Source organism: Coccinella septempunctata, chromosome 1 (assembly GCF_907165205.1).
Source record: "Coccinella septempunctata chromosome 1, icCocSept1.1, whole genome shotgun sequence".
Classification (NCBI taxonomy): Eukaryota; Metazoa; Arthropoda; class Insecta; order Coleoptera; family Coccinellidae; genus Coccinella; species Coccinella septempunctata.
The window spans coordinates 5,738,473-5,967,948 of record NC_058189.1 but is presented as its reverse complement, the minus strand read 5'-3'; the positions used below and the strand labels follow the sequence as shown (position 1 = coordinate 5,967,948).

Below are 229,476 nucleotides of genomic sequence, written 5' to 3'. Positions count from 1 at the left end.
ACTGCCTTAGTGTCGCGCTAGACAGAGAAGCAATGTATTTATGTTCCAGCGATTGCAGTGAAATTCCGATACTTACCAAGCGAAGGGTAAACTAAACTTTATCATCAAGATAGTTTTCACAGGTATTATCAGGACTTTCTAAAACCTGTGAAAAATATCTTGATATGGAGTGAAACTATTTGAACTAAAGTTACTGAACAGAATGATATACTTACCTACATAGATGACGCGCTAGACAAGGAAGAACTGAGGCTTGTCCCCAACGATATGCAGGATATGCTGCTGAAGTGAGACCGACTTACGCATGGTTACGGGGGATGTGAAAAATGGTAAACCTCCGAAGTCCGATAGAAAGCCAAGGCTTCATATTATTGTTGTATGATGAGGTGAAATTATGCTATGGATGCATGTGTGTGGATACCAATGATGAGGGAAACACTGGCTTGAGCTACGTATGAAAATTGCCATGAAGCTCTTGCCTTGGTTGAATGAATACTCTAGGCTAGAATGTCTAGATAATGGTGAATACCATGCAAGTTTCTTCTGAATATAACCTAGGATTCATTTGGTCTCCTGAAGGCAGACAAATGTATCCTTTGATTTCACCCAGCGTTTTCAATCTTAATGATAGGGTCTTTTTGTAATCAACAATAATATCTGGGCATAAAACCTGATACAAGCAAAAACAACGATTTCAGCGAGTTTGTCTGAATCACCAACATCATTCTGTTTTATGACGAAATTGCTGGTTCGGCACATATCACGAAAAAATCAAAGCGCAAGCGGCTAGTAAAAAGCAAAAAAAAAGCTCTGGAACTGGATGGTTGCAGGCGTGGCTTAGAAATAAAGCACCTCCCACAATGTTCCAGAATTGTGGGCTGCAATCCAGTATTTTGTGGCCGTTCCCACCCCTCTCTCTACAACGTTTCGATTGCTGGTCCGCAACTCACCATCATCAAGCAGTCGTTTGCGCACGTTGGTTGTGTGAGTGGTTGTCGAGTGACGGCTGTGGTGAACTTGAGAACAATCACTTTCAGCTGTCAACAATCCGGGATTCTCGGTATTTTTGTTGTTACGATTTAGTGATGCGTTCTGGCTAAACTCAGTGCTTACTGTAGCTTCCGTTACCTGGGCTAGTTACATGAAACTGCAGTGCAATATTTGGTCCTACAGTGAGGGGAACTTCCAAGGTGATAGCCTGGATGATAAGAAGTTTGGAGCATTAGAGATGAAGGTGAGTGAGAACTTGTAGAACAGCTACATGAGAATCTGTTGCTCATAGTTAAGAGCTCTTGGGGTAGCAGACCTTCCACCATTAGGGTGGCAGAATCAGTTCCTGTAGCTTTTATCCTTTCAAGAGATTAGATTTGTTCCAGCTCTTATATCCTATTGATTGATCTGCTGAAATGAGTTTGTCAGAAATACATAAAGCACCTTGAAACTGACAAGCTAGTATTGATACCTTGGTTTAAGTCAAAAGTCACTGAATACTTTCCCAAAATAAAAGCAGTTTCGATGGCTATTTTGACAAAACTTCTTCGTTGAATTTTCAAATCATTCTAAACAGTCTAAACCATTTCTTATCTTTGAATTACAAGGATTCTATGGTACTCTCTAATGAAGACCCTAGTTACCTCAAATTACAGATAGAGTAGTCAAGTACCTACCAATATATACTTGAGCTTGAAGGTTGAAGGCTTGAATTAGTGAGAACTTTGATAATAGTAAAATATTGAATAAAACTGTCCTCTGCGTGCACTTTTCAATTATCAGAGGAAAAATACAACAACTGTGTAAATTGTCAAAAAATATATCACCATATATCTATCTACTTACATGCTAAGGGAAATCAAAATCTATCCAGTCGCGCCATGTTTTTTTTTGTATCTATTTCAGTAATAGTTTAGCTTAATTTACACATGAAAGCATTATAATAATTGATTCCTTTGTTAAGGATAACATGAAAAACAAAAACATTGATGAAGAAAATTTGAGTAATGTAGATATACAGGGATGCAGAGTGAGTTTTTGACTCGTATAAGTATTTTAAAAGTAGATTCTTGAGAGTAAAAGCAGCTGTACCGTTTTTTCCTATTCTGCCCTGATAAAAAGATATAGCCATTTTGAATTTTCATAATCAGAAAACTGTAAGACGTGGGTGATATCTTGAGTTCGAAAAAGATTAATCAAATCGATGAAAAACTATATTCCGAAATTCATTTCATTCGATAAAACCGTTTGTGAGATTTTGTAAATAATGGTTTTTCAACAGCCTGCTGAAAAACAAAAAGTGTTTCTTTTGACCTCAAGAAAATCTACGAGTCAAAGACTGAAAATGAAATCAAATTTCGAACGATCTGCCATAACTTATGATTTGAAGGTGTACATAGAGGAAATTTCATGTATCTCTGCGTGATTGAACTCAAAATAAATTGGAGAAAGATCACTACCAATAGATTTGTTGCTATCTACTGATGATTGGGAATCTAGAAACAACAAAGTCACACAAAAATATAACTTATTCACCCTGATCAAAATGACATTTCAATATGAACGGAAACCTGTCAATCCTCAAGTATATAGGATATACCATTTCACCTCATAAAATATTTGTTTTGGACACACCGAATAGAAGGAAAGAGAATGTTGAGACCTTGACGTGTTTTGTATAAGACTCGAAAGAGTTAAAACATACAATGCACCAACCCGAATTCACATGTCAGGTTTTGATTGAGGACCGAACGTTATAGTGATGTCCTTCATGTGTAAAAGCGTCAACGCCAATCTCTCAGGACAGTTATATGTATTTTATTGTTATACATACTCAATCGGAGGGCATTCAGTTTTTTGCTTTTTCATCAAAATCGAGATCGAAAGAAAATTATAATTTTGCAGTATAAGTATTAACAGAAATACCTAAGTTCCAAAAAAGATTTTTGAGGTTAAAAAAAAACACCTTCATATTTCTATTTTAAGGTTTCATAATGAGCTCAACCACCCCTGGAAAAACAAAATTTCCTTCAGAATAACTATAGCTAAATACACTGCGCAAAAAAATTGACGCACATTTTGAAAATCTTAATTTTAATGAAAGTTAACTCTACATTGACTTTATAACTTATTTTTTATGTTCGCTTGGGAAGGTTTTTAACGAAACAAGACACATTACTTCTCAGCCTTCTATTGAGGTTGCCCAAACCTGCACAATCGGATTGAGATCTGGACTTCTTGCTGGCCATTCCATTCGAGAGACTTCAACCTCTTCAAGGTACTCCTGAACGATGCGCGCACGATGGCATTATCGTCCATAAAAATGAAATTTTCACCAATGTATGGGGCAAATGGCACTACATGCTCTTCAGGAATGTTCCTTATATACTTATCAGCATTCATAGCTCCATTATCAACGACCACTAGGTCTGTGCGAGCAGTCAAAGATATTCCACCCCATACCATAATCGATCCTCCCCCGAAACCAGTAGTATTTAGGAAATTGCACTGAGTATGTGGACGTCTGTATACAAGGGAACGTCGATCACAGTGGTAGAGGCAGAATCTAGACTAATCTGTGAAGAGAACTCTTTCCCAATCGGCCTCTTCCCAATGGATATGCTCTCTCGCAAAATCCAAACGCGCCCTTCGATGGGCTGGGGTAAGAGCTGGGCCTCTTGTCGCGACACGAGGCCTTAATTCATATTCTCTGAGGCGATTTCTTATTGTCTGAGTGCTAATTTGCACCTCATGAGTTTGCTCAAGCTGAATTTGAAGGAGGCTAGCGGTTGCAAACCGTTGTCTCAACGAAGAAACTCTCAAGTAACGTTCTTGAATGGCAGTTGTTACCCGTGGTCTACCCTGTCCTGGTCTTCGGACATTCATACCTGTCTCCCTGAATCGCTGCGACATTCTGGACACACTTGTATGGGAAACTCCAAACCTTTCTGCAATTCTTGTGTATGTCCACCCTTCTTCTCGCAAAACTACCGCTTGAGCACATTCCTCTTGGGTCAAATTGCGTGTTTCGCTTTGCATAGCGATCGAGTGTAGAAAATCAAACGAAAGAAAAACTATTGATCACTAGAATTGATCGAGAACAACTGATTTTAGAATGGAGCCAATACATTCAAAATCTGATAATATCATCTTTTTTTATTCCTGCTGGAAAAAACATCTTTATTGAAGAAAACCGTTGAAAGTGGATAACATATGCATGCATAATTCTGATAAAAATAATTATCATTGAGAACACCTTCAGTTGTAGAATGAATTTGAGATTTCCATAATGTGCGTTAATTTTTTTGCGCAGTGTAGTACCCAATTTTTCGAATTTAACAGATACTTTTTAATTTTTGAACTTCACATTACTCGAAAACGGCGCATTATACGAGAAAATATGAAGAATACTTTCATTTTTCGAAACGTTCAAATATTTATTAGATATGTATAAATATAGCTTCCAACTTAGTTTCAAGAGTTGGATTCTTTGAATTTTTGGTGTTTTTATGGTACGTAATGATCATAATGAGAAAACGGAAAGACGTGGCTGATATATTGTGTTCGAAAAAGATTCATCAAATAATTGAACTAAAAATATTTTTTTAGAGTATTAACACAGTAACAAATGTAACACATTCTACAGGATATTTCATAAAGCCATTGCCCTCGTATTACTATTGGAGAATTCATTAATCCTAATTCCATAGAAAATTTTGCTATAAGCAGATATTGGTGAATCCCAAATCTATGAGGATTACTGGTTAAAGTAGGGATGAGAGATTTTTTCTGCTAAAAAAATGCTTTAACATTCTAACATCATTCTAATCCGGATAAACATCAAACTGATTTCTTATAAATATAAATCGAAACAAATCGGTGTAGAATGTAAAAGACGTTGCTATGATGGAATACATTGATGAATTTGTCAAAACTCCGTAATTTATAGCTATTTACTTATGGATATCCTCCATTCAATCAAAGTGATTCAGTTCCTGAAAGCGACGCAATAATACTGTATATTCTTGTGAGTGGAAGACCTACAGCTCTCCTGATTTGCATATATATTAGAGAAGATGCACAGTAAATAACACGTTGAAAAATATCAGTCATTCATCTTGATACCAGGGAGGAAGGTGTTCCATGTATAAATGGTGGTCCAGCATTCACAAATAAAGTTATTAATCTGAGCTATTATCAGAACCATCTTCGGTAATGGCGTCAGTGATAGGGATTTATCGACGTCATCCGTCATGTTATACCTCACAATCATCCATGGGAAACCTAAACAATTTCAATTTTTCGAAGTGACCATCGTCATGTTTGAATGCCAGTTGTTTTCTTTTGTTTTATTCGACTACAAATTTTTGGCATCTCGACACCAAGTACAGTATTTTCGTTGATGTTTTTAGATCTTGTTAATTCGAATTGGTACCTACAGAATGAGCTCATAAAATAGAATATACATTAGACGAGAATACAACAACAAGTGTGACGATCTTAATGGAAGAGAACTAGCGACAAAAACCATCACTGAAAGTATTAGCAGAAATACCATTCCGCCGAGAAAGATCTGTTCTCATCAGACGTCAGACCAACACAACTGAAACCTCGACGAAAATGAATTGAATTGATGGCACCTTTTTTCGGTGTCAGCAGCCAGTATGGTGAAGGAATACACCCTAGCGCCATCTGTCAGAAAACGAAGCCCAGCTTAATTTACTTTCCTAACTCTTAGAAGTGAAGATGCTGGGATAAATGTTTTTCGTCCTGCAGTTCTCATAAGCCGATCTGGCTACGGTTGTAGTTCTTGCTCTTCGACCCCGATGAGTATATGCAGAACCTCCTTTAGTATGATGGCGATTCCTCGCTCTACTAAGTACTAACTACAATTTGCGAAACTCGTAGTCAGTTAGCAGCTGCTTGTTGAGTTGAACCTTCATTAAACAAACGCATGTTGAACTCGTGACAATTAATCCACAATTGATACTACAAAACACCAGATTTAGGTGCTATACATACAGACCAAAAAAATATCATACATCAACAAGAAACGAGTTTCTTGTATTTTTTTAATATAGGCCGTATGCACCGTTTCAACGAGATCTAATTTTCAAACTGTCATTGTTTCATAGAAACTACATTACACATGAGGACCATATTTTGTGTTTGTGTGTTTAATACGCAAATATAGCCTCTCCACATATGGTATGTAAGCACAGCAATACACAAAATTTGATTCAACTGCAAAAAGTGACTTCTCTCTCGAATAAACACTTCAATTTCTGTTCCTTCTCAGAGGAACAGAAAAAAAAACTGAACGATAGATGTGTCCCTGAAGCTTCGAGTTGAATTTGGTGACAGTTGCAAGAACTAAGTGACAAGAGGAATTTCGTTAATCCTTTTGAAATAATCGATTCCGAATATATTTCTCCCCCAATTAGTTCTGATAATTCAAATTCTACTCTACAGGGTGAGTCTTTGACTCAATATTTCAAACGAAAATTCTTGAGGTCAAAAGAAACATCATTTTCCTTCAACATTTTTTCCGAATCGGCCTCAGTTTGAAATATACAGGCTGTTGAAAAACATAAAAAAAATTTATTTTTAGTTCTATCTCACAAACTTTTTTATAGAATGAAATGAATTTAGGGTTATATTTTTTGATTTATTCGATGAATCTTTTTCGAACACAAGATATCACCCACGTCAGCTTTCTCATTATGACCATTACGTACCATAAAAATACCAAAAATTCAAAGAACCCAACTCTTGAAACTAAGTTGGACGCTATCTAATGAATATTTGAACGTTTTGTAAAATAAAAGTACACATTCTTCATATTTTCTCGAATAACGCTCCGTTTTCGAGTAATTAAAAAGTACCTATATATTTCCGAAATTTTAAAAATTGCTAACTTATTTGGCTGAATACAACTCTATTAAGATCCACAGATGTGTAGTGTCACAGATTTAGCTAGATATTCTGAAGATAATTTTGTTTTTTAAGTGGTGGCACAGCTCATTATGAAAACTCAAAAAGGCTATAACTTTTTATCAGTATAGTTATCATTATAGTATAGTAAAAAAGCGTTTCTTTTGAACTTCAAGAATCTACTGAAATATTCGTACGGGTCAAAGATTCACCCTATATAAACTTAGTTTCTACAGGGTGTTTCATGAGCGGTTGGCCATAGCCATTCAAGTTGAAAGAGGGTCATCTAGGCTTTTTAGAAAAGTTGATCCTTTTGTACCCAAAGGCCATTAGATTCAGAGATACAGGGTGATTTATGGACTTCGGCTTGAATTTTCGATATCCATCCATAACTTGAGAACGAGTAGTCCAATTTTGATGAAAATTTCTGGGCTTGTTTACTTCCAATATCCTTTCGAAATGACAAAGGCAATTCGCAGCTCTTTTCAATCAAATTCAATTTTCTTCCTAAAGAGAAACGAACGAACAAAATCATATTTCAGTTTCATTTTTGATAATTTGGTTTTCAATTATTTAGTTGTAATTTTAAATGTAACCTGCCCAGATTTTATTAATAAAATCTCTCTTTTCAATTATTCATCAGTCAGAATCAACAACACACACCAAGTATATGTTCAAGTGTTCAAGTAGGTATACGCTGTCTAAAATTTATATTTGAAAATTGTATTATTGAACTATGAATTATTTCGAAATGATACATTTTTCGAATATATTTTTTAGGCAACGTGCAACTTGGGATATGTTGATGATTCAAAATGATGGATAATTGAAAAAAGAGCTTTTATCATTCAAAATATCGGCAGGTAGCTATGAAAATTAAAATTAAATAATTGAAACAAGTGTGCCATGCGAAGTGAGAATGGAATTTGATTCACAAAAATGCCCTTTTTTAATTCTGAAAACAAAAGTTTTTCAACTGATCCAGAAAATATAGATTTTGATATTCGAAAGATGAATCTCAATATTCTGATTATCTGAAATTACATCTTCCATCTTGAAGGGTACTTGGAAGTCAACGAGCCCACAAAATTTCTTTGAAATTCGACCACTCGTTCTCACTTTATATTATAGATTTCGCAAATTAAGGCCAAAATCCATAATTTACCCCGCCTAGAGGAGCTGCATTCACCACTAGCCTATGGCCAACGACTCGTGAAACACCCTGTAAAAATACTGAGTGATTTTTTCGTGCAACCTTCGTAGTCACGACCTGAAGTCATGGTGCCAATTCATACATCACATGTAAATACTACAAAAACCCAAGAAACTTGTAGCATCACTGATGGTCGGCACAAATAAACAATAAATTTATTTATAAACAGTAATGCTAACATATATAATGCGGATAATCCTCTTAGTGTTCCATACGAATTTGACGGAAAGAAAAAGACGCGAGAAGAAGAAGAAAAGAAGGCAGTACATTAAAGGGGATAAGCTACGATCTGCCGACACATTTTTCACGCTTTCCGCTGTCTTGCGGTCAGTAAGTGTAATAATTTATTGAGAGTGAGAGGCGACCTGCGGGGGGCGGCACCTCAGGGGGTCAGGCCGGATAGAGTAGCATCAGATGACCCCCAGGGGCATATGGCGATTATGGCCATATTACATCTTGTTTCAACACTTTATCCACAAACTACTTAAACAATTTATGCGAATCGGAAAAAATTAACGACCAGTTTGAAATGGACTGTGATGGCTAACATCGCATATGCGATTATATTCCATCGGATTATTCTTTGTAAACGAAAAAACTGCGAAGCATGTATAATAGTGCATTATACAGACTTCATTCATCACCATTCTTATTCGCTCCAAAATTGTACCAAGAGGGTATATGTCAGGAAATGTAGTTTAGCGTGATTCTCGAACAAATATTTTAACAGTAGATTCTTGAAGTCAATAGAAACACTTTTTCCTATAGATATACTATGTCTTTGGATTCGGCCCTGATAAAAATATATAGCCATTTTAAGTTTTCATAATGAGCTGTGCCACCCCTGGAAAATCAAAATTACCTTCAGAATAACTAGCTAAATCTGTCACTTAAACAGAGCTCTATTCAGTCCAAGTATCAAACATTTTAAATTTCACAGAAATTTTTTATTTTTAAATATCGAATTACTCGAAAACGGCGCATTATACGAGGATATGTTGAAAAATTCTTAGTCTACTATAGAACCCAACAAAATTTCAATGTCAAAATATTTTATTACTCAACATATTCTCCTCAATTGGATACATTTATTACAGCGAACCTGCAACGTCTCTAGACCCTAGACCTTTCAAAAAAATGTTTCGTCTTGCTCTGCAAACCAGACCTCCACCAGCTTTTATAGCCTCCTCGTTGGAAGAAAATTTACGACCTTTTAAACTTTTTTTAGTTGAGGAAAGAGATGATAGTCGGATGGAGCCAAATCTAGTAAATATGGGGGGCGTTCTAGTGATTCAAACCCTACATCACGAATTTTCCACATGGTAACATGAGATTTGTGTGCAGAAGCGTTGTCCTGTAAAAACAAAACACCTTTGGATAGCTTTCCGCGTCTTTTCTCTTTAATTTTTTCTCGAAGAGTGGTCAGTAATGTCGAATAATAATCTCCGGTTTTTGTTCTACCCTTATACAAAAAATCAATCATGATTACTCCCTGGCAATCCCAAAAAACTGAAGCAAGAACTTTTCCAGCAGATTTTTGGACACGAAACATCTTAGGTCTTGGAAAACCAAAGTGTCGCCATTCCATCGATTGTTGCTTTGTTTCTGGATCATTGAAATGTACCCAAGTCTCATCCAAAGTAACAATTTGGTTTAAGAAGGTTACATCGTTTTTAAATCGAGCACAGATCGAACGCGATGCTTCTACCCTTGCACGCTTTTGGTCAACATTCAAACATTTGGGGATCCATTTTGGAGCAACTTTTCTCATGTCCAAATTGACGTGAACTATATGATGAACGCGTTCGTATGAAATATTCACATAGACATATAGACATGGACTGTGCCTTCCCTTTCTATCTATGTATGAAATACGGTCAAAAAAAGTGACAGAGAGAAACGCACGTCGGCAATGCAGTTGTCTCTTTCTAGAATATTGATTGGTCCACACTCACCTCTATGTGAACAAAAAAGAAGGTAAATGCCCGACCATCATTTCTCTCTTTCTATAAAAAAAGCCAATTTCATGCTGACATTGCACAGTCCATGTCTCTATGTCTATGAATATTCAGTGCTTCAGATATCCGTTTTAGCCCAATTCGACGGTCTTATAAAATCAAGTCATGAACTGCATCGATATTTCCGGGGACTGACACAGAAACTGGCCTTATCGATCGGTCATCATCTTCAATGGAAAATTTATCTCTTTTGAAGTTTGCAGTCCAATTTTTCACGGTCTCATACGAAGGACATTGATCACCAAAGTTATATTAAGCATATCTTCGTAAATCTGCTCACCTTTTAACCCTTTTAAATACAGGTAGGTACTTGATGATGGCTCGATACTCCAATTTTTCGATTTTCACAATTTCGGCGGACATCTTCCTTCTTTTAATTTATTGCGCAACTCTGGTTTACTTTTTCGACCTCAAACTTCACACTGACACTTCTAATGAGTTATTGTTCGTTGTTATGGTAACGCGATATTTTTTTTATGCATGGAACTGCATGGAACGAGGATATCAATACATTCTCGTAGGTAAGAGAAAATATGTAGAATACTTTTTTTACAGAACGTTCAAATATTCATAAAAAAATTTTTTTTATGGTTTCTCAATTGCCTGTATCTTTTAAACCGAGCCGATTCGGAAAAAATTGGAAAAGGAAAAAAATTGTTTCTTTTGACCTCATGAATCTACTGTTGAAATATTTGTACGAGCCAAAGACTCACCCTGTATTAGCACAATAGGAAAATCTGCAATGAAATATTCGGAATAGGTATAAAAACTTTAAAATACACACACTCAAATTTTCATTGCTCAGTGACGGCAAGCTGATACGTTAATACTTATTTATTAATATTGAACATTATTATAGCAATGATATACCTACAGATTTTCAGAATGAGAGGCTTATTCTTAAGGGTGTGAGCAGATTTCAAGAATAATTTAACCACTAATGACTTTTGAGCTTCAAATGAAAAAACGTTTATAGCACACGTGTTGTATATACAAAATTTTATTCTATTTTGATTAGGATTCAAATGATAACATCTTCCAGAGAATATAATCTACATAATTTATGAAATGACATGAATAGTGCTGCTTCGAATAACTGTTGCTATAGATAGGGAATTATTCAGCAACAATATATAGCAATAGCATATAGCAATAATATACAGGGAGAGTCTTTGACTCGTACAAATATTTTAACAGTAGATTGTTTTGAGGTTAGGTTAGGTTAGGTTAGGTTAGTAGATTCTTTTGAGGTTAGTTTAGGTTAGTAGATTATTTTGAGGTTAAAAGAAATACTTCTTTCCCTTACCATTTTTTTCCGAATAGGCTCAGTTAAAAAGATACAGGCTGTTGAAAAACCATAAAAAATTCTTATTTATAATTCTCACAAACGGTTTCATCGAATGAAATGAATTTCGGAATGTAGTTTTTCATTCATTTGATGAATCTTTTTCGAACACAAGATATCACTCACGTCTTCCAGTTTCCTCATTATAACCATTACGTACCATAAAAATACAAAAAATTCAAAGAACCCAAATCTTGAAAGTAAGTTGGGCGCTATATCTAATGAATATTTGAACGTTTTGTGAAATAAAAGTTTCATATTTCTGTATAATACGCCATTTGCGAGTGATTTAATGTTCAAAAATATAAACTGTGATATTCGAAAAATTATGTACTTTGGCTGAATACAACTCAGTTTAAAAGATCCACAGATGTGGAGTGCCATAGATTCAGCCTTAGTTATTCTGGAAGTTTTTTTGTTTTTCAAGGGGTGGCACAGCTCATTATTGAAACTAAAAATGGCTATATCTTTTTATCAGGACCAAATCGGAAAGAATGTCATGGGAAAAAAGTGTTTCCTTTGACCTCCAGAATGTACTGTTAAAATATTCTTATGAGACAAAGACTCACCCTTGGGGATTTGAGTACCCTAGCTCTTTCGGGTTGAAAAATATTCCCTTTTTCTATTTCGATTGGAATTTGGAATATTTCGAATTTTTTACATATCTGTGCGATAGAAACACCCTGTGTGAATGTGTTAAAGTCTCATCTCATCCGCCTCTTGAAAAGTTTTTCATATCCTTCGCTCCCGAAGCAGATGGGATGTAAAAATCGACCAAAAAAAAAACGAATATCATCTTCGACATTCGAATAAATATGAAATAAAAATAACCCGATATCAGACAAGTGTTTGAGGGTCTCCCGGACACAAAGAAGAGGAATCCACGTGGAATTTCTGGGACCATTTATCATATTTCCTGGGGTCCGGCCGCGGTGAACAGAGAACGCGTTTATCTCTTGTTGGTTTCGAGCCCGATTTTGGCCCCGCATTATTTAAAGTTAGCTTTCCGCCTGAATAAATCTCACACTCACATTCAGAATAATAAATAATATTCCTCTATTCAACCACGTCTTTTGATTTGGCGAAATCATGGTCTTGTTGCTGGCGGTGGACTGTTAAGAAGAAGGCGTTATTGATGATAATATCAATGGCATGATGCAACAAGGTTTTCATATAGTCACTGTTTGATCATTGATTTCTTTCAACTGAGCTTTATCATTAGTTGATAACCAGTCGGAAAACTATTCAGTCGCGGTATAGTAAACTTTAATATCCATTCTAATAACTGAAACACATGAAAAAAATGAACATTTTTTTGTAGAAATTTCTCCAGCTTTAAAAGTCATTCTGCCTACAGTAGGTATTTGTAGGAAGCAATTTATTGAAACAATGTTTCCTAACGAATAATATTTAAACAATACGAATACAAATAAATCGTTTCGCAGCCTACCGTAGATTCGGGTGACTTGGCACGATTTTGAAATTCAACTTGCTATATTTCAAAAACGGTGACCTATTTTTATGTGAGAAAGAGGTTCAAATATGCTTAATGACTCAGACTATTGATTAGGATATATACCATGCTTCAGAATTCGAATATAAATTGTAACAAAAATAAAATATACTTGTCCCAAGTCACCCACCGCTTTGGGTGGCTTGGGACACAAGTTAAAATGTATTAATTTCTCAACTCTCAAATGAAATAGGTGACTTGAGACGGTGTATAGTTTTGAAAAATTAGAATTTGTGATTATATAGTTGAAATTCGTTAAGGAAATTAAATGATAAAACCCTATTACAGCGAAAGTAAATATATTGCAACTCAAATATAGAAAAACTAAACAAAACAAGAGAAATTTGATTTCTTTCATTCTTTGGTGATTTCTTTGTGGAAATAACGTAAATAATAATATCCTGCGACAAATCGGCATATTTCCTGCTGCCAATGTGCCGCTTGTATCTATTCGGCATTGTCCCAAGTCACCCTATGAAACAACAAAATAAATTAATGAGATCCGTGTTGACGTTTGATTTGTAAACAACCTTGTTTCATGACATATCTAATATCCCAATATCCCACGTATCCAGAAAAAAAATTACACATGCACAAAGTGAAACACATGTACAGGACACTAGAAAGTATAAGGGCCATAAAAAACGCTCTTTTACTCTCCTGAATTCGGTAATTTTTCCTGTCAATTCAAACGCTCTGGTCACGGCAAGCTCAACAGGAATTAATTGTTAAACTAACCGAAAAGACGCTACACAATCTTATAAGTTTGTCCTTTCACTCATAAATGGTAAGAAACAGAGAAATCTGCAAGTGGGGTAATTGTCCCAAGTAACAGGACTGCCCCAAGTCACCCGAATCTACCGGTATACAGGGTGACTGGTGACTATATTTACTGATTCTGCCAGCTACTGCATTTGTCAATGCAATAAATTCTGCTTCTGCTGAACTTTGAGCTATCGTAGCTTGAAGCTTCGAGTACCAAAAATAAAAATCACAAAGCCAGTAGTAAGTAGTTGATTTTTGACTTGTTTTGTCACCATCAGGTATAACAGTATAATGTGCCGTTTTCGAGTAATGTGATGTTCAAAAATGAAAATTATCTGGGAAATTCGAAAAATTGGGTACTTTGGTTGAATACAATTCTTTTTAGGAAATCCGCAGATGTGTAGCACCACAGATTCAGATAGTTATTCCGAATGAAATGGCTATTTTTTTCATCATTGCCGAATCGGAAAAAATGGTATACGAAAAAAGTGTTTCTTTTGACCCTCAAAATCTACTGTTAAAATATTGGTACGAGACAAAGATCCGCCCTGTATAGTGAGGGAAAGTGACACTTCGGAGAATAAGTGCGGAAAAACGTATGTATAAACAAACGCAAAGGAGTAGAAAGAAGCTTTATTTTCCTCTACTGAATTTCGACCCAGTTTCCCCATTCAAAATATTCGATGAACTCGAATATTTTTCATTTATTTCGCAAACTGAAGCAGTCGTCTAAAACTTATCGAATTGAATAGAACTGTAGATTTGATAAGAATAAAATAAACGCGCAAAAATCCACCCTTCATAACTCTTTAATAGTTAGTTCGCTATTACTCTTTAATATTTAGCTTCCTTTGAAAGAACAGACATTATGTTTAATGCCTGGTTACATCAGGCAGATTATAGAATGATAGACATTTATGCGTAAGTTCTTAGGAAGCTTTTTGAATCCACCATTTCACGAAATATCAACCTTGATTTTAACGTAGTTACAAATAAATGAGTTTCTCTGAAGGATTATATAACTGCACATTGAATAAACGGCAGACCCAACAAAAAAATGATGGTAAACTATAGAGAACACTGTTATGTCGAGAAGTCCTACCCACTGTGACTCTGTGACCTCGAATACATAACTGTAGATCGGGTGGTATAGGTATAATAGCCCCCGAAAATATCAACTCACACCCTTGTAACAGCAATATGCTCGAAACATTGGTGGTAGCTTTATACAATGGTTGTCACTTCTCCCTATGGATCTCCATTGTATAGTACGATGCTTCGGGTGTTCAATCAAATACATATAACATTTTAGTGGTTATGGTTGGTGATTTTCCACCTTTGACTTGGACGCAAAACTATTCGTACTTCTGCCATGCATCATTACACTTCAACGGATTTAGAGGCTTGACTTCTGACAGACATTTGTATCCCTATTCGAGTACAGATTAGAGTTGGAGAATTATGAAACTGTTTGATAGTTCTGTCGATGGAAATGTTTAACACGAACGTGAATATGACACTGATAGGTTGGTCAAGGAAATGTTTCTTTTAAATTTGTATTCATTCTTCTATTTATTTTATTCATTTATAACAAATTTATTTTTTTCGGAATATGATTAAAGAGGACTGGTATATTACTAACAGAAACATTTAATCATTTTTTAATGATATAAATATAACTATTTTTACACTCACACTTCACACTCAATAATAATATATAGGGTGTGCAAATTATCTCTGGCCAAATTTCATAGAATGAATTTTCAGGCAGTTTGCAACAAAAATTTTCCCATGATATTTTTAACGTTTCAGTCTATCGCAAATTCTTAGGAACGTTACAAGGTTACAAGTGTGTCAAAGCAATTGTGAATTTGTATCTGCTGTTTAAGTTGTGCAACTGGTTGCCAAATTTGAAACTACTGGTTCAGTCGGCAACACAAAGAGAGTGCATGAAAGAGACGAAGCGAGGGACGTGGCTGTCTTAGGTCATGTAGCGATGAATCCGACCTTTAGTACTAGAAAATTGTCCGATGTATCTGGTGTTTCACGCACGACAATACTGAGAATCCTTAAACAATATAAATTCAATTCTTATAAGATACGATTGGTTCAGGATCTGAATGAGGATGATCGCGATAGTCGACTCCAGTTCTGTGAAGTGGTCAGTGATTAACGGTAATCAAAACTACATGTTCGATATCTGTTTTTTGGACGTGGGTTCATGTTACCTTAACGACATAAACCGGCAGAACTGTCGGTATTGGTCAGATGAAAATCCAAGATTATTTTGTGAGATGCATACTCAGCTTCCCAAAAATTAAATGTTTTGGCGAGTATTTAGGGAAATTACATAATCGGCCTTTTTTTCATATCCGGTAATCACACTGGCTAAATTTATTTTGATTTATTGGACTATTTATCTAGTCCTCGTGCAAGTATTGGAGAATGCAGAAGACCATCAAACGATCATTTTCCTTGCTCAGTTCTTCGATGAAAATTTTCCTTACGCCTAGATTGGAAGAAGGGGACATATTGATTGGCCACCCAGATCACCTGATATGGCTCTACTGGTCTTTTTCCCATGGGGTCACCTGAAGATTTACGCTACCCAGCCTGAGTCACTGAATGATTTGCGAACTCGGATGGATGCTGTAAAATTACACCAGAAATTTTGAGTAATGTACTTGAACGTTTTCAGCAAGTAGTCGTACTTTTCCAAGAGTTACCTTGAATTTTTGGAAATTGAGCTTCAAATGTGGGAGCAGTATATAGCCCAGTCATAAGCTGAATGAAGGGATTAACCTCGGAATGAAAGATAATATGCTGTAAATTGGTACAAACCTTTGTTTTTACGTCCTTGAGATGGTCTCAAAAGTCACAAATGCTATAATGTCCCCGTCTTAAGATATTGAAGGTCAAAGGTGAGAAAAATGGTTTTTCGCGAATATCTCGGTTCCTATTGCTTAAATGAGATTTGTCGTCATTATGAAAGTTGTAGAATATAAAATTGTCTACAACTTTTGTTCGAACATTTTTTCCATACGATCAACTGTCATATATGAATGCATTGAATGCCGTCATCATAAGAGAAGATATTTATTTGCTCGTTATTTCAATTGGATGTTCTCAAACACATCAACAGATAATCTCCCTAAAAAAAGTTGGCAAAGACAATGTCAAGACACAAATATATTCTTTTAAAAGTTTTGATCAATACTGCCGTACTAAAAAGCACATTTTATTTTTACACGCATTCAGTGGCTGTGACTTCTGCGCTTTTTAAAAAAGGAAAAAAGACCGTTACTAGAGCATTGGAAAAAAATTCCCAATTTGGATGAACTGGTGGAAGTATTTCAAAAAGAAAATTACCCCAATTTGAAAAAATGGAGTGCACATCTTGTTGGCACTATATAATGCTACAAAATCTGAGGACAACATAGATCATTTCCGCTACAGGCAATTCGTCAAATTAACGAAACGAAATAAACCTGTACAATTGTCAACAAGTGTAGCAGCTCATCAACATATAAATCGTGTGTACTACCAGATGCAAACTTGGTAAGGCAAAAACTTAGAACATCAAGAATGGGGCTGGATTCTTTAGAATGAAATCCTGGAGCCCATAAGAACTGTATTACCTCCAGCACCAGCCGAACTACTGAACCTAATTTTTTGCAATTGCAAAAATGGTTGTGGTTCCCGCTGTAGATGTAGAAAATCAGCACTACAATGTTCTTCAGCTTGTGGCCAGTGCAATGGACAAGTTTGTCTCAACACTCCAACATGTACAAGTAATCCCGATGGAAGCAAAGAGGATCCTGAGATTCTGGAAGGTTTGGAGATTAATCTGACCGGTAATGAGGATGATGACAATGAATTCAATATTTTTGAGCGACAAGAAGAATAAGAAGAAGGAGATGACTAACATCCATTCACAATTCTATTATAAATAAAAATCAACAAAACTTAATAATATAGTATAGTTAAATAGTTAATTATAAATAATTAATAGTTAGTACATATTGTTCAATAATTACCTATACTTTTTCAGTAAATAATTGACTTTATGCAACGTACTAAAAACCGTATCTCCCCCTCCACCTTGCACTAAGCCCATATATAAGTGTACGCTACGCACTCTTCGCGCTCTACCCCAAACACGGTTGATCGTATGAAAAAAATGATCGAACAAAAGTTGTAGAGAATTTTATACTCTATATTTTTGTAATGGGTGCAAATCTCATTCAAGCAATAGGAACCGAGATATTCGCCTTTGATCTTAAGACGCGGACACGATTAGCATTGGTGACTTTTGAGACAATATTCAGGACGACAAAACAAAATGTTATACCAATTTACAGCTTATTATCAATCATTCCGAGGTGAAACCCTAATATGACTGGGCTAGTATTCAACCCCTAGTCGGAAATGCTTCTTGTAATCCTTGTATATCCTTTAAAAGGATATCCCAGCTTTACGTATGCAAAAGGTCTTTTGGTGTTCCACAACAGACTTAACCAATTTTTCTTCTGCGTGTGATACTCGAATGAAAAGCTTTTGATGGTCTATAATCTGCGCGTTCTACCTCGAAATTCTCGAATGATTGTGAGCCATTCTTATCCTTGAAGCTTGAAGCCATCTATTCTATCGAACCGATGCTGCTCGGACCTCGTCTTAATGTCTTCATCGCTCCAACAGAGTACTATCATCATCAAGATTTCCATACTACAGATCGTAATTCCTTATCTCGCATACATAATTGGATTTACCTTTTGTTTCACGTGATCGCTAACCTACACCACGGCGAATACAGCAGGATGTCCGATATTACCGCGACGTTGAGATAAAGGCGGCACACTTGTCTCCCCCCGAGAAAAATTGATTCAATCTCCCAAGTCGTAGAAACAAAAGTAAATCTGTTTAAGCCGGGCTTTATTCTTCCCGGCGGGTGTCTGATTACGTGGACGAGGTGGAAGAACGTTGGTGTTACACACCGGATCGATTTGTTTCTACCACCTTCGTATGCGGCGTGGACCACGTAGATTGATCTCCTGGTTCGATGTCTACCATTCATCAAATTTTGTCTTAATGTTTTGAATTACATCAATAGTAAGCTTGGAAATATGAGCATGGTATATCAGTTCTGTAGCGCATTATTAAAATATACAAATATCCTAAAAACCCTTTCAGGCCCAAATTAGAAAATTTCATTCAAAATAAACTTATATTTTGAGGTCGAGAATGCATAAAATTCGATATATTTCATTGAATATCTATTTGATATTTTTTTAAAGTGGTGGTTTCTACATGTAACTACCAGGAATCAACTGATAATACAAGTAATATTTTTATTTCTTGTGGAATGCAAGAAAACAGTTTTTTTTTGTCACCTAAGCAATGACCAACTTTACACGCTGTACAGCGCCATTTTGCAGAACAATTGCAACCCAACCCGACAGGAAGTCTTTGAGTTACCACTGTTGTGGCTGTTTTGAGATGAAACCATAGGGACGCATGGAATAAATATTATTAGAGGTGGTTTCATAGTGAAACCACTAGGAATGAAAGGGCTAATCGAACCTATGGATAGAATTGTTAAAAATGAGGACTCAACGAATTGGGTAAAAAAACCAGCAGTGGTACCACGATCGATCGACAACTTATCGATGCCGAATTCGATGAGGCGTTGTCGGCAATCTAATTACACCCGACAGTTTTCGTGTTAACAATATGTTCATACAGAGAATACTGATCATCTTTGGTACAAATTTTCAATTATTCGACTTAGATAAAGCAGGAAAAAATGGGAAAAACGGGATTATTGTCGAGTCGTGCGCTTGTCGTGAGCTTTTGGTACGTGGGCAGGTCTGCTTTTAGTCTGGGTTCCAGGTTCTAGGTCACTCGGGAATCAAAGCAGAAAAGACCTGCAGAAAAAATTTCAGGAGAAGGAAAAAACCGAAAGCGAAAAACTCTGGCTCTAATTCCCCTGGGTTGGATAATTTCAAAAAGTTTCTTTGAGACTTCAATATTGGGTGATCCAGTAAGTATTTATAATCGAGATCTTAGCCGGAATATGCTGGATGGAAGAAGATAGACCTATAAGGTTGAAGTACAATGAAAGCCTCCACATTTCCAATACTTTCTAGGGGGTGCTAGCAATTAATCTGTGGTCAGGAAATTCAATATCTATGTCCATAGTGGTTGCGGCAGTTACTGCCTTGCTAACAACAAAGGTCCTATCTGCAAAATGCGATGAATGTAATATAATATAATAAAATATCTACTAACCAGAAAGAGATGTATAAAAGTTATGTTTTACAATCAAATTCTATTCTTCGATAAATTTTGCAGATAGGACCTTTCATGTTAGAACGGCAGATTATGTTCACCAAGCGTGTGAAGTTGGCCCAGAACTTCTCGAATTTCGAAAAAAAAAAATTTTTCAACTTAATACGGTTCTCCAAGATATTCCACAAAATGTTTGGAATGGATCTGCCCAGCACTTTCAGAAAAAATGGGTTTTTATGATTGAAATGGATTGTGCTATACGTGAACTGAGTTGCCGCTCGAATTTTTGAGAAATTTCCTCTTATTTCCCGGAAAAACGAAAATGAGGAAAAAAGTTATCCCAGCACTTTTGTTTTTTGTTCCTAAAAATGAGTGAAATAATTTGGGCTACATTTGTGCCTTAAAAATTTTCTCGAAAATCCATAGAATTCTCCGAGAAATCGCGAAATTGAAAAAAAAGCTAACCTAGCACTTTCGTTTCTTCTTCTTTCTCTATACGTGTACTAACTTGAGCCATTGAACTTTTCACGCGAGCTGACGCGTGAAACTTTTGTTTTTTTATGCAAACTTTTATTGAATTTGTAATTTTTTTATTGGAAAAAATCCCTTGTCAGGATTTTTTTCCAATTCTACGCATAAGAGTGTCTAACAGGGTTCAAGCTTCAGATCTGTAACTTCAAAGAATATTAGAACTTTTCAAATCGTCAGAATCTCATTTTTTTTGCTAATAACTCAAAAACGAAGAATCGTAGGAGGCTACGGTTTTCACCATTCTTCGTTCCTCTGTAAAAGAGCTTGGACATGTGTCATCCGTTTTCTTCTAGCTCTTTTATTTCGCGAGATTCCCTCAGTGGACATCGAATTTTCCACCCTGTACACTGATCTCCAAAATATTGATTTTTTCTGATAGCTTATTTGAAGAAAATACTGGGAGCCTTTTCCGAAAATCAGCACAAATGTAGCACAACTAAAAATTTCAACGAAGAAACATGAAAGTGCTGCATGGGCTAACTTCTTCCAAAGTTCTCATTTTTCGAGAAACTAGAAAAATGTTCGTGAAAATTTCGATGGCACGAGTTAGTACAGGTGAAGCACAATTTTTTTCATGTTTTCCTCAATAGAAAACGAAAGTGCTGCTTTTTTTCAAATTCGCGGTAATTTCGAGGACATATTCACGGCACAAGTCAGCACAAATTATTCCACTCATTTTAAGTAACAAAAAAACAAGTGCTGGGATAACGTTTCTTTTTATTTTCGATTTTTTGGGAAATAAGAGGAAATTTCTCAAAAATTCGAATGGCACAACTCAGTACATATATAGCACATCTATTTTAGCCATAGCTCTTATAGTTCTCGAGATACCCTCAGTGGACATCGAATTTTGCTTACCCTGTACACGGATTTCCAAAATATTGATTTTTTCTAATATCTTATTTGAAGAAAATACTGAGAGCCTTTTCCGAAAATCAGCACAAATGTTCTTATTTTTCGAGAAACTAGAAAAATGTTTGTGTAAATTTCAATGGCACGAGTTAGTACAGGTGAAGCACAATTTTTTCCATGTTTTCCTCAATAGAAAACGAAAGTGCTGCTTTTTTTCAAATTCGCGGTAATTTCGAGGACATATTCACGGCACAAGTCAGCACAAATTATTCCACTCATTTTAAGTAACAAAAAAACAAGTGCTGGGATAACGTTTCTTTTTATTTTCGATTTTTTGGGAAATAAGAGGAAATTTCTCAAAAATTCGAATGGCACAACTCGGTACATATATAGCACATCTATTTTAGCCATAGCTCTTATAGTTCTCGAGATACCCTCAGTGGACATCGAATTTTGCTTACCCTGTACACGGATTTCCAAAATATTGATTTTTTCTAATATCTTATTTGAAGAAAATACTGAGAGCCTTTTCCGAAAATCAGCACAAATGTTCTTATTTTTCGAGAAACTAGAAAAATGTTTGTGTAAATTTCAATGGCACGAGTTAGTACAGGTGAAGCACAATTTTTTCCATGTTTTCCTCAATAGAAAACCAAAATGATGTTTTTTTTCAAATTCGCGGAAATTTCAAGGACATATTCACGGCACAAGTCAGCACAAATGCAGCACAAATTATTCCACTCATTTTAAGGAACAAAAAACAAGTGCCGGGATAACGTTTCTCTTTATTTTCGATTTTCTGGGAAATAAGAGGAAATTTCTCAAAAATGCGAATGCACCACTCAGTACATATGTAGCACATCTATTTCAGCCATAAAAATCTATTTGTTGTAGAAATGCTGGGCTGGCCCATTCCATACATTTTGTGTAATAACTTGAAAACCGTTTGGAATTGAAACAAAATCTTCACGGCACAAAACAGCACAAACCTAACACAATTCAGCACAAAAATTTTTTCTTAATTTCATAGAAATGCTCTATGAAATAAACTTGGTTTAGTGAAAAAGTGAAATGGTGCATACGGTCAAGAAGGTATTATGTATTTTCTTTCTGAGGAATTTCATGTAGCATTGTTATGAAATTTTTAAATATTCGAAGGAAACGCACCTCCGAACCTTGAAAGTTTCGGAATTCCCTCGCCATTCTAGCAGGATTGAGTGTAGCGGGCGGCTCACTTGACGCCCGATTACCACAAAAGTATTGCGCGTTCCGCAGACAGCGACGATATAAAACACATTAAGGCTGCGATAATCTGCGGATTTATAACAGTATCAACAGATTCTAGACAGCGAAAGCGGTCGATAAAGCACCTTTAGTGGCAAGCTGTCCCTGGCTGATGTCCTCCAGACCGATAAATCCAACCGGACACGAGTCCGGCCACTATTGTGTTCTAGGCCATTTGTTCACCCTCGTATTGCCTTATTACGCCCACCGTTTGAAGAAGGCTGGAGGAATGCCCATTCTTGGGTATTCCCGGCGAGTTAGCACGTGCGACGATCGCATTGTTAGGATAGGCTATGGTCGTATGATGAACGGTGTATTGTCTTGTCCGGCGATGTTTTTCTCTACTCGCGGACGAAATGCATTCGTAGACATTTATTGTGGCATGATTGAGGCAAAAAAATAATTTCAAGGATTCGACTCTTGACCGATAAAATTCTAATTTTAAAGGCTGTACTGTACCTAGCAACTTTTGAATCTGCCACCATTTCTCAAAAGCCCTGTTCCTATCATTTCTACTATCTAAAGCCCGTTTGCAACAGCCGAGAATTCTCTTGGGAATTTACTCGAGAATTAATGCGCCGTGAGTTCTTTACCGTTACATACCCACTTTCCGTAGAATTCTCTGTTCAGTTGTATACAAAATAATCTCTGCCGTTTTCTTACCAAAATTTGGTAGAGAATTCTCCAGAGATTTCTCCGCTGTTACAAACCGGCTTAATATACGAGGATGTATTGGTATATAGTTAGCCTAGACCAGTTCCATGCATAAAAAAAATATTGATTTTCCTATTGTGCCAATACAGGGTGAGTCTTTGACTCTTACAAATATTGCAACAGTAGATTCTTGAAGCCAAAAGAAACAATTTTTTCCTTTACCATTTTTTCCGAATCGGCTCGGTTTAGAAGATACAGGCTATTGAAAAACCATAAAAAAATGGTTCTCATGAAAATTTGAACGTTCTGTGAAGAAAGTATTCTTAATATTTTCTCGTACCTACGAGGATGTATTGATATCTAGTTAGCCTAAACCAGTTCCATGCATAAAAAAATATTGCGTTACCATAGCAACGAACAATAACTCATTAGAAGTGTCAGTGTGAAGTTTGAGGTCAAAAAAGTAAACCAGAGTTACGTAATCAATTAAAAGAAAGAAGGTGTCCACCGAAATTGTGAAAATCGAAAAATTGGAGTATCGACCCATCATCAAGGACCTGTATTTAAAAGGGTTAAGAGGTAAGCAGATTTACGATGATATGCTTAATACCCTTGGTGATCAATGTCCTCCGTATGCGACCGTAAAAAATTGGACTGCAAGCTTCAAAAGAGGTAAATTTTCCATTGAAGATTATGACCGATCGGGAAGGCCAGTTTATGTGTCAGTCCCCGAAAATATCGATGCAGTCCATGACATGATTTTATCAGACCGTCGAATTGGACTTAAACGGATATCTGAAGCACTGAATATTTCATAAGAACGCGTTCATCATATAGCTCACGTCAATTTGGACATGAGAAAAATTGCTGCAAAATGGACCTTCAAAATGTTTTAATGCTGACCAAAAGCGTACAACGGTAGAAGCTTCGCGTTCGAACTGTGCTCGATTTGAAAAAGATGTAGATTTCTTAAACCGAATTGTTACTATGGATGAGACTTGGGTATATTTCTACGAACCAGAAACAAAGCAACAATCGATGGAATGGCGACACTCTGGTTCTCCAAGACCTAAGAAGTTTCGTGTCCAAAAATCTGCTGGAAAAGTTCTTGCTTCAGTTTTTTGGGATTGCCATGGAGTTATCATGATTTTGGATAAAGGTAGAAAAATAACCGGAGATTACTATTCGACATTACCGACCACTCTAAGGAAAAGAATTAAAGAGAAAAGACGCGGGAAGCTATCCAAAGTTGTTTTGTTTTTGCAGGACAACGCCCCTGCACATAAATCTCATGTTGCTATGCAAAAAATTCGTGATTTAGGGTTTGAATTACTAGAACACCCTCCTTATTCACCAGATTTGGCTCCATCCGATCATCTCTTTCCTCAACTGAAAATGAGTTTAAAAAAAGGTAGTAAATTTTCTTCCAACGAGGAGGTAATAAAATCTGTGGAGGTCTGGGTTGCAGAGCAAGAAGAAACATTTTTTTTGAAAGGTTTAGAGACGTTGCGGATACGCTGTAATAAATGTATCCAATTAAGAGGAGAATATGTTGAGTAATAAAATATTTTGACATTGAAATTTTGTTTGGTTCTATAATAGGCTAAGAATTTTTCAATATATTCTCGTATATGGCCTGTTTCCTCTTCATGTTATACCATTGAAAAATAATTTTTGATAGCTTCATTCATTTTGAACAAATAAGGTCTTTTGCAATTCGTTTCATAAAGTAACGGCTTTCGAGAAACAAAACAAAAATTATCAGCAGTAGCGTGGGTATTACAGGCTTGAATTATCTTTTAAATGTAGAGTCATTCGGGGTAAGTGTGCGCAGTGCTGATTTTCTTGGTTGAAACTCGACCAATATTTTCCTATTTGTACAGAAAAATATGAAGAGCTACCAACAGAGAAATGTATCCAGTGTTGTGTTTACCAGAAAAGTTGTAAAAAGGCGCTTCTGTATTGACAATAGACAGCATTTCTCTAATATTGTAACATTTTGATGACATTATTTTGTAATTTGTTTTGATTGTGTGGTTCATTAAGCACTGCGTTCACTTACCCCGTGAGAGTGCGCACGCCTTCATGCAATACGGGGCATGTGAACGCATTCTGACTATCACTATTAATTTTTTTTTGCAGAAAAAAAAAACGTTTTGTTTGCTCTCTTTCCGATGTTTTTTTAAAGATTAGAGAATGCTCTATCTTATGAAAATGTTTTAATTTTCCTAGCTTCAACATTTGAAACAGGGTATGCTTTGAAAGGCAAAAGTGCGCACAGTTGCCCCGAATGACTCTACATGACATTATAGAGGAACGCTACCAAAATTTGGTTTTATTGTGTTTATCGCTCCCTTTGAATGTCTTATGCTCAAATTTTTTTGGCATTTTGCTGGTTTCTAAGAAAAAAGTTAAAAATTGCTTTTCCGGTGGCATCTTTAGAAGGCTTTATCTAAGCAGCCTATATTTTGTTCAATCCTTCAATGCTCGGAGGAATTGAAGGAAAAGAATATTATAATGTGCAAAATCGATAAATTCAAAACGTCCAAAAAATTCATGAAATCCCAAACCCACATAGGGTGAAGTTACGGAACTTTTGTTATCAATATCTGATCTTCGAAAAAATCCTCCCTTTCCGTTCATTAAGTTCGAGAGTCAACAACAGTTTTCTTCCCCCAAACATACCACGGACAAAGCCAGTTTCACAACAACTAAATAGAAAATAATATCTGGTGTCAAGTGGGAAAACCTACTCTGAATAGACAAAACGTTACAATGATTCATGGTGGCATAGAACAGCTAACATATGTACATAGGTATGAGCGTGTCCCGCCCCAAAACGGCCCTGCCCCTACAGTTAACATACAAAGGGGATTCCTGCGGCCAATCTGGGGCTGAAGGGGCGACCAGCTGACTGTCACTTCGCACTTTGATCGTGTAGATTTACAAGATACATGAATATCGTTTATCACCTTCCCGCTTCGAAGGCTTCCACTCTGGCTCTGTCTTTTCCACGTCTGTTGTTCATGGTACGCGTAATTTTTATGCATATATGCTAAATAGCTCGTAAAGCCTATTATGTGATTGGTTGAAGGGTGCAGTGCAGCGATGATTATGCTACTTATTCATGTAAATGTCAAATATTCGTAGTATTTGAATTTTTAGGGGGAACAAACCTTTCAAACACACTCAGTTCAACATCATGTTCTTTTCTTTCGATAGCACCAATGGAAAACTTCAAAACTAATGCAAAACTTACTTTCGAAGATGTACATTTTCAAAGCTACCTTTGACGCCCCTCATGCCATCTTTTTCTAAGGAAATAAATCTCACCAACTCTAGCGATCGGCAATGATACGAGATAGAGGAGAAATTTCATTACTGGTTATTATGAAAACTTAAGCTACATATACTCCATTCACATTTATTTTAGCAGTCGGTGGGCCATGAAATAATTTTCTCAAGTTTTTGTAACTAGAACGGAGTAAGGTTGGCACTCATGAAATGTCGTTAATGTCATAACGCCGTTGCTACAACTAATAGGGTACTCTAACGATTTGTCAAAATCAGCTGAACCTTCATTGCCGTGAGGCACACAAAGCTTTTTATTATCAGTGTAAAGAGGCATTTCTTAGAAAGTTATAGTCTAATCACTCTAATCTAACGTAGGGAAGAACATTTTTTCCAAAAACATGCACAAAACACAATACTCGACCAAAACAGCATGCGAATCAATGGAGGGAAAAGCTTGTGTGCCCCACGACGGCGAATGCTCAGCTGATTTTGACAAATCGTTAGAGTTCCCTATATCAATTTTTATCACGAAAATGCCGAAAGTGATTGAAAAAAAGAGACAGGGTTTCAGGAAGTGCTATTTAGAATTCAGGTCCGCTCATTCAAATATAGTTATACCCTGATATTCTAAAATCCACAATACGTCAGACGGTAGGGAACATATTCAATGTAAGAGAATTTATATAATGTTTCATCTGAATCCAAACGACTTATATTTCAGCTGAATATTTCCACAATCAGAAAGATTGTCAATGAAGAGGATGACAAAGAATTTCCTTCTATTGGAGGACCCAAAAAATTAGTGACATTTGAGAATGTTATGGTTGAGTGAATTAATTTGACTTGTCCTATACATTGTAAATGTCTTAAGGTACCAATAAATACCCAATTATTATTATTATATCAATGTATTAAGATGAACAGCCACAAATATGTGCCAGTTGTCCTGTTAATTCATGTGAAATTTTTGTTCAAAGGTGAAGTTCCTCTTGACTTGAAACTTCCTTTTATTCCTTTTACTTATATTGATGCAAGATGATTTTTGTTGAAGAATTTAACATTCTTGTAATTATCTGTTAATTCCTTCGGGAGATACCCATTCCCAACCACTGCATCATATGTATTTCATCTTCGGTTTGATATTTTTGAAATCTACAACTGGTGTAACGTATTCAAACTTTAGCCAAAGAAGATAACGAACATTAACTCTCCTCAAGCTATTGCATATTATGATATTATACTGATCTCTTGTATTTTACATGCAAATAACTGGATTTGGTATGCCTTCAATCAGTTTGTATAAACTTCAATTATGTCGTCACATATTTTCAGAAGAGATTCGACATTGTTATAAAATACGTAATAATAGAAACTTTTACGTAAAACGGGCAACATAGCGTTGATTTAAAACCCAAAAATGTTTTGACAAGCTTCATAACCCCACATTTTCGTACTATATAGAGTGAAATGTGTCAGATTTCCATGGCCAACCGAATGCTAAAATAAAAGTGAATGGTGTATAGTTTCGTCAATTAATTATAGCATATCAAACCTCCAATTAATGTAGAACCCATTGTCAACTCGGTACTGAATGTATCAACAAAAAAACTATTTTGATTGCTGGTATTATACTGATGAATCTCAGAATCATATATTATCCCCTCAGATAAATAATCTGGTCCTGGTCACATTTTATGTTGAATTTTGTATATGAGATCCAACGTTTTGAAATAGATTAATTATGTGACAGTCATCAAATTAAGTGATTCCAACATGGTTAATGTTGGAATGGTGAATCGGAAAAAATTGTAAAAGAAAAAAGTGTTTCTTTTGACCTCAAGAATCTACTGTAAAAATAGTTGTAAGAGTCAAAGACTCACCCCAAACAGGGTTAAGTGGGCAATGGCAAGTTTAGACCCTTTTGCACCAAACGCACTTAGTGTTAAGTGTCCCTTAAAATGAATCCTTAACTTAAATTACGTTGCACCAACGTTCAACTAACCTTAAATTTAAGTGCTCCTGTAATGACCACTTAAATATTTGAGGGCGGGATTCTAACCTATAATAATTTGTTGAACTGGCTGCAGAACTTCCCATTTTTTATGGATTTTGAAAATTGAATGAATTCATTACTGAATACGAAGCCTTTTCTTTTGCCTTTATTGTTATGCCATCAGTCTTTCAATTTTCAATTTTGTGTCACATATCATACTATAGTTAGCAACAAACTCTTTTCTTCTGTTGAGAAGTTGAGTGCTCTTTGTAGATTACCTCCACCGGCTTGGCAATCATTCACCGTATTCTTACTAACAAGGACAATAAGGACATTTTCTTCATGTTTCTGTTCAACATTTATAAAACAAATTCACTCTAGACCTTACAAAGAAAGTGTTGTACTTATATAAACTTAGGTACCTTTTATTTGACAATCCATATCATTATCAATAATAATGCTAATTCTACAACAAAAAGTTGTCACTCTTTGATAATCATATAATAATTTACTTGAAATTGACTGACAGGATAATAAAGTTATGTTAATGAAATGACAACGATCATCGGCAAGCGGCCAACCAATGAAATGGCTTTACTGGACTAGGATGAAGTTGCACCAAAATAAAAAACAGAAATATCACTAGATATAAAAACTTAAGGGACACTTACTTAAGTACTCGTTTTAAAGGGTATTGGTGCAAACGGGCCTTAACAAAATAAAAAGCTTGATCGGGAAGTCAACACTGGATTGACCAATAGACGTCAATTTGTCGCGAGAATGTCATTCTCGCATTCTTCAATATCTTTATTCAAAAATGAAAAGGGTTCAGTGATTTCGTAACAATCAAATCGTTGATCGGACAATCAAAGTTTTATGAAACCCGCCGCTTGTATAATGAATTGTAATAAAAACGTAAAAAATTGTAGTATGCTTCCGGTTTTAGCAGGGTAATTTAGCTAACCTAGCCCGTTTGCACCAATCCCCCTTAAAATGAGTACTCAACTAAGCGTAGTTTAAAGTTAATGGACGCTTAATTTTATTGTCAATTGCACGACTGCGGCTTAACAGAATCTTAAGTAAGGGGCACTTAAGTTTCCATATCTAGTGATATTTCAGTTTTTTATTTTGGTGCAACTTCATTCTAGTCTAATAAAGCCTTTTCTTTAGTTGGCCGGTTTCCGATGATCGTTGTCATTTCATTAACCTAACTTTATTTTCCTGTCAGTCAGTGTCAAGTAAACTATTATTATCAAAGAGTGACAACTGTTTGTTGCTGAATTAGCATTATTATTGATTATGAAATGGATTGTCAAATAAAAGGTACTTGACGTTATTAGAAAAACCTTAATTTAAGTTAAGGGTTCATTTTAAGGGACACTAAGTGCGTTTGGTGCAAACGAGTCTTAGTCACTAAAAAAATATAAAATCCCAAAGTGATTCTGCTAATTTCACTTGGGTGCAAAATTATGAAATTGATAAATCTGGGTCTCCCAACTACTGTTACCTCGTTGGATCTTCTTATATAAAAAGGGTTGAATATCTGAAACATCGATACGCTATAGCGCTAGATCATCGTCAACCGGTAGTAATCATCAGCGTCCTGACGCCAGGACCCGTCTATTGCGACACGTCCCTATTTACATATGTCACGTCGGCTGTATGCATATCGCCCGAATATTGATTGATACCGCATCCACATCTGTTCCTGCCCTTTGTACCAGACGGATCTACGCTGTTTATTGACGGGGTGTGGCCTCGGTATTTATCCTCCTAGCTGTTCATCATTCAACCCCCGTCGTTCGGGTCAGATTTCAATTTGTCACAGTGGTCGGGATTTCTGACTGATCGCGACAAGAAGTGGTGATCTATCACGGCGAAAGTGATAAGCGTGCTAAGCGATGAAACTGTTACTATGCATCAAATTTAAACTACCCAAGAAACGGTTTGTTTGGGACTTCGACACATCTATCACATTCCCATGGAAAAAATTACAGCTTATGATTAATATCCGTCGACGTATACAGGGTATCCCGAAAGTGAACCGCCATATGTAAACCATGGATTCAAAATCGAATAACCTGATTTTTCAATAAACTGTAGTCTGACCCCATCTTTTCGGGAACTTTTCGAAAGTCATCTTTAGACACGCGTACATCCCAAAAACTTCATCGTAGTAGATCCAAATGTGATACATACAAGGATATATTGAAATATTCTTAACCCACTATAGAACCAAATAAAATTTCAATGTCAAAATATTTTATTACTCAAAATATTCTCCTCTTAATTGGATACATACCTTTCAGAAAAAATGTTTTTTCTTGCTCTGCAAACCAGACCTCCACAGCTTTCATTACCTCCTCGTTGGAAGAAAATTTACGACCTTTTAAACTTGTTTTCAGTTGAGGAAAGAGGTGATAGTCGGATGGAGCCAAATCTGGTGAATAAGAGGGGTGTTCTAGTAATTCAAACCCTGAATCACGAATTTTTTGCATGGCGACATGAGATTTGTGTGCAGGGGCGTTGTCCTGCAAAAACAAAACACCTTTGGATAGCTTTCCGCGTCTTTTCTCTTCAATTTTTTCCCGTAGAGTGGTCAGTGTTCTACCCTTATCCAACAAATCAATCATGATTACTCCATGGCAATCCAAAAAAACTGAAGCAAGAACTTTTCCAGCAGAGTTTTTGGACACGAACCTTAGGTCTTGGAGAACCAGAGTATCGCCATTCCATCGATTGTTGCTTTGTTTCTGGATCGTAGAAATGTACCCAAGTCTCATCCATAGAAACAATTCGGTTTAAGAAGTCTACATCGGTTTCAAATCGAGCACAGATCGAACGCTATGCTTCTACCCTTGCACGCTTCTGGTCAACATTCAAACATTTGGGGATCCATTTTGCAGCAATTCTTCTCATGTCCAAATTGACCTGAACTATATGATGAACGCGTTCTTATGAAATACTCAGTGCTTCAGATATATATAATTCTACGGTCTAATAAAATTATGTCATGAACTGCATCGATATTTTCGGGGACTGACACAGAAACTGGCCTTCCCGATCGGTCATCATATTCAATGGAAAATTTACCTCTTTTAAAGCTTATTGCAGTCCAATTTTCCACGGTGTCATACGAAGAACATTGATCACCAAAAGGGTATTAAGCATATCTTCGTAAATCTGCTTACCCTTTTAAATACAGCTACTTGATGATGGTTGGATACTCCAATTTTACGATTTTCACAATTTCGGTGGACATCTTCTTTCTTTTAATTTATTACGTAACTCTGGTTTACTTTTTTGACCTCAAACTTCACACTGACACTTCTAGTGAATTATTGTTCGTTGTTATGTAACGCAAAAGCGTACCAGTATATCCCATTTTGGGTACTTTTGGGGGAGTATCTCCTTTATCTTTGAATAAGATAGAGGAATGCGGTTTTCGCGATAGGGTACTACACATTAATTGAATTAAAAATGAGGCATGCAGAATTTTGATAACTCTTTGGGCTCATGAGATACAGTGTGAAATTGAAAAGTAAAAGTTCCACTTTTCAGGCACCCCTCGCATCTCAGTTATCTTTTAACATATAGAAGAAATGACAAATTCTGAATGAATTTTTGTTGTTGAATCCAGTGGCGTACTTAGTTTTTTCCCTAACACCTGTTGTTTTTCAGTTATGAAGCAAAAATGTTTTTTTAAGGATCACCTGTATATTATTTTTTATATTTATTAGGCATGAAATGGGCTTTCCAAAAATATATTACTGTATATTCAATTATTTTTGAAATCAAGCTAAAGATATTTTCAAATTTTTCTCTTTTTTGACTAATTTTAATACTCAGGTATGCCATGGCTAGTTTATTTGGAATAGAAAGCAAAATGTCAAAAACTTGACGCGCTCTTGTCAGTTTCTGATTATAAGTGAAATATTTTGGGTGTTTCGGTACTTCTGGTTCACAATATCATAATATAAAACATTTAATCAATTTATAACTAGGAGGGTTTATGAAAATAATGAAGGGTATAATATGATGGTTTATTTCATACAGTCTAACAAATATCCGCAAGAAGCTTCGGAATTTAATCAACAAAGGTAACAAAAAATTTAAGAAAATCTTTAATTCTGCGCTTGTTTTTAAAAATAATTCAATAGAACTATAGTCATGCATTTTGGAAAGCCTACTTTATGTCTTATGATTATAGAAAATAATATATATGTATATCTATAATGTAATTCCCGCTAAATATATAGAGTTATTTTCCTAACTCAAAGAGTCACTTTTCGGCATGGAAAAACTTAAAGGCACAATGCTAAGTGGAGTTCGCATAAGTTTTTGCGTGTTTGCAAATTCTGACTGACAGAAACTGAGTTGAAATACTTAAGATATTTGTTTGTTTGTTTTGAGTATTCAATTTTTCCACATGGCGTTCATACTCGTTTTACGCGACATAAGATTAATATCAAAATTCACATTATTTATTACAGTGTACAATTAAAAACAATTTATTCACTGTTGATAGACAATGACGTCAGAGAAAATGAGCCAAAATAGAATATAAACCACTGTTTAATCTTATGCCAAATGAGAACATTCATATTTATATGTGAATATGATCGACATACATATAAATAAATTACCTATTTGTTATTTGTTTGTTGATGCTTTCTGCGAATCAAGCGCAGATAATTAAAAAAAAATTCTATTGAAAAGAAGCGAATCTTTCAATGCGGTCCTTTCATGTATAAGATTATTAATTATCAGAAGAAAACCAAAAGTGCACGAAATTTATTTGCTGCGCACTCAGATTCTTATCTTCTATTGAATAAAAACAAAATTTTATATGCCCTTTGCACTCAATCTGATATGATTCGATAAAAAGCACACTTCGTTGAGTTCACAACATCTCGGAAATGGTCAATATGCACATATGGTTGAGAAGACATTATTCATTTGTTTTTGGGAATAGAATCAAAATTCGATTAAAAAAAAATGGGTTTCGAACATGGCAACATAAATTCAAAAAGTGATGATTTATTGGGTATTTGGAAAATATTCATTCCGTATTATTATTTCATGAAAATATTTTGAGTAGTTCCCTGCAAATTTTTTGTGAGGTTACTACCCTACACTAACCACATCTCATCTACTTAATGATATGAATATACTACGAAGAGCTAATAATATATGCTGAACTATAGGGACATGCTAAGTGTAGGTATATATTATATTCAAGTCATTCAAGAATTATAAATATAATATCTTAAAATTTCTATGGCAAACTTTTTAGAATCAGTAAAATCTAGTTCTTCCCAAGTGAGTCTTCGACTCGTTCAAATATTTTAACAGTCAAGTCTTGAGGTCAAAAGAAACACTTTTTTCTTTAACATTTTTTCCGAGTCGGCCCTGATAATAAGATATAGCCATTTTTAAGTTTTCATAATGAGCTATGCCACCCCTGGAGAAACAAAATTACCTTCAAAATAACAAGCTAAATCTATGACACTAAACATCTATGATGGATATTTTGAAGAGAGTTGCATTCAGCCAAAGTATCCAAATTACCGAAAATCACAGATATTTTTTATTTTTGAAAATCGTTACTCGAAAACGAAGCATTTAACGAGAAAATATGAAGAATACTTTCATTTTACAAAACGTTCAAATATTTTTTAGATAGCGTCCAACTTAGTTTAAAGAGTTGGGTTCTTTGAATTTTTGGTATTTTTATGGTACGTAATGGTCATAATGAAAGTGATATCTTGTGTTATCAAAAGAGAAGCTGTATTTCGAAATACATTACATTTGATAAAAACGTTTGTAAGAATAACATTTTGTTATTTGTAAAAATCTCATTTTTTATGGTTTTCCAACAGCCTGTATCCTTTAAACCGAGCCGATTAGGAATATGATGAAAAAACAAAACACCATGTCATTTTGTTCCTACTTCCCCTAAATGAAATAAGTTTTTTTCTACCCCAAGAGTCTACTGTTAAAATATTTGTACGAGTCAAAGACTCGCCCTGTATACAAGCAGTATACGAAGGTCTATGAGTCAGAGAGTTGATATATGTATTTTGGCGGGAGGTATAATAGTCATTCTATGGAACACTTATACGATGAAATGGAATGAACCGTGATCAGAACTGCCTATAAGTTTTTATTTATTCCGAGAAAAGTATCGACTGTATCGAAATTTTGCAAGAGACTTTTTTTCTTCAGAATTGAATGGGAAACCATAAGAGAATTTTATTTTTCTATAATCTATTCCACGAAAACAATTTTTGAAGGAAAATCATAAGGGGTTGTTATTTTCAACCCCTAATAATAAAGTTATGAAATCTGAAAAAATTTTGTGAGTAACATCTACTTAGTGCTTCATATTATGTATAGTTTTATGACTCAGTGTTTCTTAGAACCCGTAAAAAAAATTAAAAACTGTCAACCTGCCATCGCCTTGCAAAGGCTGTATCTTGGAAGGGAGGTCGATTTCGAAAAAAATTTATGGGAACTACCCCTGCTTATTTTCATCGAGGAATCATCTCCCTAAGTACTTCGCATTTGCTTACAAACACCCTGTATAGATAATTTCAATGAGAACATTTCGTATTTTTGAGAAATTCTCATAATAAACGGAGTCTCGATTATTTTATATACAGTCAATATTTAGAATTGAATAAGGTTTCATAAATACGACCGAAAACCGATCTGATTACTTCAAACATATATTTATTGCACTTTCTAAGGGCTTTCGGTACCTCAAAGCCTGCATAACAATTCACAGATCCGTTGAGAACGTAATCGATATTCCGAAATCCCAGAAAGAAGATTAACTTCCCAAGATCTCGAGTGTTAGGTCTGGAAGCCACTTAAAATATGATTACAACAATCCAGAAGGCACGAGCATAACAAAAGAACAAACAGTTGACAATCGGCTTTCACGCCTTGCACCTTTTACGGGAACCATGAAGCGTGTCCCAAAACCTTGTGAATTTGTGAAAAATAACCGACATTTGTAGTTCGAGAGGCTTTTGCCCATTGTTACAATGCGCTCGATGGCTTTTATTGTGTTTTCGACTCTCCATTCTTGTATTTTCCAAACTCATAATATATTCTTGGTTGTCAAGATTTACACTGTGTTATTTCGAGAAGGTTGAACCGATTGTTGTGTACCTTTCGGGCTTTTATGTGGCGCTTTCCAAGCTGGATCGTTTGATAGTTTCATTTGCTTCAAGATGCGGTCGAAAAGGGTTTCTCCCAGAGAACTACTACCTCCATTACTGTGCACGTGAAGAAGATATCCTGTGAATGAAATGTTCATAACAGGGAAGAAAGGATTCGAATAATTGTTAATTCCTACTACATATCTACCTATATTTTGCGCATATTGGTATATTTGTTGAAGTAGAGAAGTGCCTATGCGACAAAAGTAGATATCATAAAATTGCTTTCAATTGCTATCAGAAAAATTTTTGGTATGGGTAGCATTTTATTCAAGAGTAATTGTAAGAATTCTGCATTAGTTGATTAATAAAATTGAATGCATTGACCTGCAAGAAAATGGAAAGTATAAATTGGGGTGAACTTTTTAATAGCTTTAAATTTCCAGTCTAACAGAAAGACTTTGAAAGTAGTAATGAAACACCCTGTACAATATTTTAATTTCGAAAAACTATTTCATCGCGAGTACAGAAAAGAGATATTTTGCTTTCAAATGAGAGATATTTGTACAAAAAGTATCCAAATGAAGTAGAAAATTAATCATATAATTGAGCATTAATTACCAATATTAGTCGTTGATGATATCTACTAGTCTATCAACTGAAACTTAGTGAATTACTAACTGTGTTATAAAATAGTACCTACTGTATAAAACGAACATAAACTTCTAACATTTTGAATGATCAAATTGAACTTCACAATTTAATAGTCAAGCTAGATGCTATTTTGTTAATTTTCTGGTTGAAATAAAGATATCGAACCTTAACTTTTAGCTCGCAGTTAAATGTTCTATGCTGTGTACTAGGAACTGAAATAATGTACAGGGGTTTTCATTAGAAATTTCAAAATTTACAAAACTAATGGAAAATGTGAGAACAAATACAATTTACTGTTTTACCCATATTCTTTTCGGTTTTCATTTCGATATACCTACAGGGCGAGTCTTTGACTCGCAAAAATATTTTAGCAATAGATTCTTGAGGTAAAAAGAAATACTTTTTTTCTTGACTTTAATCATTTTTTTCCGAATTGGCTCGCTTTAAAATATTCAGGCTGTTGAAAAATCATAAAAAATGTGTTCGGTTTCATCGAATGCTATGAATTTGGGAATATAGTTGTTCATTTATTTGATGAATCTTTTTCGCACACAAGATATCACCCACGTCTTCCAGTGTTCTCATTATGACCGTTTCGTACCATAAACATCAAAAATTTAAAGAACCCACTCTTGAAACTAAGTTGGATATCTAATGAATATTTGAACTATTGATAAATAAAAGTATTCTTCATATTTTCTCGTATAATGCGCCGTTTTCGAGTAATTGTTCAAAAATAAAAATATCTGTGAAATTCGAAAACTTGGGTACTTTGACCGAATGCATTTCTTTTTAAAAGATCCAGTGATGTGTAATGTCACATATTCAGCTAATCATACTGAGGATAATTTTGTTTTTTCAGTGGTGGCACACAGCTCATTATGAATATTTAAAGTGGTTATATCTTTTGCCATTCATTGTTTGGATGGCTACCATGAGCGAAATACCAAAAAATTCTTGGAGGAAAGGATAGTCTCTTCCTAAAAACTTGCATATATAAATAATCCAAAATACCTGCATTGCATGTAGGACCACGTATGGTGTGGCATTCAGTTCAACATACTACTCGGCGAATATAGTATGTTACAGTGGCTGATGGTATTTCTCCACAGTCTTCACAAAGCGAAGTCCATAAGTCATGGGTAGTATAGGAAATGACAGGTGTCATATACGAGATTCTCAGTGTGATAATTTTATGAAGAGTTATGATAAATGGTTCTTCTCCTGACTTGGGATGACGAGATTCTCTTAGTAGGTTTTGTATCGATTTTCATTCTCACAGCTGAACAACTATTTTTTTTAGTTTTAAGGACGAAGGGTGCATCTCCACTTCCCAGTAAATCTCTAGAAAAAGCATGATGATTCATTCCTTTCTTCTTGAAATCTACATTTCACAAAACGTGAACTGTTAACATTTCAGGGAATAAAAATTACTTAAACCCAAAACCCTTCAATTTCAAGAATCAGAAAAATCTTTAATAACAGTATAAATTTTTGGTTGAAGGAACTCAAAGAAGAAAAATAACTTTCTTAGCAACTGAATTGAGTTTCTGCTGCCAGTTCCCATTCTTTGTTTGAATATAATTCTGATTTGTTTCTGTCAGTTGGTGTTTATATGAGACGACGTTTCCAAGGAAGTTGGTTTTTTTCTGTAAGTTCATTTAACCAAGAATTTACTCAGTATAAATTATTATTATTATTATTATTATTATTATTATTATTATGAAGGAAACAGAGAAATGTTAGAACATTCTTACGAGTCAAAGGCTCACCCTGTATACATACTTCATTCGAATTTATTACAGCTTGAGTTCATCTTAGTTATTTAAATAACAATTTTATATTGCGGTACACCAGATTTTTAGCTCAGCGATAGTTCAACGACTAAAGAAATTATAAACCTTTATGTGAAGTTGTTGAAACCTTTTTGTGGTTATGAATATTACGAGGATGTATTGATATTCAGTTAGCCTAGACCAGTTCCATGCATAACAAAATATTGCGTTACCATAGCAACGAACAATAACTCATTAAAAGTGTCAGTGTGGAGTTTGAGGTCAAAAAAGTAAACCACAGTTACGCAATAAATTAAAAGAAAGAAGATGTCAACCGAAATTGTGAAAATCGAAAAATTGGATTATCCAGCCATTATCAAGCACCTGTATTTAAAAGCGTTAAGAGGTAAGCAGATTTACGAAGATATGCTTAATACCCTTGGTGATCAATGTCCTTCGTATGCGACCGTGAAAAATTGGACTGCAAGCTTCAAAAGAGGTAAATTTTCCATTGAAGATGATGAACGATCGAGAAGGCCAGTTTCTGTGTCAGTCCATGAAAATATCGATGCAGTTCATGACATGATTTTATCTGACCGTCGAATTGGGCTAAATCGGATATCTGAAGCACTGAATAATTCATACAAACGCGGTCATCATATAGTTCACGTCAGTTTGAACATGAGAAAAATTGCTGCAAAATGGATCCCCAAATGCTTGAATGTTGACCAAAAGCGTGCAAGGGTAGAAGCATCGCGTTCGATCGGTGTTCGATTTGAAAACGATGTAGACTTCTTAAACCGAATTGTTACCATGGATGAGACTTGGGTGCATTTCTACGATCCAGATACAAAGCAACAATCGATGGAATGGCGACACTCTGGTTCTCCAAGACTTAAATCGTCCAAAAATCTGCTATAGAGGTTCTTGCTTAAGTTTTTTGATTGCCATGGAGTAATCATGATTGATTTTTTGGATAAGGGTAGAACAATAATCGAATATTACCTACTATTCGACATTACTGACCACTCTACGGGAAAGAATTAAAGAGAAAAGACGCGGAAAGCTATCCATACCTGTTTTGTTTTTGCAGGACAACGCCCCTGCACACAAATCTCATGTTGCCATGCAAAAAATTCGTTATTTAAGGTTTGAATTACTAGAACACCCCCCTTATTCATCAGATTTGGCTCCATCCGACTATCATCTCTTAGAGGAGGTTATAAAAGCTGTCGAGGTTTGGTTTGCAGAGGAAACATTTTTTTTTGAAAGGTTTAGAGACGTTGCAGGTTCGCTGTAATAAATATATCCAATTAAGAGGAGTAATAAAATATTTTGACATTGAAATTTTGTTTGGTTCTATAGTAGGCTAAGAATTTTTCAGTATATCCTCGTATATTAGGTCTTTGCTCTTTGCTCATTTTTATTATGATACATATGTATCAAATAATACTTAACCCTTTCTTTATTTGATACGAAGTAAGTGTCACCATTAGAAAGTTCCATACCAGGTGACCCAGATTTTTCAATTTTCACGGGGGCTTCACAGATCTAATCCATCAGGCGATAAAGCTAGGTTGGCAACAAACGTAATTCAGCGTTGCCGAAGGCAACTTCATATCGATCGATAACCATCAAAGCCGTTTATCGGTGTCCTACCATTCGGAAACAAATTCTTCCAATTGAAGACGGCGGCAAGGCACGTAGCAAAAAGGAACGTAGCGATCTGAGAAAGGTGAAGGGTCGCATCGTGGGTGGCTGTGCACAGTGTGCTCTTTGTACTGAGATAGCCGGTCTTGTTCTTGCGTCATCTACACCCGATCGGACAACCATTGTGAATATTTTGATTGATTCTTATTTTCCGTCTGTGATGCCGCTATCACAATATTTAAATTTGGTGCGATATACTATAGGACTTTTGAGTATGGCGGGTGTGGTTTCTATGAGTCTACTTGTGGCTATGCACAAAGGTACAAGGAAATACAAGGTGTTTACTTTCAATGGTTAGGGTTTTTTGACAGAAGGTACAACTTATTGAAAATCGTAGATAAACAAAGTCTTTGACTCGTACAAATAAATATGTTAACAGTAGCTCCTTCAGGTCAAAAGAAACACTTATTTCCTATACCATTTTTTTATCGGCTCTATTAAAAATATACAGGCTGTAGAAATAGGGGAACTATTTGCGCTGTTTGTAGAAAGCTAGAGCGAGAAATAGTGAAGAAAATAAAATTAAAGTAGTGAATACACGAGAAAACCTCAATAAGGAAAAGGGAATACTCCTTCTGAAGAAAATAATGTATTTTTTATGAAATATCTCTGAAACGTCCAATTTTGAAATAACTATTTCAACCGTTTCCCGAAAAAAAATATTTTAAGCACTTAAAAATGAAAAATAAAAATGGGTATTTAAAATTCAAAGCGTTTCAATTCAATTGCAAGTTGGCCACATCGACTGAAATATGCCTTGACAAGAAAGGACAACAAATGTATTATCTTGATGAGATAGACAAAGATGGCTGTCTATGAAATCTGCGACGAACTAGGAAGGTCGTAAAATTTTATGGGATTTTTATGGCGTTGAGGCTCGCGCCAGTAAGTACGCGCCTGTAAATCAACAGCTGTTATTTTATAAACAACCTGATCGGACATCGTTCTCTTTATTGTCTAGTAGGCGCTGTTGCAAAATCGTAAACTTGAAACCAAGCGATTCAAATTTTAAAACCCCATATTTGAAGAATGATTTTGAATAGTTTCCGCGGTGCATTTGAAAAAATCAAGAATGAAACTAATAATTATTCAGTTTGAACATGCATATGCAGTGATAACCCAAATTGAGGGAATTCCCCATTATGCCTCATTCCAATTTAAATGATATTTTGAAAGTTTAATCTCTCGGCACTTGTTCTATCAAATTAATCTGTGCGTTTATTTTGCAGACTGAATTTAGGAGTTGCTCAGCATGTGGTGAACCAATTTGTGACAAGTTCCTCTTGGAAGTGAGCGGAAGTACTTGGCATGCTCGTTGCTTAAGGTGCTGTGTTTGCCAGTTGCAATTAGATAGGCAGCCGTCGTGTTTTATAAGAGACAGAGCGATATATTGCAAGCAAGATTACGCTAAGTGAGTATTCATCTATTTATTATAATGTAATACATATCAGCCGATGCGAGATGGTTGAAGTTCAAAGTTTAGGTTTTTCTTCAAAAAATTGAATAACTACTGTTTGTTACACTGTCTGAAAATTTGAATAGATGCGTGGTATTATATAGTTTAATTGCTTTCATTGATTCATATTGTTTTACAAACGATGAGCCTTTTTAATAATAGTTGAAAAAGTTTCAAGAAAACATCTGTTGAATAGACTAAAAGGGAGTGCTAGAGACTTGACCCAGGCTATGGTCAGGAGACATAATCAGTGGTCCAAGCTTCCCGCACTGAGCTTATATAATAGTTTGCTTCAAAAAAACAAAATTGAATAATATAAATAAATATACAAAATATACAAAGATTCAAAAAAGTTAGAAACATTTCTGAAATAAGTGAGAGTGACTCCGAAATAGAAAATATGTATTTCATACGCTGATACATCTGATGATGAAAACCTTGACAATCGTTGGTCATTGGAAATTGGTTTCTTTCAATGTTTTTCCTGATAAACAAACTCGCCCCCTGTTCAACTCTTCCATGTGTTAGGGAGACATGAGTCTATTTTCTGTTCCTTAAAAAAGAATTTCTGTACTCAGAAGTCAGAATGTTCATCTCACCATCACTCTACTTTTATCTATTGTTACCTATTTAGGCATGATGTTTTCACGCAAAAAATGACTTACTACCATTTACAAATACAACTTAAGTGGCTTCAGAGTGAAAAGGGGTTCAACTCTCCCGAACTCCCCTTATTCTGAATAGAAATTAAAACCTCGTAAATTACCTTAAACATTGAATTTTCTTTATCTGGAGCTTTTTGGATGAATTTTTCGATTTCTTCCTTCGCTAAAATCTTAGATTTCCTTGCCCTATAACCTTGAGCTTGCGGTTTCAATAAATAACGAAGTTTTGAATATGTATATACATATATCTACATTGTGTTCAACTGCAAAGGTTGATTTCAACATTGAATAATTGGCCCACAGGTCCACAATGTTGAAGATTTCATGTTAAAAAGAAAGGTATAGGAAATATGCCATTACAACATTTTCCGAAAAAGGACTCGTGTTTTTACTCTTGGGATAGTACATAAAACGTTTATATTTATGAATAGTCGTACTCTCTTGATTTCTTTGGCAATAATTCTAATGAAGCAGTATTCACTTCTTCAACCAGCTCTGGAGGATTCCCAGTAATGGAAAATTCATCATCGTACGTAACTAGTTTCATTACACCATTTATTTATAAATAAAAAATAAATAAAATCAAAATTAATTTATCTGTGGAATTTCAAACGATTTGCGAAAAAATAGTATGTTTACCTCTTAGGAAAAGCCACATTCCGTGACTCTGCGTTGCTAAGACTCGCGGCTTACGCCTCGACTGAAGATGCTATTGAGATAGCGAAACACGTGTCGTGGTTTAAAAACACATTTTGTGAAAATAGTATAATCTGTTTCAAGTTCAAATATGAATATCTTGAATTACCTACAACTGTTGACCTATAGAAATTAAAAATGAAGATCGGCCTAGCTGTATTAGTACCTATATATAGGTAGGTATATAAGCATGTATAAGCGATTGTACAAATCATTTTGAATTGGAAAAATAGACATGTTGGAATGTTCAAGACGATGTTCCCCTGGAGGTCTTCCTAGACCTGCAGTGTGACTCTTTGTTTCTGAATAAACGCTGAGTCATGTTGATCTGCGAGAAGGTTTTCTGAGATGATATCGATAGCATTGTCTCTGACCGACCATTGAGATTGGATCTCACCTGGCACGTGTCAATTCGGAACGAATTCTGTTGATGTAGTGGGATGGAGGGTATACCTAGGATGAGAGTATTGTATTGTATTCCAGGTCTAGAAAACTTTCCAGGAGCTTTGGAAGTGGTAATGAAAACTTCAGAATTTCACTTCATATGAAATGAGTTCATAAATTAAAAAGTTATATCATATTTCCGCTAGCTTATAGATAGCTGCATCTCCATTCAACCAACACAATCTCATGAATTTTTGCCAAAAATAAAAGATAATTCTCGAATAAATAATGTAAAACAATGGTACCAACTTTTGGATTTTGTTGAAACGAATTTATAACTACAATTAGATGATCAAATCGGATAATTTTTTTTCAAATACAGAAATTACAATCTTTAGAAACTGTCATTATATAAGACAAGTTATCAGCCAAATTGAATTTCTTATTCCATCATTTTGGAGACATAAAAAAACTTTTAACATGAATGAAAAAAGATCCTTTCAACCTTTGATGTTAACTCAACGCTCAAAATTCCCCAATTAATATGATTTATTTATGATATAAATGATTTTAAATTCAAATCCTCCAACGCTTTCGAGATACAATAGAATAGAATGTTCATCCTGTTTCTGCATTTTGATGTTTCCATTACTATTCTCCGAATTTCTTTATCTCTGACTGAGAAAAAATTCAGTCATAAGTCATCAAATTATTTTTAAGGAAAGATGATCATTAAATAAAATTTCTCGATATAGATAATTAGAAATCCTTCGTGCATGTTGTTAGAAGTAAAATATTTGACCGGCGTATACGCCATTTTGCAATATACAACGTACCAAAAAGGTAACGTCATTCAATAATTCTTGTACGAAGAATTATTAAGGAAAATCCTGACACCTGTCGATTTTTAATTTCAATAGAAATTTATAGTATGCTTTTTTAATTTTGATATTTCTCACCCCCTACGCCCTGCTCCCCTTTATTTTATTTTTTCAAATGGAAATACATACATTTATATGGATTGTGATACATCAAATGAAAGGTAATTGATTTCCTATTCGGAGATGTGGCTAAGAGTAGAATTGGTTGTGCAGTTTTTTTCATTAAAAAATTACGATATACACTGCGCAAAAAAATTAACGCACATTATGGAAATCTCAAATTCATTCTACAACTGAAGGTGTTCTCGATGATAATTATTTTTATCAGAATTATGCATGCATATGTTATCCACTTCCAACGGTTTTCTTCAATACAGATGTTTTTTCCCAGCAGGAATAAAAAAAGATGATATTATCAGATTTTGAATGTATTGGCTCCATTCTAAAATCAGTTGGTCTCGATCAATTTTAGTGATCGAAAGGCGCGTTTGGCGTTTGGGAAAGAGTTCTCTTCACAGATGAGTCTAGATTCTGCCTCTACCATTGTGATCGACGTTCCCTTGTATACAGACGTCCACATGAAAGATATGCTCAGTGCAATTTCCTGAATACTACTGGTTTCGGGGGAGGATCGATTATGGTATGGGGTGGAATAGCTTTGACTGCTCGCACAGTCCTAGTGGTCGTCGATAATGGAGCTATGAATGCTGATAAGTATATAAGGAACATTCTTGAAGAGCATGTAGTGCCATTTGCCCCATACATTGGTGAAAATTTCATTTTTATGGACGATAATGCCAGACCCCATCGTGCGCGCATCGTTCAGGAGTACCTTGAAGAGGTTGAAGTCTCTCGAATGGAATGGCCAGCAAGAAGTCCAGATCTCAATCCGATTGAGCAGGTTTGGGACAACCTCAATAGAAGGCTGAGAAGTTCAGAAAATCATCCATCTACTCTTAATGACTTAGGGATCCAACTCGGAGAAATCTGGGAAGGATTAGATCAGAACATTTTAAGATCACTCATTTTGAGTATGAACCGTCGTCGCCGAGCTGTAATTAACGCAAGGGGTGGAAATACCAAGTATTAAATCACTTAGAAGCATTTCAGTATTTTGGAAATTGTTCATTTCTCTTCTTTCACATAAGATTCGGTCAAATCCTGAATTTTTCTTCCATTTAATGTGTCTTGTTTCGTTCAAAACCTTCCCGAGAGAACATAAAAAATAAGGTATAAAGTCAATGTAGAGTTAACTTTCATTAAAATTGAGATTTTCAGAATGTGCGTTAATTTTTTTGAGCAGTGTATGATTGGAGAGTTCTGCAATCCTACCATTTTTCTTGAACTAATTATTATTATATATTATAATATAAAAGGAAATTCACGAATCCATGGATGTGTAATTTCGAAAGCAGGTCCGCTTATGCTTTTATGAATTTGAATTCTCCCACCCTTTACGTTCCACACCCCTCTATTTTTTTTTCTAAATAGGAATATATGGATTGTGATATACAGCGTGCCGGAAAATCAACATTTCTCTTTGGAAAAAAAACACCTTTTGATAGCTTTCCACGTCTTTTCCCTTCAATTTTTTCCCGTAGATTGGTCAGTAAGGTCGAATAGTAATATCCGGTTATTGTTCTACCCTCATCCAAAAAATCAATCATGATTACTCCATAGCAATCCCAAAAAACTGAAGCAAGAACATTTCCAGCAGATTTTTGGACACGAAACTTCTTAGGTCTTCCAGAGTTTCGCCATTCCATCGATTGTTGCTTTGTTTATGGATCGTAGAAATGTACCCAAGTCTCATCCACAGTAACAATTCGGTTTAAGAAGTCTACATCGTTTTCAAATGGAGCATAGATCGAACGCGATGCTTCTACCAAATTGACGTGAACATGATGAATGCATTCGTATGAAATATTAAGTGCTTCAGATATCCGTTTTAGCCCAATTCGGCGGTCTGATAAAATCATGTCATGAACTGCATCGATATTTTTGAGGACTGACACACAAAATGGCCTTCCCGATCGGTCATCATCTCCAATGAAAAATTTACCTCTTTTGAAGCTTGCAGTATAATGTCTAATTTTTCACGGTCGCATACGAAGAACATTGATCACCAAGGGTATCAAGCATATTTTCGTAAATCTTGCTTACCTCTTAACCCTTTTAAATACAGGTTTATGCATGGAACTGGCCTAGGCTAACTAGATATCAATACATCCATAGCAACTCACATAGAACTCATTTGAAATGTCAGTGTGAAGTTTGAAGTCAAAAAAGTAAACCAGACTTACGCAATAAATTAAAAGAAAGAAAAAAAAAACGATTTAGACTACTTAAACCGAACTGTTACTATGGACGAGACTTGGGTACATTTCTACGATCCAAAAACAAAGCAACAATCGATGGAATGGCGACACTCTGGTTCTCCAAGACCTAAGAAGTTTCGTGTCCATAAATCTGCTAGAAATGTTATTGGTTCAGTTTTTTGGCATCACCATGGAGTAATCATGGTGATGCCAAAAAACTCATCATTTTTTGGAAAAGTCTAGAACAATAACCGGAGATTACCATTCGACATTACTGACCACTCTACGTGAAAAAATTAAAGAGAAAAGACGCGGAAAGCTATCTAAAGGAGTTTTGTTATTGCAGGACAACGCCATTGCACACAAATCTCATGTTGCCATGCAAAATATTTGTGATTTAGGGTTCGAATTACTAGAACACCCCCCCTTATTCACCAAATTTGGCTCGATCCAACTATCACCTTTTTCCTTAACTGAAAAAAAGTTTAAAAAGTCGAAAATTTTCTTCCAACGAGGAGGTAATAAAAGCTGTCGAGGTCTGGTTTACAGAGCAAGAAGAAACATTTTTTTTTTGAATGGTCTAGTGACGTTGAAGGTTCGCTGTAATAAATGTATCCAGTCAAGAGTAGAATACGTTGAGTAATAAAATATTTTGACATTGAAATTTTGTTTGGTTCTATAGTAGGCTTAGAATTTTTCAATATATCCTCGTATAACATGATTGAATGTTGAAAGTTGCTCATTCGTACCTAAAAATTTTCAGAATCTTACAACTTTTAAGTCCTATGAAATAGATCGCTGAGGATGAAGGAAGATAGAATATCCCGTATCTCAAGCTCTTAATTTGCCCATTTGAATTCAAAGACGGATCCGACCGATATCCTTCGCCGTTGATTTGTGACGGCTCGGCAGCGTGTCCGCGTGTGTGTCGCCCGTCACGGCCGACATTAAACTTCAATTTGGAATGTTTTAAACACTTGTCGTCCGCCGACCACCGGCCACTCGTCCGGCCGTAAACAATGTACGGGCTTCCACATTTTTCACCGGTTCGTCGATAATTGTTTCATTAACATTTTACACAAATTTCGGTGGGCGTTTTATCGATTTTAATTGCCAGCGGCCCGGACGGCCACGGCATTTTTAGAGGGTTTTCGTGTTCGACGGACGGACAGCTCCGGCACTCCGGTCGGTCAAAAAATAAGAAAAACCGTTTATATGGTACGCGTAAATCCGGGAGGTCTGTAAGACGTGTTTTCTCGAAACGTGGAAGATACCGAAAATGTGTCAACGTACGGACGGGTTTCGAGATCTTTTATTTTCGTTTTGTTCATTTGCATCCGAGGGCACTCTCAATTTTCAATCCACACACAACAAGAATGGGGAATTCTCCTCGATTTGGGTTATCACAGCATATTCAAGTTTAAACTGAATAATTATGAGTTTCATTCATGAATTTTTCAAATGCACCGCGGAAACTATTCAAAATCATTCTTCAAATATGAGGTTTTAAAATTTAAATCGCTTCGTTTCTAGTTTACGATTTGGCAACAGCTCCTACTAGAAATTAAAAAGAACAATCGCTTGTTTATAAAATAACAGCTGTTGATTTACAGCCATCATAAGGCGCGTACTCACTGGCGAGCCTCAACAGCAACCGGCCATAAAAATCACATAAAATTTTACGACGTTCCTCGTTCATAGCAGACTTCATAGACAGCCATCTTTGTCTATCTCATCAAGATAGTGTATTTGTAACTTTATTACCAACGCATATTTCAGTCGATGTTGCCAACTTGTACAATAGAAACGAAAAACGAAACGTTTTAAATTTTAAATACAGTGGAACTTACCTAACTCGAATCTCCAAGGGCCAGTACTTTGACTTCGAGTTATGGAAAATTCGAATTACAGAAAAATTCATTGAATTGGTTTTTGAATTAAACATAATGCGTACGTATATATAAATGTATATGTATTAAAGATGTATTACAATTTCAAGTTTTCCTTTAGCGTTGAACAGTAAGTTTCGGCTTCAATGCTATTTTTGTTCACCACTGATATCACCCAACACAAAGCCTTTCTCAAATTTCAAAAAGTTGGCTAATTAGAACTGATATTATTCAATAGAGCGCGTGCGCGATGCGACGTATGTAAGGAAACTAAGAAAAACATAAAAACAAGTTTGGATCTGTCCACGGTTTTCCGCTCGGTAATTCCCAGAAGTTGCAGTGTGTGTTGCTCCGAAAAATTCGAGTTTTGCTTGGTTGCCGCCTCGTTTACTGCCGAATATCAATTCGAGTTTTAGAAATATTCGAGTTATGGAAATTCGACTTATAGAGAAAAAAATACGTGGTGATGTTGCAAAAACGTTTTTGTATCTGTAGAAAATTCGACTTGTAGAATTCTTCGAGATAGGGAAGTTCGAGTTAGGAGAGTTCCACTGTACCCATTTTTATTTTTCATCCAAGTACTTAAAATAAGCTTTTTTGGGAAACGGTTGAAATGGTTATTTCAAAATGTGACGTTTCAAAGATATTCCATAAAAAATACATAATTTTCGTCAGAAGGAGTATTCCCTTTTGTAAAGAATCAAATCGCCATCACTTCAAAGAAAAAGAGAATTCGCTATGAAAATTTACCCAAAAATTCATCATTCTCCAGATCCATTCCATAAAAAAAAATGAAAAATAAGATCTCGCAGTATTACATCCTTCACTATTCCAAAATAAAATTGAAAAGAGCTTGCTCTAACCTATATCACTATAAAACCAGTAAATTTGGGTACCTGAGATAAGAATGTGTAGAATAAATGGAGCACATTTTTATTTCAATGCAACTGGAATCAGGGGCAGTTCCAGGAGCGGGGGGCATGCACCCCACCTTTGAGAACTTGAGAGAAATATTTTCTTCAAAAATCGAGGAAAGATTTTATTTTCCTCTTCAAATAATAATGAGATTCGAAGAAGTTTTCCTTCAAACATACAAGGTGTTTTCAAAGGTGAGGCTTTTTTTTAAGAATGTAGAACTCGTCAAAATAAGTCGTTTAACCAAAAACTGTCTATATAAATATCCAAGATGGCTGATAAACAACCCCTAGAAGTTCGACAAAATTTCATTGAATTTGAAGTACGGGACTGTGACTCCGGCATAGCAAAAACGAAACAAAACATAAACATATGGCTGGACAATGAATGGTTCAGAACCAAGTTAATCGGATTTGATGTATCAGGGGTCACTTCAGAAAGAATCATAATTGTTGTATCGTGCAATTTAGAGTGAAAAAAAATGTAGAAAATCGAGGCAGTTTCTTGCTTATGTTAGTTATGTTGAAAAAGTGCTATGATATTTCCCCATTTCATCCCATTTTAACGACGATTGTTGGAATATTGGAATGAGAAAATTGTGATGCCCATTGTGAAAAAATTCGTGAATAATTTAGACGAATTTTATCGATGAGATTTTGAAGTATTACTCTATTTTTTATACTTGTGTCTTAAGTCTCTTCTGTCAGTTGGTATCGAAATGAGTCATTTCATAAAATAGTGTAAGTTACTAAAAAATAATGAAAACAATTCGGCAATCCTAGGTTTTCATTTTCATTACCACGTAAATATCGAAAATATCCTAAACCAAATCACATGGTAGGATCAGGAGATCCCATTGCTTTGCGATGATTTAGCTAACAAACGGTCTAGGGTCGTATTAGGATCTATTTCAGTAATCATTAGCAATTTTTTTTCAATTGTGTCATTTTGAAATTTTTTTATAGGTGATTTTGGTGAAACGCTTCATTTTGACCAGTTCTACCTTCTGTTGAAAAAAAAAGCCTCACCTGTATAACATATATGCAATTATAAAGATATACCTTTTTATTTCATATCAAATATCACCTTACAGAATTTCAAATAAAAAATTATGCCCTCACCCCAACATAACTCCTGGAACCGCCACTACATCATCCTCCAAAAAAGATGGGATCAGTCTTCATTTTGTTCTTATTTTCTTTATCCAAGTTCCGAATACCAAGAATGAAAAAATTTGATACCAAAAACACAATACATCTTTAGAATGAAACATTTTGTATGTTTATCTAGTTTTTTTTGTTACTATACCTTAAAGATTGTATATAGGGTGAACGAAATACACATAGAAATAGCACATTCATTAACTTGATTGATTTTCAATTGAGAATTATTTGTCACGAAAAAATTATATACCTATCCAATAAACAATACAAATAGATCGGAGATTCATATCGACAATTTTTTCTTCTTTAGGGTATTCTTTCAAATTCAAAATGCCCTTCTTAAAAAAGGTTTTCTTCAGTTTTTCTTCTCTTGATCGAAGTTTGACGATATGGTATTTCCTCTGTCGCAACCGAAATTGGTGGGAATAAAATCATGGCTAGGAATTCGTGCCACACACATCCATACGGACAATGGTCATAACTCATCCGATGCACATTTCGTATCGAAGATGACTGGCAGTTTTCAAATTTCCATTTGTCATCCACAAGAACGACACCAGTGACATCTAACTGACTCGTCATCTTTCATGGTTCCCAGCATTCCCTTGATATTATTTCCTTTTTGTATCATATACGTCCAAGAATCGTTGTTTGTTTTGAAAGTTGTCTGCTGGATTGAATAGAATATTTTTTCAAGCTTGCATCTACACCTCGAGGTTTTTTAAGGTGGCCATTGATTCTCACCTTTCATCCTCCCTCCTGATATTTTCTTGATGTGGTTCCATAATCATCCTACAAACAGAGTCATCAGATAACCATACACCTTCCTAGACGTTGTTCTACAAGAACATAAAGCTAATCTGACAGCTCGTGTGTCTCAAAATTAAGTTTGCCAATCCACCATCCACATCTTACCATGCAAAGATATCCTTTTCTTGTGCAATTGAATCGTATAACCAAAGAGTATCAACTCTTTGGTATAACCAAACTCAGTGTCGAATTTTTCCTGTTGTTCAGCTTGGGCAAAATTCGATGGGATTGAATGGCAGCTCTGTAACCTGTAACCATAGGAGCTAGGAAAAAATGGATGAATGCCGCATCCCTCTATGTTCTTTTGTTTTCAAGTTATAAGTGAAAATTCATTTATCGGTTCTTTGAGTTGATGCCTTTATTTCGTAAAGTTTCAGTGATATCGAAAAACAAATGATGACACTAGACTAGGCACATTCTGAGTCTAGTAAGGGCAATAAAAAAACTCAAAAACTAGTTCTGTCAAGTTGGCAGTTTATTTTCATATGATAACATGATAACGAACTTTATGCTTCCATATTTTGTCAGGTTTATGAGAGGCTTTGAAGATCAATTTCACTCCGGATATTTGTAAACATGCTCGGAAAATGAGGAAAATACGAGAATTTCCATGACTATTTCATATTTACCTATACTAGTACTAAAACAGGCGTCTTTATTTGTGAAGGTGTTTGAAAAGGCTGTGGTACTAGTATAGGTATACTATAGTACTAGTAGTTAATCTTATCTACTATTTGGAAAGGTTTCGGAACAAATTCATTTGAATTCAGCTTTACAACATTTCCTGAAAGTTATGCATTCCATATTGGAAAATTTTTCATCTTTTCAAACATGTACCTATCTGGAATTAAAGTGATTAAAGTCTGCCAACTTGACCAAACTACTTCTTGAGTGTTTTATTGACACAACAATTAGAGATACGATGTATATTACACAGGCTGAGGATATGACTCGTACAAATATTTCAACAGTAGATTCCTGAGGTCAAAAGAAACACTTTTTTCCTTTACCATTTTTTCCGAATCGGCTCGGTTTAAGAGATACAGGCTGATGAAAAACTATAAAAAAAATTATTTTTATATCTCTCTCACAAACGGTTTTATCGAATGAAATGAATTTATGGTTTTTCATTTATTTGATGAATCTTTTTCGAACACAACATATCACCCACATCTTCCAGTTCTCTCATTATGATAATTACGTACCAAAAATTGAAAGAACCCAACTCTTGTAGCTAAGTTGGACGCTATCAAATAAATATTTGAACGTTTTGAAAAATAAAAATATTCTTCATATTTTCTCGTATAATGCGTCGTTTTCGAGTAATTTGATGTTCAAAAATGAAAAATATCACTGATATTAGGATAATTCTGTATTTTGGCTGAATACACCTCTGTTTCAAAGGTCCACAGATGCGTAGTGTCACTGATTCAGCTATAGTTATTCTGGAAGTAATTTTGTTTTTCCAGAGGTCGCACAGTTCATTATGAAAACTGAAATTGGCCATATCTTTTATCAGGGCCGAATCGGAAATATTGGGAAAGGAGATAAGGTTAGGTGCGGATGCAAATTACTCTGCAAGTTCTTGAAATGGACGAAACATATTGGTGTCCATAGTCTATATACTTCCATTGATATTTGTAGTGTATCGACCAAAACACGTATAGATGTACGCAATATATTATACCAGTCCCTTTCCTTTCTAAAGCGGCTGTCCAAACCATGCATGCATTACCACTCATACTCTTCACCAAATCATGCGCTATGTTTGTTTCAGAAGTTTCGGCGCCAAGTGCTCCATTTGCTCGCGTGGAATCTCATCCAGTGATTGGGTACGAAAGGCTCGTGATCACGTGTACCACCTAGCATGTTTTGCATGCGCAGCATGCCATAGGCAGCTTTCCACTGGTGAAGAGTTTGCTCTACATGAAGACAGGGTCCTGTGCAAGGCGCACTATTTAGAAACCTTAGACGGTGGTACAACCTCTTCAGATGGTAAGTTTAGATATTGACTTACAACCATGAGCATCTCAATTTGAAAAATATGTTGCTCTATTCCGAATAAAAGGGATAAATGTTGGACCCAAGCAAGCCTCGTTAAACCCTTACCCTCAACAGCTAGCTATTCAAAGCGAATGAATTGTAAAGTACCATGATAAATGAATAGTTGAGCTGATCCTGAGACTATAATATCAACACACAAGTATTTATTTTTATTCATATGTATTTCATCTTCTTCTCCTTCTTCTTTATAATACGAATTTCTGGATTTTTCTGGTATCCATTTTTATGCAGCCTTAGTGGCTTATCTACTTTTAAGAATTTCGTACATATTGATTCGACCAGTTTGAAGTTATCATATCATGAACTATCAGACTATAAGGCATCAGATAAGCTTATAAAAGAGAAATAGCTACATCCATGTTAACTTGTGAACAAGGCGTGACATCAACTGTTCATACCTGATTAGCTGTATTGAAATATAAGGAACATTATCCTGATCTGAAAATCATGTCCAGCATTGGTAGTGAAGTTTTTCGATGCACGTATATTGAGAAATAGCTTAGGATAAACCTTTATAAGTGCATAAACCATTTGCAACATTGAGTTGTGTCCTTTATTTACTAATTGATAGTGCTCATTATTATTCATAATACCATTGAGTATAAGTATCGAGTTTAAAACTCAATGATAACACCTAATATTTTCACAATTTTCAACCTACAGAATATACAGGGTGAGCCTTTGACACGTATAAATATTTTAACAGTAGATTCGTGAGGTCAAAAGAAACCTATACATTTTTTTTCCAATTCGGCCCTGACAAAAAGATATAGCCATTTTAAGTTTTCATAATGAGCTGTGCCACCCCTGGAAAAACATTTTACCTTCAGAATAACTATAGCTAAATCTGTGACACTACGCATCTGTGGATCTTTTAAACATAGTTGTATTCAGACAAATAAGTACACAATTTTTCAAATTTCACAGATAACTTTTAATTTTTGAACATCAAATAACTCAAAAAAGGCGCATTATACGAGATAATATGAAGAATACTTTTATTTTACAAAAGTTCAAATATTCTTCAGATAATGCGTAACTTAGTTTCAAAAGCTGGGTTCTTTGAATTTTTGGTATTTTTATGGTACGTAATGGTCATAATGAGAAAACTGGAAGACGTGGGTGATATCTTGTATCCGAAAAAGATTAATCAAATAAATTAAAAACTATATTTCGAAATTCATTTCATTCGATAAAACCGTTTGTGACATTTTTATGGTTTTTCAACAGTCTGTATATTTTAAACCGAGCCGATCCAGAGAAAAAGGTGAAGGAAAAAAGTGTTTCTTTTGACCTCAAAAATCTACTGTTAAAATATTTGTACGAGACAAAGACTCACCCTGTATAGAATGGAATCTTGAACTGGGGAAACATCATCAAGTTTTATTTTATTTTGACACCAAACTTTGTCGAGTTATACACCTAAGAAACTGGAGAAATTGGTTTCTCATCATACCTGCATCATTATTCTTATTCAATAAACTAAAAATCTTGCGAAATATTAAGATCAATTATAAAATCAAATACTATAGACTATAGACTCCTGAAGGAATTTTTAATCTAGATATTAAATTTAAAATAATAGCTTAGAAAACATGTGTATAACTTGCAGAGTAATTAACTTGCTTGGCTCACTCATACACTTGTGTCATAATACACTATTATTTCAATTTGGATTATTTTGAATTTCTTATTTTTCAATTTAGTTTCTAAAATTTCGTCAAAATTAACCGTCTTGTAAGATTCCCATCATTATCACTCAGTTCACCATTTGGAAATTATGATCCGATTCTAATTTCTATTCCAGACGGATGCGACGCAGAAGGCTACCACAAAAACAAAGCGAAAAGAGTGCGAACTACTTTCACGGAGGAGCAGTTACAGGTACTTCAGGCGAATTTTCAGCTGGACTCTAATCCAGATGGCCAGGACTTGGAAAGGATCGCACAAATCACAGGACTCAGTAAACGAGTCACCCAAGTCTGGTTTCAAAACTCGAGGGCAAGGCAGAAAAAACATATGCATACAGGAAAAGTCAAAACGCAATGTAAGTTGTGCATCATTTATAATATTTCTCATTTCAACAGCACATTTGCATTGCAGCAACAATGAACTCAGTAAAACTGTGTATCTTTCCAGGAAAGGCTAGCTACTCCAGCCAGTTACTTATTTGAGTTTATTGAAGAGGTTTTATAGGACTCAAGTTGATAAGAGACACTATATGCAGAAGTTTATGTCTAAAATTATTATTACAAAAAATATCACTTCTTGTTATACAGTGGTTTCGTTAAGGATATTGGCTCGTTCGATATTTACGTGGTAATGAAAATGGAAACTTAGGATTGCCGAATTGTTTTCATTATTTTTTTAGTAACTTACATGATTTTATGAAATTGCTCATTTCGATACCAACTGACAGAAGAGACTTAGGACACAAGTGTAAAAAATAGAATAATACTTCAAAATGTCACCAATAAAATTCGTCTAAATTACTCACGAATTTTTTCACAATGGGCATCACAATCTTCTTGTTCGAACATTCCAGCAATCGTCTTAAAAATGGGATGAAATGGGGAAACATCATAGCACTTTTTCAACTTAACTAACATGAGCACTTTCAAGAAACTGCCTCGATTTTCTACAATATTTTTTCACCCTAAATTGTACGATACAACAATTATGATTCTCTCAAAAGTCAAAAACGACCTAATGCATCTAATCCGATGAACTTGGTACTGAACCATTCATTGTCCAGCCATATGTTTATGTTTTGTTTCGTTTTTGCGATGCCGGAGTCACCTTCCACAGTCCCGTACTTGAAATTCAATGAAATTTTGTCGAACTTCTAGGGGTTGTATCTCAGAGCCATCTTGGATATTTTATATAGATAATTTTTGATTAAACGACTTATTTTGATGAGTTCTACCTTTTGTCAAAAAAAGCCTCACCTTTGAAAACACCCCGTATATATAAAGAGTCAGTTCGTCAGTTATTTGTTGAATATCGAAACAATACTTCAATGCTACATTTAATGTTTGTTGTTCTTCTTTACAGTACACAACCCCAGGGACGACAATTCTTTTGGGAGGCATATAAATCTTCATCTCACATATTCACTTCAGCATCAAAATAACAACACCAAAACAAGCTTGTTCTCTCAATCTGGTAAGTTTCAACTACGTATTATATGTTAGCTTTTTACTATAACAAAAATCTTTTATCCTTGTGTCGTACTCACTATACCTATTAATACTTATTTATTTTTCAGAATCATCTTTGGACGAGCTTTCTCAAGAATCTACAATGCACTGTATGCAAAGTGAGGTCTAACTTGAGATCGATAAAATAGTTGATTTGAGTCGAGAAATAAGAGTTCTGATATATTTTGTGATCACTAAATGTATTTTTAGTATTATTATATTGATTATATAATATATTGTTAATAAGTGGTATTTATTTATTTCGTTATGTATATAAGATCGCCACATTCTGTGCTAAAATAATGTAGTAGCGTATATGTTATTATACTCAGTTATGATTACTGTATACAGTTGTAAGTGAAAAAGTTAATAAAATATTGAAAACTATGTATATCATTTTACTTGATACCTACTTGTGATTTCAAAACTGAAATTTAATCATGGCGTCATTATATAAATTAATAAATTTTGAACTGATATCATACAGAGCATAGGTAGAGCTATGCTTATTTTTCATACAGGGTGTTTCGACATAAGAGCAAAAAATGTAAGGGGGTAAGTTCTTGTCCGATATCAGGGGGGTTAAATAATGTAGGTATACAAATGCTCTTAGGTCTTTTTTTGAAAAGTAAAACACCTCCAAAAATCAAATAATTTTTTTCTGAAATTCCTTGCGGGACTTCAAGTTGTCGTATGCAGTTTGGGGACAATTTTACGATCTACAATCTTTCTCTCGTTCATTTTCTAGTAGCTCTAACCATTTCAGAGAACTAAGCGGAAACCAATATTTGTTACCATCGACCTGGGATATAAAACAAGCGAAAGGGACTTTTGACGTACTATTTTTAATAAAATATTGAAATCTTTACTCCAAACTTCTGAAATATAGGATGATTAAGTTTTTGATACAGATTGAAAGTCCTTTTTCTAATTTTTTAAGGGGAAACCATGCCTAGGTCGAAATAAAATCAAAATATCTAATTTGCTCAGAAAATCAGTTGATTTATACTTGATTTTATCATCAATAAGATTCAAGAAGTTCAAATTATCATTGATTGCCGAATTCTTTCAAACTGTATTGTACTGAAGATGGTATGCATTTGGAGATCTCAACTCAATAATAATTGATACACGACATACCAATGGCGCATCATGAGTCCGAATTTGGGGGTACCTACTTAGCAAGTTTTAGGGGACTGACTTATATACCTAATTATCTAGACTATGATTCTAGCTCACCTAGGTCCAGTGAGAAAAACTCTTTTCTGAGGGGGGTAATTATCCACAGTACCACCCGTGTATGCGCTCTGCAACATACTACAAGTTTTTTATTCTAACAGTACCTACTCCTTCTCGGTCAAAATATGGTGGATGCGCCATGTTTTAGTCCTGAATCTCCCAAAGTAACGAAAATCCTTATCATACTCAAAAATTGAACCAGCACAAAATTTCGGATATATTTTTGTTAAATGTGAATATTAAAAGAAGGATCATCTCAACTTTTAAATTATAATCCTTTTTCTGTATTGTCGGTTGCCTAACACTTTACGAATAATAAAAATGATTATATGGAATGCAGATATTTCAAAAATTCAATACTACAAATTTATATCACAATAATCAAAAACCAAAATTGACTTGCATCATGCAACATATATTTTTTGAGAAAAAACACTTCCCATCAAGAAAGATAAAGATGAAAGACAAGAAGATCTGATAATCTATGCCACCAAATATTCATGCGTAATGGCTCCATCTACTTCGTGAGTTCTTTATGATCGATGGCCGCCTTTCGCTAATGTCGCCCGTCGTGCTTAACTTCGTATAATTCATAATTTGGTGTAAACAAAGATAAATAAACAGGTATGTACATAATTTCATGAATCTTTAGTTGTACTGTAAACGATAATTTAAGTCAGCATCACCATTTTTCGAAAATCTCTCACTTAACCTATTTCATTAAAACGTGCATGAACACGTTGGCGTTAAATTGTTATAAAAATTTAATTAATTATTACTCCTTCTATTTTAGGCTAAAACAAAATGAAGCTGAACATCGCGTTTCCCGCAACGGGAAGCCAAAAGCTTTTCGAGATCGTTGATGACCATAAGATCCGTATCTTTTTCGATAAGCGTATGGGATCCGAAGTAGCGGCTGACCCTCTAGGAGATGATTGGAAAGGTTATGTCTTCAAAATCACTGGAGGAAACGACAAACAAGGTTTCCCCATGAAACAGGGTGTGCTCACCAATGGCAGAGTACGTTTGTTGTTGTCCAAGGGACACTCTTGTTATCGCCCAAGACGTGATGGTGAACGTAGAAGGAAATCTGTCCGTGGTTGCATCGTTGATGCTAACTTGAGTGTATTATCCTTGGTCATTGTAAGGAAAGGAGAAAAGGAAATCCCTGGATTGACAGACACAAATGTTCCCCGTCGTTTGGGACCTAAGAGGGCCAACAAAATCCGTAAGTTATTCAACTTATCTAAACAAGATGACGTACGCCAATATGTTGTGAAACGTCCTCTTCCTGAGAAGGAAGGAAAGAAACAGCGCTTCAGGGCGCCTAAAATCCAACGTTTGATTACACCCATCGTCTTACAACGTAAGAGACATCGTCTTGCACTCAAGAAGAAGCGTTGTCTGAACCGTAAAGAAGAGATGAACAACTACAAGAAATTGCTAGCTCAAAGGCAAAAAGAATTCAAAAAAGAAAGAGAAGCTAAACGTAGGAGATCAGCCAGTCTGCGTGAAAGTAAGAGCAGTGTCAGCAGTTCATAATTTAGTTAGTTTTGTGAGTTAGAGTGGAATTGCAATATTTTTAAATCTTGATTTTACTCTGAATCACTGATGACAATTGTGGAGATCAATAAAGGTCTTTAATGAACGTGTGCATTTTTCTTATTCCTTTTATTTCAATAGTTATAGTGTAGTTACTTCACTGTAACTCCATTCTTCTCTGAAGAAGTGGTATCAAAAACGTTTTAATTTCAAGGAAATGAATTAAAAAAGTCAAATTAATCTTATCTTGCTATATTGCAGAGTTAGAAATAAGAGTAGTAATTACTTCTTGTTTGGGCACTTCAGTTGAAACTTCAAATTTTAACGTATTCGGCCAACCCAAAAATGATTTCTCGAAAATTTGCATCTCATATTTCAATATGCAAATATAAAATATACAGTGCTTTATGGTTTATTTCAGAAGTAAATACAAGTTGAATGAATATCACATCTAGTGGATTTTAAATATACTTTTCTAAAATGTATGTGCATTTCTGCAAACTCCACAACCTAATGCAAATTCTTCTCCTGTTGGAGGATGTTTTATATGAAGAGGGCATTCGTCTCCTTCTAGTTGCTTGGCTTTAGGCCCTGAAAAATTGAAAAAATTTGAGAATATTCTTATTGCTCACTAAAATACATATAATTATTTTTGAAATCTCTGTTACCTGCTGGACAACTGGGCAATTCCGATTTGGCCAAGTTAGTAACTCTTTGGAAATCATCGTGACAGGGATTGCAGAAATGAGTAGTGCCAAAGCAGAAGAAAACTGCCACTGAACAACAGTAACGACACTTGTATTCTAGAAAATCTGTGCCATGTTTTGGGCACATTTGTGCCCTAGCCACATCAGAGCAGGCCCCGCAAACAAGCTCAGTTGGATCATAGTTCTCCCCAACTTCAGCATCACATCTAGCCTCGCCTCCATAATAAGCCTACAAGTCAATTACATATGACAATTATAATTTTTTTCCATGAAAACAAATTTAACTTATACCTTATTGCATTTGAAGCACACATAGTAAGCATATCTATCCATAGCGTATGAAGCTGGATCGTTATAGAATCTTGCACCAGGGGTCACCACTGCTTCCGCTTTGTGGAGTCCTTCATACTCCAGCCGCATCAAAGCCTTTCTTTGTACATCCTTCAACAGTTTCTTAATTGGTTCTAACAATTCATCTAGATTAGGGTGCTCCATATCTTTCTGTAGAAGTGAAATAAAAGGTCATTAAGGAGAATGTGTGGAGTGGAGTTAGAACTGAGCAGCCTCCTCTGTTTTGACAATGAGTCTTTGGATTAATATTACTAATGAGGGGTTTTCACAAGGAACATGTTTAGAACCAAAAATATGTAAAAATTAATTGAATCATTTGAAAACATTTTCCATAATTACAACATATGGTAATCGGTGCTCCTCATTCAATCTGATGATAGGTTTCAGATTTGCAATGATATAACTTAACTTGGGGGCTCAGATTCAAACCAATTGTTGGGTATCAACCAGTTTAATGAATGAACATGACTACATATTAAACCTATAAAGTAAGTAAGGTTGAGTGATGTCTTTTTGGGTCAAATTTACATACCACATACCCTAACTCTCAAGCTTTATTTGGTTCTTTGACTCAACAAAAGAAGAGTTGAATTGTTGCTGTACAGAATGTGTCTTTGACTCGTACAAATATTTCAAAAGTAGATTATTGAGGTCAAAGGAAACACTTTTTTTCCATACCAATTTTTTCCGATTCGGCCCTGATAAAAATAATCTCGCCTCTGAAAAAACAAAATTCCCTTAAAAAATGGGTAAATCTGTGACACTACACATACAATTGAACAGAGTTGTATTCAGCCAAATAGTATCCAATTTTTCAAATTTCACAGATACCTTTTGATTCTTGAACATCAAATAACACGAAAACGTTGCATTATACGACAAAATATGTAAAAAAACTTCTATTTCACAAAACCTTCAAATATTCATCAAATATCGTCCAACTCACGAGGATATAGTGAAAAATTCTTAGCCTACTATAGAACCAAACAAAATTTCAATGTTAAAATATTTTATTACTCAATATATTCTCCTCTCAATTGGATACATTACAGCGAACCTGCAACGTCTCTAGACCTTTCAAAAAAAATGTTTCTTCTTGCTCTGCAAACCAGACCCCCTCAGCTTTTTTAACCTCCTCGTTGAAAGAAAATTTACGACCTTTTAAACTTTTTTTCCGCTGAGGAAAGAGATGATAGTCGGATGGAGCCAAATCTTGTGAATAAGGGGGGTGTTCTAGTAATTCAAACCCTAAATCACGAATTTTTTGCATGGCAACATGAGATTTGTGTGCAGGGCGGCGTTGTCCTGAAAAAACAAAACACCTTTGGATAGCTTTCCGCGTCTTTTCCCTTAATTTTTTTCCCGTAGAGTGGTCAGTAAGGTCGAATAGTAATCTCCGGTTATTGTTCTACCCTTATCCAAAAAATCAATCACGATTACTCCATGGCAATCCCAAAAAACTGAAGCAAGAACTTTTTCTGCAGATTTTTGGACACGAAACTTCTTAGGTCTTGGAGAACTAGAGTGTCGCCATTCCATCGATTGTTACTTTGTTTGTGGATCGTAGAAGTCTCATCCATAGTAACAACTCGGTTCAAGAAGTCTACATCGTTTTCAATCGAGCACAGATCGAACGCGATGCTTCATTGCAAACATTTGGGGATTCATTTTGCAGCAATTTTCCATGTCCAAATTGACCTGAACTATATAATGAACGCGTTCGTATGAAATATTCAGTGCTTCAGATATCCGTTTTAGCCCAATACGACGGTCTGAAGTCTTGGCTAACATCCTCGTAGTTTCAAGAGTTGGGTTCTTTGAATTTTTGGTATTTTTATGGTTCATAATGGTCATAACGAGAAAACTGGAAGACGTGGGTGATATCTTTGTTCGAAAAAGATTAATCAAATAAATGAAAAACTATATTCCGAAATTCATTCCATTGGATAAAACCGTTTGTGAGATACACACAGCCTGTATCTTTTAAACCGTGCCGATTCGGAAAAATGGTGAAGAAAAAAAAGTGTTTCTTCTGACCTCAAGAATCTACTGTTAAAATATTTGTATAGATATATCAGCTGGACCTCGAATTAAGATTGGGAATAAAACTGAAAGCAGTCTTCAAATTTGCTTTTTGAGAAGTGCAGGAAGAGAAGAAGGAATATTCCACAAACCTTGCAAATTGGACAGTGCGAAAAGGAAAACGTTATCCTAGGTCCCGTCCATTTTTTCATCAATACCGTTTTGCAACAATGGAGATGAAAGACGTGACCACACTGGAGTTGTATAGCGGGCGCGCATGAAAGCGCCTCCGTGAAACAAATCATGCACATGTCGTCCGCATCTTGTCTCAGATTGGGCTCGTTGGAACAACCGTGAAGGCATGGCAGACATTTTTCCTCGTCCAAAATTCCGCCACACATGTGGCCGCAGTTCAGCAGTTTAGTGCAGGCAGTCTTTGAATATTCCTGCGAAAGGTGAAGAATTAAAGAAAAAAGGTATTATGATTCATTATCCGATTAATTTTGCATACTTGGCATTCTTGATCAGCACAGACGTTTCCTATTGCAAGCAAGCCAGAAGTTCCGGTGGCACCACAAAATCTGCAAACACCACTTGTTCCTGCACCTCTGGTCCTCGTACCGCCTTCTCTATACTCGATTAACGCTTTAAGCGTTCTGGCGTCTGCAAGGGCCAGCAACCAGAAGAGCTTGATACGTCCACATCCTTCGTGCAGTTCAACTTTGATAGCTTCTTCTTCCTCTTTGCACACCTAGGTTACATGATAATTCATACAGTAACGTGTATTGAGATAATTTGATTTCTAGAAAGGTTACATTCGAAACAAAAAAAAAATTTGTGTTTTGAAGAAACTTGTTGATATTTCGTCAATATGGTTTGGAGGTATTGATGCAGTGTGTTTTTGTTAATAGATTTCCTCACAAATTTAAGCTAAGTGTCAATAAATTGATTCATATCACTCAAAATACCTGACGTTGATGATGTCTAGTTTTTCGGTGAAGATGAAGAAATCTATCACAATCAGCACATAAGTTTCCGCAAGCACTGCATTGAATTACTGCATTAGTTTCTCCATCATCGTGATTAGTACAAGTTGGTCTTGGAGGTGCTGGTTGTCCTTCCGGATTGGTCCATTGACCTAGAAATATAATATAATTATGCAATAGAATATAATGCTCCCAAAAAGAAAGCATTCAACATTCTTCAGTAACATCACTGCCCATTTTAATGAGTCACCTTCATTATTATTATTATTTGAACCGGGATCGTTGTGGCTCGCTTAGCCTTCCGGGTACTGCGACCATGTAGGTTTCTTGTTCTCTACCTTATTCATTCATAGGAACCCAAGGAGGTCGTCAATGATGTTGATAAAACCAACAACATCCTTAGGGGCCTTGGACGTTACCTCGTGAGTATCCAGGACCGGTTTCCTCATATGAATGGTTCTTATGCCAGCCTGCTCTGGACACTTGCATACCATGTGTACAGACGTTTCTGCTTATGATCCACAGAGTCTACAAATCTCATCTGCTGACTTTCCTCCGATACGGTGCAAATGATATTTGTACAGACAGTGCCCTGTCAGCAGTCCCACCATCACCCGAAGCTCAGCTCGTGACAGCTTCAGCAGCTTTCTGGTGTATGTCGGTGAAATCATCACGATTTTTTTTGATTGAGTAAGTCCAGGAGTGTTACTCCAGGTCTTTGCCAAGCCCACAGAAAGGCTCAGGTCCAGCAGGTGTTAACCTTAATGCTATTTTTGCAAGTTCATCTGCTTTTTCATTTCCTTCAACACCACAATGCCCTGATAGCCATAGTAGAGTCACTTTATTGCCTCTCGGCACTCATGGGAGTGCCGTAATAACATAAAGCAACTCTGCTCTCTTGCTCTCTCTGCTGACATGGGTCAGCAGAGATCCCTGGCAGTGTGATTCCAGGGATCTGAGCGTGGCCCGGCTACCCGCAGTGATATGCGCCCCTTTGAGGTTCATTTTGAGACATTCTTGAGAGCATACATAAACAGCCAGTGGTCTCAGTGTGTAAAATAGAGGGTTCACTTCCTAGGGCTTTAGAGACACTCAGTTTAGGTCCATATACGTCAATGCGTGGATGACTTTTTGTCCGGACGATTTGCGAAACTAAAGGCGTTTCGAAGTCGAAGATGATTGGCATAACATCCGATGGTTTTTGCCAAGAGGTTGAGTCCAGTTGATTCAATTTATAATTGTGGGTAACAATTATAAAGTTTCAATAATAATAATAACTGTTCTTCAATGGCCATCGACCGAAGTCCTTCAGCCTAGTGAATTATATGAATACAAAAAAAAAAATCATTCTATTTCTATGTGGTTTTTTCACTGCAGCTCAGATAGTCTGTCCATCACACTTCGAGTTGGAAATTTTCTGGGTGGGTTAGTTACCGCGGGGTCCTTGTGAAACGTGATTTCGACATCATCTATTTCTTTCAATCTTTGTGCAAATCTTCTATTCAGTTTCTCTAGTCTGTCCTTGATTGGCTGTATGTTGACTTTTTCATATACATAAAAGTTCATTTGATGGGTTTTGGAGTTTATTAAGTGAGTGTCTCAGTCGAGTTATGATACTTAGTGCTGATCTTTCTCGTACTTCTATATTTCTCAGTACCGAGTCCGCAACGTTTGTATATAATGGATGTCCATATTCTAAAATTGGTCTACAGATGGTTTTGTAGATTTTGATGGAATTTTCCACACTTATTCCTTGGTCGTTATATGTGAGGCATCTGAAATGTTTAGCTCTTGCTATTTTTTTTTTTGGCGATGTTAGAATTCGATTTCATATTGGCCTTGTTGTCTACTTGTATGCCTAGGTATTTTATTGATGGAGATGGTGATATGATGTTGTTTTCAATCTGGATTGTTGGTGAATTTGGACGGTTTAAGTCGCCATTTGTGAAACCAAGAAACTAGACTGTTTGTGTAGAGTTGTAGGCCTTTCAGGCATTTTTGTTCTGTTTTTTCGTGTGAAATAACTATTGTGTCGTCAGCATACTGTAGAAGGTACTGTGATTGGGTGCATTATATATGTCGCTGCAATATATGTTATAGAGGAACGGGGATAGTGGTGAACCTTGTGGTGTGCCCTGCTCTGAGGAGAACCAGGAAGAGGTCGTCTCATTTATCTTAACTGTCAGTTTTCTTTCTTCCAAGAATTCCTTGATTATTTTTATGAGATATAGTGAGGAGTGTCGAGTTGGTATAATTTAAACAGTAGTCCTCTGTGCCAAATGCTGTCAAAGGCTTTGTTGATGTCTAGGCAAATCGCAGCTGTTTTCTTCCGATTTAGTTGAGCATATGGTAATTGGCAGAGTACTTGATTTTTTGGGCCGAAATCCAAATTGATGTTCAGGTATGACATTTTCCAGTTGTCCCTCAAGTCTACTTCTTATGATCTTCTCCAGCAGTTTACCCAGCGCAGGGAGCAGTGTTATTGGCCTATAGTTTTGTACCTTTTGATGATCGGTGTTATGTTTCGGTATGGTTTTATTATAGTGCCTACTTTCCAAATATTAGGGAATAATCCAGTACTTAAGCATATATTTTATAGAGTTTCATATTTCGAGTTATTATACTTTTCAATGAAGAAAGTAACAAAAATCATTCATATTCAAGTAATCTCACTTCTGTTTCATAATCTGTTTAAATTTTTTTTTTTAATTCAGGTGACTGTGGAATACTTTCTCGAAAAGTTTGTCCTAGAAGTAATCAACGAAGCAGGGAAATAATATAGAATCAGAGAAAATCTCAATATTTTTGATAAAATAAGCCACATAGCATACAGCAATATGTTTATGAATATACTCACCAGAAGAAAGTCTTTCAACGTGGTCTTTGTCAAGTACACAAAGAGAAGCCAAAGCTAGCCACAGCGTTGGTGTTTTTAAACATACAGTAGGTGCTCTTTGTTCTTCGCTGAGATGTGTGAGGTTCAGTATATTTTCTGCTATTGCTCCCTTTGCGATCCTGGCCCAAGTATCTGATAGCTTTCCCTGAAAATTAACAGATCGAATCAATTCGAGATTGTTTTGGAATCACTTCAACTTACAGCTGCCATGTCCTTGATGAGATTTACAAGTACCTCGGCCAGTTTTCTATTAACAAAACCTTTCAACCACCATCTACTCTCTAAGTTTTCTTTAGGATGTACCGATGTAGCTAGAGTAACTGTGTTTATTTCTTTGACAGCATTTCCACTTCCAGTTTTTCCTTTCAGTTTAACTTGAACAGTCAAAGCTTTTGCTATTATACTGAGGAAAACGTCTAGTATTCCAGACCTGCAACAACAAATAATTATATAAAATAGCCACAAGTTCACCTTTCCTTGGAAGGAAAGCACCTGAACTAAACTGAAAAATTAATTCTCTTTCTTGAAGAGAAAACAAATCATTATCAAGTTCAGACGAGCAGATTTTATTTTATCAACTTACCTATGTATATCGAATTCATTTGAACCTATAGCTTTATTATTCACTAAAACAACGTTGAAGTCTTTTGGAGGCAAATTAGAAACCCCCATTACTTTGGCCAAAGTATCAGGTGTGATTTCTGGTAGCATTCTCCTGAGTAATGATGTGACCTGAAAGAAAAAATCAAAGCCTATAACGTACGAGTATTTCCAGAAAAAATCAAACTCTTACCTGTCGTTGAACTCTTGCACTTCCTGTGTGAAGAAGACTGAGGAGATCACCTAAGAGACCACCCTGGTGTGAAAGATAGGCTCTACCCACTGAACTTCCAGACAAAGCTAAAACCATGGAGAGCATCTCAAAGCAGTAGGTGTCGGAATTTTTCATGATATCCTGACTTTGACCGCTGCTACTCAATCTACCACTGGAACATATTGACAGCTCCCACTCGTCCCTTACCCTCAGCGTTTCCTTTCGTATTGCCTGGACTATATGCACAATCACCTGAAAGAGAATTTCAGTGTAATTTTGCACTTAGGTAAGTGAATTAAAATGTTCATAATTTCCATACCTGTTTCTGGAGATGTGTGAGCTTGCTCCTACTGAACAATATCCCTACCATGTGTTCTCTCAAGTCGTTACTTTCCTCCAGAGGCTCCAAGCTCTCACTGCCAGAACCACCGGTGTTTTCTATGATGTTTTTATTTTGTCCTTCTTCCCCCTGAATCAGTTTTCCGAAAACCTGGGAAGTTATGAGTCTGAAAACTCTGAGAGTCTCCGCCTCGCAATTTTTCTGCTGTATCGTATACGAATTGAATTGCTTTCCAACCCTCAGAGATTCGGAATCTACTTTGCCTAACACTCTTATTTGTCTGACTCGAACGGAATTGTCAGGGCCCTTAAGATCCACTTTTATCACATTATTATTAATTTCTGAAAAAAATTAGATTGAGTTTTGATTTGATTTCGATATACGAGGATGTATTGATATCTAGTTAGCCTAGACCAGTTCCATGCATAAAAAAATATTGCGTTACCATATAGCAACGAACAATAACTCATTAGAAGTGTCAATGTGAAGTTTGAGGTCAAAAAAGTAAACCAGAGCTACGCAATAAATTAAAAGAAAGGTGATGTCCACCGAAATTGTGAAAATCGAAAAATTGGTGTACCGAGCCAACATCAAGTACCAGTATTTAAAAGGGTTAAGAGGTAAGCAGATTAACGAAGATATGTTCAATACCCTTGGTGATCCATGTCCTTCGTATGCGACCGTGAAAAATAGGACTGCAAGCTTCAAAAGAGGTATATTTTCCATTGAAGACGATGACCGATCGAGAAGGCCAATTTCTGTGTCAGTCTCCGAAAATATCGATGCAGTTCATGACATGATTTTATCAGACCGTCGAATTGGGCTAAAACGGATATCTGAAGCACTGAATATTTCATACGAACGCGTTCATCATATAGTTCACGTCAATTTGGATATGAGAAAAATTGCTAAATGGATCCCCAAATGTTTGAATGTTGACCAAAAGCATGCAATGGTAGAAGGATCGCGTTCGATCTGTGCTCGATTTGAAAACGGTGTAGACTTCTTAAACCGAATTGTTACTATGGATGAGACTTGGGTACATTTCTACGATCCAGAAACAAAGCAACAATCGATGGAATGGCGACACTCTGGTTCTCCAAGACCTAAGAAGTTTCGTGTTCAAAAATATGCTGGATAAGTTCTTGCTTCAGTTTTTTGGGATTGCCATGATAAGAGTGGAACAATAACCGGAGATTACTATTCGACATTACTGACCACTATACGGGAAAAAATGAAAGAGAAAACACGCTATCCAAAGGCAAAAAATTCATAATTTAGGCCCGTTTGCACCAATACCCCTTAAAACGAGTACTTAACTAAATGTCGTTTAAAGTTAAGGGACGCTTAATTTTATTCCCAGTTGCACGACTGTGAAACAACTTTATCCTTATCCAATGAAGCCATTTCATTGGTTGGCCGGTTGCCGATGAACATTTGTCATTTCATTAACCTAACTTTATTGTCCTGGCTGTCAGTTTCAAGTAAATTATTATATTCAAAGATTATAGAGTTAACTCTATAGGTTACTTAGATTCCTAAGTTTATATAGGTACAACACTCTCTCTGTAAGTTCTTGTGTGAATTTGTTTTACTAACGTTGAAGAGGAACGTGAAGAAAAATGTCCTTATTGCCCTTGTTAGTACTAATACGGTGAATGATTGCCAAGCAGGTGGTGGTAATCTACAATGAGCACTCAACTTCTCAACAGAAGAAAAGAGTTTATTGCTAACTACACAGTATGATTTGTGACACAAAATTGAAAATAAAATGACCGATGGCAATACAATAAAGACAAAAGAAGAGGCTTCGTATTCAGTATTTAATTCGTTCAATTTTCAAAATCCATTAAAAATGGTAAGTTCGAAGTTCTGCAGACAGTTCAACAAATTATTTTAGGTTAGAGTCCCACCCTCAAAAATATAAGCGGTCATTACAGGAACACTTAAATTTAAGGTTAGCTTTTTACTTTTAAATGTCAGTAAACAGTTGGTGCAACGTAATTTAAGTTAAGGTTTCATTTTAAGGGACACTTAGCACTAAGAGTGTTTGATGCAAACGGGTCTTAAACATCTTTTTTTTCTATGGAGGTTCTATGCTTAAATGTCGTTTTAGATCTTGAACTTCGTTTGATCAAGCGGTACATACGGCCATTAATTACAAGATTCTCACCTGGTATAGGGCAATTTACCCATCCACCTAATAATCTAGTCTCCAGCTCGACACTTCCTAACTTCACCAATTCATCACTATTTGGACCAGAATAAAATGTGACATTTGAAACTTTATTCTGTAATACAAAGTTTTCATTTGAATTCATTTCTTCACCCAGCAATGAAATCTTCATAATCAGCAGCAAAAATTTGAGATAATCTTACCGCTAAATCCCTACAGTTATCTATATGGACACAAATCAGGGCAGGGTGATGTCCTTGAGGGGAGACCAGAACCAAACTCTTGGTTTTATTTCTATCTTCATCTCCAGATTCCCAGAAGGTTTCTGTTGAACCGTCAGTCAGACTACCCACCATAGCTTGGCGACTAGAGGACTTTATCTCCACAGCGAAAGTGAGGTCTCTGAGCGATTCTATCGCACATAAGTATTGATATGCCGAGCTGTGGTGACTGTCATGCATCGAAATAGTGCAATCCTCTAATTCTTCGCTACGTGATAATATTTTGCTTATATTGCTGAATACCTAATGGGACGAAAACACATGTACTAATGTTTATGGAAGACTGGCTGAAATTTTAAGTTCATTCTTTCGCATAAGTTCATTTTTCTCACCTGGGATCGATGAAGGAAGGAATGATCACTGGTTGCAAACCGTAAACCCCAACACCTAACAGCCATTTGTTGAATCGGGGATCCCATGGGTAGAAGCACCATAAGGTCAGCAATGGTTTGTAACAGTGCGTGAAAAGTACTGGGTAAAGGATGGACAGCATCACCAGCTATCACGATATCGGACAATGGATGCTCGCAAACATTGAAATCCTTTAAAATATTTCGAAATATTAAGAGCTACAATATAATGAAGTATTCTCACCTGTTCATCAAGTTTCTTCGCTGGTCTATTGTCATCCTCAGATTCCATTTCAATGTCGGATGGTGTTAACGAGGTGACAAACCACCACAGTAAATCATGCAGACATAAGGGCTGAGTTACAGATTTCAGTAACCAATTGAGGGCTTGCATAGCGTAGACTCGGCACATTGCTTTCCTGTAAGCCGAAAATCAAGCAATTAAAATTATATTCCTCCTACTACCGTTTGAACATTTGATTCACAGAACATGTATGTAATACATAAAATGATATTATTTTCTATTTCGTATCACTTGGCGAAATGATTAGGAAATTCCGTTCCTAAGATCAACAATGCATAATTGTGCATAAGAATGGTGAGTGTTACAGTCTGACAGCAGGGTTGCTATTTCTGAATTGAGAGGAGAATGAACAAATTATCGCATTTTACTAGAAATGCTAGATGTGAGACGGTTCGGGTTTGGGGTGTACTTCTGGGGTGGATAGGCCTTTCTCAGTGGAAGGTAGTTTTTTGTTCGAGTTCCTGAGACTGTTTCTGCTACCAAACCTGTGACAAGTGGGGTGTCGCAGGGATCGGTTCTGGGACCATTGTGGTTTCTTCTCTACACATCTGATATGCCCTCAGGTCTCAAAATTTCTTGTTCAATGTATGTGGATGATACTAAACACTATTCCGCTGACACTAATTACAAAATACTACAGGAGCACTTAAACACTGTACCAAAAGGGTGTAAAGACTGGCTACTGCTTTTAAACTTGGAAAAATGTGTCGTTCTACATATTGGACGGAATAATCCTCGTCCTCGCTACAATTTAGATGGCCACCATCTGGCTCAGACTTCCTCTCATAACGATCTTTGTTTACGATCAATAACAACAACCTAAGAGGACATAAACTAAAACTCCGAAAGAAGTTCCTGACATCACCTAGCATTTCCTGACAGAGATTTCAAAGGCTGGAACTCATTACAAGCGGAAGTTATAATTCACCCAGCGTCAATTAATTCAAAAATCGTTTAGATCTGTAATGTTGAATAATGTTTGATTTGTTCTAACTTTACATACACGTAGATTAATTCTTGTTTTGTTTTATATCTGATTCTTTGCTTTCATACTTTGTGTTCTTCATAAAGAATTTTTTATGAGTTTATTTTATTATTGTGTGTTTCGTATTCATTTTTGTTCATTAAATTCTGAGTCTCATAGGTTCCCTTCCGCGACTCTTTTATATTTATATATATTCTTTTGAAATAGAGTGTTACAAACTTTTACAATCTGAAAACAATGAAGCGGTAAATGGCAACAAGAGACAGATCTTAAAACTTTTTCGTCGTTCCAGATCTCAGTGTAAGCAGAGGAAAAATTTCCACGAGGTACCATACATATCTTTGTATGATACATGAAAACCTTAGAAAAAACTCTCTTATGTAAATAAATAAATAAATATTTATGTTGCTTTTTAAAACATTCGTCTAAGATTCCCTGGCTTTATATTGGACGTGTATGGAAAACTGATGACAGTTTCGTGCTGAAAATTTGCATGTTTTGGGATTTTCTACAATGAACTTTCTTCCAAAACTATTTCAAGACCACTGCAACTTCCGCTTATACCGAAAACAGCCTACTACATTTTTATTTCAAATGGCACACCCAGTATATTTGCGAGATTGCTGATTTGATAGCAATTTCAACAGTTTGTTATAACTTGGGTAAAAACTCAATGGTTTATAAGTTACTGGAATTTTAATGGAAAAAATGGTGAAAACAGGAGGTCACGCATTTTGGAAAATTCCTGCAAAAAATTTTTTTTTATCATTTTTAATATTTGTATTATGTTTTATTGTAACACTGTTTTCCTCTTTTGCATAAAATATACAGATGTTTATAAGATCAAATCGAATTCATCAAAACTCAAGATTTTCAAATAAACCTTTATTTTTTATTATTTCAGTCGATTCTACGTTGGAAAAGAGGGAAGTTAACCTGAATAAACTCTATGTCTAAAATGGAATCTTTCAGAGTTATCGAAGAAAAACTGTGTGAATAATAGGATATACATATTTAAACAGTAGATTCTTGAGGTCAAAAGAAATACTTTTTTCCTATACCATTTTCTCCGATTCGGCCCTGATAAAAATATACAGTCATTTCAAGTTTTCATAATGGGCTGTGTCACCCCTGGAAAAACAAAACTACCTTCAGAATGACTAGCTAAATCTGTTACACTACACATCTGTGGATCTTTTGGAAAGAGTTGCATTCATTCATTCAAAGTAGGTACCCAATATTTCGAATTGCACTGATATTTTTTATTTTTGAACATCAAATTACTCGAAAATGGCGAATTATACGAGAAAATATGAAGAATACTGTTATTTTACAAAATGCCCAAATATTCATTAGATAGCGTCCAACATAGTTTCAAGAGCTGGGTTCTTCGAATTTTCGCTATTCCTATGGGACGTAATGGCCATAATGAGAAAACTGGAAGACGTGGGTGATATCTTATGTTCTAAAAACATCCATCAAATAATATAACTATATTCCGAAATTCACTTCATTCGATAAAAACGTTTGTGAGATAAAATAACATTTTTTATGGTTTTTCTACAGCCTGTATCTTTCAAACCGAGCCGATACGGAAAAAATGGTAAAGGAAAATCGTGTTTCTTTTGACCTCAAGAATCTACTGTTGAAATATTTGTACGAGTCGGAGACTAACCCTATATAATAGAAAATTTAAAATGGGAAAGATTTATTGAAAAAAACCTCCTCAGAACAAATATTCCAACCATTTTTTTCATAAGAATTCCAATAAACCGTTGAGTTTTTACCCAAGTTATGGCATTCTGCGTTGAAATTGCCATCAAATCAGTTATCTAACGATCTAACGATATACTGGGTGTGCCATTTCAATTAAGAAAGTAGTACTTGTTTCCGGTGTAACTGGATGTTGCAGAGGTATGAAAATAGTTAAGGGACAAAGTTCATTATTGAAAACCATCCATTCAGCACATAATTGCGATTAGTTTTTCATAAACGTCTGATATGGAATATACTGCACGAGTATATATTGTAGTATATATAGTACTACGAGTACGAGTATATACTGTAGTACGTGTATAAAAATGTTAACCTTTAAAATGGGAATGGCAGATTTCCCTTATCACTACCCACTACTCCAATACCACCCTGTCGCCGATTCTCAATAGAAAATTAGCAATCCTAGTAAGAAGGGGTACGTTGTTATCGGTAAAGTATCCGCTTTTCTCCGATATCACATGAATATTATTGGTTGAACTTGCCTTAATGCTTGTCGCATAGATAACTTGAGGGATTGAAGATCGTGCTGTTGCAATAAAAACTGCATCACCGGTCTCTGTAATAAAATCAAGCCACCTTCTCCGTCTGATCCGTTCATCTCATCTTTGACAACGTTCGACGAATGATCGACTTTCGGTATTAGCTGCTGTAACGCACTAGAAGGGTTGCACAGGAGGGAAGATCCACCTTCTGAAATTTTGTAGTATTATACCTAATGGGAGAGTACAAAAGATTATTTCAGCACAAACCTATCAGAGATTCACTGCTACTATTATTCCTTCGCCTCGCCATGATCATGCGTCCATCTAAGCCTGATTTCGACCAAGGAATGCCGTTGGTACCCATAGATATGGATCGATGGAATCTTGAACCTTTAGAGCTGTCGCCATCATCAGACACAGATATTTCAGACAGAGGCTGAAAAATGCATTTGGTAAATTTCAAGAAAAACACACAAGTTCTTTGTGACGCCAAGTAGCAGTTTTGAGGTTTTGGAAGGATGAGAAAACTATTATGGAATCACAAGATTTTATCTGTGGGCCTGGCCAACCACACCAGAAATCAATACCACCGTTGAAGTAATATCTAATTCTTTATCCAACTCACTCTTTGTGAACCACCAACGCCAAATCCGTCTCGCATATTGTGTTCACGAAACATCACTTCATAAATGTTGGTCTCGTCCTTAACCAAACTGGCGCCCAAAGACTGAAGACATTGAAATGGGGGCATGGGGCTGAAGGGTCCCGAACAGTCTGGTGGTGAATTGTTTTCGGATAATGATGGCATATAGCCCATCGAAGATCTCCTCTGCGGAGCCATATTCGTATCGGCGGAACTAGCAAGGTCTAGTAGGAACATTGCGTTGTTCTTCATGATGATGTGAGGTTCCAGAATAGGCGATAAAGATGGAGATACGGCAGGTTTGGTGTAGACTCTTCTTTGGAGATTCCTGACTCGATTGGTGAACTGTTTGGCGCTCCGGAAAGCTTTCACGTATTTTTCTCGGCAGTTTTCACACATCAGATACCATGAGCTGCCAGCTGAAAAACAAGTAGGTGTTGAAATCTACTAAAATTGATATCGAAATCCTAATCAACAAGCACTATTTTGAAATATGTTTGTTGAAGAAAATACCATTGGATTACCTAAACCTTTAAAAAATGCTATATATAGTTATGTTCAAAATCCAAGAAAGCTTGAAGGGTTTGTTGACATATGTTTACGAGGATATATTGAAAAATTCTTAGCCTACTATAAAACCAAACAAAATTTCAATATCAAAATATTTTATTACTCAACATATTTTCCTCTTAATTGGATACATTTATTACAGCGAACCTGCAACCTCTCTAGACCTTTCAAAACAAATTTTCTCTTGCTCTGCAAACCAGACTTCCACAACTTTTATTACCTCTTCGTTGGAAGAAAATTTACGGCTTTTTAAACTTTTTTTCAGTTGAGGAAAGAGATGATAGTCGGATGGAGCCAAATCTGGTGAATAAGGGGGGTGTTCTAGTAATTCAAACCCTAAATCACGAATTTTTTGCATGGCAACATGAGATTTGTGTGCAGGGGCGTTGTCCTGCAAAAACAAAACAGCTTTGGATAGCTTTCCGCGTCTTTTCTCCCAATTTTTTTCCAGTAGAGTGGTCACTAATGTCGAATAGTAATCTGCGGTTATTTTTCTACCCTTATCCAAAAAATCATTCATGATTACTCCATGGCAATCTCAAAAAACTGAAGCAAGAACTTTTTCAGCAGATTTTTGGACACGAAACTTCTTAGGTCTTGGAGAACCAGAGTGTCGCCATTCCATCGATTGTTGCTTTGTTTCTGGATCGTAGAAATGTACCCAAGTCTCATCCATAGTAACAATTCGGTTTAAGAAGTCTACATCGCGATGCTTCTACCCTTGCACGCTTTTGGTCAACATTTGGGGATCCATTTTCAAGCAATTTTTCTCATGTCCAAATTGAGGTGAACTATATGATGAACGCGTTCTTATGAAATATTCAGTGCTTCAGATATCCGTTTTAGCCCAATTCGACGGTCTGATAAAATCATGTCATGAACTGCATCGATATTTTCGGGGACTGACACAGATACTGGCCTTCCCGATCGGTCTTCAACGGAAAATTTACCTCTTTTGAAGCTTGCAGTCCAATTTTTCAAGGTCGCATACGAAGGACAATGATCACCAAGGGTATTGCATATTTTCGTAAATCTGTTTATCTCATAACCCTTTTAAATACAAGTTCGTGATGGCTCGTACTCCAATTTTTCGATTTTCCCAATTTCGGTGGACATCTTCTTTCTTTTAATTTATTGCGTAACTCTGGTTTACTTTTTTGACCTCAAACTTCACACTGACCCTTCTAATGAGTTATTGTTCGTTGCTATGGTAAAGCAATATTTTTTTTATTCATGGAACTGGTCTAGGCTAACTAGATATCAATACATCCTCGTACACGGTGTCACAACGGAAACATCCTTTGTTCGAATTTTTGACCTCAGACATTTTTTAACCCACTGAATTCTTGTTACAGTAATGGCCTATGGCCTAATAAAAATGAGGTATAATTGTATACTATACTCACGAACGCCACCGTCTCCGCAGCTTCCAGCCCAACCGAGACAATAGTTACCTCTAGAATTGTAACCTTTTCCACCTGCATGTTGCCCGCAGCCTGGATGCGCTTGGTGCATGTGATATGTGACAGGGTGTGAATAACTTTCGCCACACAGTTCGCAGACGGTTTCAGATTCGTCCGATGCAACATTGGTAGGTATTCCGATGTCTTCTAGCAGTGAAATATTTGATTTATTAGAAGTGTGTTTATATTTAATGAGAGCAATAGGTTTCAAAGACTTGAATAGTTAAAATGGGCATAGATTCAATTTGCTAGGGCTCATGAGATCTATTAAGGTGTATCAACATATGAATATTCACCTAAATAATTTCTAGAAGTCGCCTTTTTCTTACGATTCCTTCTGCTATCCCTTTCCAGGGTAGAATTTTTATCTCGGCAATCATTCTTCGTATTATTAGTTATCTTTTCTTTTCTTCTTATATTATTCTGGATGGGGCTTTGCAGTATCATTTGCTGGGAGATGGCTTGAAAGCAGCTTGTTGAAAGTTCCTCCCATAAGTAAACAAGGGATTTCAATGCTGGGGGAAGTACTGAAACCGTATGCAGCCCATATCCAGATCTATAAAGTTAAAAGAAATTCAAATCAATTTTTTCATTCATTTAAGAAATGTAAGTAGAAACGTAGACCTAGTCAAGTTTTATCAATACAGCAATTACATCATACTTTGAGCTAAGGGCAGTCTTCAGTATATTTCTGTTGAATACAGTTCATTGCTGTACTTAATGTTTTATGTCAATTTTCAAAGGGTTAGGCAGGCGGTACACGCAGAGGAAAGTAACAAAGATGCCTTGTAACTTGTAACGTGGTTTCCTCGGAGAAAATTATCTCGAGCGCCAGCTATTCTTTTCACTAGGAAGAATAGCAAACCTACCAGAGTAGCTGCTAGTCAGAGACAGAGTTCGCTGTTATCTAGGGTGGTAGCGATAACGAAGTAGCCAAAAATTAAATTATGTACCAGTTTAAACCTTCGGAAACTGATTATATAAACAACAGAAATATGTGTAGGTATGAAATATGAGCGAATCGATCAGTAAACATACATTCTGGAAATTCTATCCGATCACGAGCACTTTATAAAGTTTATACCGGGTACAGTGAAAAATCAAAGGTTGTTCAATAAAATGCGCCAACCAGAACTGACGAAATGGATACTAAGGATGACCTCGCGAAGTGAAATGACTTGCTATACGGTATCGGGATGTAATTAAATAAAAGAAACACAACCAGGGCGGATCTGCTCGAGATCTTTATTCACTACCCCAAGGGCTACGCTCCATGACTGATGGCGAAGAAAAGGTCTATTTTGAGCGCAACTACAGGATTTCACTGACGACGAGCGGTATCTCTTATTCTCTACCCCAAGGGCTTACGCACCATGACTGATAGAAAGGAAGGGATTTCTATTTCAACACTTATGACGCGGGAACGCGAACAGGGGGTTGATGGGACTTCCTCTTCACTACCCCAAGGGCTTACGCACCATGACTGATAGCGAAGGGAAAAGTCAGACTCGCGAAACAGGTAAAGTACAGCAAAAGATAACCGAAAGCGATACAGTACAGCAGTGTCAAAGAAGTAACGGGTGTAGGTCTAATAAAGAAACTGAACGGTATGGACGGGGACCTACCTCCTTTATTTCAAGGCACTCGCGGAAAACGAAAAGATCTGCTTTTATAGGCAAATCCTGAACACGTTAAAAATCTGAAAATTCCAGAATGCGACAAGAGTAAAAAACATCGTCAGCTTCGGTTTATCGCATATCAACATCAGAAAAACGTCGAAATCTTCAACGGCACGCAAGAAAAACAAAGTTTAACACAGATAAACGGTTTTTTACTTTTACTCTCCCTATCGGAATGAATGCACTGAATATTTGAGAATTAAATATTTTTAATGGCGGAAATGTGAAATGAAAGGAATGCACTAAGATGAATTCCAATTTTCTCAGAAAATTCGGATTCATCACAGCCTCCAACATGGATCACGTCTACTTTCTAAATAGCACAACAATGGTTGAATAATAGAGGTCTCAAGGTAGTATTTAGCTAATCGTCGATATAACCAGTTACTTGCTTCAGTAATGTATCTGCCCTTTTCCAAGAGGCAGCAAAAAGTTTTGGGCATTGGTGGCAGCTTCAAATCCGACCCTGACTTTCAATTTCCTCTAATACGATGTGTAAAACTTACCTTTCATTTGAAGATCCCTTGGATGTGGCTGCTTCATCTTTGATTGCCTGATTGGGAATCTTCTTAGATCTGTTCCTATTAGCATTAGCGTTAGCTGCAGATCTTGTTAGGGATTCTAAAGTAGCTGGCTGAATATGTAGATAGCTCCCAGCATTTGTTGTCACTTCGACAGAGTGCCTTTGTCTGGCGCGTTCTTCCTTCGTTAAATCCTGCCTTCTTTTGTCAACTGGAGGTTCTAAGTGTCTCGTGACCACTAACGCTCCTTGTTTCGGTAAGGTGGGGTGGAATTTGAGGAAAGAAGCACATGCCATAGCATCATGGACGATTCCTGAAACAGAGAATTTCATTTGATAGTTATTTACTCTATGGTATAATGAAAGATTATTGAGCTTGCTTGGTTTAAATATAAAATCTAAAGTGTATATGACTCTAAAAACTGAAACTAGGTTAAGAGATTGACCATTTGAGAGTCAAAAACAAAGAAATGTCGATAGTGAGTGTCTTCTATTTTTGAACACCACAAGGTGTATGAAGTTATTTACCTTCATGCCAGAGAAACGACGCAAATACTGCCCGCAAGGCCTCGGCCATAGTTGGACTCATGGCAATTTTGGCCTCTTCCGTTCCATTCATCGACATTTTGGAGTTTGTCTGCTGGACACTCGTAGGAGAAATGGATCTCCTCTGACGAGCCTTTCCTAAACCTCTTTCTTTTCTTCCTAGTGTTTCTTCTTTGTTTGTCGATCCGATTGAGAAATGGCCTTTCACTGATGCGTTGGTCAAGTTTTCGGGCGATGTCTGGGTGCCAGTTTGCGTCAACTTTTTCGAACTACCGTCGGAATCCTATAAGTGGAATTTTCATATGAAATTTCATCAATCAACTTACCTACAATTCGAAAAAAAAGGTCTGATCCAATCCATTTCGCTAGTCCTTGCCAGAGACTTTATGGTGATAGATAATTCAGATTCAGACGCACTTCGAGAAACAAAAATACGATTTTAGTTCTTCAAATCTTGTCATCAAAAACCAAAGAAGTGAAAATAACTGATAAGATTATCCTAAAAAACAAACAAATAAGCTGATCAACTAAGTACGTCTCTGTCACTTCAGAAATACTCGAGAACCCCTGAATTCTAATGAATTGTTATTGCTCAATCACTCAGTAATAAGGGACACTGGACTTCACGACAAAATTGTTGGAAACAATTATACAGGGTGTCTGTAAACAAATGCGAAGGACTTGGGGATATGACTCCTCGATGAAAATAAGCAGGGGTAATTTCTATAAATTTTTTTCGAAATCGACCTCCCTTCCAAGATACAGACTTTGGAAGCCGATGACGAGTTGACAGCTTTTAATTTTTTTACGGGTTTTTAAAAAACACTGAGTCATAAAACTATACATATTATGAAAACACTAAGTATAGATGTTACTTACACAATATTAGTTGAGTTGTTATTTTCAACCCCTAATAATAAAGTTATGAGATCTAAGAAAATTGAGTGAGTAACATCTACTTAGTGCTTCATATTATGTGTAGTTTTATGAGTCACTGTTTTTTAGAACCCGTAAAAAAAATTGAAAACTAGTCATCGTCTTCCAAAGGCTGAATCTTGGAAGTTATGTCGATTTAGAAAAAAATTTATAGGAACTACCCCTGCTTATTTTCATCGAGGAATCATCTCCCTAATGCCCGTTTGCACCAATCCCCCTTAAAAGGAGTACTTAACTAAGCGTCGTTTAAAGTTAATGGACGCTTAGTTGCATGACTGTGGCTCAACAGAATCTTAAGTAAGGGGCCCTTAAGTTTTTATATCTAGTGATATTTCTGTTTTTTATTTTGGTGCAACTTCATCCTAGTCCAATAAAGCCATTTCATTGGTTGGCCGGTTGCCGATGATCGTTGTCATTTCATTAACCTAACTTTATTGTCCTGTCAGTCAGTTTCAAGTTAACTATTATATTATTAGATATCAAAGAGTGACAACTTTTTGTTGCTGAATTAGCATTATTATCGATAATGGAATGGATTGTCAAATAAAAGGTACCTAAGTTTATATAAGTACAACACATTTTTTGTAAGGTCTTGTGTGAATTTGTTTTATTAATGTTGAACAGGAAAATGTCCTTATTGTCCTTGTTAGTACGAATATGGTGAATGATTGCCAAGCAGGTGGTTGTAATCTACAAAGAGCACTCTACTTCTCAACAGAAGAAAAGAGTTTGTTACTAACTGTAGTGTGATTTGTGACACAAAATTGAAAATAAAAAGACCGATGGCATTACAATAAAGGCAAAAGAAGAGGCTAGGTATTCAGTAATGAATTCATTCAATTTTCGAAATCTATCAAAAATGGGAAGTTCTGCATCCAGTTCAACAAATTATTTTAGGTTAGAATTCCGGCCTTGAATACCTAAGTGGTCATTACAGAATCGCTAAAATTTAAGGCTAGCTTTAGCCATTTAAATGTCACTTAACAGTTGGTGCAACGTACTTCAAGTTAAGGGTTCATTTTAAGGGTCACTTAACACTAAGTGCGTTTGGTGCAAACGCCTTCGCATTTGTGCACAGACACCGTGTACATTAAGAATATAATGTTGGTACTTACGCAGTATTCTTCTTTCCTGCAAGGCGTTGAAGGCGGACTGTTATCAGATCTGGTTTGTATCGAGCTGCCACTGGGACTAGAAGTTAGATCCTTGTAAGGAGTTGCCTGGCTTGGAGATTGACTATCCCGTGTTAAGCTACTGACAAAAGCACTACTGTCAGATTGCGTTGAATCCCTTCTCTGATGCTCAGGAAAACCGCTAGACACTAAAGAAAGATGAATAAGAAAATGTCTCGTATTTCAAAAAGGAATTTATGTGTATACCTAAGGGTGACAGTCCTATACTTTTTGGTGATCCGAATACCTGATTGCTGCTAACTGAGCTGTCCACCAAAGCATTTCCTCGAGCTGCAAAATCATCAACTTTAAGCAAAAATAACATGGATTAGTGGAATTGAAGAAATAGAGAAGCTGATGTGAGAATAATGCTGCAGCTTCGAAAAGTTTTTCAACTTCATGTATCGAAGAAAATAGAGATAATACTTGATTTATAAAACGATAGGTAGAAAGCTAGAATGAAGAATTTTTTTGCTCTTTCCATATCGAAATATGTTCTTACGTGGAACAGCAACAGGACTGGAACTTCTGCTGAGTATTTTAGGCGAGAAGGGACCTCGATTAGGACTGTTTGATCTTTTTGGCGTTTCTGGAGGTGTTCCATTGCCATTTGCTCTACTCTCTGGAGGCGGTTTAATTGGTTCCTGTCTCGGGCAATTCGGCATATCTGGAGATTCACTGCAACATAACACAGGTAGGTACAATCAACCATCTACTTATCAGTACATTTCAATAGCTCCAGTAAATTGAGTTACCTCTTCTCATCGTCACTTTTCAACCATTTCGGCAAGACGCTGATCTTGCCATCTTTCCTCTCTCTTCTGGGAACCTGAGGAGACATGTCCTTCGAGCACTCTCCGAATATGAAAGGATTTGTCGATGGCATTTCAGCAATCATGGTGTTGGAATCGCTCTGTTTGAGCTGTCCTCCGAAGAAGAAATGAGGATCTGCAGACGTCGGTCCGAAGGTTTGCGCGAAGTCGAAACCTTTCTTCGTGGAATCATCTGAATGCTTGTCGCCTATCGCTCCTATTAAAAAGTGACTGTTGACTAAGTATAACTGACAAAACACTGGATAATAAGTGTCTTGTATTTTTGGATTTGCTTCAACTAAAATGAAAGTACAAGTAGGTATACAAAAGTAATTTCGCGCAATAATAAGAACTGTTCGATTCAATATCATACAGATGTTTACGGAGAAATTAAAAAGATTAAGAAAGTATTGAGTAAAAATTATTATTATAACGTAGATTCGAGTAACTTGGGACGATTTTGAAATTCAACTTGTCATATTTCAAAAACGGTGACCTATTTTCATGTGAGAAAGCGGTTCAAATATGCATAATGACTCAGACTATTGATTAGGATATATACCATGCTTCAGAATTCGGATATAACTTAAAAAAAAAATTAAATATACTTGTTCCAAGTCACCCACCGAGTTGGGAGGCTTGGGACACAAGTTAAAATGTATTGATTTCTCAACTCTCAAATGAATAGGTGACTTGGGACGGTGTATAGATTTGAAAAATGAGAATTTGTGATTATATAGTTGAAATTCGGTAATGAAATTAAATGATAAACGATAAACCCCTATCACAGCGAAAGTAAATATATTGCAACTCACTCATATATTGCTGTACACAGTTATCAATTTCTGAATAGCTCACAGTTTATGTTGAGTTTATTGACTGTTTTTTTTTGTCTAATAAACTCTTTATTATTATTATTATTATTATTATAAATGTAAAAACCCTAAACAAAACAAGGGAACTTTGATTTCTTTCATTCTTTGGTGATTTCTTTGTGGGAATAAAGTAAATAATAATATCCTGCGACAAATCGGCATATTTCCTGCTGCCAATGCGCCGCTTGTATCTATTCGGCATTGTCCCTAGTCACCCTATGAAACAACAAAATAAATGAATGATATCCGTATTGCCGTTTGATTTGTAAACAATCTTGTTTCATGACATATCTTATATCCCAATATCCCACGTATCCAGAAAAAAATTACATATGCACAAAGTGAATCACATGTACAGGACAGTAGAAAGTATAAGAGCCATAAAAAACCGCGGTTTTACTCTCCTGAATTCGTTAATTCTTCAGGTCAATTCAAACGCTCTGGTCACGGCAAACTCAACAGGAATTAATTGTTAGACTAACCGAAAAGACGGTACACAATCTTATAAGGTTGTCCCTTCACTCATAAATGGTAAGAAACAAAGAAATCTGCAAGTAATTGTCCCAAGTTACAGGACTGTCCCAAGTCACCCGAATCTAACGGTACCTGAATTATTTTTTATTTTACTTTTTCTTCAAAAGTCCATAACTTCTTTATTTTAGAAAATAACTTAAAACGATGAAAAACTTTCTACAGGCGTTTTTTCACAGGGAATACTACACTATATTAGTTTTTTTTTAATCGTTTGTACTAAGGGTGGAAAAAGCTCCTTATTTCAAATACGATCTCATATCATACAAAAAAATTTTAATAATAAGATTTTCAAAAACACATGCAGGGTGAATCTTTTACTCGCACAAATATTTCAACAGTATAGATTCTTGAGGTTGAAAGAAACACTTTTTTCTCATACTATTTTTTCCGAATAGGTTCTGTTTAAAAGATACAGGCTGTTGAAAAACCATAAAATAATGTTATTTTTAGTTCTCTCTCACAAACGGTTTTAATCGAATGGAATGAATTTCGGAATATAGTTTTTCATTTATTTGATGAATCTTCTTCGAAAACAAGATATCACCAAAGTCTTCCAGTTTTCTCATAATGACCATTACGTACCATAAAAATACCAAAAATTCAAAGAATCCAACTTTTCAAAGTAAGTTGGACGCTCTCTAATGAATATTTGAACGTTTTGTAAAATAAAAGTACATATTATAGCCGTTTTCGAGTAGTTTGATGTTCAAAAATTAAATGCTATCTGTTAAATTCGAAAAATTGGGTACTTTGGCTGAATACAACTCTGTCTAAAAGAAAAACAGATGTGTAGTGTCATAGATTTAACTTGTTTTTCTGAAGGGTGGCATAGCGCATTATGAAAACTGAAAATGGCTATATCGTTTTATCAGGGCCGAATCGAGAAATAATGGTATAGAGAAAAAGTGTTTCTTTTGAAGTCAAAAATCTGCTCTTAAAATATTCGTACGATTCAAAGACTCACGCTGTATAACACTTCAATATATGCTCTGTGCCTTTTTGACGTAGGTCACTTTTTTTGAAAAATTTCATCTATAGATTCTCCATCGTTAAAATGGTTATATATCTTGAAAACCTCTCGAGATAAATGAGGGGTTCAGAGCTGAAGTGAACAAAGTTCATTCAGCCTAGTTTTGAAATGAATGGCTTAGAAGTTGTTTATCTCCAATTAATTCAAAAGTGACTTCTTTAGGTTTTAAAAGATTAGAATGTAAGCACAGGCTTACATAAGAATAATAATAAATAAAGAAGTCACTTTTGAAATAATTGGAGATAAACAACTTTTAAGCCTGTCATCTCAAAACTAGGCTGAATGGACTTGGTTCACTTCAGTTCTGAGCCCCTCGAATGTAAGATTTTTTTTTGTTCAATTCGCGAAGAGTTTTCAAGTCTCCATTCTACAGTTGGTCCGAAAAATACTGCAATTTTTCGAAAATGACCATCAAAAGATGTCAATTAAGTCCTTCCCCCACAGGTTTTGCTTGAGGACTCTATAACTTCATCTAATAAAATCGCATTTGTCAGATAAGCACTACTTATGCTTAATACTGATCAGAGATAACTATATCTGATGTAACGTGGTTACCTCGGAGAAAACTTATCTCGAGCGCCAGCTATTCTTTTCACTAGGAAGAATAGCAAACCTACCAGAGTAGCTGCTAGTCGGAGACAGAGTTCGCTGTTATCTAGGGTGGTAGCGATAACGAAGTAGTCAAAATCAAATTATGCACTAGTTTATTCACACCTTCGGAAACTGATTATATGTACAACGGAGACATGTGTAGGTATGAAATATGAGCGAATCTATCAGCAAACATACATTCGGGAAATTCGATCCGATCACGAGCACTTTATAAAGTTTATACCGGGTACAGTGAAAAATCAAAGGTTGTTGAGTAAAATGCGCAAACCAGAACTGACGAAATGAATACTAAGGATGACCTAGCGAAGTGAAATGACTTGCTATACGGTATCGGGATGTAATTGTATTTCTTCAGAAATGAAACACAACCAGGGCGGGTCTATTTGAGACTTTTATTCGCTACCCCAAGGGCTATAACGCTCCATGACTGATAGCGAAGAAAAGGTCTATATTGAGCGCAACTACGGGATTTCACTGATGACGAGCGGTATCTCTTATCCTCTACCCCAAGGGCTTACGCGCCATGACTGATAGAAAAGAAGAGATTTCGGATTCAACACTTATGACGCGGAACGCGGACAGGGGGGTTGACGGGACCTTCCCTTCAGTACCCCAAGGGCTTACGCGCCATGACTGATAGCGAAGGGAAAAGTCAGACTCGCGAAACAGGGTAAAGTACGATAAAATATAACAGAAAGCGATACAGTACAGCAGTGTCAAAGAAGTAACCGGTGTAGGTCTAATTAAGAAACTGAACGGTAAAGACAGGGACCTACCTCCTTTATTTCAGGCACTCGCGGAAGACAAACGAAAACTAAAAATTAATTCCTAAGAGCACTAATACTCGCAACACTAAATATTTTTTTTTTAAATTGTTGAATGGCTTGTCGTGTACACAATTAAAATCGAATCGCAGAAAAGTACGGAGCGTAAACTAACTAAAGAGACTGAAGTAAAAGAGCAGAAATCGAAAAGTAAAAGAGACTGAAGTAACAGAGAATCAAATGTCAAAAGTGACCGTCGCGGGGGAAAATCTGCTTTTATAGGCAAATCCTGAACGCGTTAAAAATCTGAAAATTCCAGAATGCGACAAGAATGAAAAACGTCGTCAGCTCCGGTTTATCGCATATCAACATCAGAAAAACGTCGAAATCTTCAACGGCATGCAAGAAAAACAACGTTAAACACAGATAAACGGTTTTTTACATTTACTCTGTCTATCGGCATGAATGTACTGAATATTTGAGAATTAAATATTTTCAAAGGCGGAAATATGAAATGAAAGGAAAGCACTAAAATGAACTCCAATTTTCCTCAGAAAACTGGGATTCATTACTCTGATTAATTCATTTATATGAAAGACATTTGTCAGAATATTTGGCAAAGACCTCGAAATCTTTTCATATCTACAAATGATATAGCAGAAATCATCAGGAACCTGCTTCTAAGATGTAGCGGTTCGCACTGTTCGCAGAGTCGGAGAGTCGTCATAAACCGAGCGGCACGTTGTGACTAGGATCAAATTAGTTTTGTGGTTCTATTCGCAGATTTTGAGTCACCCTGTGTCGCCTAACAATCCTGCGACTCATTAGATGAGTCGTGCATTAAATTTCCAGATATTCCTAGACCCCTAATAATCTAGTAAGATTATAACATTTATCAAACAAGCTTCGGAATATAACTTGCTCGGTTAACGGCAAAAACAGTTTTCTTGTTGCAGCTTACATCATTTATCTCAAGTATATATCCTTCAATAAGAATCAAGAAATTTCGGGGAAAATATGTATCGCAGTTTCTCATTTATTTGATAACTAGTATGTACAAGAGAAAAGATGTTATGATATTTACCTAAATAGAGAGTGTTATTGTGACCCATCGCCAAAGACCACGCCTCTTCATCCGTGTTGAAACAGTATTTTTCCCTGGTGGGTTGATCCAGAAGCACCCAACATCCATCAGAGTTCACTATATATTCGGAAACTCCAACTCTGTTACCAAGGACCAACATGCCAACCCTAGGTGCTTTGAGATTGGGCTTACTGCGTACATTGTGACCAGAAGCCCCGCATTTAATCACGATGTAATCTCCTGCTGCATTCGTAGGAATCTTTCGCCTGTAAAGAAGAAAAAAGGTTAAAAAAGCCTCAAAGAGTACCTAACCAGGATTTTTACCTGTCGTGAATTTCTGGTAACTTTTTTCGAATAGTTTCGCTTATTACTTGATCCAAGGTTGTCTTTGGTTCCTCGACTGGTAGCAGAAGGGTTTTGCCCAGATGCTGATTGTATTGCAAACACCAAGCTTCGATGATACCACCGCTGCAATACTGTTTGATAGTGTCCATTGAGAGCCTCAACCAAACGCCATCGTCGTTATGGATCTGCACATTTGAAATTATTTGAATGATTCTATAATAATATTCAATTTCCAATAAAATATAATGTGGGATGAGTTATTTAACCACCATTAGTGTTTCGCTATAACGATAGCATCTTCAGTAGGGTAAAGGTACACTAAGATAACTTCATCATATATCCAATATTCACGGATATACGAGGATGTATTGATATCTAGTTAGCCTAGACCAGTTCCATGCATAAAAAAAATATTGCGTTACCATAGCAACGAACAATAACTCATTAGAAGTGTCAGTGTGAAGTTTGATGTCAAAAAAGTAAACCAGAGTTAGGCAATAAATTAAAAGAAAGAAGATGTCCGCCGAAATTGTGAAAATCAAAAAATTGGAGTATCGAGCCATCATCAAGTAACTCTATTTAAAAGGGTTAAGAGATAAGCAGATTTACGAAGATATGCTTAATACCGTTGGTGATCAATGTCCTTCGTATGGGACCGTGAAAAATTGGACTGCAAGCTTCAAAAGAGGTAAATTTTCCATTGAAGATGATGACCCATCGGGAAGGCCAGTTTCTGTGTCAGTCCCCGAAAATATCGATACAGTTCATGACATGATTTTATAAGACCGTCGAATTGGTCTGAAACGGATATCTGAAGCACTGAATATTTCATACGAACGCGTTCATCATATAGTTCACGTCAATTTGGACATGAGAAAAATTTCTGCAAAATGGATCCCCAAATGTTTGAATGTTGACCAAAAAAAAAGCGTGCAAAGGTAGAAGCATCGCGTTCGATCTTTGCTCAATTTGAAAACGATGTAGACTTCTTAAACCGAACTGTTACTATGGATGAGACTTGGGTACATTTCTACGATCCAGAAACAAAGCAACAATCGATGGAATGGCGACATTTTGGTTCTCCAAGACCTAAGAAGTTTCGTGTCCAAAAATCTGCTGGAAAAAATCTTGCTTCAGTTTTTTGGGATTGCCATGGAGTAATCATGATTGATTTTTTGGATAAGGGTAGAACAATAACCGGAGATTACTATTCGACATTACTGACCACTCTACGGGAAAAAATTAAAGAGAAAAGACGCGGAAAGCTATCCAAAGGTGTTTTGTTTTTGCAGGACAATGCCCCTGCACACAAATCTCATGTTGCCATGCAAAAAATTCGTGATTTAGGGTTAGAATTACTAGAACACGCCCCTTATTCCCCAGATTTGGCCCCATCCGACTATCATCCCTTTCCTCAACTGAAAAAAAGTTTAAAAGGTCGGAAATTGTCTTCCAAAGAGGAGGTAACAAAATCTGTGGAGGTCTGGTTTGCAGAGCAAGAAGACACTTTTTTTTTAAAGGTCTAGGGACGTTGCAGGTTCGCTGTAATGAATGTATCCAATTAAGAGGAGAATATGTTGAGTAATAAAACATTTTGACATTGAAATTTTGTTTGGTTCTTATTAGGCTAAGAATTTTTCAATATATCCTCGTATCTGTCTGTCTTTGTGACTTTTAACATAATATAGGTGGTCATTTTGTTATTCATACCTCATCTATGAACGCGATGGTCCCGTTCACATGAACTACACCTATCTGTTCACTCTGCAAAGAAGGATGTGCCCTTATTCTCAATCCCGCCGAGTTTTTAGCAACGAACTTCCTCAACTTATTCGGCTGATAGTTATTCTTCTTGGCTGTCTGTTGAGAAGGTGGTGTCATACCTTGCGGCGGTTCTTTCACTTCCACCCTGAATACCTGAACAAAAGGGGAATTTTCCGAATTAATCATTAGTCTGTGACCCAATGTATTCCGCTCTAATATTACCTCCTCCATGTCGTATCCGTCAATGTTAACAACAATGGAGTAGCAACCGATGGAAGCTGGTGTCCAAGTTGCACTGTAAGTACCGTCTAAATTCGGCCTCACCAACATGCTTTCACTTGATCTTTTCACAGGAGGCGACACGAATCTCAGTTCTTCGAATGAATAGTTTTGGTACGGCTGAAAAAAAATTGGAAAAACTTCAAAATGAACTGAGAACTTTCTATAGAAATGTAAAATTGATTGAAAATTCAATCGAGCATATTACACTCAGTGATTAGATTAGAGGTGGGGCAAAAGGTCATCCAACCTCGCATGCACATATACTCAGTGTTCCTAAAACGCTTTCTGCTCTCTTAATTCGAGATACACGAAATATTTAGACCTGTTCAGAATTTCAAATAGCTCATACAGATATACAGGGCCCTGCAACAATCGCCTTCGGCCCATAAGAAGCAAAACAGAGCATCAAAAGCATTGAGGATTGATAATTTTTGGAGACAGAGTGTGGAGGAGATCATTCTTGATTTACCTATCTGCTGAATTTAATCTCGAACCCAGCAGTCAGAGCTGAATTTCCATTGAAATTTGCAATCATTTTGTAAATCAGAAATGAGCAAAAAAAGAAATAAGACGAGAATATGATAAAAGCTTTTAAACATTTAAGCGAACATACCTTCATTACCGTTATAGAATGGAAGTACATTTTGTCTCTGACGGTAGGTTCGTAAGGATATTCCACAGGCGGAGGAGGAAGACCACCAAACGTCATAGCGTCTGGCTGACTTACCCTCCTCAACTTTCTTCCAGCGTCGCCGTCTCCAAGTTCATTCTTATCGATTGGAATCGCCTTTATATCCACCTGCAAATAATAGATTTTCATCAAATACATGAAAACATAATTGAACGAATAGAAGTTTGATATATTTCAGAGGACCTATTGTAGACATATTGATTTTTACAACTCTACTCTCAGTTATGGAAATCACAGTGCCTAGAAGAGGGTAGACATAAGAGAACCGGTAGATTCCGGTGACTTGGAACAGTCCTGTAACTTGGGACAATTACCCGCTTGCAGATTTCTCTGTTTCTTACCATTTATGAGTGAAGGGACAAACTTATAAGATTGTGTAGCGTCTTTTCGGTTAGTTTAACAATTAATTCCTGTTGAGTTTGCCGTGACCAGAGCGTTTGAATTGACAGGAAAAATTAACGAATTCAGGAGAGCAAAAGCGCGTTTTTTTATGGCCCTTATATTTTCTATTGTCCTGTACATGTGTTTCACTCTGTGCATGTGTAATTTTTTTCTGGATACGTAGGATATTGGGATATTAGATATGTCATAAAACAAGGTTGTTTACAAGTCAAACGGCAACATGGATCTCATTCATTTATTTTGTTGTTTCATAGGTTGACTTGGGACAATGCCGAATAGATACAAGCGGCGCATTGGCAGCAGGAAATATGCCGATTGTTCGCAGGAATTTATTATTTACGTTATTTCCACAAAGAAATCACCAAAGAATGAAAAAATTAAAGTGCTCTTGTTTTGTTTAGTTTTTTTACGTTTGAGTTGCAGTATATTTACTTTCTCTGTAATAAGGGTTTATCATTTAATTTCCTTACCGAATTTCAACTATATGTGTAATCACAAATTCTAATTTTTCAAAACTATACACCGTCCCAAGTTACCTATTTCATTTGAGAGCTGAGAAATCAATGGATTTTAATTGGTGTCCCAAGCCTTCCAACTCGGTAGGTGACTTTTTTAAATGTATATCCAAATTCTGAAGCATGGTAAATATCCTAATCACTAGTCTGAGTCATTAAGCATATTTGAACCTCTTTCTCACATGAAAATAGGACACCGTTTTTGAAATATGACAAGTTGAATTTCAAAATCGTCCCAAGTCACCCGAACTCTCTTGTGTCGACATCACTAGATCTCTGAATTCATTTGATTCGCAGCAATTTCTACTTCGGTGTACTCAAGGCATTGTACATAGATGAAATGTGGTCTTTTAAATTGAAAGAGAACGATAAGTTCGGAAAAAATACATCTTATGTCCAAGGGCGGATTTAGGGGGGGGGCACGGGGGCACGTGCCCCCCCCCCAGACGGACGGATCTTTCTATGCATACTTGAACTCTTGAAAATAAACTTGAAGTTCATTTCTCACAGATACTGTTGATTTTCTTGCTCGTCTGCCCGTTGTGCCCCCCCCCAGAAAAGAATCCTGGATCCGCCCTTGCTTATGTCTGTGGCTAAAAACTAACGTTTTAGCAGTGCGAGTTTATGTGGCAAGGGTTTTCATTTGTTTGGTTGGTTCTTGAACCCTCAATCCACAAAATATTGTGTTCTCTATGGCTGTATGTGGTATTTCATTAAGTGGCCAATGGATATACCGGTTGATTTAGCATTTCGGAAACGGCAAAGAAGTTTTGTGATGAATTGTAATGAAAGAAGCTGCTTAGTTCATGCAGCGATGCTATCTAAACAATAATTTCTTTGCTATTTATCAGCTAGTAGGGACAATGTCATTCCAACCGTTGGAATCGGTCTGATGAATGTTTTACAACATTTCACTCAATGCCTTGGTAAGCATCTCACCAGGCAACAGACGAAACTAAGCTATGCATCTTGCTCTAAACCAGTAGTTCTCTTAAGCAAAAGAGAAAAGAATGAAGAGCATAATAAAATGACCATTAATCGCTCTTGATCCGATTTTTTCTGAATGGATTCTTGCTACAAAGTTTAATGGAATAATTCCTACTATCCTGCTGACGAGATTTTCATGTACTCTACCTACTTTCATCGTTGGCACATGCACAATGTCCGAGTATTGGTCTCTAGTGATGACGGTTATCATTGCTGGCCAGCCGCATCTCAACTCTTCTTTGGAGTAAAGAACTTGACACTTGGAAGGGTCGACACGACTTCCTGGTTGCAGCCATTGTGCAAGACGTCCGCCACTGGTTCCGGCCACGCAGCCCACGAAATCTCGCAGGAAAAGCCTCTCGTTGGAATTAACACTGAAATAAAGAAATTGTGTTTGTCATTGCTGTCTATGATACGATTTCAGTTATGTTTTTAAAAAGGAAACTATGCAGAATTTTTCATCGCAAATACAAATGTAATAATACATATTCTGAAGGAACAACTTTGCTAAGTAATAAATCCTGAAATTTTATCGACCTCGAAGCAACCGTTCGGTTTTGAAAAAATCTCTGACTATGCCATTGCATTCTATATAAAAAAGTGTCTAATACTCCATTCACTTTTATTTTAGCACTCGGTTGGCCATGAAATAATTTTCTTTAGGTCCTTTCGTTTGCATAAAAAGTGTAGTACTTTTCTACACTCGATTTTAGTATTCGTTTGCTAATTGAATTTACATCAGTAAACTACACTTCCTCTACACTGGTGTAAATTCAATCAGCAAACGAATACTAAAATCGAGTGTAGAGAAGGTGTAGTTCCCTAATAGCACACAACGTCCATGGGACGTACAATTCATGTCCATTTAACGTCGGAACGTCCATGGACTTGATTTGTATGTCCTTTGGATGTCCGTTTCTGGACAGTTTTAGGATGTCCAAGATGGATATCCATTGTTAGTCCAATTTATGTACAATGTCCGTATCGGATATCCATTGGCCATGACCGTGATGGACATAATACTACTATATGACATATGTCCGTATCATATAGTTCCAAAATAGTCCCTGACCGACTTAATACAGGCAATGTCAAAAATATGTCCTTACTGGATATCCATTAGGTGTCCGTGATGAACATAGTACGGACCATATAACTTCTACATATATATTACATGGTCCGTATAACGTCCATCACGTACACCTAGTGGATATCCGGTAGGGACATCTTTTGAATGTCCTCACCTGATATTCACTAGGAGTCCGTAATGGACGTAATATGGACCAAATAACACGTATATATTACATGGTCCGTATAACGTCCATGACGGACACCTATTGGATATCCGGGTTCAAAGTTGTGACATTTGTACGTCCCTCGGATGTCCATAGAACGTCCATTGTACCAGAAATGGACGTCCCATGGATGTCCGTAATGTCCGAAGAGGACGTCCTATGGATGTCCATAGGACTACTTTGTGCTATTAGGGTTTATCTACATCTCTTTTTGACTATGTATAGATAAACTACACTTCCTCTACACTCGTGTAAATCAAATCGAGTATAGAAAAGTGCTACACTTTTTAGGCAAACAAAAGGACCTTTCATCAATTAATATTACAAAAATACCGAAAGTGATTGAAAAGGAGTGAAGAGGTTTCAGGAAGTGCTATTTAGAATTCAGGTCCACTCATTCAGATAGTAGGTACCCCTGATATTCTTATATCTACAATATATCAGACGGTAGCGAACATATTCAATGTAAGTGAATTTATATGATGTGTCATCTTAATCTAAACGACTTATATTTTAGCTGAATGTTTCCACAATCAGATAGATTGTGAATGAAGAGGATGAAGATGAAGAGAATTTACCAAAAAAGTGTAAGCATTTGAGAATTTTATTTTAGGGTGAACGAATGCGAAAAGTTACTACAGGATTTTCGATTAATGTCATCGAAGAATAAGTTCCAGAATTAATTTTTCCATTTTCCATTTGACTTTTCCTATACATTGTAAATGTCTTAAGGGATCAATAAATCTATAATTATTATTATAATATTATATCAATGTATTAAAAATAAACTGCCATAAATACGAGCCAGTTGTTCTATTGTAAATTCATGTGAAATTTTCGTTTAAAGATGAAGTTGCTTGCTTTGAAACTTCCCTCAATTCTTTTGACTTCCACTGATACAAGATGATTTTTGTTGAAGAATTTAACATTCTTGTAATTATCCGTTAATTCCTTAGAGAGATACCCATTCCCAACCACTGCATAAAATGCATTTCATCTTCGGGTTGATTTTTTTGAAATTTATATAACTGATGTAACGTATTCAACCTTTAGCCAAAGAAGATAAGCAACATTAACTCTCCTCAAGCTACTGCATATTATGTGGCAATAATTCAATTCTCCTAAATAGCAAAATTAAATATATTCAAAAACTGATCTCTTGTATTTTCCATGCAAATAACTAGATCTAGTATGCCTTAAATCAGTTTGTATAAACGCCAAGTATGTTCATCACATATTTTCGACTTCATATTTTCCGAAGTGATTCGACCTTGTGATAAAATACGTAATTACTGATACTTTCACGTAGAACGGACAACACAGCGCTGATTTAAAACACAAAAATGTTTTGACAAGCGTCCTCATTTTAGTACTATACAGAGTGAGATTTGTCAAATGGCAAACTGAGTGCTAAAATAAAAGTGAACGTTTTTCGATCACCTAAACTTTACGAAAATCGGGGCCAAAAACATGTCATCCATTTTTTACTAGATCTTACGGTTACAGAACTGCCATTCAATGCCATCGAATTTTGCCCACTCTGTACAATACAAGATTTGGAAAGTCTGTAGTTTTGTGAATGTTTCGAATGGCTATTTCTAGTACTGTTTGTTGAACGATTTGCTACGCTGATTGCTCCACCATGACGGCATTACCTAGAAATGAAGACAGGGGCATTGTATAAAGGCCACATTTTGGTCTTTGGGGTATGTTTGAATTATGGAAAAACCATTATGAATTATCATATAATGTCTTATCATTTTTGAGTTTTAACTTTATTTTCCGGTAATTAAGATCGTTAATTCCCACGATGAAGGTGTGCTTCAAGATTCGATTATTCAGAAAGTAAAAAAAAATTAATCTATCCTGCTATTGAACTCGAGCTTGAACGAAACGGATGACGAATGATGCTGCGTGCAGCCATCCGTTGCATTGAGAGGGCAACGGAGGAAACTCCGATCGGTACCAACAAATTAACATATAAATAAGATCAAAAAGATCTCTAGAATAACCAGTTTCGCGTCAGGTTGCCCCGTTCAATGAAACACGCAGAAAAGGAAGTTACTTCTTTTCATATTGGGATATACCTGTTAACCTGTTACTTCAGGTGGTCAAGAGACTCATCAGACAGTTCTTTCAGCCTCCTCTTTGCGTCTCAGTTCGTTAATGAGGCGAAACGAAGGATGACTAAGAATACTCAGTTATACAGGGTGTTTCTAAATTGATGAAGAGGTTATTGGAGGACGCGGTTCTTCAACGAAGACATAGAGGGTCTTTCATATAAGGCATTTAGCTAAAGCTGATTAAAAGTCACTTTTCGACACTATTTTCTGTAATTCCAGAACTGAATAAAAGAAGAAATGAACTATTTTTACATATGCAAAATCGAAGATATTTATACCTACTCCCATAAGAAGCTTTCGAATGCCTAAAATATTTAGATACAAAAATAACTATAAGAGTACGGTTGTAGGTATATAAACACATTAATAAAACATTTAGATGGTCTTTATACAATGTCATTACTATACAGGATGAGTCTTTTACCCGTACAAATATTTTAACAGTAGATTCTTGAGGTCGAAAGAAACACTTTTTTCCTTTACCATTTTTTCCGAATCGGCTCGGTTTAAAAGATACAGGCTATTGAAAAACTATAAAAAAATGTTATTTTGATCTCATAAACGGTTTGATCGAATGAAATGAATTTCGGAATATAGTTTTTCATTTATTTGATCAATCTTTTTCGAAATATCACCCACATCTTCCAGTTTTCTCATTATGACCATTACGTACCATAAAAATACCAAAAATTCAAATAACCCAACTCTTGAAACTGAGTTGTACGCTGAATAATAATTTTTAACCGTTTTGTAAAATAAAAGTATTCCTCATATTTTCTTCTATTATGAGTCCAAAATGTCCAAAAATAAAAAATTGGGAACTTTGGCTGAATTCAACTCCAACTCTGTTTAAAAAATCCACAGATGTGAAGTGGCTTCAGCTTGTTATTCTGAAGATAATTTTGTTTTTCCAGGGGTGGCATAGCTCATTATGAAAACTCAAAATGGCTATATCTTTTTATCAGGGCCGAATCGGAAAAAATAGTATGATAAAAAAGTGTTTCTTTTGACCACAAGAATCTACTGTTTAAATATTCCTACGAGTCAAAGACTCACCCTGTATAAAATAGGACAAACTTTCCCCATCCAAACTGTTTTGTACCTCTCCTCACAAAGGAACCTTGTTAGTCGAATGGCCATAATAAGTGTAAGAATGCTGTAGGTATTGCAGGATTTTTGACAACAATGACGTACTTCAATTATTTACGTATTTCTTACTACCCACAATAAGCAAGAAAAAAAGATATGCACCCTTGAGAATCTCCCTTGAGGCGTTGGTGGAGGATTATTGTTTCATTAATCTTTTTTTTTTGTAGAAAGTTTCAGGTTAGATCGCTTCAGGAATACGGTTTTAGGAAAAATCTTACTCTAGTCTAGTTCCTAGTTCATTACAAAATTTCCATTTGTATGTGTTGATACTGTTGTTATGCCGATTCTATGATCGACTTAAGCAGAATTTTACCAGGTGGTTTTCCTACACTTGATTTCGAAGTTTTAGTAATAGATCTTCAGAAAAAAGAAGGGTTCACATTGAGGATTCAGTGAAATTTAAAAAGTGATAAGATGACACCAAAAAGATACCGAAATTCTTGAATTTTTGCAGAGAACCCTATGGAAATTTTGTGAAAACTATACTGTGTCCAATGTAAATATTTGCAACATTCGACACATATTGTAAGGTCAAGCTGTTAATATAAGCTGTTTTCTTTCCTGAGCTAAAGAAGAATATGATGATTGTAGTACATCATTTCATCTTGAAGGGATGTATTCGAAAATTTGTCATAATAAAACTCTCATACCTCCAGGTTAACCACCATTAAGAAGCAGTTTTGAAGAGAATTCGAACGATTTATGGAAAGGGTTTAAATTATCACATTTGTACGAAGGCGTAGAAGGGCCACATAATATTTTAAAAATATTTTTCCTTAAATTCCGACTTTGAACTCGGAATTTAACTAAATTCCGAGTTCAAAGTCGGAATTTAACTAAATTCCGACTTCAAAGTCGGAATTTAACAAAATTCCGAGTTCAAAGTCGGAATTTAGTAAAATACCGACTTTGAAGTCGGAATTTAATTTACTTCGAAACCGATACAGGCTAGATGCACAGGGTGTTGTTCTACGACGACATAGATTATTTCTCCATATATACAGAGGGGGGGACTGGGAGCTCAATGTTATTTTATGGTTACTATTTCAGTACTGGAGTGGGGGGAGGTTGTGCCCAACCTTACCTCTACCTGTCTACGACCATAATTTCATAATTATTCAAAAACATGGACCTAATGACAATTATCTCCAATAAAATACATCAAGTTCGATATTTATTAAAGAATCCTCTCATGAAATCTCAGCATATTCGGAAATGAACCAATTCGTCATAGAGCTGCCTATGTGAGGTTTTCTTACCGTTGTAATGACCTCTTCATGTAAGAAATATCAAAGCACACCGGGTGTACCTCGGGGTGTACTGATTTCTTGTACATTGAGATAGCCTCACGAGTACATATGAGAATTAAATTTTTTCATAAAATATCCGGAATATACCTAAAAAACAGTTATGTCTAAAAAAATATTCATGTCATGTTATGTCTGTAAAAGGTTATCATATCATTGTTATGACCTCTCATAGAAGAAAACTCAAATAATAATGTACACCCTGTGTACATAATTATTCATTCATCATAAATGTGGGAACACTTTGTATTATACGAATTTGAATATTTGTAGAAAAGCAAACTGTAATACAGGAACAAATATACGTCGTCGTAGAACACCCTGTAGAAGTTCGGAACTGAATAAAATTCCGAGTTTGAAGTCGGAATTTAGTAAATTCCGACTTTGAACTCGGAATTTTGTTAAATTCCGACTTTGAACTCGGAATTTAACTAAATTCCGACTTCAAAGTCGGAATTTAAGGAAAAATATTTTTAAAATATTATGTGGCCCTTCTACGCCTTCGTACATTTGGTTAGATATATGTATTTTGAAAATCCAATAAAAATCTGGCTGACCTAAGCACAAGATTTCTCTCGAAACAACTAGAGAAACGTTGACGAAAAATATGTCGTTTAGCAGCTAGGTTTGGAACTGTCTCAGCTAATGGAGCTGAATCAGAATCTGTAGAATACTGATTACGGTCGAGTAATACACCAATTTTCAACTTTTTATATTTTCCAGAAGATAAATCACAATTTAACACCCAGTATGCATTAATATTTTGTTTCACAAACTACTACTACGGGGGGAGGAAAATCTAAGATCATTGGTAAAGAATTTTATTAATACCAAAGATGTTTTCAGGTCCATCCCCCAAGGGACCCAAGGTTAACAAAATCCCTAGCACAGAACACACCGATATGACTTACTTTATGATCCCTAGATCTAAAGATCTTGGGTAAGATTTAAGTGCACACCGGCTGCATGACATTAAAGGGGGGTGCCCATTATAGGTTTTCTAAGCTTTATTCAGGTTTACTCAATTGAAATATCTCCTATTTTTATATTAGGGCGGTATTTTTAAGATCCTTGTAACCAAAAAAATCGAATATGTGATTTGATCGTATATGGACCAATAAATTAGTGTGGGGCATTCCTACTTTCCCTTTCAATGAATGATTTAACTCAAAACTAGATAGTATTGAAATATCATTTCTTCATTGTTGAGAACACTGTGTTGCAAATTGTAGATACACTTAGTAATTTCAGGCTTTCTGGAGACAATCCGCGGTTACAGCTAAACGCATATTATACAGGGTGAGCCTTTGACTCGTACAAATATTTCAACAATAGGTACTTGGATTCAGAAGAAACAAGTTTTTCCTTAACCATTTTTTCCCAGTCAGCTTGGTTTAAAAGATACAGGCAGTTGAAAAACTGAATATTTGAACGTTTTCGAGTAATTTGATGTTCAAAAATAAAAAATAACTGTGAAATTTGAATAATTGGGTATTTTGGCTGAGAAAAACTCTATTTCAAAGATCTACAGATGTGTAATGACACACAATTAGCTAGTTATTCTGAAGGTAATATTGTTTTTCCAGGAGTGGCACAGCTCATTATGAAAACTTCAAATAATCATATCTTTTTATCAGGACCGCAAAAAATGGTACATGAAAAAGATGCAATCTCAAGAATCTACTGTTAAAATATTTGTACGAGTTGAAGACTTACCCTGTATAGTCAGATACGTTATACAGAAAATGAAGACAATTTTTTTGAATTATTAGGAATGGAGAATATGTGGGAATAAATGGTTGAAATTCATCGTTTTCTCGAAGTGCTTTCTTCAAATAAAGTCGATTCGTTTTTTTGTTAGGAAAAAATATGTAAGAATAATTCACTTGCTCATTTCTTGGAGTCTTCACAATATGTATGTAGTGTATTTACCTCTGATTTCTGTCCTTCCTTTGGTTGCTGAACAACTACTGTTCAAATAAAATGGTGATTTTGCCTTGGAGATGTAAGTCGTAACTTATATATCGTATACAGGGTGGTCCATATCGTAACCTGGAAATTTTGACCACGTATTCTACATCAAAAATAAGTTCTAGTTTGTCATATAAACATATGTCGAGAAATGTTTCCTCTGCGAGATACGGGGTGTTAAAATTATAGAAAAAAAAAATGTTTTTCATCAATAACTCTCACACTGCTTGAAATATTTTTATGAAATTTGAGAAATAGGTTTTGAGCGTCAAGGAGCACTTTCTGCATAATATCATTTCTTTTTTATTCTACCAGTGGCGTCCGTACTGCAGCGAGAATGAATATTTTAAGATTGAAAAAAAATGATACGTCACTGATTTTTCCATAATAAAAATTACTATTTAAATCCTTATTTAATTTGGAGCAAGATCTGTCTCTTGACTTTTTGTTGTACGAGGCACCGTTTCCGGTTAAAAAAATAAAACACATTCTCATGCATGAAGAAATCACCAAAATTTGATATGGTAGGTACATAATAATAATAAGACTATTTTTGGTGTATCGAATTGTGGCGATTTCTTTATGCATGAGAATGTGTTTTATTTTTTTAACCGGAAACGGTGCCTCGTACAGCAAAAAGTCAAGAGACCGAATTTGTTCCACAAAAAAAAGGATTCAAATAGTAATTTTTATTGTCGGAAATATCTGAAAATATTCATTCCCGCTGCAGTACGGACGCCACTGGTAGAATAAAAAGGAATGATATTATGCAAAAAGTGCTCCTTGACGCTCAAAACCTATTTCTCAAATTTCATAAAAATATTTCAAGCAGTGTGAAAGATATCAATAAAAAACATTTTTTTTTCTATAATTTCAACAACATTTCTCGACATATGTTTATATGACAAACTAGGGCTTATTTTTGATGTAGAATACGTGGTTAATATTTCTTGGTTACGATCTGGACCACCCTGTTTATCTATATATTTTTTAAAAGCTAATTTTGTTTGTATGATATGAAATCAAAAAAGGATGCATTCGTATATATAAAATCACGAAGTTGTTTTTTCCACCATAAATAAAGTGTAGTATTCCCTATGAAAAAGTGCCTGTAGAAAGGTTTTATCCTTCTTATATATTTTCGCAACTAAAGAAGTTATGGCACATTTTCGAAATCGACGAAATATCAAAATTTGTTTATATCTTCAAGACTAATGAAGACATCGTGAAGTGGTTTCCACTGATGGACTTTCCACGAAAATCGTGTCCAGGACTCCTTTCAACGTTTTTAGCAATCTGGTCTAGAAGTACCAGAAACAGCCAAAAACAGGCAATTTGGTAAAATGACATCACATATGGTATGGTATCTTCGTGATGTACTATTAGGAATCGATATCAGTTAGAGTAAGTGGTGGTTTTCCACAGTTTTTTGTCAATAATTAAGCGTTTAATATCAAGGATATACTTTAATTTTTTGAGGGTCTTTGGACCGACGAAGAAGAACATGCTGTTAATATTGTTGCTTATCCTTCAAGACGAAGAATGTTCTGATAGGCTGATCTTAATCTTTACTGAAACCGTTTAGACAATTTTAGCTTGTGGAACGAACGAACGAAACATAATTCAAAAGCTCATTTTTATTGCCAAGCCAAGACAGTCTGCACTTATTGATGGGGCACATTGAAGCAAATTTACAAAGACCAACTAAAAGGCCAGCATTTATAGTACCTGATTGGATTACTGTGATAATAAACTTATTATATCTTGACCTCGGTATTGATGTTGAAGTTATAATACTGCGGTCCTTACACGCATGTTTAAAAATCGAACGTAGCGTCGTATCGGGTATTTTTGCGCATGCTATCTACCTATGCTTCCTATGGAGTGGGTATGATGGTAACGTTATGCGTATTGCGCTTGTCTTGCTTATTACGGAACGCGAGAAATCATTGTGTTGTAATTTAAGGACGTCATAATTGCTATTTTTAGGAATGCTCTTTAGGTTATTAGTAACCTCAATTGTTGTACGTGTAAGAATCAACGACTATATTCTATGATCACCTTTAGCATCCATGTTGCGTTGGTCACGATCACAACGATGGTCACCACACCCCCCTTCGAATCAAAACCAAAACTTGGTACACTGCACAACGGAAAAATAGGGTCTATCCACCGAACGGTACTCGGGTGCTATCTCCTGGCACCCGAACATTCACGAACAGGCCGATCTCGCAGCAGCAAACCATCGACAAAGCAATAAAACCAGTTGCGCTCAGTAGTTCGTGCGTGAAGTAAGCCAATTTCGATGCGCTAAGGCAGTTGGCGAGGTAAACAAAACAAACGCGAACCGTATGATGCTGCGGTAAGGCCCGCTTTGATCCCATTTCGAAACGTAAACCTATCGACCCGATTCGGACGTGTCCCGACAGGAATTTCGAGCGACACATTCAGGCGAAAAAAAAAGAGCATGTTGGCGGGCGGAAAAGTATGAGTGCACGTCGAAAATGGATCGACGTCGGGGCGCCTTTTCGTCTGTCGTGTTTTGGTGGCTGTTTTGCGTTGTGCTCAATGCCAACAACGATGTGGCTGACGGTCAGTCTGGAATATGTGACATGAAAGGATGCAAATGTGTCGAGAGATTCGGAGGCTGGAAGGTGGTCAACTGCTCTTTCACCATGGACCAGGCAAGTCATTTTGCGACAGAATCGCAGATTACAGATTCTCTCTGGAATCTGTGGACAGAATCTGCCAAAAGAGAAACATCTCTTCCAGTAGACTAACATCACCAGAATCAAAAATGTTTTCATGCCGTTTTGAAATCCGCGATTCTCACGATCAACTCACTATTGCTGGAAGTCGAAGAATTCTGGGAAAATACTCGAAAATTGTCGACACAGCGGTTTGCGAATATTATAAAACAATCGCGCAATAAATCTCATAATCTCATTCATATACTACATATTCATTATTGCCTATTATTTTTAGAATCTATAATCCATTGAATTGCCAAAAAGGCTAATTTTAATTGAAATTGAAAGTCACTCTATTAGTCGCCATACCTACCATGCCGAGTACTATTATGCTATTGCCTAGGGCATTGCTTATTTTTCATAAACTTTCATCATGATTTTGAATCGGATTTTGAGGATTCAAAGTTGTGATTATGTGATTTCAGAGTTGGTATTTTAGGTGGATACGAGGGTAGATAAAACTCTTCTACCTTCCCCATAGAATCATTTCGGCACATGTTATTTTCAATTTCTTGTTGGAAGGTAATTTCACGAACATGAAATCTGAAAATGTCTTCTCGTTGTATAGAATTTGCAATGTGTTCCTGATTATGTTTCAGAAAATGATTTTCCATATTGTTTTTTCCAAGTGAGACAAATTAGTTCCAAAGTACGTCGTACTTATTTTTGATTCCACTTTTTTGAGTACATAGGGTATAACCCTCGACTTTTATTGTATGTCGTATAATTATACATAATTATGAATTATGACTGAAAATCATATGACCATTGCGTTCTACATAATGAGTCCACAATATATTGTACCATGTGCCCATTGAACATATAATATTTTTTTGCTCGTTTTTTTGTATATGCCCGAGTATATGCCTCACTCAAAGTACAGGGTGGGCAAAATTCGTTGTCTCGAGGGGATCTCGAGAACCATAACAGCTAGAAGACAACGGATGACACATTTTCCAGTTTTTTTCAGAGAAACAAAGAACCGTAGCCCCCTACGATTCTTCGTTCCTGAGTAATTAGCAAAAAATGAGATTTTGACAATTTTGAAATCTGAAACTTGAACCTTCTACAGTCACTTTTTTACACGTAGAATTCACTGACGAGCTCTGAATATTTTTTCACTTCGAATCGAGTTTCGAATCATTAGGCGAACTTTTTTTTAATGCAAAATTTTATTGAATTTATTATTTTTGAATTGGAAAAAATCTTTCGTCCATAGGTCATACGTATAAAAATGCCTAAGAAGGTTCAAGTTTCAGATCTGTATCTTCAAAGACAAAAAAGTTATGAGAACTTTTCGAAATCGTCAAAATCTCATTTTTTGCTAATAGCTCAAAAACGTAATATTTATGAAACACCCTGTATATCATGGTTGCAAGGCCCGATGTAATAGGTATTTTCTCTGATATTTTAATAGGTTTTTTCTGGAAATATTCAGAGTCGTAGGAAATCCTATAAATAATTCAGGGGCTGCATTTGAAATTTCAAAAATTGCTACCACTTTCTCTGATACAGATGGCAACACTGCATTGTCGAAACTAAAGCCACATTGTTGCTCACCATCATATTTCCTGTGTGAAGTACTCCCAGTTTCTCCAAACTCTCCCATCCATCTTCAATCACCCTCTATGTAACCTTTCCAACAGTCGATTAAATAAAAAAGTAAGTAAATAGGGTGACGTTTTTTTCGATTGTAATATAAAAATTCGTCGCGAATGTTGTTGACATAACATTCATAACAAAACTCGCAGCTCACCTCTCTACTCGAGGATGAAAAACTGTCTCCGAGTTATTTCTAGTTTCACTATTTATTCTTGTGCTGTCTGCTGACCGGTTGGATGGCAGTTGGTATTTCCGTTGTTTTGATTTGAAGAATGTGAGCATTCCAGAAGGTTATGAGCATGAGCGCGGAGAAGGTAACTGTCATTTTTCTACAAGTAACAGATTGTTTCGACAATTCAAAATCTCTAGGATAATACCTACTCGACATCGAGCTCGACATGTAATGTGTACATGAGATATACAGGGTGTGAATCGAGGTGTAAATGAATAGTTTCGAAAAATCCTCGGAAAAATCTTAAGGGGTGTGGGTCTTTCATATAAGTTTTTTAGCAGCTGCTGTTCAAATGATGCTCTCTAAAGATGGCAGCTGAAGAGCCATTTTTAATTTTTCCCTGGAAACCAGAAAATGGACACAACTGAAATTTGGAAAACATTCTATGTGAGCGGGAAGGCAATCAAATAAAATTTTGGTGACGTTCCCACACAGGAGTAGAAAAAGCAACCTCCCCTAAAATTTGTTTCGCGTAAAACTTTTTCTTTATTCATATTGCCATTGAAAATTAATTTATGATAACTTCTTCATTTTCAACAAATAAGGTAATTTCGAGGTTAATTTCTTTCTTAAAAGGCGTTTTTCATTCGAATTTACACAACACAAAACATTAACTACTAGTGCTACTAGCGAGGCTACTAGTCAATAGTCTTCTTCAACCTCGTCTTCAACACAACGAAAAAAAAGCGGAGGCAGGAAACCATCGAATTGAACTACATACATAAATGTAAAGGAGTCTTCTGGAGAATATTTCAAGATTATGGAAAATCGAGTGAAAACCATATCTAATGACTTACTCCTGTGTTCAGAGACCAATTATTTTTGGTACTCCGTAGTGGAAAAACATGTTGTCAATAATATTTCAAGCTATAAACAATCCAGGAATATCTCCCAGGAAAGAGGATAGGTATATTTTAACGGCATTTATGCTGTTTATACTTTCATGTGCAGTAAACAAAGATTGATGTTATTCGTCTATTTTGTATGTAGGTTGATATATTAAAATACTCGTTTACTCCGAAAGTGAATTTTTGGCGCGACCTTGTAAAAGTTGCTTCGAAATTGATAGTGATATGGACGCATTTTACTGCGATTTGCCAATTAATATAATAAAGGTGAAAGTGTTCTAAATGAACGCTGACCTGGTTGAAAAAACTGGAGAAAAAACTTTAAATGGTGTTTTGAGAGAGATTGAAGAATGGCTTCAAGATATTGTGGATTGCATGGCCATACCGAGCGCGGGACTCTTTAAGTTTTTAGCAGGGGTAAAGAAGTTTTGTATGTATTCGATTAACTAATACTCAAATGATAATAATCTTGAAAATCCTCAGAATAATAGTTGTCATAAAATAAATCTGACTAGTTTCTAAGAATTTTGTTTTAATCCCCAGCTGAAAATTTCAACGCATTATATTTATTTTTGCGCTGGATTTATTGCTGAAAAATGTGGATATGTTCCAAATAGCCTAAGTCGAGGCCTAAGTACTCAAATTATGTATTGTTCGAATAATACCTAAAATTATCCAATCTGTTTGTGAATAAGGTTTTTATACATGCAGTATATCTATACTCCATTCACATTTATTTTAGTAGTCGGTTGGCCATGAAATAATTTTCTCAAGTTTTTGTAACTAGAACGGAGTATGGTTGGCATTCCTGAAATGTCATAACGCCGTTGCCACACACGTCAGAAGGTAGTGAACATATTCAATGTAAGAGAATTTATATAAATGTTTCATCTGAATCCAAACGACTTATATTTCAGCTGAATATTTCCACAATCAGAAAGATTGTGAATGAAGAGGATGACAAAAGAATTTCCTTCTATTGGGAGACCCAAAAAAGTGGTGGCATTTGAGAATTCTATGTTTGAGTGAATTAATGCGAAAAGTTTACTACAGGATTTTCGATGAATGCCATCTTAGAATAAGTTCCCGAAAATTGATTTTTCTATTTTCCATTTGACTTGTCCTATACATTGTAAATATCTTAAGGTACCAATAAATACCTAATTATTATAATTATATCAATGTATTAAGATGAACAGCCACAAATACGCGCCAGTTGTTCTGTTTATTGTTTATTCATGTGAAATTTTTGTTCAAAGCTGAAGTTTGACTTGAAACTTCCTTTATTTCCATTTACTTATATTGATGCAAGATGATTTTTGTTGAAGAATTTAACATTCTTGTTCATTCCTTCGGGAGGTACCCATTTCCAACCACTGCATCATATGCATTTCATCTTCGGGTTGATATTTTTGAAATCGACAACTGATGTAACGTATTCAAACTTTAGCCAAAGAAGATAACGAACATTAACTCTCCTCAAGCTAGTGCATATTATGATATAATACTGATAATTCGTATTTTCCATGCAAATAACTGTATTAGGTATGCCTTCAATCACATTGTATAAACTTCAATTATGTTCGTCACATATTTTCCGAAGAGATTCGACATTGTGATAAAATACGTAATAACAAAAACTTTTATGTAGAACGGGCAACATAGCGTTAATTTAAAACCCAAAAATGTTTTGACAAGCTTCATAAACTCACCTTTTCATACTATGCAGAGTGAAATGTGTCAAATTTCCATGGCCCAACCGAGTGCTCAAATAAAAGTGAATGTAGTATAATGTACTCCATTCACATTTATAAAAGCTGTCAGCTGCCATTGGAAATTCGACACATCCCACACTATAGAGTACGAAAATATGAGGTTATGACGCTTGTCAAATATTTTTGAGTTTTAAATCAGCGCTGTGTTGCCCATTCTATGTAAAAGTATCAATAATTACGAATTTTGTCATAATGTGAATTTGCTTCGGTAAATGTGAATTAGAAAATATGTCATGAACGTAATTAACGTTTATATAAACTGATTGAAGGAATGCCTTATCTAGTTATTTGCCACGTGTCAGTCAATCCTGAGGTCAATCCATTACTTAGAACTTAAGACATGAATTCATCGTTGAAATCTGGGTTTGATGCTCGGTTTAATGATCTCTGAAAACTTGGCCAGGAAATGATTTGTCTTATAATATAATTCACGGTTTCTCGAACAATAACTTATTTGCAACGCAAATGAGCGAAGTCTTGATACGGTGGCAAACTTTCTCAATGAACTACTAATGTTGTTATCTATGCTATACTAATATCCGTAAGAAACGGTCACGTTGACTACGACAGCTAGGAGGGCATGTTATTTACCGCAACTCTGACCGTAAGTGGCAAATTACAATTTCAAATTGTCTATCAGGAGTAAAAGTTGTTTCCGAGCAGCTTCCCTGTACTGGTAGTACCCGACGCACTGCACCATGAATTTAATAATGAATAAGAACAGGTGTGTGTTAATTGACTAGGTGACGATAAAACGTTTGCTTAATCACTTGGAATTCGCTTCCTTGAGTAACAAGTTGCAGAATATACAACAAAAAAAATATTTAAATTTATCTCTCTCAATTTCTCATTGAGAAATAGAATATGAGCGAAGTTTTCATTCGCTTTGCATTTGGTTCTGCAAATACTTTGTTGTGATTTCATGTTGAGACTGTGCAAGTGTTCGAGAATGATGTCATGTCGTACTCTATTCATGTTACACTTTAATCGGTGAATTCGTTAGTGCACCTGAAAGTTTTTATCGCACTAAGCTAGCCTAATCATTTTTGCACAATCGACTAAATGCTAAAATTATGTAGTTACTAAGATTTTCGTGCCCTATCAAGAATTATCACTTCTTAATTATTTGTTTATTTTCTGTTAAGCAAGCATCAGAATTCCTTTGACCTATATCAGCCTATATCTCTTTTGAGTCATTCAAATTCGTGACAGCGTGAAGGAATGCGCTTTTTTACAAATTTATCGTGATAAATTTTTCGGACAAATTCCCTTAAAGACACAGGACATTAACCTTTGAAATTCTACCATATTCTTTTAAATAAATTATAAAAAGACGATATTCGTCCAATGAATTTTTTATGTCATATGTCAAATGGGATATTGACGCAAGCTTGTACTGTATGTTCCCTCAAAGCGTAAAAGTTGCAAATTATTATCTATATTTTAAGGACATGATTTTATGACTGTGACTAGACATTTTAAACTCAGACTAAATACTCCAATTGCTTCGAGGTTGACGAGTAGGTTCAATTTGATTTTATGATTATGCTCGTGATTATGCCAGTGACAGGGATGAATATTATACAGGGCGAGTCTTTGACTCGTACAAATATTTTAACAGTAGATTTCTCAAGTCAAAGGAAACACACCATTTTTTCCGATTCGGCTCTGATAAAAAGTTATAGCCATTTTAAGTTTTCATAATGAGCTATGCCACCCCTTGAGAAACAAAATTCTCTTCAGAATAACAAGCTTAATCCGAGACTTGATCTATGATACTACACATCCGAGTACACATCTGTGTATCTCAAGCAGAGTTGCATTCAGTCAATGTATCCAATTTTCTGAATATCACAAATATTTTTTATTTTTGAACATGAAATTACCTGAAAACGGCGCATTATACAAGAAAATATGAAGGCATACTTTTTCAAAACTTTCAAATATTCAATAGATAGCATGCAACCGAGCATGCAACTTAGTTTCAAGAGTTGCGTTCTTTGAATTTTTTGTATTTTTGTGGTACGTAACGGTCATAATCAGAAAACTGGAAGACGCGGGTGATATCTTGTGTTCGAAAAGATTCATCAAATAAATAAAAAACTATATATTGAAATAAATCTTATTCGATAAAACCGAGGATAAAACCGTTTGTGAGATGGAACTAAAATATTATTTTCTTTAATATACCGAGTAATATACCTTGTACATCTCCATTCGAGAAATGCTATCCTAATTCTCATTCACTCTTGAAATTATATTAATACTCAAACATCAGATTTTTATATTGATATCACTCCGCCTTGTTTTTTCAATTAAGAAAAATATGTCGAACTTTGGCGTCTATAAAACATGAATATATAATTATTCTTCAACAGTTTCTCATCATATTTCGTTGAAATTCTCGATGCAGTAACAACTGTGGTTCAATTTTCCATATACTGCAGAAATTGAAATACTGAAAAATATTCAGTCTCAAATCACTCCCTCGATAATTTCTTTTTTTCATCTGACGCTTTTGGTAAGAGATTGCCATGTTTCTGTAGCTCAAGAAGAATCCGTAGTCCTCGATAATATTTTGAACACAAGGAAGGTATCGAGAAAGGTATACAGGGTGAGGGTTTGACTCGTACAAATATTTTAACAATAGATTCTTGGGGTCAAAAGAAACACTTTTTTGCAATACAATTTTTTCCGAATCGGTTCAGGTTCAGGCTGTTGAAAAAGAAAAACCATAAAAAAATGTTTTTCCAAGACAAGATATCACCGAGGATATCACGCACGTCTTCCAGTTTTCTCATTATGACCATTAAGTTCCATAAACATTCCAAATTTTCAATGAACCCAACTCTTGAAACTAAGTTGGACGCTATCTATTAAATATTCGAACGTTTTGTGAAAGTATTCCTTCATATTTCCTCGTGTAATGCGCCGTTTTCCAGTAATTTGATGTTCAAAAATTAAAAAGTACCTGTGAAATTTGAAAAATCGGGTAATTTGGCTGAATACAGCTCTGTTTAAAAGAACCACAGATGTGTAGTATTACAGATATTTTGTTTTTCCAGAGGTGACACAGCTCACTATGAAAACTTTTAAAATTGCTATATCTTTTTATCAGGGCCGAATCGGGGAAAATGGTACAGGAAAAAAGTTTCTCTTTCAACCTCAAGAATCTACTTGTACGCGTCCAAGACTCACCTAGTATGTTACCCGAGATGTTACCTTTCCAATGATTCGTCTGCGATTTTTAAATTTTTTCACTGCCCCATAGAACAAGTAGCGAAACAGGAACTTGGCATAGTAAATTGAATGGAAATATTTTCAATATCATGTTATATTCAAATATTATTTTAGTTTGCTCTGGCTTGGGTACGTTCAAAAATGAATTCAATTCACATATTCCTAGAGACAGAGTTCTCTCGAACGCTTTCCTGGAACACTTGTCACGAGAAATAAATCATGACAGAAACACCCGGATTCGTCAACCCTGCAAGGGGTCCCCCTTTTGATTTGAGAAATTAATGAGCGTCGAAAGGCAAGTAGGTAAAATAACAACGCATCGTAGCCAGACTGCAACTGGAGAGTTCAACAACTATCATCTGAAGAGAAATCTGGTTCGGTTCAAAATGATAAAGGTCGCGTACAACGAGAGATAATGAGTGCTGCTTTGAACGACTGGTAGCATTACGGCTGCTAAACGCGCTGGATCATTCCTTGATCACCGCAGGAAATAGATAATTATAATTCATAATGAGCTATGGTAGTTTGTTCGCTTCCATATAATCGAGAAACTCTGTTGAATGGACGAGGCTATATAACGCTATTAGTTATTTTTACGTGGGATTGAGTTTATTGCAGGTTGCCGTCATCTGGCCAATTGAGAATACCTTCGTCTTTTGCCCACCTAGCACCAATTAAATGCATTTCTTGAGAAAATAGAAATGGAAGGGAAAGGTGCAATTATATATCCAAGTCTGGTCCGCACTATACGTTAGTAGTTTAGTCGAATAGAAATATACTCCATTCTCTTTTATTTTAGCACTCGGTTCGCCATGAAATATTTTTCTCGAATTTTTGTGACCAGAAAGGAGTAATGTTAGCACTTATGAAATGTCCGTTAATGTCATAACGCCGTTGCCACAACTAATACCAAATTATTACTAAAATGCGGAAAGTGATTGAAAAAGAGGGAAAACCTGGTTTCTTGACATATGTTTACGAGGATATATTGAACAATTCTTAGCCTACTATGGAACCAAACAAAATTTCAATGTCAAAATATGTTATTACTCTACATATTCTCCTCTTAATTGGATACATTTATTACAGCGAACCTGCAACGTCTTTAGACCTTTAAAAAAATGTTTCTTCTTGCTCTGCAAACCAGACGTCCACAGCTTTTTAATTACCTCCTCGTTGGAAGAAAGTTCACGACCTTTTAAACTTTTTTTCAGTTGAGGAAAGAGATGATAGTCAAATGGAGCCAAATCTGGTGAATAAGGGGGGTGTTCTAGTAATTCACACCCTAAATCACGAATATTTTGCAAGGCAACATGAGATTTGTGTGCAGGGGCGTTGTCCTGCAAAAACAAAACACCTTTGGATAGCTTTCTGCGTATTTTCTCTTTAATTTTCTCCTGTAGAGTGGTCAGTTATGTCGAATAGTAATCTCCTGTTATTGTTCTACCCTTATCCAAAAAAATCAATCATGATTACTCCATGGCAATCTCAAAAAACTGAAGCTAGAACTTTTCCAGCAGATTTTTGGATACGAAACTTCTTAGGTCTTGGAGAACCAGAGTGTCGATATTCCATCGATTGTTGCTTTGTTTCTGGATCGTAGAAATGTACCCAAGTCTCATCCATAGTAACAATTCGTATTAAGAAGTCTACATCGTTTTCAAATCGAGCACAGATCGAACGCGATGCTTCTATCCTTGCACGCTTTTGGTCAAATTCAAACATTTGGGGATCCATTGTGCAGCAATATTTCAAAAGTCCAAATTGTCGTGAACTATGTGATGAACGCGTTCGTATTCAGTGCTTCAGATATCCGTTTCAGCCCAATTCGACGGTCTGATAAAATCGAGGATAAAATCATGTCATGAACTGCATCGATATTTTCGGGGACTGACAGAAACTGGTCTTCCCGATCAGTCATCATCTTCAATAGAAAATTTACCTCTATTGAAGCTTGCAGTCCAATTTTTCACGGTCGCATATGAAGGACATTGATCACCAAGGGTATTAAGCATATCTTCCTAAATCTGCCTACCTCTTAAGCCTTTTGATTGAATGCAGGTACTTGATGATGGCTCGATACTCCAATTTTTCGATTTTCACAATTTCGGTGGACATCTTCTTTCTTTTAATTTATTGCGTAACTCTGGTTTACTTTTTTGACCTCAAACTTCACACTGACACTTCTAATGAGTTATTGTTCGTTGCTATGGTAACGCCTCGGGTAACGCAATATTTTTTCTATGCATGGAACTGGTTTAGTTAGGCTAACTAGATATCAATACATCCTCGTATATGACAAACAAGGGCTTATTTTTGAAGTAGAATACGTGGTTGAAATTTGTTGGCTAATATCTGGACCACCCTGACCCTATCAGCATGAAATTTTGTATCAGGTGAGAAAAATATAAACTGTGTAACTTGAATATCATGAAATATGATGAAGATATATTATATCATTCCACTGATATTCAATAATTCAATGTGTTTGGATAAATCTTTCAGGATATTCAAGAAAAATTTTTATTTCAATCTGCGAACGACGTCAGAAGAAACGATTAGCGACAATGGTGTTTCATTCGATAAGGGAAGTCCTCCATTGAAATTTATGTATCCTATACGTGATGATGCGTCATCTCTTCATATTTAAAAAATTGTCCACAATTACGTATTTTATTTTAGGTGTCTGAATGCCTAATTTCATACTACGAAATACGATCCGTTTTGCCTAGTTGAAAGACCTCCTGTTTCCAAGCTCAATTTGCTGCGAATTAACAGTCTCATTGTTTCTGTGAAGCCGACCTCAAATTTTGACCCATATCAATTTCGTTCCTCACACCGTGCCTCATTCAATGATACTCATATAAATATATGGCGTTTAATATGGTCAAGGTCGTTGGAAGGCACATCTCGCAAAACCCAGGATGATGCCTTCCTCAGTTCAACCAGTCAGGACTAGAATAACTCCAGAAAATTACACCTTTTCACAGAGTTGAGTGGAAGGAAATGGGTGTGCAAGAATTATTCGTCAAGTATAAGAATTCCATATGAACGTGTTTGATGCAGTCAACGTCAATCTTCAACAATAGGTCGGCAAAATGAGAGGAAAGAAAATGTTTCGATTAGCTGTATTCGGGTTTATCTCTCCTTTATTGCAAACTGGCATTGAAGTGCTCAGACGCAAAAAATAAGGATGGGCAATTGCAATGCAATGTTGCATGCGAATTACTCTCTGCATGAATGACATCTTTCGCCATAATCGGCTATGGGTTTGGGCGAGTATATATAATGAAAGGTGTGTCGTCCTGTTTTACTGATATAAGTAACATGCTTTTCCGAAAAAAAAAAATTTGGTCCTTCGAAATCTGCGTTGCTGCTGATATGAATATTTCTTTTATGGAAATACTTGATGGGAATTCATGAGGAACAAATTTTGTAAAGAACCATTGAGAAGAGTCTTCGGATATCGATTTTCAACTAGAGTTTATAGTTCAGAAAGTTGCTGTGGCTAATCTGGAGTTTGCTGTTTGTCTATTCGAAACTCATTGTGGAGTTTAGGACTCGGTTTAGGCATCCAGAATTTCCGCTTTTATCTATATAGGGTGTGAATCTCGGTGTAAATGAATAGTTGCAAAAAGTTCATCCGAGGGTTCATCCTTGTCAAAACAGTATGGGTCTTTCGAATAATTTTTTTAGCAACCCCTGCTAAAAAGAAGAAGAGAAACATCTGCTCGTCTTCGGTGGAACATAGACATATTTTTTGAATTGAACACCCGGTATATTTTTTCAGCTTTTTATAATCTATAAAATTACAAATACAACCGTGAAGACCGCATAATTCTAACCTTATTTATTCTAGAGTTATCGACAAATAATTAACGATGACGTTTTTATTACCAAAATAATCTACAGCAACGAATAATATCAATCTAATTTAATTAGATGTTCAAATTGTCTTCCTTCTTCTAATTGACAATATTATTTAAAAAAACTATTCAATATTTTTTTATGTGAACCCAATAGAAATCGAAATATCAGCAAGTTACGTTATTTTATATGTACACACTATAATATGAATATAAGGAATAAAATAATGAGGATAAATTCAGATGCATACCACCCGACGATACGAATATCGACAAGTGTTACGATCTGAATTGAGCTAGCCAATTTATTTATTAATTTATCCTCATTATTTTATTCATTGCCATTTAGGCGTTATCACTCTTCTACAAGGAATAAAGTTCCTTGCGAACAAATTTCGAGGGTTTTATTTCAACCCCTTGCAAAAAGGGGAACAAAATTGAATAATTTCAAAATTGCTTTTCACATGCCATTTCGGAGAGCTGAAAGGGGGCTGCTCAAAAAATATACTTAATTAAATGAAAGCGCCACACTATTTTTTGGCAATAAAGCAACCACCAAAATTTTCAGAGAGAGTTTTTCGAAATGATTAACCCTAATATTTTTTTTTGCCATTTGATCAAAACTAACGCTCTGATTGGTTTCTTACACGGGTAGCATTTGAATTTACCTCCATGATATTTTTTAATATTTACTGTTAACTGAATAACCTCATGAGTAACATAATGATTTAAAATTTTCCGAATTCACCGACATGCCGAAGACTTATAATCGAATACAATGAAGCAAAATGAACTCTCCATCACTGTTTGATACCTCCACTATTATCTTTTTTACTGCCAAGTTTATATTATAACACGTGAAATTTCAATGTTTATCTCTCGGTTTACCTTTTCCGAAATAGCTCTCGTGTCTCTTACACACCAATCACCTATAGCGGAAGTCTTACCATATCCTTGTGGAATCACAATAAAAAAACTTCCATAACCGTTTCAAAAATAAACGTGAAAGTGTTACAACAACATTATTAAAAAACAATTCACGCGTGAATATGCCGGATGCATCGCTTATCAGGCCCCCAAAACTTTCGGCAACTTTTCCCATAATATTAAACGGTTCTGTTGCTGTTTGTTGCCTCTTATAAATACGAATTTTAGTTTATAAGCAGACGCAGAACTGATTTCACCATGTCGCAGGAAGATATAAAGCAGAGGAGAAACCTTCGTTTGATGTATTTGGTCGATTTATTTTTAGTTCTGATCTGCAATCTAACAGGAAAAAAATTTAACCCCACCAAATTTTCGCGGTCAATGTTTTGGGAGACTGAAGATTTCACAAAGAGGTTCATTATTTCGGAAGTATTTTTGAAACCAAAATGGCCAAAATAACAGAATTATTTGTTCCTTAGTTCGAGTTACAACTCTGAAGTCTAGATTAAAATTTAGTTTTTCATAACAAATATTATAGGGTTATCACCTGAGCTTTGGGAGAAGGATCTTGAAGGAGAATATAAGCAGTTTGAAGCACGTAAAAAAGATATACCTAGGGAAATGTTTGAAACAGCCATTTTTCAGAAACACACTATAACTCAAAAACGCATCAAGATATACATGATCTGCTTTCGAAAAAAGTAGTCGGGTGTCCTTTAAGATTAAGTCCTAAGTTTTCGAGATGCTCTCAGTGACCTGTACAGTGTGGGCAAATTTCGATGTTTTAGCACTACAGCTTTCAAACCAGTGGAGATAGACAAAATCTGATACCCCATTCTCGTTCTCTTCTTCTATGAGAAACTAACTAGAGTAGTAGTCATTTTTGGCCACCTTCTTTTGTTTTCGAGTTCTAGGCGAAAATTGGAAAAATGGCGATTTCGAAATAAATTTATATCTCCGCTAATACTGATGATAGAGCTCTGAAATGAAAACATTATACAGGCACTTTTTTAAGTAGAATCCAGTGGCGTGCTTGCCTTTTTAGCAGGATTTTTAATTATGAAGTTGACCCAAAGTTATGTTATTTTCAATGGGAACACTAGATTTGTATGCAATTTTTTCAAAGCTTAATTTTCACTGATTTCAAAAATATGTAACATCATATGGTTTGTATCAATATAAATAATAGAAAATGGTCAAATACCTATTTTCTCAATATTTCAACTTTTGACGAACACAGAAATATAGAACTTCCCATTACAAGAGCAGTCTCCTTCCGGCAATGTCATTCTTTCTATGCTTCTTACCAATTTCCAGAAAATTTGAATTTTGGAGAAATTGAGTAAGAAGCATAGAAATGAAAGAACTAATAGAAGGAGACTGTGGTAATCATAAGATGCTACATTTTTCTATTCTCATCAAAAGTAGAAACCATAGAAATATTGAGAAAATGAGTTTTTGACCATTTTCTATTATTTATATCGATAGAAACCATATGATGTTATATATTTTTGGAATCAGTAAAAATTAAGCTTTCAAAATATTGCACAGAAATCTAGTGTTGTCCTTCAAAAAAACATAACTTTGGGTCATAGCTTCGTAATTAAAAATCCTGCTTGAAAGGCAAGATTGCCACTGGATTCTACTTAAAAAGTGCCTGTATAATGTTTTCATTTCAGAGCTCTATCATCAGTATCAGCGGAGATATAAATTTATTTCGAAATCGCTATTTTTCCAATTTTCGCTTATAACTCGAAAACAAAAGAAGGTGACCAAAAATGACTACTACTCTTGTTAGTTTCTCAGAAAAAAAGAAAAAGAATGAGGTATCAGATTTTGTCTATCTCCTCTGGTTTGAAAGCTGTAGTGCTAAAACATCGAAATTTTCCCACCCTGTACAGGGTGTCAAAAATTCGATGTCCAGTGAAGAAATCTGGGAAACTAAAAGAGCTAGAGCAAAACCGATGCAAGTTTACGAGCTGTTTTTCAGAGAAACGAAGAATGGTGAAAACCGTAGCCTTCTAAGATCCTTCGTTTTTGAGTTATTAGCAAAAATTGAGATTTTGACAATTTCGAAAAGTTCTCATCATTTTTTGTCTTTGAAGATACACATCTGAAACTTTGAACCTTCTTAGGCACCTTATACGTGGAATCTACTAACAGAAGATTTTCTCCAATTCAAAAATAAGAAATTCGATAAAAGTTTGCATTTGAAAAAACGAATGTTCGCCTAATGATTCGAAATGAAAAAATATTTTGAGCTCGTGAGTGGATTCTACGTTGAAAATTGCCTGTAAACGCTCAAGTTTCTGTTCTGTGACCTCAAAGACAAAAAAGTTATGAGAACTTTCCGAAATCGTCAGAATCTCATTTTTTTTACTAATAACTCAAAAACGAAGAATCGTAGGAGTCTACGGTTTTCTCTGATATAGAGCTCGGAAATGTGTCATCGGTTTTGCTCCTTTTATTCTAGTCTCCGAGATCTCCTCACTAGAAATCGAATTTGGGACACCCTGTACATACATGAATAGTAGCTATCGAGTTTCGATGATACTTCAACGAGTCATTAAACCGATGTATCAGTCAATCTGGCAAACAAGAGGCTATAAAATGGTACAGACTTATGTACAGGAAACATTTTTACGATCTATCATCGATAACGCTTTAATACATGAATTTTATGGTTATCGTGCCTTCCATCGCAACCTCGCCACTGCTCGAATGGCGATAGCCAATAATGGTATCAAGGTATTAATAGGTCGGGGAACCCTTACACTCTCGGAGAATACGAAAATAGGAATGAAAGCGTATGCGGGTTCCGTTGTTGGGTGGCAAGTAACTTAGGGTGAGTCAGCCAATATCACCCGGGCCTCCAACACATGAGATTCAGGTTCCGATTACTTTTATGTCTTTGTTGATAGATTCATAAGATCGAATCATGCTTACAGTGATTTATTTTATCAACAGTTTTGCAAATGTTTTCTTTTCAAAGTAATGGCAGAAGGTAGTAAGAAAGAGTAGTTTTTCAATCGTTGATATTACGAGAGCCAAAATTGATAGGTATATATAGGTGAGTACAAATACACTGCGCAAAAAAATTAACGCACATTCTGAAAATCTCAATTTTAATGAAAGTTAACTCTACATTGACTTTATAACTTATTTTTTATGTTCTCTCGGGAAGGTTTTGAACGAAACAAGACACATTAAATGGAAAATAAATTCAGTATTTCACCGAATCTTATGTGAAAGAAGAGAAATGAACAATTTTCAAAATACTGAAATGCTGATAAGTGATTTAATACTTGGTATTTCCACCTCTTGCGTTAATTACAGCTCGGCAACGACGGTTCATACTCAAAATGAGTGATCTTAAAATGTTCTGATCTAATCCTTCCCAGATTTCTCCGAGTTGGATTCCTAAGTCATTAAGAGTAGCTGGATGATTTTCTGAACTTCTCAGCCTTCTATTGAGGTTGTCCCAAACCTGCTCAATCGGATTGAGATCTGGACTTCTTGCTGGCCATTCCATTCGAGAGACTTCAACCTCTTCAAGGTACTCCTGAACGATACGCGCACGATGGGGTCTGGCATTATCGTCCAAAAAAATGAAATTTTCACCAATGTATGGGGCAATGGCACTACATACTCTTCAAGAATGTTCCTTATATACTTATCAGCATTTATAGCTCCATTATCAACGACAACTAAGTCTGTGCGAGCAGTCAAAGATATTCCACCCCATACTATAATCGATACTCCCCCGAAACCAGTAGTATTGAGGAAATTGCACTGAGCATATCTTTCACATCTGTATACAAAGGAACGTCGATCACAATGGTAGACGCAGAATCTAGACTCATCTGTGAAGAGAACTCTTTCCCAATCGGCCTCTTCCCAATGGATATGCTTTCTCGCAAAATCCAAACGCGCCCTTCGATGGGCTGGGGTAAAAGCTGGGCCTCTTGCCGCGACACGAGGCCTTAAATCATATTCTCTGAGGCGATTTCTTATTGTCTGAGTGCTAATTTGCACCTCATGAGTTTGCTCAAGCTGAATTTGAAGGAAACGAGCGGTTGCAAACCGTTGTCTCGACGAAGAAACTCTCAAGTAACGTTCTTGAATGGCAGTTGTTATCCGTGGTCTACCCTGTCCTGGTCTTCGGACATTCATACCTGTCTCCCTGAATCGCTGCAACATTCTGGACACACTTGAATGGGAAACTCCAAACCTTTCTGCAATTCTTGTGTATGTCCACCCTTCTTCTCGCAAAACTACCGCTTGGGCACATTCCTCTTGGGTCAAATTACGTGTTTCGCGTTGCATAGCGATCGAGTGTAGAAAATCAAACGAAAGAAAAACTATTGATCACTAGAATTGATCGAGAACAACTAATTTTAGAATGGAGCCAATACATTCAAAATCTGATAATATCATCTTTTTTTATTCCTGCTGGGAAAAAACATCTGTATTGAAGAAAACCGTTGAAAGTGGATAACATATGCATGCATAATTCTGATAAAAATAATTATCATTGAGAACACCTTCAGTTGTAGAATAAATTTGAGATTTCCATAATGTGCGTTAATTTTTTTGCGCAGTGTATTTCAACAGTAGAGTTCAAAAGAAACACTGTTTTCCTATACCATTTTTTTCGATTCGGCCCTGATAAAGAGCTATAGCCATTTTAAGTTTTCATAATGAGCTGTGCCAGCCCTGGAAAAACAAATTTACCTTCAGAATAAATCGCTTTATCTGTGACACTACACGCATCTGTGGATCTTTTACAAAGTTGTATTCAGCTAAAGTACCCAATTTTCCACATTTCACAAATTTTTTTTACTTATTGAACATCAAATTACTCGTACGGCGTATTATATGAAAAAATATAAAGAATAATTTTATTTTACAAAACGTTCAAATATTCATAAGGTAGCGTCCAACTCAGTTTCAAGAATTGGGTTCTTTGAATTTTATTACTCAATATTAATTTCAACAGGAACATACGATAATCGTGAAAGATACAAATTAAGTATGTAGAAGAACAACAAAAAAGAGAACATTCAGAGAAAATGAAACAAAACCAAAATAAATATGCACAACACTATGAAAAAAAAAGATGAAGAGTAAGGGTAAAAGAAGGCCTCTATCACCTACTTGTCTTATTTGACATTTTGCTCTTGCTAAACCGATGACACATTTCCGAGCTCGTTTTCAGAGAAACGAAGAATGGTGAAAACCGTAGGCTCCCACGATTCTTCGTTTTTGAGTTATTAGCAAAAAAATGAGCTTTTGACGTATTCGACAAGTTCTCATAACTTTTTTGTCTTTGAAGTTACAGATGTGCAACTTAAACCTTCTACAGGCAGTTTTTTACGTTGAATCCACTGACGAGCTCAAAATATTTTTTCATTTCGAATCAGGCGTTTTTTTGAATGCCAACTTTAATTGCATTTGTTATTTTTGAATTGGAAAAAACCTTTCGTCAGATTCTACGTATAACAGTCCCTAAGAAGGTTCAAGTTTCAGATCTGTATCTTAAAAGACAAAAAAGTTATGAGAACTTTTCGAAATCGACAAAATCTGAATTTTTGCTAATAACTCAAAAACGAAAGATCGTTGGAGGCTACGGTTTTCACCATTCTATTTATCTCTGAAAAAGAGCTCGGAAACGTGTCATCGGATTCGCTCAGCTCTTCTAGTTTCCGAGATTCCCGCACTGGACATCGAATTTGGGACACCATGTATATGTATCGAATCCATTACTGTATTAAGATTCCCAAAACCTTTCACACTAATTCGAGAACGCTTTGTTCTTCCGTGAGAGAAAATATCGAGTTTGACAATCCGAGAATCGTCACAAGGGGGTTAAAAATAATGGCTTGGGAGAACGAACTCCCTCACATCTCTGGGAAGATGCAACAATTCACGTCGGACGGTTCAATAAACCCTAAATGTGGTAAAACGGCTGGGTCGATCGACCGGAAACGGTGTCAACTTCCTCTTTAATTGATTGTTGGTTAAAATGGGTTTGTTTGCGTGTTTCTGTTGGGGTAGGTCTGGCTGCGAACAATCCCCATGTCACGGAATCAGCGTAAATTATTCTAAATGAGGGGGCAGATATATCCTGCTGTGTACGGTTCTTGCATACTTTAGCTGGCGCTCAAAGTCGTTATATTGAGCTTTCGGTCATTTTTTCCAATAATGAACCTTTGACATTTGAAATAAAAAAAATTAGTCCCTGTCCTGGAATTTTCAAAGTTCATTTTTTTAAAAGCACTCCAAAGCTTGGAGGTACAACTATGGAATTTGGTAATGACATCGAGTACCTTACCTATGGTAATGGTCCTACTAGAGCTTGGCCTCAATTCACTCATTTTGAGGGAGAAAATTCCAGAAATGAAACATTTCGAAAAACGGAAATCAATCAAACCAAATACATACACACGTACCTATTTATTGATAATGGACCTCTATCAAGTAAGGACCGAATCAATCGAAAAATTTCATTATTCATCTATTATACGAAGATATATTGAAAAATTCTTAGCCTACTATAGAACCAAACAAAATTTCAATGTCAAAATATTTATTACTCAACATATTGTCCTCTTAATTGGATACATTTATTACAGCGAACCTGTAGTCTCTAGACCTTTCAAAAAAATTTTTTCTTCTTGCTTTGCAAACCAGACTTCCACAGCTTTTATTACCTCCTCGTTGGAAGAAAATTTACGATCTTTTTTCAGTTGAGGAAAGAGATGATAGTCGGATGGAGCCAAATCTAGTGAATAACATGGGATTTGTGTGCAGGGACAAAACAGTTTTGGATAGCTTTCCGCGTTTTTTCTCTTTAATTTTTTTCCGTAGAGTGTCAGTAATGTCGAATAGTAATCTCGGGTTATTGTTCTACCCTTATACAAAAAATCAATCATGATTACTCCATGGCAATCCCAAAAAACTGAAGCAAGAACTTTTCCAGCAGATTTTTGTACACGAAACTTTTTAGGTCTTGGAGAACCAGAGTGTCGCCATTCCATCGATTGTTACTTTGTTTTTGGATCGTAGAAATGTACCCAAGTCTCATCCATAGCAACAATTCGGTTTAAGAAGTCTACGTCGTTTTCAAATCGAGCACAGATCGAACGCGATGCTTTTACCCTTGCACGCTTTTGGTCAACATTCAAACATTTGGGGATCTATTTTGCAGCAATTTTTCTCATGTCCAAATTGACGTGAACTATATGATGAACGCGTTCGTATGAAATATTCAGTGCTCCAGATATCCGTTTTAGCCCAATTCGACGGTCTGATAAAATCATGTTATGAACTGCATCGATATTTTCGGGCACTGACACAGAAACTGGCCTACCCGATCGGTCATCATCTTCAATGGAAAATGTACCTCTTTTGAAGCTTGCAGTCCAATTTTTCACGGTCGCATACGAAGGACATTGATCACCAAGGGTATTAAGCATATCTTCGTAAATCTGCATACCTCTTAACCCTTTTAAATACAGGTACTTGATGATGGTTCGATACTCCGATTTTTCGATTTTCACAATTTGGGTGGACATCTTCTTTCTTTTAATTTATTGCGTAACTCTGGTTTACTTTTTCGACATCAAACTTCACACTGACACTTCTAGTGACTTATTGTTCGTTGCTATGGTAACGCAATGTTTTTTTTACGCATGGAACTGGTTTAGGCTAACTGGGTATCAATACATCCTCAACCTATTGCATTCAATTCTAATAAATAATTCTCCTAATCTAAAATTCGATAACAAGACAATAATTAGGAACTGTGCACTTTCTATCCACCTTTTTATCATTGAGATAAACCGTGAGTAAGGAATCAATCAGGGCGGAAACAAAGCCATGATTAGAGTCGGGTCTTAATCTTTTCACCGGATACGGTTTCGACACCAGTTTATTTAATATAGGACCCCTTAAATGTTACGGGGTAATCAAATAAACGAAAATTTAATGTCCGGTCGGTTCTCACAGTCTTGACGTCTTGGATGGCTAACACGTAGAATAACCAAACATCGGGGAAAAGTCAGATAGATGGGGAGGTTAATCCCTCGGTTAATCCATTGTGTACTCGAAACCTCCTGAATTATTTGACACGGTTTTAAATGTACAGGCGGTTGAAAACCATAAAAAATCTTATTTCATCAAGTATCGTTTAGTTGATTTTATAATTCCATTATTAAGACCAAGATCGAATAGCGCGTAGGCTGAAACAATACACGCATTATATACAGGATGAGTACATTTTATTCATATTTCAAAGCTGCAAAATATGGTTGAGAAGACTTTGTTACGAACAAAAGAAAGATATCCCAAAATTATATATGTCCAATTACTCATCTCGAATGACGAGTTTATCTTTCGTGATTCTAAACAAAGTCGTGATTCACCAAAGGAACTGTGACTTATCAGGCGCTTCTGAAATAGATTATATCGTTCCCGAAAAGAGGTACCTAGGCCACGTTTTTGAGGAAAAAATCAAAGCGATAGTGATTACTCATCGATAACCGGAACGGTATCAATGGAACAGGCGGAAACGCATGTTTCAGCCGTATTGAATATCGCCCTCTCAACAGGCCTATTGTTAGTTTTATCGTCTTCCAAGGTCGCAGCTGAGATAAACTATCGTGAATTGCCGATATAACCTGAACGAATGGATATCTTCACCGAAGAAACTCATTTGGAGAACAATCGAAAAGGAGAATTTGGAAAAAATATACTTAACTATACAGGGTGAGTCTTTGAGATGTTCAAATATTTCAACAGTAGATTCTTGAGGTCAAAAGAAACACCTTTTTCCTTTACCATTTTTTCGGAATCGGCTCGGTTTGGAAGCTAGAGGCTGTTGAAAAACCATCAAAAAATGTTATTTTTAGTTCTCACAAAGGGTTTTATCGAATGAAATGAATTTCGGAATGTAGTTTTTCAATTATTTGCTGAATCATTTTCGAACACACGTTTTCTAATTATGACCCTAACGTACCATAAAAATACCACAAATTCAAAGAACCCAACACTGAAACTAAGTTGGACGCTATCTAATGAAGTTTTGAACATTTTGTAAAATAAAAGTATTCTGCATATTTTCTCGTAGTATAAGCCATTTTCGAGTAATTTGATTCAAAAATAAAAAATATCTCCGATATTCAGAACATTGGGTACTTAATGCAACTCTGTATAAAAGATCTACAGATGTGTAGTGTCATTGGTTTAGCTAGTTACTCTGAAGGGAATTTTGTTTCTCGGGAGTGGCATTACTCATTATGAAAACTTAAAATGGCTACATCAGGGCTGAATCAGAAAAAATGGTATGGGAAAAAATTGTTTCTTTTGGCCTTAAGAATCTACTGTTGAAATATTTGTAAGAGTTAAAGACTCACCCTGTATATTCCGAATCAGAAGTATGGGACTGTAATAAGTAAAAAACATAGGGTTCATATACACAGGATTTAAAGTGAAAAAAAATTAAGTTACTATTTCATCACTGGAGTGGCTTACTGACAAAAATTTTCCACTACACTACTGAATTCCTACACAAAAGTGACTGAAAAATTTGTTTTTCGATATTACTGAAACTTTACGGAATTGGAGCAAATTCAAAGAGCCGAAAAATAATTTCTCGCACATAACTTGAAAACAAAAGAAGACGACAGAGAGTGGCGGTTTTGGGTGTTACCATCTTTTGGAAATCGAGGTCAAAAAACGTGGCCCCATTTTTTCCCAGAGCTGCCATTCAATGCTATCGAATTTTTCCCGCCTTGTACATTATTTTTCATATTTTGACGACCATGAAAAATGTCTCGAAAAAAGTTTTCCATAATAGGAATGTACTGTTGAAAAATGTATATGCCGCCTAGAGAAGAAATAATGTAACTCCAATTATCGGAGACTTTATCTTTCACACATGAATGATATTGATTGTTTTATTCTGTTGTCAGTTTTACTACAAATAAACCAATTAACTCTTCTCTTTTATCGATTGTCGATAAGGGTGGTTCGATGAACTTCCTTCTGAAAAAATGAATGGAACTCTAAAATAAAGCAAGAAAAAAATTCTTTGAGTTCAACATGGTTACCTGTAATTTGCCATGTTTAGGATGTGGAAAGTCTGTCATGTCCAATTGGATTCGATATTGATTAACTCTATTTAAATTTGCTAAGCTTCTGAAATTGGTGATGATGAATCTTCACTAACATCTTACAGCTGAAGAGATATTGTATCATAGATTTCAACGCTATAATTTTATCAACCATATTTCTGGATATAATTATATTTTACGCTGGCCTTTTCTGTTGTGTAATAATTATATTAATTTTTTTTAACGGTAAACACTAATAGTCTTCACATTCTCCCATTTTCAGAAAATCGTATGCATTATTTCTCGAAACCCTATTTTACGATCCCTTTCAAATTGTCCTCTCATTCATTAAAAGATCTGTAAGAAGTTATTCCTCTTCAATTTATCCCCATTAATTAGTTGTTTTTAACTACAGGTCGTCCCTGGGGTCGAATGACGTGTTGTTAACGAGCTAATGTAACCTATTGACTCATCGGTGTTCGAAGCTAACATTATTTAATGCTTTTTATACGCGGCCTTTCAGTGAGTAGATGAATTCATTCCGTCCATAACTTTGCCCAAGAGAGTTTATTCGGAGTCAGGTGTCTGGTGTAGTCCACTATTTGGAATAATACACGCTTTGACTAGAGCATGAACAAAAACTTCACAGTTTATGCTTCTGGGCATATTAGTTCGGCAAAACGAATAAAAAAATCCTAGAAAAAATCTGTTCTTCAACTATACTTTTGTCTGAAATCTCTCAACTAGAAAATGAACCAGAAACAGGTTTATTTTACACCAAAACGAATTTTTTTGTCGTACATAGGTACTAACTAATCGGTTTTTATCGAATAGCAGTAATCACATAGGATGATTATAATATTTACCGGTGTGAACTTAGCAGCCACTTTCCAGCAGCCACTTCATATCTAGCGGCCGTTTGACCAGTGGCGTCGGGTACTTTTTTTTTCGCGTACTGTGCTTTTACTGAAATCGGTATTAGGTCTCGGAAATGAATGAATTCTTTTAAAACTAGAGTGTTTATTCATAAGAAGATGATGAATACTATTTAAAAGATTTTTTATTCCAAGAATGTTGAAGTGTCAGTACCAGCCATAAAATGGATATTCGAAATATAATCGAAAATAGGTCTAAAAAATGAATAAAGGGTTTGAAATTCGGTGTATGTATTTATAAACCCTCAAGGAACGATATTCCAAGAGCTTTTTCATTTGCAGGACTTGGAAGGGTGAATTTCACCCCCTCTCCTCAGAGTCCACAAAATAATTCGAAAATAGGTCTTGAAAATGAGAAAAGGGTTTGAAATTCGGTGTATGTATTTATGAACGCTCAAGGAACGATATTCCGAGAGCTTTTTCATTTGCAGGACTTGAAAGGGTGAATTTCACCCTCTCTACTCAGAGTCCACAGAATAAATCGAAAATAGGTCTTAAAAATGAATAAAGGGTTTGCAATTCGGTGTATGTATTTATGAACCCTCAAGGAACGATATTCCGAGAGCTTTTTCATTTGCAGGACTTGAAAGGGTGAATTTCACCCCCTTTCCTCAGAGTCCACAGAATAATTCGAAAATAGGTCTTGAAAATGAATAAAGGGTTTGCAATTCGGTGTATGTATTTATGAACCCTCAAGGAACGATATTCCAAGAGCTTTTTCATTTGCAGGACTTGGAAGGGTGAATTTCACCCCTATTTCTAATAATAAAAAAAACATCGAAAATACGTCTCAAAAATGAATAAAGGGTTTGACATTCGGTGTATGTATTTATAAACCCTCAACGAACGATATTCTGAGAGCTTTTTCATTTGCAGGACTTGGAAGGGTGAATTTCACCCCCTCTCCTCAGAGTCCACAGAATAAATCAAAAATAGGTCTTAAAAATGAATAAAGGGTTTGAAATTTGGTGTATGTATTTATAAACCCTCAACGAACGATATTCCAAGAGCTTTTTCATTTGCAGGACTTGGAAGGGTGAATTTCACCCCCTATCCTCAGAGTCCACAAAATAATTCGAAAATAGGTCTTAAAAATGAATAAAGGGTTTGAAATTCGGTATATGTATTTATAAACCCTCAAGGAACGATATTCTAAGAGCGTTTTCATTTGCAGGACTTGAAAGGGTGAATTTCACCCTCTCTACTCAGAGTCCACAGAATAAATCGAAAATAGGTCTTAAAAATGAATAAAGGGTTTGCAATTCGGTGTATGTATTTATGAACCCTCAAGGAACGATATTCCGAGAGCTTTTTCATTTGCAGGACTTGAAAGGGTGAATTTCACCCCCTTTCCTCAGAGTCCACAGAATAATTCGAAAATAGGTCTTGAAAATGAATAAAGGGTTTGAAATTCGGTGTATGTATTTATGAACCCTCAAGGAACGATATTCCAAGAGCTTTTTCATTTGCAGGACTTGGAAGGGTGAATTTCACCCCCTATCCTCAGAGTCCACAAAATAATTCGAAAATAGGTCTTAAAAATGAATAAAGGGTTTGAAATTCGGTATATGTATTTATAAACCCTCAAGGAACGATATTCTAAGAGCGTTTTCATTTGCAGGACTTGAAAGGGTGAATTTCACCCTCTCTACTCAGAGTCCACAGAATAAATCGAAAATAGGTCTTAAAAATGAATAAAGGGTTTGCAATTCGGTGTATGTATTTATGAACCCTCAAGGAACGATATTCCGAGAGCTTTTTCATTTGCAGGACTTGAAAGGGTGAATTTCACCCCCTTTCCTCAGAGTCCACAGAATAATTCGAAAATAGGTCTTGAAAATGAATAAAGGGTTTGAAATTCGGTGTATGTATTTATGAACGCTCAAGGAACGATATTCCGAGAGCTTTTTCATTTGCAGGACTTGAAAGGGTGAATTTCACCCTCTCTACTCAGAGTCCACAGAATAAATCGAAAATAGGTCTTAAAAATGAATAAAGGGTTTGCAATTCGGTGTATGTATTTATGAACCCTCAAGGAACGATATTCCGAGAGCTTTTTCATTTGCAGGACTTGAAAGGGTGAATTTCACCCCCTTTCCTCAGAGTCCACAGAATAATTCGAAAATAGGTCTTGAAAATGAATAAAGGGTTTGCAACTCGGTGTATGTATTTATGAACCCTCAAGGAACGATATTCCAAGAGCTTTTTCATTTGCAGGACTTGGAAGGGTGAATTTCACCCCTATTTCTAATAATAAAAAAAACATCGAAAATACGTCTCAAAAATGAATAAAGGGTTTGACATTCGGTGTATGTATTTATAAACCCTCAACGAACGATATTCTGAGAGCTTTTTCATTTGCAGGACTTGGAAGGGTGAATTTCACCCCCTCTCCTCAGAGTCCACAGAATAAATCAAAAATAGGTCTTAAAAATGAATAAAGGGTTTGAAATTTGGTGTATGTATTTATAAACCCTCAACGAACGATATTCCAAGAGCTTTTTCATTTGCAGGACTTGGAAGGGTGAATTTCACCCCCTATCCTCAGAGTCCACAAAATAATTCGAAAATAGGTCTTAAAAATGAATAAAGGGTTTGAAATTCGGTATATGTATTTATAAACCCTCAAGGAACGATATTCTAAGAGCGTTTTCATTTGCAGGACTTGAAAGGGTGAATTTCACCCTCTCTACTCAGAGTCCACAGAATAAATCGAAAATAGGTCTTAAAAATGAATAAAGGGTTTGCAATTCGGTGTATGTATTTATGAACCCTCAAGGAACGATATTCCGAGAGCTTTTTCATTTGCAGGACTTGAAAGGGTGAATTTCACCCCCTTTCCTCAGAGTCCACAGAATAATTCGAAAATAGGTCTTGAAAATGAATAAAGGGTTTGAAATTCGGTGTATGTATTTATGAACCCTCAAGGAACGATATTCCAAGAGCTTTTTCATTTGCAGGACTTGGAAGGGTGAATTTCACCCCCTATCCTCAGAGTCCACAAAATAATTCGAAAATAGGTCTTAAAAATGAATAAAGGGTTTGAAATTCGGTATATGTATTTATAAACCCTCAAGGAACGATATTCTAAGAGCGTTTTCATTTGCAGGACTTGAAAGGGTGAATTTCACCCTCTCTACTCAGAGTCCACAGAATAAATCGAAAATAGGTCTTAAAAATGAATAAAGGGTTTGCAATTCGGTGTATGTATTTATGAACCCTCAAGGAACGATATTCCGAGAGCTTTTTCATTTGCAGGACTTGAAAGGGTGAATTTCACCCCCTTTCCTCAGAGTCCACAGAATAATTCGAAAATAGGTCTTGAAAATGAATAAAGGGTTTGAAATTCGGTGTATGTATTTATGAACGCTCAAGGAACGATATTCCGAGAGCTTTTTCATTTGCAGGACTTGAAAGGGTGAATTTCACCCTCTCTACTCAGAGTCCACAGAATAAATCGAAAATAGGTCTTAAAAATGAATAAAGGGTTTGCAATTCGGTGTATGTATTTATGAACCCTCAAGGAACGATATTCCGAGAGCTTTTTCATTTGCAGGACTTGAAAGGGTGAATTTCACCCCCTTTCCTCAGAGTCCACAGAATAATTCGAAAATAGGTCTTGAAAATGAATAAAGGGTTTGCAACTCGGTGTATGTATTTATGAACCCTCAAGGAACGATATTCCAAGAGCTTTTTCATTTGCAGGACTTGGAAGGGTGAATTTCACCCCTATTTCTAATAATAAAAAAAACATCGAAAATACGTCTCAAAAATGAATAAAGGGTTTGACATTCGGTGTATGTATTTATAAACCCTCAACGAACGATATTCTGAGAGCTTTTTCATTTGCAGGACTTGGAAGGGTGAATTTCACCCCCTCTCCTCAGAGTCCACAGAATAAATCAAAAATAGGTCTTAAAAATGAATAAAGGGTTTGAAATTTGGTGTATGTATTTATAAACCCTCAACGAACGATATTCCTAGAGCTTTTTCATTTGCAGGACTTGGAAGGGTGAATTTCACCCCCTCTACTCAGAGTCCACAGAATAATTCGAAAATATGTCTTAAAAATGAATAAAGGGTTTGACATTCGGTGTATGTATTTATAAACCCTCAAAGAACGATATTCTGAGAGCTTTTTCATTTGCAGGACTTGGAAGGGTGAATTTCACCCCTATTTCTAATAATAAAAAAAATATCGAAAATACGTCTCAAAAATGAATAAAGGGTTTGACATTCGGTGTATGTATTTATAAACCCTCAACGAACGATATTCTGAGAGCTTTTTCATTTGCAGGACTTGGAAGGGTGAATTTCACCCCCTCTCCTCAGAGTCCACAGAATAAATCAAAAATAGGTCTTAAAAATGGATAAAGGGTTTGAAATTTGGTGTATGTATTTATAAACCCTCAACGAACGATATTCCTAGAGCTTTTTCATTTGCAGGACTTGGAAGGGTGAATTTCACCCCCTCTCCTCACAGTCCACAGAATAAATCGAAAATAGGTCTTAAAAATGAATAAAGGGTTTGAAATTTGGTGTATGTATTTATAAACCCTCAAGGAACGATATTCCCAGAGCTTTTTCATTTGCAGGACTTGGAAGGGTGAATTTCACCCCTATTTCTAATAATAAAAAAAACATCGAAAATACGTCTCAAAAATGAATAAAGGGTTTGAAATTCGGTGTATGTATTTATAAACCCTCAAGGAACGATATTCCAAGAGCTTTTTCATTTGAAGGAAGTGGAAGGGTGAATTTCATCCCCTCTCCTCAGAGTCCACAGAATAAATCGAAAATAGGTCTTAAAAATGAATAAAGGGTTTGAAATTCGGTGTATGTATTTATAAACCCTCAACGAACGATATTCCAAGAGCTTTTTCATTTGCAGGACTTGAAAGGGTGAATTTCACCCCCTCTCCTCAGAGTCCACAGAATAATTCGAAAATAGGTCTTAAAAATGAATAAAGGGTTTATAAATACATACACCGAATTTCAAACTCTTTATTCGTTTCTGAGACGTATTTTCGATGGTTTTTTCATTATTAGAAATAGGGGTGAAATTCACCCTTCCAAGTCCTGCAAATGAAAAAGTTCTTGGAATATCGTTCCTTGAGCGTTCATAAATACATACACCGAATTTCAAACCCTTTATTCATTTTTAAGACCTATTTTCGAATTATTCTGTGGACTCTGAGGAGAGGGGGTGAAATTCACCCTTCCAAGTCCTGCAAATGAAAAAGCTCTCGGAATATCGTTCCTTGAGGGTTCATAAATACATACACCGAATTGCAAACCCTTTATTCATTTTTAAGACCTATTTTCGATTTATTCTGTGGACTCTGAGTAGAGAGGGTGAAATTCACCCTTTCAAGTCCTGCAAATGAAAACGCTCTTAGAATATCGTTCCTTGATGGTTCATAAATACATACACCGAATTTCAAACCCTTTATTCATTTTTGAGACGTATTTTCGATGTTTTTTTTATTATTAGAAATAGGGGTGAAATTCACCCTTCCAAGTCCTGCAAATGAAAAAGCTCTTGGAATATCGTTCCTTGAGGGTTTATAAATACATACACCGAATTTCAAACCCTTTATTCATTTTTTAGACCTATTTTCGATTATATTTCGAATATCCATTTTATGGCTGGTACTGACACTTCAACATTCTTGGAATAAAAAATCTTTCAAATAGTATTCATCATCTTCTTATGAATAAACACTCTAGTTTTAAAAGAATTCATTCATTTTCGAGACCTAATACCGATTTCAGTAAGCACAGTACGCGAAAAAAAAAGTACCCGACGCCACTGGTCAAACGGCCGCTAGATATGAAGTGGCTGCTGGAAAGTGGCTGCTAAGTTCACACCGGTATAATATTTCAGGTTTTATACCCAACAAATGTAAAGTGTAGAAATTTGTTATGATTCTGACTAAAATAACGTTTTATGAAATCTTTTTTAAACACTATATTCAAAAGTCCACGTTGCATTCTCATCAGTTGTCTATAATGAATGAAGAGGATATAAGAATATAGGGACAGAAAACAACTCTGCTGTTGGTATAATGAAAACTCGAATGAAAATAACAGCTCATGAGGCTCATAAAACTGAAAGAACAATAAGGAAATAATAGAAAAAAAGAAAACTGTCATAGCAGGATTGAATTTGTTTTTTTATCTTTCCGTATTTCTCTAACATCGCAATTGCTCATCCTGAATAATGTTAGGTCTAACACTTATTCAAGTTAATTTAGGTATAAGATTCTTCAATGGATGTTCACAATCTGTAAAATTGTTGTTCTACCTGAAGGGAGATGATCGCATAGTCGTGAAATCCTCATTCGTTTCGCTTCACTGGATTCTTTGAAAAACCGAAAACGTTGCAAGTTTTACATTTTCGAAGTTTCTTGTAACGATTGTCCTCTAAGCTAAGCCTAAGACTTCATTAAAAAAAATGACCTCAGTGAGTTTCTATTCTGCAACCTGAAAACAGTTTATCTACTACTATACAGGGTGAGTCTTTGACTCGTACAAATATTTTAACAGTAGATTTTTTCCTATACCATTTTTTTCGATTCGGCTCGGTTTAAAAGATACAGGGTGTTGGAAAACCATAAAAAATGTTATTTTTAGATCTATCTGAATGAATTTCGAAATATAGTTTTTAATTTTTTGATGAATCTTCTTCGAACACAAGATATCACCCTCGTTTTCTCATTATGACCATTACGTACCATAAAAATACCAAAAATCCAAAGAACTCAACTCTCGAAACTAAGTTGGATGCTCGGTTGGACGCTATCTAATGAATATTTGGACCTTTTGTAAAATAAAAGTATTCTTCATATTTCCTCGTATAATGCGCCGTTTTCGAGTAATTTAATGTTCAAAAATCAAAAAGTAGGTATCTGTGAAATTTGAAAATTGGGTACTTTGGCTGAATACAACTCTGTTGAAAAGATCCACAGATGTATAGTGCCACAGATTCAGCTAATTATTCTGAAGGTAATTTTTTTTTTACAGTTTACATTCCAAAGACTGGACTGAGATAGTTGCTTAGTGTCGCCAATCACAATTGAGTTGAATCTGACATCATTGTCACGTCAATTTTCAGTAAGAATAGATAGGTAGTATATAAATTTTTCAATATAACGCCTTAGTTTCACGCTGGACAGAGAAACATCGAATGTGTGTACTAAAAAACATTCATTTGTAGTACTGAATGTCCATTCCATGTATCTATGTTCTAAGGGTGACACCTCTACAGCTCATCATGAAAATTTAAAATGGCTATATCTTTTTATCAGGGTCGAATCGGAAAAATAGTATAGGAAAAAAGTGTTTCTTTTGACCTCAAGAATCTACTGTTTAAATATTGGCCAGAGTCAAAGACTCACCCTGTATATATGAATATATCCTATTGGATATACTGATCTCCCATTATTATGAGAGATCAAAAATTGTATTGCTCAATTACTCAATAGTTCAAGTCAAGTTTTTGTTTAATAAATATTCATAATTGGGCAATATTACTAATTTCATGTTTGCAAATACATATGATTGTTTTATGTTTCATTTCTCTAGGTTCATAGGTTTATTATTGGAAATATAAATTAATGCATCCGGAAGAAAAGTACCTAATAAGATTAATCGTTTCTAATATTGTGGGCATCCTAAAATTGAGACAGCACTTTATTTTATCGCTGTTATTGAAGGATAGCATTATTGGGCTACAATTCTTACTCTTTCTGTGTCGTGCAGTAAATAATCTGTTCGAATCGAAACAATCACAGTCATTTTGAGATGCTTTAATTCCCGAAATCGAAATTTTGATTGAGTATCACCGGGGTATCAGGTAGAGCCTACAGAAGATCCCCAAAATGTGCTTCTGCTGGATATCCATTAAATTCAGCCGAGTGATCGAGTTTGGTGAAATGAAGCGCTAAACACGTTGCAAGAGACAAGTGCATCGCCTCGTCAATTCCTCTATGTATCTGATAAACCGGCTCTAAATTACGTATGTGTTCGTCCTTGTCAATTTACATGGGCGTAGATAGAGCACGAAAAATGACATCCGCTCCCTGCAATGGATCTTGTTGCATAACGAACATAATCGAAATCTGAATAATTTTAATCGACAAAGTAAATTAAACAGCAACTTGGAAGGCAAATAAGCTCCATGAGTTGTTGTTTTACTTCGTCATCGTGGACTACTTTCGATTTTAGTTCATTAATTCAGTCAATGGAAGGTCGGAATGGCATACCTAATGAAAGTATATTCCGATTGCTAGTATTTTTCAAGAATAATGTTTACAAAATTGAATGATCAAAAACCTTAAATTTTTTTTATACTGTGATTGCCTCGGTCATCATTAATAGTTTGATCCAAGAGGCCCAACCGAAACATATCATCTCTTATATTTATTACAGCGAACCTTCAACGTCACTAGACCTTTCAAAAAAAATGTTTCTTCTTGCTCTGCAAACCATACCTCCACAGCTTTTATTACCTATTCGTTGGAAGAAAATTTACGACCTTCTAAACTTTGTTTCAGTTGAGGAAAGACATGATAGTCGGATGGAGCCAAATCTGGTGAATAAGGGGGGTGTTCTAGTAATTCAAACCCTAAATCACGAATTTTTTGCATGGCAACATGAAATTTGTATGCAGGGACGTTGTCCTGCAAAAAAAAACCACCTTTTGATAGCTTTCCGCCTCTTTTCTCTTTAATTTTTTCCCGTAGAGTGGTCAGTAATGTCGAATAGTAATCTCCGGTTATTGTTCTACCCTTATCCAAAAATCAATCATGATTACTCCATGGCAATCCCAAAAAACAGAAGCAAGAACTTTTCGAACAGATTTTTGGACACGAAACTTCTTAGCTCTTAGAGAACCAGAGTGTCGCCTTTCCATCGATTGTTGCTTTGTTTCTGGATCGTAGAAATGTACCCAATTCTCATCCATAGTAACAATTCGGTTTGAAAAGTCTATATCGTTTTCAAATCGAGCACAGATCGAACGCGATGCTTCTAACCTTGCACGCTTTTGGACAACATTCAAACATTTGGGGATCCATTTTGCAGAAATTTTTCTCATGTCCGAATTGACGTGACAGATATCCGACATTGATCACCACAGGTATTAAGCATATTTTCTTAAATCTGCTTACTTCTTAACCCTTTTAAATACAGGTACTTGATGATGGCTCGATATTCCAATTTTTCGATTTTCACAATTTTGGTGGACATCTTCTTTCTTTTAATTTATTGCGTAACACTGGTGTACTTTTTTGACCTCAAACTTCACACTGACACTTCTAATGAGTTCGCAATCTTTTTTTTATGCATGGAACTGGTCTAGGCTAACTAGCTCGCTAACTAGATGTCAATATATCCTCGTGCCTATTATTTTCAAACAATAATATTTCAAAACTGCATGCCTATCGTCTATCATATAAAAATATTTCTTCACTGACAGGAGTCAAAGTACGTGAGCGTCGTGAGCAATATTTTTACGTATTAGGCTACATTAATCCCCAACGTTACTCATATAATATTATGTATTTCAAAGCTTGCCCAAGCTTTCCTTTCATTGGAATTGACACTTCTATTCGTAACCAGATATTTAATTTCGCAAAAGGGAACAGGTTTCCTTCAGGAACTTCGAGGTACTTGATACCGTCTGCGGAAATAGGTACCCCTATTGTTCTAATCATAAAAGAGGAGACCTCCCAGCTAGCAGAGATTTTAACACTTCAACAGGATCGACTTTCAGCAACGTATATTTTGGTGACGTGATTTCATCACGTTAATGAGCGGATTTCGTTTGTTTTTAATAATTTCAATGGAGAATGCTAAACAACCCGACAGGAAGTCTTTTCTAGGAAACCAAGAATCGTCCGTTCTCCTTCAAAATGTCAATATTGTTGTAAGAGATCCACGATAATCAGGCTACTGACTTCAGAGATTCCTGGTGGCAATAATTATTCAGATATTTATACGAATGTAATGAATGGTACATATTATCATGAAGTATAACACCTAGTTGAATGTTGAATACACGTTGATATTATAGCGTCATGTAGAAAAGGACACAGCTCGGGAAACAGGGTTCTTTTCAAAATAGAATTTCGAAAAGTTACAAATTTTTTTATTTTCGGATTTTGGTTTTGATATCGAGTCATAATTTCAGTATATTTCATCACCCTATCCAATTTTTTTCTGCTCTTCAATCGTTAGTGAAACAGCTAACAGAACTCAATTTACCACTGATTACTTCTTATGCATCTAAATCATTCATCGGAAAAGAAACCCAAGACCCATAATAATTATTAGTCTTGGTTATTAGGGGCATGTGTAGGTATATTTTTGCATTATATTGGATATATGGGATGATTCCTCGATGAAAATTAGCAGGGGTAGTTCGTATAAAATTTTTTCGAAATCGACCTCCCTTCCAAGATACAGCCTTTGGAAGGCCATGACGAGTTGACAGTTTTTAATTTTTTAAACGGGTTCTAAAAATACTGAGTCGTAAAACAATACATAATATGAAGCACTAAGTAGATGTTACTTATACAATTTTTAGATTTCATAACTTTATTATTAGGGGTTGAAAATAACAACCCCTTATGATTTTCGTTCAAAAATTGTTTTCGTGGGATAGATTTTCGAATAATAAAATACTCTTATGGTTCCCCATTCAATTCTGGAAAAAAAAGTTGCAAAATTTCGGTATAGTCGATACTTTTCTCGGAATAAATAAACACTTACAAGCAGTATACGAAGGTTTATGATGCAGAGAGTTGATGCCTGTATTTTAGCGGGAGGTAATCATTCTATAGAACACTTATACGATGAAATGGAATGTTCAGTGATCAGAACTGGTTGTAAATTTTTATTTATTCCGACTGTATCGAAATTTTGCAAGAGACTTTTTTGCTCTAGAATTGAATGGAAAACCATAATAGAATTTTTTTTTTCGAAAATCTATCCCCCGAAAACAATTTTCGAAGGAGAATCATAAATGGTTGTTATTTTCAACCCCTAATAATAAAGTTATGAGATCTAAAAAAATTGTGTTAGTAACATTTACTTAGTGTTTCATATTATGTATAGTTATATGACTCAGTGTTTTTAAGAACCCGTAAAAAAAATTTAAAAACTGTCAACTTGACATCGCCTTCCAAAGGCTGTATCTTAGAAGGGAGGTCGATTTCGATAAAAATTTATAGGAACTACCCCTGCTTATTCTCTTCGCGGAATCATCTCCCTAAGTCCTTCGCATTTGTTTACAGACATCCTGTATATCACTCTATTTTAGCAAAATACATACTTCTGAAGTATGCAATTGTTATTTTTTTTCACTAAAATTCTTTCTACTTCATGCTCAATTCTCAAAGTATTCGAAAAACTTTCTCAGCAAAAATGTTAGGCCCATTTCTGGCTAATTTACTAGTCCATTTAGTCCACTAGTTGGACTAGTTTACTAGACTAGAAATTTATTATTTCCCATTGATTTATTGCTGCGATGTTGCATGGATTGTAATATAAGTTATAAGTTTGAAAAAAAACTGCTTTCAAACTTTTTTAAGTGGGAAGTAAAATCATTCCCAAAGGGCAATTCTTCTAGTAATAAATCTAGAAATTTCATCGAGCTTGGTCTTGCTTAATTTTAAACTAACACCACCTTCTTGGGAATTTTTCGAACTTCAATTTTCGACTCGCGTATCTCCCAGAAAAATTATCGTAGATCTGAATTTCATACATATTCTAAAAAAGCAACTCTTCTAGTGACAAATTTTGAAAGTTCATCGAGCTCGTTGCAACCGTTCGGTTTTGTCGAATTTTCAATTGTCCTCATCTGGTCCCCCCACTGGAGCCGCTATTGTGTGATCATTACAAACCAAATTTATTGGCCCACCTCTATTGCAATCTGCAATTTCTATTAAAAATTCCGATAAATCGTGTTATGAGTTTCAACTGCAGACGGTTAAAATCATACTCATCAGCCACTTCATATCGCCCAATCTCAAATGCTTCTTTCAATGTATTTGAATGTTTTCTTTTCCTCTGTAGACGAAAGGCATTCGAACCAAAACTCACTTCCTGTCAGATCTTACCGAAAATGCGATACGCCGTTATCGTGCCCGGTTATTTCTGTCTTCTGGTGCACTTCTTTTTGTTCCGCCACTAGCATAACTATAGAGTTTCTGGTCTTCTTTCCGTCCATTATGTTTGTATCATACCGAAAATGAATTCATTCATTAATTTTCTCTTGTCTGCAGACACATTCGATCCCGTCGGCTGAAATATTTCGGCCGTGTTGCCAGATTAATTTTTCGAATTATCTTGAGAATTTGGTATCCAAAAAGATTTTTTTCGTGGCATAAATTCTACTTAATTTCCTTCCCCAATAATTCACACGTTGGCTGAATTTGCAGACGGGAAATGATATATTGTTTAACAAACAAGTTTAACAGCATTTTCTTCCGTCGCCAAAATTTTTGAATTCGACAGCTACTTTCTGTCAAACCGAATTGGCTCATCAATTCGGTTTGACAGCCTTCTTGCCTTCTTGACATTCAATGAATTTTGAAAAAATTCAAAGAACCCAACTCTTGAAACTAAGTTGGACGATATCTAATGAATATTTGAACTTTCAGTAAAATTTATTATTTAGTGTTTCCTACCTTTCCAAGAACAACTGACTAAAAGTAAATATGAAATCTACCAAAAACATCAGACCCAATAGGAAAGATTTATACTGATTTGAAAGGTTAACTTGAGAACCAGAATAAGAAAAGGTTAAAAGTGGTATAGAAAATTAACTGTACTAATTATGACGAATGTTATATAGGCCAAAGAACAACAAAATTAAAACAAAGAATTGCATGACATGAAAATAATATAAGTAATTAGAAAGATTTCAATATTGTATAGAAATTCTTGATTCGGAAAGAGATCTAAAAATAAGTCCATTTTTAAAGTTAGGTATAGTGGGCCAGTCTTTGACTAGACCAAATATTTTAACAGCAGATTATTCTTGAGGTAAAAAAAAACACTTTTTTCCTTTACCATTATTTCTGAATCGGCTCTGCCCTGAAGATACAGGCTGTTGAAAAACCTTAAAAAAATGTTATGTTTAGTTCTCACTAATGGTTTCATTGAATGAATTTTGGACTATAGTTTTTCATTTATTTGTTGAATTTTTTTCGAACACAAGATATCACCCACGTTTTCCAGTTTTCTTATTAGGACCATTACGTAGATACCATAAAAATACCAAAAACTCAAAGATCCCAACTCTTGAAACTAAGTTGGACGCTATCTAATGAATATTTGACCATTTTGTAAAATAAGAATATGTATTCCTCATATTTTTTCGTATAATGCGCGAGTAATTTGATGTTCAAAAATAAAAAATAGCTGAAATTCGAAAAATTGGGTACTTTGGCTGAATACAACTCTGTTTAAAAAAACAACAGATGTGTAGTGTCAAAAATTTAGCTAGTTATTCTGAAGGTAATTTTGTTTTTCCAGGGATGGCACAGCTCATTATGAAAAGTTAAAATAGCTGTATCTTTTTATCAAGATCGAATCGAAAAAAAAAGTATAGGAAAAAAGCTCGCAAAAAGTGTTTCTTGTGATTTCTACGAGTCGAAGACTCACCCTGTATAAGCTTCATTCAATGATTCTCAATTGCTACTTCTTCGATTCATTCAGAAATGAAAAATTTTAAGTGATTTCGTCTTTGAAATCGAGAGACTGTCAAATCCTAGGTCAAATCTTTGATCCAATCAAAATTTCGTGAAACTCGTTCTGAGATGTAAGTGCACCCAATTCCTGAAGAAAATATTCGAAGTTTGGCGACGTCGCATCTGGATGAAAGCTTATACTTTCATAATGAGATATTCAGAAAGACGACTCTCCGTGTGGGCGGTATCCACTGTCATTTTCGGGGAACTATTGACCCAGAGTAAATTAATGAACTCCTTAATTGAGACTAATTGATTCGAAAATCATCGGGTCCTGCGAAATCGAACGTGAAATTGTCTGTCTAGATACCGTGGACGTAGGTAACTCAATATTTGTAGTTTTAGAGTAGAAAGTTTCACGAAAGAGCTATTACATCCGAACGAACTGATTTTGAATTTTATCTGAATTCACAGATGTATTGAAAGAAGAATGACAGAAGAATTTCCGTTCCTCTTGATTTTCATTCATTACAGATAAATGATAATGGAAATAATTAATCTAAGCACTCAATGCTTTCAATGGGGTTTTCTTTAACTGAATTGAAACCCTTGTGATCGAATCAAAAATGTTCGAAAACTTTTTTTCCTGCTTTATATTCTAGGAATTGAGAGACAATTAGGCACTTCTAGATATTGTATTATCTATTGTTTTATCTATTATTTATATTTTTTTAATTCTAAACTGAATTCTATTGGGAATGTATGAATTTCATGATATATTATCTCTAATGAATTCATTTATTTAATGAATGTGAAGTTATTGCTTCTTCTTTATGGAAACTCATTCGATCAATGGGGTAGATTCAATTGAATCATTAACCCATTTTTTCATCATGAGCTTCCTGGAATGTGTTTTGATCAATTGCATCTCATAAAGAAAAGCTTTTTCCATTATAATGTGAGTTATAAAATTTTCACAAACACTTTTACAACAGAAGAATTGAGTTTTTTTTTGTATTTTCTTCGCTTTGTCTGATACTTGGTGCTAACTTCTGATACTTACAACTTATTCTTACTCCTTTTTTGAACATTTTAAATGAATTTATGATGAAAACTATTGTGCTGAAGGGACCATATTAGTTTTGATAAAACGTAAATAAAATAGCCTTAAATAATTTTTTATTTATACTAGACCTCCACGGATCAAAATGAACTATTCAGTCTACGATGAAGAGAATATTCCTCATTTTTCAAGTTCAAAATGGTCGACCAAGAAAATTGACGGATAGAAGAATGTATCAGATGTACTCAGAAAAATTTTGTTTCATTCTGACAGCCCTAGAACCCCACCTCCAACGATAAAAATGAACCAATATTATGTTTACGATGGAGCGCATGTTACTCCTTTTTTTTCGAAAATTCAAAATGGCTAACCAAGAAAATTGATGGAGTGGGTGCAAGGGGAAATAACTTATCTTGGCCATTTTACATTTTCAAAAGAAAAAATAGCAACATGCTCTTGATCGAACACAGAATACCAGTTTGTTTTGATCCTTGAAGTTAGAGCTCTAGGGCTGTCAGAAAGAAATAGAAATTTGTCTGAGTGAATCTGATACATTCCTCTATCAATTTTATTTGCCAGACGATTTACACATTCGGAAAAATATGAGGAGCATGCTCCCCATCGTTGACAGAATAGTGGTGATTCAGTTTAATTCTTGGAGCTGGGGCTCCAGGGCTTTCAGTATGAAAAAAAGGTTAGGATATTTTATTCATCCCTCTATTTACTCTATCCATTAATTTCCCTGATCGATACCTCATTTAAAAGGTCTCCGAACTTCTTATACATATTTATGAAATAGAATATGAAAAAGTAATTTTCACTACCCCTTCTACCCAAAAATTTCATTTCGTTTCAAGAACTGTTACAGTTTTGGCTCAACTCAGTACTAACCAAAATGAGTTTTGGTGTTGCAGTCGACCGAATATATTGTGGCCTCCCCTCAATATTTTTTCTGATCAGCTGATCCCGACGTCTGTTAGTCTACCATCGATCGATTACCCCTGAATAAAGCGTTGAATTCCAGGCACGGGGTTCTTTCATAAATAATGGCATATGTTCGAAAACAATTTCTGTATTCTGCATTGTCAGACAGAACAACGATCTGGCAGGAAAAGGAAACACACACCCCACATTTCATGCGATTTTGTCATTACCTTTGACGCCCTCGAACGTTATAAAGGAGTATATACCGATCAGCTGTTTCTATTAGTTTGCAGGGTAGATAGCTATAGCATCTGCATGCACAAGCCGCTGGTACTGATTCAAAATAAGATGACTCATTGCGTTACTTATTTTTAAATGAAAATTAATCTTTGGTGGCCATCTCGTTATAATTGAGTTTTAAGATCATTTCCCACACTGTAAAAAAAACGGAAAAAATATAATCTGACAGTTTCAGCAAGCCGAAACAATAAAAATTGACCATAAAGTTCGCGAAAATCAGTTTTTTTGAATTATCTCCTCTTCTGGGCTTCGAATTGTTTTTGCATTCATTATAAAAATTGTAAAGCTCAACATTTTCTACAAATTTTGTCCGAAGCAATTTTTTTCTACCTTTGAACGTTTTTGAGATATATGGCGATGAATATACATTATAGTGGGTTTCTACATTGTGATTGGCCTTTCGCATGTGTGGCTCGTATTTATCGCCCTCTAACTCGAAAACGGTTAAGAGTATGTGAAATTGCTCAAGACAAATCTTGTGAAGAATTTTAAATTTCATTATCTACAACTTTCATAATGAATAGAAAAACGATTAGAGGTACATGAAGGGAGACATTTAAAAAAAATGCCTTGGTATCATCTTCAAACTGTCAGATTGAGAAAACCCCCATGATTTGTGTAAGATTAATGGGTCAACACGTCTGCAACAGCCAGATTTATCATATGTTTAAAAATCTGACACGCGAGTATGTACAAGAAACGACTTTTTTTTGCATTTTCAAATAATTTCAAATAATCTTGCGTCACGTCCGAACTGTCAGTCTCTTTAAAAGTAGCTTCCTTTGGGTCCAATTAACATATCCTCAAAAAATCTGACATTTTTTTTAACCATTTTCAACGGCCAGATTAACATGAATTTATTAGAAGGGACACGTAGGGCATATACAGTATCTTAATCTGACACGCTCGAGTATGTACACTTGACGATTTTTTTTACATCTTTGAAAACCTGCAGACGCTTTCCCCACCGCTGAAGATAAGTAAAGTAAAGATGGTAATCATGAACTCATTCACACTTTCGAATAAATAAGAACCACTTGAATTCATATAAAAGGAACTTGACTTTATAATTAAATATTGAATAATTGAGTGCGTCTTACACAATTTTAGAAATAGAAAACTGCCTCTTTATTGGATAGCCATTTTATTTTTTTTTTATTCTTTCCGTATGGAAATATTGAATATAAATTTCTCCCCTTATTTTTCAGAAGACCGGAATGAAAGGCACCCTGCTGTCATGAAATTTCCATCTGTTCAACTCTTGATGAAGTTATGGAAACGTTTTTAAACACTATACATATTATACAAAAAAGAGAATAACGACAAATTCTAATTCTGACTTTTCTCATTCTTGCCATCTTCAATCGAATGAAAAATCATCCGCTTTAATGAGTAGAGGTTCTATTAAGTGTTTCAAATTAACGTCATTTCGAGTTTTTCGCAATAATGCGAGTTGTTGTAAACGAGGTTCGAGTAATGCCACCATTCTCCCGACTTTCTCTGATTTGACAAAGCTGGACCACGCGATCTAATAATAGAACCGCACTAGCAAGACTGTAAATTACATACTTTGGTGATGTTTGTACTATTTTTGCACTCCATATTGAGGAGGCGAATTTGGGCGTTGAGAAATACGGCAAAATGCTAATCGATTATATTATCTCAGTGTTTTAACCTCGGTTTTAACTCAGAAATCCATTTATTCGACTACATAAAATATTTGTTCTGATGGTGGGTTGCTCACAATTTTGTTCCAGATAATGCCGAAATGCATTTCGAATTGTTTATTTTCAGAATTTTTTCTTCACGCTCCAAAAATCATAATCTTGTTTATATTATAGTGGAGAAACAATATTTATAGATTGCTTCTTCTTTTTCAGGATTTGATATTCGAGAGCGACAGCATCCACAAAGAACTGTTGGAGATTTTCATCGTTGGCGGCAACTCTCTGGTCTTCCAGGAAAAATCTTTCAACGCTCTACAGGGATTGTCCATCCTGTATATCGGAAGTGCCAACAATATCATTGTCAAGACACACGCCTTCTTCAATTCTAGCTCGGCCAGTCTAAGATTCGATGTTGAAAACTGTGATAAACTCCTTGTCGGATCAGAAGCATTCATAAATTCCAATGTAAGTATTGCGGAAAAATATTAGCAACTGCATTACTAAGCAGAAATTTCTGAAAAAACCGCAAAGAAATTTGAGGATTTTCAATTTGCTCAAAAATTTAAGAAATGTCGATAAAACATTTTGACACATTCTTATGCAATTAATAAACCAATAAAAATCTTCACAAATTTTGTTCCACATATTTTTGAAGTCGCTCAATTTGTAGTTGATCACAAAAAAGAAAAAAAATTGTTTTTGATATAATATTTCCAAAATTACCATACCTAGTTCAAGCGAATTCAATAATGAAAAATAAAACTAAGAAAAGGATTGTTATAGAAAAAAATAAACAATGTTTTCATCACATAACTCATTTTTATATATGTATCTATTGTTACGATTCGTTTAAATCTTTAATTTATATATTATACATAAAATTGTTATTTAAATCAACGAAATCGCAACTTATCAAAAACTATTCGATTCTTTACTAACTTTTGTAAAATATCAATGACAATGTTCTGTTTTTCTCCGTTATCATCACATCATAAATTTCAAAATATGTACTTATAATCATCTATGATTCCTAACTAAATAATTCATATTATAAATTCGAAATTTATCTAAAATCTAACACTCATTGAATAAACTACCTAACTGAATCATATACATAAATAAAATTCAAACCATAACAGTATGTGTATTTTCAGAGCACCGTCATAACTGACTTCAACAAGGTGGAATACTGCATGGTACAGTCAGCAGCGTTCAGCAAATTAGTTAACGCAACGTTCCAAAATATAAGTAAACTAGATTTAGTAGAAAGATCATTCGAAATTACTAAGAAGGATGGAATTGTTCGTCATGGTCCAGCGACAAAGGTAAGCGACAACTCTTGATATCTTTATATTTTCATTCCCCAACATTCGATATATATTAATATGTAGACGTTTTCATTCAGAGCTTGGATAACTTGCTATTGAAACATTTTTGAAAAATAAAATTGTATGTGTAAAGAATAATAATAATCATCAAGAGGGGTCTACACCGTTTTAGGGGTCAGTTCAAAAAGAGAAAGTTAATATCTTACGTCAGAAACCACTAATTCATATAGGGTGAAATGTCTTAAAAATAGTATTATTATTGTAATGGCTATTATTCACTTGTGTTATTTACCAAACGTCACTCGCTTGAATACTAGCCATGATATGCAAGACTGTACTTCATCCACCATAGTGAAAATTCTATTTATAAAACATCTCAACTAATTTTCAATATATGTATTCAATTCGACACTCAATAATTGCTACGGTAACTTATGACATTTCAAAATTGCTATACAGGGTGAGTCTGAGGACAAAAGTAACACATTTTTCCCTTAACATTTTTTCCAATTCGGCTCTGATTGAAAATTTACATAATTAAATGATTTTCGGAATATAGTTTTTCATTTGTGTATCAAATCTTTCCCAAACACAAAATTCCACCCACATCGTCCAGTTTTTTCATACCAGAAATTCAATCCAACTCTCTTAAGAGTAAGTTGGATACTCAGAAATGAATATTTGACCATTTTGGAAGATAAAAGTATTCTTCACATTCTCGTATAGTTCAATTTAATATTCAAAAATAAAAATTATCTGTGAAATTCTAAAAATGGGTACTACCAAGGCATAATGCTTAATGCTGTTTAAAGCATCCAAGTTCGAATCAGGTAACTCCTGTATGAAATGAAATAAACAAGGATAATAAATGATTACATTAGAGTCATTAGAAATGAAAAGCAGAGCTGATATAGGTGGTTGCAGGCTGCATTCGTATTCTGAATTCAAATGGTATTCTGAATACTACTTCCTTCACCTAGTGGAATGGAAAAAGTTAAGATATGTCTTATTTTCTAATACAGTAGCTTATTTTCAAGGTAAAAGTGGTATATGTAAGGTTTCAGGTTTCCAGGGGTAGCATAGCTCATTATGAAAACTTACAATGGCTATACCTCTTTATCTAGGCTGAATCAGAAAAAAAGGTAAAGGAAAAATCTGTTCCTTTTGACGTCAAGAATTTACTGCTGAAATATACAAGGTAGATAACCGTAGATTCTTGAGGTCGAAAGAAACACTTTTCTCTTATGCCATTTTTTCCGATTCAGCCCTGTTAAAAAGATATAGCAATTTTAAGTTTTCATAATGAGCTGTGCCATCCCTGGCAAAATTATCTCCAGAATAATAAGCTAAATCTATGACACTACACATTTGTGGATCTTTTAAACACAGTTGTATTCAGCCAAAGTAACCAATTTTTCAAAATACTTTTTTATCTTTGAACATGAAATTACCCGAAAACGACGAATTATACGAGAAAATGTGAGGAATACTTTTATTTTACAATTTACAATACTTTCAAACATTCATTAGATAGCGCCCAACTTAGTTTCAAGAGTTGAGTTCTTTGAACTTTTGGTATTTCTATGGAAAGTATTGGTCATAATGAGAAAACTGGAAGAAGTGGGTGATATCTTGTGTTCGAAAAAGTTTCACAATTGATGAAAAAATAAATAAATAAATTCATTTCATTCGATGAAACCGTTTTTGGGAACTGTAAATATAACATTTTTTCAATAACCTGTATCTTTCAAACCGAGCCGATTCGAAAAAAATGGTAAAGGAAGAAAGTATTTCTTTTGACCTCAAGAATCTACTGTTAAAATATTTGTAAGAGTCGAAGACTCACCCTGTATAGTAATATAATTGTGTTCAGAGCCTCTGTCTCAAAACTCCCAAAGAAGTAGAAAGGAATAACGAGTGTGCAACAAAACCCCGATTTCCACTTCTTTGGATCGATGACTACCTAAGCAGGAATTATTTACATTTTTGTGGCAACACTAGGCAGTAATTGGCAATTCTTTGAATGATATGTCCAGAAGTTTCTCAAGCAAGAATAAAATTAATAATAATAATGTCACAAAAACTGATTATTTCTTAAGGAAAATTGTTCGGGTGTATTAACTTTGTCTAGTTTCAGATCACTTTCAACAACGTACGTATTTCCACAATTCCATCCAGAACGTTCTTCTCTCCATTGGCCGAAATCAGTATCCTGAATAGTGAAATCAACGAAATTCACTCGGACGCTTTCTCTGCCACCCAGATAACCATGATTTACATGCAGAATTCAACGATCAACACCATAAAATCAGAAGCTTGTCCCTCCATCTCGCTCATCGAAAATTTCAAGATCAGCAAGTGCAACATTTCCCGTCTGGAATCCAGAGCTGTTTTATGTGCCATCTCGAAACTTAGTATATTGAACTCAAGGTACGTAAATCATCATCATCATTGCTGTGTCCCGTTACCGAGAATAAATCTACAAAAAGACTCAAAAACAAAACTAACGGTGCGATCAAACTTACAATTCCTTCCTATTTGCGACTGTGACTGTTACTGAAGAGACCCAACCGTGACCTACAGATCCATCCACACACCGGGCATGGATAGTCACCAACCAGATTTGGCGGCCGCTGTATTCTTCTCGAGTCTCCATTATTACTGTGGACCAAAGACCTCCACTGTGATCTGTCTAAAGCTAGTTGTTCCCAGTTAAGATTGGCATGAATTGATTTTAGGGATTGATGCAGCATATCCTTAAACCGCTTATACTGGCCTCCTGGTTTCCGAGCTCCCTCTGTGAATTCGCCATACAAAGCTATTTTCGGGAGTCTTGTCTTGCATCCTCAGAATGTGGCCGCTCCATCTGAGTCAGGCCCTCATTACCTGAGTTTCAATTGTTGTACAACTCGCACGTTGCAAGACTTTTGCATTTTAAACTTTGTGGAACTATCTGATGTGCATTATTTGTCTCAGATGATGTTGTTGCGTTTGTTCAAGCTGTTTAATGTGTTGCCTGTAGGGAGTCCAGCTTTAGCTTCCTTGAAGAAGTGTTGGGAGGACCGCTGCTTTGTAAACAGCTGTCTTGGTCCTCAGATTGAGGTCGTGATTTTGAAATTATCTGTCCTTTAGCTTCCAGAATGCCCGTGATGCTGAATTGATACGGTTGTGTATATGTGTCCAGGGTAGCCCTAGTATTTATGAAGCTTCCCAAGTATTTGAACTGATCGACCTGTTCTAGAGTTTCATCCTCCAGGCTCATATCTGTTTGAAGGGTTTCTGGCAGTCTTACCAGGATTTTGGTTTTGTCAATATTGAATCTAAGGCCTCAATTTTCGTATATATGTTTATAGGGATCCAACATTATCTGTAGATCCTCTGAACTGCTAGCGATAAGTGCGCAGTCGTCTGCATATTGAAGTTCAGTGATAAACTTTGTACGGATTTCTGCTCTGAGGCACTTCAGGTTAAACAGGCCCCCATCAAATCTGAATCTTAATCCAACACCTTTTACAGGCATACTCATGTCAGCCATTATCGACACATCTATGGCGAAAATATTGAACAGTAAAGGCGCTAATACGCAGCCTTGTTTTATTCCAGAGTTGGTTGAGAAATGGTCGGTTGTAGAGCCATTATGATGTATTCGAGCGGTGTTTTTGGTATGAAGGTTTTTACACACTTCTAAGAATTTTTCGGGTACTCCAAGGCGTCCCATGTTTTTCCATAGCGCATCCGATTCAACGAGTCGAAGGCCTTACTTAAATCGATATAGGCTGTATAGATCCTTGATTATTGTTCAAGGGTTGTCGCAGTGTAAAAATTAGCCAGATTCAGGTAATAGCTTTTCTAAGAGTGGGATCAGACGATTAGCCATAATCTTCGAGAGAATTTTACCGGCCACACTAATCAACGATATGCCCCTGTAATTGTTTCAACTTGACGTATCGCCTTTGTTCTTATAGAGGTTGATAACTGAAGCATCTCTGAAGTGTTGTGGCACATCTCCTTGTTCCCAGATCTTGCCGAATAGTGCTAGGACACTATTGACAATGTCTTCATCCAGAACTCTGAATATCTCCGCTGGAACGCCATCTTGACCTGGTGACTTATTATTTTTCATATTATTTATCGCACTTAGAATTTCCGACATTGATATTTCGTCATCAAGCGATGTCATCGGACTATACTCGGGGAGCCGGTCTGAGATGGATGAATACGAATCGTTATTTTGATTCAAGAGCTTAGAGGAATGCTCCTTCCATCTTTCGAGAATTTTTCTATCATCAGTTAGAATAACTCTATGACCATCTCTTATAGGAAAGTTAGCTTTTCTGCTTGGACCATAAACAGTTCTAATAGCTTCGAAAAAACGCCTGTAGTCATGGTTATCGGCGTAAGCTTGTATTTCCCTAGCATATTCTCTCCTCCAGCTATCCTTGAGTTTTCTTATTTCTTGACGGACCTCGCGTTTTATGTTTATAGGACTGATTTGGGCTGCTTGTTAATTGCTGTACGTTAATATTTTTCACGGAGAAGAAGTTTTTTTCCTTCAATTTAATTAAGTGAAGGTTCGAATATTTCGAAAATTTCCATTTCATCATTTTTGAAGTTTTTATCAGTTTCTTTTATCGAACATTTCAAATCTTGCTACAGTTAACAGAGTTTTTTCTGAATTACTTATTTTCGTTCCAGGATACAGACGATCGAAACTGGCGCGATAAATACCACTTCCGCCATCATTAATCTAGTTGGCAACGAAATCGTAGAATTCAAATCGTCCGCTCTAGGCTTCAACAGTTGGTGGAACAAGATCCTCGTCGAGCAGAACATGATCAAGCACTTGGGTGCGGACTCCATCTACATTTACGGGGAAACGACTTCCCAAGAAAATCCCCAGTTTTCCTTCATCAATAACGACATTTTCAATCTGGATGTGAACTCCTTGAGTTTTGTGGCCAATTTAGACGACATCTCTGTGGTGTTTGAAGAGAACTATTTCAACGTGAAATGTAACTGTTTCTTGGATACCTGGCTCAGCAAACTTTTAAAGACAAACAAGACCGTCGATAACGTGATGAATTCCAGTTTTTGCACTGTTGACGACTTACTCGCTAGATGTTACGAATTGAAGACTGGTTTGATAAATATGATGAATTTCACAGAACTGGTATGTGCTCCGGGTAACACAATTAATTGCGAACCCTACAAAGGCGAGGAAAAAATTGTAAATATCACAAATCCAGTTTTTCTAGACGCCCCACAGGCAGATCACAGTAGGCTAGTTCTATTTCTGACAGTTGCAGGACTGGTCATCATAGCCATCGTAGCAACCTTCATATTTTTATTGATTGTTGGCGGTCGTTGGGTGAAGAGAAATTGGTATCTGCGAAATATGCACTATAGTCCCAACGAAACTAGCAACGATGAAGAAAATACTATAGTAACTATAGATCAAGAAAGTGAAGAACCCAAATTAGAACTCCCGGAGGAACTGACTCTGGAATACCTGGAATACCTCAAGAAGCGTTTAGACGATCCCGAAACCCACCAAGAGACTACTGAAATGATCGAAAAACTTTACGAAATGTTTGTGATAGAAGATAACTACGAAAACAATAACAAACAGGATGAAGAAGCGCATTTGTACGAAGAACTAGCGAACATGCAAGCACAACCAGCGGACCGTAAAAGTACCGACAATATCCAAAACGGTCCCTTAAGTATTTTAAGAATGATGGAGGAACGATTCAACCTTCAATTCATCGATACCGAAGAAGACAGATCGAAATCCTCCCCTTTTTTGAACGACTATTCCGAGCCATCTGATGCTGCAGTCCATTTGTACTCAGAACTGAAGCAGAATCAGATGCAGAACGAGAAAAACGAGAAGAAAGACTCTTTAAAATCTAGGGGCTCTGGTAGTATGGCTGCCAGGCCTCTGCCAAATAAGCCTGATGACTTATATAACAGAGCCGGGCCTTCTTCAGTTGATTGATTGATCTCACTAGATACTCTTACCGGCAAAACCTGTGAAATATTGATATTTGTCATTCGTGTCAGGGGTCTCTCGAAATAACAAGATATAATGGAAAATAGCCATCACAGTACTTCATTTCCACGTTATACTTAAATGAAAGCAACTTAAGTAACGAAAATTTCCAAGTACTCTTGATAACATTATTGTAGCAATTGCAATTGGCAAAAAAAAGTTGCCACTTCTTTTCTGGTTTACGTCGGATATGTGGCTGCACGCTGATGATGATACCAATCAATGGATTTTGCTCACTCCAAAATTAAGTCTTCTGTAGATACAACTGAGCTATACATCGATGTTATGTGGAACAAACCGTTATAAAATCATTTTAGATATTCATACCTCTCACAAACTCTGTACAAACATGATAATAATTCAGCTTTATTGATGTTTTCCGAAATCTTAATTTTTTGTGTTGATGCCACATTCGTCAACATTAAAATTCTAGTCCTTCTTTGTAAGTTCGGCGAATTTATTGTCAGATAACTTTGCAACTAAAACATCTGAAATATTTCCAATTTATAGGAATAATAACGATTATCACAATTAAGTCCAAGAAAGAGTTACCTCGAACAAAAACGAGAACACACACATTTTTATGTGACATCTTGCCGTGCTGTGATACTGTACAGATATAATAGAAGACTAATTATCTTTTGTAAAATTTAGATCTAAGGACACTGTTGTTATGAATATGTATATTTTGTATTATTATAGTGTAATTATAATTTCAAATATTATCTTATATTATCTGAATAAATTTATACCTCAACAAATTTTCATTTAATTGTGAATTCAGTTACATAATTTCTCTCTTTTCAATACTAAAGGATTTGGTTTCAGTTATATTTTTTGCAGTCATAGGATTGTTAAATGATTGTAAACATCTCTATATACTTTCTGGTACAGAGTGTAATAAGAGTATTATTGAGTTTCTCGAGATCACTTTTCTTCAATTGTGAGAAAATATACAGGATAATTGTTTCTTAAATGTGGATTGCGAACATGTTAAACAAATACTAGTGTAAAAAATTGCGTTAAAGAAACTATATTCCTCTCGTAGAAGACGAATGTACTCTTTGATTGGGAGCTTAATTTGAACTCCCATGTGGATAATATGGACTTTTTTATTTAATACCAAAAGCAAATTCGCAAAACCTCAAAGAACGGCATGATATTGGAACTATCATTACGAGGATGTTCTGATATCTAGTTAACCTAGACCAGTTCCATGCATAAAAAAAAATATCGCGTTACCACAATAACTTATTAGAAGTGTCAGTGTGAAGTTTGAAGTCAAAAAAGTAAACCCCAGAGTTACGCAATAAATTAAAAGAAAGAAGATGTCCACCGAAATTGTGAAAAACTAAAAATTGGAGTATCGAGCCATCATCAATTACCTGCATTAAAAAGGATTAAGAGGTAAGCAGATTTACGAAGATATGCTAAATACCCTTGGTGATGAATGTCCTTCATATGCGACCATGAAAAATTGGAGTTCAAAAGAGGTATCCAATTAGGAGGAGAATATGTTGAGTAAAAAAATATTTTGCTACTGGAGACCATGGAGATGCAATTAGTCCTCGCTCGCCTTATACTATGAGAGGAGAAGCAAAATCTCAACTTCACAGCTCTGAACGCCAAAACAGCAAAAATTCCGAAAAAGATTAAAAATTCGTCAAGACCAAACGTTTGCACCAAGCTCGATGAAATTTCGACATTTGTTACTAGACTAGAAGAGTTGATCTTTTAGAATGTGTATCACATTTAGATCTGCGATGATTTTCCTGAGAAATACACGTTTCGAAGGTTGGCCTTCAAAAAATTGTTGCACATTTAAAACTACTCCTTATTAATAGAAGAGTTGCTCTTTTAGAATTTAGATCACATGTACGATGATTTTTCTGAGATATACTTTTGGTCCCTGTTTTCTCAAAGATTTTCGAGCAGGACGAAACACCACAGATGCAGTAGAGCACTTGATTAATTAAGCAAATGACTGCTTTGAACACAGAAAGTACTGCCTATTATCATTCGTGTATTTAACCAAAGGTTTGACTGCGTTTCTCGTGACAAGCTACTCTAGAAGCTTAGGATTTACAGATTTTATCACATATTCACTAAACTGATTGAATCTTTCATCTTTCTTGGGGAATAGGCCACAGATAACCCTTGCGAATCGTTCGTGCTTGGGGGTGATGCCAATGGAGATCGGTGTGGGTCAGGGATATAATCTTGGACCAGTACTTTTTCTTATATCCATCAACGACCTTCTGGAATATGTACCTGAAGCAGATACCATACTTTTCGTTGATGATACTACATTTTTGCTTCAGAATTCCGACTTGGGTGACTTGTTAGAGATGTCTGGTCGAGGTTTTTCGAGAGGTTCTCTGCGAATGGACTCAGAGGATTAATTTAAGGAGCTCCTGATTAATCAGAGAAGGGTTGATGATGATCTAGATATCATGAATTCAGGTAGATTCTTGGGCGTTCGTCTGGATTCCCCGTTGACCTGAATTCCTCATATCGACGAACTTGCCTCAAGACTGAGCAGCAATATATTCGCTCTGAGAGCTCTTTCTCTAATAATAAAGGCAAATTCAATATACGGTCGAATATTCATAATCATAATAGACGAGGAAACTTACTTATTCGAAAAGACTTCCTTAAACTCAGCAGATCACAGCGAGGTCCAATCTACAGCTCTGCAAACCTGTACCAGAGGACAGTTTGAAAGAAGGCTTACCTACATAATTTTGAAGATCTACATTCGCAGTTAGAAACATAATGAATTACTGAAAACGATACACCTATCGTCCTTTATTGCTGCCTACGTACACTAGTCCGCCTTTTCATGCTTGAATTGACTTAATTGGGATAAAAGATGAAATCTTTAATTACATACTGAGAAAAATGAAAATTCAGGTCTGAAAGGGTTAATTTGAGCAATAACATTCAATTGGGCCAATACCAGAGACAAGACAAATCCTGCTTGTGGCCCCTAGTCCTTCAGGGATAGTTTGTCATTCGGCAGACCGATTACTACCGAATTAAAGACTGATGATTTGTTGGATGTTCGTTCTTCTTTATGTTACTGTAGGTGTTCTTCATCCGGAAGGTTTATTTTTTTAAATTTTACATTTATTCTTTTTTTAGTTTCAATTCAGATAAGCTGTCTACCGCTTTTTCCTATATATATATATATATATATTTTCTATATTTATTTTTTGGTGTTTGACGATGGGGACCAGGGACCATCACTATTATCAAACTACAAATTGTGATGGAATTTGTGGAAAAGATCAATGCAGTGTTCTCTCATGATGTTCATTTTTCTCGTTGGCCACACAAGAATCAAAATACAGTGGTAGGCAAAATAAGCTTTTTTTTGCAAGGGGCTATTTTTCATAAGAATATACTTCATTTCAATCATGATTTTCTTCGAATACCTACCTACAACGCTCCGAAGTTCAGCTTTTGAACTTATCGTTTAAGTCTCTACGTCCCATTTATGGTAGATACTTCAATTCAATTGATTACTACCGTATTAGGGTAAAATTTTCTCCAATGAAGACATTTGCTACCACTTTCTGCATCGCATTAGTTCTGCGAATAATGTCTTCGAGAGAAAACTTCTATTCGAACTCATTCTATAAGGAGTCTGTAAGTTTCAATAGCATTATTATTCAACGCTCTCTGATCGGGAACTGAAAAAATTATCAGATAACGCACATATATTGTAATATCAAAATACGTAGGTAGGTATAAGTAGGTAGATCGAAGGAGTGTTCTGACGGTTATACTCATTTTAATGGATACGTGAAACAGATGCAATAATCAGAAAGAGGGTGTAGTAGTTATTGTAGAAGAATGCATGCAGAAAATAGATTCATAATAGATTATTGTTACAGTTCTGATTTTATACTTGAGAAAGGTGGATGAATGTTGATGTCATTCTCCTGATAATGAGAAAAATTAATTTTTGAATCTCTTCAATGGCGTTCAGCACAAATCAAGGAAAAATCACAATCCAATTTGTTGCAGAGTAACGGTTGATTAAAAAAAAATCTGATAGGTTTGAACTAGAAAATGAATGAAAGATTAATGATGATAATATGTAACACTTTCAGGGGGTGATCATTTTAGGTGCCTATTTGTGATGAATAGTGTATAGTCACTGATGATACAGTATTCTGAATATGACCTTCGAGATAAAAAACAGTACCTACAAAGAAATATTCGTTAGAGATATAGTATTCTCCAAATTAAAAATAGATTTATATTCTATTTTACGATTTTCTTATATGAGATAGAGATGTGATATACTCGACCATGAGACTTGATATTTCATTGACGAGACTAGACTTTATTTCAGTTGAAGAAAGTCGGATGGAGCAAAATCTGGTGAATAAGGGAGGTGTTAGTAATTCAAACCCTAAATCATGAATTTTTTGCATGGCAACATGATATTTTTGTGCAGGGGCGTTGTCCTGCAAAAACAAAACACTTTTGGATAGCTTTCCGGGTCTTTTTTCTTTGATTTTTTCCCGTAGAGTGGTCAGTAATGTCGAATAGTAATCTCCGGTTATTGTTCTACCCTTATCCAAAAAATTACTCATGATTATACTCCATGGCAATCCCAAAAAATTGAAGCAAGAACTTTTCCAGCAGATTTTTGGATACGAAATTTCTTAGGTCTTGGATAACCAGAGTGTCGCCATTCCATCTATTGTTGCTTCGTTTCTGGATCGTAGAAATGTACCCAAGTCTCATTCATAGTATCAATTCGGTTTAAGAAGTCTACATCGTTTTCAAATCGAGCACAGATCGAACGCGATGCTTTTACCCTTGCACGCTTTTGGTCAACATTCAAACATTTGGGGATCCATTTTGCAGCAATTTTTCTCATGTCCAAATTGACGTGAACTATGTGATGAACGCGTTCGTATGAAATATTCAGTGCTTCAGATATTCGTTTTGGCCCAATTCGACGGTCTGATAAAATCATATCATGAACTGGATATTTTCGGGGACTGGCACAGAAACTGGCCTTCCTGATCGGTCATCATCTTCAATGGAAAATTTACCTCTTTTGAAGCTTGCAGTCCAATTTTTCACGGTCGCATACGAAGGACATTGATCACCAAGGGTATAAGGCATATCTTCGTAAATCTGATGCTTACCTCTTAACCCTTTGAAATACAGGTACTTGATGATGGCTCGATACTCCAATTTTTCGATTTTCACAATTTCGGTGGACATCTTTTTTCTTTTAATTTATTGCGTAACTCTGGTTTAGTTTTTTGCCCTCAAACCCCAAACTTCACACTGACACTTCTAATGAGTTATTGTTCGTTGCTATGGTAACGCAATATTTTTTTTATACATGGAACTGGTCTAGGCTAACTAGATATCAATACATCCCCGTATAATACTTGGATGTGACCATCATTTACATGCATGAGTTACTCATTAATCTTTGATAGTCAGGAAATTCCGTATCTCTTCTTATTGAGGTGGAAGTTTTGTTGCTCTGGAGAGATCAAATAAGATAACATCTACTCTTCCTCAATTAGACAGTCTCTATTTGTGCACCCTGATTGATCAAGATCGTAACATTCCTGTTGTTATGCATCTGAATATCATTATTTTCATACTTATATTTGGGAACTAGAGAGTGAATCCTATAGGAACTTTGATTTGTAGCATGTGTGCCATCTGATGCATGGCCTCCAGAGGTAGATAACAATATTTCAAATTCAATGGCAAACTTTTTAATACACTGCAATAAGTGCAATATACGAATGGATGGGAAATTAAAACTTCTTCCAAAGAAGACTAGTCATACTCTCTTTTGTTTGAGAGAACTATACATTGGTGTTCAATTTTACTGTGAAGTTACGCAAGCTATAATAAAATAATGAAACACCACCAAGTGTGTGATGTCAACAATGCCGTACAGCAAATATAAGATATTATCTTCGAATATTTTTTCCAGACCCATAACTCCCCAAGTTATGTCAGTACTGGGATGTTGAGATATATAATTAGCATTGCGAAACAGTAAAATAAATCTTTAGCCTCGCCGACACGACCCATAAAATCGACAAGAACAATAGGGAAAACTGCTCTGGTCAAAAAAGGAACATAATGTTGGACGGAACGGGTTGATGAAACCATTTATTTCTGCGAGCTAGCCTGGGATCGATACGTTCTAGTCGTTGACCGTGCAAGAATATGGGTCAGTGGTTTTGTGGTCGAAAGTTGTTCGAATTTCCAAAAAATTAAAAAGCAATGTTAAGGCACGTTTTTTGTTAGTCGATGTCATGAAGTTTGGCAGATAGATATACGCTTTAGAGGAGGTGTCTTTTATCAATTGGAATGCAAATGTGGCGTCTAGACGTTGCTATGGTGATAGGAAAACATGCAATGTGGGAGAGCTGGGTTGCCACTTGGAACCGTTTATCATAAGAAGCAATAATGTTATTTCCCAATTTTCTTCTTAGGTAACCCATAGCGGAATTTTCATTCCTCGTAATCAGTTGATCGGTAAAGTTATTCCACCTCATAAGGGAATAACTATTCTTGAACCAGGAGAAAAAGTCCTTTTGACCTACAATCTTTACTAGGTGTTGTAGTTGGGTATGCTAAATCGGAATTTACTCGAGCGTCGTGGAGACCTAGTGGATTTTGAAGGTTAGATGGTAGAAGGTTTTATGATGTATGCCCTTTCAGTGGTGGGGAAAGCGTCTGCAGGTTCTCAAAGATGTACAAAAAATCGTCAGGTGTACATACTCGAGCGTGTCAGCATACACTAATTCCTCCCTGGTACGAAATTTCTCGACCAATCAGGAAACAGCACTGTATACCACTAATTTCCTCCCCACGTCGACGATTAGGTCGTCGACGTGTAGGAAATCCAAAGGGCACCATAAACAACATAACCTGTATTCCGATAGTGACAGAGTGACAACGACATGATCAAAACAAAAATGTTTTGATTGTAGCAGGTGGAATGTGCTATTCTTTCTCATATTTGCGTGTTATTTTAAGGCCTAAATTTAATTACTTTTGTGGAGAGCAAAGATGTTTGCGTGTTGTTTGTTCGTGTGCATATATTTTGTTCTAAATTTTCGAAGACTCGCGGATTATCAAATGAATTTAAAGTTAGAATATATAGATTTGTCATCAATTTTGTAATAAAAAACAAGCAGAAATATTGTAGTAATTCATTTGGGCATTACGATTACGAGTTCAACTTTTCGCAAATTACATACAGTTCGAGTACAATTCAAAAACTCTGAAGTGAAAATTAAGAAATTTTAATTACAGCAATTCGATAGCGAGTTACGAATAAGCATGATCCATTATTTGTGAAGCAGTGAAAATAATGCCACAAATAATATTGTCTTTTTTTGTATATTTCATTTGATCATCTCTAAAAAATTATGATTCGTACATACCGACAGTAAGTCACTTTGTATTATAATTGGAAAGGCTCAAAAAATCTGAAATTAATTTCCTACTGAGGAGTAAAAGAAAAAATGTCTCGCTATTGATAAATGTGCTTCATTATTGTTATGTTAGTATTTAGCTAAGATTTGATCATCTCTCTCTGATTAGTACAGAACATACTTATATTTTGTATTATGATTTGGAAAAACTTAAATCAGTTTCATTCTAAGGAGTAAAGGAAAAAAAAGTCTTGCTTTGATTAACATGCTTCTTTATTCATGTTAATATTTAGCTGAGGTTAGTGCAACGGGGAACCATACAATTCTGCGTATGATACAAGAGCTCAGGGAAAAACCTCAGAAGAAAAAACCCTGCCTCCCCGTGTTTACAAAAAAAAACCAAACGAAATTAACAGGAGATATTCAATACTGAAGGACATCTTATCTTGATTCTTCCATAAAGGGAAATTAGAGTCTTCTCCGAGGTGGTTGAAATTCAAAGTCTGAAATAGAAAGCTGTACAAGATTGAAAATTAATTATGTGTCAAATCAATTAAAAATTGACCAACCTCTTTCAAGTATGGCCTTAAAACCATCCTTATACCAACATGTTGCAATAGAAAAATACATAAGGACTCTTTCAATTCCAATTTTCCTCTTCTAACATTATTTAATTATCTCATTTAGATCTAGAATACTCAAAAAATAAAATTCAAATGTACATCAAGCTTCTATAAATTATAGAAAAAATACTTCCTTTTTGAAATTTTTTTTATTACCACTACCTTGAATCGTACTTTTATTTGGTGTTAAAAAACATGCTTTATTTGTCGATAACCTTACAACCTTCCATTATATCACCTGTTAGTTAGTAGATTTGAGTAAATGACATGCAGTATTTCAAAAGAAACTGAAAAGGCAAAGAGTCTTCTTCATATTGATCTGGAATAATCAAAATAAGCTACATTTACACATCATACCAAGCCCCAATACATTAGAAAACATACATTTATTCCATAGACAATAAACCTTTTGACTCCACCAACATGATGTGCAACTTGACTACTTCTTACTTGGGAAATACAACTGTTTCTCTATTTTTCTTTTTCTGCTGGTAGAAGCATTATTGCATTGCAAGTTATAAGCGTCTCTAATAATTTTTGCAATGTTACGAAGGGTACCCACATCCAATAAACCAAGCTGCATTCTAGCTTGTTCTAATACAATCTATAATAAACTATGAAGAACCATATGCATGAATCATCACAAAGACTTACATCTTTTGTAGTAGAATCTATTGGATCATTTGTAATTTGACTGGATCCACCTACGACACTCTGGACATCCATTTCATAAGCAGCCCTACTTGTTGATGGTTGACATATATATAAGTTGTTGTCCTCATCATCATCATTTACAGTTCTCACACCTAAAACAGAATCGCTTCTCTCTGCGACCAGAGCAACTGCATGTATATGTTTACACATGGCAGCTTTTATAGTAAACTCTGCACATTGACATCTAAACCTATGGATGCATATTTTGCACTTAATGCAATATAGAGATGTGCAATCCTTATCACACAACTCATTATATGACACAATATAAAATTTATTACTCACGGATTCCGATGGTACTCTAAACTCACCAGTTTCTAAGCATACTACTTTATCGGTCAGTCCATTTTCTGCTTTCGAATGAGCTTCTCGGTTAACTCTGGCCTGGTATTGATTGGCAGAAGGTCTTATGAGGTTTTAATAATGAATCAATAATATGTATAATAACATAACATAACAGTGAATACATACTTTTCCCCATCCATGTTCAAGAATCTATTTCCTGAAAGCTAAACTACAAGTTAAAAATTGAAGCAATGAAAATTGCTTTAATTTGAAGAAACTCCTGAAATACAATAGATATGAATTAGAGCAATAAAAATTGCTTTAATTTGAAGAAACTCCTGAAATACAATAGATATGAATTAGAGCAATAAAAATTGCTTTAATTTGAAGAAACTCCTGAAATACAATAGATATGAATTAGAGCAATAAAAATTGCTTTAATTTGAAGAAACTCCTGAAATATAATAGATATAAATTAGAGCAATGAAAATTGCTTGAAGATATTCCAAATATATTCTCAAAATATTCAGTAGCAGCTTTCAGAGCACAAATGTTTGGGCAAGTAAGCAACTATCAGAACAATTCAGAATTGAATGGCGGAAAGAGTGGAAAGACCGTTACAAATTCTTCAAGTTGAAGAATACGACAGAGACAGAGACAACTCCCACTCTCCCTCTCTCTCTATCGTTGTCGCATGACATGTGCTGTTTCCTGATTGGTTCGCATCAGGGAGAAATTAGTGTATGCTGAGCGTGTCAGATTAAGATACTATATATGCCCCACAGGTCTCTGATATAATAAACCCATGTTAATCTGACAGTTTGCGTGGTGGGTCTAGGCGTAGACTTGAAAATGGTAAAAAAGATTTCTCTTCGAGCGTGTCAGATTTTCAGAGGATATGTTAATTGGACCCAAAAGAAGCTACTTTTCAAGGGACTGACAATTCGGACGTTACACAAGGTCACAGCGGTCCTTTGAAAATGCAAAAAAAAATCGTTACTTGTACATATTCCAGCGTGTCATATTTTGGTACAGATGGTTAATATCAGTGTTGCAGACGTGTTCACCCATTAATCTGACAATAGTCAAGGGGGGTTTTCTTAATCTGCCAGTTTGAAGATGATAACAAGGCATTTTTTTAAATATCTCCTTTCCTATACCTCTAATCTTTTCTGTACCTATTCATTATGGAAGTTGTAGATGAGAAAATTCTATACAACTTTTGTCTAAAACAATTTTACATACTCTCAAACGTTCTCGAGTTAGAGGGCGATAAGGGCTAAGAGCTTAGCCACACACGCGAAATGCCAAGGTCAGTCTAATGTGCATTCATCGCCGTATATCTCGAAACCGTTCAAACGTAAAAAAAATTGCTTCGGACAAAGTTGTTATGTTATTCGCTACAACTTTTATAAGGAATGCAAAAACAATTTGAAGCCCAGGAGAGGAGATAATTAAAAAAAACTGATTTTTGAGACCTTTATGGCCAAATTTTATTGCTTCGGCTTGCTGAAACTGTCAGATTAGATTTTTTCCGTTAATCTTGAATCATTAGCTTCAATATAAGAAAAAAAGCTATCGCGCTCGAGAATGTACAAGTGACGTTTTTTATTTGCAAGTTTGGCGCCCTCCCACATAATTTCGTCCCGCTCAAATTGTCAGATTAAGAGAATATATACTTTTGAACATATAATTAACCAAATAAATCTCAATCTGACACGCTCGAGCATGTACAATGATCGTGTTTTTTTTACTATTCTGACAGGCTGTCCTAGACAATTCCCCTTATAACAGGGCCGATTTTTGGTAGAGGTACTCTACAGGGTCCAAGGTATCTCCCCTTATATTAATCTGACACGCTCGAGTGAATCCCGAATTTCCCTCTTGGGCTTCCCAACTATTGATGACAACTTGTTTCGCTACGTTTCAAACGTCTCATAAGTCATTTTCAAGTCATAAAAAATACAAGCTACAATGCTAAAGTATCGACAAATTTCTTGTCATATAAAGTCCTCTCTTCCCAAAATCAGCCGAATTAAATTGCGGCAAACAAAAACTTACATATATAATATTAGAGCACGTTAATCTGTGCTTCTCTTAGAATAAAGAATCATGTTCTAAGGTGCGTCTATAATAAGCCGACAAGTTACTGAAAAATTTCACAATTGTCGCCACTGTCTTGTAAGAGTTACAGTAGAGTGTAGAGCAAATGGAGACATGGTGCCATCTTCATTCTGATAGTTGCAACTATCAATTGAGTTGGATCTCGTTTACTGTCAGGTGGCACTGGGATATATTAATACATATTAGCATCTACTGGCATCGAATAATAGGGCCACCAATTCGTTTCATTGGACTACACTGTTGTTATCTCCCAGATTCAGCAGATTTTCATTGAAATATCTTCTTATAGTGAAGTATTGCAGTTTTTGGATTAACTGCACTTACTGCACTTGTGTACTGCACTTACACAACGAAGCATTTTTGAGGAACTACCCCAACAATTCATTTTTAGAGTCATGTTTATCTAATTCACGTTTATTCATGTACCTAAGTAGATATATGGGCAGAAATTTCGCTGTTTGACCATATACCGACTTAGGGGTGTTAGATCCTTCGGAATTGTCTGGTTTCTTCTGGCATTGACTTGAAATGATTATTTGAACAAACTACTACTATAATTCCTGTACTTTAGGACAAAAGATATGAGGGGGAAGAGGAAAATGTAAATTTTCGTGTTAAATCCGAAACGAAGATGCTTGATAAATCCTATAACCATCTTAATTACACGTGGCAACACCGCCTGTAAAATAAGTACAGCCGCACACATGCTTCGGCATGGATTACGCTCCTCTTACTCGTTAGTTCAAATGAACAAATTACTATATTGTCGCTCACCGGGTACGTAAAATATCGAGCGTGCGAGAAACGCAACGGAACGATTTTCCGTCAGCATATCGTGCTACCCTAAGTGCATAGCGTGCGAATTTTCCGAATGCGTTGCACGAGCTGGCGCGCTTACTTCAGTTGAAAAAATACGCGATGTAGGTGCGTTGTTTATCTGTGAGAGAATTGAAAAAATTGTCACCTTTGTATCGCGTGTAGATGCGGTTGGTCGAGCTCGATGATGTAAGTGAATGATGAATGGAAGTCGGAGTTCAAGGAAGATCAATTTTTTTTATATCCGATAGGTATCTATTGGGATTTCCCCGAGTTATTAGATACATGTGAGTGCAATTTACCTAGGACCTTCGATAAAATTTGTGCCATTGAGGGTATATTAATAAATCTTTTGGGTTTCTGCGGGAATCTTCATTAAAATTAGAATTTAATTCATATGTAGTTGAAATTTCTTGTATGTATATAAATATTACATTCCAACAAGGAATATGTGAGAATAAGGTTGATTCTGAATTTTCCGCAATAATTAAAAAAAAGTGTCATCTTTTAAACACATATTTCGAACCTTAAAACACTGTGTCATCAATACTTTCTTGAAATATGATTCTTCGTAGGATTCATGATTCAATTTCCCACCCCCAAAGTAGGTCAATTTTGACGAAAAGCTGTGTGACCGATAAAATTATCATAACGAAAACTGAAAATTTCGGGAGTTCAATTTTTTTCGAGCTACTTTGAACAATATTGACAATAATAACCCACAATAGATTCCAATTGTTCGTCTACCGGTTCATCCGAATTGACGGGTGTGAGATTTCATGTACTCAAATAAACAGTGCGCGTCAAAATTATGGAACAAATTCATTTTTTCAGCAGAAAAATATTTGGCAACAAAATCCTGAAACAGGTCAATTTTTATTTCACTTTTACCAAATTTTTATGCATTTTTGAAGGATTTTTGTTGCTCCCTTTGCCATCCCCATCAACCCTCTAAATTTTTTGAATGGGGAAATGTGGTACTTTTTTGGCAAGGTCATTGTATCTTCTTTACAGGCGTGCAGTTTTTTTTTGAAAATTAGTTAGTTTAAAGAGATTTTCAGTATGTGCACTTTGACATGGCTCATTTACTTTGAGATGATGGTACCTGATGAAATTTGTCACTAATTTTCAAAAAAAAATAATTTTTTCTTGAAAATTTCTGCACGCCTGCGAAGAAGATACAAAGACCTTACCATAAAAACATGACCCACTTTCCCTATTAAAAAAAATTTAGAGGTTGGATGGGGATGGCACAGGGTGCAACAAAAATCCTTCAAAAATGCATAAAAATTTGATGAAAGTGAAACAAAAATTGACCTTTTTAAGGATTTTGTTGCCAAATATTTTTCTTCTGAGAAAATGAATTTGTTCCATAATTTTGACGCGCACTGTATAGGGTGTTTACTAGCATGAATATTTCGTGAAAAATCATGAGGTCAAGTTTTACGTTGATAAAATTGAAAGAGCAACAGATATTTCGTTGAAATTTCTGTATTCATTTACGCCTCATTCATGGTTTTACACAACACTACTGTTTGTTTTAGTGGTATTTTGAGGGGTTTCGACCCCTGGTAGCAAGCAAGGAAATTTGTAGCTGAAAAACTCTTTCTCTGAAGCCTTGCATTATTTGTCAGGCAAATGACCTCATTTTGCAAAACGAAAGAAGAAGAAATTAATGCATTCTTACATAACCATCTGCGATAAGTACAGGATTTCCAATAAAAAAAGAATTTTAGTCTATTGAATAATCATACTGGGACAAATTTTTTGCAAATATTTCGGAAACATCTGTAATAAGGTACCTAGATATATGAAAAGTTATAACAGGGAGGTGTTAACTTTGGTTATAAATACTTGTACAGAGTTTGTCTTTGACTCATATAAATATTTTAACAGTACATTCTTGAGGTCGAAAGAAACACTTGTCCTATACCATTTTTTTTTCGATTCGGCCTGATAAAAAGATAGTTTTGGTTTTCATAATGAGCTGTGCCACCCCTGGAAAAACAAAATTACGTTCAGAATAACTTGCTAAATCTATGACACTACACATCTGTGGATCTTTTAAAAAGAGAAACCAAATTTTCGAAATTCACAGATATTTTTTATTTGCGAACATCAAATTACTCGAAAACTGCGCATTATACGAGAAAATATGAAGAATACTTTAGTTTTACAAAACCCTCAAATATTCATTAGATCATTAGATAGCGTCCAAATTAGTATCAAAAGTTATGTTCTTTGAATTTTTGGTATTTTCATGGTACATAGTAATGGTCATAATGAGAAAACTGAAAGACGTTGGTGATATCTTGTGTTCGAAAAAGATTCATCAAATAAATGAAAAACTATATTTAAAAATTCATTTCATTACATAAAACCGTTTGTGAAGTAGAACTGAAAATATTTTTTTTATGGTTTTTCAACAGCCTTTATCTCTCAAACCAAGCCGATTCGGAAAAAAATAGTGAAGGAAGAAGTGTTTTTTTTACCTCAAGAGTCTACTGCTACTATTTTTTGAGTCAAATTGTATAGCCTGTATAGGCTAAGAGTATAATAATGGATATAAAGGAAAATTAAACACATCAATTAACAAAATCTGGTAATGAAAAGTTTGGGGGATTACCAACATTGATTAGTATATCCAGTATAATGAGGCGAGTTTACGGAACAGAAATTACGCTCGAAAATGTTTTTTTCATCAAAATTTGTGAGTTTCTCTTTCGTGATTCTCAAACTGTTCGGCAGAACAGTTGGTTTTTATTCTAGGTAGTCCTAATGTGTCCTCGTCATTGATATTTTCCTGAAATACTCATTTACACATTTGCATCTGCAACCCTTCATTCATTATGTACACATAAGTAAGAGGTACATATTTTTTTTTAAACGTTGAAAAAGTTGAGAATGTTCGATCGTATTAAAGGTTTAGCAAGAAAAGGTAAAAAATTACCGAGTGCAAAAGAAATACATGATAAATTTTCTAAAATCAAGTATGTACATATATTATCTGGAATAAATTCAACACAAAGTAATTAAATTTGTATCTAGTAACATGTGAACTCGTGAACCGACCGACTTTTTTGGAGTCGGCAAAATAAAAAATATTTATTGATAATAACTTGACCTGTCTTTTCCCAGCATAGACACCTTGTTTCTACAATATTCACTGAACCAGTCTAAAAATATACAGATGAGAATAAAGATAATGCATTCAATATAGACAATTTGGACATCCAGTTCTCCATAACTGAGTGATACGCCACCCATTATGTCAACGTTGCAAGTTTGTTATTGAAAGGCGATATCTCGTTCTCATCGTAAATAAAACTAATGACCTACGATAAGTAATTGAGACACATTCGATTGACGTTTCCCAAACACTCCATCCAAAACGAATGACCTGGATATTTCTAGACTCTATATTTTTCGAAGTTAGTGATATCACCGACTAATTTACTTTTGATTCCGAGCCAGAGTACAGAGTTTCATTAAAATAGAGGTTACCCCGAAAGGAAATTGGATGATGCTTGAGGAAAATATCCATTTCATAAAAAAATTCATTGAAAATTTTGCGATGTTCGTCGTCAGCCACGATATTATTTGACTTAACAGGGAGCTTCCTAATTAAATAGTTCCAGAGTTATGGAGTTGAAATTAATTAATGCTAAGTATGAACACGCAGATTTGCAATTTAAATGAATGAATTAAGCAAGCTGAGAAATATGAAATTTTTTTATTGAATTCGTGACTATTTGTTAGATATGCGAAACTTGCCATCAAAATAAACTACTACCACCGGTTGTTCTCTCACGAGATAATTTTCGTTCTTTTCATTTTAATTTTACATGTGGCTATACCAGGTTGAAATGGAAAGAAGATGAGAGAAAGTACTGACATGAATTACTTACAGGATTACCCTATAATCATCCATTTCGAAGTTCATTCTTGAAATCACGAAAATTGCATCGACATGTTAATAAGTTATTTTTATGAAAATTGCATGACGAAAGAATATATCCTTTGAGAAGGTGCAGCTTTATGTCGAATGAATAAGAGTAAAGTGGTTACACCTATACTGCATTTTGAATTAGTTTGTTGAGGCGTAAAATTTCACTTCGTGCATGTATATATGTTTTCTCAACCATTCTATTCTCTCCAAAACAGTTACCTCTAAAGGGTGAATCTTGGACTCGTACAAATATCCCAGTCAACCAGAAATGTAACAGTAAGTCGCAGGGAGTACCCAAAAATATCGCATTGAAGCGCTTCTTCGAGAAGTTTCATGGATGTACTTAAGATTTCACATTGTGGACATTAACGTCCGCATATTGTTAAGTTTGCGAATTCCTCAAGTTTAGATCCCTAGTGGTTGCATGTAACATCATATCGGAATGTTCCGATGAAGTGAACATAGCTACTATTATGCGACTTCTCTCTGTTGATATTTTTGAAATATTGAATCTGTGATATTTTTAGAACGTGAAATGATGTGTTGTGAATAAATTTCGATGAACTCTACCCAGAGACTTCTCTAAGAAAAACTTTCAGTAACTGTCTGAAATGTTCTATTTATCAGCACGTGGTCTCGAGGTTAACTCATAACCTAAATCCCGCTATGCAAAACGTGGTGTGACATGTTTCGTTCTGTGACTGCGTTGTGTTGAGAGAATGAACAAACAAAATCTTTATGAATGAATTTTTAGAATAATTTTTTTAAACGAGCTGTTCTATTATTAAATTTCGTTTTAGTTAAGTGTTACTTGACGTTGATTGATTAATTAACGTGCAGTAAAAGGTGAGTAGTTATATAACCTATTGAAATAATGACTACATCATGATCACTTCTTGGCCCTCTTATCCTCCCCATTTTTGCACCTTTGTAACGTTCAACTTTCAACATACCTCATATGAATTTAGGTGATACGTAGCATTCACAACCTTCAAAATCAAACTTGGAATTGATTTTAATCATCGAGAGAACTTCAAATTATTATTTTAGATACTGTGCTGGAAAAAATCACCTTCTACTGTTGTTAGATTTTTCATGACACTCAATTCATTACTATCAATACAGCTCTGATTTTTTCTTCTTCAGCTGGACCATGCCGTTCCTGAAGTGGAATGAAGATTTATAAAAAGATATATGTTCTTTATTTTATATATTTGGATTTGTATGAAACATATTAATCTCTAATAAAAAGATATCAGTAATTCATATAGTTGTTCAATTTCCCTTTTGAGGATGAGGCAGAGGGCGAAATATATGTAGGTAAGAGTAAAGAGTAAACACAGGGTACAAATGAGGCGTTCAGAGCTGAAGAGGCCCAAGCTACATTTTTTCTGAAATTGAGTTTACGAGTATATAAAATTTTGATTCATTTTCAGGCAGTTCTTACTGTTAATTCAATTTCAGAAAAATTGTAGCTTGGGTCACTTTTCCTCGGAACGCCTCGAATATAGAGTGCAAATTGATTGCCACGATGGTAATTATCAAATTGAACATGAATATAACTTCAATAGAGGATACACTTTGGTAGTTTATTCTGTCAAAATAATCGTTCCAAAAACCTCCAAAATGAGAAGTCGCAAAGTTGCTGTCTAGGGTGCTTTTTTTACACCTACTATGTGATGTACTGGGTAATTACCCGCGATATGCGATGTTGCGGACATTAAGCACTCTCCAGTAAGTACTGGTGGCCTTTTTTTAAATCAACATTGTGAAGTCGCATTTCCACAATGGTAATTCCCAACAACTTCCCTGTGACTGAAACTGGTTGACTGGGATTTCAAGAGTAGATTCTTGATGTCAAAAGGAAAACTTTTTTCCTCTACTACTTTTTCCGAATCAGCAAGGTTGAAGCTACAAGGTACAAGCTGTTGAAAAACCATTAACAAATTTCTAGTTATATCTCACAAACGGTTTCATCGAATGAAATGAATTTCGGAATATATATTTGATGAATCTTTTTCAAACACAAGATATCATCCACGTCTTCCACTTTTCTCGTTATGACCATTAAACATATACGTACCATGAAAATACCAAAAATTCAAATAACCCAACTCTTGAATCTTAAGTTGGACGCTATACAGGCTGTCCGTAAACAAGCGCGAAGGACTAAGGGAGATGATTCCTCGATGAAAATGAGCAGGAGTGGTACCTATAAATTTTTTTCGTAATCGACCTCCCTTACAAGATACAGCCTTTGGAAGGCGATGACGAGTTGACAGTTTTTAATTTTTTTACGGGTTCTAAAAAACACTGAGTCATAAAACTGTACATATGAAGCACTTAGTAGATGTTACTCACACTGGTATATCTATGGGAGATGATTCCCCAATATAAGGGTCCTGTAGCGTTCCTCGAACAACTGAAGAATAGAAGAATCATCACTTGGAAGACTGGACCTGGTCGAAAGGCCCTCCCAGTCAAAAGCAAGATTTGGCTATTATTAATTTGAGTACTGAAGGCATTTCTAACGAAGAGGGTGATCCTCCACCAAGATCAGCAGAAGATTTTTGACGCAGAGATGATATTCCTCCCAATGCAATTGAAAAACAAGTTATGTACCTATGATTATTTATTTTTTTCTTCAGTCATCATCAAGTCTTGAAATAAGTTTGGATGAAGGCTTTATTATTCGCCTTTTTTCTCGTTTTCTGCTCTGTTTCTTTGTTTCAGATTTTATTTCGAAATGGAAAGAGGATAAAGAAATTTTTATGTCAATGGAAAGGAAGCCCTTCAGTATTTAAAGCTTATTCTGTAAACAAATTTGTCATCACTACACTTCTCACGGGGAGACAGGGTTTTTTTACTGAGGTTTTTCCCTAAGCTCTTGTATCATACTCTAAATTGTATGGTACCCCGTTACACTAACCTTTGCTAAAACTCATACATATGCTATATTGTTTGATAACTAAAAATGTATTGCTGACATTCAAAAGAATATATATATATACTCACACAATTTTTTTAGATCTCATAACTTTATTTTTAGGGGTTGAAAATACAACCCCTTCTGATTTTCTTTTAATAATTGTTCTTGTAGGATATATTTTCGAAAAATTAAATTCTCTTATTCCCATTCAATTCTGGAGAAAAAAAATCTCTTGCAAAATATCGATACAGTTGATAATTTTCTCGGAATAAATAAAAACTTACAAGCATTATACGGAGGTATTTTAGCGGAATGTAGTCATTCTATGGAACACTTATACGATGAAATGGAATGAACAGTGATCAGAACTGCATGTAAGTTTTAATTTATTCCGAGAAAAGTATCGACTGTATCGAAATTTTGCAGGAGACTTTATTTCTCCAGAATTGAATGGGAAACCATAAGAGAATTTTATTTTTCGAAATCTATCCTACAAGAACAATTATTAAAGGAAAATCAGAAGGGGTTGTATTTTCAACCCCTAATAATAAAGTTATGAGATCTACAAAAATTGTGTGACTCAGTGTTTTTTAGAACCCGTAAAAAAATTAAAAACTGTCAACTCGTCATCGCCTTCCAAAGGCTGTATCTTGGAAGGGAGGTCGATTTCGAAAAAAATATACAGGAACTACCCCTGCTCATTTTCATCGAGGAATCATCTCCAAAAGTCCTTCGCATTTGTTTTATAAAATAAAAGTATTCTTCATATTTTCTCGCATAACGCGCCGTTTTCCAATAAGTTGATGGTCAAAAATTGAAAAATATATGTGAAATTTGGAAAATTGGGTACTTTGGCTGAATACAAGTCTGTTTAAAAGATCCACAGATGTGTAGTGTCCCAGATTTAGCTAGTTATTCTGAAGGTAATATTGTTTTTCCAGGGGTGGCACTGCTCAATGTGAAAACTTAAAATGGCTATATCTTTTTATCAAGGATAAATCGGCAAAAAGGGTATGGAAAAAAGTGTTTCTTTTGACCTCATGAATATACTGTTAAAACATTTGTTCGAGTCAGGGACTCACCCTATATTTTATATATTTATGCATTTTGCTTCTTTTAAATGTCATTCGTTTATTAGATTCCGAATAGTAATAATCATAATATAGAAATATTAATTCAGGTGCAGAACGGTAAGCGGAAGACATTTGGTCCAACCGCACCATGTTCAATAGTTTTTAAATATGTATGATCTTCTACTGAGCTTGATTTGAATCTAATTGAACACTGCAATTCATTTCTTCCAAAGGAGTTGTTAGTTGTTTACTTGATCTACACAACGGGAATTACAATCAGTGCATTCATTAGGTACTCTTAATAATTTTATTCAAAGGACATACTATGAGCTTGAAAAAACTTTTATGCATCTATCCATCAGATGCACAAATCGAGTTGTGATGTTTACACCTACTCAGTTAAATAACCCGAGAATTTTAAGTGATGATTAATGCCTTTACTTTTCATACTCACGTTACAGTAAAACATTGCTCTGTGGTGAGATTAAAAAGGAAGAACTACTTGATTTAATTATTCAATTGACCAACGGAACTTTTCTTTTCCTGTTTAAAGGCACAATCTCAAATCAAGCAGGCAAAGAGAATCTGAAATCATCTCAGGTCGAACTGCAGTGAAATGAATTCGTAATTACCCTCCTATTTTGATCATAAGAAAAAAAATTATGTATATGTAAACAATTATTGTTTGTTATTGAATTTCGGAAAGTTTACCTCTGTTAAAAATAAACTAGATATTACTTATCGAGAGCTCAATGCACTCAAGTTTAATGTTTCCACCTCTCACATGCATCTGGGGAACATTTAAATCGAAAGTCAACTCAAACAAACCCTCTGTTTATTTTTCAACATTCCAGAATATTTTGAAGGCGGGTATGTAAACCTACTTTCTGTTTCTTAATGTGGGAATAGGTATTTGGTATTGATTGAAACTAGTCTACAGTACAGGATGTTCCAAAATATCCAGCGCACATATCATGGCATTGTTCGGATCATTTCAAACCTTGAAACTCTAATGAAAAAAGGTCTAATCTAATTCTGTACAGAATTAGAATTCTCTGCAGAAATACAATTTGGAAGGCTGAACGGTGCATTCATTGAAAAATATTTCGAATGCCTCACAACCATTGTTTATTTTCAAAATTTATGTATGTCTTTCCTCCCCAAAATGTAAACAAAGAAAATGAACGACCTTGACAATTTATTCCCCACAATCATACTCAATCATAAAATACGTATTGTCATACATTATATTAAACTCAATAGTATTCTATAATATGTATAGTTGCTATTATTTTGAAGGTGACATTTTTATGCCTAAGATATATGAGGCAATCTTCCACAATTTCCTTCAGTCGAAAGGAATACTAAAATTTTCATAAAATTAACAGCAATGATTGTATAGTTCAAGACATCATCATTGAGTTCAAATGCATATTCTGATTTATGAGCATTTTTAACATACATATTTAGAAGGCAAAAGTGTAAATGCGATGACTTCATTCACCTCGGCTTGAATAAATATTGTAATGTAAATATTTACTTTATTACGCGTTAGATCCATCGATCATATTTTTTCTTTGTTTCCACAAATAGAGATTAGGAAATTGGTGGGATAGCCTAGAGGAAGAATTGAGCCGAGTTGAGCGCTTAGAAGAGTAAAATCCCAAATATTCTTGACTTATTTTGGTTAAATATTTTCGATAGGATACGATCTGATACCAAAGATATTCTTAACTGTCAAGGAGCACGATTAACAGCTAACAACTAAGACAAATATACAGGGTGTTTTCAAAGATTTTTTTGATAGAATTCAAAAAAGCCAAGATGGCTGAGATACAATCCCAGGAAGTTCGACAAAACTTATTGAATTTCAATGATGACTCCGGCATCGCAGAAACGAAACAAAACATCAACATATGGCTGGACAATGAATGGTTCAGTACCAAGTTCATCGGAATAGATGCATCAGGTCGCTTTTGAGAGAATCAGAATTGATCCTGCAATTTAGGGTGAACAAAAAATGTAGAAAATTGAGGCAGTTTCTTGAAAATGCTCATGTTGGTTATGTTGAATAAGTGCTATGATGTTTCCCCATTTCATCCCATTTTTACGACGATTGTCAGAATGTTCGAACAAAAAGATTGTGATGCCCATTGAGAAAAAATTCGTTAATAATTTAGACGAATTTCATTGGTGAGATTTTGAAGTATAATTCTATTTGTCACACTTTCCTAAATCACTTCTGTCAGTTGGTATCGAAATGAGCCATTTCATAAAATCGTGTAAGTTACTAAAAAATAATGATAACAATTCGGCAATCCTAAGTTTCCATTTTCATTACCACGTAAATATCGAACGAGTCAATATCCTAAACGAAACCACATGGTCGAATCAGGAGATAAGTTTTTTCCCACTGCTTTGCTATAATTTAGCTAACGAATGTCTAGGGTCGTAGTAGGATGTATTTCAGTAATCATTTCCAATTTTTTTTCACCTTTGTCATTTTGAAAGTTTTGTATAGGTGACCAGTTCTACCTTCTGTTGAAAAAAGCCTCACCTTCAAATACACCCTGTATATACAGGGTGTAAATTATAATAGTTGCTAACAAATTTAAGTTCTCAAAACATAGTGTGAGTATTTCATAATTAGATACAGCTCCCAAAAAATTGGGATATTTATAATGAATGGCACCCATTTCTGGAAAACTCAGTATTTTCATGTGAAAAAGAAAGGCTTTTTCTTATCCACAAATTATTTTTGATCGACCAGCTTGTTTACTAATTGAATTAAGTTTTTCTTCAATCTCCAACGAATTTACAGAATATAATGCAATGCGGCGAATAAGAAAAAACTTATATAGCGAAATATCCTTAAAAGATCCTTTCATTTCAAGAGTTTGTGAAAGAGTACCTAAATGCGATGTGGGCATTCTACGAAATGTTGAGTCCGCCCCTGGCATTGAGTACAGTAACTACATAATGAAGAAGAAGAAATAGTTACAAACTGTTGAAAAGATCTTTTTATGCCCTGGAACCTCCCAAACAAGAAATATACTATGTCCAGTAAATCATTCGTTTGAAGTCATAAAATTTCGAATTACATTTTGTCTTTAATAGGCAATTCTGAAAACAGAAACATAAATCTGCATGGCCTCAATAATAGACCCCACTATAGAATAAAAAGAATCCTAGAGGACGGATGTCAAAATGACATTTTCTTTATGAATTAGGAAAAAACTTGTGAAGATTAGGTATTAAGCTTTTTTCAACTATGCTGAATTCCCTAGCTCGTTTTCTGCGTTCAATTTCAGATAGAGGATTGACAAATAAAGGTTCCTTCTTATTCAAAAATAATGGGCCAAAATGATTAGAATGAACAGTAACCAATGGTAAAAGAAGAAGCTCATCTGTCGTCAAAGCTTTTCTTGGTAACCACTGGAAAATACTCGATAATATTTTATATAAAAATTGCTACAGCCTTCAATTAGACGAAATATGATTGAGGGGTGGAACATAAGAAAACATTCTGAGTATTTTGTGAATAAGCACAGAATCTGTACGCCTCATTTTCTGGAATTAAATATCTTCTGTCGTATATACCCGCAATATCCTGGTTTCGCTGAAAGAAAGGATATTCCCAATCCCAAACAGTCACAGAGTTAGGCAAGCAACTACATTGATTCATGAGAACTTTACCTTGATCTATTTAATTTCTGAACTAAAGGGTAACGGCATTGGTTATCTTATCAGAACATCGATATTTTTCGATTGAAAACCGCGTTCGAGTTTCATGAAATCACACTTCTTCCGTCAGATGTTAACGTTCCTATAAATTGTGTTAGGTTAGATGAAATAGCCATGGTTGTGCCTGATATCGGCTGAAATAGATGTTCTTATCTTATTCGCGATCCTGAAAGTTATCGCTCTATACAAACAAGATTGCATAAAGTATTAGGTTCATGTGAGTTCGGATTGTTCGGAATAAAGTAGGTAGATTGTTTTACCGTGCGTTTGTGTGACGTGCGAAAGGATTAGGAGGAAGGTATGAAAAATATAGTTTTAACTCAGGTGATTTCGGACATTTGCATTTATAAAATCCTTCAAATGAAACGCAGTTCGAAAGTGATGATTTTGTCTAGAATTTGAATGAATGTTCAATAGGTTACAATAGCATTTATCCAAGTCAATATACATGGTGAGTACAAATATTTTAAAAATAGATTCTTGAGGTCAGAAGAATCTTTTGAACAGAGTTGTATTCAGCCAAAGTACCCAATTTTTCAAATTTCACAGATACTTTTAATCAAATTACTAGAAAACGGAGCATACGAGAAAAAATGACGACTTTTATTTCATGAAACGTTAAAATATTCATAAGATAGCGTCCTACTTAGTTTCAAGAGTTGGGTGCTTTGAATTTTTTGTTTTTTATGGTACGTAATGGTCATAATGAAAAAACTGGAAGACGTGGATGATATATTGTTTTCGAAAAAGATTAATCAAATAGGTAAATGAACGACTATATTCCGAAATTCATTTCATTTTATGAAACCGTTTGTGAGAACTGAAAATAACATTTTTCTTTCGGCCTCAAGAATCTACCGTTACAATATGTGTACGAGTCGAAGACTCACCCTGTATACAACATTCGAAGAATGAGGATTTCCATTACATCACTGAAATAACCAACTGAACAAATATTGATAGACTCGAAGCAAGCTCTGTTATGACATAGGTACTCGTAGATGTAAAAACCTCTTACCTACATTCACCTGGCAGATATGATTCACCAAGGTCCTGCTCAAATTTAGTATGGTAGTTGGTAGTATGGTTAAATATTCAAAAAGTTAACTTGATAAATATGTGCAAGCCAAAACATGCAAACCTTTTCAATAAATATTGACACAAATCACAATTGACTTTTACCAATAAATTTTTGTTCGTTTAAAGCTACCCTATTTGAAAAAGTAATGTAGCGACATATTTCAAACACGTTTTCAATCTAAAGTTTGTGTTTTTATACTTAGGTTGAAACCTATAAATTTTTTTCGAAATTGACCTCCCTCCCAAGATACAGCCTACGGAAGGCGATGACGAGTTGACAGTTTTTAATTTTTTTACGGGTTCTAAGGAACAGTGAGTCATAAAACTATACAAAGGTAATATGAAGCACTAAGTAGATGTTACTCACACAAATTTTTTAGATTTCATAACTTTATTATTAGGGGTTGAATATAACAACCCCTTATGATTTTCCTTCAAAAATTGTTTTCGTGGGATAGATTTTCGAGAAATAAAATTCTCTCATAGTTCTCCATTCAATTCTGGGGAAAAAAAGTCTCTTGCAAAATTTCGATACAGTCGATACTTTTCTCGGAATGAATAAAAACTTACAAGCAGTTTTGATCACTGTTTTTTCATCGTATGTGTTCCATAGAATGACTACCACCCGCTAAAATACATACATCAACTCTTTGCCTCATAGGCCTACTAGTATACCTATTGCTGGTAAGTTTTTATTTATTCCGAAAATATGCAAGAGAATTTTTTTCTCCAGAATTCAATGAAAAAGCATAAGAGAATTTTATTTTTCGAAAATCTATCCCACAAAAACAATTTTCGTAGGAAAATCATAAGGGGTTGTTATTTTCAACAGCTAATAATAAAGTTATGGAATCTAAAAAGAATTGTGTATGTAACATCTACTTAGTGCTTCATATTATGTATTGTTTTATGACTCAGTGTATTTTTGAACCCGTAAAAAAGATTAAAAACTGTCAACTCGTCATCGCCTTCCAAAGGCTGTATCTTGGAAGAGAGGTCGATTTAAAAAAAAAATTATAGGAAATGCCCCTGCTTATTCTTATCGTGGAATCTCCCTAAGTCTTTCCCCATTTTTTTACAGACACCCTGTATATTCCAACCATTACTGACTGACATTCTTATTTTCAGTATTCACGCTGCAGTACTGACTTCGTAACGTGAAGGATGTAGCTTCGAGAATGTTATTTCTCATAAATGTCATAAGCTGGGTGTGGATAGCAGTTTTAATATCATCGAAATGTGTAGCCATACTAACAGGCAACAGTCAATCTTACGAAGACATCACTTCTTTGCCGAAATATGGCTGCCATTGGACAGGAGGTAGCAATTCAATGGTGAACTGCACATGCAGAGAGGATGCTGAGGTAATAATGAAGTGGTTTATGATATATTCTATTGAATAATATTCATCATAGTAAGGCAATACCTATTTCAAATAATTCGAATTACATCTGAATTAAATTCCATTATATTTACGTTTACGGTATACGTTGGGAGACAAACACAACTGTTCGAAAGAAATACAAACAATATCTGAACGTTCTAGCTCAGCTGTGAATGAATGATTTTTTGTTTTATATTTTGTGCCTGATTTCAAGAGTTCGTTATTCAGAATAATGAAGCTAGGCTTTTGTTACAATTAAATTATTCTTGTGATGCTATGGTTCTGTTTCATTTTTCACATACCTTACGTGTATATATGATCAAGATATGAAATTGAATAAATAATGGATTAAATAGTTTCCCACTACTGAAAGACAGTTTCGAATCCGTTTTGTTACTATAAACAAACGTTATAGGAGTAGTTTATGAAGACGCATTAAACTTTATGACTTCAATATTATTAGCATTATATGACCGTGCTGCTCGTATGATAAAAAAAAATGTGAATCACCTTCAGAAACAATGATATCGAATTAGTCACACCAAGAAAAACAACAGTAATTCATCATTCGCCCAACATCCTCGCTTTTTGGAGACAATTTTCATAGATTTGAGTGCATTCCGAAGTTCGACTCATTCGTCATTTTTTTCTGGATGCACCTAAGTAGTGAATATTCTTGACGTAATTTCATTCAGAAGATTCGCCCCTAAATTTAAGATGGATTTCATAATCCATTTTGTAAAATATGAAATCTTTGATATTCTGTGGATTCACAAAAAACATTTATTGATCATTGGGTTCTTGAGATCTTAATTCAATATCGAAAAACTCCCCCTTTCGAAAAATCGAAACTAATTGTTGCTTTGATAATGATATCTTCACAAACCTTTTAGGGCTTTCACTCCCAATCTCTGAAACAAAATCAATTAAAAATGAAATCAACGATTTGCTCCTGCGTGAATTCTTGCACTAATTTGTCAGGAGCAAATTAACTAGAAAAAATTGTTGCCTGACAATGAACTCAAAATAAATAACGTTGAAATTATAATTCTTCGTAACGTTTCGGAGTCTATATCAGACTCCTTCATCAGACGAAAAAATCTACTTTTGAAAATCTTCTGGAATTGTCGCTTTTTGTCTGACATTAATTGTCAACACACAGAAACAGAGACTGCACAGAAACGTTGATTCATTTAATTTTGAAATTACCGGATGACAGTTCCTTCTTTAATAAATTGATCCAAATATGATCTATTCCTACCGAACAATTTGCCAAATTATTATCCTGATCTAATAGAATACACGTAGACTCTTTAATTTTTCGTTTATAATGGTCTGGTTCTGTCATTAAAATTTTTGTGTTGTCCCAATCCATCATGTGGTCTCCCGTATTAGAACAAATGTGATCTGCGATTAGCGATCGATTAATTTCTCTATTTTTAATATTATTTTTATGTTCGCGTTTTCTTATTTCTAGAGGTCTGGACGTTTCACCTGTTCTTGACGTCAAGAACAACCAAATTTGTTGAATGTAATTCCTTATGTTAATGGCCTTTCAGAAAAAATAAGAAGAATCGGTTCGAAGTTCAACATACGAACTGTTTTTAAAACGCAAAATGATTTAAGATCTATATTAACAAAAACTAAACCTTTGAACGAAAAACAAAAATCAAAAAATTGTATTTACAACATACCCTGTATTTGTGGTAAAACTTATACAGGTGAAACGTCCAGACCTCTAGAAATAAGAAAACGCGAACATAAAAATAATATTAAAAATAGAGAAATTAATCGATCGCAAATCGCAGATCACATTTGTTCTAATACGGGAGACCACATGATGGATTGGGACAACACAAAAATTTTAATGACAGAACCAGACCATTATAAACGAAAAATTAAAGAGTCTACGTGTATTCTATTAGATCAGGATAATAATTTGGCAAATTGTTCGGTAGGAATAGATCATATTTGGATCAATTTATTAAAGAAGGAACTGTCATCCGGTAATTTCAAAATTTAATGAATCAACGTTTCTGTGCAGTCTCTGTTTCTGTGTGTTGACAATTAATGTCAGACAAAAAGCGACAATTCCAGAAGATTTTCAAAAGTAGATTTTTTCGTCTGATGAAGGAGTCTGATATAGACTCCGAAACGTTACGAAGAATTATAATTTCAACGTTATTTATTTTGAGTTCATTGTCAGGCAACAATTTTTTCTAGTTAATTTGCTCCTGACAAATTAGTGCAAGAATTCACGCAGGAGCAAATCGTTGATTTCATTTTTAATTGATTTTGTTTCAGAGATTGGGAGTGAAAGCCCTAAAAGGTTTGTGAAGAGATGCAAAATCCTCCCAAAATAAATTTCAATCGATATTTGATAATGATATGTTGATAAATCAAGGTTCGCCATGAAAAGTAGGAAAAAAACCGATTTTCAATTCGTTTACACTCTCTTTTTGTAGACTTTTTTCTGAATAGCAGCCATAATCATGAAGATATAATTTTCAAAATAATACTCATCATCAGCCTATTCCCTCCAATTCGACATTAAAATTTCGACGAAAAGTTCATTACGGAAACCTTTTTATAACTGGATCACGCGGGCTTTTTGAAACATCCTGTTCAGATGGAAATAGATTCATTTCAATTTCGATATTTATAGGAAACATTTTTCAAAACAGTGGCACAAAAAAGTTAGAGTGGTGGATAACTATTTATAATCTATTACAAATATAGGAGCATTGAATTAATCAGTAGGTAATGATTTGGAAGTCTACTAAATTCAAGTTGAAAAAAATATTGCCTGTGTATAACACTCTTGATGTAAAAACTGAATATACAGGGTGATTCTTTGATTCCTACAAATATTTTAACTGTATATTCTTGAGGTCGAAAGAAACACTTTTTTCCTATATCATTTTGTCAGAATAACAAGCTAAATCTGTGACACTACACATATGCGGATCTTTTAAACAGAGTTGTATTCATACAAATTATCAAATTTTTCAAATTTCACAGATCCTTTTTAATTTTTGAACATCAAATTATGCGGAAACGAGTTTCAAGAGTTGGGTTTTTTGAATTTTTGGTATTTTCATGATACGTAATCATAATGGTCATAATGAGAAAACTGGATGACCTCGGTGATATCTTGTGTTCGAAAAAGATTAAACAAATAAATGAAAAACTATCCCGAAATACATTTCATTCGATGAAACCGTTTGTGAGACAACTATTTTTAATGGTTTTTCAACAGCCTGTATCTCTTAAACCGAGCCGATTCGGAAAAAACGGGAAAGGAAAAAAGTGTTCTTTTTGACCTCAAGAATCTACTGTTAAAATAATTGTACGATTCAAAGACTCATTCTGTACATACAGAGTTACTAAAAAGTTACATACAAAAATTCATGTTTTCGGTATAGAAAAATGCTCAATAGTCGATGTCTATTTTAAACCCGTTTGTAACAGCCGAAAATTCTCTGGAGAAATGTTCGCTACAGAATTTTTGCAAGGAAACGGCAGAAATTAACTAAACAGTGAATTCTACCGAAATTACTTATGTAACTGCAGAGAATTAACGGTGCATGAATTCACGAGTAGGTAAATACTCTAGAGAATTTTCGGCTGTTGCAAAAGGACTTTAAACTACAAAATTTAAATGCATAATTGAGACTTTTGTCATGTACGATCTTCGAAGTTTTTTTGAATGGCAACCCTAACATTTAGTGCAAGAAATGGACTAACCTAACCTAACCTAACCTAGCCTAACATTTAGTGCAAGAAATGGATTGAGTAAACACCTTTGATTGCTGTGGATTATTTATTAATTGATGGGCTTCTTTCATCAACCGATGAACCCTCTTTTCATTATTGGGATAAAATGAATTCGAATTTAAATTTTTTCATGTATTTTTTGACATAAACTCAAATCATATTTCGTTTATTTTTGTAACTGAGTCTTTGACACTGCAGAATCTTGAAGTGTATGCCATTTGAATCAAAATACTTGATATTAAAATCCTTGATGACTGTATCATCTCCCATTTCTCTACATTTTTTCTACAAAATATTATAGTAAAAATACTGAGAGATAAGGATTTTTTGTTTAACTTTTGCTCACTCTGTATTGTTGAATTTTCGAAGTAGCTATTGGTTGGGTTTAACATGAAAGTTCATTTGGGATTTCCAAATGATCAAAAATTCAAGTAGAAAGGGATGTCGTTTGCCAATGAGACCTTCACATCGTCTAAAATGATTTTTCTTTCTAGGAATTTTCCATACATCACGGACAAATTCCAGTGTACGACACCTGGGGTATCCAGATCAACGACTGCAAGAAAGTCATATTCGATGGACATTCTATAGAAAATCTGCGGAACTTGAGACAAATCCACCTGAAAAACATCCCCTCCTTGAGTCTCCTACCGGAAAGCTTCAGTTGGTTCGGATATCGAGCGACATACGAATCAGACGACGAGGCTGACGATGAAAACAATATACCCTCCTTGAGTATTTCGATGGATAACTGTGTCATAGAGAAAATATCCCAACATTCCTTCAAAGGCAGAATAAAGGATATAGAACTGAACAATTGCCACGTCAAGGATATGGAATCGTTCTCCTTCTCCTCGCTACGCCAGTCTGGGACGGTTGTACTCAGGAACACCACAATCGATTCCTTGAAACCACAGGCTTTCAAGCTGTTCACCACCAAACAACTCATCTTGGACGGTATTTCCATCGAAGATGTACCGAGCAGAGCTTTTTCGAATCTAGTGATCAAAGAGAAACTCCAAATCTCCAATTGTCGGTTTGGAACTCTCCATTCTGGGTCTTTCATGATAGACGGGCCCAAATGGTTCGAAGTAGTGAACTCTAACATATCGGTTTTAGAAGGTGAAGCCTTCACTGTGAAAGTTAAGGGTGACGTTCTGTTCAAAAATAACGTTATTGGTGTTTTGGGTCCAGGTGCTTTAATGAAGATCGTTAAGAGCAAGGATTTGGTGCTGAATACAGCTTTGTTCCTCACGATAGACTCGAACGTATTCTCTTACCTATGGAGTAACTCTCTCGAGGTCAACGGTCTAATCGCAAAATTTGTTAACCTACAATTCAACGAATCTTGCAACTGTGATATATTCATGAGCAATTATGCTCTGTACAAGGAATTTTTTACTGAAATTAAGTGTTTAGACGCTGAAGAGTATATCTCGATTAAGGACTATGAAGTACAGAAATGTACAATGTTATCCGGACATACCACCATGATAGTCGTAATAGGTGTTATATGCGCACTACTGTTAGTTATGATAATTATTTTATCTCTGTATTACCACAAAGTTTTCAAAGAAGGAAAATACGGAAAAGACAACGCACCCCAGAAGAATGTAAGTCTGATAGTGCCCGATGGAAGGACCTATAGGGAGACGGAAGTGCACGTGATATTGGAGACAGCGGATCTCTTGACTACTGATCTATGATAGTTTTAATTTTTCGATTGTTGCTAGTCCTGTGAATATTTATGCATAAAAAGATAATAAACTATTTGATCTCATATCATGAAGTTCATTTCATGAGAATGACATAGCGAAAGCAATAAAAATGGTTATTTATTGTGCAACCAGATACAGAATCATCAAAACAGCAACTGTACAGTAACTGTATATCAAAAACTGCTTAAAAAAAGATTTATCGATACAGAAACTGTGCAGTAACTGTATATCAAAAATTGCATTTCCGAAATGCTCAATTAACCATACAGAAACTGTACCGGGTGGGCAAAATTGGTGATACTTAAGAATTGTTTAATCAGATAACAGAAACAAACATGGTTCAGGTTACAGAGATCATAGGAAGGTATATAATTCTGTGTTAAGGGCAAGATAATTTGAGCTCAATGATAACTTTAAACTTGTGAACTACAACTTTTTAACCCAACGAGATTGAGGAAAATGAATGGCACATTACGGTCGTCTTTTTTCGAGAAACTCATAATGCCATCAACTGCATTACTCTATCTTCTTTTGTTTTCGAGTTATAGGCCAAAATTGAAATTTGGGTGATTTCAACTTTGGTCGTTATCTCCGTTTCTGTTTGTGCTAAGATGTTGAAATAAAAACATTATGGAGACACTTTTTTGATAGCAATCCAGTGGCTTGCTATGATTTTTTCCAACAGGTGTATTTACTGAGCTATAACATAAAGTTTCGTTTTTTCGTATGAAAACCGTAGTTCAAAATAACTCAAAAAGAATCGCCGTTTTAAAAATATCATAATTCTCCCTAGGTCTTTCTAAGTTATTTGAAACTATTGTTTCCATAAGAAAAAACTCATCTTTATATACAAAGGATTCAGAATACACTCAACAAATTCGGGTATCCTTTAAGTTTCCATCACAGTTTAGAGAATAAAACTGAACCATATAGTTGATTATGTATATCAAAAACTGCATTTTCAAAATGCAGAATTATCAATACATCAACTGTACAATGACTGTATATCAAATACTGCATTTTATTTATAATGCAGAAATATCAATAGAGAAACTGTGCAGTCACTGTATTTATATCAAAAACTGTATTTTTAAAATGCAGTATCATCAATACAGAAACTGTACACTATATGTATTTCAAATACTGCATTTTTTAGTGCAGTTTTTTAGTTTCAGTACAGCAATTTCTGTGCTGCATTCAGGTGGCACTTCTAATGCAGTATCTGTACAGTTGCTGTATATTGTGTTTGTGGGGTTATGTTATAGCTTAGCAATTATACCTGTTGAAAAAAGTTATAGTACGCCACTGGATTGCTATCAAAAAAGTGTCTCCATAATGTTTTTATTTAAACATCCTAGCACAAACAGAAACGGAGATAATGACCAAAGTTGAAATTTTAATATTGGCCTATAACTCGAAAACAAAAGAAGAAAGAGGAATGCAGTTGATGGCATTATTAGTTTCTCGAAAAATGACGACCGTAATGTGCCATTCATTTTCCTGTATCCTGTATCTCGTTGGGTTGAAAAAGTTCAGGTATCATCAGTTTTGCCCAAACTGTGCAGTAACTATATATCAAATACAGCATTTTTTCAATGCAGAATTATCGATACCGAAACTACATAGTCACTGTATACCAAGACCTGAGTGTTATCAATACAGAAACTTCTGTGCTGCATTCAGGTGGCACTTATAATGCAGTATCTGCACCAGTTGCCCTATGTTGTGTTTCTTGGTAGAGCAAAAATAAATATAACATCTGAAAACTGATCTTTTGTCCTTTCCATGCAAATATCTAGATATGTGTTCATCACAGATTTTCTAATTCATTTATTTTCGTTCTCTACATAATGTGTCAGATCTCCATCATGGCCAACCTAGTGCTTTTATGAAAGTTGTTTTTAGTTGGTACTTATTTTAAACGGCTTTGTTTGTGCTATTACGATATTTCATATCGGTTCATTATAATATACACCTGTAGTTTGGTCTCATAAGGCAAATAAAACAAATAAAACTCACCTATAGGGCAGCATCCCATCTAGAGCCTGATTGACGGTTGGTGGATTGTTAAGAGCCAAACCTTTAGACAGGAGTTGTGCATGCATAGCGAAAGTCACAGACGCAACCATTTCTGCCATTTCGATGTCGATTTCTGCCTCATCTGCAAAAACATAATTGAGAAACGAAAAAAAAATATCAGATACAGTGTGAAATTACACTGCGCAAAAAAATTAACGCACATTCTGAAAATCTCAATTTTAATGAAAGTTAACTCTACATTGACTTTATAACTTGTTTTTTATGTTCTCTCGGGAAGGTTTTGAACTTAAATCATATTCTCTGAGGCGACTTCTTATTTTCTGAGTGCTAATTTGCACCTCATGAGTTTGGTCAAGCTGAATTTGAAGGAGGCGAGCGGTTGCAAACCGTTGTCTCAACGAAGAAACTCTCAAGTAACGTTCTTGAATGGCAGTTGTTACCCGTGGTCTACCCTGTCCTGGTCTTCGGACATTCATACCTGTCTCCCTGAATCGCTGCAACATTCTGGACACACTTGTATGGGAAACTCCAAACCTTTCTGCAATTCTTGTGTATGTCACCCTTCTTCTCGCAAAACTACCGCTTGGGCACATTCCTCTTGGGTCAAATTGCGTGTTTCGCGTTGCATAGCGATCGAGTGTAGAAAATCAAACGAAAGAAAAACTATTGATCACTAGAATTGATCGAAAACAACTGATTTTAGAATGGAGCCAATACATTCAAAATCTGATAATATCATCTTTTTTTATTCCTGAAAGTGGATAACATATGCATGGATAATTCTGATAAAAATAATTATCATTGAGAACACCTTCAGTTGTAGAATAAATTTGAGATTTCCATAATGTGCGTTAATTTTTTTGCACAGTGTATTTTTAATGACCGCAAAGTCGAAATGAGAAATCCTCACCTCCGTAAGTTGGAAGTAGGAGGTCCTTCTTCATCAAGCTAGCGGCGCACATTCCACCTAAGAAGGCTAGCTCCGATTCCAAGTGTTTCAGTCCAGCAAGTGGACCATTCATTCCAGGTAAGGGCCACTCGTAACCTATCACAAGACACTTGAAGCCAAAAGCGCTAGCCTTGTCGTCTTTCAAGTAATCTGATGCTGTTTCCAAAGAGAATATAACTTCGTTTCCCGGTAAAATGACGGCGTTACTAGGCCATTGTAAACTGAAAACAATGAAAGTTCCTGCTATAATAAAATTATTTGGTAGCATGGGCAAATGTTCAATTTTCGATTAATGTAAAACTTGAATGTGTATTAATTAAATTTTTTCCTAGAATTACACTTATTAATGAACGAGCAGACAGTGGAGTAGAGGGACTCTGCGACTTGTTGGGCACGGTATTTCGCAATATTCTGTGCTATAGCCACGTGGTAGACTTAGCAATTGCTATTGGAAAGGAGCAAGGTGTAGATACTCCTTGTATTTAGGTCACATCTTACACAAAGTTGTAATGGAACTAGCTTCTGCCACGGCAAACCTTTAGTTTGAATATGTGGCTCCAGAAATTTTAATATTCGTAGAGAACTCAAATTTCATAGGTGTAATATGAACGATAATATATATTTCACCAGATGAACACATATTAAATTAATGAAAATTTATTTTATTATGGCAAACCCTACCATCCACTGAACTTGTGAAGAACCGGCCAGTATGGCGGTGGTGGAGGTGTACCATCTTCAACATCAATCGAAATGGTGTCAGCACATTTAACACCACGTGTTCCTATCGCTGGAACGTAGAGCTGTAGGGTATCCTCTGGCTGTACAGTTGAACAAGAAGGATCGAATTCTAATGACAGCCATTTGACTGATTCTGGGAATTTCACTCTGAAAATAAAAATGAACGTTTAAATATCAAAAACAAACATTTTTTGTTCTATTCAGCCAACTGATGAAGATGAAACATATCGTCGTATTTTTGTTAGGGACATACTTCCAAACAATGTGATCCCCTTGCGATAGTTTCTGTACGATCTTCTGACGTTTGTTCAGTTCAGACTTTAAGACAAACCAACAGACGTAGGAGTGTCAGAAATCATTGATTTAGTTTCACTTGCAGGTACATCCCAACAACACAACTTTCGGGGTTTTCTGAAAAATCTTAAATATAAAAACACCCCTCCAGTTTTGTGATGGTGAAGATGAAGAAATTTTGATCATTGTTGCATAATCATCAATTCGAGCATTTGACCTCCATGCGCCATTCACGAGTTTCAATATCAATAAAAACACCGTTACAATATTAAGTTAAAAGTAACTTTTTACCTATAATTTGAAACTGTTGCGGGTTTGTATGGATGTTCGCTCTCAACCCAAGTATAATGAGGGCTCGATGTATTGATCCGATAATCGAATCCGTCTGGATTGATGGAAATGGAGGTCACCGATTTGGCTGTAGAGGGTGTCGATCCTCCGATCAGATTCAAAGCCGCAATATGTGGAAGAAGCTCATAGATGAGACCCAAAACGTAGACAGCGCTCTATAAAAAAGGTCAAAAGAATAAATAACTTTTTTAAGATGCAAACATTAGTACACTAAATAGAGAAAATAAATACGATAATAATAAGAATTAATTCAGATGAAAACCACCCGTCAATTTGCCATCGCCAGGACTACTAACTGGAGAACGTTCCACTGAAGAAGAGCAGATGTTGACCATGGTTTCGTTCTCATTTGACCTCGTCAGAGTAACACGTTTCCTTCTCCGATGGAAAAACGCTTGGAATTGATAGACCCTAATTAAATATTGGTAGTCTCTTCTGAATATTATCGAGTTATTCGAGCGCCATCCAGTATGAACCCAGATCCGGTTCAATAACCCCTAATTCGAAACCCAGACGAGCACAATATCATACGAGGATATATTGAAAAATTCTTAGCCTACAATAAAACCAAACAAAATTTCAATGTCAAAATATTTTATTACTCAACATATTCTCCTCTTAGTTGGATACATTTATTACAGCGAACCTGCAACGTCTCTAGACCTTTCAAATAAAATGTTTCTTCTTGCTCTGCAAACCAGACCTCCACAGCTTTTATAACCTCCTCGTTGGAAGAAAATTTACGATCTTTTAAACCTTTTTTCAGTTGAGGAAAGAGATGATAGTTGGATGGAGCCAAATCTGGTGAATAAGGGGGATGTTCTAGTAATTCAAACCCTAAATGGCAACATGAGATTTGTGAGCAGGGGCGTTGTCCTGCAAAAACAAAACACCTTTGGATAGCTTTCCCCGTCTTTTCTCTGCATTTTTTTTGTAGAGTGATCAAAAATGTCGAATAGTAATCTCTGGTTATTGTTCTTCCCTTATCCAAAAATCAATCATGATTACTCCATGGTAATCCCAAAAAACTGAAGCAAGATTTTTCCAGCAGATTTTCGGACACGAAACTTCGTAGGTCTTGGAGAACCTGAGTTTCGCCATTCCATCGATTGTTGCATTGTTTCTGGATTGTAGAAATATACCCAACTCTCATCCATAGTAACAATTCGGTTTGAGAAGTCCATATCGTTATCAAATCGAGCACAGATCGAACGCGATGCTTCTACCCTTGCCCGCTTTTGGTCAACATTCAAACATTTGGAGATCCATTTTGCAGCAATTTTTCTCATATCCAAATTGACGTGAACTATTTGATGAACGCGTTAGTATGAAATATTCAGATATCCGTTTTAGCCCAATTCGACCGTCTGATAAAATCATCATCAGTCATTAACTACAGCGATATTTTCGGGGACTGACACAGAAACTGGCCTTCCCGATCGGTCATCATCTTCAATGGAAAATTTACCTCTTTTGGATCTTACAGTCCAATTTTTCACGGTCGCATACGAAGGACATTGATCACCAAGGATATTAAGCATCTTCGTAAATCTGCTTATCTCTTAACCCTTTTAAATACAGGTACTTGATGATGACTCGATACTCCAATTTTTCGATCTTCACAATTTCGGTAGACATCTTCTTTCTTTAAATTTATTGCGTAACTCTGGTTTACTTTTTTGCCCTCAAACTTCACACTGACACATCTAATGATTTATTGTTCGTTGATATGGTAACGCAATATTTTTTTTATGCATGGAACTGGTCTAGGCTAACTAGATATCAATACAACCTCGTATGTCCCGTATTTCCTCTAATTCAGTAGATCAGTACGCTGGCCTGCTTATTGCAGGCAACATGCAATTGACAAAGTAGGAGGACACGTTATTTTACTTCCGGCCTGGCGTCATTTCTGCAGTGAACTGAACGTGCTCCCTCTTTCTCAATTTATACACGCATGTTGCCTGCAATAAGCAGATCAGCGTACTGAATTAGAGGTAATAATATGGGAAAATATTGTCCAGACGATGACAAAATTGGCTATTACAATTTGTTTCAACTTGTTTATATTCATATCGGCGGGTGATATGCATCTGAATTAATTCTTATATTGTATTCATTGTCACCCTGCTAAGGTGTGATCATTCCTTCATTGAATATGATGATGTTCACTACAACAAGATTCGTGAACTAAACTGTTTACCTTCATATACAAAAAGATGTAGGTATTACTCAAACAAATTGTGGAAGAAATTACTCACCCTTGGGTCGCTGGTGACGAGTGGACTAATGTGAGCAGCAATTAAAGGTAACAGAGTTGTCACCATGCAAGACGAACTAAGTAGCTCAGCCGAAGGAACTTCTTCAACTTTGCTTCTTGCTAATGTCATCAACTCTGAAGCTTTGGTGAATATGGCACTGGTCATGGATAGGGCTGCTTTTCGTGCTTGTTGTTCTAGCTTTGTCGTTGATGTCTTTCCATATTCCATTGGATTGCTGAATTACAAATACAAAAAAAATACAAAATTAATTCTGTCTTTGGACAGCTACTGAAATATTTATCAAGAATCTTACTATACCATAATCATTTTGGACTGCATTATTTTAATTAGCTTTACAGAGAGAAGAACCCAAATATGAATATGTATAATCAGGAGTATCATACCTATAGTATAAAAGAACTGGAATCTGACCCCTGGTGAGAGTGGTTCCGTTAAAACTTAAGGCGCAAGTAGAAAATATGAAGTTGGTTCCATCTGAACCCTTGACCGAACTCAAACCGCCATCACCATTGTTAGTTCTGCCACCGTGGTTCCTCAGCCGAATAGCATATTTGGTGTTTTCCTACAATTGAATGAGTAATTCATACAGAGTAAAGGCAAGAAAAAATGGAAATTACTTTAATCGGTACAGCTCTGTCAAACTTGATTTCGATGATATCTGGTGCAAAATCTTCTGGTCCAAAAGAACCTCTTGTTACCTCCAAACTATTCCACCTTTGTGTGTGGGTATGACTGTCAGAACCACCAATAGATGTACTCTGCTAAAAAAAGAAAACAAAGCTCAATCTTTCAAGTTTCTATAATAATTATAATATAGATGATAAAAAGATAATAATAAATAATATTAATAATAAAGAATATTGTATATTGTGTAATATGCTGAGATTCGAAAGGAATCAACTTACATCCTCCAGCAGTTCCACTTCGTAATCGTAGTGTCCAATACCTCCATAAACTCCAACACCAGCTATGGATATACCTGGGTGATCAACTTGGAAGCAAATGGCATCGGGAGAACCATTCCCAGTGTTCCATGTGCGAGATTGGTTAGTTCTCGTGAATCTTGATGGAGTTATGTGTAGAATTCTACCGCAACCCGATTGCAGTTCCTCCTGATGAAACAAGAAATTGGCTTAGCGAAAGGAACTTTTCGTGTAGATTCTTCAATGGAATCCTTCACAACAGATTATTTTTGAGGTAGGGTATACCTATCAATACGAGGCCCATTTCTGAACGAGTCCACCTCCTGTTATGGTGGGTTCATACACAGGGTATATTTGAAGGTGAGGCATTTTTTTCAACAGAAGGTAGAACTGGTCAAAATGAAGCATTTCACCAAAAATCACCTATACGAAACTTACGAAATGACAAAGTTGAAAATGATTAATGAAATAGATCCTAATACGCAGTGGGAAAAACTAATTTCCTGATTCGACCATGTGGTTTCGTTTAGAATATTGGCTCGTTCGATATTTACGTGGTAATGAAAATGAAAACTTAGGATTGCCAAATTGTTCTCATTATTTTTAGTAACTTACACGATTTTATGAAATGGCACATTTCGACACCAACTGACAAAAGAGACTTAAGACACAAGTGTAAAAAATAGACAAATACTTCAAAATCTCACCAATAAAATTCGTCTAAATTATTCACGAATTTTTTCACAATGGGCATCACAATCTTCTTGTTCGAACATTCCAACAATCGTCATAAAAATAGGATGAAATGGGGAAACATCATAGCACTTTTTCAACATAACTAACATAAGCACTTTCAAGAAACTGCTTCGATTTTCTACATTTTTTTTCACCCTAAATTGCACGATACAACAATTATGATTCTGTCAAAAGTGACCTGATGCATCTAATCCGATGAACTTGGTACTGAACCATTCATTGTCCAGCCATATGTTTATGTTTTGTTTCGTTTTTGCGATGCCGGAGTCACCTTCCACAGTCCCGTACTTCAAATTCAATGAAATTTTGTCGAACTTCTAGGGGTTGTATCTCAGCCATCTTGGATATTTTATATAGACAATTTCTGGTTAAACGACTTATTTTGATGACTTCTACCTTCTGTCAACAAAAAAGCCTAACCTTTGAAAACACCCTGTATACAGACCAATTTCGAATATTGAAAGGATGTGGCTGATACTGATGAGAATTCATAAATTGAACTGAAAGCAGATTACTTATACAGGGTGAGTCTTCGACCAGTACAAATATTTTGACAGTAGAATCTTGAGGTCAAAAAAACACTTTTTTCCTATACCATATCCTTAACAATTCGGCCCTGATAAAAATATATAGCCATTTTAAGTTTTCATAATGAGCTGTGTACCACCCCTGGAAAAACAAAATTACCTTCAGAATAACTAGCTAAATCTGTAACAATTCACATCTGTGGATCTTTTGAACAGAGCTGTATTCAATTTTTCAAATTTCACAGATACTCCTCAATTTTTGAACATCAAATTACTCAAAAATGGAGCTATTTACCTGAAAATATGAAGAATACTTTTTTTATTTCACAAAACGTTCAAATATTCATTAATCATTAGATATAGCGTCCAACTTAGTTTCAAGAGTTGGATTCTTTGAATTTTTGGTATTTTTATGGTACGTAATGGTCATATAATGAGAAAACTGGCCTGAATCTTCTAAACCGAGCCGATTCGGAAAGAATAGTAAAGGAAAAAAGTCTTTTTCTCTTGACCTCAAGAATCTACTGTTAAAATATTTGTACATACGAGTAAAAGAGTCATCCTGTGTTTCGCTATCACAATAGCACCAGTTATCTTCACTCACCGACCTGAAGATGCTATTGTGATATCGAAACATATCTATCATTTTTGTGAAAATTATATAATCTGTTTTTGGTTCAGACCAATTTCTTTTCTTAATATTCTTTCTTGGGTAGTCAATAATCTCGAAATTGTGAATTGCAGATTGTATATATTCAGATATACTTTTTGGGGTTAGCTAGAGTCTAGTCTCTTGAAGAGGAAAAAGTGCGTCAATTGCTTTAAATTAGGGGAAACCTCTCTGGTTTATTGTTTGCAATAGTGGCAAAACTGTGTGCTTTCGTTCTAATTTTTTTCCTCCAAATTTCGATTAATAAGAAAAATTTAAATGTTTCAAATGATGAACCTGGTGCAAGACAGCGTTATTATTAGATAATAGTGTAACATTTAACGTAGTAGTTTCCAAACTTTTTTTCGTGCGCATTCATTTTTCGCCCTAAAACACTTTTCGTATCTGCTCTGTTTTCTGTTTCTCGTTAAGTTTACATATATGCGAGAGTGGCGATTGGCGATTTAATCAATTTTGAGAGCCAGGATATGATGAAAACAAAAGTTGATCTGATAAAATAAAGTTGTGTAAAAATAATTGTCATTTGCACTGGTCGAATTCATTTTTCACGAAATCTACAACATTTTACGAGTGAATTAAGAACGTGATTTGAATATTAGTATTCATTATTTCATTATGAGTAACACTCCTCCAGAGATGAGGGAATTACCAACTACGTCTAGGATGGTTTTTCAGCACACAAATCAGTTCTTACTTTCATAAAGATTTGTGGGGTCTACGAAAAAATGTAATATGCACCTCTGTAAAAACTGTCTATATTGTCTCGCCAGGCTCGACTGGAATAGACAGTTTTTCGCCCTTTGTATATAAATAACTATAAAAATTGATTCTAAAAAAACTTTTGAATGTTTACCTCAGTCGCACTACACTGATGCACCAATTCGGCAACAACGCGACCCAGGAGATGGCAACAATGTCGTGTTAGACCTGGAAGGGGTGATACCTTGCTCAGATGGAGGCTTTTTATAACAGGATCAGCAACAAGATGTAACAAACGCTCCAGAACTTCAGTCCAAGGCCAAGAGAATAATTCCGGACAGCTAGATTCCATCTGAATTGAAGAAATAGATTGTTTTTACGAAGCTCAATTGTTGTTTTGTTATTTTATCACCTGGCTTTTGTAGCTCATCTGTTCCACCAATATCGGATAATGATGCGAATCTGAGCAACTCATCATCGGATGACCTGTGTTATCAGAAGGACTCAAGTTTCTATGTATGGAAGTTTCTGAACTTATGTTCGTGCCTAAGAGGGGGAATGTACTCCTCAACCTCACGTTAGGTGCGCAAAGAGCACAGAGAACCGCGCTTAGCAGCCTCTGACTGTTGGTAGATGATTGAAGAGTGCCTTCCTAAAATTCGAATATAATTTATCAGATTCTTTTAACTAGAAGAACTTCCTAGAATATGCGAGGTATATTGAGTTCAAATAACAAGTGGAGAAAAATTCCCTTTTGAGGAGCTCACCTTATCTATTTCTGTCAACAAATCACACAGGCAAGTCCATTTCAAATAAGCGGTTGGATAGAATGCATGAAAACACTGAACGAAGGTGTGGTGGCATTCCTCCAGTATTTCAACAGTCAAATCCAAATTAGAATTTGCATTTTTCCATTTGGCTGACTTCTTGGAGTGGAACGACACCGGTAAACTATCTGATAAGATTTGCTTCAGCAAAGTCCTCACATCCCCTATACTCTCTGCCAGATGAACATTTTCCAATAATATCTTTTTATTAATCTGGCTAGGGTATATCTCGTTCGTATAGGTCCTTATCAACCTGAGACTCGCTTTACTGATGTATACTAAACGCTCCAGCTCCAAATAAGTGTAAGCGTTCTTTATGTTCTGACCTTCCACTACTCCCCACTTGAAAGTGTTCCAGGACCATTGTAGAAGGGATAACAGGCTCTGGAAACATTCCTTGGTCACTGTTCTGGAGAATTCTTTGGATAAAATATGGACAGGTTCAGACGTCTCGTATTGCCTTGGAGGTGCTTGACTTTCTGGCGTGATGACTTTGTAAAGAAGTTGAGGTATCTGTCCAGCGTTTACATCAGTTCCATTGTTAGACTTTTTCGATGATTTGAAATAGAATAGGACTTGGTCTTCAGAGGTGACCATCGCCTGGCCCGATGAACCGCAATCGCTGCTAGGTCCACTGATTCGGCACCAAGCAACGTACCAACGGTGAGCCTGAAATATTTTAATGGAAAAAAGATCTTGAAGTGAAACCCTAAATACTATTTCAGATTCTTTCAATTGATGGAATAAAGATCATTTCGATTTTACCTGTAACTGAACAGGTTCATCGAAGAGCATAGAGCATTTTTGCCTTGGTCCACATTCATAAGGTATTTCCTCAGTCTCTGTAAGCAACTCCCCATCGCCTTCTTGTTCACCGCCATCTGGACCAAGATCGAAAAGCTTCAGTTTGGAGGTATATTCTCCCCTTCCACCGAATAAGCCGAAGCCTCCTGCAATGAGTTTGAAGCATTTTTTAAGATTATGTGGTATTTACGAATTGTAAAAACTCAGATTATTAAATTGTGATGATAGTTTAATGTCTGAAATATACTATTATGAAAGTTTCAACGGCATGCAGGCAGGAATTGAATTCTGAAGAAAGTACCACCCAGAGCAGGATTCGAACCTACGGCCCCCTTGACTACCGGTCAGGTACTGTCCCAACCGAGCTACCCAGGCAGACGCGCGTGAGGATCCATCTGCATTGTCTGGAAACTACTGTCTTCAGAATTCACTTCCTGTCTGCATGCCGTTAAAACTTTCATAATCAGATCATTAAATTTAAATATAAGGCCAATTCTTAGATTCTGCAATGAGATCAGTAAGATGTAAGATTAACTTACTCCAAATAAACAAGATATTTGTGGTATTATATTGATTTCTTGAGAATTATGGTCTTTTTCTTTGATTACCAATTCGAAAAAGGCTTCATTTCATAATGATTCTTTCTGATTCGGCATGCCGCATCACAATCATTGTTGCATCAACAAAATTTACTAAATTCTATTTTTCTTGATAGATTACATAAAGTTATCATGGAAAAAAAATTGAGAGAATAAACAGGGTGTTTTCAAAGGTGAGGCTTTTTTTTTGACAGAAGGTAGAACTCATCAAAATAAGTCGTTTAACCAAAAATTGTCTTTATAAAATATCTAAGATGGCTGAGATACAACCCCTAGAAGTTCGACAAAATTTCATTGAATTTCAAGTACGGGACTATGGAAGGTGACTCCGGATCGCAAAAACGAAACAAAACATAAACAAATGGCTGGAAAATGAAAGGTTCAGTACCAAGTTCATCGGATTAGATGCATCAGGTCACTTTTGAGGGAATCATAATTGTTGTATCGTGCAATTTAGGGTGAAAAAAAATGTAGAAAGTGCTTAGGTTAGTTATGTTGAAAAGGAGCTATGATGTTTCCCCATTTCATCCCATTTTAACGACGATTGTTGGAATGTTCGAACAAGAAGACTGAGATGCACGTTGTGAAAAATTCGTTAGTAATTTAGATGAATTTTTTTGGTGAGATTCTGAAGTATTATTCTAATTTTTACACTTGTGTCAGTTGGTATCGAAATGAGCCGTTTCATAAAATCGTGTAAGTCACTAAAAAATAATGAGAACAATTCGGCAACCCTAAGTTTCCATTTTCATTACCACCAGAGACTCTGTCTCTGTTACCACCTAAATATCGAACGAGCCAATATCCTAAACGAAACCACATGGTCGAATCAGGAAATAAGTTTTTTTTCCACTGCTTTGCGATAATTCAGCTAACAAACGGTCTAGGCTCGTATATAGATCTATTTCAGCAATCATTTTCAATTTTTTTTTTAAACTTTGTCATTTTGAAAGTTTCGTATAGGCTGTGATTTTTGGAGAAACGCTTCATTTTGACCAGTTCTACCTTCTGTAGAAAAAAGCCTCACCTTCAAATACACCCTGTATATTTGTCTGGAGAGTGAATATGAAACACTCTGGATTCATATATCGAAATACCTATTATCAAACAGATCTTTCTCTAACAACACCGGAATATCCTAGGTACTTTCTTCTTATGTCCCTAAGTCCAAAGTGTACCGTCGATCGGTACAAGGATATGATTGGGATATCCCTCGGATATCCTGCTTAGTATTTCCCAGGGATATCCCTACTGGTTCTTTCCTGAGATGTCCCATTTATGTCCCTGTAATCCCTATGAACTAGACCTTCAACATCATCATTTTGAACCGCAGATGACAGCAGGTTATCGATAGATCGGAAACTTCTGGTTATTGAAATGAGGTAAAAAGTTGAGAAGTGCAATAAGGGACATAACCAAGGGCAAAACCACCAATAACTGCGGTAATAACCGGTTACTCGCTTGACATCGATTCATATTCGCGCCGAATAAAAAAAGCAAGACAGTCAAAACTTGACCTCAAAAAAAAATCGGAAGAAATAACACGTGGAATACGACAAAGAGGTTTTATTTTGATTTGAATGCAATACAATAAAAATTAGTGACGAAATATTATACTTTCATGAACCAAGGATCGTGGAGAGTTCGCTGGGTGATAGGACTGATCAGTGATAGGTGATATTAGCGATTTCAACTCATGAAAATGTAGGTATTGTGTTCAGTCAGATTAAGTTTTGAATATTTTATTATGTTTATTATTAAGTGAGGTGTTGTATTTCTTTGAAATTCTTCATTCGCCCTTTCCGTGGAAATTGGATGTCTGTATATAGTATGACCCAAAAGAGTGGCATCCCACGGATATCCTTAAAATATTAGGAAAATTTCCTGGAACATCTAGGGGATGTCCAAGGTATTCACCATTTTGGTAATAGTATACCATGCGATATCTTTGGGGTGTTGTAGGAAGTACGCGGTATACACCTAAGATGTACCGAAAAGTAGTCCCAAATATGTGCTTTTTGGCAGCCACGGGATGTCCATGGACCATCCCTAGTATGTCCTATGTCCCGATAAGGACTGTCCCAGGAACTTACTCCTATTTTGTGAGAGGTATCCCTGGGATATCCATAGAATTTGCTTGTGTCATTACGATTAGAAGTGAAATTATCTTACCTAGAAGTATGTCCGTATCTGCCATAAACCTAACGGCTTCAATACTGTGTCCAGAGTAGCCCCACCCTCCTCCGTGACCTTCAAATCTATTGACAACCTGGTAGTCTTCTTTCGAGTATAATTTGCCGGAAATCAGCTGCCTCTCATCCGTGTCTTCTTTGACAGCCGCAAGTTGTAAATCGTGCGCAACTGTCAACGTATCCAACGTGCACAACAGATTGATAGCAGCCTGAAATCTTGTCACAAAGCAATTGGTGACCAGAGGCAGGGACAGCTCTGGTGATAAGATGGAGGTGATGTTGAAGTTTTTATCCCTGGCATTGTCGGTGGCCATGTACCGATTGTTGGATAGCTGCTTGTTGTCTAATTTGTTGATGGTTTTCGCGTTCAACTCCGACGATGTGATGTTGAAGCATTCAATTTCGTGATTTTTGACGTTATATGACCAGAGAACGTTGTAGATTGGATCGAGACATATTGTTTTGCCACAAAAGCTCAACTGATCTTTTCCTTTGAATGAATTGCAATTTCCATCTCGCTTATTGATGACCAGACACGAGAAGGATTTTGCGGTATCCTCGTGATTCGGAATCAGTACTGAAAGAAAATGTTGTCAGACCAAAATGAAACGCGGAATTTCCAAACGAAGCTTTCCTCCTAAGAGCTCGTTGGCAACTTCCAACGCATTCTATAGATCCTTTCCGTTCACAAACTCACCTAAAGAACTTTTAGTTGCTGTAACTGCAGATTTCGAAATGCTCAGAGCATTGATCAGACTCTCGTCAATCTTGATGAAGGTTTGGTCGCCAGATGCTCCCACCCATGTGGCACGTCTACCATGCCTGGGACCAATGTTTGGTACCTGGGTCGGAATCGAATACCAAGGAGATCTAGGAGAGATATATTTGGAACTACTGCTCTGCCCAGGCTGAGAATCTTGGGGGGAAATCACTGGGGATCTTCCCAATTGTCCTTTCTGGTGATTACCAAACGTGAATACCTCTCCCTTCGACGTGAGAACAACAGTATGATTATTTCCAGCTGCAACATGAACCGCACTGCAGGGTAACTTGACCAACTGGATGCTATTTTTCGCTAAAATATCTCCGCACCCAAGTTGGCCATAAATGTTCGAACCAAAGCTGTAAACCTGAAAAATATGACGATTTAACTGAGTTCAAGCGCTTCTTGTAATCTACCCCTACCTGACCATTCTGACAAAGCAAAACGCTATGATGTTGCCCACAAGCTATTTGAACGACTGGACTATTGCAAGGAAGTTGAACTTTGGCAGGAGGCAAACAGGCTATTCTTGTGGCATCCCTCTCAACATCAGAATTGACTTGATCTTTAGCTAAAATATTAGATGATGAAGAAGAACTATTATGGTTTATTGGTATATCCTTAGGCAGGTATATACCTCTACAGATTAGAAGACTGAAGGAATATCTAATGTTTTCATTCGGAAAGAGCTATACACTTACTTGATACAGAGCTACTCATATTAGATTGACGAATCAAATTATTGGATCTATGAACAGGGGACGCCGAAGGAGATTGTCTAGTGATTTTTATCTTCGAATTCTGCTTACTTGGTCCCGCTGTGGATTTTCTACCTTTGATTTTCCTTTCTTCCAGTCGTGTTTGAATCTGGAATTGAATATTCAGGACAATTCATTATTGAAATACGAATCGATGAAAGATAACACACCTGCTCCTGAAGTTTGCTCCGCTGACGAGGTGGAATCATCACTTTATCCCTGAATATTAGATCCAAGCGCATCATCCCAGCCAAATCTGCCAACTCAGAGTTATCAACCACCTCTCGCGCGCATATTCTACAGCAACCACATATGCTGCAGCCACTATCCCCTTCACCACATCCACATTCTCTGAAAATTTTAAAACAAATACTTAAGAGACGTTTTGCTTATTTATATTCCCAAAAAAAAACTTTTATACACCGCTCAAAAATTGGAGTAGATTGGAAAGAAAACTCCGTTTTTGTACTTGAATAAAATTTCCCGTATTGATGAACGATGATAATGAGTTGCAACTCATTGCTCATTGTTGTGTAGTATCAAAAAATCTGGATTAATTGTCTGGAGTACAACATGCGTTAAGAAGCCTGTCAATTTGAACAGCTCCAGCATTCTTTCGCGCTCTTAGCAACAACCATTCAACTCAATAAAAAGTTGCTAACCGTCTTTGGGTTTCTCAAAGTGCAGTTAGTAGAGAGCGAAATCGTTATAGTACTGGTGGAAGTACTATAGAACCAAAGAAGATTTCAATGTCAAAATATTTTATTACTCAATTCTCCTCCTAATTGGATACATTTATTACAGCGAACCTGCAACGTCTCCAGATCTTTCAAAACAAATGTTTCTTCTTGCTCTGCAAACCAGACCTCCACAGCTTTTATTACCTCCTCGTTGGAAGAAAATTTACGACCTTTTAAACTTTTTTTCAGTTGAGGAAAAAGATGATAGTCGGATGGAGGCAAATCTGGTGAATAAGGGGGGTGTTCTAGTAATTCAAATCCTAAATCGCGAAGTTTTTGAATGGCAAACAAAACACCTTTGGATAGCTTTCCGGGTCTTTTCTCCTTATTTTTTTCCCGAAGAGTGGTCAGTAATGTCGAATAGTAATCTCCGGTTATTGTTCTACCCTTATCCAAAAAATCAAACATGATTACTCCATGGCAATCCCAAAAAACTGAAGCAAGAACTTTTCCAGCAGATTTTTGGTCACGAAACTTCTTAGGTCTTGGAGAACCAGAATGTCGCCATTCCATCGATTGTTGCTTTGTTTTTGGATCGTAGAAATGTACCCAAGTTTCATCCATAGTAACAATTTGGTTTAAGAAGTCTACATCGTTTTCAAATCGAGCACAGATCGAACGCGATGCTTCTACCCTTTCACGCTTTTGGTCAACATTCAAACATTTGGGGATCCATTTTGCAGCAATTTTTCTCATGTCCAAATTGACGTGAACTATATGTTGAACGCGTTCGTATGAAATATTCTGTGCTTCAGAAATCCGTTTTAGCCAAATTCGACGGTCTGATGAAATCATGTCATGAACTGCATCGATATTTTCGGCGACTGACACAGAAACTGACCTTCCCGATCGGTCATTATTTTCAATGGAAAATTTACGTCTTTTGAAGCTTACACCCTTTTAAATACAGGTACTTGATTATGGCACGATGAATATTTACTGCGTAACTCTGGTTTACTTTTTTGACCTCAAACTTTACACTGACACTTCTAATGAGTTATTGTTCGTTGCTATGGTAACGCAATATTTTTTTATGCATGGAACTGATGGTGTAGGCTAACTAGATATCAATACATCCTCGTATGTTGTCGTTCTAAAGCAAATACAGAATCGTTTTCTTTTATTTCCCTTTTTTTGTAATAAAATATATCCGCAAATTATTCATTTGAATTTTTGAGTGGTGCATTTGGGAAATTTTGAAAAAACTCTTGATGTATGTAGGCAACACAAAGTTATATATTGTTTCAGATTCTAATTCAGCCAAGTTTGGGGTGAAAACTATTCTATTATGGTGCAAATTGACTTTACTGAAGTAAAAAAACGCAAAACCAAAATAATGCTTACTGTCCAGGACTCCTTTCAGAAATTGAGGAGAGACAGCTTATGGAATAACCGGTACATTCTCTGCAAATTGTACAAATCATACATCTGTCTTCATGCCAGGCATGCATCCCAGGAGGACACATGTTCATTTGAGATTCCATATTATTTCCATCCGATCTTCCAGGAATGTTTTCGGTTTCTTTCCTATTCTCGTCGACTTCTTCATATATATCCTGGTCATCTTGAGTAGCGCAAGTTTCCATGTCAACAACATTCGATGAACATCCTGCAATAATTGAGAAAGATCTCGAATAAATATCCGATATCCACACAAAAAATTTATATCCTCACCTTCTTTATTCACTGGTACAAATTCTCTTCCACATTGGTATTTATTGTTGATTCCGAATGTGAAAATTTGTCCTTTACTTGTGAGGGCCACTGCATGAGCTTTTCCCAAAGCAACTTGAGCAATAAATTCTCCTTTCAAATTGTATACAACACCTAAAAATCAATTCATAATTGCACAGCACATGTTTATTGTTGTGTGAAGTACCTGTAGTTGGATCAGCATGCGTTGTATCTTTTCCGAACATCAGCAGTTCGCCATCCCTAGTTACAAGAGCTGAAGTGCCATTGTTACATGCAGATGAAACTATGAACTGCCCGTCCACCTTGATGATCTTCTTCGGTTTTATAGACTTCGGTTGTCGTCTTACTTTACTTTGATCACCATCTTCACCTCTCCTCGCAGTACCTGAAATATTAAAAGAAAATTGAAATTCTGTTCAATCGAAGAAGTGTAATAACCTACCTGTGAAGAATGCTGAACCATCTTCTGTTAGAAGAATAGCGTGAAGACCATCGTGACCTACTGAAATATGGGTTATTTTTGGTGTTTTGGTGACCACTAGTTCCGCCCATTTGCTACTCCTGATTCCCGATTGTTTTATACCAAGAGCTGCGGCCTTGCCACAAAATAGAACCTGCGACAAGGAAGTCAACCGAATTATTGTATGAATAACATCGAGTACCTACTGGTCGAATATTGAGCTTGGCTAATCTTCGTGTTGAAGATGGATAAGGTACAGAAAAGACGCAAGTTGGTGTCAATTAAATTACGTTCATCCTGTGTATCAACCAGATCAGAGATAAGTTTTTGCAAAACTTTGATTGCTAGATCAAAAATTTGACAGTCACTCGATTTCCAGAATGAAATCACCGAAACTTTTCAAACCAAGAAAATTGAGAGAGTAGAGATTGAGAATCATTTAATGGTCGTTTTTGATGCAACAATGCTACCATGAATCCCCGTGATTGAATTATCACTCAAAAACAAATCAACGAGTATCCGTCAATCAAGCGTTGATTCCCCGATCAAACTTTGTGAAACCGATCGATAAAGGTCTGAAACTATGATTTTCAATAATAAATCAAGAAATCAAGAGCATATACACGATTGTTCAAATTCATTCGGGTAATGAACTCGACCAACGCTGCTTTATCTCCGAGAAAAAAAAAATGTATTTCCCTAATATATAATAATATATTGAATAATATACTGGATTTTTTTGAGAGTGATACTTTTTTTCAACAGAAGGTAGAACTGGTCAAAATGAAGCGTTTCACCAAAAATCACTTATACGAAACTTTCAAAATGACAAAGTATACGACCCTAGACCTAGACCCTAGTTTGTGGTTTCGTTTAGGATATTGGCTCGTTCGATATTTACGTGGTAAAGAAAATGGAAACTTAGAATTGCCGAATTGTTCTCATTATTTTTTAGTAACTTACACGATTTTATTAAATGGCTCATTTCGATGCCAACTGACAGAAAAGACCTAGGACACAAGTGTAAAAAATAGAATAATACTTCAAAACTTCACCAATGAAATTCGTCTAAATTATTCAAGGATTTTTGCACAACGTGCATCACAGTCTTCTTGTTCGAACCTACTAACAATCGTCGTAAAAATGGGATGAAATGGGGAAACATCATAACACTTTATCAACATAACTAACATAAGCACTTTCAAGAAACAGTCTCGATTTTCTACTTTGTTTTTACACCCTAAGTTGCACGATACAACAATAATGATTTTCTCAAAAGTGACCTGATTCATCTAATCCGATGAACTTGGTACTGAACTATTCATTGTCCAGCCATATGCTTATGTTTTGTTTCGTTTTTGCGATGCCGGAGTCACCTTCCACAGTCCCGTACTTGAAATTCAATGAAATTTTGTCGAACTTCTAGTAGACGTTGTATCTCAGCCATCTTGGATATTTTATATGGACAATTTCTGGTTAAACGACTTATTTTGATGAGTTCTACCTTCTGTCAAAAAAAAGCCCTATTATTTTTTAGTAACTTACACGATTTTTTGGAATGGCTCATTTCGATACCAACTGACAGAACAGACTTTTAGGACACAAGTGTAAAAAATAGAATAATACTTCAAAATCTCACCAATAAAATTCGTCCAAATTATTGAGGAATTATTTTGAACATTCCAACAATACATCATAGCACTTTTTTAACATAACTAACATAAGAACTTTCAAGAAACTGCCTCGTTTTTGAAATTTTTTTTTCACCCTAAATTAAACGATACAATCAATAATTATGATACTCTCAAAAGTGACCTGATGCATCTAATCCAATGAACTTGGTACTGAACCATTCATTGTCCAACCATATGTTTATGTTTTGTTTCGTTTTTGCGATGCCGGAGTCACCTTCCACAGTCCCGTACTTGAAATTTTGTCAAACTTTTTGGGGTTGTGTCTCAGCCATCTTGGATATTTTATATAGACAATTTTTGGTTAATTGACTTATTTTGATCAGTTCTACCTTCTGTCAAAAGTTGCAATTTCCTCTAAATTTCGAATTTGAATACACTATTGAGTCAATTAGTGACACAATAATTGGTCTTTAAATGAGTTTTCGAAGCCTGATCTTCTCTTAACATTTTCTTGTCTATATTCACGTCAAAAGCTCTTTCCTGAAGGGTAATACGATTTTTCAGAAGAAACTATGTGATTCACCTTTCCTGATACGGTTCTAATGAGGCCAAATTCTTTGCCAGCACATATCGTTGCGATTTCTTCATCAGTTCCAGTATTGACAGTGTGCGACAAACCTTCATCTTCGAACGATGAAGTTCCCAGTACCTCAACACACTTCCTTGCCAATTTCAGAGGTAATTCACTAATTACTGAAGCAGGAAGAACGTTCTGATTCAACATACGTATAACAAATCCATCCTAAAAGAAGAATCAGATATTATATTGAACCACATACACAAAATAATCCTACAACATACATCTTTTGAAGGTGATATGGTGCCCAAATATTCACCGTCTGAAAAAACTACAGCAGACGCTGCGTCTCTACTATGGAGAGGGACAGAGCCAGAAATCAGAAGATCGGTCCTTTCGACTGTCAGAAACTCCACACCCCTTCTTCCGCACAGTTTCAAATAGAGTTTCCCCTGAATAAAATAACCAAAAATCATTTTTAATGGGATAACATTAATTCCCAACAAGCTGATCACTCACCGCACAATAAATCAAACTGCCGTTATCGGTTGGATAAAAATCTGGCTTCCAAAGATAAATGTGGCCTTTCATAGTACCACCATATCCGCTACCGATTTTGAAGAGACCTTTAGAGGTGAATAAATACAGGTACAACCCATCCATTGCCAAGGATTTAGGTACCAAATTCAAGTTTTGAATGTCGTTGATCGTTTGAAGATAGAAAGAATCAGTTTTAGATGTGATGGGTATGCCATGAGTTATCCAATCCGGTCTTTGAATCTTCCCCAACAGAACACCATGCACACTTCTTTGTAAGGAGGAGAGGACTGCGGGCATCTGTGGAAAAAGTTTGTATGTGAAGAACAACGAGATTATTGTAACATTCTAATGACATCTTGATTATTTCAGCCTCAATTTCGGTAATATAAGTGTGGAAAGATCTGAACTAATTCAATATGTATTAAACTAATCGGCCTAACAAAGGCAACTTTACATTCAATATTTTCGAACTAGAAACTGATTAAATGATTCCCACAAAAATGAGTTTGCTAAACTAGCACGCGTGTAATAGTTTCGCTATCAAAATAGCATCTACCAAATATCTGATACCAAACGAGAAGATATATAAACAAGAATTCAACTCTACTCCTAAAAATCTAGTGGGGGGTAATGGAAGTTTCCAGAACATTTAGAGCAATTTCAGAGCAGGTATCAATTGAAGATCGGTGGTTAAATATTGTAGCAAAAGAAGCTTTCGCATTAACTTCCTATTAGTGTGTAAATGAAATCTTTATTCCTCGATGTTATCCCTTAGATTTCAATGAGTTTTCCAGGCTATGTCTGACTTTTTTGAGTTTGTTGGGTTATTGCACGTTATATACAGGGTGCATTTGAAGATGAGGCTTTTTTTCAACAGAAGGTAGAACTGGTCAAAATGAAGCGTTTCGCCAAAGATCACCTATACAAAACTTTCAAAATGGCAAAGTTAAAAAAAAACATGAAAATGATTAGGTACTGAAATAGAAAATAGATCACGACTCTAGACCGTTTGTTAGCTGAATTATCGCAAAGCAGTGGGAAAAAACTTATCTCCTGATTCGACCATGTGGTTTCGTTTAGGATATTGGCTCTTTCGATATTTACGTGGTAATTAAAATGGAAACTAAAGATTGCCGAATTATTCTCATTATTTTTTAGTAACTTACACTATTTTATGAATGGCTCATTTCGATATCAACTGACAGAAAAGAATCAGGACACAAGTGTAAGAATTAGAATAATACTTCAAAATCTCACCAATAAAATTCGTCTGCATTATTCACGAATTTTTTCACAAGCATCACAGTCTTCTTGTTCTACAATCGTCTTAAAAATATGATGAAATAGAGAAACATCATAGCACTTTTTCAACATAACTAACATAAGCACTTTCAAGAAACTGCCTCGATTTTCTACATTTTGTTTTCACCCTAAATTTCATGATAAAACAATTATGATTCTATTAAAAGTGACCTGATGCATCTAATCCGCTGAACTTGGTACTGAACCATTCATTGTACGGCCATATGTTCATGTTTTGTTTCGTTTTTGCGATGCCGAAGTCGCCTTCCACAGTCCCGTTCTTGAAATTTTCTCGAACTTCTAGGGGTTGTATCTCAGCCATCTTGGATATATTATATACAAATTTTTGGTTAAACGACTCATTTTGATGAGTTCTACCTTCTGTCAAAAAAGAAGCCCCACCTTTGAAAACGCCCTGTATAATCTCCGGATTGGAACATACATACCTTTCAACTCCCCACAATGCCGCAGGCTTCTTTGAATCTGTGAAAAACTAAGGGAGGACGAAAATTCATCCTTTGAAGCAGGCAGGCACAGCTAGTTTGCAATGAATCTCGAAAACAATAGCTTTTTTGAGTAAATAACCAAAAAACTCTTCCAGTGGGCCTTTCCAATTTGAAATTGAAAAACATTCCACGGGACAATATGTCATTCAAGAATAAAAAGTTGCAATGTCTCTGTAGTTTTTGTAAGTATGCCCAAATGTAATAAGGAAATTTTTACGAAGTGTAGGTATATAAAACAAAGAATCTAATTTCATTTTGATACCTGTATATTTTGAAGTGATAGGGCTCTTGGGCACATCAATAGAGCAGCAGTGGCAGATAAATATTTTCCAGTGTCTCCTCTGACGACAACAAGAGATAATAAACAAGCACAGGCTATCGCAGTTAAATGAGTTCCATCGTTTGCTACTGAGCTTTCAGGCCCGTGCAACGTTGCTAAGTCCAATAGCAAATCGAATAAGGGATCAATGATGTCCAACGGTTCTGATTTTAAATCTGAAAAATTGTATAAAATGTATTTTCATGTTTCAATAATTTGTGCAGGTAAACACGAAATAATCAAAGTGGAGGCCATAAATTTTTAATTGGGATAGTCTCTTATTTATTCAAGAGCCACTTGAATCTGTTGTGTTTCTCGAGTAGTTTTGACTGTTCTTTTTACCATATTTTACAAATTTTTATTGATCTGGATCAACGAATGGCGTAAGTCAGTATAATATTTCTCCAACGGGATGTTCCTAAAGTAGGTATTTTCAGCAAACAATCTAGATACCTACCTAATCTAGGGATTAAGGGAGTTCTCGCATTGCCCCTCCCCAAAAAATAGGAATGCTGCTTGCGACCCATTTCGTTTCATATTGATAATATGCATATACAGGCTGTATTTGAAAGTGAGGCTTTTTCAACAGAAGGTAGAACTGGTCAAATTAAAGCGTCTTAACAAAAATCACCAATAACATTCAAAATGACGAAGTTGAAAAAAAAATTGAAAATCATTACTGAAATAGATCCTAATATACGATCCTCGATCATTTGTTATCTGAATTATCGTAAAAGACAAAACTTATCTCGTGATGAGTGACTCAACATGAGCAATAAACTGTCTAAATTTCCTTACACTGTTTTCTCCCCAAATCGCCAGATACAACAATTTTTTCGAGTGACTTGTTGCGAATAGTCAGATAGACGCAGATTTACTGAACACTGAACCATTCATTGTCCAGCCATATGTTTATGTTTTGTTTTTCCAAGTCACCTGCTTCCACAGTCCCCCATACTGGAAATTTAATGAAACTTTTTAGAAATTCTATGGTTGTAACTCAGCCACCGCCCACCTTGCATATTTTATATGGGCAATTTTTGGCGAAAAATCTTATTTTCATGACTGTCAAAAAGAAAGCCTCACCTTTCAAAACACCCTGTATGGTTACCCACAAAATACTTATCTAGTGGTACCGGATTAGAAAAATTTCAATAGAGGTCAAAAACCATCTCTAATCTTATCTACAGGGTGAGTCTTTGACTCGTACGAATATTTCAACAGTAAATTCTTGAGGTCAAAAGAAACACTTGTTTTTTTGCCAGATTTTCCAAATCGGCTCGGTTTAAAAGATACAGGCTGATCTGAATTTCGAAATATAGAGATTCATTGATTTGATTAATCTTTTTCGAACACAAGATATCACTCTCGTCTTCCATTTTTCTCATTATGATTATTACGTATCATGAAAATACCAAAAATTCAAAGAACCCAACTCTTGAAATTGAGTTGGGCGCTATCTAATGAATATTTGAACGTTTTGGCAAATAGAAGTATTCTTCATATTTTCTCGTATATGTTCAAAGATTAAATAGTATCTGTGAAATTCGAAAAATTGGGTACCTACTATGATAAAAGATCCACAGATGTGTAAAGTTACAGATTGAGCTAGTTATTCTGAAGGTTATTTTGTTTTTCCAGGGGTGGCACAGCTCATAATGAAAACTTGAAAAAATGGTAAAGTGTTTCTTTTGACCCCAAAAATCTACTGTTGAAATATTTGGACGAGTCAGAGACTCATCCTGTATAAATATTACCAAAAAATTTTCCAAAATTCAGGTTTTTTTATCTAAACATCGAGTAAAATAACAAGGTTCGTAGGACCACCAAGAAGAGTGCTACCCTATCCTCTGAAGCCTCAGGAGAACATTAATTTCAACTTTATTCTTTTTTGAAGAGTTGAAGTACCACAGAACGTACAGGAAATGTCTTCCACAAGAATGAAACATCTTAAGTTAGCTTCTTGCCGCAGCTAGCATAAGTTTTCGCAGGTGCTCAGAGCATCTTCCATAAAAGTATCAGTAGACGCAGTATGACAAAATCTTTTCTCTGTTCTTGTTACTGAAGATTCTATACGAAATATCATATCAACATCAACAATATTCAATTAAATACGAATAAAGACAAACCTTCTGGGCTCTGCCCTTGTAACACATCAAGAAGTGCCGATAAAGCTTTGGTACACAATAGAGGATGAGTTATCCTACTCTCTTTTATGATCTCAAACACCGATCTTAGCCCTAGTCCAACGACTTTAGACACTTTCATTGGTGTGTAGGTGCAACTCTGACTATTTTCTTCAGTATCGCTCTCGATTTCACTTTGATCTTGCAAAGGAGCGCTGCAGCTACTCTGTAGATAATCCTGGCTGGCCTGCTTCATCCATCTATCCAGCACTGCCAAACGAATAGAGGCGAACACTGCGAACGCAGAAGCATTGCTTGGTAGTTCGATTTCGGGAGGCAGTTGAACATCCTCATACAGCATTTCTATTCGGTTTTTCTGCTTGGATCGGGACTTTGACTTCTTTTTGGGTTTCTTCCATTCCAGACGCTTCCTGAAAATATATGATGAGAAAAAGGAAGCATACTCTATCTCAGATATAAAGGTTTATAGGACTGATTGAGGAAGAGGTGTGTTTTACGGATTATACAAGTAATAAATTCAATTTCGATGGTTTCAGGATCCCCATCAACTTAAGACAGTCTTAAACTGTAGATCTAATTGATAACTCAAATATTCAGTGTATGATCTTCATCTTTGTAAACCAGCTTCAAAGCTAAGAGGGATCATTTTGATTATACTACAAATACTACACTCATGGACCAAATTCATTTCAAAATAACTTTTCAAGCTGTGCATCGATTATGATCATTTTATTGTCTATTTGTAGCTTATTTCATCTAGTTTATCACCTGAAATCGAGTTTGCAGTAATTTGATTTGAATTTGATGGTATACAGGGTTGAACTACACACCCTGTGGAGGTAATTAGTGACGCAATGATGGGTCTTTAAATGAGTTTTTGAAGCCTGATCTTCTCTTGATATTTTTCTGTTTGATTCAAGTCAATAGCTCCTTTCTGAAAGGAAATACGATTTTATAAATGGAACTATGCAATTTATAGCATTAAGACAACACCTACTTTTTGATCAAGAACACGGTTATCTTGTTGCGTAGCAACGTTATGATAAGTGTTTATGTAATTCATCTTGTCAGTTATAGTTCACTGGAATTTTAGGATTGCATTTAGCTAGTGATTCCGTGGAGGCAATACTCAATTTTAAAATAAAAAAATATGTTTATTTTTCATAACTTAATTTTTATATTCTTAATATGTTATCGTTAATGTTATGAAGTACATAGTTTCGTTTGATAAATCTTATTTACTTTCAGGAAAGAGATATTGACGTGAATTAAACAAGAAAATGTTAAGAGGAGATCGGGTTTCAAAAACTCATTCAAAGGCCCATCATTGCTTCACTAATTACCTCCACAGGGTGCTCAGAAATTTAGAGGATATTGCAACTTTCAGTTCTACCCTGTTTACCATCAAATTCAATTGAAATTCCTACAGACTCAACATCAGGTGATAAACTAGATGAGGTAGACAACAAAATGATCAAAATACATGCACACCTTAAAAAGTCATTCTGAAATGAATTCGGTAAAAATTGTGTATGTCCGGTTTTTTTATTCAGTATAGTTCTATAGAATCCATAGAAAGATACTAATGACGACTGAAGATTTCAGGTTGGATAAACTGAGATTTTTTTTAAATTCTCCTGGTAGCGCATAAACAGTATAACTATGAAATTCTAAAGGGCGAACCATTGGTAAAGAGAAAACTTTCAAAGGTGGTAAAGAGCATCTAGACTCTAGACAGTTTCGAATACCTTATTGGTTGGGTCACAGAAGTTACCTTGCAGTATGTTTGGGGAGGCATAAGACAGATCTTATTATCCTCATTAACGCAACAATGTAAAGTACCTAGATTTGATTGTAGATCCTATTATTGTTCCCTTTGCGGTAGCCATCAGCGACAATTTTATGTTAATCGACGATAATGCTTCTTGTCAGAATTGTCAAAGACCGCATAGAAATGCATGGCATTAATCGAATGGATTGGCCCGCTGCCTTTGGGAATTTTTTTTATTGAAGAACATACCTAGTCTACAATGTTACAGCAATTACACCGCTTACTTGACCCGCTGCAGACATTACAACAACACGCCAATGCTTTGACGGACATTTATCCTCATTTACACAATGCCGAATAGAGTAAGAGTAGTATGAATAGCTAGAGGGGACCCCACCCGATATTAAACCTTGATTTCAAGGTTTTTGTAATAGAATGAAGAATCTTTTTAAGGTCTAAAGACTCCACCAGATGGAATCTTCAATTTGTTCATTTCCCTACTATGTTGTCGCTTCCAAGGCAGCCTTGCTCTGCTCACTGTTGCCAGTTCAAGGAGGTTAACCAAACTTTTTACATCAGTAAAAAAAACAGCTCTATAATCAGGCAACATCTCGAATAAAGCTAGGTAAGAGTATGTCCGAAAGTTTTCCAATATCAAAAGGCTTACGACAGGGATGCTGTCTGTCCACCACGTTGTTCAAAATATATCTGAATGAAACGCTACGGAAATGGAGAAAATCTTGCAGTGGTATGGGAATACAACTTAACGATATAAAAACTTTGTACACTCTTCATTTCGCAGACGATCAGGTGGTAGTGGCCCAAGACAAGGAAGACTTAGAATTTATGGCAACAAGACTCTTCGCCGAATACGAAAAGTGGGGACTGTCTGTGAATAAAACGAAAACCAAATATTTATGCATTGGGCAGAAAGCAGATAGTTTACACTTGGAAGACAACATAGAAATTGGAACATGTAGTGAATATACTTACCTGGGTGCTCAAATTGATCACACCGGCCGAACAGAAACTGAGATTGGGCTGAGAATATTGAAGGGTAGAAGGGTCATCGGATGTTTGAACTCAATATTGTGGTCCAAAAACATTTCGCGGGAGAAAAAACATCAAATATATAATTCCATCTTTGAGGGTATAGTGCTATACGGCTGTGAGACGTGGCAATTGACTAAGGGTGTGGAACGTCGACTTTTGGCCCTTGAGATGGATTTCTGGCGACGATCTGCAGGAAAATCCAAAATGGACAAAGTGAGAAATGAAACGATCAGAAATATAATGCAAGTTGAAAGAACCATCATAGATGAAATCCAGAGAAGACAGCTGATTTGGTACGGGCATGTGGAAAGAATGTGCGACGAGCGCCTACCAAAGATGATACTGAAATGGACACCACCAGAAAGAAGAAAGAGAGGAAGGCCCAAAAAAACGTGGTTTGAGGGAATAGAAAAGGCTATGTCCGAAAGAAATCTACATCCAGGGGACTGGCAAGATAGAAAGGCTTGGAGATTAGGAACCGGAAGGCGTAGGACGCTATGAACCCGGATATATATATAGGTACATTTAGAGTCATTCGGGGTAACTGAGCGCAGTGGGCAAGTGTGCGCAGTGCGTATATCTCGACTATGCAATGTATGAAAGAGGAGTTCATTTGGGTGAAGCAAGGGCGCAGAATCGCCATATTAGTTTTTCATAGGAGTGCGCCGTGCCACGTTTCTTTAACTTTTTATTTGCAATCAATCAAATTTACTAGTTTTCTTGTTAATTTTTAGCATCTCTGCACATTCTGCCAGGTCCAAGTTCCGAGTCCCTCAGTGTTAAACAATAGTTTATTCGATCATAGGCATATTAATCTAAATATATAATAAAAAATTTTAGATTCTCTTAGCTGCTCAACTCTATAAGAACGTCAATTCAAATTTTGGCTTACTGGGGAAAGTGTGCGCGGGTTAGTGTGCGCATAGATTCATTATATGGACATTAGTTCAGTGAGGAATAAATTATGACATTGTTGATTTTCTTGGTTAAGACTCGATCAATATTGTCCTATTTGTTCAGAAAAATATGAAGAGCCACCAACAGGGGAATGTATCAAGTGTTGTGTTCACCAAGAATTGTGGCACGAACAATAATGCACTGCTTGTAAAAAGGCGCTTCTGTATTGACAATAAATAGCATTTCTCTAATATTGTAACTAAGATGTCTAAAACACTGGTGTGTGCACTTGTCACTTTTTGCAAGCATCAACATTTCAGAAAATCGGGGATATGGGATCAGTTTCGTGGCGGCGCCACCATGTCATTTGCTTCGTTCTGTCCTTGTTCTACCAAAGGAAGTCCAATGATACTCTCTCGTTTTATTTTGTTTTGCGTTGATATCGAATGTCGATCAACGTCCAACGAGTTCAAATTATGAACTTGAACTGGTGCATTTTGTCAGCTGTTAAGGAGTATTTGTGCTTTACAGTTCAATTTTCGTTGTAAAAACAAATCTGTCAATATTTCAACACTATCGAATAAGGGTTCGAATGAAGATTTACTGTTCTTCTTCAAGATAATTTCCGTTTGACAACTTGAATTCGTGAGGGGGGTATTTAAATATGATTTTAATAAAACACAGTTAATTGGTCAAATATCCAATATATTCAGTTGACGGAAAGGAAATTTTCACTATATCTACTCAGGAAGAATATTTGAAGTAACAGACTCGAATAGATTTATGTATTTCTAATTCTCAATACATGCTCACAATTCACATTACGTATTTCCAATACAGTTTCTTTGAAATATTGCTGAAGTTTCCATAAAACTTCGCTATATCGGTCCCGAATGTTCGTTCATCTGATTTGGATCTGCTTCAAATTCCAACAACACCTGTAGAGAGCTGTAGCTCTTGATTGTCCATATGGAAAACTGAACTTACTGAACGACATGTTGAAAAAATGAATGTTCTACACCCCTTTCTCGAAACTAATACATTTTCACACACCAATAATCGCTTATAAATACAACATATTCGTACGTAGTAGAAAATTATTTTCAAATATCAAATGACAATGCTCTGTCAAATTCTAAACAGCGCTACCTACAGTGGAAAAAACGAAACTGATCCCATATCCCCACGAAATTAAAAACAAAATCGAATCAGTGAATACACCAGAGTTTTAGACATCTTAATTGTAACATTTTGATGACATTATTTTGTAATTTGTTTTGATTGCGTGGTTCACTAAGCACTGCGTTCACTTACCCCGTGAGGGTGCGCACACCGCAATACGGGGCATGTGAACGCACTCCGACTTTCTCTATTAATTTTTTTTTTGCGGAAAGAAAACGTTTTTGTTTGTTTGCTTTTGGATGTTTTCTTATAGATTAGAAAATTCTCTATCTTATGAATATGTTTTAATTTTCCTAGCTTCAACATTTGAAACAGGGTATGGCTTGAAAGGCAAAAGTGCGCACAGTTGCCCCGAATGACTCTATACAAAATCGTTTTTCATTTCTCTAAATACTTTTCCTTCACTATTTTCTCCAATTTGGTTCGATTTTAAAACAATAATCAAACAATTTTATCGAACGAAATGAGTTTCGGAATATAGTTTTTCATTCATTTGATGAATCTTTTTCATAGCACCCACTTCTTCCAGTTTTCTCATTATGACCATTACCTACGTACAATAAAATACCAATTCAAAGAACCTAACTCTTGAAACTAAGTTGGACGCTATCTAATGAATATTTGAACGTTTTGTAAAATGAGGGTATTCTTCGTATTTTTTCGTATATAATGCGCCGTTTTCGAGTAATTGGAATTTCAAAAATCAAAACGTATCTGTAAAAACTAAAAAATTTTGTATAGGTATTGACCGAATGAATTACTTTTTAAAAAATCCACAGATGATGTGTAGTGTCTCAGATTTAACTAGTTATTCTGAAGGTAATTTTGTTTTTCCAGGAGTGGCACAGCTCATTATGAAATCTCAAAATGGCTATATCTTTTTATCAGGGCCGAATCGGAAAAAATGGAATAGGAAAAAAGTGTTTTTTTTGGCCTCAAAAATCTACTGTTAAAATATTTGTACGAGTCAAAGACTCACCCTGTATGCTCCCAGTTTCATGCTCGAAAAATATGTGAATAATTTTTATGATAATGATTTTTAGCATCGTCGATAGACCGAAAAACTGGCAAGTTTAACTGTTTATGGATCATTTTTTCCACAATCATAAACTTCTGGAGTCGAGCATGATTCACAAATACAGTCTATCGTCCAAAGGAGATAAATCTTTTGAATTTTGTGTAAAAATCGAGTGCTATCTGGCAAAGAACTCAATTCCTTACTTGAAATAAAAACCCATGGTTATTTGAATTCCACATTTGAAGATTTGTTTCCATCAAAAATCTCATCTTATACTGAAGGCATCGAACTGAATTTCTCAAAATTCATATAAGTATGAAAACTATGTGAATTCGAAGATTTTGTTCTAATTGCTACAGAAGTTGTTGAGTATCTAAATGATCTCTCTGTCGGATGGATCATGCATATCATCTCCTCTTCTCTTCTAATACTCTCATACATTATCAAAAAATCTCATCTTATATTGAAGGCATCGAACTGAAACTATGCGCCATTTGAAGATTTGGTTCTAATTGCCCCAGAAGTTTCTGAGTGGATGATCTCATATCGGATGGACCATGAACATCTCCTCTCACACTGAAGATATTGAACTGAATTACTCAAAATTCGTCTCCATATGAATACTATACAACATTTTTTATGAGTAGATAAAAATATTCCTTTCTGGAAAAATATAGTGTACTCCTTATCTATAGTTTTTTTTTATGAATACTCACAAATCTGTACAACACGAAATTCTGCAGAAATTTTCAGGGAATATCATAATAAATCAACTCTTTCGCGAAATAGATCATTTCATCAATATAACTCAGCATTTTATGTCGGATTATGTCGGAGAAAATTTGCATTACGGGATTCAGGTAATTCAGGTAATTCAATTCCATTTTAGGGTAGCGAAAATCCATTTGCGCTTGCTCTGTACAGTACAAAACCGTTGTGAACCACTCTACGAACAAGCCTATTAAGTTAATCTCCATTTTTTCTTGATAGTGACAATAATTTTTCTCTCGTGTCGATATTTAACATCCTATTAATCTCATAACGAATTGAATTTTGAAGTTTTTGTTACGTTACCAAGACTCACTTATCTCTTTTCTGTTATTATACTATATAATATACTATATGGGGTAACCAAATTTTTCAAGAATATGACCAGAGAAATCATCTGTGGGTATAATGAGATTTCCTCAATGGTCCATTTGGCATTATTCAAGAAGAATATTTGAATACACCGTGCCCGTATGATTCACAAAATACAAGCCTTTCAGATTTCAAAAAATGTTTTAGGAGAAACTTAACAACAATAGGTAGGTACCTAACCAGCTTGGAATATTCATCAGAAATTTTTTTTTTTTAATCGGTTCAATCCTAAAAATGCTTGTAACTCGAATACGGTGCTGTTTTTCGATTTTGCATTTTTGTTTTGCAGAATCAATGATAAAATTCCTAAATGGAGGAATTTCGATATCTTAAAAAATTTAGAATTTTGCTTGCATCGGTCAATCATTAGGTACTTATATTTGTATTGAATGAAATTTCAAAAATTACCAGAATAGGTCTTGCGTCGTTCGGAAGTTATCAGAAAAAAACTAAATAAAGGCAGTACCATTTGAAGGCACATATATTCGCAGGGAGGCGTGGTAGAAACAAAATTAAAGCATTCCTGACTCGTCCTTATACACTTTATTTACACTATCACACCTGAGCCGGGACATCCTGTATACAGGGTGTTTTCAAAGGTGAGGCTTTTTTTTGATAGAAGGTAGAACTCATCAAAATAGATCGTTGTCTATATAAAATATCCAAGATGGCTGAGATACAACCCCTAGAAGTTTGACAAAATTTCATTGAATTTCAAGTACGGGACTGTGGAAGGTGACTCCGGCATCGCAAAAACGAAACAAAACATAAGCATATGGGTGGCCAATGAATGGTTCAGTACCAAGTTCATCGGATTAGATGCATCAGGTCACTTTTGAGAGAATCATAATTGTTCTATCGTGCAATTTAGGGTGAAAAAAAAATGTAAAAATTGAGGCAGTTTCTTGAAAGTGCTTATGTTAGTTTTTATGAAAAAGTGCTAGGATGTTTACCCATTTCATTCAATTTTTACGACGATTGTTGGAATGTTCGAACAAGAAGATTGTGATGCTCATTGTGAAAAAATTCGTAAATATTTTGGACGAACTTTATTGGTGAGAGTTTGAAGTATCATTCTATTTTTTACACTTGTGTCCTAAGTCTCTTCTGTCAGTTATTATCGAAATGAGCCATTTCGTAAAATCGTGTAATTTACTAAAAAATAATGAGAACAATTCGGCAATCCTAAATATCGAACGAGCCAATATCCTAAACTAAACCACAAGGTCGAATCAGGAGATAATTTTTTTCCACTGCTTTGCGATAATTCAATAATTTCAAAAACCATTTTCAATTTTTTTTTCAACTTTGTCATTTTGAAAGTTTTGTATAGGTGATTTTTGGTGAAACGCTTCATTTTGACCAGTTCTACCTTCTGTTGAAAAAAAGCCTCACCTTCAAATACACCCTGTCATTGGGGTTGAATTCAAGCCTTGCCTTACGCGGTACGAACTGTAGAAGGTTGAATTTTCATTTCAATTTTTCTTGTCGATAATATATTTATGTATATTAACATTAATGGTCCACATTTATGTAGCGAATGCTTCATGAACATCAAATCCATAATGATTTTTTTAATATTCATCTCATTCAAATCGATATTTTAGCAATATTGGCTCATTTGAATTACCTGAAACCATCATTTCTAATAACATTAACACACAGAAGGATTACCTACAGTGCGTAATAGATACCTACATTCAGTAATTCAACGACAGAATTTTTTTATATATTCACGGACAGATCGAGTAGTATTTTAACGATCTACGCTCTTTTTGATAAAAGAAAATGATAAACGGTACGTCCCAAACTTGAGATAGGACGTCATCGAAAAATTTTTAAATGACAATCCTGATTCTATTATGACTATTCTTGTGTATAAAAAGTTAGGTAAACTTGCGTACCAAATTCAACAGATCGCAATTTAAAATACTCCTTGATTTACCAAATTCATTCCAAGTTAGGGATTCGCACTGCATATTATCATATTATATTATTATACGACTTGATTCCACTTGAGAAACACAAAGGGCTTGCAGAAGGTGTAGGCCCTCGTAACGTAGGCTATATAACTGATGAAATCTCGTCCATTATAATGGCACATGTAGTCGTTCTGGATCTAGATTGGTATAGGACAAAAAAATCGAGGTTGAATTTTACTTTGTGTAACTGTACAAGTTGGTCGTTAATTTGCGCATTCGCAGGTGCATGCACAGATGGAATGAAGCAATCAAACTCAATACAAAGGGTATGGGTCCCTTTAAATTCTTCAAAGTAACGTGCGTTCAAAAAAATTCGTCGTCAAGTAGGCTATGGAATTTTGAAGGCTGATGTTCGGTGGCTGAACGTATGTCTTTCCTTGAATTACTTCATCTTCCCAAAATGTAAACAATGATGACATTAACCTATATATCGTAATTTTGTACGGAAAGTTCAGAAAAGGTTACCTGTAAATTTCACCCAGCGTTCGAAAAGCATTTCTTTCATTGAGTAAGATGACAAGAATCCAAACAATCTGAGGCGGTTAGAAAAGTTCTTCGTAAAAATTTTAACCGTCCACTATTTTTATACGTAAGAGACATGAATCTTGAATTGATCGTGGTAGTATGTTTTTTTGTAAGAAGGTTCTAGTTACTTCAGTCATATGAATAGATCACAGTTAGATTCTCAATAATATGTTTATTAATTCTCTATAAAGTCATCACTGAAAATCCATGACTAAACTAAAAGAACTGAATTACATGAAAATAGCTATTGGACAATTTATTAAAATTCAATTCAGCTATGAAAAGGCATGATGCTTTCTTCTTCATAACGTTCTGCTATTGAAGTTCCATAAAAGAAAGTAGGTCCACATTTTGCCTTTGACTGATGCATACTGTCAGTATGCATCAGTTCAGTATGGTAGTGAACTCCAATTTTTCTCGGATGCTACAAGGTTAGGTAATCACAACCTTTTCAGTTTTCTGATAACATGTCAATCTTTATGGAAACAAATGGATATCTTTTTTTCAAAATCGGGTGACATAAGCCAACGGATACTCCATCCACTTGAGATAAAATCTCAAGAGAGGTTTGTCGAGCTTCTGTCACCATGTTTTCATTATTACTGAACTCTTGAGTTTTCTTTTTTGGTATACCACTTCCTTTTTTGTTTGAACATACCTGTTTCGTCAACACATCGCAAAACAGTACAATGGAAAAATTCATTCTTAATAATCAACAGCAACATAGGCTTCAATGAAGTCGCCGGAACAGAATATTTCCATTTTCCTTCAATTTTCTTTCCAATTTTGAAGTAGAATTCAATAGTAAAAGTCTTTCACACGTCCGTAAAAACCATCTTTATAATTTGCTGATAATTTTAATTCAACAACAACCCAAAATGCTAAAATGACAGTTCACCTGGAAAATAGTAAAGCACGAGCTAAGAATTACGTTTAGACACGAAATATCGACGTTCAAAATTCCATAGCCTACTTGACGACGAATTTTTTTGAACGCACGTTATAATGCATGGGCAGTTCGTTTGTGTTGTGACATTTGATAAATATTGGCGTTCACTCTTTGAAAAACAAATAAAAGTAGGTCATAAACATCAGAGAAGAGGTATTAAATGTCACATAGACACCAATATAGTAGGATTCAGTGGGGTTGTGTGAGTTTTTGCTCCGCTTCCTTTGTCGGCCTTCAATAAATTACAAATTAATTTATGGCAACACTTTTATGTGCACTTTAAGGAAGTATAAGTTTATCCTAGGTTTATCTATTCTACATATTACAAGAAATATTCTGCTATTTGTGATATATTCCTGATGACGCATGCAGAGTGGACTGCATACAGTTATAAAATTATGTACCTAAATGTATAAAGAAAGGCACAGCATATTAATCTGTATCCTTCAATTTGGCAAATAAATAATAGATAAATATTCATGGGAAGCTCTAGTTCTTCTTTTCCAATTCTAATAGATTTTACAAAAAAAAAAACAGATGTTTTCCGTTCTATTCGTTTCTACATGTCTTGAGACAAGTAATAATTCGCACTTTGTTAAGAAAATAACCCCACGCATTTGAGTACCTAACGAAAGTATCACTTTTGCGCACTAGTGCTGACATGTGATTTTCTCCCTGGATTGAGTAAAGGGTTCTCCAGAGTCCATCTCCGTCGGCGAAAAATTTTTTTTTTGAAATTCCGATAAAAATGATGATTGAAATAATTTGAATTTCATTCAATATTTATTTTGGAAAGTGGAAAGTTGGATGAGTTAAAATACTTATCTATATAACTCAAATGTTATTCGTGAATCGTTTCGGAAGTTTTTCGAAAAATAGATCTGAGGTAGATGCATCAGGATAGTGATCTGATAAATACTCCTACACAGTGATTACCAATGTTTTTGTTGTTTGTCAACGCATCAATTTCTTTCGCATTCTTATCCCAACATATCTTGTAATTGCGTGACATGACACTATGTAGGATTTGTGTGGTAAAATCGATGTGCATAGTAATCAACATATAAACATTCCTACGCAAAAAAAATTGAATTGTGCAATATTCGAAATCATAATAATGTAATAAAAAGTATCAACTTCCATAAAATAAAAGTAGCTTTAAATGTTCTACAGTGATTGGAAACCAAAATACTAATTCATCAGTCAACATGCTTGAGATCAAAAAAATTAAAAAATTAAAAGAATATTTTACATAAATCATATCAAAATACTACTGACAGAAGGCAAACATTCGTCAATGATGATCATACTTTACAATGTCCGGATGTTCCCTATAAGTTTCATGAAAATATGTAGAATATTCTTCTGGTTCGGGAAGCATTTTTTGTTGTTACTAAATTTAATTTGACACTCGTACAAATTTCACTACACAAGAACCGCGTAGAGTATCGATTTTTAATGACTCATTCGTATGTAGCTTCCATAAGTTAATATTAGGAAGGAGAGCATTATCCGTCTTGGCAAACAATCACATGTACTGTTTGAAAATTGTTTAGTTTAATTATCAAATTACAAGTTGAAGCCGGCAAAATTCAAATTGTTTACTCTGCAAAATTTTCCGTCCCCACTTGTACCTTCCAATAATAAAACAGCTGTCTTGTTGACAAGCATTGCAAACTGACAGATAGAGACTAGTATATGAACTACTCACAACTGAACTAAACATTTATCATCCAACTAAATATTCTATGGTCGGCTTCACTTATTCAACTCACTGCTACCTCTGACGGACGAGAACTCAATTACTGAAAGAAACCTCCATCTCGAACAATTAAATCGAAAATTCCCAGCCCATAGGTATTCTGTGAATCCCAGGTTTCCAAATACTATACAAGAATACATAAATTTAAGTAGAAAAATAGTAACTGCTAACTTTAATGCTTACTATATTCGACTCAAACAAGTTCTCGCAGATATCTTTATTGAGTTTCCACAAATCTGATACAGAGAAAGCAGAAAAATCCACAAAACTTATCAGTCTTGGTAGATTATGTTTATTTATCAATACTCAATTATACAAAAGCGATATTATGGAGTTTGATATCTTTGATGTTAACAAGTAAAAAAAAACATGAGTATTTACAAGATAATTTGATATGAAACATGAATAATTTATATCAGAGTAAATAGTTGATGCAATGAAAATAAATGAAAAAATTAAGGGCTATGTTTTGGCACCTCGTATTCGTTCCATTCAGCTCTCATATATTCCTTCAAACTTATTAAATCCACAAAAACTTTATCTTCTAACTCAGCCTGATTTGAAAATTTCGAAAGTTTCTTTTTTGTTATTAGAAAAGAGTTCCAGCCATGTCTTTTCGCTCCTTCGTAATCAAATTCCAAATTATCACCAATATGGAGACACTGCCGCTTCTTCAAATCTTCCAGCATGGACTCTTTCATCGCTCTATCGAAAATACGTTTATCTGGTTTCGAATAACCAACTTCATGTGAAGTTAAGATGAATTTAAAATACGAATCCATCTTAACATTGCATAAAATATCGTGTAATCTAGGATCCGAATTCGAAATGACACCCAGTGTTACGCCCCTGTCTTGTAAGTAGTTCAAAAGTTCCAAAGCTCCTGAAGCGGGTTTCCAACAGAATTCGGTTTTGTATATTTCGATCAAATCTTGGGATATTAAATCAAGCTTGGAATCAGCAATATCATTATGGCATCTTCTGAAAGTGTCGAACACAACGCGCCTCCACCAATTCTGCCAAGAAAGTCCAGTATCATAGCCGAAATGGGGATTTTCCTCGCTCATTTTCTTGAATTGATGTTTGAAACTGTCTGTTAGTTCATTCGTATCACATTTCACTCCGTATTTTCGTCCGATGTCACCATAGGTTTTTCCGATATTTGCCGTGAATTTTAGAAGGGTGTTGGTCACATCGAAAGTTATCAATCGAAACGGGAAAACTCTCTTGGCATTCATTTCACACTTACGTCAGTATATTCGAAGCTTATGAATTGAATAACACATCTCCAACGAATTTTCAACGTAGCAGTGTTCATGACCTAGTTGCCTTGAATCTAATGCGCTTTGTCATGCCTCTTATCGTCTTTCTTTGTATTAAATATTAGCTATGATTCATTTTCCAGAGATTTTTGTTGTGGAGTGGAATGACCATCAGTTTGTTGGAGAAAAGAAAGGAGTTAGATACTAGGTATATTTCATCCTATCGAACAAGATAGAATTGATTGAGACAGGAAATGAGCTAAAACACCTTTTATTCTGTTACTTTTTGCTTATACATCGTGTGCTCATACATATAGGTATCAGTATGTGAATGGAATTCATTACAAGTAGAATATAATTTTGCTCGGATAGGTTAATGCATATATCATCATATAATTTCGCCCCTATACAGGGTGTTTCCTAATTGAATGTCAATATTTATGGGGGTGGTTTTTGGGCCCATTTTAAGAAGAAAACTTTATATGAACATATGTCCTAAACGTCTTACTTTTTGAGATACAGGGTGGTATTATTAAGACAGTCAGTGGCACTCCACTGACATGAGCAAATTTGATCTTGAATTTTTTTAGTCCGACTCAACTGTTTCACCTAAAAAAATAAAATTTACGTATGTCTCTGCATGATGGTGATATTGTCATATGTATGTATTAAGGATATTGGTATGATCATGCAGAGAAACGGTTTTTATTTTTTTAAGCGGAAACCGTGAATCGGATTGAAAAAAGTTAATCGATCAACTTTGGTAAGAAATGATTGGGAACTTCAAAAATAATTTTTATTTCAGGAAAAATCTGTGATGATTTATTTTTGAAAACTTTACCACCCTGTATCTCCAAATGTGAGACGTTTAGGACATATGTTTATATAAAGTTTCTTTCTTAAAATGGGACCAAAAATCACCCCCATAAATATTGACATTCAATTAGAAAACACCCTGTATAGACCTTCAGCATAGCGATCTTTGAAATTTGTACGTAAAAAAGATCTCCATCTCCGCTATACATACTACAGCATGTCTAAAATGAAGGTGCTACAGCAATTGAAGCTAGTAAAAGAAGGCATTTGACCTCGGTTTAAATATGAGAAAAATTGTGTTGTGTTTTTGTTTTAAATTTTGAATTAGCTGATATTATTCTTCTGATTGCTAAATATATATTCTTATTTTTGAAATTTTTCCGGAGGCAGCTTTTAGAATGCATGGTCGTCATAAATGATTGTAACATATCACACTGGGTTTTGAATTATTCATTTCCACTATACATATAGTAAAATGTTCGAAAGACAGATCACAACTTAGTGAAACGTTACAAAAAATACTCGAATCTTTGAACTCAATTAATTCAGATACATATCATCTATTGAATTGAATATAATGATTTTTATTAGTGAGATAGCAGCAATATTTATTAACTATATGGTGTTATTTATCCCTTCATCATGAGAACTACACTGCAATAGCAAGTTAGTAGGTATAAATAATATAGTTACCTGAAATATTTATAAATAGCATTACGACATTGGGAATAGGTAAATTATTATAGATGAAACAATGTACCTATATATGGAAGTTCATCAACAGTTATTAGATTCCCCTTTTTGACTTAGAATGTCAGTTCATAATTATAGATACCTTAAAAATTTTAAATATTGGCAATATTTGAGTAGGTTCAATCGAAATATAATAAAATGAATAAAAAAATGGAACTAAGACCACCTATATCTCTTCTTGAGTTCATATTATTTGAATTTTGTGAACGTTTCTTTAGGGTATGGTCCACAATCTTCCGTTGTGGAGTTATTCAAGATTCTAATATTTTGTAGAAGTTATTTTGATGTCTGAGGATAAATTTTAAATTTTTTTAGCGCCATGCAGACAATTATTGAATTCTGAATTCAACAATTGTCTGCATGCTGTTAAAAAAAATTCTAATATTTTGTAACGTTTTTCACTCAGAATAACGCATATCTTGAAAACTATCATCTCAATCAAAAGTCTTTGTTCATTATAGGAATAAGGAAAGGTTTCCGATTAGAATTATAGTTTTGAAGATATTGTTCAAGTTAACGAAATATTTTGAAAAACTTCACAACGCAAGATACTTGGACAATAATCTATGAGAACTTTCTGTTTCAAATTGTCCAAAAATTTCTGTGTGAAATATGGCCAGATACAACTTGCACGCCCTATATAGTATGTAGAACTAGAGAGAGTTAACGAAATTACTTGATGTAGTCAATACAATGTGTAAAAGTAATCCAATACTTTTGTTTTATTGTCATTAATTCCTTAGGCAGTATCGTTACCATAGTTCTAGTTTTGAGTTTTGTTTTTCATAATAATTATTCATAATAAGTTATTGAAAATATTGTCATATTGCTTATCTTATTCCACTTGGGTTTCTGACTTTTAAAACCGATTTTACTTTAGGTATGTATTCAATATGATTTTCATTAATTTTTTAATGTTTCTAATGACATGTTTTTCATTACTTCAGGTTAAAATCTGTTAAAAGTTCAAGTGAGAATAAAGAATATTATAAATATTCTCTCAGTTTGACACTTGAGGTGAAAGTTATAATTGAAACCATAAAATCGAGAAAAATATTATAATATATCATTGCGACACAGAAAACAACTAACGTGATATACTCAGAAGTTAATTTCCCTTTTTCTTATGGTAGGTATATGTATAAGCAAGAAAAAACGATAGGTAGGTATGTGTGAAGTGAAAAGGAGAGCTTCAATATAATTATTTTCTAGACCTTCTTTGGCGTAACACATCTTTCAGAGAGAGGAGAGAAGAGATTCCCTTTATGCCTTGTCCTTATATTCTTCACTATATCCGCAACTTTTTATAAAGCCATTAGACGCGACTGGCGTGGAGAAAATAAAGATATTTTCACTGTTAGCAGAGTTTTTGTGCTTCGTATTCGCCGATAGATATGAAACTTTTATAATTGTGATTGTCAGTTACCACTCACTATGTCCCTGATTCCCTCAGCGGTTTAGCATCGTTCTGGGTCCAGGTGCTTATACACTCGATCCCTATCGAATTTAAGAACTTACTAATCTTACCCGAAAATTTTCAGCTTGTATGTTTCAGAAAGTTAGAATATTAAATAAAAATACATAGATTATAGAATTTGAAATGATGCATTACACCTGCTCTGTATGTACAACAATGATTCTTCATTTGGAAGAAACTATTTTCGAAATATGTACTACCTACGATTGGTAAACGGTGTGTAAGATTCAAATGTTCAATAAGACATGATACGAGAATATATAATGAAATTCTTAGCCTACTATAGAACCAAAATTTCAATGTCAAAATATTTTATTACTCAACATATTCTCCTCTTAATTGGATACATTTATTACAGCGAACCTGCAACGTCTTTAGACCTTTCAAAAAAAATTTTTCTTCTTGCTCTGCAAACCATACCTCCACAGCTTCTAGTACCTCCTCGTTGGAAGAAAATTTACGACCATTTGAACTTTTTTTCAGTTGAGGAAAGAGTGATAGTCGGATGGAGCCAAATCTGGTGAATAAGGAGGTGTTCTAGTAATTCAAACCATAAATCAAGAATTTTTTGCATGACAACATGGGATTTGTGTGCAGGGGCGTTGTCCTGCAAAATCAAAACAACTTTGGATAGCTTTCCACCTCTTTTCTCTTTAATTTTTTCCCGTAGAGTGGTCAGTAATGTCGAATAGTAATCTCCTGTTATTGCTCTACCCTTATTTGAAAAATCAAAAACGATTACTCCATGGCAATCCCAAAAAACTGGAGCAAGAACTTTTCCAGCAGATTTTTGGACGCGAAACTTCTTTGGTCTTGGAAAACCAGAGTGTCGCCATTCCACCCTTGTTTCTGGATCGTAGAAATGTACCCAAGTCTTACCCATAGTAACAACTCGGTAAGAAGTCCACATCATTTTCAAATCGAGCCTAGATCGAACGCGATGCTTTTCTACCCTTGCACGCTTTCGGTCAACATTCAAACATATGGGAATCAATTTTGTAGCAATTTTTCTCATATCCAAATTGACGTGAACTATATGATGAACGCGTTCGTATGAAATATTCAGTGCTTCAGATATCCGTTTTAGCCCAATTCGACGGTCTGATAAAAGCATGTCATGAACTGCATCTATATTTTCGGGGACTGACACAGAAACTGGCCTTCCCGGTCATCATCTTCAATGGAAAATTTACCTCTTTTGAAGCTTGCAGTCCAATTTTTCACAGTCGCATACGAAGGACATTGATGACCAAGGGTATTAAGAATTCCTTCGTAAATCTGCTTACCCCTTAACCTTTTTATAGAGGTACTTGATGATGGCTCGATACTCCAGTTTTTCGATTTTCGTAAAACTCTGGTTTACTTTTTTGACCTCAAACTTCACACTGATACCTACTTCTAATGAGTTATTGTTCATTGCTATAGTAACGCAATATTTTTTCATGAATAGAAATGGTCTAGGTTACTAGATATCAATACATCCTCGTAACACGATATTCCGTAACAAAGTAGGTATTTGGAAATTATAAAAGGTGAATTGGAAATATCGAGCAAAATTTATAAGTTTTCTAAGATTAAGTGCTCTTGGACTAACGAACTTATGTCCGAAACAGCTTATTGTGGATGCTACCTTAAGAATAGAAATCTAGATAATCGATTCTTCCTTAATAATTCTTCTGTTAAAGAAGAGCTTCGAAGAATATAATATCAGTAAAAATATCTACCTAACCTCTGAAACAAAACATGTTCGAGTGTCTGTCACCCTTCGACAACTATTCTTAGTAAATCCAACGAATGGAAGTACTATATTCATCAGATAACGTGACTTGATATACAGGTTGTTTCTTAACTACTGTATACAACAGAGGGTGATTCGTTAGGTCGTTTAAAAAAAAGTTCTCATGAACTTCTAAGTTGCTTCCTTTCTGAGATACGAAATTGTAATCGAAATGACAAAAAAATCGGTATTTATAAAATATCCTTGAACTGATGGGTCTGAAATGTGGTACAGTTATTTGAAGTTATAGGGGGGCTTAATCAGAGTCCTAACTGAAGGAAAATGAATACGCCCAGTGGCGTCCCATTGGCACTACAGGCTACATTATTGACAAAAAAAAGCACGCCACTGACTGTTTTTGTAATTTTTGTTTTATATTGTACAACTAAAAAACAACTCTTGCTCCTTTGTGTTTTCTTCATATCTAGCTCCTTCTTCATATCGTTTTCCAAAAATATGAAAAACGAAGCCACTTGGCATATCATGAATACCCGTTTTGGAGTAGTATTATCATATCAGTAACAGTTTCACACCGTAGTTAGGAAGCACCCTGTATATACGTTCAAATAGTAACCAGAATATGAATGCATTTTATCAATAGGCTCTTTCAGAGGTTTTGTTGTAGAACCCTCAAAAAATCATTGCATACATAATTGCATTTGACAAATAATACTACACATTTCCCAGTACTAGTTTTTTATTCCTCTAGTATTATTCAGAAGTATCTAGTGGTCGACAATTTTGGTTCACCTTTCTGATTAACTCTGGAAGACGAAAATCTCAAACTTGAACTTGAACTCAAATGGCTCAAAACAGTTCATTTTTGGTTTATACAAGGTGTGTCTTTCAATCGTACAAATATTAACAGTAGATTTTTGAGATCAAAAGGAACACTTTTTTCCTATACCATTTTTTCTGATTCGGCCCTGATAAAAAGATAGAGCCATTTAAAGTTTTTATTATGAGCTGTGCCACCCCTGAAAAAACAAAATTACCTTCGGAATAACTACACTGCGCAAAAAAAATTAACGCACATTATGGAAATCTCAAATTTATTCTACAACTGAAAGTGTTCTCAATGATAATTATTTTTATCAGAATTATGCATGCATATGTTATCCACTTTCAACGGTTTTCTTCAATAAAGATGTTTTTTCCCAGCAGGAATAAAAAAAGATATTATCAGATTTTGAATGTATTGGCTCCATTCTAAAATCAGTTGTTCTCGATCAATTCTAGTGATCAATAGTTTTTCTTTCGTTTCATTTTCTACACTCGATCGCTATGCAACGCGAAACACGTAATTTGAACCAAGAGCAATGTGCCCAAGCGGTAGTTTTGCGAGAAGAAGGGTGGACATACACAAGAATTGCAGAAAGGTTTGGAGTTTCCCATACAAGTGTGTCCAGAATGTTGCAGCGATTCAGGGAGACAGGTATGAATGTCCGAAGACCAGGATAAGGTAGACCACGGGTAACAACTGGCATTCAAGAACGTTACTTGAGAGTTTCTTCGTTGAGACAACAGTTTGCAACCGCTCGCCTCCTTCAAATTCAGCTTGAGCAAACTCATGTTTTGCAAATTAGCACTCAGACAATAAGAAATCGCCTCAGAGATTATGATTTAAGGCCTCGTGTCGCGGCAAGAGACCCAGCTCTTACACAGCCTATCGAAGGGCGCGTTTAGATACCATTGTGATCGACGTTCCCTTGTATACAGACGTCCACATGAAAGATATGCTCAGTGCAATTTCCTGAATGCTACTGGTTTCGGGGGAAGATCGATTATGGTATGGAATATCTTTGACTGCTCGCACAGACCTAGTGGTCGTTGATAATGGAGCTATGAATGCTGATAAGTATATAAAGAACCTTCTTGAAGAGCATGTAGTGCCATTTGCCCCATACATTGGTGAAAATTTCATTTTTATGGACGATAATGCCAGACACCATCGTGCGCACATCGTTCAGGAGTACCTTGAAGAGGTTGAAGTCTCTCGAATGGAATGGCCGGCAAGAAGTCCAGATCTCAATCCGATTGAGCAGGTTTGGGACAACCTCAATAGAAGGCTGAGAAGTTCAGAAAATCATCCAGCTACTCTTAATGACTTAGGAATCCAACTCGGAGAAATCTGGGAAGGATTAGATCAAAACATTTTAAGATCACTCATTTTGAGTATGAACCATCGTTGCCGAGCTGTAATTAACGCAAGGGGTGGAAATACCAAGTATTAAATCACTTATCAGCATTTCAGTATTTTGAAAATTGTTCATTTCTCTTCTTTCACATA

The 229,476-nt window shown here is 35.5% G+C and overlaps 8 protein-coding genes across 16 annotated transcripts; 5 read left to right on the top strand and 3 right to left on the bottom strand.

Moving 5' to 3' along the window:
• Positions 1-944: 944 nt before the first annotated feature.
• Positions 945-56,767, top strand: LOC123322751 (LIM/homeobox protein Awh). Of its 2 annotated transcripts, none has more exons than XM_044910766.1 (6): positions 945-1,234; positions 41,212-41,393; positions 52,940-53,154; positions 55,031-55,270; positions 56,278-56,388; positions 56,492-56,767. In XM_044910766.1, exons 1-6 carry the CDS (start codon positions 1,142-1,144, stop codon positions 56,551-56,553), a joined length of 903 nt encoding a protein of 300 aa, XP_044766701.1. In that variant the 5' UTR covers positions 945-1,141; the 3' UTR covers positions 56,554-56,767. The 2 variants fall into 2 exon arrangements, with proteins under 2 accessions (XP_044766701.1, XP_044766700.1); XM_044910765.1 differs by having other exon boundaries at positions 947-1,234; positions 52,937-53,154; positions 56,492-56,766.
• Positions 56,768-58,154: 1,387 nt separating this feature from the next.
• LOC123319876 (40S ribosomal protein S6) lies at positions 58,155-59,310 on the top strand. Its single transcript, XM_044906906.1, has 2 exons — positions 58,155-58,286; positions 58,456-59,310. Exon 2 carries the CDS (start codon positions 58,467-58,469, stop codon positions 59,202-59,204), a length of 738 nt encoding a protein of 245 aa, XP_044762841.1. The 5' UTR covers positions 58,155-58,286; positions 58,456-58,466; the 3' UTR covers positions 59,205-59,310.
• Positions 59,311-59,601: 291 nt separating this feature from the next.
• On the bottom strand, positions 59,602-209,222 carry LOC123319905 (E3 ubiquitin-protein ligase MYCBP2). Its single transcript, XM_044906979.1, has 58 exons — positions 208,805-209,222; positions 206,619-206,851; positions 204,528-204,845; positions 204,293-204,460; positions 204,015-204,233; positions 201,780-201,951; positions 201,522-201,722; positions 201,317-201,469; positions 200,987-201,251; positions 199,073-199,253; positions 198,846-199,011; positions 198,567-198,715; positions 198,079-198,511; positions 197,362-197,958; positions 194,552-194,736; positions 193,727-194,455; positions 193,372-193,611; positions 193,114-193,311; positions 190,290-190,496; positions 190,002-190,145; positions 189,768-189,946; positions 189,364-189,598; positions 187,043-187,257; positions 186,398-186,604; positions 185,678-185,937; positions 184,747-184,888; positions 92,052-92,274; positions 89,919-90,104; positions 89,246-89,422; positions 88,970-89,176; positions 87,239-87,444; positions 86,915-87,180; positions 81,959-82,232; positions 81,706-81,881; positions 81,411-81,494; positions 81,147-81,352; positions 79,078-79,378; positions 78,536-78,863; positions 76,647-76,906; positions 76,294-76,497; positions 74,300-74,736; positions 73,942-74,110; positions 73,675-73,882; positions 70,372-70,546; positions 70,110-70,319; positions 69,700-70,020; positions 69,494-69,611; positions 67,300-67,661; positions 66,960-67,232; positions 66,750-66,898; positions 66,368-66,596; positions 66,128-66,311; positions 63,253-63,422; positions 62,796-63,035; positions 62,437-62,730; positions 60,203-60,412; positions 59,873-60,140; positions 59,602-59,795 (listed from the first exon to the last, which is right to left on the bottom strand). Exons 1-58 carry the CDS (start codon positions 209,160-209,162, stop codon positions 59,680-59,682), a joined length of 13,785 nt encoding a protein of 4,594 aa, XP_044762914.1. The 5' UTR covers positions 209,163-209,222; the 3' UTR covers positions 59,602-59,679.
• LOC123319856 lies at positions 101,999-151,794 on the top strand. Of its 2 annotated transcripts, none has more exons than XM_044906863.1 (5): positions 101,999-102,429; positions 143,903-144,154; positions 144,844-145,014; positions 147,149-147,447; positions 149,713-151,794. In XM_044906863.1, the coding sequence occupies exons 1-5, from the start codon at positions 102,250-102,252 to the stop codon at positions 151,013-151,015; spliced, it is 2,205 nt and encodes a 734-aa protein (XP_044762798.1). In that variant the 5' UTR covers positions 101,999-102,249; the 3' UTR covers positions 151,016-151,794. The 2 variants fall into 2 exon arrangements, with proteins under 2 accessions (XP_044762798.1, XP_044762807.1); XM_044906872.1 differs by having other exon boundaries at positions 102,000-102,429; positions 147,155-147,447.
• On the bottom strand, positions 158,767-160,251 carry LOC123319880. Of its 6 annotated transcripts, none has more exons than XM_044906965.1 (4): positions 159,789-160,251; positions 159,585-159,738; positions 159,081-159,208; positions 158,767-159,027 (listed from the first exon to the last, which is right to left on the bottom strand). In XM_044906965.1, the coding sequence occupies exons 1-3, from the start codon at positions 159,996-159,998 to the stop codon at positions 159,201-159,203; spliced, it is 372 nt and encodes a 123-aa protein (XP_044762900.1). In that variant the 5' UTR covers positions 159,999-160,251; the 3' UTR covers positions 158,767-159,027; positions 159,081-159,200. The 6 variants fall into 6 exon arrangements, with proteins under 6 accessions (XP_044762900.1, XP_044762891.1, XP_044762865.1 ...); XM_044906956.1 differs by having other exon boundaries at positions 158,767-159,014; XM_044906930.1 differs by having other exon boundaries at positions 159,081-159,200.
• Positions 162,995-182,789, top strand: LOC123319864. 2 transcript variants are annotated; one of them, XM_044906885.1, is made up of 3 exons: positions 162,995-163,360; positions 176,977-177,212; positions 181,504-182,789. In XM_044906885.1, exons 2-3 carry the CDS (start codon positions 177,027-177,029, stop codon positions 182,713-182,715), a joined length of 1,398 nt encoding a protein of 465 aa, XP_044762820.1. In that variant the 5' UTR covers positions 162,995-163,360; positions 176,977-177,026; the 3' UTR covers positions 182,716-182,789. The 2 variants fall into 2 exon arrangements, with proteins under 2 accessions (XP_044762820.1, XP_044762828.1); XM_044906893.1 differs by lacking the exon at positions 162,995-163,360 and adding an exon at positions 174,973-175,066.
• A 2,121-nt stretch (positions 209,223-211,343) lies between the features above and the next one.
• LOC123322542 lies at positions 211,344-212,147 on the top strand. Its single transcript, XM_044910485.1, has one exon. It carries the CDS (start codon positions 211,344-211,346, stop codon positions 212,145-212,147), a length of 804 nt encoding a protein of 267 aa, XP_044766420.1.
• A 9,156-nt stretch (positions 212,148-221,303) lies between these two features.
• Positions 221,304-222,452, bottom strand: LOC123313164 (rhythmically expressed gene 2 protein-like). Its single transcript, XM_044897911.1, has one exon. The coding sequence runs from the start codon at positions 222,337-222,339 to the stop codon at positions 221,557-221,559; it is 783 nt and encodes a 260-aa protein (XP_044753846.1). The 5' UTR covers positions 222,340-222,452; the 3' UTR covers positions 221,304-221,556.
• Positions 222,453-229,476: the final 7,024 nt, after the last annotated feature.

Coding starts and splice junctions, on each gene's coding strand:
- LOC123322751 (XM_044910765.1), top strand. CDS start 1,142: ATGAAACTGCAGTGCAATATTTGGTCCTACAGTGAGGGGAACTTCCAA. Junction 1,235..41,211: donor TTGGAGCATTAGAGATGAAG/GTGAGTGAGAAC, acceptor TTTATTTTGCAG/ACTGAATTTAGGAGTTGCTC. Junction 56,389..56,491: donor AAGCTTGTTCTCTCAATCTG/GTAAGTTTCAAC, acceptor TTTATTTTTCAG/AATCATCTTTGGACGAGCTT.
- LOC123319876 (XM_044906906.1), top strand. CDS start 58,467: ATGAAGCTGAACATCGCGTTTCCCGCAACGGGAAGCCAAAAGCTTTTC.
- LOC123319856 (XM_044906863.1), top strand. CDS start 102,250: ATGGATCGACGTCGGGGCGCCTTTTCGTCTGTCGTGTTTTGGTGGCTG. Junction 102,430..143,902: donor GCTCTTTCACCATGGACCAG/GCAAGTCATTTT, acceptor CTTCTTTTTCAG/GATTTGATATTCGAGAGCGA. Junction 145,015..147,148: donor GTCATGGTCCAGCGACAAAG/GTAAGCGACAAC, acceptor AACTTTGTCTAG/TTTCAGATCACTTTCAACAA.
- LOC123319880 (XM_044906930.1), bottom strand. CDS start 159,998: ATGTGTAAACATATACATGCAGTTGCTCTGGTCGCAGAGAGAAGCGAT. Junction 159,739..159,788: donor TAGATTCTACTACAAAAGAT/GTAAGTCTTTGT, acceptor AGTTTATTATAG/ATTGTATTAGAACAAGCTAG. Junction 159,201..159,584: donor GAAACAGTTGTATTTCCCAA/GTAAGAAGTAGT, acceptor TGAGTATTCTAG/ATCTAAATGAGATAATTAAA.
- LOC123319864 (XM_044906885.1), top strand. CDS start 177,027: ATGTTATTTCTCATAAATGTCATAAGCTGGGTGTGGATAGCAGTTTTA. Junction 177,213..181,503: donor CATGCAGAGAGGATGCTGAG/GTAATAATGAAG, acceptor TTTTCTTTCTAG/GAATTTTCCATACATCACGG.
- LOC123319905 (XM_044906979.1), bottom strand. CDS start 209,162: ATGCTGTATGAGGATGTTCAACTGCCTCCCGAAATCGAACTACCAAGC. Junction 201,252..201,316: donor TGTACCAGTGAATAAAGAAG/GTGAGGATATAA, acceptor CAATTATTGCAG/GATGTTCATCGAATGTTGTT. Junction 69,612..69,699: donor ATAACTGTAGGGATTTAGCG/GTAAGATTATCT, acceptor TTTGTATTACAG/AATAAAGTTTCAAATGTCAC.
- LOC123322542 (XM_044910485.1), top strand. CDS start 211,344: ATGGGAATACAACTTAACGATATAAAAACTTTGTACACTCTTCATTTC.
- LOC123313164 (XM_044897911.1), bottom strand. CDS start 222,339: ATGAATGCCAAGAGAGTTTTCCCGTTTCGATTGATAACTTTCGATGTG.